This window comes from Vanessa atalanta, chromosome 29, assembly GCF_905147765.1.
Source record: "Vanessa atalanta chromosome 29, ilVanAtal1.2, whole genome shotgun sequence".
Classification (NCBI taxonomy): domain Eukaryota; kingdom Metazoa; phylum Arthropoda; class Insecta; order Lepidoptera; family Nymphalidae; genus Vanessa; species Vanessa atalanta.
Genome location: NC_061899.1, coordinates 689248 through 977605, shown reverse-complemented (window position 1 = coordinate 977605; position 288358 = coordinate 689248). Strand labels below are relative to the sequence as shown.

Sequence of the window (288358 nt, the reverse complement as noted above, 5' to 3'; positions counted from 1 at the left end):
TTCCGATGACAACTTTTCCAATATTCAAAACGCCATTTTTTCGAATCCGTCATCTCGACCAATGATAGAGCGTCAATTCAAGGTCAAAGTTGTTTATACTATACATTCCAAACCGGCGGTAGCATTCTGTATAATTAGTAAAGTTAAAAAAAGTCCGAACGTTAATTCTATTGGTATTCCAATGAAAATATACTTGGAAACTCATGAGGTATAAAAAACAAGGGCAATAATAATTTTTAGTTGATATTGAAGAACAGCTCTCTAGTACCATCATGGTACTTTTTATCGATACAGATTTTGCTCAAGACCGTGACCTAGACTTTATTGACGTTGATGATGAATAGCGAGCGACCCATTTAGGGAAGGAATTCCACCAATTTTAATGTCTGTGTGTGGAAATAAAACTCGATACACCAACTTAAAGGACGGCCTCCTCCAAGGTAAGTGGTCATTTCCTATATCACCCATACATTACCAACCTTGGGAATAAAGATGTCCCTTGTACATATAGTTGAACTGGCTCACTCACCCTTCAAACCACATGCAGCAATAAGTATCGTTGTTGACATTTCATATACAATGACTGGGTACGTACTCAGGTACGCTTGTACAAAGCCCTACCACCCAGAGCCGGATCTACCATACGGCTTTTTGGGCTTCAGCCCAGGGCCCCGTAGATTCAAGGGGTCCCCAGCTAAGTCAAGTCAAAGTCAAAAATAGAAGAAAATGCGAAAGAATCCATAACTTTAAAATTAAACAGATCGTATGGTTTGCAGCCCTGCGAGTCCTGCAATTAATCAAACCCATTCAATTAATTTAATTCAAGTCTACGTTCAGATATGTCTTAGGCGGGCCCCTAAGTAGTGTTAGCCCAGGGCCCCCTAACTTACGGTCCGTCACTGCTACCACCAAGTAAACTACCACCGAGAATCAGTTATAACTTTTTTGTATATTAATCGATTTTTTAATTGTGTCAGCAACGAATTCCATAACTCGGCTGTGTTCCAGCTTACAATTATAATCAGCGAGACAATTATAAAGAAGATGAAGATTCAGATCCTGGTAACAATCACTGAATTGCGATCAATAGTTAAGGCCCGAACAACCAGTTTCCTTTGTGTTCGTCTTGGCGTATACATGTTTTAGGTACACTTATATACAGTACAAAAAAAAACACAAAATTGTATTAAATATACAATAAATAGACAGAAAGATATGATTTGTTATGAAAGCAAAAGTTACGAGAATTTTTTTTAGACGACGTATTCATTTTTTGATGAAACTGTTATGTAAACTCGGCCTTAAACTCACACAAGTGTAACATGCGCGTGCGCAAGTATGGGTGAATGATTCAGCGCAGACAGGCCGGGCCGGTCCGGCTACTGCGTTACGCGTGCGCGTTTACATTTAACGACGACACGATTTTATGTTCGCTTAGTTAATATAAAATGTTTAAAATAATTTATAATTCATATAATAAAGATATATACTACTAATATGTTTGTGTATAGTTGAATCGGTTGGATATTTATTTTAATTTAATTTAAAAAAATAATTACAATAAAATAGACGAAAAGTATATTATTCCGTTCAAAATTATATTTAACAACGTTAAGAATAAGATATACTTTAATAACTTGACTATAATTTGATATTTTGTAATTGTAATTTTATAATATATATATTCAGGTATATCGATTTTTATTTTTAAACATAAAATATATATCAAATAAAATTCTCATTTCACCCGTACAAATTTGAAACGGACATTTCGTCATAAAATTAAAGTTAATTTAAATATAATAACAAAATTGACTAACTAACAGAAATTTAAGTTTATCTTAAGCTTTTTTTTGTTAAGTTTATCTTATCTGTGATTGTCCTTGATTTTTGTTAGCTACAAAAGAGTACAAGGTCATCATGTGTGTGATCGTCCGTGTCAGTTTGTGTGTGTGTTACAAAATATTACTAAATAATAATTTAAAATAATTCTTACCTACTTTTCCATTCATAATAAATGTTTTCGTAATTCATCTCGTATCTGTAAAAGAAAAAAATAAAATATAGGCCACATGACAATGATCTTTTTCATAAAAACCGTCATAAAACTAATGATATTTTTCTCTGATAGAATATTATACTAGTATTTGTTCAATAATAGTACTCAAGGATTAACTATAAAATTCTTGTTAAATAAATAACGTATTTTAATGTTTTTTTTTTTTCATAATGATGTCATCACGAATATCTTCACCCGAAGGTCAATAATATACTAGTTCATAGATTTTAAGTCCGCCCTTTTTTTGCCATATATATATATATATATATATATATATATATATATGGCAAAATATATATATGGTTAATATGGCTAAAAAAGTATATTTAAACTGGTTTAATTTCAGAGGGTGCATTTTAAGAATTGATTTTGAATGCACTCAAAACACAATGACTTATTTTTAGTGGGAATAACTTTGTCAAAGGAATTCCACAACGCCATTCGCTACTGTTAAAAGATCGTATGTTACAATAAAATTATATTTCAAATCTGGTCATGATCACGTCACTGAAATTATTGTTTGTATGATAAAAAGTTTGACTGAGTTACTTGTCGGTTATTCTCAGTAGAATCTATATTCTGAACCGGTTGTACACTGTAAATACACTGTTCTAAAATGACGATTCAAAAGTGCTTATAAGAACTTGAATAAAGTAAATATACCTATAATTTGACTTTATGCCCAGTGTACTTTAAGAGTTACAATATATCTTTACCATGAAAGCAACAGAATATACAATGAAAACAACAAATTATGGAGATAATATTAATATTATGTTAAGTAAATAATTAGTTTTGTTCTCTATTGTAATGTACAGTACTTGTACTTACGACATTTCTAATTGGAAAATACTTATATACGATAGCTTAATTCTTACGTACGGACTTAATTGTTGTTTGGTAGTAGGTAATATAATATATCTCTATCTTCTTACGAATGTGAAATAATTTATAAAGATTAATCGATGGTTAACTATACTTTTTTAAATTAAGTTAATTATTACTTACAATGTTAATAACAGAGAGCTTTTTAAGATTATTACTTTTATTATTGTAATAAAGATATGTGTTCAGGCATATGCGCCTACTTATGGTAAGTAGTCGCTATTGCCCAGAGACATTGGCGCGGTAAGTAATATTATTCTTTACGACACCAATGCACAAACTATCTTGGTAACTATGACGTTACGTCCCTTGTGGCTGTAGTTACTTGGGCTCATTCAGTCTTCAAACCAGAACGCAACAATACCGAGCATCGCTGTTTAGTGGTAGAGTATCTTATGAGTGGTGCCTATTCACAAAGCCATACCTTCAAGTATGATATAAAATCATAATTAGTTTACACATATATTAAATAAGTTGTATGTTTATTAGTGAAAAAAAAAACACTAAGCACTCAAGTAAGCAAGTCTTAAATAAATAGATACAAAATTAAATACTGAAATAAACTATTAATTATTTTTTTTTAGCTTAATCGATACATTTAATACATATTAACAAAGAATCAACGACAGGATACAATTAAAAAAAAAAAAAAAAAAAAAAAAAAAAAAAAAAAAAAAAAAAAAAAAAAAAAAACAAAATTACGTTCCTACATACTTTGTTAGTCATTGATTATATATATAATTATAATATTAAACATATGATTATATAAATAATGATTTTTTTAAAATACAAATACAACACAAAATATAAATTAAAGATAAAAATATCGGATATAAAAATCGTATGATCGTGGAAACGCGTCTCGGTTCACGAGGCAATGACACGGGGTTCGTATCCCGACTCGGCTTGGATCTAGATCTCGCTGAATCGTAAACGCGTATTATACTTAATTTTTATAGTCGTAGCTTAAAATATTATACGAAATCCAAGTTTAAAACTTTAAGCTTTAAGAAAAGTTTAAATCTTTATATATTTTAACAAACGGGACGTTTTTTGTAACGAAGTTCTTTAGTAGAGTGAAGTGTCAAAAATCGTCAAGTGAAGAAACGGCGTTTAAAAAAAATCTAAATCAAAATATACTTTATTCAAGTTACCACCGGTTCGGAATGTAGATTCAACCGAGAAGAACCGGCAAGAAACTCAGTAGTTACTCTTTTTTGAAATCTAAAAATACAGTCATGTTAGTTAAATACGATTATATATGTATGTTATGTCTCCTGCCTGGAAGTCAACAAGCATTAACTCCACGCTTTTTTATCATCTACATAATCTTGTATCGAATAATATGCCTTCTTTACCAATGTACTTCTTACAAATGACTTGAATCTATGAAACGACAAAGTTAAAAATGTCTGTGGATGATGAATGTTTTGCCTCCAAGCGACCTCTTCCTCAATTTCTCTCTGTATCCTTCTATTACATACAATCATTCTTAAATGTTGTTAATTTATTTCATTGTCTGTTATTTAATACATAATACTTATATAGCGAAGGCAACTTCGTTCCAATAGCGTATCCACGCACCTCTCGTTTTTTTGAAAAGACTTAACCGGTATAACATGAACATTAACAGCCTGTAAATTTCCCACTGCTGGGCTAAGGCCTCCTCTCCCTTTAAGGAGAAGGTTTGTAGCATATGCTTACGCTGCTCCAATGCGGGTTGGTGGAGAACACACGTGGCAGAATTTCGTTGAAATTAGACACATGCAGGTTTCCTCGCGATGTTTTCCATCACCGCCGAGCACGAGATGATTTATAAACACAAATTAAGCACGTGAAAATTCAGTGGTGCTTGCCTGAACCCGAAATCATCGGTTAAGATGAAAGCGTTCTAACCACTAGGCCATTTCGGCTCAACCAGTATTTATGAAATTTATACTAAAATATGCAGGACGTTTTAGAGAAGGCAAATATTATAAATACGCTTAAAATGCTGAACCTATTTCGATGAAATTTTGTGTACAGATAGTTTGTATCCCGGAGAATGATGTAGTCTACTTTTTTTAATTCACCCCTCGAGGGCGTAAAATGGAGGGAGACGGTTTGTGTGCTATTTTTAGTTTTTTAAAATTCAAGGGAGTAAAGCGGCAGGTTTGACTAGTCCATATATAACTAGGTATATATTACAAATAGTGTACGTATGTATGTAACTGAAGTCGTCTTGTTGGCCCATTGTCGATGTAAGGAATGCAATACTTGTTGACTTCCAGACAGGATGTATTATATACATAGGTATATAATTGTATTTAACTAACATGACTTTGTATTTTTAAATGTTAAAAAAGATTAACTACTGATTTTCTTGCCGGTTCTTCACAGTAGAATCTGCATTCCGAACCGGTGGTACTTTAAATAGTTAGTTAAATGACGATTCAAAAGTGCTTGTAAAAGCCTACTTGAATAAAGTATATTTTGATTTTGATTTTTGATTGGTTAATATTACTTACAGAGCCAATATATATGTGCAGTGGTGACCACTTACCACAAGGTAAGGTTGCCCGACCGCCTACCTATGCCGTAACAAAAAGATTTCCAATCTGTGTTATTTTCTCTTGTCTCTCACTACACTGAGTAACCGTTACACGCCGTTAAAGTTCAAATACACGCACGTACCCTAAGTACGCGCGTCGGTTTTACTTCATCACGACTAGAACCCTAAACCGATTATAATTAAATTTGTTAAACAGATAGGTTGGAACCTGGAGAAGGATCGAGGTAACAGGATATGTGGAAACAATCTATTCTAATATCATGAAGAGGTAAAATGTATTTGTTTGTATGTAGAGGGTAATCTCCGGAACTAATGATTAAATTCTAAATATTTTGTGATAATAGTTTTAATGTATATATTGGAAATATCTACTAATATTCTAAGTACAAATAAGTGTATGTTGGTTTGGTTATTGTTGAAGTATTGGAGTAAATGATCGATCTGATCTTTTGCGTAGTTTTTTTTATTTTTTTTTTATTTAATTTAAGCGAACTGGCAAATGGTCTACAATAAGTATTAATATCTATGCTGATCACTAACTATAATTATGATGATACACCCGTCAAACTAGTACATTAAAAAAAAGTAAAGCATTTTGTTCATTTTTTTTTTCAAAAACTTAACCTCTTTTTACTGGCAACACCAAAGATTTAAACACGGGTTAAACAAAACCGTTATAATCTATTATAGTAATATTTACGAAAGAAAAATTAAAATCTGTTATTGAAATTGCTGAACAGTAAATCTTTATCTTTGGGTAATTCAGCTATTTAACGCTAGATGGCGTTACTAGTGCCTGAAATGGTTAACGTTTACTAAATATGACTAGAATTGCGTCGTTACTTATACAAGAATGCAATCAAACTGTTAAACAATTTGGTAATGCTTAAAACGACTGTAAAAAAACCTTAAATGTCTTTAACAACGTAATCAAAATTAATTTGCTATGGATTTAATTTAATTTAATTTTTTATCGCAATTTCTGGAATATTGTGATATATACGTTCTTATCAAGTTTGTGACGAATTTAATAGTGTTCAATCAATATATTTTTTAACAATATAATATATCCAATAAGCTTTAATAGTTAGTCAAAATTAAATAAGTAACACCTTTTAAACTTACTCAAACTTACTCTTTATACTTACTTAGTTTAATTTCGTCCATTTTGTAATTGTCGTTTTTATTTTTAAACTGTCAAATTTCCCGCCGAAAATTAATTTCAATTCATAACTCGAAATCTTTATCTTGTACTTTAATCTGTGGTTAGGGAACTATCTATAGTGATACTATTTAGAAAAAACTATTAATACTGGAATATCAAGAACTAGACGTCCGTTTTTTTTTTAAATTATCCTTTATTTCCATCGGTTATAAGCTCACTTAACAATGTAGCAATATATATGAACAATGACGTACTATAAATCACAACTACGGGTCACAGATAATATACAAAAGAGAAATGTCAAATAACTCACACAAACGAATTAAAAATAAAACTACTTATAGTTTTCGACCAATGATATTGACGCGATATCATTGGTCGAGAGCTTGATTAATCTATGATATTCAGTATGGATTTGCGCAAAAACGCTATTTTAATTCGGAAGTAAAATTAAAGTGGATATAATAAGTACTAAGTAGTTAAGTTGAATAGAGCCGAGACGACCCAGTAGTTAGAACGCGTGCATCTTAACCGATGATTTCGGGTTCAAACCCAGGCAGGCACCACTGAATTTTCATGTGCTTAATTTGTGTTTATAAATCTCGCGCTCGGCGGTGAAGGAAAACATGGTGAGGAAACCTGCATGTGTTTAATTTCAACGAAATTCTGCCACATGTGTATTCCACCAACCCGCATTGGAGCAGCGTAAGCATATGCTCCAAACCTTCTCCTCAAAGGGAGAGGAGGCCTTAGCCCAGCAGTGGGAAATTTACAGGCTGCTAATGTAATGTAAAGTTAAAAAGTGTTGCATTACAAATAAATATATATTAATTAAGAATTTTTAGTACTTAGTTTAAAATATAGCCGAGTCGTAGCAATAAGGTTAAGGTTGTACATCTAAGGTTAGTCCATCTCTATTCCTTATTTCTCAGTAATATATAAAGTAAGTACGTAGTTGATGACTAATAATAACTGACCTTGCTCAACGTATAATTCATTACGCAAGAGATTATTTATATAACTATACAAATGGACGCTGTTTTTAAATACATTATATATTTTATACATGTATGTTTGTATTAAAATGGATAGATCACTTGGATAAGGATAGAACTACTTAAAAAACATCATGGTTCATATCGGGATAAGCAATACTGAGCTTTCATGCATTAATTATAAGCAAAGTCATGGACAAAGGTTGTCTTTTATGTATATACTAAAACCTCCGAGACGCTCTGCATCGTGATATATGGTTATTATATTAAGGCTACAAAAAAGGCATAGATTTTAGATTCGTGAAAGCTTACTATACCACGCTGCTCCAGTGCGGAATGGTGGGTACACATAGGACAGAACTTCGTTAAAGATACATGCAGACTTCTTGAAGATGTGTTCCCTCACCGAGTACGAGATTAATTATAAACACAAATTAAGCACATGAAAATTCAGTGGTTGAACCCGCAATCATCGGTAAGGATGTAAGCGTTCTAACCACTGGGACATCTCTTAATGATATCATATATTCATCAGAATTTATATAAATATAATAAGGAAAGGTAGTCACGTGACGATATAATTCCTCCTGACTGGCCATAAACGTACAACCAAAAACACTTAAGTCTAGAAAGCTGAAATTTGGAATATAGATATATTTTATAACGTAAGAATCTACTACGAAAGTAAATTTTGGAAATTTTTGGAATTCAGGGATAATCATTGTATGAACATGAGACGTAAAGATAAGCTCTAACGCCAAGTCTCCGACTCCGCAGTCAATAAAGCCTTCTTGGTGCAAGGTATTCGTGTCTATAATAAAATAATTTTTAACTTTGCCGTTTCACAAATTCTAATCGTTTATCAAAAATTAACAAATATATATTATTCAACACAAGATTTTATAGATAATAAAAAAGCGTAGAGCTAATTCTTGTTGACTTTCAGGCAGGATTTATACCATAAAATATGTAAGGATTTTTAATATAATAATATATATTTAACTAACATAGCTTTGAAAAACAAATTTTGTATAAGAATTACTGATTTTCTAAATCGATGTAAAAATGTTTTTAAAAGCCTACTTGAATAAAGTAAATTTGATTGTTCATTTTATGAATATTAACCTTACGAAGTCTGAACAGATGATTTCACTGTATTTGCAATGTTTACGACACTTAGAAGTAGGTTGGAATCTTGTTAAAACTTGTTTACGCACTGACTCAAGCTAACTTAAGCGTATAATGCCATTCTATAAAGTTATCTTCGGCTACCATGAATATATATGTACTTGTTGACTCCCAGACAGGAAAAATTATATACATATATACAATGAAGTATTTAACTAACATTTTATTTTGAATGTTAAAAAGAGTAACTACTGAAGTGAGTAACAGTTACTTACTGAGATAGGACTCTACCTTTTAACCATTCCTTACATCGCCAATGCGCCACCAACATTGTAAGCTAAGATGATATGTCCCTTGTGCCTGTAGTTACACTGACTCGACCTTCAAATCGGAACACAACAATAATGGGAGTACTCATACTGTTATTTGGCGGTAGAATATCTGATGAGTAGATGGTACCTACCCAGACGGGCTTGCACAAAGCCCTACCACCACAACGAACTCATATGTACTCAATGTTGAGCAAGAGATGAATTATAAATCCATAATGCGCACAACGAGCCAAGATGGCCCAACAGTTAGAACGCGTGCATCTTAACCGATGATTTCGGTTTCAAACCCAGGCATGCACCACTGAATATTCATGTGCTTAATTGAAGGAAAACATCGTGAGGAAACCTGCGTGTGTCTAATTTCAACGAAATTCTGCCACATGTGTATTCCACCAACCCGCATAGGAACAGCGTGGAGGAATATGCTCCAAACCTTCTCTTCAAAGGAGGCCTTAGCCCAGCAGTGGGAATTTTACAGGCTGCTAATGTTATGTTACGTTATGTACGCACAAGGTTATTGATGGCCAAACTTGGACCATATCAACTACACCGATTATTAGCAAAAATGTATGAATTAGATCATCATCATCCTCCTGCCCTTATCCCATTTTTTTTATGGTCGGTGCAGCATGCCTTCTTCCATACTTCTCTGTCTGACGTAATCTCACAAGTAACATTATTTCCAGCCATATCGTCTTTCACACAGTAGATACATCCATCGTTTCTTTGATCCCTTATTTCTATATCTATCCACGTGCACGCTCAAGACCTTCCTCACAACATGGTCCTCATTCATACACATAACATGACCACATATATATATATATATAAGTGATTAATCACGAAATCTCAGACAGTATTACACCTAAAAACTTGTAATTTGGCAGGTAGGTTACTTATAGGATGTACATCCGTTAGGATTTTAGGATACTCCATCCCTAAGGGGGTAAAACGGAGGTAGGAAGAATGAAACCAATGCGGTAATATGTTAACCTTTATATTAACTTTATAATCAATAAAATAAATAAACAAAAGGCCATTTAAATGGGCAAAATATTTCGTCATAAACATTTTAATATGTCCCACTTCTGGGCATCTTAGCTATTACAGCCAGAAGTTATCTTCTGTGTAAGAAGGCCGTATGGCTCCAGTAAGTTTTTTTATATTTACAAGTGGCGATTGTTGATATGAGACAAAAGTATGAAACATGAAATAGTTTACAGGTATATATTATAGTTCTCGCCCGAGGATTTACCTGCATCGTTCGTTTTATGAAATTTAGTATGATTGATACCAAATTTCATCGAATTCGGCTCAGTGGTTTGGCCGTGACAGACCAACAGACTTACTTTCGCATTTATAATACTAGTATGGATTTTAATCTTTGAATTCTATCATAATTAACCGACAAACATCAAACAAACATACGTATATTAAAAATCAAAATATACTTTATAACACTGGGCTCTTACAAGCACTTATGAATTGTTATTAAAAATTTAATGTAAATGTTACCATCATAAAAAAAAACTTAATGTAACTATTAATTAATTTCTTTTGATACTTTTAAATTATATTAGTAATTAAATAGGCTGATATCATCATACCTTGCAAGGAAATCAACGAATGTTCCACAATTAGTTTTATAATTTTTTTTTTTATTTTTTTATTATAAAATTAACTACTTAAACAGTAACAAAAAAAATGTTCACAGCATTTAGCTTTAATTAAGTTTGTGTTTAAACTTTTTTTTTCTAATCTGTGTCATTACGATATCAAGACATACTACACACATACGTAGAATATACTCTGTACGCAATAAACTCAAAAACGATTTTGATATGGTTTTCACTAATCGAGGGAGCGATTCAAGAGGAAGGTTTAGGTGTATAATCTATCAATGGTTTGTGTAAATTTTACTGAAACGAGATGATTATTGTACATTCTTTTCCAACCACAAGAGGAGAAAAGTCAAATAAACAACATTTGACAGCAAATTGACGCGATATCATTGGTCGAAGGCTTGATTAATCACTACGGATTTGCGAAAAAATGGCGTTTTGAAGATCGACGAATGTGTTATCGGAATTATGGAAATAAAATTAAAGTGTATACGAGTAGTTAAGCGTATAAGTGTTGTATTATAAATAAAGTAATATTAATGATAAATTCTTAGAAGTGCACAATATAGCCGAGTTCTTAGCAAAACGCATGAAATACGTAAATCTAAGATTTGTTTATCTTTATTCCTACTTCGATTGGAATAGGATACAGAAGTTGTGAGAAAAAAATATAGCGTCTAATCTTGATGTGTCTTACGGTATAAATGCTTTATGTACACCCTTATTCTACACGTGCGAAGCCGGGTTGGGTTGCTAGTTAGAAATATACATGGTGGTAAGGCTCTGTGCAAATCCTTATGGGTAGATACCAGACACTCATCAGATAATCTACCACCAAACAGCAGTATTGTTGTGTTCCTGGAATGGTGAGTGAGCTAGTGTAACTACAAGTACAAGGGACATCTTAGTTCTTAAAGTTGGTGGCGCATTGGCGATGTAAGGAATGGTTAATATTTCTTACTGGATTAATGTCTATGGTCGGTGTTGACCACTTACAATCATGTGGCCCATTTTCAAGGCCATCGATACGGTTGGATTGTTCTTATGTTCGTCACCTAAGAACTCCGTCATTTATGAACCGATTTGAATAATTCTTTTTCCGTTTGAGAGACTTCCAGTTTGGTCCCATTTCAATTTGAAGAAAAAATACCATTACTAATAGTGAAAATTTACGAGATGATTTTTCTAATGGGTCTTAATTTTATTTATAATGCATTTCCTTGGAGTATCATTCATCAAATTATAATTTCCAAACATACCTTAGGGACCTATCGTTTCGATCTTGCGAGCCAGTCAGTGGTATTTCTCTTTTATACATATATATTGATAAAAGCCCTTGATGGTAAGTAGTCACCAACGCCCATAGACAATGGTGATGTAAGAAATATTAACCATTAACATCGCCAATGCGTCACCAACCTTGGGAGCTTAAATGTAATTGGCCCTTATGCCTGTATTTAAGCTAGCTCACTGCTGCTGTTTGGCGGTAGAATATCTAATGAGTGGCAGGGTATCCAGACGGGCTTGAACAGAGCCCTACCACAAGCCAAAGGGGTTCAAAATACATATCTCCAATGATTATGGTTTTAACAAGTTGAATTTTATGGAAAGCTATGAATAAGGGATGAACCCTTAGCTACCCCTCTTCCCATATTAAGCTTTTTTTTATATTAAATACAAAGTAGGATTTGAAATAGGGGAATTGACTCAGTGGCTGTATGATTAATCTTAACAATAGTTGTGTTCAAACCCAGACACAAATTTTCGTATGTCCAATTTGTGTTTATAATGAATTCTGTGCTCGATGAAGGAAAACATCGTGAGGAAACCTGTATGTGGTGGAATGAGCAAAGGTCTAAGCTCAGCAGTGGAACATATACAAGATGTTACTTAAAGTACTGTAATATAAAAAAACAATAAATAATGACCGAGGTTATAATAATAATTATTATCATCAGCATCCTCCTGCCCTTATCCCAATTTACTTGGGGTTGTCGCATCATGTCTTCTTCCATACATCTCTGTAGGACGTCATCTCACAAGTAACTTTCTTTCCAGCCATATCATCACACAATCCATCCATCATTTCATTTTTCTAGCATTAGCAGCCTGTAAATTTTCCCACTGCTGGGCTAAAGGCCTCCTCTCCCTTTGAGGAGAAGGTTTGGAGCATATTCCACCACGCTGCTCCAATGCGGGTTGGCGGAATACACATGTGGCAGAATTTCGTTGAAATTAGACACATGCAGGTTTACTCACGATGTTTTCCTTCACCGCCGAGCACGAGATGGATTATAAACACAAATTAAGCACATGAAAATTCAGTGGTGCCTGCCTGGGTTTGAACCCGAAATCATCGGTTAAGATGCACGCGTTCTAACAACGTTTCAATTTTTATTATAATCATATTATTAGTAATACTTAAATTAAAATGAGTATTGTTATTCTGTTTACTTAATAATTATTGACATTAAATCCTTAAATACCTATGTATATACAAATATGAATTAAAAATAGTTACTGTATAAATCACGACCGCGTGGAATGCATTTCCCCGTTGAATACCAATTACATTGTGATATTTTGAGATTAATTATTATCATTAGTAATTTTTCAAATCTCTACTAATGTTACGTATGCGAAAGTGACTCGTGTCTGTCTGTTACGCTTTCACCGTACGAGCGGTCAGGGTAGCGTTGGGCAAAAGGGGTTGTAACGTACTTTAAGCAAATTCGTCACAAACCGAATTCTAAGCGGACGAAGCCGCGGTTTTACGCTAGTACATCATAATATAGCTATAGAATTAGATATTATAAATGGGAAAATTTATATGTATGTTTGTTACGCAATTACTCAAAAACGGTTAGAAAGTTTTTGATTAAATTTGAAATAGAAATGGCTTAAACCCTTATTTAAGACATGGTAAATAACACCTAACCCCTCCCCCCTCCACAAGTACTATAGATATGAATATGTTAGTCATGTAGATAGACATACTGTAAAATTTACCCAATGGTAAGTGTTCTCTGCTCATTGGTACTGTAAGAAATATTGGTTATTCCAACAATTTTGGGAACTATGGTATTAATTGGTATTACGACCCTTGTGTTCGAAAAAATTAGCTTGTAAAAGCCCCCACTTGCAATTATTTATATATATTTGTAAAAACCATGTAGAGTAGTCATATAAACTCTAATATATTTAATATTAGTCATATATATAGATAAAATTGTATGTTAGTATATCTCTTTGGGATTATACTTTGACTGATGAATATGAAAATAGCCTATAGGTGAATTTTCATGGAGGTTTTCATACTAAAGAGGTTCCTGTAACTCGCTACTAGATGGCGCTGCTATGTATCAAATTTTACACAACCAATAAGACAAAATATATTTTGCTAGTACAATATAACTATTGTATACAATAAAATATATTATCTAGACTAATATTATAAACGCAAAAGTATGCCTGTCTGTCTTACACAGATAACCCATTGATTTTAATTTATTGAAATTTGTCGTGATGCAAGATTGAACTCTAAGGAAGGATATAGGATACTTTTTATATCTTCACGCGGATGAAGTCGCATTCGAAAACTAGTATATTAAAAATAACAAGCAATTATAAATTTTTACTTAAACCCTTTGTATTGATTGTAATTATTACACAGAGTAACTACTGAGTTTCTTGCCGGTTCTTCGTTGGGATCTACATTGCGAAACGGTAACGCTTGGCAGTACAAAAGTCGATTCGAATATAATTTTTTTTTAAAACCTGATGACGCTTACTATCTCCTACTTTACTAAGTCACTCACCGTTCAGGGTTTTGAAGACAGAATGGGTACCATTCATGACTGACATTTAGATATCATACAAGTGTCAAAATCAAAACACCCTTAGTAACCATACTTATATGAAATTAGCTAAGATTTCGAAGCGTAATTCTTTGATTAAATTAAATCATTTACCTAATATATTATTATTAAAATATGTCAAGTAATTGTTTTTTTTTTTTTATTAAAAATAATTCGTTAAGGTCACCATCCCTAACATCGCCCATGCGCCACCAACCTCGGAAACTAAGATGTTGTCCCCTGCCTGCATTTATACCGGAATGTTATTTGGATTTTTTAATATGAATACATCGCGGATTTGATTCGAAGTATGCACGTGGTGTTATGAAACTTGTCGCTAGGTAACCTATATACGCGAATTAAACCTAATATAGTTAATTAAAAACGATTATCTCGCAATCTTATCGGATTTTAACGAAAATTTCCGAATCAAATCGCCATTTTCAGAAATTCGATATTCAAATTTCCAAAAAAATATCAATTTCCAACAAGGAATAACCAAGACAATTGTTTTTTTTTAATAATATATAAATAAATGAAAAACTAGACAGTACACTGTAACTCACCCAATGTCCGTAATTAAATCACTCACTAACTTAAAACTCAACTAAAAAAACCGTCAAATGTCTGAAAAGAAAGTCCGTCGCTTCGTGACAAAGACAAAACTATTTCATATTAAACAGTACTTCTGAATAGCAGTTCAAAGCCCCGGCGAGCGAGACGGCTGTCTGTCCCGGCGTTCGGCCTCAAATTAAAGAGTTCAATGCACCTCCTTACGTGGGCGCGGGCGACGCGTATACCTGTCTCCTTCGCACTCAGAAGAACGGCGCGTGTGGGAGCGAGAGCGATGCGGTCCACTTTTTGCTCCGAACTTGAATTTCGATCAATATAGCGCGACGCACGCGGTCTTGGTACTTGAGATTTTTTTTTTATTTATTGAATCGCTTTGGTTTTATGTTTTTTTTTTATTATGTTAACTGTTTAATTTTGTCAAGATGTTAATATGTATTTGCGATAATCATTCAAAATGATGAATCGATACCAGGGGACTGTTTCCCAATGACAAGGGTTATGAAAGTGTGCAGCAGACTGTGACTGTAGACGAAGACAATTGCCAAGGTTTCTTACATACGAATAAATCAATACTTGTGAGCATTTTTAGGTCATCAGGTTATGCTACTTTAATGTTTTTTTTCGAAGATTTCATTGAATAAATGTTACTATTTTATAATTATTGTTTCATATATGTTATAAAAACAGAATAATACAAAAAATAAACGAAAAACAAATTTGCATATTCAAACATTGCACGTAAATTTCCGAATGTAAAAATACATTTTTGCAATAATTTCTTTAAAAAAAACAATGTAAGCCTTATTTCTTAAACATATTAAATGCACATAGTTAATACAACACTCATAATTAACTTAACCTTGCCACATAATTACGTACCAACAACGTTGAAACATGTAGAACATGCAGTGTAGCTATCGTGGTATGCAATGGTCTGCCTAGCAACAGCCGCCTATTTATACACCGCTATTTATAGCTCTGCATCATTCAATTAGAGGTCTAGACTGTACGGACGACACATTGAACACTAAGATATAGACCTAATATCCATCCTGTTAAAGGCTACTTTATATCTCGTGTCGCCCGTTGTATGACGGGAGTTCAAACGCGAAACGTAAGGTTTAAATATGGTAATAGCTTACGATAAGCTTTTTGCTTTAGGCGTTTCTCGGTATATACAACATTCTTCGGAGAATGGAGGGAATCCTTTACATTTAAAGGGGAAAATTGTATACTTTTTATACGTATTGTGGTACAATTTTTATTTTTATTACGAATTAAAGTGAAAGTAAATTAAGAGTGTTACAATTTATAGTGTTGCAATAAAACATTAAAATCGGTATTTTATTGACTTAACAATGGTTTATGATATACATACGAGGTTACTAGTTTTCAACGATGGTTCTATATGCTTAATAAATGTATAAGTACGTCAATACGTACGTGAGTCGACGACAGTGATAAGTCTAATTGTAAATAGCATATATTAAGTGCTATATTGTCTGTTTAAAGGGGCGTTTTACCTAGCATAGCATGCATAAATTTAGTAGCCCAGGAATATGCTAATCGGAGCTCCGTTCAGATGCATGTATCTGACGAATCCTCGATTCATTTCGCTCATCATTATTCCACAGTGAATTGGAATTAAGAAAAGTACCTCCAGTGCACGGAAACAGGTATTTTTAAATATGGTCAAGGTTGAACCATTGTGTTCGCGTGATATTAACGACTGCACAGACAGGGGCGACTAAATGCCAAGAACATATACATTTATTATTACGACCGTTGCAATAAAATCTTGTCTCAGTTAAATACTTTGAATGGCAGTGCGCTGGGAAGATATTGAGTTTATGTTTTTTAATATATTTTTACTTTAAATTCGTACTTTATGTTAGTATAATTTTATTTTATTTTAAATAGGTTGAAAGATTCTATATTTCCTGTTGAAATATCCCCTGTGCTAGATTAGAGAAGCTAATCTAACCAGATTATGGTATTAGACAGTTCCATAGTCAGTGCTTAACCTCTTCCTGTACCTATTATATATGTTTATAAATAAAATATAAAAATAATAATTGATATAAAACTGTGTACTCAATGAGGTGCTTAATTTTAGACTTGACTGCAAGCTGCTCTGTTCAATGAGTATGTCGTCATCTCCGTATATCTTAATTACTCAGGGCTAATAATACTTAATCTCATTATGATGGACAACGATACATACAGACCAAAGAGTTTCAATAAAAAATGAGATATAATGTAACTAATAACAATTTTAGCTAAAAAAAATGCAATTAAAAAAATACTTTGTTTTTGGAAAAAAATATCTTTTATTAGTAGTTTATAAAAAAAAATACGTTCATAATTTAATACATATATAATTTTCAGTAGCTTTCTTTTTAAAAGAAACTTGAGCAACATTTATATCAGACGTCATTACTTGAGAATTAAGGGAATTAATTTATGTTTATCAAATGATAAAGTATCAAGATGCATCTATACAGTACGCCCGCACCTCCGAGTAGGCGGGAGGCGGTGCGCTGGAGTGAGAAGGGTATAGTTCAGCTCTCCGTCTTTAGATATTATAACGGTGCGTTCGCGCCGGTCGACCTCAGCGTGTTTTAAAAACTCTTTCTCCGTTTCGAATTTGATTTTCGAACGAAATTATCTTTTTTATTATTTTTTATAAAATGATGTCATATATTTATTTTATTGAGAAAACTACGTTTTTTAAAGGCTGACTTTTAATAAAGACATAGTATTTTAGTTTTTTTTTAACGATTACAAGAACTCATACTAGGCGTTAGCACAAATTTATTAAAAAAAAAAAGTTACTAATATTGGAATTAGATATATCATTATTCGATTTCCAAAGTACTTCAACGTTGTTATTGTTTTTTAGAATATTTTTTAATTTATAATTGGTAAAGATAGTGGTGACTCCAATTAAAAAAAAAGAAGTTGTTTTCATACGATACTCCATTGCTTACCTACCAACTAGCTTTTATACAGCTCCAATATATAGGATACTAATTGTCACCGGCGGTGTCACCCGCGTTTTAGCGGTTGGTCATAGGCAGATGTCCTCCCTTGGCGTTCGAGCTTGTTTAATAGCAAATTTTACCGTGAAAGTGCAACAGACAGACAGACTTAACCTCGCATTTATGATATTAGTATAAATGTAATGCAGTAGGTACTATTACCTATAAACAGTCTTGATCATTCGACAGCAAATTGACAACGCTAGAAGCAGACAGCACCAAGCATCAAGAACTCTCATAAAAAAGTGTATTTTTTTTTGTTTATACATTTAATTAAACATTTTTTTGTTAATTTTGTTAATTGCTTACTTACCTGACATGTTTTTTTTTGGTCCTTGGCACTCTCAATAAAATTGTACACAACTATCTAAATACTTTGATATACTTATATGTATGTCTAATATGTGATGATGTATCATACTATATCGGTTATGATACACTTGTAATATGTTGAATCCTTATAAAACATAAAATAAAATAATGTACCTACATGTAAAAATAAGAGATTTTAAATATCACAAATAGGTACAGGTATAATTTATCCGATTATTTACTTTAAAACAATTTTATTTAAATTAATATTTTTAATTTTGTCGTCTGAGTTAATTTTTTTTTTTTTTTTTAAGAATCCACATTTGTCCTTTTATCAAATTTAAATAGTTCTGTCATTCTAAGAAATTAGATCGATTTTGATATAACTCTACATTTTAGTAGTTTCGACTTGGGTACATTGTGATTAAATTTTTGAGACGTAATTATATAACAGAATACTATAAATAATGAAATGTTTATTTTAATTAGAAATATAAATTGTTATGTCCTTTATTTTGAAAAAATGGCCTAAAAAGAATATTTAAAAGTAACTACCTTATATACATTTGACAATATTTTTTATATTTATTCAAACATACATATAATGAAAAAAAACGTCACTTTTATATATATATATCTAGGTATCATGGCTGGCCAAAGTCGAAACTATAGAGATTATCTAAAAATGTTAAAATTTAATCACTGACTGAATTAGATCTTTTCATGTGCTTAATTTGTGTTTATAATTCATCTCGTGCTCGGCGGTGAAGGAAAACATCGTGAGGAAACCTGCATGTTTCTAATTTCAACGAAATTCTGCCTCATGTGTATTCCGCCAACCCGCATTGGAGCAGCGTGGTGGAATATGCTCCAAACCTTCTCCTCAAAGGGAGAGGAGGCCTTTAGATCAGCAGTGGGATATTTACGGGCAGCTAATGTAATGCTAATGTATAAATAATGAAATGTTTATTGTAATTAAAAATATAAATTGTCATATGTCCTTTATTTTAAAAAACGGTCTAAAAAGAATATTTAAAAATAACTCTATACATTTGATTTATTTATATTTATTCAAACATACAGATAATAAAAACACGTAACTTTTTTTATATATATATATCATGGCCGGTCAAAGTCGAAACTATAGGGAATTATCTAAAAATGTTAAAATTAAATCTCTAGACTGAATTAGATCTTTGGAAATTAAAATTTATTTAAGTATTACAAGTACTTTTTAATCAGTATTTTGCAAGACTTTCTTTTAACCCTTAGGTAGGTACTTGGTGGTAGAGCTTTGTGCAGGTCCATCTTACAGGGCCGGATCTACCATATGGCTTTTTGAGCTTCAGCCCAGGGCCCCGTGGATTCAAGGGGGCCCCAGCTAAGTCAAGTCAAAGTCAAAAATAGATGATAATGCGAAAGAATCCGTAACTTTATTAAATTAAACAGATCGTATGGTTTGCAGCCCTGCGAGTCCTGCACTTAATCAAACCCCTTGAATTAATTTAATTCAAGTCTACGTTAATATTAGTGGCACACGGGCGATTTATGCTATGGTAATTTCTATGGAAGGTCATATCCACGCTCAGGTGGCCTATTTGCTACCTACCTATATCGTACTTACATTTTAATTTAAAAAAAAATACACTGCCCTTAATTAGTAAATGAATTAATTTATATCTAGTGTCTCTCGGGATGATAAATATCTATATCAAAATCGGTCCAGGCATTTATATGCTATGGTGGAATACAAAAGTCATACATACACACTCACACACACATAAATTAATTAATTTCATTCCTCAACAATTATAAATTTAAACTTTACATGATTGTGGAAAAGAATAACAATGAAGTTAAACAGTATCAAGGACGTTTAGTCTGTGAAGGTCATATGGTATACTAGTCGCGTGGCTCCGCTCGTGTTTTACCGGTTGGTCATCAAAAGCCGCTGTACTTCCTTGGTGTTCGATCTTTCTGGATACCAAATTTCATCAAATTCGGTTCATTCATTCGTGAAAGAGCAACAGACGGACAGACAGATTTACTTTCGCATTTATAATATTAGTATAGATTATTATTTAAAAAAATATCTCTAAGTTGTTTAGATATACTTTCTATTGCTTGATTACGTTTAAAACAGTGAGTGACTCGTGAAAGAAACAGTGTAGCAGAAACGTCTTTACCAAAGGACACGAGGCCCCCATTCTCACGGGGGCCCCGAAATATTTTGTCGTTCTGTGTCAGATTAATGTAGCCCTATAAAAATATTTAGGGTGTAAATTAAGAACTTTTCGACTGTCTAGCAACACTGAGCGCTAATAATATAATAACAGTAAAGTTTGTGGTACGGAACCCTCCCTTCCCGAGTTCGACTCGTATTTAGTTTTGTAATTTCCCTTAGGATACTATATTTCTAGGGCCTTAGGGGCCCGGAAGGGACTAAGACGGCTCTGACAGCCCAAAGACATTTGAGATTGCAAAGGAAGCGTAGTTACTGACAGTATAACAAAATAATAAACCAAGGGGGGGATAATTTAGTCACTCGAAAACGAATTGAGCCAGTGTAACACAAATGTAGGTTGTACATTAAAGCTAAAATCTCTAGTTTGGCATATCTTTGGCAATATGAATGACAATTAAAACGCAAATACTAACAGATTATTATCACCGTGTTTTAAATCCGGTTTCCCTCCTAAAAACCTCCACCCTATAAACCGTCTTCATACAGAAAAGTACAAACCTTAGTATTAGTATTGCTGGATGACAAACATATAATCATTGCTAATTTTACTTGTTTTTGTCCGTCCGTATCAGATATATCTACACTAGTATTCTAAATGCGAAAGTAACTCTGGAACCTCTCGCTAACTACTGAACCGATTTCGATGTATTTTGGTGCGGAGATAGTTTGAGTCCGGGAGAAGGACATACACTACTTTTTAATTTATCACTCGAGAGGGTTAAATTCGGGGTGCTGTGTTCGTGCGGGTAAAGACGTAGATTCACTGGGTAGGTAATAAACAGACAGACATACTTTGTTATTCACGATATATATACTTAGTTTAATGAATTCGTACTGCTAATGGCTTCATATTACTATTTGTTTTATAATTTAGCATATTAGTACAATTAATTAACTAAGACGACAATTATATGCAGTAAGTAGATATTTTTTTGTTAATAGAACATTAAAAAAAAAATAACAAAATCATTTACCTCGTACTTGAGCATGACTAAATTAAAAAAAAAAAAAAAATGGCGGCATTTTTGACATTAAGATATTTGATTACATTCTTAAAACAACCAAAATAACGCGCTAAACTACAGTCAAATCGATACATTGAAACTGGTTTAAAAATTCAGCTGTAAAAATTGACCCACATGCATAAAAATCCTTGCAGTACCGTTACATAATTGGCACATTCATAATTTGCCATTACTTGGCATTTATTTGCATCAAGTAAGAGCGAGTTAAGATGCAAGTTCATTGCCCTCTGGGAACATTAGCTTAGGTCCTTCAACCGGCCCTCTTTTTAAGCTTTTTGTAACTTATGAACTTGTTATTAGCCTTTTAGAACTTGATCTTATTTATGGGATCGTTTTATTTTGATTTTTTAACTTAAACTTTGTTACTTTACAAGTATTCAATTCTGATGTTCGCTTCAGGTTATATTTTAAATGTTATGTTTTAGAGAAACTCGGATATTAGATATTTTTCTGTCGTGAATTGGTGTAACAGTGTCAACATTTAAGGGTAAGTTGATGTGTTACAACGCCATCTAGCGACAAGTTCCAAAAAAGCAATTAGTATAAAAAATTACATGCCAAATAAGATATACTTGCTTACTTTAATGGTGTACGAACAAACAGTGTTTAAATCTATTAATCTCAAACAGACATACCGACATCGATTTTTCGATCGAAAATATTTGATATGTAATCTAGACACGCGGTAGCGTGTCAGCCAAGTTCTAGTAACAGAACTGGCTAGTAGCACCGTGTGTAATATTACACGAACCATTTGGAGCCACTTTTGACCTCCTCATAACTCAAAAACTATTTGACATAGATGTGTCAAATTTGGCTCATATATTGAAACTCGCGAGATACACATGTGTTCCAAATTTCATAAACGCATCTCAAATGGTTATTTAGATATTAACGTCTAAAAATCGTCATTTTTATCACTGACTGACCTATAGATCAAAACTATATCCTACTTCCAGGTGACCTAGAAAGTTCAAATTTGGCATGCAGGTAGATAATTAAGCCAATATAAAGGAAAAAATCTGAAACTGGTAATTTTTTATCATTTTATTATAATTTTTCATTTTATTGGGTCTATTAGGAACACTTATTATATAGTTAGATGCTTAGTTCCTGTAATAACTGTACTAAAAAAATGATGTAAGAACCAGCAATCAAAACTTATGACAGCCGGTCTTCATGTGGATTTTAAGGTCTTCACGTGAATATATAACAAATTGAATACCACCCTTAAGTTTTTTAAATCCAAATATTTCCGTTTTAGTACTTATGAGTATAGCCGACTTTCGTATTTATTACGTTATTAACTAGCATTTAGCGCACATCAATGGTGCCAAATAATTATACTTAAAAAAATAATAATAATAGGCATTTCGGTACAAGGCGCGCGACGCGACGCCGGAGCAGCGCGTTGCGATTAAACCTTAACGCGGACGTGTCTGAGCGAGTGGCAACCGCGCTCATAAGAATTATTTCAATACCTTCCGATGGAAACTGCCTAGTCTATTCGACTGCATATTTTTTGTTTGAGTATACTAGTATACAACAATAAAATAGGTTTCGTGAGATTGTAGTAGAGTATGTATATCGTAACTGGAATGATTTAAGTTTGTACTCTAGCGCTACAAACGGGGATCCTTATTGCTTGGAAGAACAGTATCGAGCAAGCATGCTGATGTCAGCAAAGGACTGATGAATGGGTCCAATGGAAAAATAGAGAAGGTACATTGGGGACATCGATAACAGCAATAGCGCACGTAAAATAACAATTCAATTTAAACATAATTTAATTTGCGAACTAGAAGTCAAAACCAAGTTACAGATATTAAGTAATGTACATATATGTTCAAAGGAAATAATTCTCTATTTGCTTAGCATATTCTACTGTTATACACAAATTACAAAGCCTTCGCCTTGACGGTGCTCTTTTCGACATAGGCTCCTCTATATTAAGTAAAGAGCAGGCTTACGTTGGCCTCTCTAGAGTTACAACCTTAGATGGAGTACATCTTACCAATTTAGGTTCAATTCAAATCAAGACACAAGAGAGCTCTATTGTAGAGTACAACCGTCTGCGCACGTTATACCACCCCTACTTGGCCAAATTAAGTATTAACAGAAAACGCGTAAAAATAAATCCGGACACTGAATGGGCAATTCACTCGAACATTTCAGAGGTACCTACAAGAAAAATAAGAATGTATCAAAAAAAAGACAATTATGCCCCGTAAACGTAGGAAAATAGAATAGCTTAACAAAAACCATTTGGTATTAATTTTGTTATTAATAAGTACCTATTAATAATTTATATACAAAAAGTAGTGATATCCCATCAAAAACATAAATGTAAAAATGAGAGCCAAGTTAAATATTATGATATATACCTTGGTTGTTGACTTCAACGACAAAAGAAGTGAGATCTAAATTTGTGCCAAGTTAAATAGCCCTTCTGAAATTTATTTATAACTACATAAAATAGCATTTCTTCTTATAACTTGGGACAATATATTGTTGCCTAAGGTCTGACTTGGCTAGTTCTTATATGTTTATAAACACAACTTGTAGTTTGTGTTTAGAATAACAAATTATAACTCAGAACATCTAAGAAGAAGGGAGGACAGCTCAGTATTGCTTAGTTAGTATATACGTACATTAAGAGCTGCGATGGTCCAGTCACTAGAAAACATGAATCTTAACCAGATATTGCGAGTTCATATCTAGACAAGTACCATTGAATATTTGCGTGCTTAATTTGTGTTTATAATTCATTTGTAAAGGCTTAGAACTTACGAAGGCTATAATATAATTCGTATATAAGAACTAGCCAAGTCACACCTTAGGCAACAATATATTGTCCCAAGTTATAAGAAGAAATGCTATTTTATGTAGTTATAAATAAATTTCAGAAGGGCTATTTAACTTGGCACAAATTTAGATCTCACTTCTTTTGTCGTTGAAGTCAACAACCAAGGTATATATCATAATATTTAACTTGGCTCCCATTTTTACATTTATGTTTTTGATGGGATATTGATATCACAAGTAAAATACTGAACCGTTTTAGATGGAATTTGAAGTATAAAACTATTTCATTTTTTTTTTTTTAATTTAAACTGTTTAAGAATGTAGAGTAAAGATATTATTCGAATAGGGTTTTTTGGAAATCCACGTCACCAATGCTACTTTAAGCTGGAATTATAAAGTTTGCCAGTGTAACTACAGGCACAGACGACAATATCTCAGTTCCCAAGGTTGGGGATGCATTGGCCGTGTAAGTAATGATGAATATTTGTTACAGCACCAATGTTTATAAGCGGTGGTAACCACTTACAACTAGTTCCATCTGCCCGTCCGATTTTAAATGGACAGCCAAGTAGAGGCGTAAGATTTAACGTGCTCTCCGAGGCACGAACGTGTCTTCGAATCTATCGTTAGAAAACCCCTATCCCCCAATCAAAAATTTGCCCGATCCAGGTATTTAACCCAAGACCCTCTATATAAGATCTTATCTGGTGGTTGTCGTCGAATTGACGATAAAATAAGTTATATTTATACTTCTTGCTGTATTAGTGTTTAATGGCGAATCACTTGCTCTGAACAATTTGCTCGTCTGAATTCTTAAAATATATATTTAAAGCACGTTAAGCCATTGGAACTCTGCGTCTGACCTATTTCCTGATATATCATCCCATGAGATTACAAGAGGGATTAGAGGGTGCAGCTGAGTCAGCGCACACACTGTGTGGTTGACTGTGCTTCCTTTGTCGTGGGAGAAATCAGTCAATCAATCTTGGACCAATATCATTGAACACTTTTGTTAAGAAACATACCCAAAATGTTATATAACTACAGATTCCAAATTAAGTAGTTTGCTTAAAACGATCGGTTGATCTCTTGGTGTATGACGCGTGTGACGTCATAATTTTAGCTTTGAACATGGCGTTTTATGAAATTAGCGCAGAATTACACACGATTACCGCAGCTAGTGATAAGATACCGTTATCTGTAGCACATGTGCGATCTGCAGGGAAATTAAAATGAGTTTCAGAAATATATGGAGGGAAAAACGATTTCGGTGCTTTATGAAAGGTTTTCTGGATCGGGGAGAAAGGAGGCCAGGGCAGGTAAGGCTTATTTAATTATATTATATTAATTATTTAGTATTGCTGTACCTATACATAAATTTATGGAATTATGAGTAAGTAGGTTTCACATTAGCGATGTAAGGAATAATTAAAAAACCCAGGTGGGTTACCTACCCAGAGGGGCTTAGCCAAAGTGAATTTTGTCAAAAACTATTAATTTTCGATGTTAATTCCTTCTAACATCTAATTTGGACTTGCGTATCATATTTGCCTACTACTTAAACTACTACTGAAACTGAACTTGGTCTTCTGATTTGCTTGTAACCATTAGATAACAAACTGTTGAACTACAAGTGACTTTAAATTACATTTCTAATTATGAATAGCATGAGTTTTTAATTCCTAAAAGGGTTTTTACAGAAGACGAAATCCAGGATCATTTTATTGGTGAAATTAAACAGGTTTTGGGAGAAGGACTAAATAAAAGATAGTATAATTAAATTATCACTATGAAGTACATTTTGTACATTTGGACAGGAAGGTGAGGGTTAATTTTTAGCAATTAATTAAATATTTACTTTTTGCCAGTGCGAGAAATAGTTAAGACTCCGCGGAGACCCATGCGTGGAAGGGTTTACGTAAAATAAAAATAAAATCTTTTTCAAAATATACTTTACTTAAGTAGGCTTTTGAATCGTCATTATATTAAGAGAAGCTACCACCGGTTTGGTATTCAGATTCTACCGAGAAGAACCGGCAAGAAACTCTCTTTTGAAACATTTATACATACATAGTTGAAAACCTAAATGAACTTTAGAATCAGCAAAACCTTTCTCCTGATAAGCAGAATGATTGTAATTTACAGCACTGTTATTTTTTTATTGGCACAAATTATGCAAAGGTAGCCATCCATACAGCCATAAGGCATCCCTGTCTACCCAAAAATAAACAGAGTAACCTAACCTAACCAAAATAATAACTAGACACACAATATCCAAACTTGAACATAAAGGGGACATTAGTGAACACACTAATCGCTATTCCAAGTCTCCAGTTTATTACAGAACATCTGGGTTACCTTACTATGGTAACTCTTATGAAGATCTTTCGAATAATAATAAAATTTACTTTAGAAATGTTGGATAACACATCTTATTCTTCACAACTCGATGGAGATGACCAGTGAGCCAGTGTAATTACCACATAAGACAAAACAACATGAGATTATGTAAACAACAGAATTAATGAGCTTGTAACAAGAAAAATCCGGTTAATAATCCAGATTTAACCGGTTATTGAAAATAGTACAATTAAGACTTATTCCGAAGAACTTAATCGAACCGGCTTAAGCTGGACTTAGATATTACCTTTAATTACTTATTATTGATTCGTAATAAAATCGTTACAGCCCTACCGTGCTCGCTGAGGCACAGCGGGATATCTACTGACAAAATCGAAGTAAATATTTTGAAATTACAAATACATATTCATAGCACGTATTAAATAAACTATTAAAAAAAACACTTACCAATGCACACACCCATACAGCCATATCGTGTTAAGTTTTATCTGTAAATAAAATAATTAAATTAATTTATTTTTAGACATAAAAGATGTATATTTTAAACCAGAAACATGTTAGCATATACATACATATAAAACATAAAAATAGACGAAATCTCCCCGCCCTACGCTATAACAATAAAAATATAGAGTAAGGGGGTCGCTCTCTCTCTCTAACTTATAGATGCGTCCCTTTCTAATTCATCTATCCATTTAAAGGTTACAAGGATTGGACACATTTTTAAGTTTTTTTTTTATTTTTTACGTGAAGGGCGATGAGGTAGGGTCGTCTTTTGATTAATGAATGTTTCGTGTAATTTAATATGTGTATTGTTTGTTTTATAGATACAAGCGTGTTTTATAACGTTACAAATAAATTCGAAATTTAAAATTTTGTTTTTAAATAGTTTTTTTTTTGCTTAAGATTGAAACTCTCTTGACAACATTTTTAATAATTTTATTGAGACTTTTTATGGAAGGTTTTTGTCACAATTCAACTCCATGGAGTTTATTTTTGAAAGGGGCAACATACAATTTGTCTTATTCGGAAATTCATAATTTTTTTATATATATTTAGAGTTATATTTCTAAGTTTGATAATGATTATTGTAACAATATATTACTTCAAATAAAAAGCTTTAAAACTCCCACTGCTGGGCACTCCAAACGGGTTGTATGCACATTTGACAGAACTACGATATTTTTATTCATTTATCGTATTATCGATTATACGTTGGTTTAATCCAGTTTTAACCGGTTCGAATTGGTGTAAACCTAATATATAAATAAATAAATTGCGTATTTTATTTAACTAAATTATATTTCGAGTGCTATTTTTTTATAAATTAGAAGCTCACTGCTGGAGAAACTTCCTGTAGTGTTGAAAAGGCTTAAAGCTTATGGCACCACGCTGTACCAATGCAAAAACACGAATTGAGCTCTCAAAACCCAGTGATGTTTTGGTTCGAATCCGTCATCATTGTTTAAAACACGCCTTCTATCCACTGAGTTATACTGTGTGACTGTAATTTGGTATGCAACGTCAAATTACATTCAAATCCGTTTAGACGCTATGACGTAACGCAGTATGAAACATTTACGCTTATGTCAGTAATATCAGCTATAGTATGTGTGTGTGTGTGACGTGAAAACACGCCATGTGACGTCAGACGGCCTTGACACTCGCTACTGGCCATTCGTGCTACATCGATATATATTTTTTAATTAGTGTCCGCCTGAATGTGTGTGCTGATTTGATTCCCAACTTTTTTTTTTCGATTTTTTTTTATTTATTTGGGATACAAAGAATTATAATGACACTTAATAGTAAAAAACAAATACAAGAAGAACATAAACCAATCAAGTTTCCACTTAAAATCAATACAAACAAAAAAATAATCGTAAAACAATTAAAGTTTAATAATATAACGTAAACTAAATTTAAATTCACTGATGTTTTGAATTAAATATAACTAAATGTTTACAAAAAATAAATTATAGTAATTATTGCGTGATGGGGCTGGGTGTTGGGTACTCTATGTCGGTACCTACTTCTGAAATTGTATATGTTATAACGATACTTTGCAATGTCTATCCCTGTACTTCTGACATTGTATATGTTATGTCATAACAATAGTTTGACTAGTTAAGACTTGAAAGAGTAACATATCAAAATTATTATGATATGATTATTAAAAAGATATATTTCTATATGACATATCATCCACTAATAACTTATGTTAAAGTACTACTGCTTTGCCAAAAAATATAGCGAGTATCACTCGAAATGAAGTAACGATTCAGACAACTACTTGGTGGTAGGGCTTTCTGCAAGCCCGTTTGGGTAGGTACCACCCACTCATCAGATATTCTACCGCCAAATAACAGTACTCTGTATTGTTGTGTTCCGGTTAGAAGGGTGGTACCTACACAGACGTGCTTGTACAAAGCCCTACCACCAAGTAAAATTGTGTTATAAATATATACTAATAATACTATAAATTATAAATGTGAAAGTAACTCTGTCTGTCTGTCTGTGGCTCTTTCATGGTTAAACCACTGAATCGCATTTGATGAAACTTGGTATGAAGCTAGCTTGAACTAGGAAAGACATGGACTATCTTAAACTCAAGGGAAGTCGCGAGCGATAACTAGTGGAGATATATTAATCAACTATTAGCAAATCGCATGGAATATATAAATCTAAGGTCTGTTTATCTTTAAATCTCCTTCCATTGGAATAAGATAAGAAGATCGATTATTTTCTATCGTTAGTTTCTTGACACTTGATATCTTTTGTCACTCGTGAAGTCGATACGAGTCTTAGAACATAATACTCAGATAATCCATATGTTTCAAAGAACTCACAAATAGTTGAAAAATTCTGTGTTAATTCTGATACGGTTAATTTTTTCGTGAACTATCTATGCAATCTGTGGTGATCTCGTGAAAGGGGACGGAAGTGTGTAACGGAAAGTTTGACATTGAGCGCGCGTTGCTAGTTAGCCGTCAATTGACTATACAAAAAGCAAGTTTAACGCTATTATATTGAATTAAGATTTTTGTCTTTTCGTACCAGTCAATTTTCCAAGACGATATATGTAATATTATTAGTTGCTTATTACAAACGCGAGGTACACATTATACGCGACTATTGACACACGTTTTTTTTTAAAGTGATGACATCTTATGGAACGGTGAACCGTTTCGTTACGTAACGCGTTGCGGCAGCACTTTGTTGGCTTCCCTTTCTATCACGCACCGGTAGGTAGGCTCTTCCTCCCTCACTCTAACCTACAGCACTAGCCGTATTTCGGACGGACGTTTTTATTACGCTCACGCATTTTTTTTTAAATATTTTTTTTGTGTATTTTCAATTTCTATTATTATCATTCAAACCTGATCTATATCCAAAATTTCAAGTCCCTGAGTCATCGGGAAGTTAGTTATATATCTATTACAAAATTCCATCTTCTCACGCTGTTTTTCGTATGTTTGTATGCTAAACCGTTTTACAAAGATTTACATATTATAGATTATACTTTTAAGATATTTATACATGTATATATCACTTAAAGTGATATATATTATATCATGAGATACGGTAAATATTGTTATCAATATGACCGGAGAGAAAATCGGGGGCTATTTTAGGAAACACTGATAAGTGTTGGATGTTTGGACATACTATATGCTGGTTGGTCTAGTGGCTGCTTTACGAGTCCCAAGTTCGATTTCTTTAAAAATTGATATTAGAATTGAAGGGAAAGCAGTGTCACTTGTGATTTTCGATCTCAGACAAAGTCAGAAATCTTTATTCAATATAATACGTCGAAGTGTTACAGGTGCTTGTTGATAGTCGAAAATCTACCATCGATTCGGAAATTAACACCTCGGAATTGAGAAGAACCGGCGAAAGAAACTCAGCAGATTTTTTTATGTTCTTTCTTTACAATTATTGTTTTCATAGAATAACAATAAACATATTTTCGTTATTTAAAACAGCCTGGAGGCGATCATCTCATTCCCAAGGTGTGCCATCAGCTAAGAAGTCATTAGTGTTGTATCATTCAGGAATACAAGATACATTACACTTTATTTTGGCCTGTCAAATATCTCCACCAGACCTGTGGAGATCAGGTCAAATAAATTCAGCGGCTTATATTTTATCTCAAGTTTATTCTCAATTACAGGTCACACCGTCCTGTTGTCGTCCATCTGGTCATAGAGTGAGGGAATTATGTGGTCATCTGTGTTTGCGCACACAGTTTGCACAGAAGATATCATAGTACTCAAGCACTTTTGATTGTAGCTTTAAATTTAATTTGCTGATCTGAGATGGTACAGTGGTTAGAACGCGTGTATCTTAACCGATAATTGCGGGTCAGTCATTCAAGCATCACTGAATTTTCAAGTGCTTAATTTGTGTTTGTAATTCATCTCGTGGTCGGTGAAGGAAAACATCGAGTGGAAACTTGCATGTTTAATTGCAATGAAATTCTGCCACATGAGAATCCGACAGGCCGCATTTGAGCAGCGTGGTGGAATATGCTTCTAACCTTCTAATCTAAAAAGAGGCCTCAGTCCACCAGTTGGGAATTTACAGGCTGTTACTATAATTATAAAATAATGGCCCGGATTAACGAATCGGGGCAGAAACTTTTCGTGCATCCTCTCCGCCTGAATGGATGTAAAAACAAAACTAGGATACTTTTCAAAATCAAAGAAATAATCGATAGAAACTTGCACACGCTACTAAGCGTTTTATAAAACATGAAGCGAGTTATTTTTTTATTGAACATGTGAATTTGTCACCCTTGTACCTGAAATTGCCGCCTGGGGCAGACTTGACCCATACACAAGGGGCTGATAAAATCTTTTTTTTTATTTTGATTTTGCATTCGGTTTAACGATGAACACTCAATGATTTTCGTAAGTGACGGTGAGATATCAGAGGAAACCGGATCTTATATCGTGACCAAATGAAAATCCATTGAAATGACAAATTCCTACCATTTTTAAATAAATATTTAATTCAGTGACAATAACTGGGTAAATACTCATAGCTGTGGTGACAATCAGATGGGCTATTAGTATCTTAACTAGATATAAGGTCGCAGATAGCCAAGTCTTGGGTACAAACCCCAGGTCGGGCCAATGAATGACAATGGGTTTTTCCTTCGAAACAATCTCAGTAGCAGCCCTGAGTGTGAACACTCCTGTCTAGAGAAGCACGTTAATCCGTTGGTCCAGCCCCTCTTCCCGGTCGTGTTAGATTTAAATAAATAAATATTGGACAACATCACATACATTACTCTGATCCAATGTAAGTAGCTAAAGCACTTGTGTTATGGAATAACAGAAGTAACGTCGGTACCACAAATACCCAGACCCAAGACAACATAGAAAATTAATGAACTTTTTCTACATAGACTCGGCCGGGAATCCAACCCGGGACCTCAGAGTGTACTAGGGTCTAGCGTACCCATGAAAACCGGTGTACACACTACTCGTCGTCGTCGAAGATTTGTTCCACTGGGATTATAAGAATGGACCTGTGTTTGCTTTTTTGTTTTGAATAATTGGCTCTTTTTAATATTGGTAGTCGTAGGCGAAATCAGCCAAGAGAATATCTTTATCATTGGCTTATCGTCACTAAAGGTCCTATTACGCTTATCTCATTAAATTCCTAGTAAATATGACTTCTTAGTATTTCTTCCAAACCGGTTTTATCCAGTTCTGATGTGGGCATCGACGATTTCCACCTTACTCAGATATTTTAGTCTGGCAATTTTAATCGCCGAATATTTTCTTAAGGCATGAAAGGCAGGGTCAAGTGACGTGTAGTTTTAGATAAACTTTGACAATCCTCAGTAATGTTGTGTTCCGGTTTTAAGAGTCAGTGTAATTACAGGCACAAGGGAAGTAACATATTAGTTCCCAAGGCTGGTGGCGCATCGGTGATGTGGTGGGTGTTACGACAGCGTCAATGTCTTTATGCGGTGGTTACTATCAGGTAACCGGTTTGCAAGTCTACCTAGATATTTAAAATAAATTCTACACGAGATGGCAACACAATCGCTTAACTAAAATGTATAAGTAACAATTTTAATTAAGCTTTTCAACATTTTCAGCCTGAGTTATTTTAACAATACAACGTACTCTAATTATTCAGACAATAGAGTTCAATTTTGCGTAATAAAAGTTTCACATGACGGAATCCAGCGAACGCGGTCAAATTAAAGTATATTTCATGAAAAATTATTAATTTATACAATTTATAAAGAAGTAGTTCAGCGAGGCGTTATGCTGCGGTCACACTTGACATATATCGACGAACGAGTTTTGATATGTAAAAATATTTCTAGAGCAAGATTTTTTTTTGTAGAGTAATTGTATTAGAAGAAACTCGGAACTCACCGCGGAACACGAGCGTGAAATTTCAAAATGGGACATGCGACATTGACTAAAATAATTATACGCCCTATACGGATCAAAATGGCGAATCGCCTTTATTCGTTTGTCAATATTTACGAATGAGATATGAAGTGAATTCTGGCACAATCATGAGCACGATTTAAATATTAATTAATAAGGTTCTATTTTTAATGTTCCGGGTGGAAAAATGACTCCCCATCTGATGGTAAGTGGTACGTAGTCCGAAACGCAAAGACGTCAGTACAGTCACGAAGAATGAACTGAACTTGCCTCGCCACACCTATTCATACTTCGGTAAAGGAACCCTGGTTATAAGAGGAGAAGAACACGTGTGCTGGTGGAAAAATCCAGTTTTGTGTAAATTGACTGAAGTGGTGATTTTTAGAGATAGTTGATCAAACTTCTGTGAACTGTTCCGCGTACGAGAATATTTCTGGGTCAAAAGAAACAGCAATCTTTCCATGGTTCGTCTTCAACGACCCGTGCGAAGCCGGGACGGAAAGCTAGTTATATAAAAAAATATAACTCTTAAATTATTTTAATCAAAAATTATATTAAATACGTAAGTGCGACGTCGCTTTAAATTTTCGGCGCCAGACGAAATATTTGTCGTGAACCAACACGGTATTCAAATTTAAACTTTATATTCATAACATAGAGTTCAATTTGGCCTGTTTCTCAATTATTAAAAACTCAAAAACGGAGTGTACCTTATCACGAGGTGATAAGGTTCCAGATCGCGTAAAAGTGTTTAAGAAAGTTGATTTGGAGGCGAAGCTCGTAAATCTCTGATAAGGTTGCACAAGCCCGTGTCAATCTCGTCTATAGATATAAATAAAATCCTAGAGACTGTCTATGAATTTTAATACTTTACGGTAGGTTACACTCTCGCCTAGGCTTCTGTGCAATCATTATTCAAAAGAGTACAATACGTACATTTTTTCAAGGCTTATAAATATATTTTTATAGCTAACGCATAAAATAAGCTTAAATCGTTTGACAAACATAGGTAAATGAAGGCTGTCTGTCTAGTGGGTAAAAATCATAATCGCGTTAACGTAAATATTACATTTCAAATTGTCAAATTTGAATCACCAATTAACGTTAACGATTCTCCTTAACGGCAAATATAAACTCAAACTCGTGATTCCGATTTCTGTCACCAGACGGCGTTGTTTTTATTCTATGCAACCCGCACTAGACGTCAATGCTATTGAACGAGTAAAAAAACCTCGCACTAAACGCACACGACTGTTTTGTCTTTGCCTACATAAACCATGACTACGCTTCACGGTTTATCTTGTGTATTTTAAATTGTAGTCAAATATCGTACTAAATTATAATCGTTTATACGTTAGAAACGAATGGACATGGATGATAGTGGTCACCAGTTTGTTTGCGTATTGATATCAAATTAAAAAATTATAAATCAGTATTATGGACCTATGCAGTAACATAATATACTCCATTACACTCAATCCGCAACAAATATTTGATAGCAACAGTTGCTATGCTGCAACCGTAATAGATGATGATAAGTGATCATCACCGCCCATGGACATTGGCGCTGTTTGAAATATTAACCAATCCAAAATTCAACCTCCAGAGCCCTGGTTGGTATTGGGAATTTGTCCACAGAAAAACACAATAAGTAACTTCAGATTTCAATTCTAGACCTGAATCTTTATAAGCTGACCAGTTAACAAACAAGGCAGACCTTTTTTTTATGAGATAGGTAGCAGACGGACAAATGGGCCACCTGAAGAGGTCACCGCGGCCCATAGCGCCAGCGCAGCCCATTGGCGCATTATCATTATTCCTTGCATCTTCAATGCGCAACCAAACTTGGGAACTAAGATCAGTGGCGTAGCTATCGTAGGGCCAGGTGGTGCAGTGCACCAGGGCCCCTGAGCTCTGGGGGCCCTCTAACCTAAGCTATGAAAAGAGCTTTGAATAGAGATGAAAAATGGATTTAACTTACTAATGATATGTTCAACTCACTGTATCCTGTATCCCATTCTTTTCTATCTATAATTTTGAATACCAATATACGTTAAAGAGGGGGCGAGGGCCCGATTCTTTTTCTATGCACCGGGGCCTTTACCCACCTAGCTACGCCACTGACTAAGATGTTATGTCCCTTGTACCTGTAGTTACACTAACACACCCCACAAACCAGAAAACAACAATACCAAATATTGAATATTTTCTGTTGAATTGGCTGTTGAATATCTCAAGAGTGGGTACCTACCCAGATGGGTTTGCACAAAGTCCTACCAACAAATAACCAAGTACACTTACTTATTGACTATGAAATTGAAAACTACCACTTAGGAAAAGAAAATATTATGACCTCAGAAGAACCGGCGAAAGACCAGTTTTTTTTTTTAATACTGACTACTTCGTTATACTGAGAGCTGATAAGACCGCAAAACCCGAGATTCTAGGTTCGATCTAGTGCCAACTCATATTCACGGATATGACATAACCAAAAATAAGTATGGGGACCTGGCCAAAAATGCAGGACCTGTCTCCGAAAGATGTACAAATATGAGAGAAAAACAATAATTGTTATACTTTTTTCCGACTCATTACAACGGGCGTTGCGGCCGCGAGACGCTGCCAATTGTCCGAAACCGTTACACGTATTTTTTGCACCTATCGCGCCACGAAAAATCTTACTTTAATTGAATCGAATAGTATTTCTGCCTAACCAGACTAGGTTTACCATAAAGCGCTATTTATCGCGGGATGCATTTAAGCAGTTTACTACTTTGGTTCGTTTCGATGATAAAATTGGGACCTGAAAGTTGTTCCGTGCCTCGCACAGCACGTAGCCTGGTTGTGATTGAACTAATTCCTGTCGAGAATTTCCTTCGGATTGTTAGAGTGCACTAGTGTTTACACACACACTAGTGTTTAATGCACTATAGTATAGCTAACCTCTCTTAAGAATAGCCTCCGTTGCCAACATTGGTCCTCCTGTCCAATGTTGGTCATCATATTATACGACATTGGTTGAAGGTTTCCCTTACATTATTTCCTCTCTTCGAAATCTATAAATTAACAAAAATTCTAACAGTATTTGTAATTCTTTAGATTAGAGCGTTTAAAAGACAAATTTAGTGATATAAGACAGGCAGGCTAACTGGTTAAAGGTAAGGTAAGGCTGTAAGTAGTGACGACCTCACATTGGCACTGTAAGAAATATTTGCCATATCTAACATCCGCAATGCGTCACTGACCTTGGGAACTGTTACGTCCCTTGTGCCTGCAGTTACATTGGCTCATTTCAAATCGTAACAATAAACTGATCTACAATTTTTTTTTCTTTAATAACAACAAAATGGTTACTAGAAAGTTTAAGTCAGTGACGTCACCCGTTCAGTATCTTTCCTTTTATTTGAAAAGTACTTGACACTACGAAGAGTTTCATCGAAATCATGTAAACGCACTCACACTTATAATAACCTAAGTGTGAGTGTGTTTGTTTGTGCGAGTGCGGGTTTGTATGTGTGCATCTTACATTATTTACATAGATACGATACATATTAAAAAAGAGAGGGAGAACATTATTATTTTTTTATTATTTATTATTTTATTATTAAGGACAACTTACAAAACATACACCATTTATAGTTTAAAAATAAAGGTAATTACATTTTTAGCTTAGCGTTGTTTCAATTAAAAGTTATCACGGCATGGAAAAGGACAGTTTTATCTATTAACCTAACACCACTATTTTCTACTATATTATATAAAAAGGGGAAAAATGAAAAATGAAAAAATAATAATACACTACAAAAAACGCAAATCAAATTTATATGACATAATTTACTTTGGGAGTTAAATTAAAAGAGAACATAGTTCTTCATAAGACCTACAAGGTTATTGCAATTAAAAAAAAAACTGGTTTAATTTCCAATTTTGAATATATGTATTGCGGTATTAACTGTATTGCACTGTCACAAACATCAAGAGTTGCTCAGTTTAATCTCAATCGCTTATGTGGAACTGGCCTAAAATTATAAGATTTAAAACACACATTAACATATTATATCTACATAATTATATATCTCACTCATAAGTTACTACGGAACATATACACATATACTGGGAAGCACATAAAAGCTATCCTAAATATATCGTAGATAAAGTTGTCATAGTTAACGGGAATAGTTAAAAGTATATTCGAAGGGCCGATAAAGGGCGGGCTGCGCGCGCGCAACCTCAACCCGATTGGCCGGTTCGACCTCGCATCCTGCATTCTCGCTCCTAGACACGTTCTATTGGTCTATTTTTTTCCAACAATGATTGGTTCGTTTTTTTTTTCGATGCATTTTTTGGGCACCGGTTGGACGATGTTGTAACGGTTTTTTTTTTTAATTTTTTGTGTGACCCTGCGTCCCTTCTTGGGTTATTGGTCTAGGAGTTTTATGGTATATATTTATTTATATTATACATAGTGTTGCTATCTTTTTGTACAAAGTTATCGGTTTAGACGTTTTATTATGTTAAAGTTTATTTTCTTTGTATTTTTATTTAAGTATATATTTGAACACACACTAAGTATCTTTTTTATTGCTTTCCACGGTTCATCGGGGGTTTTGACCCTATGTAAAAAGTATGTAACCTTATTTCTTAATAATAATTATATAAAATATGTAGGTAGGTAGGTGTGACCTCGCTGTAAGTGTTATTTAGTAAACGCTGGAGTATAACTGTCGTAAGGTTTTTTGAGATACGTTATGAAATGTCATACCGGTAATATCATTGATTCGCTTATTGCGTAATAACCTTCTTATCTCTTCGGAACGAAGTTCTTTTCCGTGACTTACAGTAGAGTGAACTCAGTCAGAAATCGTTATGCACATAACTTTTTTTCTCAGGGCCGGACCGTAAGTTTAGGGGCCCTGGGCCCTCCACGCCCACCTAAGACATATCTAAACGTAGACTTGAATTCAATTAATTGAATGGGTTTGATTAATTGTAGAACTCGCAGGGCTACACACCATACGATCCGTTTAATTTATTAAATTTATGGATTCTTTCGCCTTATCGTCTTTTTTGACTTTGACTTGACTTAGCTGGGGCCCCCTTGAATCCACGAGGCCCTGGGCTGAAGCCCAAAAAGCCATATGGTAGTACAGGCTCTGCTTTCTCTCTCTCTCTCTTCTTCTGTCTTTTTTCTTTTATAAGGTTTTAAACTTATTATACGTATTATTTTAATTAATAATAATTATTTTTATTGTCGTTTAATTATTATCAGACATTATTAATTTCATTGTCTGCTATTTAATACATGATATACCTATTGCGAGGGCAACTTTGCTCCAACTCGATACTCCACGCAAACACTCTATTTTATATTTGAAGTTCACTTATCTGCTTTTCAAACTATCTACACCTCTAATACCATTGAAATTGGTTTTATTTTTTTTTTAATTATAGCAGCAATGCCCCAAATTAGTGAAGAAATAATTAATATTCCTCTTTACCTCTGCTTTTAAGCTTATCGCTTGTGTTAGGAGTCACGACAATAGCCCAAGGGGTCAGGATCGATCCTGCGACTTTTTACATCGCTAGGCGGCCCTTAAACTGTTGAGCTATTGACGCTTCAAATTTCACTTGCATTGTTTGTTTGGTGTTTGAACTTAAGACGTTTTACTTTCATTACTGATTCTAACTAGACATTTTAACAGATAAAATGAACAAGGCTAAACAATACATAGAAGCAATTTTCTACTAAATAATAACTGTTTTCTTAATAACTGGCACTACCTTTATTTTGTATTTAATATTTTTATATTATCGGATGAGCAAATGGGCCACAAACCTTGGGCCTTAAAATATAACGTTTTAAATATAATTTTTAATTCATATTTAAGCACTTAATGTTATTATTAATTACGTATACATTATAATTTACTTAAATTATTATTATTATTTTTTTATGGTATCGGTAGGCGGACGAGCAAATGGGCCACCTGATGGTAAGTGGTCACCACCGCCCATAGACAATGGCGCTGTAAGAAATTTTAATCATTCCTTACAGCACCATTGCGCCACCTTGGGAACTAAGATCTTATGTCCCTTGTGCCTATTACACCGACTCACTCAGCCTTCAAACGCGAACCCAATACCTACTAAGTATTACTGGCTGTGCATCAGTCTTTCGAGAGACTAGACGCAGCTTAAGAAGTGCAGCGGCTTGACGTTCATAAGCCAGGAAAAATTTAAGTATACAAACTCCATACCAATTTATAACCGAGTCGATGTAGAAAAAGTTCATTAGTTTTCTACGTTGTCTTGGGTCTGGGTGTTTGTGGTACCGTCATCACTTCTGATTTTCCACACAAGTGCTTTAGCTACTTACATTGGGATCAGAGTAATGTATGTGATGTTGTCCAATATTTATTTATTATTTATTAATATTATACGATACGTGCACATATAGTAAGTATCTAGTACCTACTAGTGAGGCTAAATTAAACGTAATTACGCCAAACAGCAATGATTAGTACTTGTGTTCCGGTTTGCAGGGTGAGTGAGCACAGGCACAAGGGGCGTAACATCTTGGTCCTCAAGATTGGTGGAGCATTGGCCATGTAAGGAATGGTTAATATTTCTTAAAGAGCCTATGTTTATAGGTGGTGATCACTTGTTCAGCTCATTTGCTCCTACTCGATACCGACTTTAGATATTTCATTGTTTCAATAAATCACAAAACTATATCCTACAAATATTTTAGTGTCTCAATTGATTCTTACCGTTAGTAATATGGTTTTTATTTTGACTCGAAATTGAACTTTCCATTGAAATGTCGGAATACCAGACATTTGTTAGATAGATACGTTGCAAGAAACGTTTACTCGCTAAATAATTATAAAATAAAATTAGTAACTTTGATTATATTTAAAAAACATAACGTCGTATCAAAATAAAATTCAAAATATACTTTATTCAAGTAGGCTTTTACAAGCACTTTTGAATCGTCATTTAACAAACTATTTAAAGTAAAGCTACCACCGGTTCGGAATGCAGATTCTACCGAGAAGAACCGGCAAGAAAATCAGTTACTGTTTTTCGACATCTAAAAATACAGTCATGTTAGTTAAATACAATTATATATGTATGTTATATATCCTGCCTGGAAGTCAACACGCATTAACTCAAGGCTTTTCATCAATATAATCTTGTATCGAATAATATGCCTTCTTTACCAATGTATTTTTTACATATGATTTGAATTTACGAAACGACAAAGTTAAAAATGTCTGCGGAATCTTATTATAGAAACGTACATTTAAAAATATTATGTGTTTGTTTGACTTTTACCCTGACCGTCAACATATATTTCACCGTTTCATGGAGAAGCAGCAATGGGTCTTCCATCTTGGCGAAGTTATGTCTCCTGCCTGGGAGTCAACAAGCAAGTATCCAAAGTAAAGTGTACCTACCTAATAGTAAAAAATTAAGTGTTGTGCAGTCTGTATGACAAATATAACAAGGGAAGGCCGGAACATACTTAACATTCAAATTATACGACATAAATACTAATCATAAATGACTATTTAAGATGGTCACGAGCTATATTCGGTTTCCTGTCTTCATGGAGACGCGACAGTTCAATAATATTGCCAAGAGTATGCATTTCTAATTCGCACACACACGCGTTACGTGTGGGTGTATCTAAGTGATTACGTTCGTTTCGTTTTTATCGATATGTGTAAAAATAATAATATTCAAATTAGGTGTGAAACGGCTCGTTGAAAGTATTTTTTTTTTATTTTAAATTTGTAGGTAGCCAATAATATTACCTTACTCGGTGGTAGGGCTTTGTGCAAGCCCGTCTGGGTAGTACCATCAGATATTCTACCGCCAAATAACTGTACTCTGTATTGTTGTGTACCGGTTAGAAGGGTGAGTGAGCCAGTGTAATCACAGGCACAAGGGACATAAGATCTTAGTTCCCAAGGTTGGTAGCGCATAGGTGATGTAAGGAATGGTTAATATTACTTACAGGCATTTGTCTATGGGCGGCGGTGACCACTTACCATCAGGTGGCCCATATGCTCATCCGACAACCAATGTCATAAAAAAGAAATTAAGTAAATTATAATGTATTATGTTTATTTATTAACATAAGCATTGATAACATTAAGTGCTTTAATATATATAAATATGAATTAAAAATACTTAGTTACTGTATATCTGACCGCGTGAAATGGTGGCAAGCATGCAAGCAGCATTTCCCCGTTGAATCGTAATTCCGATCCTCTGGGCAAACGAACCAGCCCTCATGTCACCAGTGTCGCATTAAGGCGAGGTGTTATACTTTTGATGAAGCCTTTTGCACCACTATTCCAAGGGCCAAGTGTTTCGACATCAAATGGGACAAAAACAGGAATAATAATAGGTAGTAGGAGACATTTGATGTGACGATAAGGACATGACAAAACAAAACTAAGTGTAACTGTTTGGCGGTAGAATATCTATTAAGAGGAGCTACCCGGAGTGTAAAAACATTTATAATAATAAAGTATAAGCTCTTACTACCTATCGGATACCCAGTTTAACATTCAAACATTCGTTCCCAACGTTGGTGGTGCATTGGCGATGTAAGGATTGGTTAATATTTCTTACAGCGCCAATGTCCAATATTTTTTCAAAGTCAAAGTCAAAAATCTACCACCGGTTCGGAAATTAACACCTCGGACCTGAGAAGAAACGGCGAAACTCAACGGGATTTTTGTTTTAATTTAATTTCATAATAAAAAATATTGATTTCATGTTTTCATGTACAATAATAATAAATATTATTTCTGTTATTTGAAACAGCCTGAAGGCGATCATCTCATTCCCAAGTTGTGCCATCAGCTAAGAAGTTATTAGTGTTTTAATATCATTTTACAACCAACGCTCTTTAACGATTCTTTTAAATTTTACAATTGAATATATTTGAACGTTTTCTGGGATCCTGTTGTAGAAACGCATAGGTACATTGCCCCACAAAAGAGTTACTAACCCTGTTCAATCGGGTACTTGGAGTAACAAGTTTAATCTTGTTCGTCGTCATAATTCTGGAAAAATCGTTTATATTGCGTACATACGTAACATTATCAATAACAAGCGACAGTCATTATTATATTTTTTTTTAATTTACATCTTAACGAATTTTTTTGGTCCCAGGTTATATATTGCACGGATAGCCCTCTTCTGCAGTACAAAAATGTTACTAATAACGGCTGCATTACCCCAGAGTAGAATGCCATAAGACCGATATATATATAGATATATATCTATAAATATACATAATTTGCATATATGTAACTAAAATCCACTAGGCGAGCCGTGTCAACATCAGTCAAAGGTCTATTTTTTGCTCGCGTTTTAGAGGTTGGTTGTCTGGTCTTATTCACAGAATATCTTTATAAATTATATACTATATGTTATTCTGATGTATAATCTATGTTATTGCGTAAAAGAGTAACATACATCCATACATACAAACTTTCGCCTTTATAATATTAGTAAGGATATTAAATCGCTAAGATTACAATAGATTCAAAAATCCTCGTGCTAAATCAGCTTTACGAGAGAATTATTAAATTTTATCTCAAGTTAATGTTTTCTTTTTTATAAAACCAAGATGCTGGGCTTAAGCCAGATGAAATCTGTCTAAACTTCTCAAGCTAAACTACTGCCCTTATTTTATTATGATTAAACCTTTTTGTTTTAAATGTTTACTTATAGGAGACGATTTTTTTGAGTTTCTTTCGCCGGTTCTTCTCAGGTCAGGGTGTTTTCTTTTTTCGAACCGGTGGTAGTGTTTAATTTGACCATCAATAAGAAAGTGTAATACTTCTATATTGAATAAAGGAATTTGAGTTTGAGTTTTGTAATGTTAAACTGAAAAACCTATATACATAAAACTTTTACTAGAAGATCCAACGCGTCTTAGTATATACCTAATGTTATTATATTCAGCCCTGTTTTAAGGACAATAAGTGTTCGGTTGCAAAGAGTGTTCTAGCGATCTCGCAGTCCCACAAGTTTTAAGTGACCTTCTGAGGCACCTGTGCCCTGGGTTAAGACGGGCCTGATGATATCCCCTGAGAACTTTGCCGAGTTAAGAGCGGAACACTGCTGCGGAAGCGTTTTATCGACAAGACACCACAGTCACTCCGATCTATGCCGAGGATGGCTATCACAGTGGTTTTACTAGGTCATATCCTGTGTACCCCCAGGAGACCTTTTTGAAGGATTGCACTGAGTGAATAAAGGGCCTGATTTTTTAAGTAACCTACCCACGCTTCACAGTTTCACAAAAATATACTGAATCTCATGATCTTGTATTAATGTAAATAATAATACTTCGTCAACTATACTTTGGCTGTTTGTGTTTTTTCAAATACACAGTTCTTTTGTAAAATTCAATAGAATTTTCTATCAAGCCATTGATATTATCAGATACTACTTTGAACGATATTGAGAGGAATGAAAAATCAAATATAGACACAGAATAAACAGTATTAGATACATACTGATTGAATCGTCTGTTATTTCGTCACCATTTTATTAGGTGGTAGGGTTTTGTGCAAGGACATTTTATTTGGTAAGCTCACACAAACAAACACACTCACACTAGTTCAATGTGCTAGTGCGTAACAGCACAAGATTTCGATGAAACGTCACCAAGAGTTTCAACGAAACATTGTACTTGTTTTGTCACAACACAATGTCAAGTACTATTTAAACGAAAGGAAAGATACTGAACGAGTGACGTCACAGACATAAATTTCCTAAGAACCATTTTGTTGTTACAATTAAATATGTATTAATTATAGAAAAGTGATATTCGATACATTTATCATAACGTAAAAAAAATTAAGACGATAATATTTTTGGTCAATTTATTCTTACGCTTTTACTTAGGTTTATAGGCTTGTCTTTTTTTATGTTATAGGGGGCAAACGAGCAGGAGGCTCACCTGATGGAAAGTGATTACCACCGCCCATGGACATCCGCAACACCAGGGGGGTTGCAGGTGCGTTGCCGGCCTTTAGTTTGTCTGGGGTTAAAGTCAAAAGTCAAAAATCTTTATTCAATATAGAAGTGTTTACACTTGCTTATTGATTGTCAAAAATCTACCACCGGTTCGGAATTTAGCACCTCGGACCTGAGAAGAACCGGCGAAAGAAACTCAGCGGGATATATATATATCGGAGCGTGGTTACTTTAGTTGTTGATTTGGATAATTAATGAATCGAATAGTTGGCAATAATGTTTGATGGCTGATTTACTTTTAAGAGCGGGTCACCCCGAATGGAGTTGTAAGTGCCATGGCAACGCGAGTCGTTATGTTTTGACAAGCTTCTCGAATGCGATGGTTGCTTCCAAACCCATTTGCTCTTAATCGAGATGAATTATTGTAATCCTTTGATATTATTGTGGTGTACGATTATTGAATCAATGAATACAGTGATCAGACGATATTAAATACGTTTTATTTTATGAATATCTCCATTGCACGCCCACATAGTCTTACAAATGTCGGATCAATCCCCGAACCCAACTGTTCGGCATCCTGCTTCTCCGACATATATATATATATATATATATATATATATATATATATATTATTTTAACCATTTTCCGTGTACAATTTTAGTTTTTGAACAGGGGTGTTGGTTTGTTGTGTTCCAATTCGAAGGATGAGCGAAACAGTGTATCAAGGGACAACAGCTCAGTTCCCAAGAATGGTAGCGCATTGGTTAAGTAAGAAATAATTAAAATTTCACAAAGCGCCAATGTCTATGTGCAGTGGTGACTTACCACCATTTGCACCTATGCCATAAAAAAAAATTGAACACAAGGTGTTGTAAGTCAGGGGTATAGAATCACGTTACTTAAACGTTGTATCACACAGACGAAGCCGTGTGCGGAAACTACCACATAATAAAATAAGTATTATTTTCTTGCAAAACAAAAAAAATAACTGGCGTTAATATTAAGTGTATTTCTTGTCAGTATTTAGTAGAATGTGCATTCAGAACCGTTTTTACCGTACTAAGAAATATAATATTAGCATTAGCATTAGCAGCCTGTAAATTTCCCACTGCTGGGCTAAAGGCCTCCTCTCCCTTTGAGGAGAAGGTTTGGAGCATATTCCACCACGCTGTTCCAATGCGAGTTGGTGGAATACACATGTGGCAGAATTTCGTTTAAATTAGACACATGCAGGTTTTTTCACGATGTTTTCCTTCACCGCCGAGCACGAGATGAATTATAAACATAAATTAACATGAAAATTCAGTGGTGCCTGCCTGGGTTTGAACCCGAAATCATCGGTTAAGATGCACGCGTTCTAAAGTTTTTTAAAACGAATATTATAAATGCGAAAGGAACTATGTCTGTTTGTTGCTCTTTCACGGCCACTGGACCGAATTCGATAAAATTTGTTATAAAGCAAGCTGGAGCAAGGGAGGACTTGGGCTACTTTCTTTATAACTGAAAACCCACCCCCTAAATCGGGAGCAAAGCCGCGTGCCACAACTAAAATCAACTTAGAATTAATAATATAGGTTTTTAATTCGTTAAAAGAATTAGTTTTGGAATTAAATATAGACAGACAGACATAATTTAATCGTATATTGTCTATGTATTTCTTTTATTAAACTAATGAGTTACTTACCGTTTCTTTATAAACTAAATTCCGAACCGGTAGATTTACATTTAATATAATTCCGTAAAGTTAATTCATTTTCGCTTGTAAGAGCGTTCGAATAGAGTACGTCCTGATTATAGTATTTAAAACATTTCTTCTGAGCTTCCAAATAAGTAAGTTACTATACATATGTGATTAACTTATTTATTAACTTAAATAATATATTCACTCAGTTATTATTAAAATAACCATATCATCATTACATAGTATAAAACAAAGTCGCTTACCGCTGTCTGTCCCTGTGTATGCTTAGATCTTTAAAAATACACAACGGATTTTGATGCGGTATTTTTCAATAGATAGATTGATTCAAGAGGAAGGTTTATATGTGTAATACACGCACAATATAGTAAAGAAACACTGATAATTTAAGAGGTATTTAAAGTGATGTCGCAAACACAATTTTTGCGCTTACATTGCAAACGCTAGCTGAACCCTACGAGATAGATCAAAATAATGTACTACAGTATTGTACACGTTAAAAAGGTCTTCAAAAAAGTCCGCGATGGTCTATCTCTTAGAGATAATCCACAATAGTTCTATATGGCCCTTTACAGCATGTTATTTAAATGAATATTTTCGAAGATATCACAGATTTAAAACGCAGGGACATAGCGGTTTGTATTGTCTAATGATTGAAAAACTGTGAACGTTGTAAGGACATTCTGTGGTATATGTAGTATCACCATTGCACCCGTGCGAAGCCGGGCCGGGTCGCTAGTTAAATATAAAGATAAGAACAACTAAGAACAGGCGAGAAGTTCATTAACCGATTTCTTTTCCACAAATTAACATAGATATACTAAACCGAAGACTTATATATTTTATTTTCCCGGCTATTTAATTTTTTTTTTAATAATGCACAGGCTCCATTCGCATTCAGTTTAATCTAAAAAGTTAGCATACGTATAAAAATATTAATTCGAAATTAATCCTAAACTTTAATGTAGTTTTTGAGTCCGTCAATATTAAGCAAACTCAATAAATTTATTCAAAGTGCGTTACAATCGTTTAAAAGAAAAGATAACCCATAAAAACACAGCGTTCTTTTATCTCTGTATAATATACTTTTTTTTTTTTAATTTGTAATGACCAAGAATAAAACCCGTGATCTTAAACATTATGTTATATTGATAACAATATATTTAAAGGGCTGTAGGTATGTATAGCATGTCATTGACCATTGACTGTTGCAGATACGAAGTGCAATGAACCCAGTGACATCTGGTCGGACAGAACGATTTATTTACGATTAAATGCAGTTATATTGCTGTTTGTTTATTTATTGTTAAAATCAGTAACTCGGGATCCCACGGCTGGGCATTTGATTTTATTTAGTACATTAACAGACTTGGATAAAGTTAAAAAATTTAATCAAAATTAATTATCATTATTTTATTTTACGTATATTCATTGTTAAATCAATGGCATAAGTATTTTGGCATGCCGAGATGGCCCAGTGGTTAGAACGCGTGCATCTTAACCGATGATTTCGGGTTCAAACCCAGGCAGGCACCACTGAATTTTCATGTGCTTAATTTGTGTTTATAATTCATCTCGTGCTCGGCGGTGAAGGAAAACATCGTGAGGAAACCTGCATGTGTCTAATTTCAACGAAATTCTGCGACATGTGTATTCCGCCAACCCGCATTGGAGCAGAGTGGTGGAATATGCTCCAAACCTTCTCCTCAAAGGGAGAGGACGCCTTTAGCCCAGCAGTGGGAAAATTTACAGGCTGCTTATGAGTATTTTGACAGTTGATACTAGCGCCAATATGAATATGACTTTTTTAGAGTTAACAAATGGACGTAGACTAAAGAGTTTAACATTGTTACGGATTTTATATTTAAAAAAAAAATATTTATAGTGCATTGTATGCTTTATGTTTAATTTATTATTACTCACCGCAATATATCTGTATTTTATTTCCAAGAAAATATATTATTACTAATAAATTTATATTTTCCCTGTAATGTAAATAATAAGATTCGAATAAGAATTATATCGAGTGGCCACACCCATTAACAATTTTCTTTATATAATTGAGTACTTGGTTAATAATTCGCTTGCATTAAATATAACATATATATTAAATTAAAAACACGATCACATATATATATTAATTAAGGCTATGTTTTAACAGTGAGAATTTAAGGAAGCATTTTTTTTTCTTTAATTGATTGAAAACACAATTATTTTTAATTTATTGTGTATTATATTGAAGATTATTGACGAACAAATCTCTTTGTTCCCTTGAGAAGATAATTAAAATTAAATTTATAAATATATATTTAATTGAAATAAATTATATTTTCAATAATTTACTTAAATAATATTCTTAAAGTATGTAAACGACGTTAGGACGCGGGCGCGTTTTCAAAATGGCGCTCAACTTATATGACGTAATGTCATCAATTTCACATGATTCCCTCGCTTTCTTGCGCAAATGTAACCGAGAATATTATTTCAAGAAAATGTTTAAAAAAAGATTTAAAAAATATATAGAGTGCCAGTGCCGTTCTGGGCGTTTAGCAGCACGGTATTGTTCTATATAAAGCGACGACTCAACCGATTAATGATTAATCCAATTATTAATCCAATTGATTTTTTTTTCACGGGAAAAAAAAAACTGGCAGACCAATGCAGATGTACGACAGATGTTGGAATAAAAAAAAAAAAATCGAACAAAGACAATTTTCAAAATGGCGTTGTGTTCCGAATTCAAAAAATTGGAAAGCAGACTCACCGTTCACGAATCAACATGGCGGCGCACAAAGGAATGAACTTCTCTGGACCTATCACATATTTATATTTAAAAATATACATGGGTATACTTAAACGTTTCAATACACGATTTCGACCTTTTTTTCCTGATTTTTCTTTGATTTTTGGCATTTGGTCCGTTACGCGACGCGAATGCATTCATTTGAGTGCATCAGAGAATACTGAGTTACTGACCTAGGGTTGGCTGCATCGGCGCAGGGCTTGCACACACGCGCATCACACACACAGCTACGTGACAACTGTATCCAAACAACATTCAACCTTATCGTACATATAATAAGGGTCATTTAAAGTCTGTACATCGTCAACAGTAAGTCGGTTCGTTCAATAGCCATGGTAACAGGCTGAAAGTATTCGGAGTATACATAAGAAGGCTGCGTTACTTTAATGTATATGCAATAAGGCGTGTCTCAATTATTAAAATATCTTAAAATATTACGTACTTATTTGTTGTATATAATTACCTATCCTACCGATTTTATTTGCCCAATTTTTTTTTTTTTAATGTTTAATGCACAATGGTCGGCCTTTGCACGTACCTACCTAATTTTCTTAATAAATTGTTAAATAGATTATTTTTAATCTTAAATTAAGTTATGAATATATTAAATTTAGTTTGTATATCAAATATTTCGATAAAATTACATTTATGTAGAGTAGTAGAGTGAAAAATGTAGAGTTATTCTTTAAGAACTAGATAACTCTCAACCGATTGGGTGAAATCATAGGTGATGCGACATTGACCATAATGCTTATAGAATTTAAGGCTACAAGTATCAAAATTGGTTATCAACGTTAATTGTCAATATTTTGATACTAAAGTACGAATTAAGTTTACATAATGTTTTTAAAGGTATTGAAAAAAAAATTAGTTTTCCACGTAATTAAGAACCGTATTGGATAATAATTATACTTATTTATTTGGAAGGAGATTTTTTTACGATTCTAAATCAAATGTCAATCAAAATCAAAACATAATTTTTTTTCAATCTACCACCGGTTCGGAATGTAGATTCTACTGTTTCTACAGAAACTCAGTAGTAACTCTTTTTAACATTTGAAATATAATTACTTTTTTATCATCTATATAATCTTCTGTTGAATAATTTATCAATGAGTTTTTTTTTTTAAGATTGTATCATTAGTTCCCGGTATTACCCCCTACAGACAAACAACCAAATTTTACCCCTTTATAATATTAGAAGAGGTTTATTTTCTCTCAGGATTATTTGAGTTACTTTCAATTACAAATATATAATTTTTATGGAACACAAATTAGCAAACTAACACCACCACCAAGTGGTCACCACTGCACATAGACATTGTCACTGTAATAAATAAACGGAAATAATAATGTTGAGTCTGTAGTTACACTGGCTTACTCACCTTTCAAACCGGAACACAACAATACTTAAATTGTTGTTTGAAGTAGAATATATTATGATGGAGTACCTACCACCAAGTGAAATCCTTCCTCACTTCCCTCCCAATCAGTATATTAATGATGTGGTGTCTAAACACAATGAAATCCCCTTTATATATTCTAATATTAGAGCAAATATACAGACAGATACGATAGGGGTAAATTAATACATAAAATATCATATTAAATATATTTCGTTCTCCCTAATCCGCCTCTCCGCACTGTCATAGCATAGCGGATTAAACTCTAAACCGTTCTTGGATAAAACATAGTCTAGTATTTACTAATTACCATATTATGTGGAAATTCAGCAGGAAAAGTCTCGCGTTGAATAACGATATTCGTTCCATGAAATGAAGTGTTAAATATTAATGGCGACATCAAATAACTGGATCAACGGTAATTTACTGCTTTTATTTATATATATTAACTAACAGATTCCGGCAGACATCCTGCCTGTAATGCCAATTGTCGTGGCGATCGGTTCGTTGGTATAGGAGTCTATGTGTCCATCTAGTGGCGAGTTACAAGAATGTGATTCGCATATAAACTTTCTCCATTCTTCCACACAAGACCACCTGACGTGGTCAACCTCGTGGTTACCTGGTGTAACGAGCTCTCGAGTTCTAGAGCCTTGACGTGTTGCTTGTGAGGAATTCGGTAAGGAGGGTAACCTGGATGCCCGTACTCAGCCTGACGTTCGCCACGAAGGAAGACCCATTGCTGCTTCTCCATGAAACGGTACAATATGATGACTGTCAGGGTAAAACTCAAATAAACACATAATATGTATTTTTATATGTACGTTTCTATAATAAAATTCCGCAAACATTTTTAACTTTGCCGTTTCATAGATTCAAGTCATTTGTAAAAAATACATTGGTAAAGAAGGCATATTATTCGATACAAGTTTATATTGATGATAAAAAAGCGTGGAGTTAATGGTTGTTGTCTTCCAGGCAGGATATATAACATACATATATAATTGTATTTAACTAACATGACTGTATTTTTAGATGTCGAAAAACAGTAACTGATTTTCTTGCCAGTTCTTCTCGGTAGAATCTACATTCCGAACCGGTGGTAGCTTTACTTAATATAGTTCGTCAAATGACTACTCAAAAGTGTTTGTAAAAGCCTACTTGAATAAAGGATATTTTGAATTTGATTTTGATAACGAAGGCAATATAATTAATACCTTTTCACAGATCAACCGATTTTCTTTCGTTTTGTTCGATAGCAACTGACGAGGTTTAGTGTTGCCAGTAAAAAAATTGGACATCAGTGTAGCAAAACAAAACTTTCGAATCATGCTAATTTATACATTTCGTTCAACATTTTAATTAACGTCCAAAATATAAGCTTCAAATGGTTTAGTTAAGTACGCAATTATCCAGTAAAAATATTATATTGACAAACGATTATGGAAACGACGTCTATCTACACGGAGTCAAACCGATATGATAATGCACTCACTATCATTAACACCAAATTAATTATTATCTGTTTTACAATAAAAGTTCAGGATTTAAAACTATGTTCAACAATAAATATATTACACTTTATAGAGCCAGTAAAAATCTACAACATTTTATTGAGAAACGATACAGACTACAAAAATACGCTTCGAGCCACAGAGTAACGAAAATAGCCGCTTGATTTTTTTTTTTAATTATAAAAACAGTGAAAAGTATTTAAACATTAACATTTGTTTTCATTCAAAGTATTGGTATTTTTGTCAAATTAAAATATTACCCCACCCTTGCGAAAGTCGGTTCCGAACCTTTGAACACATACAAATATATTTAACTGAAATTGATAACATCATCTTTTTGAAGTTGGTTTATTCCGCCATATTGAATTTCAGGTTACTGAAAGACAATACAAAAATATAACAACGTTAAACATCGATCAAGATTAAATCTACATAATAATATAAACCACACGGGTGGTCAACACATACCACACCTGATTACTAAATCTAATAACACACATTACGTAAAGCCTCCCCACCCCCCCTTTAAAAGTACAACAACCGTTATTCCTTGTCGCATGTGAACAACGTCCAGATCCTATTGATTTTCAGACTTTCAGATTGCGCAGGTGGGCTGTTGTTGGGGTGTCCATGAGAACGAGAAAATTAGGACGAACAGGAAATTCGGTAGCCCGGTGGATGTTTCGAGAATATTTTATCTTGAATTGAGAATTACGTGCTCGGTGATGAAAATATCGTACAGAAAGCATGTGCTGAAGAAATTAATCTGTTCACCAACCCGCATTTGAACTTCACGACGGTTGTAGGATGGGGATGGAGGGACAAAAGACACGAAATCATAACGTTCGTTGTCCCGACATACGAATCGCTTTCACCCTAAAGTCATAAATTTATTACATGAAAAACTATTCATTTTTATTGTAACAGTCATTTTCTATGAGTGGAATGGCATCAATGCCCGTTTATATTTTATCTCTTTCGCACACATAACATTGCCGCCACACGACAGAGATGGAACGTGATAATCACGTGATATATAAGGTGTTATAGATACTTGTAGCTATTGTGGCACGTTTTTAATATCACTAGTTATATAACCAGTGACGCGTGAAATATTCCAAGTTGAGTGCTAACACTTCTAACCGCTAGTAGCCTTTTTTAACACCCTGTTATCAGCTTGATATATAAGCATGTAACGGAATATTACAATTCAATTTTAGAATCGATGATTACGGGTTCAAGCCCGGGAAAGAACCACTGAATTTTCATGTGCTTATTTGTGTTAATAATTCATCTCGAATTCGGCGGTGAAGGAAAAAAAATGTAAGGAAACCTGCATGTGTCTAATTTCAATTCGAAATTCTGCCACACGTGTACCAACTTACATTGGACCAGCGTGGTGGAATATGCTCCAAACATTCTCCGCAAAGGTAGAGGAGGTCTTAGCCCAGCAGTGGGAAATTTACAGGCTGTTAATGTAAAACTATAGAATATATTTGGAATAGTTTTCTTAATTAAAAAAATCATCAACCATTTCCCACATCGGTAAGATGTTATGTCTTTTAAGGCTATAGTTACTGGCTCACTCAACCTTTAAACAGCAATACTATGCATTGCCGTGTTAAAATATCTGATAAGTGGATAGTTCTTACCCAGGTTATCGTACAGAAAGGTCCATAGACATTGTTTTTATTTATTACATTAATAAGTGTTCACATTAACGCGGTATATTATTATGATATAGTGGTAATGTTGTAAATTAAAGTTGCAGTAAAAGCATTAAGGAACGCCACTCGTACACTGTCATCATTATTCAGTAGCATAATTTAATACATGTGATTGAAAATAAATGTTTATGCACATACACATTTGTAATGTATTTAATGCGTTTTAAAATGTAAGTGAGCCAGTGTAATTACAGACAGAAGAGACATAACCAGAATAAATTCATAATCAAACAATCGCGATCCACTGCCTACGTGTACGCCTGCCAAGTGTCAAGTATATGAGCTTGACACAAGATGTTTAACATCTTGATTATAATTGCCGCTGTTAGAAATAGATAATACTGATAACAATGTTAACAAAAATTTAGTTTTTTTTTCAATACTTACACTGTTAATACATTCCAAACCATGGGATTCTATATTTGATGTACCTTTTGTCAATAATTACACTGGCTCACTCCCCATTTCAACAGACACAGAAATACAATAACTTAAATGTTTAGGCAAGTTTAAAAATTAAAGAAATTCTATGCTTTATAATATAGCAGACATTTATCTTGTAACACAAAACTCATTGTCACCCTACAACTGAGCCTACATCGATCTAGCCTAGACAGACATGAATTTAGATCTTATTCCCATGAATATAAAGTCTATCGTTTAATCTAATTGTATACGCTGTTTCGTCTACAGACATAGTTATATGTCAGTTTTAATTATAGACGAATATCGTCAGACGTAGAAAATTTTCTTTGTTTTCTATGTACTTATACTTTACTTTTATAGGTGTTTCTTTTTGTTTGTGACTCATTTCTCATAAACATACATACATATATTATTATTTATTATATACATGGTAAATTTTAATTAGTTACGCAGACTGGTAAATGGGTTTTCTATGGCAAGTGTGACAGCACGGAGGCATTGGCACTGCAAGTACTTTACAGCTTTTTAGTTTGGGGTAGGGCTTTGTGGAAACTCACCTGGGTACCACCCATTCATCAGATATTCTACCTCCAAAGCAGTACTCAATATTGTTGTGTTCCGGTTTGAAGGGCGAGTGAGCCAATGTAACTACAGGCACAAGGGACATAACATCTTAGTTTCCAAGGATGGTAGCGCTTTGGCGATGTAAGGAGTGGTTAATATTTCCTACAGCGTCATTGTCTAGGTGCGGTGGTAACCATCAGCTGGTCCATTTGCTCGTCCTCGTACATATGGCATTAAAGAAAAAAATAAATATTCACCATTCCTTACACAGACAATAGTTGTCGCCCGCGGCTACACTCGTATTTTAGCGGTAGTTCGTCAGCAGTTGGGCATAAAAAAGTAGTCTATATCCTTCTTTAAAGTCCAAGCTAGCTTCATAACAAAATTCCTCAAATTCGGTTCAGCCGTTTGGCCTAGAAAGAGCAACGGACAGACAGACAGAGTTACTTTCGAACATATAATATTAGTATACATTTTTTTTTTCAAACATTTTTAAATGACAAACACGTAACATTTCAACCTACTTCTACGAATAAATCTATCAATAACGATTCAGCAATATCGTCGTTAAACAATAAAATATACAGAGTTAATTTTGCCTTTATATATGTTTATATATCTTCGTGAACATAATGTGACTACTACCATTTATCAGCGATGATAACCGATGCCCTCTATGTTATGTATTTAATGTACAATACATAAAGTAAATATATTAAATGTTGTAATTTAATTGACAATATGACGTCACACAAGGGAATCGAGATCTCAGATCTCAAAGTAATTACACATTCAAACACATATTAATGGTAGACTAATTGATTAGGAAAATGGACCACCTGGTGGTAAGTGGTCACCACCGCCATAGATAATGGCGCTGTAGGAAATATTAACTATTCCATACATCCCCAATGCACCACCTACTTTGGGAACTAAAATAGTATGTCCCTTGTGCCTGTAGTTACACTGGCTCACTCTACCTTCAAACCGGAACACGACAAGATTTATCGTCTAAGGGGTCACTCCCTAATGGGGGTCGATGGCATGACATATAAACTATGTAAGAGTTTATTATTATTGTTTAAAATAAAATAAAAATCTCACGACCTTGAACGCGCTTCCTGTTACAAACAAACAACCGACGTCGAGTACCTACACAAAAAATTACAAACATTTATTACATACTAGCCGAACCTGCGGCTTTACCTACGTGTACATAATTTATAAAACTATATATAGCGGACTTACTTGGTGGTAGGGCTTAGTGCTAGCTGGATTGGGTAGGTACCACCCACTCTTCAGATATTCTACCGCCAAACAGCAGTACTCAATATTGTTGTGCTCCGGTTTGAAGGGCGAGAGGGCCAGTGTAACTACAGGCACAAGGGACGTAACATCTTGGTTCCAAAGGTTGGTGGCGCATTGGTGATATAAGGGACGGTTTATATTTTTACAACGCCATTGTCTATGGGCGGAGGTGACCACTTACCATCAGGTAGCCCATTTAATCGTCCACCTACCGATATCATAAAAAAACCGCCACCCTCTATTTTACCCCTTCAAGGAGTAAATCAAAATAATTAGTCTACAGCCGTCCCCGGTCTTCAAACTATCCTCGTACCTTAATTCTTCTAATTCCGTTCAGTGGTTTAAAACAACAGACAGACATATTTTCACATTTATAATATTAGTATAGACAACAAAAGTACCGTCAGCTAATTTTGTAGTCATAACAAATACTCGTTTAGTAAATATTTAGTCGGTTAAGGTGTAATATAAAGTTATCAAGGATATTAATTACAAGAGATCCCGTCCAGACAGAGAGCCGAGATGGCCCAGTGGCTAGAACGCGTGCATCTTAACCGATGATTTCGGGTTCCAACCCAGGCAGGCACCACTGAAATTTCATGTGCTTAATTTGTGTTTATAATTCATCTCGTGCTCGGCGGTGAAGGAAAACATCGTGAGGAAACCTGCATGTGTCTAATTTCAACGAAATTCTGCCACATGTGTATTCCGCCAACCCGCATTGGAGCAGCGTGGTGGAATATGTTCCAATCCTTCTCCTCAAAGGGAGAGGAGGCCTTTATCCCAACAGTGGGACATTTACGGGCTGCTAATGCTATTGCTAATGCCTTCCAGACATCTTTAGCGTAGCATACAAAGTTTCACAACCGCTTCTTTACTATTAGTAAAGTTACATTTCCAAAAATCATTTCTTGGAATATACTTTAAATCAAATCAAATAAATTCCATTCAAGTAAACTTCACAATGAATCGTTTTTGAATCGTCGATATTAAACTACCGTTTCGGAAAGCAGCCTCCAGAGAGAACAAACGGCAAGAAACTCGCATAGTTGCTCTTTTCAAATAAACAGATTTATAATGCTGTTTTTTTTTTTACAATAATTACTATCCTGTGATGGAACCCGAGCCTAAATTAAGGCGTTTTTCCTAAAAAGTACTCTTTTAATGAATAATAAGATTTATTTTTTAATTTAGTCTTAATAAACTTTTTAAATTTCGTAAATGGTAAATTGATAACATTTCTCGGTATCTTATTATATATGCGTATACCATTGCCCATAAACGTTCTCTGTACCGTATGCAAACGGAAAGTAGGGGTTACAAACTTATAATATATGTGATCCCAGTTTTCTGAACTCAACATACATGTCATAACATAACATACATAAAAACTGCCTGTAAATTTCCCACTGCTGGGCTAAGGCATTTGAGGAGAAGTTTTAGAGCATATTCCACCCCGCTGCTCTAATGCGGATTGGTGGAATACACATGTGGCATAATTTTGTTGAAATTAGACACATGCAGGTTTCCTCACGACATTTTCCTTCACCACCGAGCACGAGATGGATTATAAATACAAATTAAGCACATGAAAATTCAGTGGTGCTTGCCTGGGTTTGAACCCGAAATCATCGGTTAAGATGCACGCGTTCTAACCACTGGACCATCTCGGCTCAATTGATAGTCACACAGTTCAAACGATAATCCTTAATCAGTTTTAATTGAATGTAAAGATTACTTGGTGGGCTTTGTGCAAGCCCGTCTGGGATTCTTGTGTTCCAGAGAAGGGTCAAGGCACAAGGTACATAAGTTGGTAGCGCATTGGCGATGGAAAGAATCTGACAGCTGCAATGTCCAGCCAACGTATGAGTAGTATGTTAATGGTGCCTGTCCACACCTTTAAATAAAAATGTTTGTGTATCAACGTCCCTTAATTTATGTTTAAAATTCAATTAATCGCAACCTGTACTGGCAATTGTCCACGATTTGCATTTATCGGATGAATATCTACTACAAGTGGGATTATGCTGTACAAACATTATATTTAAAATTGCGTAAAAGGCCGTTATCCGAAATGTGTTCATTTCATTATATATAAGAAAGAAAGTCATACGAAAAAATCGATTTCTTAATCATGAAAATCGATAAAAAAACATCAATTAATCGAGAGACAGACAAAAAAATATATAATTTTACAGAATCCAGTCACCCACTGTACCGAGCGGCTCCAAGTGCGCGCACATAGCAACAGCAATACGCTGTTCACCACACCCTACTTTTGTTTTACGCAAGGCCTTCGATACACAAAACCACGACTCTGATATTTATCACAGTAACAATAAGTTCTATAATCGTTCGAAGACACGATTTCACTTATAAGCAAGGAACCGGCCCAGGAATAATTGATAAGCATGGATAATACTTGTTTGTTTTTTTTCGACTGGAGTCTCGAAAGGTAAGTCGGACCCCGCACTGCTCGATACAGCTCCTCGGGGAAGCATCGACGTTGTATTTAACGCATATTAAATACTTTACAAATTATCCTATGTATCGGTTTGTGATTCTCTTTTTAATTTTAGACACTTATGATTTTTTAATTAAACGCTCAATTGTGTATGTTTTTTTTTTAATTCTAAAGCGAAGGTATACATTATAATATTTAATATAGAATAGAAACTCAAAACTAACTCTTTTGCCATCAATATAGGGTATATTAATTAAACATCAAAATATGCTTTATTTAAGTTTGAATTAATTTTTCAGGAATAAGTTTAAATTTAATTATCGATTCGGGATATAGATTCTGCCGAGATGATACTCAGTTGCTATTATTCATCAATCAGACAAACGGTAACATCTTGTACTGCATTTGAATGGTGAGTGAGCCAGTGTAATTGCAGATAATATAACAAAGCAGATCCCTTAGGACACGACGCTTTGTGAACATTAGGAATCTATACATATTTGGCAGCTCGCAATTTATTTTTAAATTTTTACTAAAAATAATTTTGAACCTTGAAAGATGAGGCGCTAACTATGCACAGAATTTGAAGTTGTTTAAATGTCTTATACTAACAGATTTATGGAATTACGTCACAAAGAACTTTGGTTTATTTCCTAAAAGTTCTTGGTGGTAGGACTTTGTAAGAACGTCTAGATAGGTAAAATCCCCTCATCATCTATTCTACCGCAAGTCAGCATCAGAGTGTGTGAGCCAGTGTAACTACAGGATATAATTAGTTCCCTGGGTTCGTGGCGCATTGAGAATGCTATAAGCTGTGGTGGTCACCACCTTACCAGCAAACCCATTTGTCCGTCCGGCTACCTATTTCATAAAAAAGGTCTCCCTTGTTGGTGGACTAGTCAGCTTATTAAGATCCAGGTCTAGAATTGAAATCAGAAGTTATTATTGTGTTTTTCTGTGGACAAATTCTCAATACCAACCCGGACTCTGGAGGGAGACTTTTATACTGCCTTCAATGTAGAAGCGTTAGAATTACTTATTTTCAACAATCTACCACCAGCTTGGAAATAATAATCAAACATGAAGAACTGGCGAAAAACACTCTAGGATAATAAAAGTAAGCAATTTAAACTGTCAGTGCCTTGAATCTGGTCTAGTTGTGTTGGGAAAAGAGTGCACCTGTGTGCGCTTACACTTGTGCACTATACGTTCTGCGTAGTTGGCTTGGCAATAAACATCGTGACCGAGGGTCAGGATTCCATAACTATTAATATATTCATATTTATATAAATCGTCACGTCCTTCAGTATCTCGAGGGATGAACTAAAAAAGGTAGCCCATGTCCTTTCCTGGGGCTCAAACTATCTCTATATCAAATTTCATCTAGAACGGTTAAGCGGTTCAAGGGTGAAGAGGTAACAGATAGTTACTTTCACATCTGTAATGTTATTAGTGAATGATGAACTTTGAAGCGAAGAAGAGAAATATCTCCTCACGTATAAGAATATATAGATATATTTGAAACCCTTGGATATAGTAGTAGGTGGACCCGATGACAATTGGTCACCACCGCCCACAGACAATAACGCTCTAGGAAACAGTAACCATTCCTTACATAGCCAATGCGCCACCAACCTTGGGAACTAAGATGTTATGTCCCTTGTGCCTGTAGTTAAACTTCAACTTTCAAACCAAAACACAACAATATGTAATAAGTCTGCCGGAAGAATATTTGGTGAGTGTATGGTACCGGTGTTCAGCTGTGAAGGAAAACATCGTGATTAAACCTGCATGTGCCTAATTTCAACGAAATTCTGCCACATGTGTATTCCACCAAACCGCATTGGAGCAGCGTGTTGGAATATTTTGCAAACCTTCTCCTCAAAGGGAGAGAATATATGTGTTATTTTATAATAGGTCTTGTCTGTAGGTTTAAGTTTATAGTGTTATGTTAAATAAAAATATATTGTTTCATTTATTTTCGGATCACGCGCAGGACTCCTTTCCAAGGCTCAATGCTGTTACTGAGAATTTATCACACGAAAAATCCAATAACTTCGTAACCTTACAAAAAGGAGCAATTCTTATATTTTCTATGATACCTAATACTTCGTCATTTTTGAAACCATTTAAAAAAATCTAGTTTATTTGTGAGGGTATACAACCCCTTTAGTACCATTTAAATTTGAAAAAGTACCAATTCTAAGGATGAAAAAATAGGGGATGTTTTTTAAAATTTGAAGTCTGCTTGTTTTTCATTGATATACCTATGTATATAATTTTTATATATCCTGGAATAAAAGGGCTGTAGCACACAGGAGAAATATATACATATAGGATGTTAATTAGTAAAAAGATTAAACGTTTAAGTATTGATAACGGCATTATATCTAAGGCGCGTAAGCGATTTTACGTGCGTGATCGAATGGCGGGTGTTGAGGGCTTTAAGTATGTCCTTATTGGGGTTCTACTAGATGAGGTTCTATTGTCGTAGAGCTTAGTTAGTTAATTTACTTGGTGGTACGGCTTAGTGCTAGCTGGATTGGGTAGGTACCACCCACTCATCAGATATTCTACCGCCAAACAGCAGTACTCAGTACTGTTGTGTTCCGGTTTGAAGGGCGAGTAAGCAAGTGTAACTACAGGCACAAGGGTAACATCTTAGTTCCCAAATTTGTTGGCGTATTGGTGATGTAAGGAATACTTAATATTTCTTACAGTGCCACTGTCTATGCCCATAGATGGTGGTGACCTCATACCAGGTGGCCCATTTCATCGTCCGCCTACCGATATCATACAAAGTAAACAGCCTAGGTCATGACCATCCACCACAAATGGTCTAAGTAAGTAACAAGCCTGTTAATGTGTCACTACTGAAGCAAAAGGCTATGTCTCCCCGTGGAGCTAAAGTTTGCTTCATAATTAAGTTTAGTCGAGAAAAAGCAACAGACATACAACAGTTACTTTAGCATTTATTAAAATGTAAATGTTCGTATTTCCGTAAATAATACCGCACGTGTTCAGTCACTTGCCAAGTCATTCGGACACAAGCAAAAGTTAAGCTAGAGGGGGTGACTCTAGGGTTCGGGCGCTTTTACTGCGCTAATTTGGTGTAGGCTTTTTGCAATCAGTGACTGATATAGTCTGACATTTGACAAAACGAAATGTCTTGAATAAATACTTATTTAAATTGAATAAGATTTTTTTTTAATGTGTGGGATTCAATCAGAAAATATTTAACTCTAGTTTTTGCCCGGGGCTTTGCTAGCGTTTATTGGTTGGTTGTCACACAATATCTTCATAAAATATACCATATGTGCTATTCTGATGTATAAGCTATATTATTGCAAAGCTCCTCCGTACAGGATATACGATCATAAATTAATTATTTTTCATATTTCGTTTACATTTTTACATTACATTAACGGCCTGTAAATTTCCCACTGCTGGGCTAAGGCAAGATGAGGCCTTTGAGAAGAAGGAAGAGGAGGCTGCTCCAATGCGGGTTGGTAATACACATGTGGCAGAAAATCGTTTCAGAAATTAGACATATTTCCTCGCGATTTTCACCACCGAGCACGAAATGAATTTTATAAACACAAATTAAGCACATGAAAATTCAATGGTTTTTTACTTGTGTTGCAACCCGATATCATCGGTTAAGATGCACGCGTTCTAACCATTGGAATTATAAAACTATTTAATACAGTTTTAATAAAAAGGAAAGAGACACCTAATATCAAATTATATCCTCAATCCAAGCCAATAACCATTCGGAAATACTTATCACTGAGTGTATATCGTATTGCTATAAAACGAAGATCTTTGACGCGGCTTACAGTAAAGTGAACTCACTGAAATCGTCACGTAAGGAAAAGCCTTTACCCATCCCCTCCAGACGAAAAAAAACTTTTAACTAACTTTCAGTTATGTGTTAAGGTTAAATTTTGCACACTGAATCAGAGTCTTCTCCTTGTTTGTATTTATGGGTGGTATATGTTCATGACAATATACTATTATGATAGTCATGATCTGGTTGTAAATCCAGCATTGGCTCCAAGGGACGGAACTCCTCAACGGGCACCAGCATTGACAAGAAATTTTGTACATAAAATCTACCAAAATATTAATTTTAATATCAACATAAATTTATTATCATGACATAAATCTAATTCTACTAATATACAGTTTTATGAATGATTATTTGAAAAACAATACAATTTATTCTTTTGCCGTGTTTTAACGAGGAGTTCCTCCAATCTAAGATGGAGATTGGAAAAATACTATAATATCTATTTTACCAATGCACGTTAATTTTCGCCAAGAGGATCGGAAATGCTGCTGGATCTCTTGCCGCCATTCCACGCGGTCATGATTTATACAGTAACTATTTTTAATTCTTATCTGTATATAATTAAGGCCTCGATGTTGTGTGCTATTATAAGCATAATAATATATGTATAGTTTCTTTAATCCTAAGAGCCTCCTCGCTCATCCGTTATCAGAAATTATTAATTATATTCATAAGAAACGTACAAAATGTTGTATTAAAAAGCCATTTAACTATAAATGGCGAAAGTATTAGGGTCTTATTTTAAACTTATAGTGCGGAGATGTTCCATCAAAATAACAATCCAAGTATACTTTATTTAAATAGGCTTTTACAAGAACTTTTGAATCGTCATTTAACATACTATATTAATTGAAGCTACCACCGGAATTCGGAATGTAGACTCTACCGAGAAGAATCGTCAAGAAAGTCAGTAGTTACTCTTTTTCAAAATTTAAAATACCATTCAAAGAAATTCTAAATCTTTAAACTAAACATTTAAGATCTAAGAAGAACTAGCGGAACTCGGTAAGTTTACTCATAGTCAAAAATTGACCAAAAACTGCCTTCTAACTCCACGCAGTTTTAGCAAATTTAAGCGTCGTCGTTATATGGGCTTTGTTGAATTACTGGTAACTGGAGTTGGACCATCACATAATCTGAACCAAAAGAATCTGAACAGTTGATGCATTTTTTTAATTTACCTACTTATTAGAAATTTAAATAAAAAAACAGCTATTCTCTACGAAATTAAAAAGAATAATCTCTGAGCATTTATAAGTTCATCACCAAAACAATAGACAATGTCCCAAACAGGCAAAAATACATGACAAATTAAACAAAAAAACCTCCAGAGACGATTAAATCTGTACCCAGACCGTGTACAGACAGACGGGCCGATATATATATGTAGTTATAGCCCTTAACACGGAAGCAGAACCTTCGGGGGTTCAACGACCGAACATCTGTTGATGTAGGTTGCGAGTTCGAGCGGAAAATTATAACGCTTAGGTTAAAGCACTTTTTACTTGGTAAGGCTTAGTGCAAGCTCATTTGGGCAGGTAATTTCTGAGCATGTTATATCCCTTGTAACTTTAGTTACACTGGCTCACTCACCCTTCAAACCGGAACACAACAACACTGAGTACTGCTGTTTGGCGGTAGATAATCTGATGAGTGGGTGGTACCTACCCAGTAGGGCTTGCACAAAGCTCTCCCACCAAGTAAAAATCAGTAGTGTGATCAGTACAATAGTGCATTGTTGACAATATCTAAATTTTGCTGCGAATCTTAAAGAGTCTTGAAAGTACTTAATGTTTATCTATCTAATCTAAAAGATATCAGCTTCTATTTGCGTCTCAAGTGTTTAAGTGGAGGTTTTGATGGGTGAAAGAGAAAGACTACTCAGAAACACTGCGCTTCTAAATTTATATATATGTATATATTATCTAAGCGTCAATAGCGCAATGGGTTACGGACCACCTAGCGATGTAAATAGTTGCAGGATCGATCCTGACCCCTTGGAGCTATTGTCGTCCCCACTCCTAACAAAAATATTAATACACCTACTTTACTGTACAACACAAAAAAATTAAATGATACTTAAAATAAAAACAAATATTTGATGTCTTGTACATCGGGCGGACGGAGACAAACCAAGGAAACGCTGGAAGCAACAAAAGCTGGATAAATAGGAATTAGTTAATTAATTTGGGCGCATTGCTACTATTTTTTAAAAGATGTATAATACGCAATCACTTAAACTGTATACGGTTGCTAATCTATAGAGTATTTAGCAGCGAATTAAAACTCATTGTATCCTTAAGCCCAGCCGAGATGGCCCAGTGGTTAGAAGGCGTGCATCTTAACCGATGATTTCGGGTTCAAACCCAGGCAGGTACCACTGAATTTTCATGTGCTTAATTTGTGTTTATAATTCATCTCGTGCTCGGCGGTGAAGGAAAACATCGTGAGGAAACCTGCATGTGTCTAATTTCAACGAAATTCTGCCACATGTGTATTCCGCCAGCTCGCATTGGAGCAGCGTGGTGGAATATGCTCCAAACCTTCTCCTCAAAGGGAGAGGAGGCCTTTAGCCCAGCAGTGGGAAAATTTACAGGCTGCTAATGCTAATGTATCCTTAAGAACTATCTGCATGAGACATACATATACTTGATGAGTGGGTCCTGCGTCTGATTTACTTTGTCGTATCAAATTGCTGTCCCATCGGATTACGGGTATGTGTTTGTTCACATTTGTGGCTTTGATATGTCCTGCGCAGTTGTCTCTCGTTGTGTTCCGCTTTGAAGGCTGAGTGAGTCAGTGTAACTATAAGGGCATGGACATAACATCTTAATTCTCTTGGTCGGTGGCGCATTGTTGAAGTACAAATGATGATAGTTAATATTTCTTACAGCGATATTGTCTATGGATAGTGGAGATGAAGGTGTAGAGGTCACTATCATCCATAGACATTGTCGCTTTATTGACAAATGGGTCAACTTATAAGAAGTTATAAGTTGACTTATATGTCAATCTTTACGATAAAAAACTTTGCTAACTTTTATGGTAATCTTCAAACGGTGTCCAAGTCTGACATTTTTACACAGATATATCAACAGTACCAACGACCATTTACATATATCATAGAGACAACAACATTAAAATCTGTAATTTCTCGAATGAAGTGAATCAAAAAGAATTCAAATAATGCAATTTAAATCTACAACCATACAGTTTTAAAGGAGAAACAAAAATTACTATTGTTTTAATTGATGAAATGTTTATTAAATATTTTGTTTTTATTAAAACAATTACAAAATGGAGTCTGTCTGTATGACTATAGTATTTTATGTGTCGAATAAGCATACAATTGCACTAATTCAGTGTAATCTCTACCCTTGAGGGGTGACGTATATAAAAAGGGTTAATGAGCAATATTTACCTTATATTATCGCCTGATTTGAGTTATACCTGAAAAAGTAACAAAATAATTATTAGCAGGTTCATAATCGTTTCAATTCTGGTAGGAAGTACATGAAAAGGGCCGAAGATCGGGCTCAGTGGCGCGCCTTGGGGGAGGCCTATGTCCAGCAGTGGACTAATACTAATACGTTTTAATGAAATAATAGTTTATGAACTAAGTTGATCCAGTGAGGGCCAAAACCAGGCTGAATGTTGTCTAACAAAAAGTCCACCTGATTGTAAGTGGTGACTACAGCGCATAGACAATGGCGCAATAAAATGAACCATTCCTTACATCATCAATGCACCGCCAACTTTGGGAAGTTATATCCCTTGTCCCTGTTTTACACTGGCTTACTTACCCTTCAAACCGGAAGGCGTTACTAAGTTTAGCAGTAGAATATTTGATGAGAGATTACCTATCCAGAGGCACAAAGGCCTAACACCGAGTAAACGTGCAAAAATTTCGTGCTCGACATTAAACTTTTCTTCGTGTAACGTTCATAAAATCGTGAGGAAACCTTTATATATCATATGAAACACTGCCAAGTATGTAAATATAAACTCAAGATCAAAATTCTCTCAGTATAATTTACATACTTTCAATTTTATTTATTCTTGTAAATTCGATATTCCTTGAGCTTAGGCCATCATAAAATAAAAGAAAAAAAAAACATTTTATATCTTTGATATTTCCTTATCGTGCGAAGACCAAGTGCTTAGAAAGAAATTTCAAGATTAATTTATCAATTGCGTGATAATAGATAAAATATAAATGATATCCTCATAAACGATTTCGGTCAAGGTAGGCATTATATATATACTAGAGACTAGGCAACTGCGCAGGACATATTAAAGTCACAAGTGTGTGCACAAACTCATACACACAATAAAGATCACACGTAGGACCAATAACACGTGCTTTCCGAGACACCGGATGTCTAACCATTCAACCTCCAGTCTCCATATTGCTACTGGGAATTTATCGTCAGAAAAACCTGATAATTTTTAGTAGCCTCATAACAGCCACCACTTTTATCCAGTGGTAGCTCTATGTGCAAGCCAAACAAGTCAAACATCAATACTCAATAAAAATTGATAGTTTGAACGAGTCAGTGTATTTACAAGGGGAATAATTTTTGATGACATTGTTGGTGAAAATTTATGAGTATTTAGTTCTACTAGTAATCATATTGTCTATATTATTAAAGTTAATATATTATTTGTTATACATGTTTTACTAGAGATATTATTGTATGTGTGTATATGTTTTTTTATCCATAGTGTCATATAGAAGTATGTGTAATTCTATGTGTTGTCAATTATTAAATACCGCCTCTGGTTTTCTGTTTGACCTAAAGGTTGTCAGACAAAGCCTTCAGAGCTATTTTATTTAAGTATATTGAAATTATATAACATTGAACTTTAAGTAAGTATGTATGTATTATTTATATCAAGTAATTTTATGTAGGTAGTTTTATTATTTTGTATCTTAGTGGGTGTTGGTGTTGGTATATTATATTGTTATGTCCTATTTGTTATGAATCGTGTTACTGGTCATTTGGCAGAACGAAAAAGTGCTGTTGTTGTTGTTTAAGCAATCACGTGTATTTTTCAAACCTGACACTGGCAGAATTGTCAACCTATTGACAGAAGCCATAAATATTAACATTGAATTGAATGCCTTAAGTTTCAGGCATTAAGTTCGTCTTTTGTTCCATTTACTTTGTGGTGGTCAATAAAGTGGGATTTCCATGAAACAACCACGTTCTCCACACCATATCCTTCTTTACCGCTAAGCACGAGATGAGTGTAAACGCAAATTAATTACATTAAAACTCTATGGTACTTGCACGTGTTTCAATAATGATATTTTATAATTACAATCTTTGAATAAATCACGTGTTCACGAGTTTCATATACTTTTTTAACAATTTAGAATAGATCGAAAATACACCTAGTTCTTTATTATTAAGTATTTATTATTTTAACAATAGCGTTCTGTAATCCCGCAGTATATTCGCCAAAAACCCGCTGTCACTGCAACCCCACCCCAGACCGAGACGGATCGGGTTGTAGGAAGAATCTCTCTATCTCCCTCCCCCGTATAAACTCTCATATACCCATCCTTATCACGCAGACAGAATATCAAAATTGTGTAGAATTCAATTCGGGTGTATACCAAAACTAAGTATACGTCTGTCTGGTTTTATACACAGGATATTGAGCCTTATCGCTTTGTTATAAGGGGTATATTGGTTGTGAGGGATTTGTTGGACGTGTACAAACGATTTGCAGAGGTAGAAATGTTTGATAAGTTTGACGATGAAGTTTCAGAACTGAGTAACTGGTCTGGTTTTATCGTTAATTTGTCTTGTATATCGTATTGGAACTATTATTTAGTATTGTTTGAAAAACTTTATGAATTTAGAAGACAATTAGATTTCCGAACTAATTTAAGATCCGACATTGTGAAGGATAATTTTTCTTTCTTATCAAGCCATAAAATGTCATGTAAGCTGGCTAATGCATAAGTTGAATAAAAGAAAAGGACGAACTTGTAAATAATTTATTTGGTGGTAAAGCTGTCTGGGTAGATCATTAGACCACCCACTTATTGCTTATTCTACCGACAAACAGCAATACTTAGTACCGTCATATAAGCCGTTTTGAAAGGTGAGTGAGCCAATGTAACTACAGGTACTAGGGCCGTAGCATCTTAGATCCCAAGGTTTGTGCAATGGAGATGTAAGGAATGGTTAAAGTTGTCTCGGCGCCGGTCTATGAACGGTGAAAACTTCTTACCATCATGAGGCGCAATTTCTCAACCTACCTACGTCTTTAAAATGGCGGGGATTTCTTTTTTCTTATGTGATAGGTGGCAAATGAGCAGGAGGCTCACCTGATGGAAATATACAATCTTCTACGAATGGAGTTATACAAAGTACTTCTAGGTAGGACCTGCGTTCCGAACCAGTGGTAGATTTACAATTCAGTACATAAACTGTCACGTCAATAGTCTAAATTTAAGGCGAAGCATACATAGCCTCTTATATAAAATAAAATTATGTACTAAAACCTTCTTTAAAACGTGCTGTATGTTCTGGAATAAGTTTTATGTATATTGGCCTAGTTATTTCAGCTATGTATTAAAGACTTGGCGGTAGGTCTTTGTGCAAACCCGTCTGGGTAAGTGCCACCCACTCAAATATTCGGCCGCCTAGCAGCAAGACTTGGTATTGTTGTGTTCCGGTTTGAATGGTGAGTGAGACAGTGTAACTACAGGCACAAGGAACGTCACATCTTAGTTCCCAAGGTTGACAGCGCATTGGCAATGTAAGGAATCGTTAATATTTCTTACAGCGCCAATTTCTATGGACGATGGTGACCACTTAACATCAGGTGGCCCATTTGCCTAAAAAGTCTCTTCGAGATAAATATGGCTACCATTAACAGTTAATATATACAGTTTCTGATTTCGTTCAATAATAATTAAATAAATAAATGCCACTAAACAAATAGCAATAACATTGCTCAGGAACGTTTTTTTCAATTGTCAATTAACATTTTAACAGGATAATTGTTAGTGGCGCGTCACAGTTCAATTGTAGGGGGAACTGGTATTATTTAATCTAGATAGATCACGATAGTATTCTGTCAGTCTATATGTTGAGGATGTTAAGGTTTTTGTGGAACGTCTATTGGAATGAATTTGTGGGACTGACCCCTACACCATTTCGGCAAACGCTTTTATACCGTATTGCCCTTTGTCTAAACGTGTGTGTTTATATATATATGGTACTCTTTGATATATTATAATAATAAGATATACATGTCAAGTTCAACAACGAAATCGTTTTTAAGTAATTCACTCTTAAATTCGATGGTTCATTGGGCTTTCCGTGACAGCCATTTTTATTTTATTTACCTCGTTTATTTTTTAAATAGGTATGCATAGGCAAATGGGTCACCTAATGGTAAGTGGTTATTACCGCCTTTAGACATTGGTATCGTAAGAAATTTTAACCATTCCTTACGTCTCCAATGAACCACCATTTCTTTAAACTAAGATATTACGTTCCTTTGTTCCTTGTGCCTGTAGTTAAACTGGCTCAATCACAAACAATACAACAGTACGAAATATCGCTGCTTGGCTTTAGAATATATGATGATTGGGTGGATGGATGGATGGATGGATGGATATGGATGACTGGGTAGGTATACCCAGACAAACTTACACAAAGTCTTAATACCAAGTAAAGTTGCATTGTCGTCCAATCTCGTATCAAATCAAATCACAATATACTTTATTCAAGTAGGCTTTTACAAGCACTTTTGAATCGTCATTTAACAAAATATTTAAAGTAAAGCTACCACCGGTTCGGAATGTAGATTCTACCGAGAAGAACCGACAAGAAACTCAGTAGTTACTTTTTTTTTTATATTAACATCTCAATTCCATCAGACAGTACTAGGTACAATCTTCAAACTGTCCAAATCGTTGTAAAATTGTCACACTTAAAATATCTAGACTCACCATCAGGTGGCCTATTTGCCCCTTTGCCTTATAAATAAAAAAAAGCGTGAAAGTGTACCAATAGTCGCGTCGATAACAGTGATAAAGGCGGATAAGATAAAACATACAAGGTCAACGATTTACATATCTGCCTCGGTTTCAATTCTACTATCGTGTCTGTGAATCACACGTGTATGTTCCTCTGACTTCGTACACGATTGTCTGAATGATCACATCCGGTTAAATGCCAATAACAGGAATACAGATAGACAAAACATTGATTTACGAAATATTATAAATTATAGCTATACTTATAGCTATACTTCTTGGTAGGGCATCAGATGTTCTACCGCAAAACAGTAATAGTTTTTATTGTTGTGTTCCGGTTTGAAGTGTGAGAGCACGGCCGGACCGTAAGTTTAGGGGGCCCTGGGCTAACACTACTTAGGAGCCCACCTAAGACATACCTGAACGTGGACTTGAATTAAATTAATTGAATGGGTTTGATTAATTGCAGGACCCGCAGGACTGCAAACCATACGATCTGTTTAATTTAACAAAGTTATGGATTCTTTCGCATTATCGTCTATTTGTGACCCTTGAATCCACGGGGCCCTGAGCTGAAGCCCAAAAAGCCATATAGTAGATCCGGCCCTGGGTAAGAGAGTGAGCCAGTACAGGCACCAGGGACGTAACATCTTAGTTTCCAAGGTTGGTGGCGCATTGACGTATCGTGTCCCATCGATATTTGTAAATAATTTACACAAAATAGCTGAAATGTTTTGTCAGCAGTGTCTTTATACGCTTACACGGTTAACGTTGACTAAGCCTTAGGAAATACATCAAAATAATACATTAGAACATCGTAGGTATTCAAAGACACCTACAAAAAAGGGATACTATACCTTAAAGGAAACTCATATTCGGTTATTAACGAAGCGATTTTCTCAAGTCCATTATTGATTCTTAATCGGATTAATAAATAATTTACCTTGAATATTTAATATAGATTATAATTGTCTTCAAAATTATAATATTATAATTAAAACTTGGAAGATATTATCGTTTCCAAATTATGTCTTTCTGTACAAAATAAACGCACGGAGATTCGGTGGCGCTTGTCTTGGCTTGAATCAGACGCTCGTTTTCTTATAACTGGACTTCGACTTGTTCAAAATATACTTATAACAAAAATCAAAATCTAAATAGGCTTCAAGTAGGCTTTTACAAGCACTTTTGAATCGTCATTTCACAAACTATATTAAGTAAAGCTACAACCGTTTCGGAATGTAGATTCTACCGAGAAGAACTTTACTAGTAAGTTAATTTTTTTCAAAATCTATATATTATATGGATTTTCATTTAAACCGGGTGTCCCGATACCTCCCGTTTTATTCAACCTCCTTTAACTTTTGGTCTGAATCTTGCAACTGTATTAACAGTTCCATAAAAACTATTAAACATAAATTTAAATATTTTTGGTGTTTGATTTTTTAAGGTTTCAATTAAAAGTATTAAACTTAAATTATACAGCATTTCAAAATTGCAATTGTGCATGTAGAACAGGATAAGTTAATCAATATTGACACCTAAGTAGATCAAGAGAGCTTCAATGCATTGTTGGTGTACGTATAACCATTCCTTACATCGCTAATGCGCCATCAACCTTGAGAACTAAGCTGCTATGCTTCAAACCAGAACACAACAATACTTAGTACTACCGCTTGGGGGTAGAAAACCCAGACGTTACACAAGGCCTACTATACAGCTCATTCCAACTTAAATTTAAAGCTTCTTCATTGTTTGAGGCCTCGAATTGCATTTTTCTAATGCAATTTTGAACCTTATACCAACGAACACTAGCGACATAATATGTCACTCAACAGAGGCGTCAACTATGAGAAACGTCAGAAACATTACACGTAATAAAAAAAAAATATTATTAAAAAATCTATTTTATATTGTTACAACCGAATCAACGTTTAATTACAATCATTACAGTTAAATAAATACAAAGTACGACATACGTGACACGAAAAAAACTCGACCCTAGCTCGATCGAATTGAAAAAAAAAACCCCGTTTCCCTCCAAAAGTGTCTGTCAAAAATAAATCAAAAATGGCTGCCGCCTATTGGCCATTTTCGAACGGGTGGGGACGGGACCATAGACAGATGTAGCTTGGCCTATGCGTAACGTATTATATTTATAAAATAAATAACTATTGTGCAATAAATATATTTTGTTTGCATTTTTTTAGTAAGTATATTTTAAATGTCTATCAAAATCATGTTCTCTGTATGTTTGAAATATTATTACAATTATTAATTTTCGATTATTAGTTACAACAAAGATTTTTCATTATAATTAACTATACTGCTATTACTATTTTTTTTCATCTCTTATTTATTTATCGATATAAATAAGATCGTGAATACGAAACGCGCTGACCATACTACATACCTAAGGACCCATCAGAGTGTATACGTACATATAAAATAATCGCTCGGTCAATCGATCTAGGATAGCACATAGAACAAGTTTTTGAAGGGTTTTTTTTTCATAGACCAATGGAGAAGCGTTCTTATGGTATTGCGTTTTCATTGGTCCGTATTAGGGTTTAAACGCAGGTAAAAATTTGAGTTTTTTTAACATTTTTTTTATAATACTCTTGGCTGTAAGCGTCGGGTCATTGCGTCCAAAAATGCATTTATACATCAAACTGTAAAAAAGAATTGTTCTTAATTTATTTATAGCTATATCTTTAAACCTTTTATTAATTACTTTTTTATTTTGAATATATTATCTAAAACACACTTTTAGTGTACAGTTGATTTGATTTTTTTTTTAATAAAAATATTTACAAATCTTATGTTGACGTCTCGAATATTCCAAAATGGCGGTAAATATTGTTAAACATTTGTAGTTTTTTTTTTTTAAGAAGTTAGGCAAGAAATTAATTATTCACAAACGGAATGACTTACAAATTCGTAGAAGACAAACATGCAAATAATATTTTTATTGATATAAAAGATAGATACAAAAAAGATAAACGCAATTGACAAATTAAATTAATATAATTTTCAAAAATGATAAAACTTAATTAATCTTTGAAGGTTTTTCAGGCAGGGGAACACCTGGCGAAGTCTTCCGGTCTAGTTTCAAGGTATTTCCTCATTAGTATCTATTTAATAGATAAGATAAAATAGAGTACCATTGAAATTTCACAAGAAATGAAAACTCTTACGATAGCAAATATTCTAGATATATCAAGGTCAAATACGATACAAAAACCTACCACCAGGTCGGAAAGGTTCTGAGAAGAAAGGACCGACAAGATTGTCTTTTAATTAAGTACGAGTTACGTAGACTGACAATTAAGCCACTTGACGGTATATACGAAATAAGACGGAAATATCAACCATTCCTCACATCGTCAACTCACCTAGAGTAAAGAAAAATGACGTTAAATACGATGCAAATAATTGTATTTCGGGATCCGAAGATGGCCCAGTGGTTAGAACGTGTGCATCTTAACCGATGATTTCGGGTTCCAACCCAGACAAGAGCCACTGAATTTTCATGAGCTTAATTTGTGTTTATAATTCATCTCGTGCTCGGCGGTGATGGAAAACATCGTGAGGAAACCTTCATGTGTCTAATTTGAACGAAATTCTGCCACATTTGTATTCCACCAACCCGCATTGGAGCAGCGTGGTAGAATATGCTCGAAACCTTCTCCTCAAAGGTAGAGGAGGCCTTAGCCCAGCGGTAAGAAATTTACAGGCTGTTGATGTAAAAAAAAGTAAAATCCGAAGATACCCGAAGAGTCCCGAACGAGATCTCGTTAATTTCGTGAGTTTCTAGAACATTTTCAATTTAACTAGACGAATGTTTTGATTCCAAAAGTGCAAACAACATCAGACTGCAACTGAAAACTCGATACGCGCTACAGAACAATAGCGACTCATATAAATATGCCCAAATACTGCAGTGCAGTGCGTATTTGGCTACCAGACTTGTTTATTATTTCATAGTGGGGATGGGGGATATTGGTTCCGCACTAGTCTTACTTACTTAAAGAATAAAATCATAATATGTGAAGTACGAGATCTTCTAAACCAAAAACATTTGATAGCCCTGAGTGTCAATTGTTTTTTTTACTGTTTACTCGTAACAAACGAATTTAAATACTTATAAGAGTGAATTAAAATCAATTTAATAATGTAGAGTCATTAATTTCCAATGTTTCAATTTAATTTCATTCAAGTAAAGCTATAACACCTAGAAACTTGAAATAAATAAATTTGTTCCGTATACGGTGTAGACATGCGCTAAGAACGGATTTTCTCTCTCTAGAAACTCTATACCTATAATACCCCCCCCCCCTTAAAATCATAGCCTTGCTTTCTACATAACAGACGTTCTTTAACTTAAATCATCAAGTCTCACAGTTCTGTGATATTCAGTCATATAAAACCTTTTTTTTTTATTTATAGATTTAATATTCTGGCCTTAGCTCAGGTGTCTGATAGCTTATCACGTATTATCGTTGGATGTGGGGCGCCGAATTGTCTCTCGGCATGTGTAGGTAGACTTAGTTATTTAGGTACATCTTAGATAAGGATTTGATGTGCTGAAATATGTTTAACGGTAAATATTGAGCGTGCTGTTCCGAATGGTAGCAGACGACGATGTGAAAATTACGTAATACTAGCAAAATTTATAAAACTTTACCAATAGCAAAGCGTCACCCCCATTTTACCCCCTCGACAGGTGAATTAAAGTAACCTGTGTCCTTTCACGGAACTCAAACTGTCTCAATGCGTAATTTCATCTAACTCGGTCTAAGCGTGAAGAGGAAAACAGACAGATTTTCTTTCGCATTTATACAGGACAGGCTAGACCATCTAGGCGCCCTGGACTGGACATGCATTCGGCGTCCTATTATATGACCAGGGTCTCGAAAGATATACATAGAGTATTGAGTGCATGTAGGACGGAAGACTGGAGACTAAATCGCGGCGTCCCCAAATTTGGAGCCCTGGGCCGTCGCCTCATCAATTACTCCCCCTCCCCCCATTAACGCCAGCACTGCATTTATAATATTAGCATGGATGTAGATTATTATATCGATTGCTCTGTAGAAACACTGAATTTAAATTTGCAAATCAATTTCTAAGCTGTTTTCACTTCGGGTTTATAAATATCATACTTCATACTATATACCTTCTCCTCAAAGGGAGAGGAGGCCTTTATCCCAGCAGTGGGACATTTACGGGCTGCTAATAATACTATATTCCAATCACCAGATTGTCTCGAATCTATAACGACACGTTGGCTGATCGCTAGATAGTTTCAGGTCATCTTCTTCATCTTTTTTTTTACGAAACCTTAAGAATAATAGCTGAGATGGCCCAGTGGCTCAGAACGGAAGCGTCCCCCCAAAGATATGGCGTGGGTACCGCTGCTTTTTAGTTGGTATTCCGGTGGACCTGGGGCACACCAGGCGTTCACAGCACCGATGAGCCTTCCACTTGCTAAATTAGTGTTTATAATCCATCTCTAACTCGGCGGTGAAGGTAAACATCGTAAGTTCAACAATTTTTACCAAATATGTATCCACCAACTCGCATGGAACAGCGTAGTGGAGTAAACTCCAAACCTTAACGGGAAACCTGAGCCCAGCAATGGGAATATAATTTAATTATGTTTTCTGAATTACTAACTAAATATTTTTTTTAATTATTTATTTAATAGTATTATATATTTTTAATTTAGCCTTACCAGTACAAGGAGTACTGGTACTGATACTTACGCTGTACCAAATATACTCCTTTTTTATGGGCTTGTTTTGTTAATTTGATGTTCATTAGAAAGATGTATTTTATGAGTAACTGTCTGTGCAGGTGTGATATTAAATATTACCAAAGGTTTTATAAATTATTTTGTTTTTTTTTTTATTTATTTATTATAAGCTTCCAGGGTATTTTTTATTTATTTGATTTGGTATTGAGTTATATACATAAACGACCACAAACGTACGTTACTTCATTTAGTAAATAATATGTTTAGTTTTATATAGCAAATATAACATAGACAGCGATTTAGTTTTAAAGGGAACATTAATGAAACTGTCTCTCGAATCAAAACGAATATAATTAACAATAATTAATTATAATCATTTAAATAGTTCCCAATTTCTTTGAAAAAAAAAGGTGTCGTGGTACTACCGACTGGAACAAAGTCGCTTTGAACGAAAATACTAAAATCCTGAGCGAATTAAAACAACAAAAAAAGTTTAACATAAAAACGTATACATTAGAAAGAGACAGAGCTAAAAAGAAAGAGTAAGGTTGCATGAACATAACGCTTTCTCCTAACGTGACAATATCTGCCACTGTCACAGTTCACTCAAAGAACTTCCTTCCAAAGATCAAACTAAGCGTATTAAATGCTTTACGTGACTGTATCGACTTGCTTCGGGGCAAGACTGTGCCGTATGCTGAGGGGAACGCTCTCATGACGTCATGGCCTCTCTAGACCTCGTGAGCGCGTGGCACGTGTGCTATATACTTCTTTAGTATTAACTAATTTAATAATAATAATAATAAAATATATATTTTAATAATTGTATTTTTTTTATTACATAGGTTAGGCGGACATGCAAATGGAAATATGTACAGTACATTAACTGCAAATTTCCCATTGCTGGGCTAAGACCCTTTGAGGACAAGGTTTGGAGCATATTCCACCACGCTGCTCCAATACGGGTTGGTTGAAATTAGACACATGCAGGTTTCCTCACGATATTTTACAAGATTAAGCACATGAAAATTCAGTGGTGGGTTTGAACCCGAGATCATCGGTTAAGATGCACGCGTTCTAACCACTGGGCCATCTCGGCTCATATATATTGAACATATAGAATTGATTTTAATACTACAATATATATTGGCAATAAACTTAATACTTTTTTATGATAAGCTTGGGAACTAAGATGTTATATCCCTTCTGTAGTAACACCGGCTCATTCACTTCAAACCGTAACAAAACAGTACATGTTTGGCAGTAGAATACCCGATGAGTGGGTGGAACCAGCCGTCACCAAGTAAACTCTAAATGTAAACTCTAAATGTTTTTTTTTTTTTTATAATTATATTCCCTATTTATTTAAACGTTTTTTTTTTAATTATAAATACTTTCATTACATACAAATGCCGTTGTTAGACATCCGCTTGCCTCCCGTGACCAAATCTATATCACCAGTTATCAAATACCAATGGCAAATATGAGGGAACTGAGTTTTTTTTTACGTCTGGCTCGAAAAAAAAAAATGTCTGACGATATGTGACGTCACGCGCAACAGGAAGCGCGTCTAGTCTGGAATGAAAACGGTTTCGACATGATTGTTTCTTTAGACGCTCAGATTATAAATATAAAAAGAAAGGCAGATGGAGCGCTCGGAACATTATGGCTAAGCAATTAATGCGAATACAAAATCAAAGGTGAATACATATTCCGGTACTTTTTTTTATGATATCGGTAGGCGGACGAGCAAACCATCTGATGGTAAGTGGTCACGGCCCATAGACAATGGCGCTGTAAGAAATATTAACCATTACTTACACCACCAATGCGCCAACAAACTAGGGAACTAATATGTTACGTCCCAGATGCCTGTAGTTACACTGGCTCACTTACTCTTCAAACCGGAACACAACTATAGTGGGTAGTGCTGTGTGGCGGTAGAATATCTGATGAGTGGGTGGTACCTACCCAGGCGGGCTTGCAAAAAGCCCTACCACCAACAAAACCTTTTCTTTTCTTATCAAAGATACTGACCACAGCTATCTTTTTGTTATATTCAATTAACACATATATTTTAAAAATAAGTTAAAAAATCTATACTAATATTATGAACGCTTAAGTAACCGCTTAAGTTCCGTCTGTCTGTTGCTCTTTTACGGTCAACCCACTGAAGCAAATTTGATAAATTTTGGTAAGAGGCAAGCTTGAACCAAGGAAGGACATAGGGTACTTTCTAACTCTAATACTAGAGCCCCCCCCTAGTACCCCTTAAAACACGAGGGATATAACAAAAAATAAATTTAAGCTTGTTAATCTTAATTTAAAACAAGCGAAACTGCAGGGCACAGCTTCTATAAAATGATAATATATATTAAAACTTTACCTTATAGTACATGTATAGTTTTTTAAAGTTCGAAAAGATTACTACCAAGTTTCTTGCCGTTTCTTCTCGATAGAATTAACTCTACGAATCGATGGTAACTGATGGTTGGTTTATTTTATTCAACACCGTAACATGATTTAAATATGCTTTAATGAGACTATTTGAATAAGAATGGTTTTGTAAAACGTACAGATAAATAAGAAATTTTATAACATTTTTTTTTCTTTTATGATCGAAGCGTATTGTCATACAGCCTAGTGAAAAAAATTATGTAATATATTGTAAGAAAAAAAATACAATATTACGATATATACATATATATATATATATATGTTCGTCTGTCTTTATTGCGAGGAAATGTTTAAAAAATCGGCTAGACAATTTGGCGTCTAGTCACATAATTTAAAATTCAATGCAGGTCCCGTCGCGTCGTCCGATCAGCACAATGGTGTTACGAACTGTAGTTTTATTAACACCATGATTATGTAATGGTGGAAATATTACACCTTTTTTTTTGGAAACATTGATTAAATTCATTACTACATAAGTTTTACTTATGGGGTACCAGCCACTCATAAGATATTACCTGTAATATAAGTATATGAAACGGGATATTTACCATGCTTTATTTTTTTTTAGTGGAGCTCGATATTTCCACATTATCTACGAATGTCTTGATTACCAAACTGAAGTTTGCGCGTAGATGTTGACGGCATTAGAAGTGTCCATATCGGAATACCTTTCTCGTACGTTTGCTCCGTAAACACTGGTCACCACTACCATTGTCACTTGTCACAAAAAACATGGTAAATATCCCGTTTCAAATACTTATAGTAATAAAAATAACCATGTTAATTTAAAATCTTATACCTGTTCACATGTAAGGTCGATTTACCAATTAGGTTAAATAGATATTATATTTAAATATCAGCTGGCTGTATCTTCAACGCGCGCCAATTTTTAATACATGTCATATTTTCCCGCGCTTTTGCGATGTGTGTCACTCGAGATGACAGATGCATAAATACACAGATAATATATATTCATATAAAATATAAATCCAATACGAATTAATGTTTTTATAGATCTGCGTACACTACACTAACGGCAAACAGCAATACGTGAATTAGTGCGTAATTACAGACACAAGGGTGATGGTTAATCACTACAGCTATAGACAAAGGCTGATTAGCAAAGAAATAAAATAACCAACCAACAACTAACATACACTGGCTCGCTCACACTTCAAACCGGAACACAAAAACACGTTTTGTCTACCAAATTATATCAAAATCGGTTCAGTATTTTTATGTATAAAAGTATCCTACCTAGACAACGACGCATTGAAACCGAATGCTGAAAACTCTTTGACCCCAGAGGACTCGTATATTTGTATCGTTCAAAAGAATCGTATTAAATCGAAATTTACTTTACATAATAAATAAGATATATCAATTTGCAATCCATAAATATATATTTTAACTGTCCGGCAATAAAAAAAAACATTAATATAACACAATGAAGATATATCAACGATACTGAAAGCACGTCTGTGACAAACAATATTAAAAAAAAACTATTTAAATCTTTTATAGTCTGTAATGTTTGCAGACTACATAACATAACATAAGCAGCCCGTAAATTTTCCACTGCTGGGATAAAGGCCTCCTCTCCCTTTGAGGAGAAGGTTTGGAGCATATTCCACCACGCTGCTCCAATGCGGGTTGGCGGAATACACATGTGGCTGAATTTCGTTGAAATTAGACACATGCAGGTTTCCTCACGATGTTTTCCTTCACCGCCGAGCACGAGATGAATTATAAACACAAATTAAGCACATGAAATTTCAGTGGTGCCTGCCTGGGTTTGAACCCGAAATCATCGGTTAAGATGCACGCGTTGTAACCACTGGGCCATCTCGGCTCAGACTAGGTTTGCAGACTAATGTGTGTCAATTGCCTAATGGATCATTTCTTCAGTAAAATCAAGTTCTATCCCTTAAAGCGAGAGCCATCTTTTGGAACCTCTAGTATAGCTCGATTTCAGCTTATATTTAAAGATTTTTGTTCAGTTAGCAAGTAAAATTAATTCTTAAAACACTTGGTTTACTAAATATCCTATTCGAAGTCAATAAAAAAACACTTCTAAATTGATCAAAGTTTGAAAATCAAATGATGTTTATAATTATTATTTTTTTATGATATCGGTAGGCGGACGAGCAAATGGGCCACCTGATGGTAAGTGATCACCACCGCCCATAGACAATTGTGCTAGGGAAGTAATATGGTATGTTCCCTAAAAACACTATATATAAAACCGCAAAAATTAATAATATTTTGAGCCACAAAATCAATTTATCTATTCCTAAAATGAAATCAAAAGTTTCTAAGACCTTTTAACAATAATTTGTATATAAAACTAACCAAGCTACAATTTGTCAAAGCAAACTGGTCCTACAGAGAAAGTCCCATCGAAATCCGTTACAGTATGTGCCCACAATAAGTATACGATTGAACAGACTGACCTTCAATAAGGAGCTCCCAAGTAACAGACTTGTTTTAACAAGTCAACAGGTTATAACGACCTTGATAATCTTCCCACCCTTGATAACCAAGGGCGCTCCCATGATAAAACTTGTTTCAAATAAAGGGTTGTTATTAATGTATAGTCTATTGGTCTATGGTTCACCCCTGTTTACTATTTATATGACTATTAATAGGGATAGTACATGTATAATCTATTTTTTTTTTATTTACATATGTATAAAATAGTCGAAGGGTCGTCTATGTAGAGCTAGAGATCCCGCCTCATCGCATAGATAAGATTTTTTTTTTAAATTCGTGATTGAATTCTTGTTAAGGGTTTGATTTTTTAAGACTAAATTTTAACTAGATTCTCTAGAGGTTAATTTAAGTTTAGAAGATATTTGTATGCATGTCTTTTTTTAATATTTTTTTTTTAAATACTTATGTTTGGAATTTTAATTTGTAGGTACTAAATGTTTGTTTCGATTTTAAATTTACAATAATCTTTTTTTACACGTGTTTGAGTTTTAGTAAGGGTTTGATTTTTTAAAGTTTAAATTTTAATAAGCTATAAGTACGTATTAATATATTATATAATACAAGGTACGTTTGAACTAAATTCTGAAGAGACCAATTTATTTTTAAAACATTTTTTTTTTTTGTATGCATATGTGTGTAATATATTTTATAAATAATTATGTATGGTATTTTAATTTGTACAAAATGTTTGTTTTGATTTTAAATTTAAATTATACGTTCTTTTTTTAAATTAAAAAGCACATGTCCAATACGAATTATTCATAGCCAAGGTCACACGAGATGATACAATATCCCTATACCATAGCTACATTGAGATCTGTAGAGGTATCCTATAGGACGAAACTCGACACTCACCGCAGAACGCGACCGTGAAATGACAGAATATGATATGGAACACTGACTATAATTATTTTAAAATTAGTATACACGTGTCAAAATCGCCTATCAAATGAATTGTCAACATTTCATTAGTGAGATGAGAAGTGAATCCTTACGGAAACGCACTGAGACAGATCAGAATGAGACATTTAAAAGTTTTGGAGGAATAGAGCAGTAATGTATTTGGTTATTAGATGTTAAAACAATGATTCTAAGTTCAATTCCGGAGCAAGCTCTACTGAATTCATGTGTTTAATTTGAAATTATAATTAATCTCATGCACGTGGGAATGAAAGTCTGCCACGTGTATCTACGTGGAGTGAGCTTCAAGCCGTCCCTTCAAAGGGTAGAGGAGGACAAGATAAGATTGATTGTACCTTAATTGTTGTTTAAACTTTAAACTATGTTAATAAATATCTGTAAATTAAAAACACAAATGTAAAACAACAGATTTTTACTTGATGGTAGAGCTTTTTTTGCAAGCCTGTCTGGGTAGGTACCCACCATTCATCACATAACCTACCGCCAAACAGCAATACTTAGTATTGTTGTTCCAGCTTGAAGTGTGAGTCTAACTACAGGCACAAGAGTTACCTTCTTAGTCCAAGGTTGGCGACGCATTGGTGTCGTAAGGATTTTTTTAATGGCATAGGTTGTCGGACGAGCATATGGGCCACCAGTGTTTTAGACGTGAAAGAGCAACAGACAAACAGACAAACTTACATTCGCATTTGACGACCTCCGTGGTCAAGTAGTGTGTTTTCATGGGTACGCCACTCCGAGGCCCCGGGTTCGATTCCCGGCCGAGTCGATGTAGAAAAAGTTCATTAGTATTCTATTTTGTCTTGGATCTAGGTGTTTGTGGTACCGTCGTTACTTTATAATTATCCATAACACAAGTGCTTTAGCTACTTACATTGGGATCAGAGTAATGTATGTGATGTTGTCTAATATTTATTTATACTATATTTAATATTATAGTATTATTATTAGATAGCCGTGACTTATACAACCACAAGAGGAATATTGGTCGAGTTTTTGGATATCCACGATATTCGTTATAGATTCGCAGAGCAAAAACGCTTCGAATGTCGAAGTTGCCATCGAAACAATTGAAGTCGAAAAGTGGATATAAGTAGTTAGGCGGAACAGTGTCTTATTATAAATAAAGATACATTCATCAAGAACTGTTTGTGAAGAAGTGCATGACGTCATTAATCGATGTTGCGTCATCATTACCGTTTTAGAAATCACTAAAAAGCAGACCAAGAAGGACTAATAGTTACATCATAGCTGGGTTTTATTTTTTAACAAATCATAGCTCCGTTATTTTTTTTTTTATGTGTGGAGTCAAATTGTAAGATTTATTACCCATATGATACTTCGGACCTTGTGCCTGTGTGTGTACTCGCCCTTCAAACCGGAACAATAAAGTATTACTGTTTAGCGATGATTTGGTACCTACCCCGACGGACTTGCTTAAAGCCCTATAATCTTAAATTTATTTAAATAAGTATCTAATATATCAGTGCTACCTATACTAATATTTGAAAGAGGTCAAATTTGTTTGTTTGTATATTGGAGGTGATCTCGGGAACTAATAAACCAATTCTAAAAAAAAATTATAGTGTGCTTTAGGGTAAAAGTTATATGTATCATAACATTTTTATTAATAATTGCACCTGTGCAAATCCAGGGCTGTTCGCTAGTATTTATTAGAGCTTAGCTTACAGAATAAGAATTCGTAGTACATGTTAATGGACACGTACGCCAATTTCCACGGACATTGTTAATGCGTACTTAAATACAAACGGATAAACAAATCGATATAATTTAATAGTGACATAATAGCTTGTACATATCCCACCTCTGGGCAAAGGAATCCACAATGTTCCAAAGACGTATACCTATAATATAATAGACCTTTGACATACTCACGTAGCAACAAAAAAAAAACGAGATGTTTCACGGTAAACCCAGTTGGAACGAAGTTGCTTTCGCTATATAAATAAATAATAAAAAAAGTAAAAATGCCTTATATTTCTTGCTTAATTATACAAAAAAACTATGAAAACACAATAATCTTAAGTATATTCTTATTATCTAAGTATCTTGTTTTTTATTTTTTTTTAAACAATTGAATTTTTAGTCAAATATGTATAGCAAAGAGGAACCCCTCGTCTCGAAGGTGAAAGCCTCCTCTAGAGCTTTCGCAATATAGTATGTATTAAATGACAGACACAAGCTCTATGTAGTAGAAAGAGACAGAGATAGGGAAAAGAGAGGTAAAGGTCGAGTGAAAAAAAAAAAAAGAATTATATCATTAATTCCGGAGACAATCCCTAACATACAAACGAACAAATCTTACCGCTTTGTAACATTAAGTATAATTGTTGGAGCTTTAACAGATGTACAAACAGACGAGGATGTTTTGCTCAATCGAGAACCCCAAAAATATTGCAAGTTTCAGATGGATTATATATCTCAACATATATCAAATCAGAACGTATATCCAAAGTCAATAACAATTCGCTCGGGATCAGAAATGTGGCCTGACCCAAATTAAAAGAATATTCCAATTCGCATCAGTCCAATCACGGGGTATGAAGCTACCTCACCTCTTGAGAAGACAACATTCTTCTTCTAGATCTTATTCGACCACACTCCTCGAATATCAGTTGATAATCATGTTCCCGTTTGTTTAGCTGTTAACATAATATTATTTAAAATCCTCGGTGAGGAATTTTTTTATAGCATTAGTTGGCGGACGAGCTTATGGGCCACCTGATGGTAAGTGGTCACCACCGCCCATAGACAAAGGCGCTGTAAGAAATATTAACCATTCCTTACATCACCTATGCGCCACCAATCTTGGGAACTAAGATGTTATGTCCCTTGTGCCTGAGATTACACTGGCTCACTCACCCTTCTAACCGGAACAATACAGAGTACTGTTATTTAGCGATAGAATATCTGATGAGTGGGTGGTACCTACCCAGACGGGCTTGCACAAAGCCCTACCACCAAATAATTTATCCTAACTGGACCATCTGCTCGACTTGAAATACTTGAAGTAAATTGAAGACATATCCATCTCCATAGCCAATACGTTGAAGAAGTCTAACAAAAGTTTTATTCGCATTCCTTGTACTGATGTCTCCAATTTCAAGAGATGAAAAGATTTTAAATATAAATCTATCACTGTAATTAAATGGAGACCATATGACATCAAGCACTTGTTTATTTTTGATCTACGTGCCTCCAAGAGTTGCTTTGGGTTATTGAACCAGAAAATTTGAACAAATGCCAGATTAATATATTGCCAAATTCACTTGTCCTGATAAAATCGAACCTAGAACACGTTAGGTTAGGTCAAACGAATACGTAAAATTAAAAAAGAGACTTTGACAAGCAATTTTGAGCTGTGTGCAATTGTGTGCTGACGAGTGGTGCCTACCCAAAGCTTGCGCAAATCCCTTACCAAGTAAAAACTTGGTCATAAATAGCTTCTTTAATTCTCTCTCTAAAACAATGTATCATTCCTTTCTTCGTTCGTTCGTTTTCATTCTTTATTTTTAATTACAACGAAGACCTCATAACAATTCAAGAGATCATATATGGAGTTTAAAATCTCAAGGTCACTTGTGTTACTGAATTTGTTAAGAAAGTGTTACTGATTTTGAACATAATTTATTAATTATGTTCAAAATCAGTAACAGGTATTTTATTAAGATAAAAATAAAATTAACTTATATATTTATGTAATAAAATATTCATTCAATACAACATCAGCTTCTAAGCTAACAGCAAGCTGCTAACTGCTTTGGACTGTAGACCAGTAGAGGCAAGGACTCGAAAAAATTATACTCAGCACCAGGCTTTAATTAGGAAGTTAGTTATATTATTCAAGCTTATCATGGAAAGCATGTATTCCTATTAGTAATGGAAGCAAATAGGGAGTCCAGGTGTTTTTGGGCATACTTATGCTCCATAATACCAAATACCATTGACGTTTCTGGAATGCTTTAGACTAGTCTCTTCTTAAGCACAACGAGTGCCCAGGTTCAGACCTTCTTGCCTTACAGTTGTTCCAAGACTTAACCAACATCAGCTAGGCCCCCCCCAACACATGGGGGCCTATGTTTTTTACACCCCCTGCAGTCTGTATTCAGATGGGACTGAGATTCGATTTTCATTTATAGATAGGAGAATTAAATAAACATACCCACAGTAAATAATAAAACATATGATAATGTTGTCTTAGATTTTCGCGATTATTACACATTGAAATAAAACTAGTTTTTAACGGATTTAATCGCGTATATTATATTCGTGGTCACGAACACTGCAAAGTGCTCGAAACGTCGAGATGTTAAAAATAATTAATATACGCGATTAAATCCGTTAAAAACTAGTTTTATTTCAAAACATATGATAATAGTATTATTATTAAAGTTAATTTAATACAACAATAACTCTCTCTGTCTGTCTATCCGTCTGTCTGTTCTCTTCACGTCCTAACCACTGAACTGAATTTCATGAAATTTGCTATGAAACAAGCTTTACTTTTTTTACGTCTACTGACGACCAACCCCTAAAACGTAACCGAAGCTGTGATTTAAAACTAGTTTATATACAAACAAGACTAGTACTAACAAAGATAATTTTAAATTTTCCGAATTGTCCGTTCTTTCGAAGTTAGTCTAGTTTAACGTGTCTCAACAAGATCTAGTCGTAACCAGTTATAACTGGTTTCACATCAAAAGTACCTTTTAGTCGCCTTCCAGGTGACAAATTACCGGTTTAAACACTAAAATTTAAGAAAGTCTTATTTTAAAATGATTTTTGTTTTATCTGAGAGCCGGGTTAGATGTGACTCTTAACTGAAGATTGTGGGTTAACTGGAGAACACCACTGAATTTTTTAACTAAATTTACATTTATATTGCACATTAATACCAAATAAAGATAAAAATAAATCCTCAAACTCAAGTTGTGATGCTGTCTGGTAATAAAAATTTGGCGGCAAACTAAAATAAAAAAGCAAAGACACAGACATGTCTGTGAAGATACAAATGTAACAATAAGAAGAAATTACTAAAGGACAGCTGATATGCTCTATGTACCGGATGAAAATATCAAGAGTCCCCGTACAGGCATTAGTTTAGCGTTGTGGATTAACTTGCAAAACTTATCCTTAAATAGGAATACGTAACCCAGCAGTACAACATTTAAATTTACTGTTAAGATTTTTGTATATTTTTTTTTATTACAACAATTTACAACTAGATACGGTAGTAAGTTAAGGTATAGTTATATATCACTATTTGTATTGGCTTTTGGTTTGGCTGGGGACTAATTGCAACCGGTTTACCCGCTCCGACTAAATCTAGTTTTAATCTGCCATAACTGGTTATATCTAGAATAAACCGGTTTTAGCGAGTAACATACCAAATAAGAAACACATTATTACACTTTTGGTCTTGCACAAGTTCGGATAACTTATTCGTTGTATAATATAGTAGAAACTTAACTAAGTTATTTAAAAAAAAAACATACTAAGCTTAAGTTATTATACTTTGTATATAGCCAAGCTATGTATAAAGTTATAAGTACATATTTGAGTTATTGAGGTCACAGTGATAGGTATAATTATATATTTATTTTACATAATCCAATTCACTATTTGACACTAGTCGGTTGACCTTTGTTTAGCTAGGTGCCTGTCCCGACTTCGCTTGTGAAATATGACTTTCATTGACGTTCCAATCGCATTACCACGTACGGGGTCCAATATAAGCCATCCTGGGACCCCAAATATATACAAAAAAATCTAACTATTTAGTTATTCAATTACATACAAACGTAGAGAAGATTTATATAAAGATAGGAAATACTTTTTGGAGAGAACTTCTTTCACGGTAGAGTTTAAATCGTCACATAAGTTAAAAGCGTCATGCCCCCTCCTGACCTTTGCCTCTCTTTCTTTTTCTCTTCGTCTCTTTCTATCGTATACGGTTTTATATAGGATTCTCCTAACTTATTTTTTAACTTTTAATTCACACGGGATTTTTAACAACAATTTCGTCATTGTCATTTCATGTAATTATTCTCGAACGTTGTTATTTTTTTTTGGTGTAACTGTTATTGAATATAATATACTTATACAACGAAAGCAACTTCGATTCAACTGGGCGTCCCACGATACCTCTTATTTTCTAAACTAGTGTTTGACTAGTGGTCGAAATTCAATTATTATTTGAATTTAGACAAAAGCACATCGATACCACGATTGCTCGTCAATAGCTACCAAATAAAAAAAAGAAAAGCAGTTGACAAACAGGGGTGTAACAGTTCCTTACTGCAGAGATATTCTGCAAGAAGAAATTCGAATCTCACCGCAGAACATGAGCGAGAAATGACAAAATGTGATAACCATAAAATGTATACGATGTAAATGGCGTATTTTTTTGTTTAAAAACGACTTTAGAATATTGAATTGTTCTAAAATATGTACAAAACCGAAGTGCCGAGATGGCCCAACGGCTAGAACGCGTGAATATTAACCGATGATAGCGGGTTCAAACCCAAGCAAGCACCGGTACATTTTCATGTGTTTAATTTGTGTTTATAATTCATCTCGTGCTCGGCGTTGAAGGAAAACATCGTGAGGAAACCTGCACATGTATAATTTCAACCAAATTCTGCCACACAATCCACCAAACATCATTGGAGCAGTGTGGTGGAATATGCTCCAAACCTTCTCCTCAAAGAAATAGGAAACCTTAGCATAGAATTGTGATATTTACAGCCTTTGTAAAAATATTGTAAAAATGTTGTATGTGCAAAACATACACCATTACACTAAAATTACTTTTTTTAAGCGTTTTTGAGTGAGCAGACTGGCTGATGTTCCCCCTGATAGTAAGTGGACCACCACTCCACTGTCCATAGACATTGGTTCTGTACGAATTATTAACCATTCCTGACATCGCGAATGCGGCACCGACCTTGGGAACTAAGATGTACGACCCTTGTCCCTTGACTTGCTTACTCGACAATTTACTAACGTAACTCTAATTCCGGTTTCGAATGCAGTTTCTAAAAGTAAGTAGAGCCACTGCTACGTTCTTTTAAAATAAATAACATAGGTGTTAACATGTTTTGTGAGAAAATCAATGAATATTAATAGAAGACGTGACCGTAATTTAATTGCATACAGACAGAAAGAATGTCATTAAAACAATTGCTGGAACTCAACGGCTCCATATACAAACCTCAATGGTAGTATTTAATTTGACAATCAATAAGTAAGTGTTATGTTTCATCATCATCATCCTCCTGCCCTTATCCCAATTTTATTTGGGGTCGGCGCATCATTTATTCCAAACTTCTCGGTCTGACGTCATCTCACAAGTAACATTCTATCTAACCATATCGTCTTTCACACAATCCATCCATCATTTCTTTGGTCGTCACCTACCTCTATATCTATTCACATCCATACTCAAGACCTTCCTCACAACATGGTCCTCATTCCTCCGCATAACATCCCCATACCATGACCAAGTAAGTGTTATGCTTCTATATGGAATAAAGGAATTTGATTTGATTTGTGGCCAACGTAACACCTATCTGTGACGTCATACAGTGCAACTAAAATAAAATAATTTCATGTCGGTTCTTCTCGGTAGAATCTTCATTCCACCCGAAGGTAACCTTACTTTTAATACAGTTCTGTAAAATGACCATTCAAAAGTCATTGTATAAGTCTACTCGATTATGGTTTTATAATAAAATTTGTCATATTTTGGCTAGGAAGTAGGAAATTATTTGTTGATCGACTTCAAACAAAGAGAAGTTTCACGATTTAGGTATATAGTTTTTATAATGTACGGTCATAACTCCGTCCGATATATAGACAGGATATATACTGGATTTGCAAAATTCTTTTTTTGTTCGTAAAACGCACCCAAAAATCTGATGACTATTTTCGGAGACATACGTCACTCTTCAATAAATGCCATCAAATCTATCTCTGTTGCTATACGCTTTTGATAACGTTTTTATTTTAAAAACTTTTTTTTATAAAATCGTAACATTTAGGCAAAGACATCAATACAGACATACTAAAACACTAATTATTTCCTTTCATTTCATTAGTATAATATTTATATTTTTTCTTATGTCGTTACCATAGCAACTATGTGTATGTAATGTGACCTTCGAATTATTAATTCCTAAGTAATTAAAAAAAAACGAATAATTATTGTAGTAAATTAAGACTTAATTCGAACGTACCTTATCGATATTTAACCCCGGAAAATGGTAACATTACTAACTGCAATCGCTGTGTATTATTTAATATTAATTTTATTAATGTTTTTTTTTTTAATACGTAGGTGTATAAAATCGTGCGTAAGAACATTAATCGTAAAGTTTAAATAGTTTCCAGAGCTTTAATATTTTTGTATTGTACTATAAACGAGAACTATGTAGCGAACTGTAGGCAGGCCTTTTGAAGGTAAATGGCCACCATTGGCATGACAACTAATGAAACATTAATTGCCAATGGTAACTAAGATATTATGTCCCTTGTGTTGTAATTATACTACCTCAGTTACCCTCCAAAATGAAACACGACAATACCAAGTGTAATACTTGTTTGATGGTATGAGTGGGCGATACCTACCCAGATGGGTTAGCACAATGCTTGACCACCAAAGAAAGTACCGATATAATTATCACGTAATAAATATCATGTTTTTTTTTATTGTAATTTAAAATAATATCAATGAAAATGGACGTAATGCCTTTAAATGTTTTAATTAAATATGAATGTACAATATATTCCCGTCATAACAATAAGATTTTTTTTATTAAATGTCTTAAAAAAAATAGATCGCATTGAGATGAACTACTAAGACCTGTTTTTTTTTTTATTGACAACCTGGCACATGTAAACTGATTCATGTATGGTAATGACATTATGAAAAAAAAATATTTTTAAAATGTGTTTTTTTTTTTATTAAAATAAAGGAAATAATTATTCTGCATAAGAAAAATGACGATTTTGGCTAACGAATATTCGTTAATATAGTTTTTTGTATTTCATACTGTCTTTACTACAGTGGCATTTTAAGTACTGCAAGGTAGAATCAATTTAATGTGAACCTTTTTACTGTATTTAATGCTATAAGGTATATTTTTTACATAAAAATGATTTCAAATTAATTGTCATATCTAAATATCATTTCATGTAGATATGTACTATGTATATATCGTCGTTTGGCATTCAGAAGCGCGAAAGTGAAAATATTGCATTTTTTTTTCTTCTTATATCGATAGTATTTATCTAAATAATATATAAGAAAAAAAACATCAATATTTTCACATTCGCGCTTCTGAATGCCAAACGACGATATACTTTGTACTTTATGTACGTAATATTTTTAGTGTAAATATAGGTTTTATTTTTGTACGTGTTTAATATTAATACATTTATATATGTCATAAAGAAGTCAATCTTTTTTTTTTTAATTTCGAGCCTTATTTATTGACACGTTATATAGATACGTATTATGGTCGATTTTGTTTTTAGACGTCACTTTTAAGCCACTTTATTCCATCCCAATTATTGCCATGTCAAAAATTACTGGCATTTAACAGTGGTAGATACTAATAACCTCGTGTGTAGGTACCACTTGCCTAATCATTATACCATGAAATATAAATGCTTCCTTGTGACGTGTTCCCATAAGAAGGGTAAGGAGCGCCAGTGTAATTACATACAAGAAACGATAATATATATGACATATTCCTTTGTTAAGCCAACGTACCACTTACCATCAGGCAGTGCAATTGCTGCCTTCGACTTTTTTTAATGTAAAAAGTATTTTTTTATATCATACAGTCTTAACTGGCTGTTATTAAAAATTATAAAGGGTGTAATATATCGTTAAATATCGACTGTCTGTGTCTTGTGCTCGGAAATATCTGCTACTTATATGGATGATAGCCAAAACTTGGCACGGCGATAGCTTAAAAATGGGTCGAACTATGTGACATTTCTTTCAACAAGCAACAAAAAAAAATGTAATAACATAAATAAATAGATAACATAAAATCAATACGAAATATTCAACCTATATTTAATATAACATGAAGTTCTTGTATCTTTATACCTACCAATATAGCAGCTTAAATAAAATATATATAAGTAATATATAAAAAATGTCGTCAAGGGTTTACACAAATGAGGTGTCATAATTATTCAATTATTTATTACAGACCCTTGCCTGTTATTAGAAAAAAAAAACAATGATTTCGTAGGATTTCACAAAATTTTAAATGATTTAATTATTTGACATTACGTATTTTGTAAAATAAAAATATATCAACGTAAGTATTATAACTTAAAATGTATAATCGAAATGAATATAATATATATAATAATAAACGTCGTTTCTTTTGTTGAAAGATATATCAAGTGTATATTTTCAAATGATTGAACTAAAATTTTGTGTTTTTTTTTTAATTATCATAAAAAAATATATATAAACGTACGATTTTTAGAGCCAATACTTTACATAAATATATACTTATAATAGATACTTTCCTACTTACTACATATGAATTTATTCCTACATTCTATGGATTGATTAATTATATTGAAATTATTTTTAACTGCTAATCTTAAAACAAAAGTTTTTTTTTTTTTAAATGGCTGTTTGTTGTGCATGGCACAGATTATTTCGCCAATGTCACGTAGGACTGTAAAGTCATGCATAACAAAACTAAACCCGCTAAGGTATGTACCTAGGCTGATTTTACAATTATCTTTCATAAAACCCGCTTTTTCACTATTAAAAACTTCCTCAAGTATAATATATACAATACGTACAAAACGTATAATATAAACAGAATAGTTTGTATATCGACAAAAAATAATCGAGATAATAATTTTTGCTTATTAATAAGATTGAAATGGCGACAGATTTTTTTCTTTAATTAGGTACTTGATTTCATATTAAATTAATGTTATTAACATAATAAGGGCTAGTTTTAATATATAAATATTTCAATATCTAATCAAAATATTTTAATTTTCTCTGCGTAGCGTACCTGCGATGTATGCAACTTTTTACCTATGGTTAATTTTATTCAATTTAAAATTTGAAGTCCTTAGAATAAAAAGTATACAGAGATATTTATAATCAGAATTTCGTGTCGTTTAGGTATACCTAATTATTATTTCTTTCGTGGTGAGATATAAATTGGATATTTTTGGACTTGTTGAATTCGTTCAGATCAATGAATAAAAATATAAACATACTTATATCTAAATAACTCTTGTGTTAATAATATTAAGAATAATTATTGAATAATATCATAATAAAAGGAATGTTATTATGATAAAAAATAAATATATTACAATATTTTTATGTTATTTTAAAACGTATTAGATGAACTACGAAAGTAATATTAACTCTATCATAGAGTCGAAAATGGAAGGAAGTACTTTATTTTAATAGGGATTTTCATATTTTTTTTAGCAAAAACGTTAATAGTATCTTAAAAACAGCTTTATAGTAATACATTCAATAATATATTTATGTATTTAACAACAATTGTTACAGATTTAATTTAAAGAAAAGTAATAATGATGTCTGCGAAAAAGGCCTTACTAAGACAATAAAAAATAATATTTACATTAAAAAATACTATAAAATAGATAAAATAAAATGTGTACTTACACAATCAGGGAATATAACACAAAAATATCCAAACAGAAAAGTTTCCTCAGCACTTAGTCAACACTGTCCATGTTCCATCACTAGCACATCACAGAATCGCTGAGAAATCATTAATAAATCGCGATTTTCATCGAAAAGTTACATCAATCACACAGTACAATGTTCAAATAGTCGAAAACAAGAGTTTCCCAAATAGGCCTATAAGAATCTTATTCGATTTATAAGAACTAGATCTTTGCAAAAATTTCGCGCGGCCGCCCGCCGCCCGTATATTTAGGCCTAACCGGTCCGCAGAAGCAACGCGCGCGCACCGCCTCACCGAACTTAGTACTTGAACGCTTCATGTTCCCGATAAAATTATATCACCGATAATGAAGGATAAAAACCCTGATAAGGGTACGAAAAGTTTATAACACGTAAGAATATAATTTTCGCTTGCAATTCGATACGAGAACACGTGTAAGGTTTTAAGCGCGCGTTATGTCTGAGCGAAATTAAAACGATTTTTTTTTCAAGGAATAGGGAGCTTTAGTTACATCGAATGAGATATTACACAGTACAGGCGAGTATAACTAAGAAGCGGTTGGAAGAATAACGGTATGTTCGCGTAGCTAGACTTTGCACGTCAGCTCAATGTGGTGGATCACGCGTTGGGGTTGCGGCGAGCGAGGGAGGGTGTCGGAACCAGAAGGGTTGCTGGCAGCGTGCTGATCGGTGGCGCTCGGACGAGTCGCGCAAACGAAATGGCGTCAATCGACTCTCGCGCCGGCGTAACCTTGTATCTCCGACCTCGCGGACCGTTTTATGCCTAAATGAGCCATCCTACAGTAGGTATATAATGTAGGTACCTAAAATTTCGGACCCGACTTTCGATATTGTACACTCCATGACGAATTTTCCAGAAAATTTAAATTTATATTATTAATTGAAGATATTTGTACTTACCCAGTAAATAGCCCCTTCCAAAAGAATTTGGTGTTGATTTAATAATGACTTAGACTTGATTTTCTTTGACTTGGTCCTACTGTGTTCAATGCGATTGTTTAATAATTTGAACATACAATACTTTTAGCCAATTTGAAAATAACATAAACCTGGTGGAATAACGCAAATGACAAAGGAATTAAAAGAAAAAAAAAAAAACAGTAAATATGTAAACTAATTTTATTAATTCTATCAATAGTTTTCTTGATATTTTATATTTCCAACACTAAATTAAAGTTTTGATGTGTAAATGAGTTATTTAGAAAAAGAATTTTTCGTCGTCTTTTTGGAAATATTTTAATGTCATAATTTTAATAAAAATATTATATAAATATATCAATATTCAACCTTATTCATTTCGTACAATTTTGCTTTAATAAAACCTACCTTTACCAGCATTAGGTTTAAAAAAAAAAGTAAGTATGCTACATTACCAAATAATATCAACACCTGTATTTTATACTAGTCTATTATAAACCTGAGCCATTATAACGACATACATAGTGGACATTTAATACATACCGCGTTAATACACTATGTACTTATACCTTTCATCAGAGGTGTAACCAAAATCATTTATTTTAATTAGAAATCATTATATATAGAACATATGCAATTTTTATTAACATATGTTTTATGAAAATATTAAAAAAGTTTAAACTGTTTTGGTTAGATTAGCTTTTTAATGTTCGATCTTGGTCTCAGGTATGACATAAAAAAAAGGTTATTGTTGTAAATTGTGAAGTAGTAAATCTCAGCGCATATTGCGAGACAACAACACAATTGTCCTGATACAAAAAGGACATAAAAATTTGATGATTGGGCATTAAACTTAATTGAAATGTCAATGACCCACATCACTGTCTATGGGTCTATCTAGAATTGTACTATAAAGTCACCCTAAATACTATTAATATTACCAAATATAAACTTAAAAAAATGGTCATTAAATAAAATATATAAAAAAAAATTGTATTCAATTTTTTTTTCTCTTATTAATTTGATGTTACAAATCCTGTAGAAGTTTGATAAAAAAACTTTTACTTTAATCAAACTCCTACAGTATAAGTATATATATAAATAGATAAGTTACATACATTTGTACTATGATATATAATATACTGTGTGCATATACCGTAAGCTTCAATAAAAAAAAAAAACAAAAATATTTCAATCAAGATAATTTTTACTCTGTAACTGAACTGTTATTATTTTTTCGAATTAATAATTCGAAAAATAGTGTACCTGTATAGTTACTATTAAACACCAGCACCCATGTGAACTAGCTTTTTATATCCGTTGCTAAACGTGACCATAGCAACACATTTTATATATTTCTTTTAGCTGTAGGATAAGTTATGAGTAAGTGAGACCTACCTTACCACCAACACGTGAAAAAGTTACCCTGTTAAATTATAATGTAGTACCAATTATTTAAAAATGACATTTATAGCTGCAGAATACGCGTTGGTTTTCATACAACAAACATAACACTCTTGCACGCTTTGTTATTTAAATGAATATCTTATAAAAAGTTTGAATAAACATAATAGTATTCATAGAATCATATATATTGTCTAGTAGTTACATGAGCCACCCTTATAAAGAGGTGTATTCTTAAGGAAGGATACTTAATATATTATATACCCCTGATATGTATTTTTTTTTTATTTGACAACCTTTTTATTGTATTAAGAAATATAAAATAAATAAAATTATTGAAAGATCTCGTGGTGAAATATAAATTACGTTAAATATAAATTTAATTAAAGATATATATTCAATATATATTAGATAATGTTATACAGCATACATATACCGCACTTGGTCGCAGGGTATAAAATCTCATAATCTACCGCCAAACTTAGGTTTGTTGTGTTCCGGTTTGAAGGATAAGTGAACCAGTGAAGCCATAGGCAAAAGGGGCATAAGATCTTCGTTCCGAAAGTAACGCAGTCCTACCCATCTATATTATAAAAAATAAAATTAAGTACAGTTTTGTCGGCCTTAAAATAATATTTGATTGTATTTGTATTAAGTATATTTAATAATTAATCATTTCTATTTTAGTTGAGGTCTTGACTTGGTATTATTCAGTAGTTATTGGGTTATTTTATCTGTTCCTGGTACGTATTTTTTTTTAATCTATTGGCAATAAAAAATAAAACAAATCTTACACGTAACGTTCATAATTTGATATTGAGATTATTTTAATAAATTATATAAAAAATATATGTCTGCCAACGAATATATTAATTATTATGTCATAATTAGGATTATAAAACTAACATTTAATATTATCTGTAGAATATTAAATGATTAATACGAAATTATAATATCGACACCAAATGGATACTCCCGTGGCTTAAAACAATACAATTAAAAAAAAAGCTTATCAATAATTGTTGTTGATCTTGGATTTATAACTATTATTATATTTTTTTTTATTGCCACTTGGTGGTAAGTGGTCACACCAAGTGGTATCACCCATAGACAAAGGCGCTGTAAGAAATATTAACCATTCCTTACATCACCTATGCGCCGCCAACCTTGGGAACTAAGATGTTATGTCCCTTGTGCCTGTGATTACACTGGCTCACTCATTATTATTAGATATTAACTCAAGGGTTACCTATATTGTTTGTAATATGGCTAAAATTTATTCGAATCGTTAAACAATTAACTCATGATACTTCACTGTAAAATTATACTTATAATTATTTAATGCTTCAGTTGTATAACTTTCATACAGCCTTTTAATTAATATATCAATGAAAATACCCATGACGTACTTTTCAAATTATTTTATTTTTCACGAATACCTACCTATTATATTATATTAACGATTTTAAATTAAATTTGTAAGTACAGAATTCCAATTCGGTTGTATTTCAATGATATCATCAAGATTTCAAATCTAATGTTCTGACCTATTTCAAAATCGTCACAATTTTTTTTTAAATGATCGAGGCATAAGTATTATAATCATTTACTTAATACTTTTTGTATATTAAATGTATTTACCATTTTAATATTTAGAAAATCATAATTGTCAGCATAAATTGTTAGGTTTAAGTCAAAATGAAAAAAAAAAATATAGGTATAATAGGTACGTAGGCATAAGATCGTTGGCGACTTAGCTAAATGTCACCATAAATAACTAAATAAATAATACGTTTGCTTATAATATTCAATGTACTTAATAACGATTAATATAAAATAAACATAATTTGCTTTATTCTGAATTTATATTAAAGGTTATATGCTAATAACTTTTATTTGTTACGAAAGCTGTTTAATTTTTTTATGTATAATAAGAAAATGTTATTTGAAAAATTAATTAGCAGGAAACATTTTATTTATATAAATTTAATTTAGTTTACAAAACAGATTTCAAAATGAAAGAATTGTTTTAAGGTTTATGCTTAACACGCTAGCGTTCATTTTGTAAACGTGGACAATTATTAAAAAAAAAATTAAAGCTAAGTACACTTAGTAACACTTACGTCATTTTGTGTCACGTGGCAATTGTCTTTGGAATTCCAAAAATTTACAATTTTATGTAGGTATTAATTCTTTTCACATTTCAATTGTCATTTGTCTGTGGTCTTTCATAATGGCACAATTCGAGTCGTATTCATTTTGGCATTCGAAATATGAAGTAACAAAACTATTTTTGTATAAAAGATTTTATGTTGTGTTGAGTATGATGAAATGAGAAAATTTTTGTACTTAGTTCTTACTCATTGCCCTATAAATTAATTGTCTGTGTTTGGTCATTTTCACATTATATAATTTGTTTTAGGCAAAATAAAAAGAAAAAAATACTACACAGCACACGTAACATAATTCAGAAAGAACCAAGTATCTTTAATTTAAACATTTCTATAGTAAAAGAAAGGAAATTTTACTTACAAAACATTGCCTAATAGGTAATTATTATTATTATTATCATTGTCAATACTTTAGATAAGTATTAAAGTTTGATTCATTCTTTTACAATGAAAATAAAAATATTGAAATTATAACATAAGCACCTAAGTATTGACATAATTGATAATTATATACAATTATAGTAAAATACAAATAAATAATTGTAGGTATAGATTTATAGTATTCAATTGTTACAATTCAACCAATATCAACCATAGATGTATAGATAAATAAAACAGTATTTGGAAAAGTCCGCCATTAATAATAAATACATATTACAATTAAATAATATTGCACATAATAAGAAATGTGTATCGGTTACAATCAATCAAATTTAACTAATGATTATTAATAATAGACAAATTATATATTATATATGTCAAGTTAAATCGCAGTAAAAATTAATAAACGTTATTATTAAAACCATAGATTAAATATACCTATTAATAGTTACTACAGATTACTGTCATTATAAACAGCTGGCGACTTTCAAAACTAGGCTTTTACAATAAAGTATTATGTCAGTTAACCTTTTTAATGCAATTTAGGTAACTAATTATATTTAATTTATAATAATTTTCAATTATTTATATTTAAGTCGGAACAAATATAATCACCATTCGTTCATGAGTTCATTTATTTAATTTTGGCGTAGTGTTTTATAGTCATCATTCATTTGTCTAGTATTTCATTCTTGCAGCCCTCATACATTTATACATTATAAAATTAATTCTAATTAATAGATTAGAACAATTTTATGTAATTAATACCGTTCTTTATTTAAGATGGCTTCCAACTGTAAATTAATAAAAGTTTCAAGACACTATTTAATCATTTAGCCTCAATAAGTGCTTAATATTTAAAAATTTGAATAGTGCAAAAATAACATATTTAAGTTAAATTTAAATAAGCACTGTCTGATCATTGTTTAAATGTTTTGTTTGTCTGGAAGATATCTCCATACATGAAAGGTATCTCTGTTATTAATAAGACCACTGCATGATTTATAATTTTACTTAAAAAAAAAAACTGGTAGCAGAGCGTTGTGTAAACTTCTTGGTGTAAACCTATCAGTTGTTCTAATTAGAAATTATAATATTTTAAATTAATATTCCCAATAGAAGAATGACTAACTGAAATAAAATATTCTTTTTTAAAAGGTTATTATAATTATTTATAAATTGATAAGAACTTTTCATCGTGGTATTATGGAATAGAATTAAATTGAATTTAAAGCTATCACCGATTCGGAATATCCAGTGTAAAAAACGGCAAGAAACTCAGTAGTTACACTTTTTTCCAAATAAAATATTTATACATGCACGAAGGATAAGTACGGCGTAAGGATAGATTTTTATATGTCTATGGCGAATGTGATCCTTCATAAGTTTGGCCATTTTTACGATTGCATTTCTGTTCTAAATTTAAATATATTTTTTTTTTTTCGTTTATAACAACTAGGGTGGACAAAACACAAATACGATTCCAAGAATATATTTACTTTTGAAGGCAGACAAAATAGTATGAATTTTATTGTCGAATCTTCTAAGACAAATAGGTATAACACAGAAATAAAAATATTGCAAATACATAGTTTATTAAAAAAAAAAATTGAAATTTGAAAATAAGAGGATTTATATAAAAATCTGTACCTATTAAAGAAAAAAAAATAATAAACAAAAAAAACATATTTAAATATTTTGCTTGATAATGGTTGTTTTATTTAATTTTGAATTAACCCTTTAAACTCATACCCAATACGAACATTATATAATATTCCGTTACATTATGTATTATTAAATACATATCATATTTTTATAAGTATTATCTGATGCCAAGCCAAAACTCCATACAAAATAGATTATTGTAATTCAATCGAATGTGTGGGACTGGCTTAATAAGATTCATATTAAAAATTACAGTTTTCATCACTAATTTTGACGTACAGCCATGAAACGTTTTTAGTGAGTCAAAAATACACTTTTGACTATTAGTATATATGGGTTAGTAAATTAAATGAACAAGTCCAACAATTGTCAAATAAGTATAAGTAAATAGTTACGCTTCAGCAATATCACTTGACTCGACGCCGCTTTGAATCTGTCTAAGCGTAACAATTATCGAAATGTTTACCTTCATATTTTTTAAATTAAACAAAACTGCAGGCTTCCGCTGATTCTCTAATATATGTTTATCCACGTAATCAAACTGAACTGATCTATCTCATTGATGAATAGGATTCCATATTAAATACCACAACAACTGAGTTATTAGCGCGGAAATAAGACAATTTACGAGCAGTTATCGAGCAACCAAAAAATAGTAATGCTATATTATATGTACATTATATTTATCTTAATTTACTTGATAGTGATTTAAGTTCGCCTGGGCACCATTTAACACTTATAGTACTGCCAAACTAAAGAGTAATACTCAGTATTGCTGTGTTATGTTTTGAAGAAGTTCTTCAAACAGAAAAAAACGTTCCCAAGGTTAATTGTCATTGACAATTCAAGGAATGGTTAATATTTCTCACAGTGCCAACTGTTAAAGTCGCTAACTAAACAAATTTATAAGTAAATACTAAAATATTGCGTTGTGGTTGTTAAAGTATATTTTGGAAAAGGATAAATAGGCCCAGAGACATAGCCTAGAGGCTCGATATGTGAATCCAGCCCTCGTACCACCCCTCTACACCCCACATTATCGTAATGTTTTCCAGTGTCTTACTGAGAGTAAGCCGTAGTAAAATCTTAGATCACAGGGTTGGCAGCGAATCGACAATCTAACGTATGGACCAATTACAATGCCAGTGACTGTGCACGGAGGCGATAATTTAACATTAAATTGCCTGTTTGCATTCCTGCTAAAAATATCTACTTAATAAATATGCATACGACATAGTGCTTTAAGATATTGCTGAACTTATTTTTCATTTATTTCAATGCCAAAATATTTATTCACACCTGCAGTATAAATTACAAAATCACAACCACATACTACTACGTATTATAAAATTAAAACTTTTGAAAGATTGTAAGTCATAAAGAAAGTAAAATAATTATGTTTAGTAATTTTTAATGTAGAGCTTAATCATTGAATATGCCATAGTAATGCCATCTAGTGTTCACTCAGTGTCAACAATTTGCATCTATTCGACGCGAGATGTCGTCGAAAAATTGGCTGAATGTAAAATACCTTTGCATAGTCATTTAAAAAGTCATAGCAATGACACTTTATTTTATTTACAGCTAACTTCAGATCATTACGCGAAACAATTTTGAAACATGGCCTCCGTAAAGTTTGCGGTTGTTGATGTAAATGATTTTCTTTCTAAAAAGCAAACTGCTGAGCCTGAATTGGCTGCAGACTGGGCTAAGTTAGAAGAGCTATACAATAAAAAGTAAGTATCGCTTCCATTTAGTGTACATTCGAATGGTTTTCATGTGATAATTCTACTATGTCATTGTTTTCAGATTATGGCACCAACTTACACTAAAACTGCTGGAATTAGTGAAACATCCTTCATTACAGGCCGGCGACAATCTAATACAGCTATACAATAACTTTTTAACCATATTCGAAAACAAGTAAGTAATTTGCAAGTCATAAAATATATTACAACATGTACACACCAAAACTTCAAATTATTACACAAAAATAATTCAAATGGCTTTGTAATATGTGTAATAATTCTCATATCCGTATATGGTATACCTATCTTTCAAATATTATTTATTCAAGAGACATAAAACTAACCCAGTTGAATTATTTTGTGTCTATATGGCTTTTGACATTGGTTATATTTAATTGGATAAAACTTGTTCTCTATTTGTTAATTTTGTTTTTAATTTATATAATAGAAACAATAAAGATATGCCGAGCATGATTAAACTAAAATACTAATTAGCATATATGATATGTGTTGTATATTCCAGTCAAAAAAAGGATTCAGTAACAGCTCGGCTATATTGCACTACAAACAGTTCACAGCTACTCCTAAATCACTTAAGTTTCACTACCAAATTTCCATAACATAGTTGCAAACATTAATATCACCATATTTCACAAATCCATAACAAATATAGATTATATAAGATCTCTAATAAATCTTCTAAGAGGAACTTTGTGTAATGTTTGTAATGAACAGATTAACATGTATTTGATGTGTATTTTTCAGAATCAATCCTTTGTCGCTCGTTGAAATAGTAGCTCACATTGTCCAGCAATACACAGATAAAAAGGAAGCTATTGCATTCTTGCAGAAAGTGGAAACTAAGGTTAAGATGAACGATGAGGCCCTGGCTCTGTGTAAGGTAATACAAACTACTTAAAATCTAATTATACTTTATACAAGTTGGATTTTCAAGCACTTATGAATCATCATATTTTGGGAGTAGATAACGATTATGTCCCAAGTCCACAATACTTGAAAGACATTCAGTTTAAAAATATTCCAATATTGAACTGGTTTAATTGGGAAAATAGTATTAGATGCTTATTCAATTACACTCTTTCGCAGGTTTAAAGACAGATCCATGTAGAATTTATTTTCTTGTTAAATACTACCAAAACAGTTCCACGTTTTTACCATTGATTTGTGGAAGATAAAACTATGTTTCCAGGTATTACAAGGGCAGATATATTTGGAAAATCTAAATGACCTCGATGCAACGGAGAAGATAATCGAGGATCTAGAGAACACTTTGGAGGATGCAGATGGAGTTACCCCAGTTCATGGAAGATTTTACAAACTCGCTTCTGAGTACTATAGGTATTAGCAGTACATTATTTACTTTACTAATTTTGGCTTTTGATAAATTTAAATCTTATCACTTGATGATAATAAATATTCCAAAACCTTAAATACATAATACATTATATTAAAAAAGTTTGGGAAAATAATGACGCATGTTAAATGTCCAACATATCAAGCAGTCAATAATTCACAACCTGGAATATTTACTAATCGTTCGTCTCTCCCGCAGAGTGCGCGGCCCTACGGCGCGCTACTACCGCGCGGCGCTCCGCTACGTGGGCTGCGCAGGCGGCGGCGCCGAGCTGCGGCCGGACGAGCGCCGCACTTGCGCTCTGCGACTCGCGCTCGCCGCCGTGCTGGCGCCCACCGTCTACGACCTTGGCGAGCTGGTAAATGTGTTCACCTCACATGTCTACCGTCCCGTGTGCTCTGTTTATTGACATTTATTTTTAAATACTTAATATGTGAAAATTTTTACTTTAAAATATATATATGTAAACATACATATGCTTACGATTATATTGAACATATTATGTGTCTTGTCGTGATATTGTCTCACCCTCCAACTGGAGTGTGTTCAATGGTAGCGAATGAGGGCGAACTTATGCGACAATGGGGTATTCTACTGTGTTTGAAAAAGTTCTTTAAAATTTTGTTTTTTTCTAATAAAAGACAACAAAAAAAAGGCAAAATAAACACGTTTTCTTGCGATAAAATTAAATTTTTAACCTTTTTTTAGTCCCGCAAAATGCTGTCACTCATTTTGGTGACGCCATATTGATAAAAACTACAGCTGTGTATGTACTGGCACTCATTCGATGTTAACAGCTATAACTATTTGGTGTTTTTGAGAAAATAATGAATTTCAATCACTATCGTTGGAGGGTAATGTACAAATACTAGCATTAACACTCAAGAAAAATTGTTTATCAAAGTGCCAGATGATATTGAAAACAGTTTTTGCCTATCTGACACGCCACACCATGGCGGCTCGTGTTTTAGGTCACGTGATATACAGACTAAAAATTACGACTTTTACTTATAATATAACAAATGTATAACGCGCTTTTATGACATTAGTTTCTACATATATATTAATTTTTATCAAATTTCATCATTTATGTTTCACTACCGAAAATACTATTAATACTATTTACCGATCAGCACAGTCTTTATGTCTAATAAAGAAAACAGCGAAGCTGGCTTGTTTTATATTAAATAATATGTGTATTGCAGCTAGCTCATCCGATCCTGGAGTCGCTCGAGGGCACACCCGACGCCTGGGCCTGCGAGCTAGTGCGGGCCGTCGCTTCCGGAGACGTCCTTGCCTTTGAAAAGATACGGTAATTATCTATTTTGACAAATATTTATACTAATTTTATGAGTGCGAAAGTAATTTTGTTAAGTTTTTACTGCTAAACTACTAAAAACCAATAAAATCAAATGTATTTTATTCAAGTATATTTTACGATAAAGCATTTTTGAATCATCAAAGTTTTAATAGTCCTTCTCCACCGTGCCTCTGGTGCGAAGTAACTAAATTAACGTTGATGTAATTTTGCTATGAAGCAAACGTTAACCTCAAGGACCGTTGACTACTTTTTTTTACCCTTCAGGGGGTAAAATTGTAGATGAGGGATCGTATGAAGATTTGTTAAGGTTTTTTGCTATAAACTGAATTCCACAGAGTTCAGTTACAGTAATATAACATTACTAAAGTTACTAGAATGGGAATTTCTTTAATTACTATATCAGAATAAAGAATTAATGTTTTTTTTTTTTAATATTATTCAACATTTCTAATCTAAAACCTGACACAAAATTTCAAATATTTAAATTTCAGTCATATTATGTAAGTTAAATAAAAGCTTTTACTATTCTGTTGATTAAAACTTTAGCTTATATTTTATTTTCTTTTCATTGTATTTAAATTTCTCATAAATATTTCCAGTGCTCAATCTCCACACCAAGAATTACACCGAGCTGACCGTCAGTTGAGGCAAAAGATTGCGATTCTGTGCTTAATGGAGGTAAGATATTAGTTTACTAACCATATCTTATTTCATGACTTACAAATTTAGACAATCTTTATTACATTGAAGAACTTAAATAAGTACAAATCAAAATTAACAATGGCTTTACTTGCTTCCTTGCTTCCTCGAGCCGAGATGGCCCAGTGGCCCCAAACAACAGTAGTCAGTAGTGTTGTGTTTCAGTTTTAAGGGTGAGTGAGCCAGATCAACTACAGGCACAAGGTACATAACATCTTAGTTCCCAATGTTGGTGGCGCATTGTCTATGGGTGGTGGTGACCACTAACCATCAGGTGACCCATATGCTCGCCCGCCAACCTAAAGCATAATTTTTTTTTATGTATAATATATACTGTGCAGATGGCTACTCTCTGTTAAGACTTGAAGTCGCAATTTTAGGGACTTAAAAATATTAATTTTTACAGATGGCCTTTAACCGCACATCTGCTCAGCGTCGCTTAACATTCAGCGAGATTGCAAGAGAGGCCCGTGTGCCGCCAGCTGATGTGGAGCTACTCGTCATGAAGGCGCTCGCTGATAAACTAATTCGTGGTCACATTGATCAGGTATATACATTGAAATGTGATTGTTACTCTGTGATTTTATATTGTTTTTATTACAAAATATACATGTTTTCACTTTGGCTAATTTTCTACAAATCTTTACGCTTTATGGCAAACAAAAACTTAAAAAATTGTATACAGAGATAAAAATAACCAAAGTATGTATAGTCTATTTAAACCACAAAATGAAGAAAGGTAAATAAAAGCGGTATATTGGAGTCTAGCTGTATGATAAATTAATCAAGAACTTTTTGTAATGTTCAATGTGGCTAAACTATTAAAGAGTCGCATGGAATACGGAATGGACTATACAGAAGGTGGTCTTACCCCTTAAATAGCAATATATTTCAGTCAACCATTGGTAAAGGACTTGAAATAAAATGAAATTACTATTTAATAACTCTTTAAATAATAAACCGTATATATAATACTTGTTTAATCATATACAATACATAATGTAATAATCATAGGCAATATTCCAGTAGTTACTCTAAGTCATGATACTTACAAATTCAATCACTGTGTTATAAATAAATTAATGTAACCTGTATGAATATCAACGAACATTAAAATGTCCAAAAAGCAACGATTTCAAGCGGTCCGTTTGGCTACAGGTGCAGGAGACGGTGACGGTGACGTGGGTGCGCGCGCGCGCGCTGGGCCGAGCGGGCGCGGGTGCGCTCGCGCAGCGCCTCGACGCCTGGTGCGCGGCCGCCAGCGACGCCGCGCTGCTGCTCAACCGAGCCGCGCCCGACCTGCTCACGCTGTACGTAGCCCTCCCAGTAGGCTAGATACCGCATGATAATACGAAAACCGAGCGTGTCACCTCTTTATACTAACGATGACGTCACCTTAGCCATATTTGATAAATGATTTTAACATAAATTACAGCTATTTGAGCCAATTACTTTACGATCTTTGGTAACATCTTTTTTGACTCGATTCACTACTGTAGAAAAGTTTTTAGTTTATAACAGCACAGTTAGGCAAAGCACTAATTTCGGGCACGTTTGGTCGTATGTCTTGCCTTATCCAGCCTACTCCTAAACTACTGCTGGTGTGGGTCGAACTAATAATGAGTATTTCTGATAAAAATGTCTTTGTTTCTCTTTGGCAGTTGGTTAATCCTCAAAATTAGATGCTATAGCCGAAATTCGGCCAAAATAACATAATTTTACATTCATCAAATATTGTCTAAAATAGATTCAAGCTTTACATTGTTTATAGAATTCTGTGGTCTGGGATCTAAAAGGACCACCAAAGTATAATATTGTATTAAATGTATAACACATTGCCGCTTGCAAAATTGAATGAATTTCTTCTATAATAGTATAACCTTACCATTGCTTATAACAACAATATTACGCTAAAAGGCATGTGTTATTTACCAAATTGAGAGTTATTTATACAGGCCCTTTAAACATCAGGCCACAGACTTGTATTGGGAATTAACTATCTTGAGTTATGAGGTACTAGTTGTCGTCCGCGGCTTCGCTCGTATTTTAGGGGTTGGTTGTCAGGACTTAGCCATAAAAATGTAGCCTATGGTCCTTCCTTGGAATTAAATCATGCTTCATATCAAATTTGGTTCAGTGGTTTGGCTGTGATAGAGCCACAGAGAGCCAGACAGAGTTCCTTTCGCATTGAAATATTAGTATAGTTTTTTTATATAATATAATTAAAGTAAATAATGTCAAATATTTATATTTTTTAGGTAACCACACAAAAGTATGCAGAGATCTAGAAGACCTGAAGTAAATGGTGTTATATTAAATGTATGTCTGAAAATAAATAAATATAATTTAAATGTCTTTATTTTCCTATGACTAGTTAGTTTTTGTAATGAAAAGTTATATTAACTTTTGTTGGTTTTACTTTGCAGAAAAAATTATGTTAAATTTGAGATTTCTTTGATCTTTACATTGGTCCCTGAATTGGGTCTATGTATACTTAGATCCCTTAGAAAAAAAAAAAACACATATAATAAAAAGGCATTAAGGTTGTACAGTTTTTGCTATCTGTACTCCTATCTAAGACTATTATTCTGTAACTATTACTGATTAGTAATACATGACACTAAAAATCGTACATTTGTTTGAGTACCTGTTTATATAAAGAGAAGTATCAGTCAAAAAAATTGTTTACAAAATTATTTAGGTACATTTGATACATCCTTACATACATACATCCCATAGTAGGTATCATCCATTCATCTGAAGGTAAGTGAACGAGTAACTACAGGCACAAAGGACAAAACATCTTAGCTCTCAAAAAGATTTAAAGTAAGAGGCAGCAGGCCAAAACGGAGCTTGAGCTTGATACAGCTTTTTTGACCACCTCAAGTACACAGACAAATTAATTTTTGAATTCAAGCAATGTTTTGTAGTTTATAAAAATTGATATATATTTGAATTTTTATTTCTATTTTTTAAAATTTTAAGGATAAAGATATAAAATATAAACCTGCATATTTCCACACCTCCAGTAAATTCAGTATTTTCTATTGGCCCGGAAAGTCTGTGCTGTCCAGCCCAGATATGGTACGAAATAATTTCACTGATCAGTAAAGTGCTTTTAAAGAGGATCCTAAATCTTATTTGAAAGAGGCCTAGTTTTACTTTTAAAATAAACTCCCCCTCAATTGACTATAGTTTTATTTCAAAGAATAATTTCTTTAATACACTAAAACTAAGTATGTATATATATTCATAAAAAAAAAAGTTTCTATAAATATTGAACAGACAAGTATGTATACATAGTAAACTTCCTATTTTTGAAGTCATTAGTTGACTTATAAAAGTAAAATTTTGTGTATGATACAGTAATAATAAAGCTAAATATTAAAGATCACAATAGTGAATAAAAATTGTATGCTCCGCTGTGAAGGTAACAGGTAGGTATTGAGAATAACTGCATGTCGGATAAAAAACTTTAACATGGGTTTTTATCTACCCCTTCTCTAAAGAAAAGTGACCTAAAACCAAAAGTAGGATTTACAGTTAGTTAATAAGTCAAAGCTGTATTTATCTAATACTTTCGAGTCTTCAGACTGCTTTGACAATAATCGAAAGATTATCACCTTAAGAAGTCTTGTGCGAGTTGAGCTTTGTGGTGTATCGTTAAAAAAACTATATAAAAATCGTAGGAACTCTCTCATATTTATCAATGAAATTAAATCTCGGTGTCATCGTAAATAAGAAACATACCTTGAATGTTCATTCTAGAGAAATGAATATTGTTATCTACATATATAACATACATCTAAAATCAAATAAAGAATGAATATCATTGTAATCTCAGTTCTCGTACCAAAGTGATTTATCTTATATTTTCAACGCATGTAATTGTAATCTACAACCACATTCCGTAGTAAAAAGCACTAAATAAATTAACTATAGTTACTTGCGGGACAAAAGAGTAAACTTCGATACTGAAAATAAAAATAAAATAAATCAATTTTATTTCATTCGTTATGTACAATTCGTAATAATTTATTATTGTTATCAAATTCATCCATCATCCAACAACTTCATTAATGTTGCCAGAAAAGAATATTATCATATAATCTTATATCGATTAAGAATCGATAAAAGATACTATAATTATTTTCAACTTTATTTTATTCCATTCTATTTTATTATATTTAGCATACAATAAAGTAATGTAATTCTCAACACTTCATTTCTAATTTTATGGCAACTATGAATATTTCAGACGTCATATTTACAGACGTGAAATAGCTGAGTGCATGATTAAAAATGCTATTGTAAAATGTAAATGGCGACCGTGTGACGGATGGTTGCTTGCCGTCAAAATGCATTCGCTATATTATAAAAATGTTAAAAAATCTAAACAATATATCTAAATATTACATTATATGGTGAGTAAACATTAGCTTAGGCACATAATTATTGAATTACGTAATGATTAATGTATTTGTTGTATTCTCGAGGCTATTACCCATCTCACTCGTTTATTATGATTCTTTTCTGTCATTATTTACAATCGACGACGTATATGCATCTCTTTCATTCGCAGTTTTCTTGCAATAGGTTTTTCATTTTTAAGTGTCCGCGCGACTGAGACCGCGGGAGGAAAGCAGGGTCTGTTGGAAAATATGAACAAATTTGTGCTCTTAAAAATTATTGATTTTTCATAGTTAAAAAACATCAGACGCCGCTAATTGCATACGTGATGTGGTTCCGCGCGGTCGCTCACTCCTGTGAGTATATGTCTATTTTAGCATATTTGTCTTATTAGAGGTTGTGGTCGTGAAAAGTCACATTTTTCAGCACATGATAGACGACCATTTCGTTGGCTTGTGTTGTTCGCGTTGCATTAGAACCTTTCTCGCTATCTAAACATAGAATTGAGTAATTGTTTAAATATTGATTTTTTTTATTGGGGGTTTGCATGTGTGAGTCAGTCGCTCATGCACGAATGTTTATAACATTAGTTGGGGCCTGCGATATACTATTTTGGGATCGGCCAAATGTTGGCTTTGTGCTCATGTTTTAACCATTATGCTTTCGTATAGCGCTCAAGAGTGCAAGGAGTTATTTGTTAATCTGAAGGATATTACAGTGCCCTTTGTGTTTCTAATTTTTAATGTGTAATATATGTATAATTGATGATAAATATGGATACCGATTTACCTGTCCGGTGAGTTTCGTCCTTGTCGTTATATTTTTTTAGTTGTTAACTCTTTATCGGTCAAATGACCAAACCTAATGTTTACAGCGTCGTGGAACGTAAAAACTCTGATAAGATTATTTCGAACACACCTCAGGTTTTTGTATTTTTCGTCTCTTTACATCGTGATTTTCCAAGTATATGTAAGTTAATATTACTTACGTATAAGGTAAATTTATATCAATAAGAACTTTAAGATAGATAAGCATTCAATGTTAGAGGCATTGAATAGATCACAGATATTAGATATCGTTTGTTAAAGTCGCATGATTCACAAATCACGAGCGGTGGAGCATGTTGTTCAACATCTTCGAGAAATTTAAGTCGGCAATATGATTCTTTTACTATCTTACGTTGACATCATATTCTTAGAAACAAAATGGATAAAACGACTTTAAATTTCTATAGATATATATATATATTTATTTATATATATATAAGTAGCTTGTGTAATATTTTTACGTCTGTTCAAGTAACGATGTAATCATATTACAACTTCAGTTTTGCTAGTTAAGGCTAATTAGAATCCATTATTATGATAATAATGTGTGTGAAGTTTCAAATCACGTGTAACATTGTTTATATACTGGCTTGTCGATCATACTCCGTTTTTAACCACTTTCCAAAATTGAGGTTACGTATTTGACCTATTTTTATTGAAACTATTGTAGATATTTAAAAAAAATGTAATTATAACTTTTTTAAATTACATAAAAGCACTGGAAGTCATTTTAAACAGTCTCGCTAATTATTTCTGACCTCTGTAACTAATCGATGTTGATGCGTTCATTTTTAATTATATACCAAATAATGACTTATTTATATAAAAATGTCATGCAGAGTATTTTTTTTATGAAGTCGTAAAATAAATATATTTTTGTTATTACAACAAAAGGTATAAAATATGACGTAGAACTATATTATCTTTGCTTTTTATGTTTTATTATGAATGTGATATTTATTATTATTATGCTTCAGAAATATTTAGCTCCAGTCTGTATCATGGGGATTATAGCATCACTTCATATCATACAACAGTGATATCTATTTTGCTTAAGGATTTATAGAGCTTAAAAAAATACGTTTCATTCGTCCATCATTCAATTTTTAATGCCATAAGCTTTTTAAATTGTAATTGTAATGAAAATATTCAAAGATTGCTAGTTGTAAAAATACAACTGTTTTTTTTTAAATGTAATTTGAATCGATGAATTGAATATTATATTTATTGAAAGCAGAAGATAAATGATATATATGAATAATTAGAAAAGGCGTTTGACCATATCGTAAAGCACGATGGTCTCACAATTGTCTTAAGAGGTCATTTAGCAACACGCTGTACCGTAATAAAACGAAACGTATTTCTGAGAAAATATACTGGCCTCAAAATGTTTCCAAATATAAACGATTCATACCGCGCTCAGGCTACAGACCCCCGCGCGGACTATTTCGGGCGCGCCCCTAGGGTCGTTGGCCGATGCCCTGCCAGACCCCCCGCTAGGGAGTTTTTTTGCTTATCTTTTAGATATCGCTCCCTTCTGATGCTTCAAGAGTTTAATTCGAAATGTCTACTTAAATACAGCTCTGCCCAATACTTAATCACCAACGAATTGCTCGAAATAGATTAGTATGGTAAATTTGCAATGTCTAATGGATTGCCGATTTGTCGTATATAAAATTAATTCTAGTACTTAATTTCTGAGACTCATGTTATATAAACATCTGTTTTATAATATAATTTAAATCTATCATGAGATTGAGTCTCATGTTAACGAGAGACGGATGTCAAATGTCCAATTTTGATTGGATCTTATTTTAGATGAGGCGATTTAATCTATGTAAAGATGAAATCTTATATTTAAATTAAGAACAGTTTGATTTATTACATACAATAATTTAGTACTTCATTTGTTTTTTTTTTTTACTTTAATTACAATGGAACTTGGTCTTGGAGCTAATATTTCATTTGATGAAAGTTGAACATGTTGTTTAACCTTTATGAGAGTCTACGAATGTACATTTTTTCTTAAAATATTAATGATAAAAAAACTTAATGAATTGATAGTAAATACGAAGAACATCTCACTCGATAGGGTTTCGTTTTTCTTTAAAAACTTACCGTAGTCATCCCAATTCTCCTCCCTTTAAGGGGTGCTATAATTCCCAAAAAATATTCCTCAGCAGTTGTCATAAAATCATTCATTTTATACATATGTATTGTAAAAAACATATAATAAAGTTTTTTACTTTGTTCTGAGGGTAAAATATACATATAATATAATATACCAATATTACAGTGGGAAAATTACGCAGTCTACTAAGCTGAAATACTCCCTGAGCTATGTAATAAGGTCGTTTCAATTAATTTATTAGTCCAGTTTATTTCTATATTGATTGCTAATTGTTGTATATTTTAAATACATATACATATAATTTACTAAAACTAATTAATTTTATATAAATCATCCTCTATATTCATTGTATACTATATTATGAATTATTATTAATGTAATTAATAATTTAAAAAATATGTTATTTTTGCTTCAATTCGGCGTCCACTCCGACCGTGATGTATCTGTGACATTTATCTTAAATATTTAGACCAAAATATATTAGTAATTTGTCACGTCACCAATTTTATCCAGGTATTCGTAAACCGTACGCACGTACATACATATGCCATAATTATAGGTCTATATTAAAATTATTTAAAAGTGATTTAATATGAAACATGTTTATCATCGAAATATGTTAATTCATTTGTACATTAAATGTCATGTCATTCATTTTTAACACTTAATTAAAATTACAATAATGACATTTAACAAAATAAAACGAAAGCTTGCTTATGTATGAAATATTGTACACACAGCTATGTATAGTCAAAACTCGCCGTTGGGGTCAGACCATCCCTCGTTTTACGACGGCTGATATTGATTTTTTATGTTCAAGCGCCTTTTTATTTGTAACTTTTACTGTGGGGGAATTTTCCGACGTACGTATTGCTGTCCTGCTCCAACATATAACGAAATAATTATGTAGTCGATGTAGAAATGGTGGTCGTTTTCAGGAACGCGAATTTTAATGGATGAATGTTAAATATAACAATGAATGAAAATAATGAAAGAACAGTATTTGTTACAATAATTTATATCTTATAAAAATTAATATTCATATCTTTATTCGTGAAAATATATCGATTTGATATTTTAAATCGAAATCGATTTTTACGTAATGGCAATTAAAAATTTAAAAAAAAAATACGGCGGCGCGAATTTTTGTTTAATTCAACGACTCAATACAACATCTAAAATGATCATATATTATGTATGTACATATTAGCTATAACTATATACTATATTAATATTTAGGATATAGTGTATTATTTTAACAATCTCATAATTTAATTTATGAAAAATATAATATACCCTGTTCAAGTTAGCTTGATCTTTTTGACAGACGGGTTAGTGATGAAAAACAGAAAATATATATATAACAGTCGATGGATTGATGGAATGCGTAATTCAAATTAGAATTCAATGTTTTTTAAACTTATTTTTCTAAAAAGACACCTACCAGCTAAAGAGACCTCAACCACTAACTAAAGAGACCCCAACCAAAAGGACCCCCGTTCGTAACAATGACTTAACAATGAACTTTAATAAGGATTTTTGTAATCGATATTTGTAGCAGTTACTGCCTGTTATTCAGGTCCCTACCCTCCGACCGATGTAACATTGTACAAGCGTCTATTATTTTCAGTGTTCCTATTTAAATTTTACTTTGAAGCAATAATATGTAAAAGAAAAAGTCTTGAAATTTTCAGATAGCGCTGAATCTTTAGGAACTTTTGTATTAAATATATATATTTTTAAAATAATTAAATTAAGAAAATAATATGTTCATTATTCTAAAGTTATGTCGGTCAGAAAAATAGTATTTCAACTGATACAACTTTATATAGAAACGATCGAGGCTAATGTTGTTTTGTGAAATTTTATTTCCGTTAAGTGTTCATATGTGACTTTAAACAAAGTTTATTAATTATATATTATTCTTGGTTTCAGGTTTCCAAAATAAACCGACATTCTTGCAAGTTCCAGTATTCTAAAAATATATAGTCTAGTCCTAAAGTTTCTACTTGAATTTAAAGTATTCTCTGTACTTAACTTACTTTTAGTAAATATCTGTGATAAACAAACCTTTTTGGTGGACCTTATTAAACAAAGCGTGCAATTTTTTTTTACAAATGGACTGATTTAATATTGGCCAAAGAGTACTTAGTTATGTATATTAATAGTTAGATTATATTATTGTATAAAAGTTAGTGTTCGACGAGAATATGGCGTTACCTCCACAACAGTTCTGTGTCAGGTGGAACTCCTACCACACAAATTTACAGGTAAGACAATAAAGAAGATAATTTAATATCAAGCTAATTAAATAAATTTGAATTTAGAATTAAACAAAAATGTTTTCTTTACAGGCAGTATTCCCCCGCTTGCTCTTAACTGAGCAGTTTGCTGATGTCACTCTTGCTTGTGAGTCAAGGCAGCTAAGATGCCACAAGTTAGTGCTCTCAGCATGTTCTGCGTACCTGGAACGGTTGCTACTACAAAATCCATGCAAACATCCTATTGTCCTCATGAGGGATATGCGGTGAGATTCTTAATTATTTATTATTTATGTATAATCGAATTATAGATAAGCAATGTGTATACTGTCAAAGAGAAGTTGGCTTATCTGTCTTGGGTTATATGCGGTGTATTGTATATTTGAGGGTAAAACATATAATTTAAAATATGCCAGGATACACTTCAAATGTAAACTTAATATATATTAAAATGGATCACCTTATACTGAACACATGAGTATTCATGCATAATTTAAATTTTAAATGATACCCAAACATACATAACGTCGAAGGAAAAAGTGCCAATGTACCTAAATTGTACTTTTGGAAAGTTATGTTTAATTTTCTACTTTAAGTATTTTATTTTTCAAAATTACAATTTAGCCACTTAAGTGTTTCATTCCTTGCAATGGTTTTAATATATAAATATATGTAAACAGATGAACGAGGAACCTCTTCTTATTGGGGAGTTAGTTAAACACAACACACAATGTTAGTTATGAAAGTACAAGATATGTCTTATGAAATCTCAGTTTACTTAGAAATTTACAATAGAATCATGAATGGTCATTGATCTTCTTTTGAACTATAAACCAATTTTTATACTGTCAATCCTATCCAATCATAGATTCTAAGATATCCCTCGTATATATATATATATTACTGGTTTACTCTGTTACTCACCATTAAAGCATATCACAGCAAAATATGTTTGACTATGTTCTTCATTGAATTAAATAATTAAAATTGCTGTTTTGTGTTATATAAATGCTTTGAGGTACAACCCAATCTATAATTACCATTCTACCATTGCTCTGTTCCAGTTTGAGGGGTGAGTGAGCCAGTGTAAATCCAGGCGCTTGGGACATAACATCTACATACACAATCGTGATGGATTTATATTTAAAAAAAAATGTATCTACATTCTTATGTGTTTTGTGTGCAGGTTCAGCGAGATGCAAGCTCTCGTGGACTTCATGTATAAAGGCGAAGTGAATGTCACACAGGACGAGTTGCCCAGTCTACTGAAGTCTGCCGAGGCATTGCAAATACGAGGTATGTCTTAATTGAGAAGTCCAGTGTAATCACAGGCACAAGGGACATAACATCTTAGTTCCTAAGGTTTGTAGCGCATAGGTGATGTAAGGAATGGTTAATATTTTGTACAGCGCCATTGTCTAGGGGCAGTGGTGACCACTTATCAGGTGGCCCATATGCTAAACCAACCAATGCCATAAACATTTTTTTATAGAGAACAACAGACTCCATGAAGTAATTTGTTACTTGTTAACTGCATTCTCTATTGTTTTACTCTCGTAGTCCAGTGGGAATGGAAAGTGTAACACTGCAGAATTTTATATAGTTTATAACCATTGGTTTGTAAATTTAAGACCATAGTTTTATCTTGATGAAATATCGATTCCATGAGGTACTAGCTATAAACCCTCCAGGTTATCTTCAATACCGATTAAAGTTTTACAATCATACAATCAATTTTTATTTGTGTGTGCGTGCGTTCATATGCGTCGAAACACATACGTAGCGTGTTCGTTTATTTCTCGTGTTCAGTAAACAATCTCCCGTGTCTCAGGTCTGTGCTCGGGGGAGGCGGGCGCGGGGGAGGGTCGCTCGGAGTCACGTGACTACACGCTGGCCAGCGACGCGCTGCTCGCGCACGCGCAGCGAGACGCTCCGACCGGTCAGTACCCACACCCTGGAACTGTACCGGGATATCTCTTCAACAACCTATATATTATAAAGTTATATTTTTTGACCTCACAACCTCTTAACATAACATATACAACTATGCATTTACATAGCACATATATACTGATATATATTCTATACATCTTACTCTATGCATATTGGCGCCGACGTCATCACATTAAATGAATCGACGATTAAAACTCGTTAATACATCGGCGGTCATTTATTCCGACGTCACAGGCACATTGTATTTAGCATTAGCAGCCCGTAAATGTCCCACTGCTGGGATAAAGGCCTCCTCTCCCTTTGAGGAGAAGGTTTGGAGCATATTCCACCACGCTGCTCCAATGCGGGTTGGCGGAATACACATGTGGCAGAATTTCGTTGAAATTAGACACATGCAGGTTTCCTCACGATGTTTTCCTTCACCGCCGAGCACGAGATGAATTATAAACACAAATTAAGCACATGAAATTTCAGTGGTGCCTGCCTGGGTTTGAACCCGAAATCATCGGTTAAGATGCACGCGTTCTAGCCACTGGGCCATCTCGGCTATCGTTCCACATTGTATAAGTACTTTTTAATTCACTCAAAGCGATGTAAATCATGTAAATAAATTTAGGCAGTACACTAATCTAAGATTATCGTCCTCAGCCCAACAACACCAACAACAGAAACCAACGAACACAACAAACGGCCCGAAGAAAAGGAAATCCGAGGAGGGAGAGAAGAATCCAGAAGTGAAAGAGGAGACGGTCGAAGAGGATGGACTTTATTACGGAGAACTGGACAACGATCACTTGGAATATAACGAGGTATTAAATTTTGGTCCTCGTGACCGGATATCGACGGTCCTGCGACTTACATTTCGTAATCCAATGGAGAGAGAGAGAGACAGAGAGAGATGGCTTAGGATTCCTTGTCACTCATCAGATATTCTACCGCGAAACAATAATACTCAGTATTGTTGTGTTCCGGTTTGAAGGGTGAGTAAGCCAGTGTAACTACAGGCATAAGGGACATAACATCTTAGCTCCCAAGGTTGGTGGCGCATTAGTGTAATGTAAGGTATGGTTATTATTTCTTACAGCGTCAATGACCGGGTGGTGGTGACCACTTACCATCAGGTGGCCCAATTGCTCGTCCGCCTACCTATTGCATATAAAAAAACGAAGGGGGTAATAAATGGTTAGGTACCACTAACTCATTAGTATTGCGTGTTCCGGTTTTAATGTGCACCTGTTATGTGTCTGTAGTTATCTTGAGGCACATAACATCTTAGAAACACAAATGTCAGAAATGAAGTAATTTTTTTTCTTTATTTTTTCCAGGACGACGAATCTGGCAAACCCGGCAGCAGCTTGGGGCAGACATCAGGTGAGCAGTGATATGTTTATATATGAAAAACAATTTTTTTTTTAACATTCAATGTTTATTTGCAATGTGACTTTCGTTATGTCACTTGCTTAAAAACATTTTTTTTTTTTTAAATATATTTTTTTTTTTTAAATTTCGCGTTTGAACCGCGTGTGATGCGAAGATCATATTGTGAATGGGCATTGTGAAAATAAAAAAAAAAATGAATGTCTGTAAGGTAGGCCGAGTTTCGATATTTGAAAATTGGTAGATTTTTTTTTTCGGTAGATATTGAACCATGAATGTTGTAAAAAAATTTGTTCTATATATATTTTTTTTTGGTTATGGTATATCTTACAGACATGTCATTTGTCGACTGTGTTTTGAGCATTCATGGTTCACAAATGATTTTTTTTTCACATAATATTGTGTTTTCTTTTTTAGGGCAAAGGTATATACGCGTTAAGCCGGAGAGCGAACTTTTTTTCCATAATAAACTCCAAAACCTAGCGAACTCGGAGTACATGAGTCGCTTGTCTAAAATGAATCCCACGGAAATACAAAATGAATTCTCGAAATATGGCCTCCAAAATATGTCAGAGGATTTCCAAAAAAACGAAAATGACTTTTACAAATCTTGGCTAGAACAAAATGGCGAATTGGAAGTGTCCTTATTAAAAGCTAATCAAACGAAAAAATCCAAAAACGACGTAAAAAATCAGAAATCCGAAGTCGAATTGATACCAAGAACGAAAGATGCTACCGCTAAGGAAATTTACCCGAAAATCGGGGAGAAATTAGTCCGTAAACGTGGGAGGCCGCCTATATTTAAGGATAAAAATGTTGATATAGGCGAAACGGTTCTGAAGGCTGACTTGGATCAATTTCTCGAAGGGAAGGAGGTTAGCTCGTCGGGGTTGTCCAGGAAGGATCTGGAGAGAGTAATGATGGGGAAGTTTAACCCGAATAGACGTTACTCGAACGAGGCTATGTGGGCCGCTCTGATGGATGTCAAGAAAGGAGGAAGTATATACAGGTTAGTGTTGGTTTTTTTATTTGTAACATCTTTCCTGCAACCTGTGGGAGTGGTTTCGTAGAAAGGGACGGAAGTATGTAACTGGAAACCGGGGAAGCGCGCGCGGTGCTAGGATTGGCCGTCAGATGGCACTAATCCGTTTTGCCGAGACAATATAGTGTCATATTACTAAAATAGATGTTTTTAAATTAAATATAAGCAGGGTGTCTCGCCAATCCGACATCTAATGTTTAGTGGTCACCACCCCCCAAAAAATATTAACCACCCAAGGGCGAAGTCGCAACCGTAAATTAATGTTGTTATTTTTGTATCTTTATAGTAGGCATCCTCCCAGATTATGTAATCAAACATTTAGATATATTTCTACGAGAAGATAAAAGTATTAACTTGGTGGTAGGACTTTGTGCAAGCCTGTCTAGGTACCACCTACTTATCAGATATTCTACCGCCATACTTAGTATCGATGTGTTCCGGCTTAAAAAGTGAGTGAACCAGTGTAACTATGTATTTACACTGGACCTAATATCTTAGATCCCATGGTTATTGGCGCATTGGCTATCTAAGGAATGATAATATTGGTGTATATACAACCAGAATACCCAGTCTGTCAGCATATTTTCAAATATTAATGAAACTTTTTTTCTTTCAGAGCGGCGCAAACGCACAAAGTCCCGAGGAAATCTCTCCGCAACTGGATGAAGAGGTGTCATATCAAATCTTCCTTTCCGATGCCGCAGCAATTGAAACAGTTTGTTGAAAATAGCAAGAAGCAACGCGAATATAAACACGATATACCCGACAAACCGGATACGGTCAGTTTCAACCCGGATATAGATTTCGGTAAACATTTTTTAACATGCAACACAGTTTCCAGCGACGATGAGAAAGTTGAGAATAATTGTAATGACAACACTGCGATTAATATGTCATTACACGAATGAATTCGAAATATGATTTATTTTTTTTGCACTAGCAACATTTTAAGAATGGATACGTTATGGAGATTAATTTATGTTTGCGATTGTATAAGATTTAAAAATGTCTGATGTTTTCGTCGGAACGTAGAATGTTATTGCTTACATAAAGAGACGAAGTATATGAAAAAAAAAAACAATTATATATATATAATTAAATAATTTAATTAAAAATTATCTGAAAACTTTACTGCCAAAGATTAAGCAAAGATTTTATTAAAAAGAAAATCGGTTTAAAGAAGATTTTAATTATTTTTTTTTATATCAATTATTTTGCAATATTAAGACCCAAAGATTTGTATTACTATTTATGTTTTAAAAAGAAATGAATTGATTTTAATTCTTATGACGGCTTCGTCAATATGGAGGTCTTGTCACGTATATTATTATTTGTTTTATTTATTGGTTATTATTAATTGTAATAGTATAATAGTTAATTATTGTAGGAAATTGGCCTTTTCGAAAATTCGTGTGCTTGTGGACTATGTCCGGGATATAAAAAAAAGACTTAATGAAATTTTAGAATAACATTTTTTGTAAGTTACATTTTGATGTAATAGCAATTCTATTATATATGTTTTGGTTATTTTTTTTTTTAATTTCACTATAAAGAATTTGGCTAAGACTGTAATTTGATATGATGTTGAAACCTTCATTGGGTAATGCACTGCGTAAAGGTGCCAGATTCGTTCCCTAGTCCTTCGGTTATGGACGTTTTCCATTGTGAGGGCGGGGGGTGTTTCATTGGATATTTTAAAAATATAAAAATATATACCATCAAAAGTTTTTCTATCGAAACTATAGTGTATAAGAGATTTATAATATTATATATGTATAAAGATTTGCTATTACATATATATGCTTAATTATATATAAGGTTAATTTATTTGTTATATCCAATATTATATTGTACTTAAATGATGTTTTTTTTTAATGGAAAATTCATCGAAATTATAATAGTTTCTGTGGCGAGTGAAGTCGGATTTTCGGTTGATTATTATAAATTTAAAAAAAAAAACAAATACATCAACATACAAATTTGGAATGTTGAAACAAACCTGTATAATGTGATTTCAATAAACAGCTTTTTGTTGCTATAATAATGTATGGAAATTTCTGGAAAAGAATGGAATTTCATGACAATATCTATGCAGATGGTGACCACATACCATCATGCGAGTTTGTTCATAAGTCTTACCGTCTTTTTTTAATCGCTGATCATTGGCTTATCTACTATAAATACTGCACGCTTATTGGTTAGCTGTTACGTCATCAGCTGTCATTGATCAACAATCATTTATATTATAATCGAAATATAATATAATGTCGACTCGCGTTGAAGTAACGTTTCACGTTCAAACGTTGAATATGTATTTATGATAATCAATCCGAAACTCGACTATCAAACGAGGCCTAAAACTAATTTCTATGTTCCTACTCTGTAACTAGTTTTCAACGATTTTTAATATACGTACAGATGTGATGTCACTTAGGTCTTATTTGAACGCAGATATACATAAAATTATTAAGTTTTTAGGTTTTAAGTTAACACTACTATCAAAATGTTTATTAATATTGCTATATTATATATTATGAGATGATGAACATCACACGTGTCACGTCAATAGTCTGAAACCTTCTCCGAATTGTGCTCCATGTTCTGGTAAAAGTTTTATGTATATTGGTTTAGTAACTATATCGGTAAGGCTTTACAGAGAAGCCTTCTTCTCATTTATCTAAAGTATAATTTCTGCTCGGGTGAAATGATAATTTTATTCAATTTTCGATCGCAGCTCCAATTATCGGGTCCAATCTGAACCATTCATCAGTCCAATATAAATATAAAGATCTTTACAGGGTTACTATGTACTATTATATACTATTTATGGATCTACAGCCAAATTTTTCAATACGAGTATTATTTAATTCAAATAAAATGTATATCTATTATTTTAATTGGCAACTATCTGGTCATTGACGGCCATTTTGTTTTGTTGACGTTACCTGTTAGAGCGATGGGGCGCCATTTTTGTTTCGATTTAAATTTTATAGTCTACGACTTGTGTGAAATGATGTTTGAAGTTTCTAATAGACAAAGTGATATCACATTATGTATTTAAATGATTAGTTTGATTTATAATTCGGTTTATTTATAACATTTCCGAGGTGCGTGTGACGTGAACGTTCTAAAGTTGAAATTTAAAAAACAGTGTTGCCAGGTATAAATATCTGGTGAGTATTAATTTTTTTCATACGCGCCTCTAATCCAAAAAGTGCCTATTAGTATATAATAAAATAAACATAATATTTAGTATATAAGACTGTAGATATAATTATTGTATCAGTGTTGTATGCAGTATTATGTTGGTTTTTTTTGCAATTAATTAATTAATTAGATACATATATTGTATATTTATATTATGTTGTCGGTACTTAATAATAGATGATTTGATCGTCGATTTTTTTTTTAAAACGATTTCGTAATTCTCCTTCGTCGATTTTAATCTTATTTGTAAATGATGTAAACGAACTTATGACGGCTTTTAAACTACATATTATCAAAAACGAAATAGTGAGTTCTCCAGTAAATAAATTTAGTTTTCTGTTATATAATAACATACAAATATTTGTTTTCTGATTATGTAGCTGTTATATATAGGAATCTACCTCCAAATATCAAAAATGGCCTAGCACGTTTAATATATTTTTTGATTAAAGTATATATCGGTATGTAATTATTATAAATATAATTTCGTTTTATTTTGCTTACATTATTTACAAATTTGATTGAAATTTGATAAAGTGTTCAATGTTGCCAATTTTGTATAACTTTCGAAAAAAAAAAAACACAAAATTTTTAATATTACTAATGACGAAACAGTTTCCAATGAAATATTGTCGGTTTTGGTTCTTTGATACACACTTTGACGTTTATATTTGTAAAGCTGTTCCGTGAGAACAAACTCAGGTTGGAAAGCAATCGTGATGCGACAAAGTGATATACTTTTCTTAAAAATGTGTATGGAACTCTGTCTGTCTGTTCACGGTCAAAACTTGGTATGAAGTAAGTTCAATTCAAGGAAAGAGATCGCAATTTACGTCTGACGGCTGACCAGCAACCCTTTAAAGGCAAGCCAAGCTGCGGGAAACTTTTTGATTATAATAATGACATGTCAATGTGTTGTCAACGTTTCACGAATTGAGTTCTTACAGAATAGCACAGATGGTACCACATGTGTCGTTATTTTTTCATCAGTTTTTCATTTATAATGGCGACGCTTTATATTTCAAATACATGAATAAGGTGATGATACTATATTTAGATTAGTGATATGATTTTGAGTCAATGTTGCCAGTTTAAAAAAATATTTGTTTACACGATAAGCTTTTTCGATTGAGTGTATCTTTAGAGTTTGTAATGAATTGATTATTTTAAAGTTATTTAACAAATGAAATGTTTTTATTCGTTGGTAATTCTTTAGATTTTGATTTGTCGGTATTGGGATTTGACATATGGATACGACAGCGACATTTAGTGGCTGAAATCGAAATTAATTTCAATGGTAGGTGTAAAGATAACAAACTTTAAAATTCAGTTCACTTAACTACTTATATCCACTTAAGATTTATTCCATAAGTTCTTATAACAGCCGCCATTTTTCACCGATACCACGGACTATTAAGATCTCGACCAATGACGTCACGTCGATTCAAGGTCTAAAGTTTTTATCTATCTTTCCCCTTATCCAATGTCAGATCACGATACCTTTTAAAATAGTCGCAACATCGTCACACAGCTACGAAGATATGTAAAATCATATAAATTAATAGTATTATTATGTATAATTGTATAGTATAGTAATCTTGTTCAACCAGTGTTTTCTTCCGACCACTTTATAAGTAAGATGTCCGCCCGATTATGATAAATATTATTATAAATCATTGTATCAGTTATATATGACGGTTTAATAAAATAAATATATACACGTAGTTGACTTTTTGTGTTGCCAGTGTTTCCTGTTTCCCCGGTGGTTGAATTGCTTGTTCTACCACTAATATGCTTGCGGTTTTTGTGTGAGCCAGTGGAATTAAAGGGATGATATAGCATCTTATTCCATGGTTGGTAAGGAATGGTTTACTTCATGAAGTGCAAACTATTGAGGGGGGTGACCGCCTGGTCCATTGATCGTCCTACTGCACGAAAGACATATGTCTCTTGTTAGTGGGTTATTGGTGGTGTAAGGAATTGCCACTATTTTATTATTCTTACATTGCGGATTGGTATAATGGCGGTGATCAATTCCCATTTTCGTCGATGAACAGTCGAACTTAAAATTATGTATAAATTTAGCACGTTTATATAATTTGTAATTTTCATATGAATGCAAGTAAATAAAAAATTGATGGTACATATTTTTGATGCTGACTGTACTCTTTCTTAAACACCTTCTAGCTCCGAAATACAATATTAAGCAACTTTATTATATATTTTTATTCGTGTGTCAAAAGGTCATCGTCCCAGTGTGAAAATATATTTTTGTCATTTAAAAATACTTAGACATTTCGTCCCGGTTTTCTCTCAATTGAAAATTAAAACTGACGGTCGGTTTCTTTAAGTTCTTGTTGTGTGTTTCAGAAAAGACAGATAAAAATATATAGGAATGTTTGTTGTCATTATCTTTTTTAAATATTCAATTCTTGTTTGACTGAATTAAATTTGACTTGGGTTCGTTTTTTTTTTAATCATATAGTGGATAGTTTCTTTCCATCGAGAGGGTTTAATTAATAAAACCAGCATCAACTTAATCATCGACAGCAAAAACTGAACATGCAGTAGTTGTCGGCAAAATCGGCAACAAGACTTTCGTGCCTTAGAATAAAATGTTTGGCCATTGAGGTATACATAAAAAAAATTAACCTGTATAACGGATTATGTTTCAACGTCAAAATTATCATTAATTTTATTAGAGCGGCTTTTCCTCGCTTTTTACTCAGCGCTACCCCGTCCCCTCCTGTAGGAAGCCAGGAAAAGAAACGCCCTGTCAAAATGACACTGACAGCTATAGTGTTGCCATTATCCGTAACAAAAAAAAAACTCCCACAATAAAACTAAAGGGCCGTTTCTTATCCTCGCTTGTTGCAGGTGTGCGGACATCGACTGAAATAGTGACGCGACACTTTATCGATATGGACCACGGGATACCGCTGAACATACACGCGAGGCCGCGTCTAGTCGGACGACGACCGAACGCGATCGTCAACATCGAAACGGACGTCTTTCAAGAGAAATCATACAAGCAGTATTCGTCTCAGCATTTACGGGATGCGCTCATAGCGGTGAAGAAGGGGTACAGCGTCTACGCGGCTTCGAATAAGTACGGCGTGCCAAGGAAAACTTTGCGGAATTGGATGGAGAAATATGACATTAAGAGTCAGTTCTCCAAAGGTCGTCGCGGAACAAGGTCGAATCAGATATTGGATCCGCTGGATTTGATGTCCGAGACCAGGTCTGAGAGGTTTGAAGGTAGCTTGTAAAATACAGGTACATTAACAGAAAAATAATATATTTCAAACATAAACCTTATTATTATTAACGTGAAGGTTCAATATTCAATGGTTTTAGAAGATGGAAGATCCATTTAATCCCTTATTTCTGTAATTCTCAATGTGTTTATTGAACTTGTCGTCGTTTTTCATAGCGAGAAAAAAAACAAAGAATTTTTCATTGTTTAGTTGTTCTTGAAACTAAAATTTGTATATAGACCCTTATTGTACGCGTGTGAAACCGGGACGAGTATCTATTATAATAATATTATATCCTTAAATATTCTCCAAAGCGCGCTGCATCGTTTGGTAAAAGTTTAACGTATATTCTGTAAAAGCTCGAACTAAGGTAAATCTTAAGTTTTTCCAGTAAAACCTAAGATTTACCGACCATGAATAGTAAATGTAAGTATTTATTATAAAGGGACTACGACTTTTTCGGACTTTTACCATTCTAACCAAACCTAACCTAACATGTAAATCCTAAGATTTACCAAATGAATGATGGTAAGAGTTCGAATCCCAAAGTTTTATGGATATTTACCATTCATAATCGGTAAATCTTAGGTTTTACTGGAAAATCTTCAGTAACATATTGATTTAGTATATTTTTTCAATTAGGCATTGCAATGGAAACTCGTAATTTATAAATATAGATATTTATATTAGCTTGAATCGGCTAAACTCAAAGTGATGGAACTTTTTCGTTATTGATCGTTAAGTGAAACAAATTAATTATAGCAAGATGGTGTGCTATTTTGGGTTGTACTTACCATGAAAGAAACTGGTGGTTCCCTTCTATGACCCTCGTTGAAGGGTAAGTTTAATTATTAAAAAGGTTAAATTAATATATGTTCATTAATATAACGATTTATCGATATTAGGGTTCCGCAGGCAATGAAAAATATTCGAATGTGTGTTATATATAAATCTCTTGTTCTCTGTTTATTACTAATATAATATTAAATAAATTTTCATAATTTAATACTTAATATATTGTGTAAAAATAATATAATTATTAATAATATGAAACTAGAAACGTAATCATTTTATTAAAAGTAAAAATTACGTCATGGACTGTTAATGTCTTTGCCGGGCTGAGGTTTCTTCCAGAGCCTTTTGCATCATGATTTGTATGTAGATTTACAAGGCAGACATGTTTAAGATATTTTCCTTCATCGCAGAGCATGAGATGAATTATACACTTTACATATGTTAAATTCAACAGTTCTGTGTCTATTTGAACCGGAAATGTTCGGTTTTTTTCATGTCTTCATCATCATCCTCCTGCCTTATCCCAATTTTACTTGGGGTCGGCGCAGCATGTCTTCTTCCATACTTCTCTGTCGGACGTCATCTCACAAGGAACATTCTTTCTAGCCGTATCGTCTTTCACACAATCCATCCATCGTTTCTTTGGTCGTCCCCTACCTCTATATTTATCTCATCATATATGTATATATATACATATGTACGTATGTATATTTAAAATTATCATACATTAAAATGTTGCGTTAATTCTTTATTGCAACCAACATATATATATATATATATATATATATATATAATATATATATATATATATATATATATATATATATATATATATATATATATATATATATATATGTAACATTTTAGTGAGAAGTGACGCAGACAGGTTTAATTTGTTGTACTTTAATCGCGTATAAAAAGGGGGGTAATGTTGTCAGAATTTATGTATGTGTGTATGTATGTGAGGTTCTTTTTTCTCCATAACTTTTAACGCCTGAACAGTTTTGGATTACCTGATCGTTAGAATCCTTACATCATTCTAAATGATAATGTCTGTGAAATTTAAAAAAAAAATCATTACACGTTTGTGGGTTTTTTTTTTTAATAATATTATACGGAACATATAGATAACAAATGCAAACTTTACAAGTCCGTCTCGAATTCCTTATTTTGTACTTAAATTTCCAATACAATCTTTATTTGTAACTAATTGGAAACATATGTTCGGGTGATGCATAGAATAATATCCGGTTTAATCGCCAACGGTAGTCAAATCTTGGACTATTGAAATTTTATCGGGGGTTATCGCTAAAGTTCCGCTCGTATCCGTATCATCTCATCATAAATGTCTGCCCTGTTTTCGTCTCCTAATCTTAAAGTTAAATAATATTAATAATAATTAATTGTATATAAAAATTGTGAAAGGACTCGCACAATTATATTTTAATGGTATAATAATAATCATTTCTTATCTATGCAACGATTTATTTAAATAATATATTTAATTGAAAAGTCAATATATATGTCATCGTAAAATTGTAAAGTTGATAAGTTAATAATAAATTTAGATATAAGTCTATTCCAAGCACAGAAAAACAAACGCAAAATAAACAACATTTGACAGCAAATTGACGCGACATAATTGGTCGAGAGCTTGACTAATCTATGATATTCACTATGGATTTGCGAAAAAATGGCGTTTTCAACGCTGACGAAACACTATCGGAACATTGTAATGTAATATATGATATAAGTAGTTAAGTGTAATAGTGCTGTATTATAAATGAAGATATATCATTCAAGAACTGTTTTCAGTGTAAAATATAGCTGACTATTATAAATCTAAGGTTTGATTATATTATTTTTGTCGATTGGAATAGACTAGGTATCATAGTCAGGCACTTGTCGAATATTGTGAACACTCAGCAATGATATTGTTTTGGAGTTATTTGGTGGTTTGGTGGGTCTGGGTAGGTACCACCTACTCATCAGATAATCTACCAAACAGCAGTACTCAGTATTGTTGTATTCCGGTTTGAAGGGTCAGTGAGCATCTTAGTTCCCGAGGTTGGTGGCGCATTGGTGATGTAAGGAATGGTTAATATTTCTTACAGCGCCATATCTATGGGCGGTGGTGACCACCTACCATCAGGTGACCTATTTGCTCGTCCGACTACCGATATAATGAAAAATAAATACCGGTGCTTTGCATGGTTCCGGGATCAAAATTATTGTATTACACTAAGGCTCGTAGATTATTTCGTTCAGTGGCGTAAAAGTAAAATGTACTTAAACATTTTCGCATTTATAATAATGTGTAATTTATTTATTTCGTTTTCCACAATTCGTTATGTACGTTTTCAAATAGGACTATTTAGTTGGCTTCAGTAATAAGTTAATAGTGATTCTTTTAAACGTTGTTTCCTTTTTATAATTTCTTGTGCGTTTGTCCGTATCTATTTTGCTGAATTTTAAGATTTTATCAGTGAATCGATATTCGAAATTTAATCATTTTCCTCGGTTAGGGCTGTTTGTAAGTCCGTCTGGGTAGGTCCGACCTTATCACATGTTCTACCGGCTAACTGCAATGCTTAGGTTGTGTTCCGATTTGAAATATGTATATGTAACTACAGAAAGCGACTTAAGGTACCTACTTTTTTACAGGGTGGGGATTGATAATGTAAAAGGATGATTACTATTTATTACTGTGCCAATGTCTATGGACGGTAGTGATATTAACCACCCGGTAGATTATTTGCTCGTCTGCCTACCAATTTTAAAATAAATAAATTCCTTGCGTAGGCCACTATTTTGGGTCCTTTGATGGCCTTGTATGGCTTCTAAGACTACAACCATTTTGTGTAAATTATTTTAAATATATAAAGAATTTAATTTATATTTAAGGTTTTGATAAAATACCTAATTTTAATAATGTCTAGTCTAATACTTAAAGATTTCTAAATGTGTCAAAGAAAATAGATAATTAAAGTTAATTATAAGATGTATATTATTACATTGATAGTATTTAAAATATATTGAATATATCTAATAAATGTCGTGATTTTTTTATATATGGCAATATTTATAGTAATTGACAGCCATTTTTCTTAAGTGTCAAATTGTTTTTTTTTTTTTGTATTTAGTTCCTAATAAACCAAAGTAGTTAAAAGTCCAAAGGTTGTTATAATTTGTTTTGATTTTGTTGATTATTTATAATATAAGAATTGTGATTAGATTAATTAAGTTATATATTCATTATTTAAGTGATATAATATTTTTAAAAGGGTAAATAAAAGTATTTGAAACGAAGGTCTTATTTTATTCTGCCATAAAAATAGTTTGATTTTTTTTTATATTCGATAGCAACGGAAATGAAAATTGCTTTATTCTATTGGATAAACTAATACACTGGATCGTATTTAAATTAATTTAATTATCTTCTATCTATATTCTACGGCTAAACATAAATACTTGGTATCGTTGTGTTTCGGTTTAAAGTGAATGAGCCAGTGGGGCACAAGGAAAATCAGAGGAACAGTGCACAGGGCTAGAGGTGCATTGGCGATGTAAGGAATGGTTAATATTTCATACGGCACTAACTATAGGCGGTGATGAGAACTTTCAGTGATCCCATTCGCCGGTCGATCTACGTATGAAATAACTTACAGTAGATAATTTCTATCTAACCTCCCATGAAGTTCTAAATTGAATAATTGAGAGTTTGTTAGTCCAATTGTGGTTTTGGTGATTAATTTTGGTATCAAAAGTATCCAGTGCCGGATTCAACATTAGTGACGCCCATGGTCACTGTAAAAAGGGCAAAAATTATCGAAAAATTGCGTTAAGTGTAGTCATTCATAGCAGAAAATTTATAATATATATTTTTATTAATTTTTGGAAGATTTTCGCAAAGATTTATTTTTTCTCGTCTTGCTTCAATGCTAAATTTGAAAGCGTTATGTAAAAGGGCGACTTATAACTGAAAAATGGACAATATCGATTCGTTAATCCTGTTAGATGAAAATGTTAAAACCTGGTATCAAAAATACATATGTAAGTATAGATTTAATGTCTAATGAGTACAGTGACGATATGCTCTATTTAGACTTTTACTTTTTGCGAATGCAATCAATATTTTAAAGCTTATAATCCCACTTTTATTATAAATCGAAAGTTTGGATGGATGGATGTTTGTTATTAAATCACACATTGAACGGATCTGAATGATAATGGAGAAGCAAACGCGGAAACTAGTCTGTTCGATAAATGGGAGTTCCACAAGGATAAATCATTGGCCCTATTCTATTCTTTGTATACATAATTGATAAACATAGCAAGGTGCTAATTTAAGACGCATTTTCTGAAATAAAATCAACCAAATGCTTAAATTGGTCATAATATACAGTACATAGAAGGTAACAAACTTGTTGGATGGGGAAGAAAGTCGTGGTCGTTATATTAAAGAATGGACAAGTTAATGTAATTATATTGATATATGTAATTTCTGCTTTACAATTTAAATGTATAGTAAAATTAACATTGCAAAATAAGATAAGGTGTGAAGTTATCTACTACGAGCGAATTGACACTTTTTGGTGGTTTTGCGAGCAACTTCATCATGTAGTTTCAATGTCATCCTGTGCTTTCGTATCATATTTTTTTGAAAAGACGCCAAAATAATTATAACTTAAATAATATCGTTAATAGGTATTCCCTTAACAATCAGACTAATGATTTCACAGAAAGCGTAGCTTTAGGTCAATGGGTTTAACTTTTTCCAGAATTCGCAATCGCCAACGTCCAATGTCAATACGAATGCAGTGACACGGAGCCTGAAGACAGAACAGCTCGCGCGACTGGTGACCACACTTACGACACGCGAGACGAACCACCTGCCTTCATCATACATCAGATACCAGCGGTAAGTTGTTTTTTTTATCAATCAGTTGGACAGACGTGCAAATAAATATAGGACAACATCACATACATTAATCTGATCCCAATGTAAATAGCTAAAGCACTTGTGTTATGAAAAATCAGAAGTAACGACGTTACCATAAACAGCCGGACCCAAGACAACATAGAAAACTAATGAATAGAACCCGTGACCTCGGAGTGACGTACCCATGAAAACCGTTGTACACACTACTCGACCACAGAGGTCGTCAAAGGCAAAGGGACGGCAAAATCGACTAGGTCGAAAATAATTCAGATTCAGAGTGTGCATCCGTGTTTCCGTGACACTGTAGTGTTACCAACGCTATCAAGACATCCGGATGTTACTGCAAATTTCTCGACGGAATTAAAAAAAATACTTTATATTGCCGAGCTAGCCGCTTCAGAAGCAGAGGTCCTGGGACGTCTGCTCTAGCCAACAGACCAAAGAGACTAACTGATAAATTAGTGTTGAATTACCCGCGGCAGTTTTAAATCCGTTATGGTTTCTCAATGAAGCTAAATAAGCGTGAAGTGTTTATTAATAATTAATTAGATTTATATAATTTCCAGACGTCAAGCTCCCAGGGTCCCTTCGTGGAAGTTCGACCAGGTTTAATGACCCTCGCGCCAGGCTGCGTCCCCGCAGTCAATGTTATACATATTGGTGAAAGATCGCAGGTAATATTCGATGTTGAAGAGTTTTAGAATTATCGTTGAATATTTATTTTTAATAAGCACATAACGCTTGTCACGTTATTGGTATAAATTCAAAGCGGCCGAAACTGCGTAGTCGTAAACTAAAACCTTCTTTGAAACTCGTAGCATCTTCTAGTATAAGTTTTACGGATATCGGTTAATATATTTTTAGTAAGGCATTACAAAAACAAATCTCTACATTTGTTCGTTAAGATTTTTTTTGGGTACTAATTTGCAAAGGGCCAGTAAACAAGAGCCGAAATGCCAGTGGTTCGTGGTAAGTCAAGTGAATTTCCATGTGCTGAATTTATCTTCAAAATGCAACTCGTAATCGATGGTGAAGATATTTTGATATTGTCGGTGTATATTCTGAAAAACGTGTGCCCAACCTGAATGCATCAAGTGGAGACCTTTACCCAGAAGTGGGATATTTTTGACAGATATTGGGAATAGACTTTGGTACTGTAGGAAATATTATTCAGCCCTGATATTTATAATGCGTCTCCCTTGTGCCTGTAGTTCTCACTCACTGAGTGCTCACTCTTCAAATCAGATAACAATACTTAGTACTGCTGTTTGGCAGTCGAATATGTGGTGAGTAGGTGATACCAAGTTGAAAATAAGCTGTTATTTTACTATTTTAAAAAAATCCTCATTTAAAATGCCACAGATAACAAACAACACGGTTGTCAACAACAATGCGAGCAACACTAGTGTGCCTTCCACTTTGGGCACTCCGAACGTAAGCCAGGACTACTCCAGTATGAACAAGAGGATACGACGCAGCGAAGTGGTGCTCCGGCAGGCGGCGGACTGCGTGTCTCGGGGCTCCACGTTCCAAACTGTATCGGAACAGTTTAATATACCCATATCTACAATACGGTGAGTTGTTTCCTGATCGATTTTGTTACGGTGGCTTTTCTCAAGAAATACTTTTCAACGACACATGTTTTGTAATTCAAATTACCGCGTTAACACAAGTTCACTAATCGCTGACTCTCATAATTTTATGGGATAACCCAGAAGAGCTTGTACGAAGGCCTACCACCGAGCAAATGTCATTATCAAGATAATAGCTGCTGCAGCTGATATTTGGCAGATATTGACGTCACGCTTGTCTGACTTCAACGTTCCTTATACATGAGTGAACAAGGCACGCGCCTTTGCCTCATGTAAAACATGCATGTTATAAATACCTATAATTTCATCATCAGCTTCTTCATGGCGCGTAAAGGCATCCTACCGCGCAGGCGCCGTGGACGCAGTACTCATGTAGGTAATTTTTCTTTTACATACACTAGAACATACTCAAAATCTACTTCGTCACCAATGCCCAAAGACATTGTCACTGTGACAAATTTTTTGAGTGTCCTTTGGCTGTAATATTACTGGTCCGGTGTCAAGAGATACTATTTGGGATAAAATAGTTGTTACGTAAGTGGTGGGGCTTGATTTGAACAGTTTCAAAACGGATAGATTATCAAATAATAATTATTGAATTTAACTAACATGACTGTATTTTTAGACGTTGAAAAAGAGTAACTACCGAGTTTCTTGACGGTTCTTCTCGGTGGAATCTACATTCCGAACCGGTGGTAGCTTTACTTTAAATAGTTTGTTAAATGACGATTCAAAAGTGCTCGTAAAAGCCTACTTGAATAAAGTATATTTTGATTTTGAATGCTTAATTTTTTTTGTATAATATTGTAGATGGTTCGAGCTTGTAGTCCCGAGGAGCCTCCTTTTCACATGCAGCACTTCAAACTACCGGATATGTTAGCTTTGAGAGCTGATGATGAACCTCCTAACACTTAGAAACAACAAAAGAAGTATATTATCTTTGGCTGTATATTCGCTTGTCTTTACGTAGATACAAATAACTTGTCTATGGTCAGTGATGTTCATCTCATAGAGCATTTCACTGAATGAAATGATAATTACTATTTATGTAAAATATTTGTTACTATTTTTGATCTGTCTTTTGTTTATACTTGTCTATGGTTTGTGAATATACTAATGGCCGGTTATTGAAATATCCTGCGACCATAGTAACAGTTGGATATATACAATTGGATATATCTATAATAGTTTCCGGCAAAATAAAAAATAATCTTTCCAAAAAAAAATCTTATTAAATTAAAATTTCGTTTTGACAGAAAAATGCGCGGCAAATGTAAGGAGCGTAGATAAGTAACAAAATAACGACTTTATTTGACATTGACAGTATAAAAAAAGAGCAATTATTTTTTTATTTTATTTAATTGTATACAGATATTGTGTTGTCTATCATAACTTACATTAGAGATGAGAAACTGAGCTTTTGACAATTTCACGTCTCAATTCCTCAACCGATCGTCATACACTTTTACATACAAGTTGTCAGGGGCATAGAAAAGGTTACCTGGGTTACTTAGGTTAATACCTGCCCCATCCTCACATTCAGGCACGCGTGTTTAAAATATAATAGGATATCTTTAATTAGATTTTCAATAACCGGCTGAATAATTAAAAGTTTAATTACAAAACCGAAAGAAAATGGTCTCTACGACAATAATTGAAGTATTATTTGATTCTAATACTATATACTGTAATTTATCTTATAAGTAAAATGTTAAGACGCAGCCACACTTGATAAAAATGCGTCAGATAAGTTACACTAAAACGTTAATTTAGGTCACAAGCCAAAACTTCAAAAAATTATTCGTCGTATTAAATCTAAACACATTTATAAACAATATTTAGTACAAATATAATGAAACGTATTTATGTATAGTTTCTTTAGTTGATAAGCGACATTTAAAATGTACAATTAATCGTGACAATGACGTTTGAATAGTGCGTAGATATAATCTTGATACTCAGTATACTTTTGTCATAATCCTCGCGCTATTAGAATGGGATGGATTATAGAAAATCGAACATGACAGTTTTTGAACGACTCCAAATAAAAAACCAGAACGGAAATGGTTTTAGTAGATTTTATACTTCGTCGACGTTCAAAACGACATTTCGCGAATACATAACCAGTATTATAGATCATTCAAGCTCTCGACCAATGATATAGCGTCAATTTGATGTCAAATGCTATTTACTTTGCTTTTGTCCTTTTGTGGAATAGACTACATGTGGATATGCATGTTAAGATATTTGTATATATGTGTGTTCTGCCGGAACTGTTTCTCTTGATTTCATTTCTCTCTAATCAATCTTTATTTAATCATTAAAATAATCTCACATATATACATTTCTAAAACATATCAACATCCACTATCCACGCTGAAAACAAATTCTCGCGAAAACTCGTGAAACGAGTGCTGACAATACAATTTGGTATTGTCAGTCGCATTCCATTCTCATCACGCTTGGATTATACTACAATAGGCTATTTGACTGGTTTTTAAAATCCATTTCATATTATTTAGTAGAGGAACACAAACACAGTATAAGTTGTATTTTTTGATTCTAGTACATATTTGTTGAAAAATATCAAATTAAAAATACAATATTTAAATAGCGCGCGAAAACGCTAATTTGACAATATGGCGCTGCAATCGGGTCGGTGACGTAACTTGCCTGTATTGTAATCTGTGGCACATATAATCCACATACAGTAGGCAAACGAGGTTAACGAGCAAGTGACGTCGTCATAAACCCGACCAATCAGGAGCGTTTTGTGTCACGTGACAAACCTTAAAATAAAATGCATTTTTATTTGTGGATTTTGAATATATTAATTATTATTTTCAACTTTCGTTAGTAAATAACCATTTTTAAACTCATAATATATACTGATTACAATAATCGACACTATTTTTCGCATTGTCAGATAGCCTATTACCACTAAGATTGACACAGGCATAATTCTTGTGTGCTGTAGACGCAGTACTAAATGCCAAAGCTAAGAAAAAATCAATGAAGTTGAATCTAACCATTGTGTACAATCTATATGAAAAAATTCAAATAATTGTGTTTGTTCTGTCAGTTGGTTACTATTCATCTATTTGCAGACGAAGACGTTCCGCTTTACGTTAAATTCATAATTTTTTTTTATTGAAATTAATTTAGAAAATATGTGTGTGTTGTATTTTTTTTTTGCTGTCTTTACTTTAAGTCATCTCACGCACATTAAGACTTTTTGTAAGCAAGAGCTTCACTCACTCTTGCTAATGTAAATGTCCTTATTTTAACGTGGAGGAGCGCGCCTTCGTTAATTAATAATAGTATTTATAGTTAACAGCATAAAAATGTACAGTCAACATAAAAATGATGTAAATTAAAATCTTTAAAGTTCAGTTTATATGTGTATAAATAATTCAAAAACGAATGTAATTAATTTTGAATCTAATTACTTATATTTGATGTTTAATTTGTTAACGTAATGTCGTTGATTTTGTTGTAAACAAACTCGACGTAACTAATAATATACAAGTATTTTTTAACAAAGAGAGTATCGGTAATTCCGAAATCGTAGTTGACAGAGAATCTTTTTATTGGTCAAGTTTGTGGTGTCTAATAAAATAGTTTTTTTTTTATTACTTATCAATCCAGTATAATTTTATTGTATACATCTATTCGCTAAAGAAATCACGAATATACGTTATTTAAGTATCGGCGTTCTTAAATATCATGTCATAATATGTCTTAGTGTGCGTGAGACGCTTAACAGTAAGGACAGCATAAAAAGTTATTACATTTAATGAAAGGTTACCGGTTCTGTAGTCAAAAGATGCTATATTGTATTAAATCTTAATAGACAACAAATTTGACCAAAAAGGTTTATTAAAGGCTTAAAAGTTGTTCTCATAAAAAAGACTAACCAATATAAATTATCTGTTATTTCTTTTTGGGGATTTGCCGATACAGTTCTTATTAAAATAATGCTGTACTTTTACAACAGAATTAAAATATTTGTAGGTCTACAAAAAACAAAAAAAAAACAAATAATTTTCTAAATATACATTCAAGTTAATAATCTTCAAAACTATGTATTTTCAATAGAATTGTTATAAAAAGTGTTTTTTTTTTTTTTGGTAAATACTAAGTTTAAAATGTTGATTTTCGATTGCAAACTAGTTTTAAATCTCGACTCTTAACTAAATAGATCTAGATTTTTCTGGAAAATTCTAGAAATATCAGTTTTATTTTATAGTTAATTCGCTTGGCCGCGTAGATGTGACCGATCACTAATAATTGTATTCAATTAATGAAATGTAAATATGGAATCTCATTTGTAAATACGATTCGTAGTTTTGTCTCGCTCGCACACATATAGGATGCATGCTTTCTCTTTCATATGTGTAATATTAGACTTTATAGATATGTCAAAGTATTGCCTTTAAGATTAGCCTTTTACAGCCGTAGTTTATCTTAGCGTGTCCGTCTATCTGTTCGGGCTGTTCTCGATAACAATAAATAGATTTATATGATGTATCATATATCGTTAGATTAATATGTGAAATCTATTTAGAGATATATATGTATATAATACCAACATGGCTATTGAACCGATTATGATGAATCTTTCCATAATTTTCCGTACAATTTTAGGAATTATGTGATATTATGGTAATTAAAAGTAGAAGTGTTACCTCTCTTTCTAGCTTATGTGTAGACTAATATATGTGAGCGAGACAGAATGTTAATTTAATTATCGAATACGCTTCATGGAGGCAACTATATTTTATTAACTTACTAATAGTAATAGTTTTCTACAAAACAAATAAGTATTGTTATTTTTACAAAGCTTATGGTAGTACTTAGGGTGATTTTCGTGTCTCATTTTTTTTCTAACGCTACATCTATCTCATGGTACCGTTAGAATACTATTATCAGAGCGTGATGTGCGATATTGACTCTTATAATGATGAGCGTTTAAAGGATACGCGTATCATATTAAGTCGGTTATCACCTTTTGTTTTTGAGTGAAATTTGTTTGAAGAAACCCGCTTGTGCAATAACTCCTTAGTTGTGGTTAAGTGGGGGTATGTGAGATTACATGCCGACTCCGTCTCTTCAGAGTGTCATCACGGTATCGCTAGTGCGCTAACGTGACGCCCCAACTGTTGGCACACCTCAACAGTACCTGTAAAATAAAATATAAAGGCTTTTTTTTGACAATAAAAGTCAATGTTCTCTTGAACCTGTTATGAAACTGTCTTATCAAAACTCGACAGCGAATAAGTTTAACAATTGCAATCCAATAAATGCATCCACCATGACGGGCACAAACCCCTACTAAATCGGGTAGATATTAATACCGTTCAGATTGAAACGTAGAATTAAAAGACTACTAGCGGAGGTCTGGGTACGATTTAAATAATTTAACGCAGTCACAATAATGTTTAACTATTTATGGCTTTAAACTCAGAACACTTTTAAGGGATGTTTTTAAAATATTCATTTTATAATTAATAAACAGACTTATAATTGCATTTTACAAGATCTAGATATAAAAGTATAAATAAATCTATGATCATAGACTATATTTTTTAACTATTATTCATTAAGTATTTTTGTTACAATTCGTTTATGATTCAGTATTATGTTTTGAACAATTTAATTTCCTTCTAATAATTTATTTAAGATCATGTTATAATTATTATTTTTTAACGTTTTGAATGATAATCTATTTTAAGATTGATTTTGTAAATATATATTTTTTTTACTATGCAAGAAATAAAATAACCAATTTCGCACTATTAAGCATTTAAGATATTTAATTTAATTAACATAATATTTACAGGAATTGGAAACTGGATGGAATTTAAAATAAATAACCTTTTAGGTTATTTTAATAACTAAATAAAAATAAAATTATTTCAATTGATTGAAATCCGTTTTAAAAACAAGAACTAAAATAGCTAACTCGTCTCCCTTTGAGAAGGTTTGGCTGATTCCACCACGCTGTTCCAATGGATACGAATGTGTCAGAATTTAATTTTATTCAGACTCATGCAGGTTTCCTTACGACGTTTCATTGTTGAGCTGCTGGGGCATTTCGGGTTTTATTATTTTTGTTTATGGTTAGCATCAGCTGATCGGCTCTATAGGATATCCTTAACGGTTAGCTTGGACAAAATTATTAAAATTAAAGTTTTTTTTTTAAATGACTTAATATATAAATTATGTCAAATTGGTTATTTTTTTTTTCTATTTATTATTAAGTATCTGTACATATTATGTTAAATATTATATCGCGCCGGTAGTCTCATTATGATATATATTATAATTACATAGAATATAGTTTTTCAAGAATATACGTGCAGTAGTCGTCGAGTGCGTAGGAAGATGTAATACAATATTTTGTGTAAAATCTTGTGTGTTTTATTTGTGCAAACCCTTTTAAATATTACAGGTGTAATTGCATTTTAAACCAGGATTGGCAAATAGGCCACTTGATGGTATGTGGTCACCACCGCCCATAAACATTGGCGTTAGTAGATATATCAATAATAAAAACAATATAAAAATAATAATATATTTAAGTTATTAGATCCCTTGTGCCTCTATTCAAACCGTATCTTTTTTTGTTTGGAGTGTATATTTTCTCATTTTGTCTTAATTAAATTAGAAAAAAATTGTAGGTCAAGTATTTTTTTTTTTAAATATTTATTGAATAAAAAAAATGTTGCCATCACGAATCACTTGACAATGAAACGTCAAATTAATGGTTATTAAAAGAAAGTATAATCCCATCAAAAACATAAATGTAAAAATGAGAGCCAAGTCAAATATTATGATATATACTTTGGTTGTTTTCTTCAACGACAAAAGAAGTGAGATCTAAATGGCTGCCAAGTTAAATAGTCCTTTCTGAAATTTATTTATAACTACATAAAAAATCATTTCTTCTTATAACTTGGGATAATATATTTTTGCCTAAGGTCTGACTTGGCTAGTTCTCATGTACGAATTATATTATAGCCGTTTCCGTTTAATTTTACCTCTGGCTATTAAGTTGGCTAACTTGTGCAATGTGTTGCTATATCTTGTTTCTAAAGATCCTTTGTATAAAATTAGGAAATCTTGACAGATGAGGGAATATTTGGTGGTAGTGGCAGAATGATATCAAGCTGTCCTTCATATAAAATACCTATTTACTTCTGCCTGAGCAAAATGGAGAATTATATATTTAAGCCGTATACAGTGGTGGTCATATACCTACATAATTTGGTGCAACCGGTGGTGGTAGCTAGAGGAGACAGGCCCGTGGATAGATGTAGGCGTGGCGTGGCGTGTTATACATATAATTATATCGGTGCCAATGCTCCTATACCCTATATGTTATAGGAGCATTGGCATATAATAGTGTTTTGGTAATAAATAAAAACAAGTACGGATTGGTTAAAGCTTTAATTTAGAATAAGAATGATCTAAATGGACGTCATCAGACGAGAACGAATAATCAGAAGTGCTATCAGACTCAGTATCCGAGCCATCGTTTACTTGGGTAATCATTTTATCCAATTTCATTGTCTACGTTTTAAGTCAATAATCTTTAACTCTGCTAAAAGTTTCATTACAGTTGGAACCTCTTTCCTGACTGCATACATTTCGTGTATTTTATTTCTAACTCTACAAAGATCAAAATCGTCTATCTGGGTTACTTTTTAATAGATGTGATTTTTTTCTCGGTGTAGAGATTTTTCGAGAAGTGTAGGCAGAAGTTTCACCTTCTTTTGTAATGGTGCTGATGGTTTTCTCAGACAAATCTGAAATATAAAAAGCCTTTTTTAATAAACTTACGACATTTAATTTACACACACATAATGGTACTGTTCACCATTAAATTAACGATTTCACTTGTACGCACGTAGGAAATATTTTTACTAGATATAGTGTGTGCACACGGCACGATGGAAGGTGAATAACCTATATTGGTACAAATCCATTCATTTGTAAAAGTTATAATTTTATGTAATAATCATTCATCTTAAATTATAACATTTCACTAAAATAGAGAATAAATTTTCAACATACGGGAATTGTTTAATAGCAGGTAACATTATTTTACATAGCTGTCATGGCTACCTGTTTCAAACGGAATTACAGGACATTTACTAGCTTTTTTCATTTTCACAAAATTGACGCACAGCTAGCACGATCTTTCTTCCACTACTCTGAATTCTTTTTGGCATGATTAAATGTAATTAATCGCTGAATTTATCATATAACTCGAGGAGTTCTGAGCGTAACTCAGATGCAAATAAAAGGTGCTCGACGCTGAGCCCATCGTGGCCCGGAGACTTGCCGCGCTTCATGAGCATTGAGCGTGACACACCGGTACATGTCTTCCGCCTTAACGCGCAGCGCTGTACAGCAATCGTCTGTGGTCTCCGAGCCACCATGAGCCCCGCGACTCGCCTCTACACTTTGACTATTGGAACTGGTAAAGGTAGACTGGGACTGCAACGGGGGATTAAATTTATCTACAAACAAGTTAGCTATACTAGATGGGTCTTGGTTTCCTTCAACAGACAAAGGCCTATTTGTCTTATTATTTAGTATATTGGTTTCTTTCCAGAAATTCCCGAAGTCTTTACTATTTCATACGTGGCTATAATATCCATTTTTATTTTAGTTTCATTTAATTGACACCATCTAATTTAATTTTTTAAAAATTATTACATTTGTTTCATTTCGTTATATATGCATTATCCTGTGTAAGGCGACCTTAAAAGTTCCACAAATGATAGTATTGGCCAGCTATAGCGTGGCAATTATTAACATAATGGTTTCAACCAATGACTGGTTTTTTTGTTGTTACGTATTTTGACCTGATATGACTGCTTCGCAGAAATGTCTTGATGGATTCTCTCACCGTGTTCATAGCTGATGGCGCCCAAATTTTCAGGAAAGAAGTCTAAATGTGAAAGAAGAAAATGTATCTTCAACGGCATATTACAGCCCAAAGCCTTATAATTCAAGTATTTAACTTAGAACTAGTCGTTTCAGCGGCGAGACCAGACCAAGATATTTATTTGTGTCTGTGTTATTTTGCTGGCCCTATTGGTCGTTACTGCGTCACCGGGAGTTGGGGCGGTTACTAGACTTGAAGTTTGAGCCCTTTCGGTCTCGAGAGTGACGTTCGTTCTGAGGGTGCTTCCTATGAGATCGCACCTCGGCTCAGGACGAGACCAATTACAATTCTTTTCAATATCGTTTGACACAATATAGGACTTACTTAAAATAATTTTACAACAATGATTGATTAGTAACGAGTAAATATTTTTCACAAACACGATTCAATTAAAAACATAATAACCACCATTAACAGTAGCCTCATTATATCCCTCGACCAAAAAAATCCCAAGGAAACAGGCAGACTGGCTGCCACTAATAAAACTACGCAACCCTTTACCTGCTAATGGTACGAAAAAGACTAATCATTATAACTTAAACTATCGACCTTACTTAAAAACATTTAGTTAAACAATTAAACCTCTCTTTCTCACTTCATAATTTGACGTTTGAAAGAAGAAGATGGCGTTGTTTGACAGCAGTTCTCAATCAGAGTATCCACACTACGTTTACAACGTGACAAGAAGAAAATGTTAATTTTATAAACGGAAGCACTTTTATTACAGTGTCTTTCCGTCTGGCAGGGTTAACCTTTTTCGTTCGTACTTTATTGTACTAATTTCCGTCCCGGCTTCGTTCACGTGTAAGTAGCATATGTGTAGCGGTTATGTAGTTAAGGCGTGACAAACGAACAAAATCTTGCACGTATAATATTACGACAAGTATTTAAAACGGGATATTTACCATGTTTTCTGTTTTTATTTGGTGGAGCTCGATATTTCGAATGTTTTTGACGTTTGCCTCGTGAACAAGATAAATATCCCGTTTTAAATACTTGTAATAAAAATTACCAAGTTACGTAAAATATTACGGAGTTTACGGAGAAATAAAGTATTCAGGTTACTCTATAATACATTCCTTACTAATATTGTTAACCAAAGCGTATTTCACGAAGAACCAGGAGAGAATGAGCCATTGCTTTTTAATGTTAAGGAGTTTTGCTGCTTACTGGCCTTCACAACGTCACCGGGCGCGGGGGCGAGTACTAGACTCTGCCTTGAAATTTGAGCCTTATAGGGCTCCCTGCGATCGTCCGTCTTGTAACGCTAACTAATTGAATTTTTGAACAGCCTCAACGTACTTACTTGCACCTCGTAACTAACAATTGAAATTTTGTTTAATTGTCACCCTACTTCGTAACTTGAACGTGGCTACGTCAAGCTGGCATTTGTTATATCGATTAACAAGAGTACCCAGTTACCAGTTTTCATGGGTACGCCACTCCGAGGTCTCGGGTTCGATTGCCGGCCGAGTCGATGTAGAAAAGGTTCATTTGTTTTCTGTGTTGTCTTGGGTTTGAGTGTATGTGGTATCGTCGTTACTTCTGATTTTCTATAACACAAGTGCTTTAGCTACTTACATTGGGGTCAGAGTAATGTATGCGATGTTGTCCAATATTTATTTATTATGAGGACAAACTTTGGACAAAGTCAGCCTTTATTTGCCGAGCTCCGTCGGTTCTAAAAATTCACTCAAGATACAAATTGACAACAACTATCAGTATGGTGTCATAAATAGGAACGACCATTCACTAATTCACAGTTCATATTTTATTAAACAAATTATTATTATTTAAATTTCATTCAAATAACAATATTTTAGTTGTAAGTTGTAAAAGTTTATGTTTATGTTTGTGGTGTACAATAAAGTATAAATTTTCTAAAAGCAAATGTTTATGGACGGTGAAGACCGGTACCCATCAAGTCCATTAGATAGTCCATATTATAAATAAATAAAAATCTCGTTTTCCTGATTGACCTTACTGTCCCTCCCTAGGTCCCACTTCTAATTGACGGTTTGTCGTAATCGAACCGAAATTTTATCATCGATCATAGTATAGGGATAGTCTAGTAACCGATATACATATACTCTATTCCAACCATAACAAGAAAAACAAGAGGTCGAGAGCTTGATTAATCTATGATATTCACTATGGATTTGCGAAAAAATGGCGTTTTGAACGGCGTTTTGTCATTGGAATTTTGGAAGTAAAATCAAATGGAAATGTGTAGTTAAGTGCAATAGTGTTCTATTATAAATAAATATATATTAATGATAAACTCTTAGTAGTGCACAATATAGCTGAGTTATTAGCAAATCGCATGAAATACGTAAATCTAAGGTTTGTTTATCTTTCTCCTACTTCCATTGGAATAGGCTATACTTATAAATAAGTAAAATTAATCCCCTACTTTTGATCCAATTTCTGCTGTAGAACTGAGTCAATAAGATGACTATGTAGTTCTTTACTTTAAATAATATGAAAATAAAACAATGAATAACTTTAAAACTAATTAATTCTATGTTGAATATTATTACGCATCACCTTATAAATCCTTTTTGCTGCTGCGGATGTCAGAATTGTCAAAATGACGTTTTGAAGTCCCAACGTCCTGTCCGGCACCTCACTATGGATGTGTATCCGTTAATATGTGATAAACGTCTTCCTTAATATCCGAGCAATCAGGGCAATTAGGGGATTTAAGGCTTGGAGTAATCACAGAGGAGTGGAGACCCTTTATTATAATTTGAAATATATAATCTCTCAAATTATTTGTCAAAAATGTATTAACTCTTTGTGTCAGTAACTTTTAGAGCAGTAATTAGTAATATTATTAATTTGACTATATAACAATAAAATTGTTAACTCTGACAGCTCTGGTTGGACAATCTACAAATAATGTCTATCATTAGAACGCGTGCATCTTAACCGATAATTTCGGGTTCAAGCCAGACAGGCACCACTGAATTTTCATGTGCTCAATTTGTGTTTAAAATTCATCTCGTGCTCGACGGTGAAGGAAAACATCGTGAAGAAACCTGCTTGTGTCTTATTTCAATGAAATTCTGCCACGTGTGTATTCACCCAAACCGCCTTGGAGCAGCGTGGTGGGATATGCTCCAAACCTTCTCCTCAAAGGCCATCACTGGGAAATTATCAGGCTGCTAAAAAGAGATATCTCAGGACTGGGCTGGATATAGTGGGGTTGAAATAATATTAGTAGAATGATCCCCTGGACGCTACATCTGAACGTATACAGCAAACACAAAATTTAAACATGTTCCTTCCGTCCGGTACTGATCGTCATTTTTTTTTATAATGGCGGCATTTTTCAACTAATCTTCAACAGGAAATAAGTGACACTAACGAAATGTTTCGAAAAAAAAAAACGTCACTCGAAACCAATTGAAAAGATATTCATTCATAATTAGATACTAATTGAAAAAATAAATTTATAATACTTTGTGATATTTTTTTTAACTTGGCGTACATTGCTTGGCATTAAGGAAATACAATTTCGTGTACTCATGCGAATTCTTCGATGTAAAAGTTAAAATAAACATCGTCGTTAGTTGGGACGTTTACGATTCAAATTTTGTATCTATTATAAAATAGATTTATCTGAAAATGAACTTTATTGCATATTAAAATAGAGGCTAAAATTAAATAATGTCGTAAGTATTGGACAAGTTTTTTTCTAACAAAAGATGAATCCGTTTTAAAAGATGTCTCGCCACGTGCAACGGAAGGTCTGTGCCGATTTGAAAATAAAAAATGCAGGTGCGTTCAACCTTTTCTCCATCAATTTTTCTTTTTTTTGGGTCTCAAAAGGAATTAAAAATAAAGGTAATTTGTATTATATTAAACATTTTACTTTTTAAAATAAAATGTGTAAAGGACTTACGTTAATAGCGCTTATAGCGGCACGCGTACACGAAAATGAGGTTTCTCCATAGAGTATCCATGCTTACACAATTAAATTAATTATTCTATTCAAATAGAATCTTGAATCGTCACTTAAGGAGGTAAAAGCACAATGCCTGCCTCTTGGTAGCTCGTCTGGGTAGGTACCACTCAATCAAGAGATTTTTCTGTTTTTAACTTTTCTGATACTAAGTTCTTAAGGAATCAAAAATGCATAGAAAATTGGAAATATACAGAAAAATAAAGTTTATACCGTATTAGCAGTTAACCTGGGTTTTCTTATAAGGACTAATAAAAAATATTATAAATAGTTACACCAGTGCGAAGCCGGGGCAAGTCGCTAGTATTCAATAAATAACGGTTACTTATATAAAAAATAAAACAAAATGTTGTGAATTACGTTTACGACATCTGCTTTTTTTTTTGCAATGGCGGCTCGCCCGCCAAAATTTGACAGCTAACCTAAACGGATGTTACTAATTTCTTGTTTTGTCCCAAAATAAGCTGTTCCCCGGACACGCCTGCCCTGTCACGCAAGATTAAAACATGCTTTAGCCTGCAATTTTGGTTTTCGTCATTCTGGAAGAAAATTAATGATTATTTTATTAAAATAATATATCGTGAATTTATTTTAGACACAATTGATTTAAATTTGGAATTTAGACGGTCAAACGTAATCATATCATAGGTTAGTTTAGTATTCGGCCGCGATTTTTTTTTTTTGTTGGTATTATTAGAGGTACAGCCTATGAAGTCGATATATACAGCCTAATTTTTTATTATTATTACTGGTAATTAATATTATATTTATAAATAATAGATTATTATTATTCAATTTAAAGTTAATTTATCTAACCAAGAAATAACACACAGACCGACATTTTACACTTACTTTTATTAAAGAGAGACGATTCTTTGCATCACAAAAGTTTTTTTTTATGTTATCGGGTGTTTTTATCCGGACGTGCGCCGGCGCAGGTCCTACGAGATTTAGGACCGGAAGGAGGTTTTATATGAATGGTCAGACTCTAATCTCTTTACGTGTGTAAATAAAGTAGTTTTTATTTTCATTCTTATGTCGTCCCGACGACATAAATTGTTTTGTTGGGATGTCAAGGGAATACAGTGGTTTTGTATTTTCAATTTAATTTCCGTATTTAATATATATATAGGAATATCAATAAAGAATATATATTTTTACTTAACTAAAAACTAAATGTATATTAAGTAAGAAGCATTTGGTATGTTTTTCATTTTATTTGAGGCTGCGAACAAAAGTTCTACCTAATGGAACTGCTCCTTACATAATGAGGTCTGAAACATTAAGTCAAGTGTGTGATTCTTCTGTAACTGTATGTCACTGAACTCCTAAACAGCTGGGACGATTTTGATGATATTTTGTGTGTGTTTTAGTTTGAACCCGGCAGCTCCGATTGGATTATTGATTAATAAATAATAACCCGTACAAAGTCGGGACGAGTAGCTAGTCATATAAATAGATCCAAGCGAAAATTTAAAGCTTAGACCACACTAAGAGTAGGAAGTTGTAAATTAAAAAAAAAAGGTGAATATTCATCTCCTGTTTACTGTCCACTTCCGTTTCCGGAGGATCCTTTATATAATGGCCGGCGTCCGTCTGTCTGTTCGTCTTTGACTTTTAGGGTTCCGTAAATCATACTCTAATTGATCGAGTAACTGATCCGGTAATTTTCAAAATGATGTACAAATTGTATGTTAAATTATTAATATATAACTATATTATAAATGCGAGAGTAACTATGTCTGTCATCTCTTCACGATTGAATTGTTGAACTGATTTAGATGAAATTTGTTGTGATAGATAGTTTGACTCCCGGGAATGACATATACTTTTTTTAAATTGACACCTCTAGGGCTAAAATTGTGGATGACGGTGTCTGTGCTAAAGGTAATGTATTTGAATTTTTACGCGGATAAAGCCGCAGGTTCAGCTAGCTTTTATATATTATTATTTTATATATTATTTTCGTAAAATTAAATTTCAAAAATATATTTCCTTATATTTTAAAATTATGATTATTGAATATACATTTTAACTAAAACTAAATGGATATTAATAAAAAAAGGATTTTGCTTTGAATATATATTTTTAATTTTATTTTAGGCGCTTTAGGACAAAAAAAGAGTTTCTTGCGGGTTATATTTCGTAAAGCTCGGAACTACTTCGAGTATAGTATACAATAATGATGCTATACTAATGAATTAAATTATCTTTATTACTAAGTACGTTTGTTTTCTAATATGTAACAGAACAACGACTTAACCATATACATAGAACGTATTCGAGGCTTTAGTACATTATAAAAGTAAAGACAACTATATAATATATACTAATATTATATATTAGTAACTCTATGTCTGTCTGTCTGTCTGTTACTATTTCACGGCCGAACCACTGAACTGATTTTGATGAAATTTAGTATGAAGCGCGCTTGCACCCCAATAAAGGACATAAGCTACTTTTTTGTGTCTAATACCTTTAAGGGGCCTAAAAGTAGTACTAAGGTAATTAAAAAGAAAAAAAATATACAGAACCCATATACATATCTCCTTTCGATCTTGTCCAACATCCTGTAGATACAATGCGCTTTGTGCATACGAAGCTCACAATAGACATCCTAATAGTTCACTTCCATAGATTTTTATACTAAACCTAAGCTGTCAATGTCAACATAACCCCCCCTTTCAATATGACATTTTTTATTTACTGAAAAATACGAAGGTACTTGTTTTTAAATTACATTTTTCGGGCGCGATAAAAGTTAAGTCAAGGTCAAGTTTTGAGTGCAACGTTTTTCCATGTAACGGTTTTATGCAACGTTTCTGTCGCAAAATCGTACATGTTTAGTGTTGTTTTTACACGTTGTTCGCAAGTTAAGTTTTAGTTATATTTTTTGATTTACGTTTTATTTCCAATTGTTTTTTTTTTTTTTGATAATGAACTTAAAATGTTTCGGACACGTTCGTGCACAAATTCAATTGAAATATACAATTCTAACTTCTTTTTGGAGGTGTCATATAAACGAACAATAATCTTCCGGTATTCGGTTGTAAAATTGTTGTTAAATGTGTAGAAACTCTTTGCTTATTTCTTGGTTGTAAACCTATTTAACGCTGTGAAATCATCTATTGTCTATATTCATAAACGGGAATATTCTCGTGGGAAATGTTACTTGAAATACCTTTGCCTTTGAATTTCAAAAGATTAAAAATGCTATGAAAAAAAATAACGAATATCATCATTAATAATAGTTAATTTAAGGTAATTATTAAAGAATATACGCCGCGTAAAATTTATTACACAGAAAAGAAATAGAAATATTATCTTTTTAAATTAAAAGTTACGGCTGAATAATTTCGACACATTTATTATTTATAAAACAAAATAAACTATTTTAATATGCCTTGGTCTTTTGGTTTAACTGAAATGTAAACATTATTGCTAATAATTGTTTAAATAAAAAAAAAAAACACTATGTGAAAGATTTTGAAGTCGATTTTCTGGAACTTAGTCTAAAGTCCGAGTTACCACAGTTATAACAGAGTTATCATATCGGGAAGGTCGACTTATGATAATACGTAATTCCTGTGTCAAGCAGTGTTTTGGCAATCCCTTCCAAAAAATATGTCAATAGTTCAAATCCGATTTTCCAAGACCCCCTTTTGAACCCCTGGGTTGAGACGGGTCTGGTGATAAATCTTTTACAGTGTTATCTTACTAATATTTCGTTATATTAAAACAAAACTTTAATAAATTACACCCAAGCCTTTCTCATGAATGAGTTCTTCCACTAGTGAAAACCGTATCGAAATCCGTTCAATGGTTTTTGAGTTTATACCGTTTAGACAGACATGCAGACGCGCCGAGCGAACGTTGTTTTGCAATTAGTGTTTTTGCTTATGGTAACTTATTAATTATAAGTTAAATTATATTTAATGCATCCATTACCTATTTCAAGCCCTGGGTCTGTTAAAAGGTCGAGGGGTCTTCAAGAATTTTACAGTAGCATACAGGAGTCTGGAAATACGCACGTCGGATTACGAGGGCGAGGAAATAGAGAATACACTTGTCTTATTTATAAATTATTATATACTAGTGACCCGCCCCGGCTTCGCACGGGTGCAATGCTCATGCTAAGTATACTACAGAATACCTTATAATATTTAAAATTGCTTCGTAAATAAGCCATTATTTCTCGTAAAAAGTGAAGGATAAAAAATGGTTATTGTGCGTTACCATTGTGGATTTTTGTTGACCTTTTTAACATCACATTAGAAACCTTTAAAATTATCAATGTGACTCTACTATATTATACGCATAATAAGCCTTCCTCTTGAATCACTCTTATCTATTAACAAAACGCATGAAAATTCGTAGCGTTCTTTTAGAGATCTAAGCATACTTAGGGACAGAAAAACAGCGTGAAGCGACTTTGTTTTATACTACGAGTAGAGTAATAACAAAGATACATAATATATAGCGAATGGGCCACCTAATGGTAAGTGGTCATCACTGCCCATAGACCAAGGCGTTGTAAGACATATTAACCATTCCTTACATCACCAATGCGCGACCAACCTTGGGACCAAGATTTTATGTCCCTAGTGCCTGTAGTTACTCTGGCAAAATTAGCAATTTCAAATAATTGGTTTGATATTATATTATATAGTTCCTTTACGACAATGTTTGGCATGTAATTGGCTAATCTCTCTATACTCTACTCCAAGCAAAACAGGAAAAAAGCCAAATAAACAACATTTGACAGCAAATTGACGCGATATCATTGGTCGAGAGCTTGATTGATTTATGATATTCACTGTGGATTTGAGAAAAAATTGTGATTTGAACGTTGACGAAACTGTTTCCGGAATTTCGGAAGTAAATTTAAAGTGAATATAAGTAGTTAAGTGTAATAGTGTTGTATTATAAATAAATATATATTAATCATAGACTCTTAGTAGTGCACGATATAGCTGGGTTATTAGCAAATCTTATGCAACAAGTAAATCTAAGGTTTGTTTATCTTTTTTCCTACTTCCATTGGAATAAGCTATAAGGAATAGTTTGGTGGATAGCAATCAGGAGTTTATTAAAAATAAACTCTACTAATAAATTCATCCTATTTTAAAAAAGGTTAATTTAATAGCCATAAAAGTTTGTTTTAAAACGTAACTCAACATCGTATGTTATTTACGTCAATTAAATAAATCACTTGAAAAAAAAAAACATTCTAAATCTGTCGTCCGCCTTATCCGAAAATAAATTTGGCGGGAAACCGAAATAGCGGAAACCGCCCTTAATTATCGACTGGCGAAACCGGAGGACCGATATTACTGGCAATACATTACAAAATATACGTTCCGGCTTTTAAATACGGCCCAAAATGACAATAGCACGCGTACCGCAGTTACGACGTTTTAAATAATGTTACGGAAACGATTAGTTTCAGAGCCACATGCTGACAGGATGCGTGAATTCATTATTGATTCTCGAAAACAATCTTCCCTCTCGCTCTACTCATTGTCATTCTAAATATGCGAAAGAGTAATACACCGCACCCGCATCCGGCTTCAAATAATATTACCTACTTGATAAAAATAAGACAAAACATTTTAAACTTACTTGCTGTAGTAATAAGGCTTAATTTCGCTTGCATTTATTTTCACTTCGGACGTTTTTTTTGTTTCGATTCGCGTTGGCATCTTGCATTCATTGATGTTTTCGTTTGTACGTCATTCAATCGAGTTTAAGCAGCCGTCGTGTGTAGACGTGTGTCGGTTCCACAGTCGTAGTTACGTGCTTCGAGAATTTACTATTATAATCAGTTTGTTTAATTGATTGATTATTTAGGCGAGTGGTTACAGTGAAGTTCATTTAAGCTAGGAAAAGGATTTTTCGAGATTTATTTTTTTATGTAAGTATACTTTTTTATATTAAAGAAAATAATATTTAAAAAAAAAACATTCGTCTTCGTCACTAAAAATATTTAAATGGTACAAGTATATATTATTGTACATTAGGTACAAATAAAAGTACCTACGTATAGATTATTTTGTATTATACTTTAATTTTAATGTACATTAAAGTATTAAATATATAGCCACATTATATTTAAGGTCAAACCACAGATAAAACTATAAAGAATAATATAATCTATAATTTTTACTTATGCTTTTAATCTGGAATAAAAAAATAGTATATTTTTTTTTAATTGAAATTAACGCAAATATCCAAATAATAGAGCCAGAACAACAATAGCCGATTAATTTAATTTTAGTGTATTCAGAAATGCAAATATGGAGAGATTTTATCGTCTTGTGAATTGTAATATACTTAATACACGCGGCATTCCCTAATATGCGTATCCACACAATATAACAGCGAGCATGTCTGTTCGTAAAGAAAAAAAAATATTTTTGAATTTCGAATTTCATCGTTAAAAGCATAACTTTAACAGCTGTTGTATTGTTATTTTATAAGTTGATTAAACTTGAAACGAATACCGGTTTCCAATGTGTACTCACTGTGATAGATATTTCCAAGAAGTACCGGCAAGAAATCTCTGCATTTTTTCTTAATTTGTACCAATATGTCTGTATTAGTAATTTATAAATATATTTTTTGTAGTATCTTTCTTTATTCTGTTTTTTTTTAATGAATTATATACATTGACGAATGTCAAAATGTCAGCAGGATTTTAGCATTATAATTAAAAACAAAAGCGTGTGTAACTGTGTACACGAGAAGTATGTGTGTATTTTTGTATGTTAAAAGTATAACTTGAAAATGTTTATAATTAAAAATGCAGACGAACGAAGCCACGGGCCGGACTTGTTTGATAATAAATGTGTTTCCGTCTGTGTAATGTGTAGTCTGTGTAGGAAGCGGTAATGGCGGTCGATTGTTTTACGTTTCCCGCCATCTTACTAATCGTTTAACGACTTTCGCGCGTTTCCGCTGACGCCATAATTGAGGGAATTTCTTTGTACGTTGTTGTATTGTAACGTTATTATTATTACTTGCGTCTTTTGTATTGTATTTATTATTGTTTTTTTTTTAATAATACTAGAACAATAATTCGAGATTTATTTTTACACGACTACGACCTAAAAATGTATGTTAGTTTTTTTCAATTCATCGTAAATCTTAATTACCTTTTGACGTCGAGGGTATCGTTAGAAGCATTACATCCCGTGTGACATTGGCTGTTATTTTTTTTTTTTAATATTCAATACAGAAGAACAGTTGTTTTTTTTTAATATTTGAAGAAATAATCTGGTTTTTTATTAAGATGTTATGAGTATCCGTCTAGTTTACAAGCTTGCTACCAAGGGTTACAATGCCGTATCGAATCGATTTAAAATATACCATATCCCCTTGATATATAGTGTATCTGATGTTTTATTTAACGGGAAATTGTATAGTTTAAGATTTACTTATAAAGAAGACAAGTCCAGATCAGAAACTTACTTATTGGTTCTAATTCGGCATAAACAAACAAGCACCACTAACAGTTCACGCTGCACGCGTTTGTTTGTGATTCTCTCATCTCGTGTTTAACGGTGAAGGAAAACATCTTTAGTACAAAAGTAAAGTTACATGATTCACTGATCGGCAAAGGTCTCCTCTCCCTTTGAGGATAAGGTTATTGCTAATTCATATCGTACTAATTCGTATAGACATTTGGCTGTATTTCTTGAAATTAGATAAATGCAGGTTTCCTCGCGATGTTTTCTTTCACCGTGGACCACGAGGTGAGTGTCTGGTCTTGCCTGGGTTTGCACTCGCAATCATCGTTTAAAATGCACGCGTTCTAATCGGTCCATCTGGGTTCGCCATACTATCATATGTCGGATAAAAATCTAAACTGAAGTGAGTTCTTAATCTTTTCCTAAACAAACTATGACCCAGCAGACACATATACTTCTACATCAATAAAGTTTTCTATATAAATATTTATTAAAATACGTACAAAAGTACATTAATCGTATGATTTATTTCAATGCGTACTGCATAGTTTTAAAGCTGAAGAATGTTTGTAACGCTAATAATAATGGTTTCTGGTTTAGTATTTTATTATGTTGGTAGGACTTGTGAATGGCCTTCCTGGTAGAAAGTCAACATTGCCGATAGACATTGACCGAGATGGCCCAGTGGTTAGAACGCGTGCATCTTAACCGATGATTTCGGGCTCAAACCCAGGCAAGCACCACTGAATTTTCATGTGCTTAATTTGTGTTTATAATTCATCTCGTGCTTGGCGATGAAGGAAAACATCGTGAGGAAACCTACATGTGTCAAATTTCAACGAAATTCTGCCACATGTGTATTCCACCAACCCGCATTGGAGCAGCGTGGTGGAATATGCTCCAAACCTCCTCAAAGGGAGAGGAGGCCTTAGCCCAGCAGTGGGAAATTTACTGGCGCCTGTCGTAAAGTTATAATTAAACAAACGGATCATTGCAAGTATGCCCTACCCTACTTTAAATAGGAAGTATAATGTAAGGCCGTTTCACGAATGAATCACTGACGATAGTGAAAGTCTGAATCACACGATTGCGAATTTGCGTCACGTCATTTTATTATTCGATAAGTTAATGTATTCTGTAAATACTCAATTGTTTTTGGCCATTGTCTAAATCTAGTGTAAAACGAAGCGCTTTACTTATATAAAAATATAATTATTATACTGAACCTTAAATTCGCGACGCGGAGGTTTTTGTATATTAGACATAACGGTTTAATAATTTACATAAATAAAATTAGTGTCAAAACCGAATATACCAATAAAAGTAATGCTCTTGACTCCGCTATTCGTATAGTTTCTGATTTGATTAATCACTCACACTTAAACAATATGTGTATATGTGTGTAAATTAAATTGCATCTGCACAAATTAATTTACTACGGATGCAAGAAGTCGTCTCATTAACATCTGCCTCAAACATCCGAACAATGATTAAAAAAACGGCTCCTTACACTTACCGGAAGTGTCGATTTCGATTATGGAACGTCGGCGTGACGCGCTTCCGTCTGTTAAATGTAAATGCTAAGGGTCCTGCTGGTGTATTAGAGCAGATGATAAGATTTAACTGATAAATAAGTATAATTTAAATTAATACGTTTGGCCTTAATACTACTATCTTGTCATGTTCAAAGTTTTAGTATTATTTTTATATTAATTATAATTCAATTTATTCCTCCAGTTAGGTATCTAGAAGATATATAATTGATGAAATAAGTAAATTAAATATCAAAGTTTAGTGTGACGTTACAAATAGATCACTAATCTTGTTGTGTCCAAAACTCTTGAACCTTGGACCAATAGAAAAAGAAAAACATTTAAAAAACATAACATTCGTATTATTGACGATGACGACCTCCGTGGTCGAGTAGTGTGTACACCGGTTTTCATGGGTGCACTAATCTCAGGCCCCGGGTTAATTTCCCGGCCGAGTCGATGTAGAAATTCTATTTTGTCTTGGGTCTATTTGGTACCGTCGTTACTTCTGATTTTCCATAACACAAGTGCTTTAGCTACTTACATTGGGATCAGAGTAATGTATGTGATGTTGTCTAATATTTATTTATTTACTTATTGACTACACGTTTATATAGTACTAGTTGTCGCCGGCGGCTTCGCTTGTGTTTTATGGATTGGTTGTCGTGAGTTAGGCATACAGTCTTTGTTCTTCTTCTTGCTTTATACTAGAATCATCAATTTCGGTTTAGTGATTTAGCCGTCAATAAGTAACCTACAGATAAGAGCGACTATTGCTTTCACATTTATAGTATTCGTATACACTAGATTCCTCACTCGCTCACGTATAGTGGGGGGCAGTTTTTAGGTTAGGTGTATTACCCTTGACAACGTATAGGTAATATTTAATAATGATTGTTTTAGTTGAGACGTACAAACAAACAAACAAACTCATTCCTATTTAAAATATTAGTTAATAAAATTTTCAGTTCTCATTCATTCTTAAAGAATCGCACGTAAAACAGAGATGCTTGCTTCTTATGAAATCGTTAAATGATGTCAGCATTCTTGACACAATTCCGCGCGGTCGTAAAAGTCTATAATAACTCACTTTGTATCTCACTCGAATGGATACGATATTTTGACGCGTGTGTCCTTTAAATGTTATAAACATAATTGATAATCTTTGTTATTATTTTCTCATAGTTTACGATCGTTTTCAGCGACGAGTTTCGAATTTGTTCTAATTGAATAATGAATGTACGGGTGTTTTTCTGCTAGTTGGAAAATGGTCCATAGAACGAAGACACAATCTTGTTTTTTTGTTTTTGGAATTTTTAGAAAATAAGTAAGTATATTTAAAGGTAATTTATATATGTAGTATGTTTTGTGTAAAAGTATACACATTTTTTTCTTTATTTATAAGCCTCACTACATAGTATAAAACAAAGTTGCTTCCCGCTGTCTGTCCCTATGTATGATTAGATCCTAATCATACATAGCGGTTTTTTTTATTGATAGAGAGAGCACATGCATTATATAGTTGAGAATTGCTGATAATTTTTGTTTCGAATGTGATGTCGTAAATAAGCACATTTTTTGCGCTTAAATTGCAAACGTGGGCTGAATCCTACGAGATAGATCAAAATAATGTCCTTTAGTATTGTACAACTTAAAAACGCCTTCAAAAAAATCCGCGGTAGTATGTACCTACCTTTTTGGGATTACACACATTGCAATCGTGCGAAGCCGGGACGGGTCGCTAGTTTATTAGAAACCGCGACAGAGGTTGCACTGTTATCAAGCAATCAAAGTATTTGTCTTAGTTTAAAACGTTAGTAATGAATGTATTTTTTATTCTCAATAGGTTTTGAATGTTTACAGTAGTGACTTTTTTTTTAATTCCGTCCAGTAGTTGTTGGTTGGTGGTCCTAATGCAGTATTATACTGCCTAAAGAAAAACAAAATCTTATGTTTTTAAGTATTCTAGTCAGTTGAATCAGGTCAATTATATATTGCTTATGTATAATCAAAGATTGTTATGTATCTTGTTATCGACATGTTGTTGGATAAAAGCCGCTATTTAGAAGATTTTGAGATTATTTCAACACTAATGCCAGAACTTACTGATAGATTCGGATTTCTTTAATTCCGTAAGCGATAAATTATGTTACAAATTGGGCATGAATATTCGTTAGTGTTTGTTTGAACCCTGTTCCTTTCTGTGTTTAATCCACTGAGCCATGCCCTTCTTCAAGTTATCTATAAAATTAACGATTATCATCTAACAATGTCCTCGCCCTCTGGTACCAACGACATCGGATATCCGCCCCACACAAAAATCGGGAAATCATACAAAACATGGCCGATACGGAAACCGACTGATTCAAATCCGCCATAATGTCGCCGGAAACCGGATGTGGGTCACGCGTCCGTACTAATGACGGATTAAAATGGCGCCTATTATGTAATTATTCGGATGTTTTCTTTCAGTTTTTTTCAATGCGACAGGATGTGGCAGTAGGTATTCTAACCTGGAGTATTTTTAATATGATTTAACAGTTACAACACGACTCCCCAAAACGAGTTTACGGTTTCGGGGTTCATGTATATTATGTGTTAGTTTATTTATTCCGCTATAATTTTGAAATGCCTGAATAAATTTCAATGGTTGGGATATGATGAGAATTCTTATCGATGATATCGTTTTTACTGATTTCGGTCACTGTGTCCAAGGGAGACCAGATACTACGCACGACATATAAACACATAAGTGTCTGCGCAAACACAGATCTGCCCTCTATTCCTTCAGTCCGATGATACTTTTAATCCAATGAAAAAAAGATGGACTTCAATCGCTGGACCCAACGGCTTTACGTCTGAGGCATTTTCTTATTTTAATAAGTCAAATACATTTTGTTTTTTTTTTTTTAAAGAAGTGGTATCAAATAGTCGTTTTCTTTGTTTCACAGAAGCAATAGTCGTTGTGTGAGCGAGATGCCAACACAAGCTCGGTGCGACCGCGTCCCGCCAGCGGATGGAGCATGGGGTGCCCTTGATTTGCGGGTGTTGCAAGAAGATGACTTACCCCTCGGTAAGCATTCATAATCCTGGGTCTTTAATCCCATATTTGTCATTTGTATTAATAAGTCTTTTCGCTGGTGTAACCCAGGGAGTCCTTAAAACGAATTTCAATTGAATGCCTGTTCAAATCCAGACGAGCATCACTGCTTCAAAGTGAACGTTCGAAATTTATACTAATGGAACTGCTGCTACTGCGATGTGGAATAATCTGTTAAATCAGGTTTCTCATCATTAAATGGACTATTCATACTGCTGCTTTGACTTATAGAAGTTATTCCTACTCATAAAGGTTCATGATGTTTTCATCGTGTAAAATCAAAACAAAAAATCATTATCCAATATAGATTTCGTACAAGTACTTTTTTATAGAGTAGTTGGCGGACGAGCACATGCGCCACCAACCTTGGGAACTAAGATGTCCCTTGTGCCTGTAGTTACTGTTGTTTGGCGGTAGAATATCTGATGAGTGGGTGGTACCGATCCAGAAGGGCTTGCACAAAGCCTTAGGTCACCAAGTTAAGTAATTTTAAATACTTTAAAGTACTTTAATAGATCATAGTGGAATAAGCTGTGAAGCCAACTCTTGATCAGGAGTTGCTGTGCCCAGTACTGGGAGTAATACGAGCTGGTTATTCACTCCTTATATTGTCTTCCTACAGATCCGAGAGAATGGTGTCGTGCGCAAGTCGGTGCGTGGGTGTCACGACGTGGCGGTCTACCTGAACGCTTCCCAATGAACGGAAAAGCTCTTTGTCTCATGTCAAAGGATATGTTCGCCGCGCGAGTCCCTCGACTTGGACATGCCTTGCACCAGGTAAGCTTATTCTGCTCCATTTATATTCCATTTAAAAAAAAATTACTGAAACGTGAATTTATCTGCACCTATATTTTTGAGGATAGCAATTTAGTCACGCTTTTCTAATGGAGGTCGTGGATATACACGTGGTAGATTTTCATATCACTAATATCGGTTTCCTCAAAATGTTTTCCCTACCGTAACGTTCTACCATTGCCCATTAAATGGGTGATGGAAATTCAAAAATCGACGAATAAGCACCGTATATTCAAATTATTCAGACGGTTAATCTTATTATTTTTTTAATTTCAGGATTTTAGACGAAGACTCGCGAAAGCTTTAGCTCTTCAAGAACTCATTGAAAAGTTATCATCAAAATGAATATTATCAACTTGAAATAATTCGGGCGGCTCTCATTTGACGCCACACTCACTGAGTATTGTAATTCTAGACATTAAATATACTGAAACGTATAATGATAAAATATATGTCGTCGTCTATATATCTAGCTGTCAATATGGATTGTAAAAGATAAAGATTCAAAAGTGACAGTTTTACAAAACAATTTTTTTTCGCAAAATAATGTTCTCGAATTGCAAGACACGAAATCTGGCTCTTTGGGGATTACCGAAGCGCTTCGATTCACAATAGTTTTTCGTGCTAAACTATCACCTAATATTAATAACCTTTCCGACACGTGTATCTTGACTAAGAATATTGCTTTTATACTGTGGTGAAAACCTCTCTCTAATGTAAAAAGTAAATCATTTGATCAATTGATACGAAGTTGATGACAACTTCTAGATGTTTCTAAATCAACTTTTTAAAACGTAACATGACAGATGTCAAACTTTATGAGATATTTGTATTATCTGTTGTAATTGACACATGTCAAGTTTTAACTCGATTGGTTTTTTAATTGATTATAATTTATAAAAAAAAATGTAAATTAAAATGGCAAAGGCTTGACGTCGTCATGAAAGTAATAAATCAAATAGGTGCATTATATTTAAATGAAAAAGAATTTTTAGTCATGAAGTTACAGCAACATTAAATTTTCAGTCAAATCGAGTAAAGCCTGTCTTTTAGATAAATAGTTATTAGTGGCGTACATATCAAATTTATAATATTTAAGGCAGTGGAGTTCGTTTACAGTTAGAGGGCAATTAGTTTTTTGTAAATATTATACGTATTTGTAATGAAATATTTGAGACATACACCAGTTTTTGTTCTCAATGCTAACCTTAGTTTATCTTCATAATATTCTGAGTACAATTTGAAAAAACATAAACAGCCAAAAAATTAAATCTAAATAATAATTTGAAAATAAACTTAACTTCTAGATTGTTAAAGAATATTTAAGATATTTAGAAAATATCTTTCCTTATAATATCTATCTATTTTTTAGTACTGTATTCATCGATATAATGATTTAATCCGATTTTAGCTTTCGTCATATTCATTCTTTAGTTATTTTAAAAAAAAAAAAAAATCACATACAATTTCGCACTTGCAATACACAAAGGATTAAATGTTTTGCATTCAAAAGTTCGAATTTCGATAAATATATTTTTTAATTTGACGACTATTTACGTCATTCGTTCAAGACATTGGATCTCTGTTCGCTCTTTCTTGTATTACTTCGAACAAGCAAAAACTGATGTATGTGTATAAATTAGAATTATTTACGTAATTGTTACTTAGTTTTTTAAATAACGCCCTCTGGCGTCAGTTATAAACCTCATTTCCTTCATTTTTATTTAGTAATTATCCAATAGAAATTTCTAGATTGTTCCTATTAAATTAGTATAGATATTTGTATATATCGATTACCCAAGACCTATTATTTGGTAATATATTGTATAATTTCAGTATTATAATAGACTAATTCTTGTATAATTGATGTTATATTACTAATGTATGTTAATTTTAACACCTAGGTTTACGGCAAAGGTACAGAGGTTCGATTAGTTGAGTGACATCTGATATTTTAGTTAAAATGATGTGAATAAAAAAACAAAATAAAGTTTATTTTTGTAACATTTTAAATGTATTCAAAGATAATTCATTTTTTATAAACATTTATAATTGTCATAGAAATTCATCTAGTATTTTCAATATTTAATTATTTGGAAATCTTATCATTTTTTATGCTGACGCTCCGTGATGATCACGATGTTGTTCGTATTACGTATAAGCTTATGGGAAAGTATTTTGTAAGAATTAATTTGATTTGTTCTTCACACTTTCGGGGACCGTGTACCGTCGCCAAAGCTCATTGTAAGGACGAATATGGATGTTCACTGTCCTAAGTATTGTTCCATTTATTGACACTCTGCCTCGTCGACTTTAAAATATAATCAAATAAAAAAGTGACCTTTTGTCAAACCGTAAAGGTTGTAACAGAAAAGTCAAACAGTTGTAAAAAAGTCGCCTTTTTGAAATATATTTATTAGTACGAACATTATTGATTGTTGTAATGTAATGTAAGTACTTCAAATATATAATGTCTGGTTACTATATTCAAGAAACGATTCGTTTTTCTCGCGAAGCGTTAATCAGCTACTATTGGCCAGCTTACGGGTTAAAAAGATAGAATAAAAGTATAAGAATGACAGATACTAGTGTTGCAATATAAAAAATTGTAAACGTCACTTTGACAATTTGAAAAGTACTGGCCTTGATAACGAATTATTTTTTTAATATAGTAACAGATTCTTGAATATAGTTTGTAAATATGTTCGTGTAAATTTTAATAACCGTTCCTTTAGTCGGAATCATATGTTACTATAATTGTATGTTTTGTTATAATTTCTAGTCAGGTCAGGGTTTAAATATACTATATATGAAGTAAACAATTGTTTTATTTCTCACATAAATACATTAAACCTCTACACTACAGGACGAATTGAAACCATCTTTTTTTATTTGAATAGTTTAGCAAGGCATAGAGGGCAAACTAACTGACATTCGTTTTAATTTATTCAGACATTATTATTATTTATGATGGTTGTCTATGAATGAACCAAATGGGATTTAAAAATTTGAATGAAAATTTAGTATCGTTGTTGGGGCGTATGTAACTAATCGTGTCAAATATGAGTATTGAAGGGTGGAAAGGAAAAAGAAGATCAGAGATAAGATGAATGGATTGTGAGGAAGATGATATGGACGTAATGGTGTGAGATTGGAGGTGAAGACCGATCGGATGGAATATCTTCCATGCCAATTTTAGAAACGAAGGGGAACTAGTCTATTTGTTTGTAACGCTGTTATGACTGAACTTATTCACCGATCATTATGGAATCTCGTATAAACATTGTCAGGCGATTGTCGACATATATTGACATCAATACAATGTTCTATATAAAAACGAAATACCACTCAATGATTAATTATGAAATCTCAGAAACTGTTACACCTGCAAACGTGACATTTGGCAGGTTGGTTCCTAATATGTTGAAGACATCCATTAAGATTGTACGAAAATCCACTCCTAAGGTGGTAAATTTTTGACTATCAATAAGCAAGTGTAACACTTACATATTGAATAAAGATTTTGACTTTGAGTTAGAACAATCTCCATGCGTGACAATAAGCCAGATGTTTAACGACGTATGACAAATGTTGATGTAACAATATTATGGTTTTTATCGATCTGGATATAAGGGTCATATTTGTGTTCACATTTATGAATGGGGGTTTTTCCTCCCATAGATATCACTATCACTAGTGTTTTTTAAAACGTTGTTTATTATTATTGTCTCCAGACCTACGAGTCTAATTTAGTTTAATATAATATAGTTATCTACAGAAGAAGAGTAAGGAATACAGACCGCCAGTCTTTCAATCAAAAGCCCTTTCGAATTCGGTAAAATACATGTGAAAAAGGTGTTTTGCAGGGTTCTATTCTAGCTCTCTTTTTGCTTAACGTCTTTATAAATGATTATACTATACAATACAAGTCTATATATCTTTTTGAGTGCGTGCAATATTACAATGTGAAAACATAAAAACGATAAGAAATTTACAAGAACATGTTATTGATTTTGTTACTTTAGACGATATTTATTTGGACTATTTAGATATTTTAAGCAATTGAAATTGACTATTCGTATACATTTTAATTAGATTTACTATTATTGTAAGGGAAACATTTGGAGATAATCCCACCAAGCTGCTCCAATTTAGATTGATGAACACATGACACATATCAGATTTGAATCCAACACATACGGGTTTTATACCATGTTTTCCTTCACAAACTTACAAATTTACTTATTCTGGCAGGCTTGGCAGGGTTTTGAACAAGTCAAGTTCCACTGCCAAATGCCAATACTTAGTCTTGTTGTATTCCGTTTTGAAGGTTGAATGAGCTAGTATAACTACTAAGGTACAAGGGACATAACGTCATAGGTCCCAAGGTTGGTAGTGCATAGCGGATGTTGGGAATGTTTTAATATTTTTGACAGTTCCTATGTCTATGGTCAGTGATCACTTATATTTATGTCTTGTATAAGTTCCATAGTTATCCGCCCATATGACTTCCTTATATTGAAAAAAAAAACAATGCACGCAACTCGACAGACAGACAATTAAATATACATCGCTAACAATACATAATCCGTCATTGTGTCGTACAATAATATTTAGGTATGTAACTGAATCAAGTCATTCACAATTCTTGTAGCGTTTTCATCGCACCGGTAACCATCTCCTTCGTTTAAATCTGTTTTAATTATAAAACTTTTATAGTGGTGTTTGCGTTCTTGATCGTTTACAGTGAGTATTTGAACTTGGTTATTAATTAATCATTTGGACGATAAATCTGAGATTTTTCAAAATAATAGATATCTTCAATAATATACAGATTGTCCCAGAAATCAAGGTCAAGCCGGCAATGGGCGATAGGCCAATTAAGTTATTAGAAAAATAAGAAAAAAAATATTTATAAATAATTTAAAAAAATAATGGCTTTTAAAAAAAACCGAGAAATTGACATCCTGTGACAGTCTTTCAAGCTTTGTGACTACGAATCTTGACCATGTTTTGTTTTTTTTTGCTTGAAGTTGATTTCTGGTACATCCTGTATATTTTTGAATTTATTTTACTTCTGTTATACAGGTAGGGGAACAAATAGGCCACCATTGTCCATAGATATTGGCGCCGTAAGAAATTAACCTTTCCATAGAACACCAATGCGCCATACCTACCACCCTTGAGAACTGAGATGTTATGTCCCTTGTATCTGATACACTGGCTGACTCATTTAAAACTGGAAAACAAAAATACTAAATACTGCTGTTTGGCGGAAATATATCTGATGAATAGTTGGTACCCAGATTGGCTTGCAAAAAGCTCTACCACCAAGTAAAGGTTCATTGTCTTCAGACCTAGTTCGAGATTCGAAGAAGATGCGGAAGAAGCGTTCGATTAGACGAAGTGTCAGTCTCTGGGATCACAGATTAAGAAAATCGTTACATCACCGTCAGATACAACTGTGAGTTTTGTTTTTCAATGCAGAAAAAATATCAGCAGAGTTTTTTTTCGACTTTTATATTTACTATCAATTATATACTATTTTGATGTTATATGCTTTAAATATTATAGCTTTTGTCAGTGCCATCATTTTACATTCATACATACATACATTAGCATTCTGTAAATTTCCCACTGCTGGGCTAAGGCCTCCTCTCCCTTTGAAGAGAAGGTTTTGATCATATTCCACCACGCTGTTCCATAGCGGGTTGTGGGAATACACATGTGGTAGAATTTCGTAGAAATTAGACACATGCTCCTATTCTCTTTACAATTTTCATTAATTCTATTACTCAAAAGATTTCTTCTCTCTACCACATGTATGCAGATGATCTCCAGCTTTATACCCAGTCAACCTTGGATAACTTGCCCAGCGCTATCACTGCCATTAATGATGACCTGGCTACAATCAGTGATTGGAGCAAGTGTTATGGTTTAAAGATCAATCCATCAAAATCACAGGCCATTATTATTGGCAGTACCGCTATGATTTCAAGAGTTGACTACTACGATTATATTAGATAATTGTACTATACCATATAGTTCCACGGTCAAAAATCTCGGTATACATCTAGATTCTACACTTTCATGGTCACATCAGTTAAATGTAGTCAGCAGGAAAATGTTTGCGGCGATGGGCTCTCTACGACGTCTCCGTTCTTTTCTTCCTATTTCCACTAAGACTATGTTAGCACATTCTCTACTTCTATCTATTCTCGATTATGCAGACGCAAGCTATCTAGATTTAAATGAGGACCAATTAAATAAACTTGAGCGTCTTCAAAATCTAGCTATTCGGTTCATATTTGGCTTACGCAAATATGACCATGTCTCTGAATTTCGTACTCAGCTCAAGTGGTTACCTATTCGTTTTCGCCGGAATCTACATATTGTTTGTCTTCTGTACTGTGTGTTATTCAATCCTCACTCACCTATTTATCTGAAAGAAAAATTTAAATTTTTGAATTCTCGTAATGTTATTGACGGGCACAACATGAACTTACGTTCATCTGAAAATTTATTTTTAAATCCACCTGTGCAGAAAACAATTTTTTTCAAAAAATCTTTTACGGCTGAGGCTACTCGATTGTGGAATGCCCTCCCGCTTAATATCAAATCTGCAACCTCTTTAACATTATTTAAAACTAAAGTCACTAATTATTACCTCACACTCTCACACTGAATGGCGACTAGATACTATTTGTTATTTGTATATATCTGTATATTTGTATGTATTTATGTATGACTTTATGTATATATGTATGTATAAATGTATTTATGTACCTAGCTATATGTATGTAGTAGTTTATGTATGTATTATATTATTTGTATCTATGTATGTAGTCTATTTTACACCACCTACCATCTCTCTGTTGGCTACTACTCCGTATCACCTCGGTTGTCTGGAAGAAATCGCTTTAAAGCGATAAGACCGCCGGTTGTACCATCGTTTCTTTATATACACTTACTATAAGGCTAATCTGTTTAATTTGTGGTGTACAATAAAGTATTTAAATAAATAAAATAAATAAATGCTGGTTTCCTCACCATGTTTTCCTTCACCGCCGAGCACGAGATGAATTATAAACACAAAATTCAATGGAGCCTGCCTGGGTTTGAACCAGAAATCATCGGTTGAGATGCACGCGTTCTAACCACTGGGCCACCTCGGCTCATCCGTGCCATGAATACTAATATTGTAAATGCGGAAGTAACTATGTATGTCACCTCTTCACGCTTAAACCGCTGAACAAATTTTTTAAATTCACCCCTCGAGGGAGTTAAATATGTATTCGTGTGCTATTTAGTTAATTTTAAATGCCGGTTAAGCCGCAGATTCAGCTAGTAGTTCACAAAAATCTTTATTTTGACGATCGATTTCTATGCTGAAGTACAAGAATTTCATACAGATATTTCAAGGATATGGTCAATGTAAGCATACCTCACAATAAGAATATCTCTTGGGATGTTAAATTTATTTCAGTCAGGCAGGATTACTAAGCCACCTGTTGGTAGTGCATGTCACTAGCATCAACACGAACTCTATTCCTTTATCAGGGTAGAGATCAATTATATTTTTATATTTCTATGACCATTGGTTTTCCATTTTTATTTCCAAACACGCGTCGGTATCGAAATGACCAGAAATTTGTTATCTTTTCAACTCCGGGCAGATAATAAATCAAAATCAAAATATTCTTTTTATTGTATTCTCGTTAAAGCACTTTGGAATCGTCACGTCAGTGTTGGATTAAATGTAAGGCTACAATCGGTTCGGAAATTAGATTTTAACGAGAATGACCGGCAAAAAACTCAGTAGTTACTCTTTTCCACCATTTTAATCATAGAGTATGTCAGTAAAGAAGAATTGAATTTTTATATATCCTGTATAGAAGTCACTAAATACTAAGTCCACGCTTTTTCATCTATACATACATATAATAAAATTGGAGTGTCTGTTTGTCATATTAAAATAATCGCTTTTTACTAAATACATATGTTTACACGGTAAATATACCAAAATATATATTTTTTTAATGTTTGTCTGATGGTCTGTTTGTTCCGGCTAATCTCTGGGACGGTTGGACCAATTATGGCGGGACTTTCACTGGCAGAATGTCACTGTAATAAGGAGTAACTAAGGCTACAATAATTACTTTTTTGTTAAATACAACGCGCACGAAGTCGCGGGCACAGTTAGTCTTTAATATAATCTTGTATTGAATAATATGCCTTACTTATCAATGTTTTTTATAGGAGATTTTTAATAGGCCAAGTTAAAAAATTAGAAAACAACATTTCTATTGATTGTCCATTAAACTAAGAAGAGGAATAAATAGACAAAAAATAAAAACAATCTCATTATATTTTTTTAGTAAATAATTAAAACATTTGGTCTCTAAAAATATTACAAATAAATCTCTGACATAGTCTTAATTTTAAGTCAAATAACGTTTTACGGCGCGTATTTAAATTACATGTTATGTAAATATTGGTTATATAATAAAGGTAATTATTAACTTTTCTGTATATAATATGTAACATAAAAATATATAAAGGATGTTTTAAATATGGAAATATGTAGTTAGGCTTACGGCTTACGCTAATAAAGAGTAAAATCAATCAAAACCAAATAAATTATTTATTCAAGTAGTCTCATAAGCACTTTGAATCGTTATGTTACATTGTTTAATGAGGGGTATAGTTACCATCGATGTGGAGAACCGAGAAGAATCGCCAAGACGTTTTAGATTTTCTGATAATCATTGACTTAAGCAGATATTACTTATAACGAAAGTTTGTCTGTATGAAAGTTCATTATTATTGAAAGTACATTTATGTCTGTTTATTAACCGGGTAGGCATATTATTCCACTACACCTGATGGTAAGTGGAGTCCAAATTCGAAGACGGCCAGTACATTCAGGGAGAATGAACTGCACTAGCTGCCCTCGCCATGCTGGCCTGCAAGATGCCTCATCACACCTCGTTTGGAACCCGGATTATAAGAGGAGACGTGTGCTGGTAGAGAATTCCATTTTTGGCGGTGCGACAAAGATAAGAGTCACAGTTAGGTGACATCAAGAGTTAACACGTGTAGGCTTGTGAAGGAAAGGGGAGAACTACACGATCGATCCGATCCGATCGACTTTTGCAAACAAATTATCAGGGTTACAGAAAAGCACTTAGGATTTGTCGTCTTCGTACGTCGTACGTCGTCGTACTTATTTGAGTTTAACAGCATTTAAAGCGCTTCAAATTAAAGTCTATATAACCCAGCATGTCACATTAAAGCCAGTGTAAAAAAACATATAACACTTTCTGTCAGCTCGGTAATCCCGTTCACAATCATATTTTTGAGATAAGAAGAATAAATATTTTTTATTATGTTAACTTCACTGTGATAACTAACTTAGAGTAATTAGTATTAGTTTAGTATTCGGAAGTTTTAATTAAGCCGTTGAATGTTAATAACATGACGAATTAATAAAAGAGGACCGAGATGAGAACCTTCAGGAACGCCTGATACTGAAACAGAGCAGCAATACTATTCTGTATGAAATCACTTCGATATCACTCGACTGACAATCTAATTAACGTGATAAGGCATTATGATGCGATAAATCTTTTTAATTATTATATAATCAATGTCGTATATCACGTTCTGATATTTCACGGTCGCGTTCTGAGGTGAGTTTCGAGTTCGTTCTAACAGATTACCTCCAGCGATATGTAATCAATAGCAGCAAATCCTCGACTGAATAATGAAAGATAAAAAAAATATATTATATGAGATTATTCAATTAATCCAATAAATTGGTCGTGTTAAATTTTATCAAACGCTATCGTATAATCTATGCTCACGATTTGACATAAGCCTGGAACAGCTGTCCATAGCTTTCATTAATTATTATTATACTAAATCCGAGATGGTGTAGTGGTGATTATTAAACGAAAATATATTATAAACGAAAATATACTATATTTCTCTCACCATCAGCAGTGAAGAATACCATCTGGATGGTGGATGAAAATATATCATATTCATCGATACGAATTGAAACAACATGGCGGAACAAGCCTCACGCAACCGACCCCCCCGCCCCTCTTTAGAGATTTTCAGGTAGTTAATTACTTGTAAGCATATCAAATACTACGCTTACTTACGCTTTGAAATTTGTTTGTGACCATAAAAGTACGTACAGACTGAAATCCTATCACTACTCAAATATAACATAGAGTATATGTATACTTCTGGATAAAGAGCTTTCTAATGGTGAGAGAATTATCAAAATCGGTTCAGTAGTTTTTGCGTTTATCTATACAAATAATATACGTAGATGAAATTTGTTTTGATTGTATGTAGGATAATCTCTGAAAATTTTGATCCAAATCTAAAAAAACGCCGGAAAGAAAGCTACATTATTCCTGAGTACTTCTACTAATATTATAAATGCGAAAAACTCAAACAAAGGAATAGGGCATACTTTTTTATGCCTAACACCTAAAATTCGAGCAAAACCGTAGGCGACAACTTTGTTTCTTGGTGGTAGGGCTTTGTGCAAGCCCGGGTAGGTACCACCCACTTATCAGATATTCTACCGACAAACAACAGTACTCAGTATTATTGAGTTCCCGTTTGAAGGGTGAAAGAGCCAGTGTACAGGCACAAGGGTCGTAAGGAATTAATTTTTCTTACAGCGCCATTTTCATATGGGCGCTGGTGACCAAACGATACCAAAACGATAAAAAAACAATCTTTGCTCGTTTATTATTACGCACAAGCAAAACGAGGGCAAATGAGTAACATATCATTCAACTGACTTTGACGCTATTATAAAAAAGTAAATATTTTTACAAAGAATATGTTAAAATAACAAAGCCTTAATGTTATATAAACATTATTAAAACCTTAAACTTGACGTTTCCAAACGAATATTATTATTAATTCGAGAGTTTGTTTGTTACGTGACTTCTTCACTAATCGACAGATCGTCATGGAAAATTGTTTCGTAAGGGGTTACAATACAGACACTATCTAAAGTCACAAAACGCGGGCGAAACCGCGATCGGTTGCTAGTATATTATAAAACTATTAAGGCTATATATTAAGCCACGTTTTCACTAGAGGACATGTTAAGCGATATGAGTCGTGAGCACAACCTTGACCTGCGCAGTTGTAAATTTTTAAAAACGAACCGGAGGTGCAGAGGCGGCTCGCGATTGGTCCGTTATGTGATGCTCGTCGCGGATTGGCCTTTCAGTTGCCATTTAGTTACTGTCATTTGACAGATAGTGTAAACGTACGAACTTACTCTATAACCCATCTGTGCTTACGATTCATGCTAGCTATTATATCTAAGCTCAAAGACAAAACCGTGGACAGTTGCTAGTATGTAACGAATCTACCGAGGCTGTGTCTGTTTATGGAATATTTTCGAAGTAAAACTTTTGTAAGGGCGAACACAATCAAATTTCAATGTCTTATACCAACCTCGAATTGATACGCTTGTATATTCAAAGTTAACAAAAGATAAACAAAAGAAGACATATAAACCTTCCTCTAGAATCACTGTTTATTGACGAAAACCGCATTAATATCCATTGCGTAGTTTAAAAGATCTATGTGCACAGACGGCGGGAAGCGACTTTGTTTTATACTATGCGAATATATAGAAATATGGATCTTGTACAAGATATAGTTAGGAAAAGACATAACAGTTTAGTACTGTCACCTCCTCTATTTTTCAATGGACTTTCTTTTTTGGTTAGTAAATATTGACGTTTTGTGACAATAAAAAAAAATAGGAATTATTATAAAGCGTGCGTCTCGCGACCCCCGACATAAGTGATAACTTGAACTAATCTAAGTCGAACTATTTAATATTGAAATTGTGTAACTTGAGAAAAGCTTAAGTTATTACTAAAATTTCATGTTTTTTGATATGATAATGTAAGGAAAGATTATTTATTAATAAAGTTTATTGATTATAAAATATACTTTATTCTAAGTTAATATTCTTGAATTTTAATTGCATTACTTGTATCATTATTGATTGCCAACCGTTGCCGTATGCGTAAGAGAAAGAGAAGCCAGACATACTGGCGCCGTAACGCGTTACGTAACGAAGCAGTAAACCCTCCTATAAGTTATCACTTCATGGAGTGTGCTCGTAATGAGGCTGATAGAATTTATTTTTTACGCTTAATCAATTATTGCGGGGAGGTGGGGGCATGTAATAGTGTCCTCGCTGACCCTACATCAGAACCAGCGCATGTTTTGTACAAATTAGTGGATGGTGTTTTTAAGAATCGATGTAATTAATCAATTTGTTAAATTTAATGTTTTGTAAGCACTATGAGGGTGGCATTTTCTTACAGAAAAAAACCCTCTTTAAAATAAATGTTTGAAAAAAAAACAATTATCACCTCAAAGGGTTCGTACATATATGTATATGTTAATTCAAATTATAAATAATGATTCGAGGGAAATAGATAAAGTCCAAGCAACGTCGCGCGATAACAACGTTATACTACTGGAATTTTATTTGAAATTATTGTGACGTGTATTTTAAAGTATCAATATTTGTACAATGTTTATGCTCTGTGTTAAATTAGTAATTACAATATTCAATTTATACAAAACATATGCAAATATTTATTTTATTCATTGTTATAATTGATAAAGATTAAATTCAAAATGCCGTAACTATCATCAGATAATCTACGGTCAAGCAGGAACGTTCCCGTTTGAAGAGTGAGTGAGCCAGTGTAAGTACAGACACAAGGGTCGCACGTTGGCGATGTTAGGGATGGTTAATATTTCTTAAACAGACAATGTCTCAGGGCAGCTGTGTCCAATTTGCCAATCCGCCAAACTATATGAGATGAAGAAATACCGTGTGCATATTTACATGGACACATGTAGACCTCTAATTTACGAGCACGAAATAATAATTTGTGTTTAACACACGAAGCACATGAATGAAACTTACCACGCTTGGTTAAAACTCGTAGTCTTCACAACGATATTAGATGTCTTAATAAAACACAGAGAAAAGTATATTTTGATTTTTATCATACAAATATTCGTTAACCAACGAAATGAGTTTGTCCTTAACATATAAAACAAAAACAAATTACTATTTATATATTTTATACAATACTGGACTTAGTATGTTGTTGATTTCAGCATATATATATATATTTAATTACACTTTATTATAATATAATAATATTTATTACAAGTTTCATCGACTCATTTTGTTAGTAATACAAAACTTAAATGTCTATGTTAGTCCTTAACCTCAGGCTAACTAAAAAAAAATTTAAAATATTATTATATTGACATACTCCGTATTTAAAATTATGTAAAAGAGTAACTACTGAGTTTCTTGTCAATTCTACTCAGTAGAATCTACTTACCGAACCGGTAGTAGCGTTGCATCAATTCAACACTAACATGTCGAATCAAAAGTGCTTTTACGAGTCTACTTTAATAAAGAATATTTTGATTTTATTTTCATTTAGTTAGAAATCACTCAAAAACATTGCTTATAATTATATCAACGAATAATGCATTACGATTCACATATTTCCTAAGTCATTGATAACGGTTTGATAAAAATGCGACACAATATTTATTTATAACTAAACACAAACAGCCAGTTGCGCGAAACACATCACAGGGAACGTACGTGCGTTCCACATCGAAAACTTCATAAATATTTGACATTTGACAATAAACGGGCGGGAAAACAACCGCCTTGTTGTGTGATAGTGACAAGTTTGTTTTTTTTTCTTTGTGTTACGTGATCAACGTGTTAATGTTTTCAGTCTGGTATTTAAATAATTTAATTTATAAATACTCTTTGGTTCTATTATTATGCTTTAATTTACTATGATGATACTTTAATTTATACAATTATATTTGATTTTTAACCATTTTTTCACATTTGAGTAAACAAACTAAGGAACCTATATTGTAAAGAACTAAATTTTGGATGTAAAAAGGAATCTTAGAAACTAGTTATGCGATATAAAAAACACTGCAACATTTAAATGAACGTTCTCAGTGAACATAAATTATCTATATATTATCCCGTTAATATAAAGGGGGTTTTCGTTGAGAACAATTTTAAAATAAGTCATAAAAGACACAGTTGAGCGAATACGTCTTTGAGAACTCTAGAAGTAGAAACGTTAAGAGATATACAAAAGCTTTACCTATATACAAAAGATGTATGTAAGCTTAAAAACATCTGTAAAAAAAACCCCTATTAACATATATTTATATGTCGCGGTTAATTTACAAATTAATAAATTATATATTTAAAATTAATTTTATCCACACGCCGTGTTTGTCGGGTTTCTCTAGTAATAGTATATAGTATAAGAATTAAGTGAACATATTTATTTAAGAATTATTTATATATAGATAAAAAGGCCTCATTTATATACAGATAAAAAATAAAAGTTACTGTACTAATCATGATCGCGTAGAATTATGTCAAGATTTGAATTCCGATATTCTGGTCAGAAAATGAACCAGCCCTTCCTCAGTGGAGACAATAAGGCGAGGAGTTATAGATTTAATAAAGTTTCAACTAAAAATTGTTTGGACCAATATTGGCATAATTCGTTTGTTTCAAAATGTATGAAATTAATAGTACTTATAATTGATAATATAAATGATTATTTAAACTGTTATTTAATGAGACACTGTAGGTGTGGTAATTATTATTATTTAAAAACAAGAAAATATAACAATACTTTTTCCATTTACTAAAAAATGTAAAGGTTGTCAATAAAGTTCTTAATGTACTCTGTCTGGCTACATTTTACACGGCACTACAAAATGCTGCCAGTAAATAATGTTAAACCATAGTACAATTGGTATGTACGATCACAGACAGAGTATTTCACTAATAGGATTCAATTAAAAGAAAAAAAACAACATAGAAAATATACTTAAGTATTTAATACTTATTTTAAAATGATTTTTAAAAGGCTTCACAGAAATTTGGAAACGTAGGAACCGTTAGATCGGTTCGAATTCAGAAGAAATGTTAACCATTCCGTATATCCCTATATTACGTCCCTTGTACTTGTAGTTACACTGTGTACTGACTTACTTTTTCTTTTAATTTATACACTGTATACGTTAAATTAGTATAACAGAGTTATTTGGCATAAACCTTTTTTTTTTGCTTATCTCAAATTCAGAAAGGTACCCAGGCCCCTAGGGTAGGGGAGACCGGATTATGTGGGATTTTTACAGACTAAAATTACTTGAGATGTCTGTCTTCGGCATTGATCGGAGAGGCTGCGGGTTCGTGTTGATATAACGTATCCTGAGTCTCTTCCGTGCTATGCTTCGCCTTTGGGTCAGTATAGCTCCCCTTGGACAAAGATGATCTTCCCCCACTCTTGTCGCTAGTGCTTAAATCAGTGCAAGGCCATCCTAACTGCGGTCCTCCTGTGGTTTTAAATTGGACATAAGACCCCCATCTCACGCATTAAGTATGTGATGCCTGGGGCATCGGAACTTCGTCATACCGTACTGAAAAATATAATAGATACTACATAGAACTAATCAAAGACAAAGAGATTACGACAAAGACAATTTTCCGAGTATTTAATGATTTGATATATTCCTATTAGACAGCGACACGTGTTAGAAGTAATCTATACATACATATAATAAAATTGTAGTGTCTGTTTGTAATATTAAAATAACCGCTTTTTACTAAATGCATATGTATATATATAAACGGTACAGAGGTACAGATACCAAACATTTTTTTAAATGTTTGTCTGTTTGTAAGTTTGTTCCGGCTAATCTCTGGAACGGCTAGACCGATTTTGACGGGACTTCCACTGGCAGAAAGATGATATAAGGAGGAGTAACTTAGTCTAAAACGATAACTTTTTTGTTAAATTCAAACGCGCACGAAGTCGCGGGCAGTGGTTGTTGTATCAATATATCTTGGTAAGGCTTTTGTACGAGGAATTCTACGTACAACCCACTCATATTAAAATCTTATTTTATTTCCCAAATCTTTATTCATATATTTAAATATTATACTTTATATAAATTCATATTATACGACAAGTGATTGCAATGTATCATAATGAAATATATCATTAATTATTTTAATAGTACGTGTCTCATTACAAATGATAATTAAATATTAATCAGTAATAATGTACTTCGGTATCCTTATAAAATTTATGATTTTCACAATGTCTCGTTGGTCTAGTCGCTGGATATAAGGCCGCAGATCCCAGATCGGGCCGACAAAAATGGATTAGGTTTTTCTCAAAATTCTCACCAACAGCCCGTTGTTGGAAGTCTGTACAAGTTTCTCGGATAGCACGTAAAGGGTAGGTACCACCCACTCATCAGATAATCTACCGCCAAGCAGTTCGAGTGAGCCAATGTGGCTACAGGCACAAGGGACATAACATCTTAGTTCCCAAGGCGTATTGGCGATGTAAAGAATGGTTAATATTTCTTACAGCGCCATTGTCTATGGTGTAGTACTGCTATTTGGCGGTAAAATATCTGATCCTTCCTGATAAGTGGGTGGTGCCAACCCAGACGGGCTTGCACACAACCCTACCATCAAGAAAATCCTGATAGGCTATCCCGTCGGAAACATTGTAAAGTATTAGAGTTTATGGTAAAATACGTCGCCCGTAGATCAACTTTTATGTTTCGATTAACTGATTTCTGCATTAGCTCTGTTTTGAATAACGACTTTATTTTGTATAGGGCTGTTTTGTTTTGATTTGCTTCTATACTTCCATAAGATACACTTAATTCCTTGTTAAGGATATTTATTGTAGATCGTCAACGCTGAGGTAGTAATACGTTTTATTACCAACGCAAATTTGAACGCATGATAATTTTAGAGCAATTTTTTAAGTTGGCAACTAATTAGCACGTAAAATCGCGTCCAATTTTGGCATATTCTAAGTTCAAATTTACATTTTTATAATGTCTACTAATATTATAAATGCGAAAGTAACTCTGTCTCAAATCGCTAAACCATTTTCTTGAAATTGGAACCTCAAGTAAGCCCTTCATACCAAAAACCAGACGACCAAATGCTACAACGGGAGCGAAGCCTCGGTCGATAACTAGTCTAACTTATACAGATTGCAAGTGTCAGTCTTTGGAATCACTTGATTAAATTTTTCAGATATCTGTGAGAGACTATCGTTACTTATTGACTTATTCTTGTATAAAGGGTATGGTTATTTTGAGCCAGAAGATCTGCTGGAACGCATTGTGTGGCACAATAGAACTATTCTTAGTTTAACGATGTGTCGACTTATGTTTTAACACGCGCCATTTTATCGTATTTGTTTGACAATAAACGCCTATCGAAACGAATGTATTCTGTACTTTAACCTTGTTTAAAAAACGAATTCATTCATTGTAAGTTGTTAACGTATTCTTGTTTTTTTTTTTATATATATAAGAAATATTAACATTAACTCTATTCTGTATTAATATTTTACGATACAGTTTACTTTCAGGTTGTTTTCGGTAGAATCTACATTCCGAACCGGTGGTAGGTTTACTTTAAATAGTTTGTTAAATGACTATTCAAAAGTGCTTGTAAAAGCCTACTAGAATAAAGTATATTTTGAATTGATTTGAATATTGTTTTAAATCTATTCAAACACGAAAGCAAACCACTTAAATAATTATATTTTTAATAAAATAAAATTCACAAAAACTTAAAATAAATTGTGATTTTTTTTGCTGTCTTTACTCATAGTCTTACGCACACTAAAACAACTCAAGTCATAAGCACGCACACCACAATATCTTAAATTGTAAGCAGGGAGGTCACTCACTCACACCAATGAACACCGATAGTAAAACTTGGAGGGTATATGTAATTCCTACTATGACGTTCTTATATTAACACACATAAGCGAGTTGTGTGTACATAAAAAAGTTGTGATCTATTTTAATGTGCATGTAAGTTTATTCATTAGAAAAACATAAAAATATCCCTTTTGGCGGTTAAATGAATGAGATGGTGCCTACGGGTTTGCTCAAAGCTCTTTTTAAAAAGTAAGTAAAGAAATAAGTCGTTTCACTCGCGGATGATATAATTGTCTTACAGTCGTCATTTAGAAGCGACAATTTGTTACATAAGCAGCCCGTAAATGTCCCACTGCTGGGATAAAGCTAAATATAATAGTGCTCTCAGTACTATCCAAATAAATAAAAAAGAAATTTCTAGCAAAATCAAAAAACTCGATGTAAACAAGGGTGCGGGGCCCGATGGTTTACCACCAATTTTCATCAAAATGTGTGGAAACGAATTATGCTGGCCTTTGTCAATAATATTTGAAAAATCACTTCGTTCCGGTATTTTTCCATCCGTCTGGAAAACCGCGCACATCATTCCAATACACAAGTCTGGTGATAAATCTCGCTGTGAAAATTATAGGCCAATTAGTATATTATCTTGCTTAGCAAAAATATTTGAATCCATTGTTTATGATGCGTTATATCACCACCTTGAGCCATTTATCTCACCTAAACAACATGGTTTCATTAAGCATCGATCTACTTGCTCGAATTTGCTAGAGTACAAAAATTACGTGTGCTGTGCTATTGGCAAGCGTTTACAAGTCGACTCTATCTATACTGACTTTTCTAAGGCGTTTGATAGAGTTGATCATAAAATACTGTGCACTAAACTTGAGCAATATGGTATCCACGGCGACCTACTGCGTTGGATAGTCTCGTACCTTGACAATAGAAGCCAGTTAGTTGCTATTAAAGGAGAAGTTTCTCTTCCAGTTAAGGTTACCTCCGGCGTCCCACAGGGATCTCATTTAGGTCCCCTACTCTTCATCACTTTCATTAATGATCTAATTGAAAGAATAGAATCTCCTTGCTTATTATATGCCGATGATCTTAAAATTTTCACTATTGTTAATAATTTCGAGGATGCTATGATACTCCAAACAGATTTAAATAGTGTTGATATTTGGTGCAAAGAAAACAAAATGGTGTTGAATGTTAACAAATGCAATGTTATTTCTTTTACAAATAAAAAGCATAAATCTCAGTTTAACTATAATTTGAATAACGTTTGCCTGGAAAGAAAGACCATCATTAAGGATTTAGGTGTTTTGTTTGACGAGAAGTTGAGATTTAATAGTCATTATGATTACATAATTAATAAGAGCACACGTCTTCTTGGTTTCGTTTACAGAGTCACTAAGCATTTCAAAAATCCTTACAGTTTTCTACGTCTTTATAAATCCCTAGTTTGTAGCATCTTGGAGTATAACTCAACTGTTTGGTCTCCTAACTATATCACTCACACTGATAAAATCGAACGTGTACAAAAAAAGTTTATTCGTTTCTTATGTCATAAATTGGGTTTACAAAGGAAGTTAAAGCTATATGATGACAGAATGAGTTATTTCAATATGCTTACACTTAAACAAAGACGTATGTGTAACGACCTCTACACTTTACACAAAATAATTCACTCTAAAATTGATTCTTCTGCCTTGTTATCATATATTAATTTTAATACAAAATTTAGATCCCGTCGTGCACACTTGAATAGTTTCGTACTCAGTGTTCACAGTAATAATACCTCATATTATAATCCAATTGTTAGATTTTGTCGTACTTACAACGAGTTACTTTTAAATCACAGTGAAATATTAGACATATTCAATCCCAATTTCCCAAAATTTAAGAACATTGTAAGAAATATTATATCTACGATTCAATGATAGACTGTAAATACTTAATGGTTTTTTGACAGTTAATTTTGAATTTATAAATTTCAGTCCTTGCTCTTTTTCGATAATTGTATTATTTTATGATTATTTTATTTAATTTACTATCTTAATCTCGTAATTCAAATGGATGTGTTGTTATTAGTTTAATTAGTTTAATAGTAATAAATATTCAATGTTTTTTAGATAATTTAATTATTAATGTTACATAATTTCAATTTATCTTAATTATATGTTTTCTATAAATTATTAATTTTTGATTATAATATAAATTAGTACCAGACTGCATTATATATAATTGATATGAGCATGCCGTGTACACATGCTTAGGAATGTAATTTAGCTCAAAATTGTGTAATTTTGTAATTTTAATGTATGTTCTGATTGCATTCTGTTTGTGTACCTATGAATAAATAAATAAATAAATAATAAATAATAAAGGCCTCCTCTCCCTTTGAGGAGAAGGTTTGGAGCATATTCCACCACGCTGCTCCAATGCGGGTTGGCGGAATACACATGTGGCCGAATTTCGTTGAAATTAGACACATGCAGGTTTCCTCACGATGTTTTCCTTCACCGCCGAGCACGAGATGAATTATAAACACAAATTACGCACATGAAATTTCAGTGGTGCCTGCCTGGGTTTGAACCCGAAATCATCGGTTAAGATGCACGCGTTCTAACCACTGGGCCATCTCGGCTCGACAATTTGTTAGTTACTTTTGAAAATGAATAACCTTATTAATAGGGCTATCTCGGACGTTACAACATTAAGCCAATAACAACACAAACGATGTTTCCAAGTTTTACAAGCGAGCTGTTTGAAATCGTCACAGATATCTAGAATTTTGAATTGAGGGACATCAATAGATTTCGATGAATATGGAACATGAATGTACACACACTACCTTAAGAAGGTAACCATATTTATATGACACATTTATAAAGTACATTTTGATATATTCGCCTTTATAATTCTAGGAAATTTCGGAAAAATCCAAATAATTCAATTATATGATTTGAATTTATTGATGGATATTTTGCAAAATTAAGCCGAAGGTTCCCTTAGGATTGTGTTATTTAATATTTCGATGTAAATAAAAAATACTTTATATAGATAGTTTGAAAAAAAAAAAACGAATATAAACGAAATCAGAGGATACTGCGTGTTTTCATTACTTTAATCAATCGAAATATTGATAATATTAATGAATACAGTAATAAATAATTAATAATTATAAGTGATAATCCTTTATGAGCACTTTTTCCAAAAACGATGGTTAATTGTTTTTTTTATGAGTGGCTCCAATTTTTTCTCACTAATGATATTCCTTTAAATGAGGCTAACATTTCCCATTGATTCCATAAGTTATGGGTTTCGAATTTCCCAGTAATACATGATCAGGATATTTTGTTTTGTCGTTTTCACCCCCAAATATTACACATCAAAGTGTAAAAGGCAATTATTCCTTGGTAGGGCTCGGTGAAAGCCCATCTGTGTAGGTAGCATACACTCATCATATATTCTATCACCAAGCAGCAATACTTAGTATTGTTGTGTTCCAGTTTTAAGGGTGAGTGACCCAGTGTAACTACAGGCACAAGGGACGTAACATCTAGCTTCCAAGGTTGGTAGGACATTGGCGATGTAATAACCACTTAGAATTAGTTTGCCCAATAACCCATTCGGCTACGTATATTGTAAATTATATATAGATATATCTATATTATTTAGCATGAAAAGATATAATAAACATATTAAACACTATTGTATTATGTTTTTATTAAGGGCGATACATCCACTGATATGGAATATTAATGAACCACGTACACAACATTAATGAGCAATACATGTACACTACAAAATAAAATAGAAAAATATGTAACTTTAACCTTTCGTAAGTAACTTGTAGATCCCTAATCAAAACGAACAATTCGAATCAAGATCAAATATACTTATTAGAGTTGAATTTTATAAGCACTTTTGAATTTTCATTTTGCAAAACTATATTAATTGGCCCCAGTACAAGGACCATAAATTGTTTTGACACATATCGCCTTTTTGGCGATGAGTCCGACAAACTTTTCTGATGCGAAAAGTTTCGGCGCTGCTGCGTTTTCGAATGCTCGATTCCTGGAATTGCCGATATGACGTCACTATGACTCTCCGTATATACACAAAAATTTCAAAAAATCGTTTTGAAATTTTTTAATAAAATTAATTTAAAAAAAGTGGTCAAATTGTCCGACAAAAATGATGTAACGTATGGCGTGTCCACCCCAAAAATGTCGATATGACGTCACTATGATTCCTCGGACATACAAGTTTAATTTTTTGAAATTTGTTTACAATCGAAGCTAGTACCGGTTCGGAATGTAAATTTTACCAAGAAGAACCGGGAAGAAACTCACATTTATAATCCAAGTTATGTTAGTTAAATACAATTATATATGGAAATCAGTAAGTATTAGTTCCACGCTTCTTTGTCATCTATATAATATTGTATTGAATGGTATACATTTTTTATTAATGTATTTTTAACAAATTATTTGAATTTATGTAGCAACAAAGTTAAAAATATTAGCGGAATTTTATTACACGAAATTTAGAAGAGGCCAGATTCGACATGCGATTTTTAACTAAGATTCACATCCATACAGCCAACGCATCTAATATTAAATAAATGCAAAGTTGAAAATTTCCTATGTATTCAGAAGCCATTAATCTTATCGTGGCTATAAAATAGATTACATTAAACAAAGATAATTGTGACTATCTACGTAACTATAATACGACTATATTATATTCAACGAATAATATAAATAAACTATATTCGTTTCGTAATACTTGGCATGGATTGGCATTCAAATTAACATCATAGTCACAATCACTGTCAGATACGCGATTACCTTTGTCTAATAGATAAAAAAAGAAACATAATGACAGTTGGAAATGGCGCCATTACTAAATGATTTAACGAAATATTTTATTATATATTTATTTGATTATTGATATAATACATTTATTAATGTATTTTATTATATCTATTTGTGATAAATATATAACTTTGAGTGTCACAAAAGTTGACACATACAATAATATGTACTTTTGGAACGAAGTTCTTAAGCCGCGTATGCTTAGGAACCATTCATTTATTACGTAAGACTATTTTCGCTAGTTTTTGACTCCTTTCCTCCCAATATAAGAAAAAAAAAGAACTGGCCGACCCCCTCCTCCCTGTTTAATATTTATTATGTAAAGGAGAAAATGAATACACGTTTGGTTTATTTTTGTTAATTGTAAATATTGAACAACATCACATACATTACTCTGATCCCAATGTAAAGCACTTGTGTTATGAATTTAACTGTTTATTTTTCAAAGAAACAACTTTTTTGAAATGTGTGTTATATGTAATTTCAAAGGTTCGAAGCAATCGCGCGGTTTCCCGCATTTTTTCGAATAATTTTAATTATTTTGATCTTATGTAAGAACTATCGATGGAAGACGATATGGTTAGAAAGAATGTTACTTGTGAGATGACGTCCGACAGAGAAGTACGGAAGAAGAAGACATACTGCGCCGATCCCAAGTAAAATTGGGATAAGGGCAGGAGGATGATGATGACGTAAGAACTATTCAAACTCCTTAACCCCCCCCCCCCTAAATCACTGTTTGTTACGTAAGATGGTCACACATTTATTACCTAAAACGATTTAGGTTTAGAGGGGTCGACCATTTCTTATATTTTCTTACAAGGGTGTGGGAAGGAGTCTCGATAGTTCTTACGTAAGGTCAAAAAATGCGCTAAGTTAATTAATTTAAAAAAAAACTTTGAAACATATACATTAAAATAAACCAAACGTGTATTCGTTGTTCCCTTAGATTCTTACTTAACAAATTTTAAACTGGGGGGAGGGGATCGGCCAATTCTTATTTTTTCTTATAATAGGCGGGGAGGGTAATAAATGAATAGTCCCCACACCACTGAACTTAACTTGATTACATTTGATATGAAGCAAGTTTGACCTCAAGGAAGGACATTGGTTAGTTCTTTATGCCTAACACTTGAAGACGACTAGTTAGCTAGACGAACCCGAATAAAAAGAGTATCTATCCTATCGATTGAAAGGTATGGACGCCATCTTGTGGCGAGTTTATTGTAACAATGGTATAGCATAATACCTCCTCCGTGATAAACTTCACGGAGAAGATGTCGTGTCGATATATCGGTAGTTTATTTTGTACCAAAATACGTTATAATTTTTTACATAATTGTACAATAACACTACAACAACTGACTTAATTAGTAAATGAGTAATTATACGTTTTATGAAAACAAATAATTAGTTCAAACTGGTTATTAAAAAAATATAATGAGTTGATTATCATTTTTTACTTTGCCGTTTCATATATTCAAGTCAATTCATAAAAAATACATTGGTAAAGAAGGCATGTTATTCGATACAAGATTATATTATATTCATGATAAAAAAACGTGGAGTTAATGCTTGTTGACTTCCAGGCAGGAGACTTAACATACATATATAATTGTATTTAACTAAAGTGACTGTATTTTTAGATGTTGAAGAAGAGTAACTACTGAGTTTCTTGCCGGTTCTTCTCGGTAGAATCTACATTTCGAACTGGTGGTAGCTTTACTTTAAATGACTTTTGAATCGTCATTTAACAAACTATACTTAGTAGATTCAAAAGTGCTGGTAAAAGCTTGAAAATGCAATAGGCCATTTGAAATCTTGATACTTGACTACGATTTTACGAACCAATTGGATATTTTGTATGAGATTTGTACGAAATTGTTCAAAAACAGAATATTTAACGGAATTCCGTTAATATATGACATCACAATTACCATAACATAAGCATTAATAATACATAATGGCGTTCTATAAAACAATTGCAGATGAAACTTACAGAGCTAAGAACGCTTAGAAATGCCATCGTAACAAAATAACTTATTAATTAAAAAAAATAGTCGCAACGCCTCATAGGAATTACTAATATTTCTATTTGCACCTCTATTTAAGCTTAATACTTGTATTAAGAGTGGGGATAACAATAGCCCAAGGGGACAGGAACGAATATGCGACTTTTTACATCGCTTAGCGGCCCGTAATTACGCTATGAGCGTATATGTAACGCAATCAAAACCTGATTCGCTGTCGGGTCAATAATAATAATTAAATATATTTCATTCATTTCCGAAATATTCGATAGGGAATTTTCTCAACACATTACATTACATTAGCAACCTGTAAATTTCCCACTTCTGGGCTAAGGCCTCCTCTCCCTTTGAGGAGAAGGTTTGGAGCATATTCGACCACGCTGCTCCAATGCGGGTTGCTGGAGTACACATATGGCAGAATTTCGTTGAAATTAGACACATGTAGGTTTCCTCGCGATGTTTTCCTTCACCGCCGAGCACGAGATGAATTATAAACACAAATTAAGCACGTAAAAATTCAGTGGTGCCTGTCTGGGTTTGAACCCTTAATCATCAGGTCTTCTCGGCTCAATGGCAGTCCGGAAACCAGAAGTTGTATATAAAACCTAATTTAGCGAGTAGTACTTCGTTCTACATTTTGTAACGTGATGAGAAGTACCCTGTCAGTCGATCGTATGCAGATTATTCGTTGAGAGTGTGCATTGCATTTTTATTTAGTTAAATATGGTGGTGGTTATAATGGTGGACAGGCTAATGGGCTACCTGACGGTAAGTGATCACTGCTGCCAAAATCATTAACGCTTTGAGAAATATCAATTATTCCTTACATCGTCAAAGCGCGACCAATCGTGAGAACTAAGATGTAAGGTTAAGCCTTTAATTAGAGGACCTCATACATCCTCCGCCCTTTTACAACCGGAAAGCTACTGCTAGGTATGAGAGATACATACGTCATGTCGCTGACATTTGCGCGAATCTTTTTGCTTTATACTTTCTCATGCGGACAGGTAAGATGTCTTTGCAGTATGTTTATTTCCTAATCATTATAGTCCGTGTATCTGTAAGAATGAATTCTGTTTCATCTTATACTGCTTCATTATTTACAATTAGATATTATTTTAATCAAGTCCATATCTATAAAGAAACATTACTTGTCAATGTTTATATTCATTGAAATTTGAAATTACATCAATCGTACACATGCCATTTCTAAAATTTGAAACTCTGTGGTAAGTTTTTCTTTATATAGCTATAGAATAGAAAATACGTATTATAAAGTATTATTAACACGCCTAATTAGAATAATAACCTTCAACTTGAAGTGCTCATTAAACTTAATCAAGGACATAGAAGTATCGTTCAAGTAAGCGAATGTCGGTCGAATATAGTAAACAGACATATATCACAATTATTAACTTAGCTATTGAAGGCCACCACTACCACAACAGCGCGATTTTATAGCCATTTTCTGCCTTGCATTCTGTGGAATCAGATTTCGCCTCCGGTTTTTCCGAATCGATACGACTTCAAGAAATGAGCATACATGTTTCTTAAAAGCCGGTCTTGCAGATGTCTATGGGCGGGGATATTCGCTTTCCATAATTTCCCAAGGTTGGTGGCGCATAGATGATGTAAGGAATGGTTAATATTTCTTACAGCGCCTTTGTTTTAGGGCGGTTGTGACCACTTACTATCAGGTGGCCCATATGCCCGTCCGACATCCAAGCCATAAAAAAAAACCATCTTACTAATATTATAATCAATCAGACACCTATAGATTCTACGGAGAAACTCAGTAGTTATTCTTTTCCAATATTTCAAATAGAAAGTCATGTTAGTTAAAGTTCATGGTAGTTTTTCAAGCACCTTTGAATCTACATCTCACAGGATGATATTCAATATAAAGCTACCACTGGTTCGAAATGTACCAAGATGAATCGCCGCAGTATTGCGACGTGCAGAAAGCTGTAGCTACGCAACAGCACTACATGATAGCAAATATTACAGATATTTATATATTAAACTAAAAGCGAAGACAGATATGACGAATGAAATAAAGAGTTACACAAACGATAATGTCCAGGACAGAAACTGGACCGTGCTTAAAGCAACAACAAAAAGTTGTTGTTTGGTAGCTTTATTTTAAATAGTTTGTTAAATGACGTTTCAAAAGTGCTCGTAAAAGCCTACTTGAATAAAGTATATTTTGATTTGAATGCGAAAAGCAGTAGAACCTCGATCATCCGAACTAATTGAGACCGTGACTAGTTCGGATAGTCGAAATATGTGTTTTATGGGCCAAGAACAAACAAAAACAACAATTTTTCACATTAAATTAAAATTTGACATTAGTATGTAACTAAAATATGAATCTTTATACGTTGTAATATTAAACACCTAAAAAAAAGTGAAATGCTATTATTTTTTTTATAAAGTCGTCAGTTCTTAATTAACGAACGTCTGCAACGAGCTAACGTTCGTATAAACTAAGTCAGCGTTCAGATAATCGAGGTTTTTTCTGTAAATATTTTTTTCCAAATTCGAAAAGTTGCAAAAATCTTAAGATTTTAAATCTAAAGAATTCACACCTCGCTCAAGGGAATTATATACAGATAACCTGTATATATATATTATACATAAACAGTCCGATAGTTGAATAAAACATGCGCAAGCGCATTTCAACGCAGCTTACGTATTATAATAATAAATATGGAATTGCATACAATGACCATTCGTAGCGAATTCATAAAGTATTGTCGTATAATATGTCATATTCAACATAGAGTATGTTTTTATTTATGTATTTATGATATTCATATATTTGCCTAAGCGACTTGGCCAATTTTGATGTTTATTTTTTGTACTGGGGGTATTTTTGTCTGACCTAAGTCAGAGAGGGTACAGGCAACGAGGTATCATCGGCTATTCGGTCATTTTGTTTTGGCCTAGAGGGTCAGGGCCTCATAGATCTAGAGTCATTAAACCCGTATAAAATTCAAAGGTTGTACCATTTCATGGTTCATATGTCCCATTACCTTCTAGATAAAAAGAAGATACACTCCAAGAATCGTCTATGAATCTATCCTCGTACATGCTTCGTGATGGAGTATTTGTTGAACTGGTTTAAACCGGTTTGTTTTATCCTTAAGGCGGTATCACACTGTGTTGTGATGATAGACACTTATCCTGTCTGAAATAATCATTTTATATTTAACCGGAGTTTTTCACATACTCGGAACGATTATAACTCTCAACAAATATTTTTTAGGATGATTTTAAAAATGCGTCAAAATTAGGCACTTTCCGTTACATGAGACAGAAGATAGGTATGATGTAGGGAGAAAAAGAACAAGAACTATCTACTATAAAGTTTTTCATCAAATTGGCCCAGCATGCGCAATATTTTATCAAATGAAGAAAAAAATAATTAAAGGTCATTAAATGATAAAGAAAAATAATCAGAATTACGGTTAATGGTGCCTATTCTTAGAGACTAGCTAGTTTCCCAGGAGATTTTAAAGTGAACATGTGTAGTCGCAGGCACTGGTAAGCTCTCCTTTCAGTGTATATTAGTAAAGGTCTTACAACATTTTGCTTTGGGGTCGCGATAGCCGAAGTGAGTTCAGATGTGAAAACTGAACTAATCGTGGTTTTCATAGAAGCCGATATTGTGTTCATTCTGCAAAAAAGAGCTGTCCGGTCTATTTATAATGTTTGAGCTCGAGACAACCTTCGAGATGATTTTGATAAAGTGTTTACAACAATATTATGTACACTGTACATATTCACAAAAATAAATAATATTCACAACTAGGTAGGAATTCCATCATATCGAGATTATCATTGTTATACATCACCATCAGTATTAAAGTAAACGATTTAGACATATGTCAAGACAGTCGCCCTCAATTCAATCGAAAAAAATTTTTTTCTATTTGTTCTCAATTCTAATCATATGGTTTGTCTTATCGGTTTTATTAATTATTATTTACTATATATTAGTTTAAATAATGTATTTTATATCTCTATTTTAATAATTACTTATGTTTAATTTATATTTTAAATAATTACATTGTGTAATATGATAATGCATGGTGAGACTATCTGTAAGTAGTAGAACTTTTGCCTTGATAATTTTGAAATGTAATTTTTTACTTTTTATTTTGGATGTGATATTGTATCTACTGTTGGTTGTACTAATGAAAATAAAATAAAATAAAAAAATATTTTTGAAAGAAACAGTGACAATCATTGTATAGACACGAGGAGGAAAGGTAAACTAACAACACCTGGTTCCCGACTTCACAGTCTACACATCCATCCCGGTGCACGGAAATAGTTCCGTAATAAAATTCCACGCTCATGAAGGTCATGCCAAAAAAACATTGCAAAATAATGCATATTACTCAATACAAGATTGTATTATAGATAAAAAAGCGTTGACTTAGAAGTTTCCCAAACAGGATATAAATAAAAATTTAATGGTACTTTATGGATATGCTCTGTAACTAAAATGATGACAAAAGGGTATCTCTACTGAGTTTCTTGTTGGTTCTTCTCGGTAGAATCTACTTACCGAATCGGTGATAACGTTATGTTTATTTCAAATAGAGAATATTTAGATTTAGATTTATGACATACGTATCCAAAACAATTTTTTTTTGATAAAACGACAAAACCATGGGAATAACCATGGGCCAAAATTACGCTACATGTGTGAACGTAGCCTTATCCAATATGATATTTCGTTTTTCTCTTTTTGTACTTCCTTTAGAATGTTTTTTTTTAATGATAGTCACTGTTTATTACAAAAATATCTATATTTTATAATTTATTCGACGTTTTTTTTTTGGATTTAAGTGATGCAGTCAACGTACACGTGATTGGATGGATGGAAAACTAATAAAAGCAATTAGCTTATGTTGATCAAGAACGCGAGTTGTTAAAACTTGTATATTTTTTGTGCTTTTATTAATTTCAATACTAAGTTATTACCCATTCGAATTAATAAGTTTTAAAATAATTCTTACAGCTGCATCAGACAATGCATTTAAAATACTATTATATATTTGCTATCCAATTTCAAGTAAATCGGACCTATAGCTGTGGATATCTGGTGATGAGTTAGTCAGTCACTTATAACAAGACTTATAACCATAATTTTATTATAGTTTTAAAAGATTCAGAGACAATTATTAATGTATCAAAACAAAAAAGCACAAGCTTATAACGTCAAGTTCTTGACTCCACAAATTCCATAAAACCTCCTTCCAGCAAGGCTTTTGTAACGTCATTTTACAGAACTATATAAAGTGAAACTACCGCCGGTTCGGAATGTAGATTCTACCGAGAAGAACCAACAAGAAACTCATGAGTTACTCTTATTTAAAATACAAAGTTATGTAAATTAAATACAATTATGTTTGCATATTATTTATCCTGTCTGAAAGTCAATTACTATCAGCTCCACGCTTTTTTATCATCTTTATATATGTGTAATAATATGTTTTTTTTTATTGATGTATTTTTCACAAATAATTTGAATTAACGAATCGGCAAAGTTAAAAATATCAAAGCCGAGATGGCCCAATGGTTAGAACGCGTGCATCCTAACCGATGATTTCGGGTTCAAGCCCAGGCAAGCACCACTGAATTTCCATGTGCTTAATTTGTGTTTATAATTCATCTCGTGCTCGGCGGTGAAGAAAAATATCGTGAGAAAACCTGCATATGTCTAATTTCAACGAAATTCTGCCACATGTGTATTCAACCAACCCGCATTGGAGCAGCGTGGTGGAATATGCTCCAAAATCTTCTCCTGAAAGAGAGATGAGGCCTTAGCCCAGCAGTGGGAAATTTACAGGCTGCTAATGTAATGTAATGTAAAAATATCTGCAGATTTTTATTATAGAAAATTTTCCATCAATAGAACTCGCAAATTTTCTTAAAAAGTATTGCTGGGTAAAGTCTATATTTTGTCCGTACGATGTCGGAACGTTTAGCCTAGTACTTAGTTAACGACATCGTTACCTCAAGTTAAATGATGAACTGATGCAACTATTATTATAATTGTGATATTTCCTGGAAACAACGAAAATGACACGTCCACTCAGTAATTATAAAGTCTTAACGACGATGTAAAATTCCATTTAAATTAGCTTACGTTGATTGTCTAGATCGTTTTAGATAATCTCGTTGCACTTGTCGGAATTTGTATTATGTGTCGCCTGGGCGTCACGGTGACAGATCCCTTAGAACCTAATGACGGAGAAAATAAATATTCTGACGAAATTCATCATTGTTTTCAAGCTCTTTAGTGAGACTCGCCATAAATTTATCTTTTTCTATTGATTGGATGTCATCTTCTCTTTCTTTCTTTTGTTTAAATTGATCCCAGTATCATAAATGGAATATCTTCTTCAGAATCGGATAACTCGTGGGACGACATTGATAACGTGCCACCTTTCCTAGAGCTACCGTTGTATTGATTCAAAATATTGTCAGAAGGCAGACATTCATCAGTCAGAATATGATTTTTTTTTACATTAACGCCCTGTAAATTGCCCACTGCTGGACTAAGGCCTCCTCTCCCTTAGAGGAGAAAGTTTTTGAAACATATTCTACCACGCTGCTCCAATGCGAGTTGGTGGAATACACATGTGGCAGAATTTGATTGAAATTAGACACAGGCACGTTTCCTCACAATGATTTCCTTCACCACCGAGCACGAGATGAATTATAAACACAAATTAAGCACATGAAAATTCAGTGGTGCTTCGGATAAGATGCACGCGTTCTAACCTCTGGGCCATCTCGGCTTTCAGAATATGACATATCAGACAAATATAAATCCACCTTTATCCTTTATCCTTCATAGACATTCTGATTAACTGTCAGTATGTCTAACAACACCTCGCTCCATGTTGGAACGTATGTATAAATGCGTTTTCAAGTTCTTTCCCAGAAAAAAAAAAACATTTACGGTTTTCCTCCGCATGCAGTGGAGGGTTATATGGGAACCCGTGCTAACTGCACCGGATTACTTACTAAATACAATAAATAAATATATTTGCGGTATACACACTGTGTTATCGGGGAGTGTCAGGGAAACGCTTGGGCAACCGTGGCGCCCTTATTAATCCCAGTATCTAACATCTCACATACCAACCTTCGACCTAAAGGTTGACTGGCAGAGAATGCCTTCAGGCATTAAGTCCGCCTTTTGTCCCATTAACTTTATGGCGGTCAATAAAGCAGTTAAATAAATAAATAAATAAATAAAATAATACCAGTATAACTAAACAAAATCCTAGTGATTAACAATATCTTTTATATAATACATTAAAATTTATACTTTATAGTAGATATTCAAATGTCCTGAGAATATACAGAGGTTAAATTTCCCGTGTCTAAAATTACACCGGATCAACTTTTAAACAACAAACAAGGTAGATTCGTTGAATAGGTGTTACCTAACCAGGTTATCCATCATACAGCCCTACCCCTTTAAAACAATAATTAAATTCTACGTCATAATTATAATGTTCGTCATTAAAATTACTAATCATAATTAACTAATTACATAAATTAAACGCAATTATCTTATAATTATGTCATAATTATATTTTACACGGAATATATTTTATAGAGTATCAGGCACAAGGGACATAACGTTCTAGTTTCCAAGGTTACGGGGCATTACAGATACGAGGAATGATTTTCTTTGTAAATATTTCCCTCAGTACCAGTGTCTATTGACATTGGTCACCAGTCAGGTGACCATTAGCCATAAAATATAATATATATATAAATAGAATAACTCCGTAGTAATGACTAAATAATTTTTTTTTATGCCATTTGTTGGTGGACGAGCATATGGGCCACCTGATGGTAAGTGGTCACCACCGCCCATAGACAAAGGCGCTGTATGAAATATTAACCATTCCTTACATCACCTATGCGCCACCAACCTTGGGAACTAAGATGTTATGTCCCTTGTGCCTGTGATTACACTGGCTCACTCACCCTTCTAACTGGAACACAACAATACAGTATACTGTTATTTGGCGGTAGAATATCTGATGAGTGGGTGGTACCTACCCAGACGGGCTTGCACAAAGCCCTTACCACCAAGTAAAATTGTAAAATTGCATTCAAAGCTTCAAAATTATTTGTTTGAAAATACAGACAGAATGTCGTGACTCGCAATACCTACATGCTTTCCGAGGCCCCTTCAGCCCCTCATATTTTAAGTCAAAAACAAAACAAAATATATATTCTATGTCTTGTTGGCCGTCTTTAAAGTCAACTTCTAGTACCTTTAAGAATAAATCTTAATTAATAAACTTTAATTAAACTCCCGTGCCTCGGAGAGCATGTAATCAAAATCGAAATATCATCATATTCAAAGCTACTACCGGTTAAAAACTACCAGTTAACTCAGGAGTTATTCATCTTAACCAGTTTATAAAGACTTTGTAAGGTCTACCTTTGGTAGCTTCCCTTAAATGACGATTCAAAAGTGCTTGTAAAAGACTACTTGAATAAAGTATATTTAGATTTTTTACTTGATACTAGGGATTTGTGCAAGCCTGTCTGTGTAGGTACCATCCTCATCAGAGATATTATCGAAAGCTGTAATACGTAGTAGCCTTTACCACCTACAGTCCTGAATCTGAATATAACACTGGGAATAAAGTGCGTAAGCACACACTAGTGTACATTAAGTAACACTTTCTGCGTAGTTGTCTGTTCTTGGAAATCTGTCAAGCGATTTATTTAAACCATTATTAAAATGTAAATTAAATCAATGAAATCCTATAGTGTTATAAATGAACAAATCGCTGTTAATCGTCTTTAAACATCTCGAAGCGTAAATAAAAATTTGACATGTGCAAATCGTAAAGTCCATTTGTAAACATTATTAAAACGCTTCAACGACTTTTCCTACGTCATATTTGAACAAACAATTTTAATGCAACAATAACTGCCTTTAAAATACAGGCTGAGTTATGATGCTTTTATTATATTTGGTGGTAAGATTTTGTTCCTGCTTGTGTGTACAAGGGACATAAAACCTTAGTTCCAATGTTGGTGTTGCATTGGTTATGTAAGAAATAGTCAAAAATCCAACGGCGCTAATGTCTATAGCTAATGTTGACCCCTTACCATCCAGTGTCACGTTTGACCGTCCGACCGATGCCATAAAAAAAAAAAAGATAAAAATATATGACTTTTTAAGTTTATTTTAATACGAAATAAGCAAATTAATTTGTTAAAATTATAATATCTCAATAGTTTTCATAATTTAAATTTTTTTTCGTCAGCCCTGTTCTCTTTGTCAGAAAAATTTAAAAAGGCAGAACCCTAACTAAACCTACTCTAGTAAAAATAAATGAGTATTATCAAGTAATAAACAAATAATAATTGATTTTATAACTCAACAGTTAATATATCGATTTTAAATAAAATTTCTAAGCTACATTGTTTGTCACAGATAATATTATGCCTTATCATTAAAATTGGCGCCAAATTATTTTCCCTTAATTTGACAGATCACATATGTTATCTGTTATTTTATGATGGACAAGCAAAACCGTCGGCAGACGTTGTCTAACAATTATTAAATACTCTAAAACATTCAACAGGTTTCATGTGTATTGGTAAATTTTTTTTTTTCAGTAATGGATTATAAAAATACATCAATGCTGTTTTATAGATTATAAATGCGTTTATATGTTGATAAATAACTCAATATGAGCGCTGAGACGTAAAACATTGTTTATAAGTATTAAGAATAGGGTCACTTACTTAAGAACCAAGTCTAAGTTACTGTAAGTCTCAGTTAAACATAAGACTTCGCGATGGACGGTCAGCTTGTGACAGTTTAAAAAACAACTCGCTATATACATAATAAAAAATAACCAAGGAGTATTTATATTTGATTAATTCTAATATGCCATTAAAACTGATAGAATTTTTAGGAAACTGTCAATAAATTCACCGTATAAGCGATATATCTAAATATTTTTGTGATGAAAATTGTGTTTTAAGTTTTTGAGTTCAAAATGGATAAATTCGTAAAGAGAGTCAAAGTGTGGAGTGGTGTGTCTAGAAAACCATCGACACCAGAGTTGAGCAGGAGCCAGTATTCACTGGTGTCGACTGGGGAGCTGACGGCGGAAGCTCTTCAAGTCTGGCTGAAGCTACCGCGGAAGATCAAATACGACCCCGAATTGGAATCATTCCAGAAGTGCTATGACAAAGAAATTGGTAAGTTTATCAAAAGTTTAATCCAAAAATATAATATTTATGTATAGTTTTGTTCGGTGGTAGAGCTTTGTAAACCCGTCTGAGTACTAAGCAGTACCAAGTGGCATCCCGGTTTAAAGGGTGAGCTTGTACTACAGGCACAAGTGATGATCTTAGTTCCCAATATTGGTGGCGCGTTGGCGATGTAAGAAATTGTTAAAACTGTTTACGACGCTAATGACCGCAGTTCGTGTCTTATAAATAAAGTCTGGCCTCGAAATTAGCCAAAAAAACGCTATGTTTTTAAATAAATTTTTGTGTATGTGTGTTTGCGTATAAATTATTTGTTTACGAACCTTTTCGGATGGTTATTTTTGCATCAGGTTCAGTACAGCTTCAATACATTGCAATGTTCAGGATATTGGACTTATTTTTTCAATAAATTCCGTCTGGTTTTTTTGTGTATCTATGGCGTCTAATGAATGATCCATTCTCTCACGAAGGCGCGCCCCTCCACTTTAAAGAATTACCGACGTGCATTAGTATGAGTGCTTAGAAAATATATTAGTGTGCGTAAGGTACAAGGGGTATCTTAGTTCCTAGTCAATACTTTTTACACTACGAATACAAATGTCTTCATGTATTCAAAATTAAGATATTCTTAACCCACCGGTGTACCCACACTTCCTTGTAAATTCCACTATCAGATTTGGTTTTTGAAAAGTATGGAATCAATTTAAAAGTATACAGTTACAAATAAAAAAATATACATATTCAAATTGGCTTGGAGTTCTAAGTTAACACGCATAAAAAATCAATCGAATTATAAACTTGGGAGAGAGATACTTAAGATTTTATAGTAGAACCTGCGGCTTAACCCGCGATATAGCAGACAAACTGTCAACTGTCATCCTCCTGCCCTTATCCCAATTTTACTTGGGGTTATGGGTATAACTACTAAAACTAACTGCTGAGTTGCCGGTTTATGTCGGTAGAATCTACGTCCCAGTAGTAGCTTTACGTTTAATATAGTTGTGTGTGTGCTTCAAAAGTGCTCGTAAATAAAGTATTTTTTTAATTTAAATTTAAAATAACTTTATCTCAGAAATATTGAATTTTATTCGAAAAGGTGTATACGGATTTTTTTATGGATAATTGCGTGATGTACAATTTTCGTGTTACCGAATTATGTATTTTTATAATTAAACTTACCGTTTCGCGAATTTTGACCATATATAATTTTTTCTGCACGCATAATATCGATGGGGATTTTTGAATTAATATAATGGTATCCCTAACGGAATTTTGAGCTTCTTTGGAAAATATGCATGTCTATTTTGACCGTACTATTGATCGATAAATTGAACTTAATATTTGCGAGTGACGTCAATTAATAAATTCTTACCGTACCGGCTTATAATTCTGCCCACAGCACTAATAATTTCGCCAATGTCAGAGAAGAATAAAAACAGAGAAGAAAAAGTTTGATATAAAAATCGAATACATTTTAAAGACTAAGATAGTAAGTATTTTCTTGTTAAACCTTAACAACACAGACTTCAAAATATATTAATCAATGACGATATAAATTATAAATACTATGGAAGAATTAATTTTAAACTTTTATTAGCGTGCATACCACACGTGGCACTTTAGGACAGGCCATTCAGCGAAAGACAAATGACAATCATGGTGTTTATCCGATTGCATTCGCCGGCTCGAATAAATCGATAGTATCGATGGCTCTCTGTAAACAATACTATTGGTGGCAGCGATACTATTGATATTGTCGACCGTATCGATAGTTTTGGACTATCGATAGTTTAGGTTAAAAGTAATACTATCGATAGTATTGCTCATGGGGAGCTAGTGATACTATCTATAGTATATCGATACTATTGACACGTAACAATACTATCGATAGACTATCGATAATATCTCTAACACCTTAACGATCGGTAGTCTTATCTATTATGCAATGCAACACTAGTATATTTACGTCGCACACGTTCGTCCGCTCATGAAGAGTTTGCGCACGCATAATCTGTGAGTGACCTTCTTTTAAATTTTTTTATCTTGAACTAGTTGTCGACGGCGTCTTCACTCACGTTTTAGGGGTTGGTTGTCATGCTTTAGGCACAAAAATGTCCTGCCTTGGAGTTCAAGTTTGCTTCATATAAAGTTTCATCAAACTCGCTTCATTGATTTGGCAGTGAAAGAGCGACAGACAGACAGACAGAGTTACTTTCACATTTATAATATTAGTATAGAATTAGCTTTTACCAGGGCGTGACGTCATCCGCGTTAAAGGTTCTAGGTGTTACTTAAAATGATAATAACACATATTATTGTTAATGGATACATACATAAGTATACGTAGGAAACTGATAGCCTTATCGATAAACGGAAATAAATGTTTAATGTAAAACTCTCACGTAGATATCCACTAAGTCACACTGAACCAGAGTCATGGATAAGCTACAAGTCTTCTTTCAAATCAATTCCACGGAACGTCACTTTACTCCTAAACTACAAACGAGAGTTTGCTCAACTAAACGCAAACGTTTACCCGAGCAAACGACCTTGTAGAGTAATTATCGTAAAATTCTATAAAGGAGACTAAACAAATTAAATGTTTACAAATAAAATTAACCCTGGAATATTTCTCTGAGTCAGCGTCTGTGATTGCAATCTTCGAAACTTCAAATTGGCGATGGTCCAAGGAGAGTACAATGTTTGGATATCTTGTCAACGAACAAGAAGTTGACATTGGAAGTGCTATACCTATTACAGTCATGACGTATGATTCCAAGGTGACTTTCGTCAATGTACTGGTTAACAGCGATGTAAAAGAATGAAGCTACGATCTTGACCCCTTGGGTTATAGTCGTGCTTACTCCCAGCACAAACTTTAAGCTTAATTTAAGGGGTAAATATGAAAATTAGTAATTCCTTAAAAAGAGACATTGATACTATTTCCTTTTTAATCTACAACGTCTCATATGACTGGTCTGTAGTTATGCCTTTTTAAAATTATTCCTAACTTTTCCAATTTTGAATTAGTAATTGTTGATGGTGATTTAATTTCGAGGCGAGTCGTCTGTGCATTTAAATATTAAAGTGCACAATTGTGTGCAAATACAAGTGTACTCTATTATCGCACTCATATTCGCAGGGTCAAGATCTGTGGTTTTCGAGGCACGAGAGTGTAGGACTAAGAATTTTCTTCTTCGACAGAAAAGCCCAGAGTATTTAATGTGCTGTTAGATTATACCCTGTTCAAGTTAGCTTGACCTTTTTGACAGACAGGCTAGTGATGAGAAAAAGAAAATATAACATATATAACAGTCGATGGAACGATGGAATGCGTAATTCAAATTAGAATTCAATTTTTCTTAACTTATTTTTCTAAAAATAGTTATATCAGCCAAAGAGACCCCAACCAAGAGGACCCCCGTTCGTAACAATAACTTAACAATGATCTTTAATAAGGATTTTTGTAATCGATATTTGTAGCAGTTACTGCCTGTTATTCGCGTCCCTACCGTTCGACCGATGTAACATTGTACAAGCGTCTATTATTTTCAGTGTTCCTATTTAAATTTTACTTTGAAGCAATAATATATAATAGAAAAAGTCTTAAAATTTTCGGATAACGTTTGAATCTTTAGGATCTTTTGTATTATATGTATTTTTTTTTTAATTTTTACAATTTTTAAAATCATTAAATTAAGAAAATAATATGTAAATTTACATCTGTCAAAAAGATCAAGATATCTTGTACAGGGTATATAATATAGCAAGACAATTGTTTCGTCGGCTGTATAAACAGTTGTCACGTCTCTAAGCGTATTTTCTTTAAGCTATACTGTTAATATATAATGGACTCAAAACGAATGGTCCTCGTAAAGTTGCTGCTCCGTGAAGTAACTACAAGTAGTGAGACAATTAAATATTCAGTGTAAAACCATTAAATTTCGATAAGTTAGATTCCACAGCTATTTTTAACTTGGCCTATTAAACAATTTAAAGTTCATAAAAAAAGGCATATTACTCAATGCGAGATTATATTAATGATAAGACTTAGTGTTTATTGACTTCTGGGCAAGATATACAAATAAATAAATGTTGTTTACTGACTCTGTAATTAAAATGGTGGAAGAGAGTTAATACTGAGTTTCTTGCGGGTTTTTCTCGTTAGAATCTACTTTCGGAATCGGTGGGAAACATTACATTTAAATCAACTCTGTAACTTAACAATTCAATTTTTTTTATGAGCATACTTGAATAAAAAATGTTTTGATAAACTTTAGACTAACATAATATTTTTGTTTCCGTCTCGAATTCTTACGTTTAACATTAATACGTGGCCCAACACTTCTAATTTCCCGAAGTTAAAATTAACAAAAAAAACTTTTCAGCGACCGTCTACGTTGCGAAAGGAGTATGTTATATTGAATGTCAATCGGAACTGTTTTTTCGGAGATCTCGTGATGAGTCCGTCGGTGGTGGTTCGTTTTTATATGTCACCGTAAAATTGTAAATACCTTTAGATTATAATCTATCTCGTGAGATAGATTATAATCGATAGATTGTGAACCGTAATATCCTGCTTACTTTTCGGTAGATTATAATCTACCGAAGCTAAATAAAGTGAAATTATAAAAACTCAAACCTAACCTAGCCGAAATATTATAAACTCGATTTTTCTGACGATTTTGATTTAAATTATCGTTCACAATATTTCGGCAGTTTACAATCTCGCGAGATAGATTACAATCTAACGGTATTTATAATTCTACAGTGATATATACATACTAATAAAAGATATAATTTTAAAATAAGCTACTGTATACTTTTTTTTAAATCTTATTTTAGACATTTATTAAATGTGATCTGAATGGGTGAAATGAGAAAGTTTAATGAGGGGAAACCTGCACGTGTAGGATAAAGTATGACCCATTTAATTGTATTAATTATTATACCTAAAGAGTAACGACTGCAAACTCCTAACCGTGAAACACTGAATTTACGGATCCTGGGACATTAGGGGCTTTAGCACGGAACACCCAAATACAAATTTATAAAATAAAAAAAAAAACTATATTCCGATGACTAAACACATTGATTTTTCGTATGAAATTGGTAATAGATTGTCATATAAATAATAATGTTGAAGGGATAAAATAAATAAGTGTTAATTATTCAAAAAATAGACTTAAAAGATGTTCAGTTGAATTGGATTTGTTGCCCCGGAGCCGCCAGACCTCTAAATCAAGCCCTGTTAGCTTAACGTTTAATATAATCTTGTGAAATACCTCTTTTGAATGAAGTAAATTTTGAGCAGAGATTTTTATTCCAAAAAACAACAATAATACTGCTATTTTCGAATGGTATATGTGTAACTGTCATACGCCAATTTTGTTTTATGCATATATTTTCGCGTCTTTAATGGCGAACGGTTTGAAAGCTTGCGAGGTTTCGCAAGCGTTCTGCGCAAAATAACGCGTAACGAAAGTTTAATGATCTCGGACAATGTTCGTGTTACTTCATTTCGTTATCGATAGATGGCGTTAGTAGTTCTTTAAATCGCGCTATAGTTGTCTTAAGTTATTATCTTAAGTACGTCGTCATTAAAAACATATTTGAGTCATCTGGGGGTCATGTTTTTTCGTCTTGACTGACTTTAAAATTTGTAAGACGTAAGTTAGTTAATTTAATTGGAATTTATATTATTTAATAAACCATGTAATTGCAATTGTATTGAGAGAAAATTAGCCCTATTTTTATGCGTCGACGAAGTACTAAAAACTATAAAATGGAACGCATGCACTGCGCACGAGCAAGCGCCGAGCTGGATCAAACTGGTTTTAAAATAGCATCTCGCATCTGCTTGGAACTGTGACAAAATAGAGAAAAATAAGTGTTTCACTGAACATATAAATGTATATGTGCTTAGTATATCATAGTTTGGTTGATAATGACAGATTTCAAGCTACAGTCATTTAAATCACTTTTCAGACAGACTATAAAATACAATAATATATCTATAAGAACATTATAAGGAGGTAATATTTGTTTGTCTGGGGAGTAGGCGGAAATGAATACGAAAAAAAAAAACTGGTAAAAGCTATATTATAGTGAAAGTAGTATAGGGTATTAAATTAATATACTATCATCCTGTAAGGTTTATTTAAATAATTATCCTAAATTTAAAGTAGCTTTACCGGGAAAATGTATTTTTTTTATGAACTGGGCACACTGGTGGCCGCTCGGAGGAGCGGGGCATCGAAACAAGATGGCGGTTGGTTACCAAGCGCGGGAAGCGATATTTTAAAAGTTACTGTATTGTATTTCAAGAAATATAGTCATTGTCAGCTAAATATTTGCGTTTAACTATAACCTTTGTCGACACGTTCAGTGACATAAAGGGGATTTATTTTTACAATCCTCATTACGTGCGAAGCCGGGCAGGTTGCTAGTAGACGATAAAATCGGTTCTATACAGAATAATTTTATTTATACGTAACTACTGAATTTCTTGTCGACTCGTCTCGGTAGAATCGGCATTCTAAGAAGGTACACGATGAATCAAAACTACTTTTAAGTTTATTTAAATAAAGGTTGATTTTATTTGATTTTGTGTTCTGTGAATTTTATGAAAACATTAAGGTATCTATTGAATTAAAACTAGTTTTTTAACGGATTTAATCGCGTATATTAATTATTTTATTTTAACATCCCGACGTTTCGAGCACTTTGCAGTGTTCGTGGTCACGGGCAGACTAAGGTGACATATGTCTGTTCGAATTAAAAAGAAATATTATTTACAACTACCGCCAACGATTTCTTAATTGGTATCTTGAGTAGCGTTCCGGTTGCACGCAGAAGGCACTAACTGTATCTTTAGGTCTTGCAGTCTGTTGGATTTGGGATTTTAAATTTTTAATAAGTGGATCCCAAGTGTTAGAAAGTCTCCAACCATCTTCTCTATTGAAGTTCGGATGTTTTTGAATTTCAATAGCCTCGCGTATCATTCTAGGAATGAATCTGTGTTCTCTAGCGAGGATCTGTGGTTTATCAAATCGAATAAAATGGTTGGGTTTATCCAGAGCATGTTCACAGACTGCAGACTTTGAAGAACGCCTATTTTTGACATCTTCTATATGTTCCTTGACCCTAGTGCCGATGCTTCTCTTTGTTTGACCTATGTAAGATAAACCACACTCACATTCGAGTTTATATACTCCCGCAGTTTGTAAAGGGATATTACTCTTGATAGGTCTCAAGAAAAAAAAAAAAAAAAAAAAAAAAAAAACTAGTTTTAATTCAATGTGTAATAATGGCGAAAATCTAAGACAACATTATTAAGGTATCTAGTTATAAATAATTATTAAAACGAACAGAAGCAAGTCTTGTATCTACACTCGTAAACGCTAGTTTGAACCAGTTCAAACCAGTTTAATCGAAGTATTCGTTTTGTAATAACTTAACTGATCTACGACTTGGTAATAATGTGAAGAGATAGGATTATATATTCTGTGTACCGGATGCATGTGGAACCCAGGGATGTTATTTCGGTTCTGATGAGATGTATGAATAAAAATTTACCGGTGTCAGATACGGTTGCGGATACGAAATTATCCGACTGCTTCGGATGGTTTCAGTTACGTATTTTAAGTTCGCCCGAAATTTATAAAACACAAACTTTCAACCCCCCCTTTTTACCCCATTCAGGAGTGATTTTTTGTAAAATTCGGATTCTTAGCGGATGTCTACGACCTATAAGGAACCTACCTGCTAAATTACAAGTTTGTAGGTGTTATTTATTAATATATGTTTATTAATCAGTGAGTAGTATTTAGCTTTTATCTATATACATTTAGAAAGTATAAGGTTGTTTGACAGCCGAGATGGCCCAGTGGTTAGAACGCGTGCATCTTAACCGATGATTTCGGGTTCAAACCCAGTCAGGCACCACTGAATTTTCATGTGCTTAATTTGTGTTTATAATTCATCTCGTGCTCGGCGGTGAAGGAAAACATCGTGAGGAAACCTGCATGTGTCTAATTTCAACGAAATTCTGCCACATGTGTATTCCGCCAACCCGCATTGGAGCAGCTTGGTGGAATATGCTCCAAACCAAAGGGAGAGGAGGCCTTTAACCCAGCAGTGGGAAAATTTACAGGCTGCTAATGTACTAAAAAAAAAGAATGTTTGACTTTATTCCTTTGGAGTGTAGATTTTTGGGGCATTGTAGCCTATTTTATTAGAAACATATTAAAAAGGACAAAGATTAAATCTATACTAGGTACACGCCCCGGCTTCTCTCGAGTACATTATGAGTATTTACACATTTATTAGATTGAATACCATACAAAAAAACATCTTGTTTTTTTTCTGATAAGAAAAGTTATAATTCTCGGCTTTTCTCTACTATAATAGGCATGTGGATAAAAATCGTATTAAAATCCGTTGCCTAGCTTAAAAGATCTCAGCGTACAGACGGCGGGAGAGATTTTGTTTTATACTAAGTAGAGATGTCATATTTGTAGTCAACAGCGTTACACAAATTTAATGTACAGTTTGTTTTAACTAAGCCTAGAAGGCCACATTGGATTACAATAATAAAATAATATAAATGATAACGTTTAACAGAGAAATCAAATTAAAATAGAACAATTACTATTAGCTATAAGAAATATTCACAACTTTGGAGAATATGTATGTGTGTACATATGTGTGTGTAAAAAAATATGATTTTTAAATTTATACGATGAAATTGAAGTACTTTTAAATAGTTTTTTATCTAAGACAATAAGTCAAGATAACTTCGTACTCGTGCATTATCGGGCAGCTAGTTCAGGGATGATATAATGATCACCCCCTTTTCCCTAATCTACCATTTTCAATCAAGTAACGTATTCGAATGATTTCCGAACGCTCAGGTGGCGTTTGAACGTTTTTACGTTTAATTTAATACAATGCAGTTGTGACAGTGCTGCTTTAAACCGGTTCGATCCAGTTATAGCCGCATTGTCATTTGTTATGTTAATGACTTCATAAAATATATACATAAGTGACTTATTTCATGTATATGTTTTCTGAGTTAATTAATCATTCTGGCGCGTGTAGTTTACGCGCGTTAACGGTGAATGTACTAGCTAGGATGTATCTGATAGGTAGGTCCGTTTTAAATCAGGGTGCGAGGAGTGTAATAAACCCGGGCGCCAGGTGTTCGGGCTCATTGATAATGGTCACGTCTTTAACTATTGGTGAGGCGTCCCTTAAAAATCAAGGTCTCTTAAAAATCCTTTCTTGAGGGTAGATCTCCAAAACTCTGCTTGCACCCATGCGCTTGTAGTGCTTAAGACGGGACTGCAGATTTACCAGTAAAGTTCCACCCGTTAGGTTAACTTGAGTTTAGTATAGGGCGTACAGGTAGTGGTGAATCAGTACAAACTCTTACTCGAAACTGAGATACTACCATTAAAGTTAGTCGCCTGGGTAGTTATCAACCAACTCGTCATATGTTCTAGCATTCTTAGTATAGTGATCCTGTTTGAAGGGTGCATGAGCCAGCTTAACTATAGTCACAGGAGACATAATAAGTTCCCAAGGTTCCTGGTGCAATGGTGAATGTAGGGAATGGTTATTATTTCTTATAGCGCCAATGTTTGTAGCCACGTGCCCAGGGTTCCCATTCTGAGAGGGCCAAGATGAACCAACAATTTACCAAATTAAACCAAAAAAATTCTAGTAAAAGGGCCCCAAATTCATGGGTGCCCAAGGGCCCCAGCATATTCTTTATTCTTCGTCATCTATATACATGAGAGGTTCTCCACATGAGAGGTTCCGACTAGTTAGGAATTTTAATGTTATATATGTTTATATATCTAGATATAGTTAAATTATATTAATTTAAAAGTATTGCTGTTTTAAATATTACCGATACAAAGAGTAAATAATTTATAAACAAACCTTACTGATAGAAAAGAATTTGTTAAAATTAATAAAAAAAAATAACTAGGGTGTGATGTGGGGAATTTCTCTGTTGGCCCAGGGCCTGCAGACATCCAAATCCGGTTCTACAATTTCTTTCTCTTTTATCTAACCGTCTCTAGGTATATTATTCACGGTTGCTCACTAATTATCATTTACAAATACGCTCGGCCCAGTTCTTATTCAACAATGGAATCCTTTCTTTGATAACAAATGGAAGAGTTCTATCGTTTTTATGTGTTCAGCGATAATTTTGGTACCTTATGATTGATTACGAAACTAATTTGTTATTGAGGAGGTAACTCAGGATATCCATATAAATTTGATTGAAATTGTTTTTTTTTTTTTGTATTTAGAATCTTGGTGCTCGAGACTCCTGGGACGTTTTCACAGTATATTTACAACAATATCATGTATATTCACAATAATTTAGATCTGTTTATCTTATCTTTAAGTCACATATCAAAAATGCATTGATAAATAAGGCATATCACTCAATGAGCCGAGATGGCCCAGTCGTTAGAACGCGTGCATCCTAATCGATGATTTCGGGTTTAAACCCAGGCAAGCACCAGTGAATTATCATGTGCTTAATTTGTGTTTATAATTCATCTCGTGCTCGGCGGTGAAGGAAAACATCGCGAGGAAACCTGCATGTGTCTAATTTCAACGAAATTCTGCCACATGTGTATTCCACCAACCCGCATTGGAGCAGCGTGGTGGAATATGCTCCATAACCTTCTCCTCGAAGGGAGAGGAGACCTTAGCCCTGCAGTGGGAAATTTACAGGCTGTTGATGATAACTCAATACAAGATTATATTATAGATAAAAAAGCGTGGATTAATTATTTGTTGATTTCTAGGATATATGTAAATTTAATTGTACTTTATTGACATGCTCTGTGGTTAGAATGGTGGAAAGGTGGAACTAGTGAGTTTCTTGGCGGTTCTTCTCGGTAGAATCTACTTTACATGACGATATAAAACTACTTGAATAGAGAATATTTTGACTTTTTGATGAGTAAAACTTTACACGTGATATGGATCAGTAATATTCATTTAATAATCATGTAGGTATATTTTTTGTGATTACTGTTTTTAAAGTGATAACTTCTTATGGGAGGGTAGACCGCTTCGTTACGCGTTCGCGTCTGGCTTCGAATTTCAATTCCAATATTAAATAGTTCAACTTAGATTAGTAGGCGGACGGTTAAATGAGCCACCTGATGACTTACCATCAGATGACCACTATAGACATTAGTGACTTAAGTAATATTAAATATTCTATATGTCCTTTGTGCCTGTAGCTACACTGGCTCTCTCACCCTTTAAACCGGAACAAAACAATACAAATTATTGCTGCTTAGACGAAGAATATCTGATGAGTGGGTGGTTTTTACCCAGACAGCCTTGCACAAAGACCTACCACCAAGTAAAGTAATATTTGATTTTGTAGTCCATATAAATAATATCACGCAAATGATTTAATAGAACTATTGTTAAGAAACAAACTACGGATTAATTTCCATAACCACCTTATTTCCAGCAAGTCAACAAGAAAATATTCCACTGAAGCTGAAGAATGGCTCGACGCCGGAAACGAAGCGGCTGCCACTCGTCAAATCTGCGCCACATTTGAACAACAATAGGATAGACGAATCGCCGAGCGCTGATGGGAAATTAGATGGGGTTGAAATACACAGTCCGGGTAAACACGATGCAAGGTAAGCACATTGGTATATTTATTCCACGAAGTAGGAATAAATATAAACAAACTTTAGATTGACGTATTTCATGCGATTTGCTAATAACTCGGCTATATTGTGCACTGCTAAGAGTTTATCAATAATATATCTTTATTTATAATACAACACTATAACACTTAACTACTTATTTCTACTTTAATTTTACTTCCAAAATTCCGATAGCAGTTTCGTCGACGTTCAAAACGCCATTTTTTCGCAAATCCATAGTGAATATCATAGATTAATCAAGCACTCGACCAATGATATCGCGTCAATTTGCTGTCAAATGTTGTTTATTGGGCTTTTCTACTCATATGGTCGGAATAAAATATTGATTAAGTAATAATCGCTTCCTATATTTAACGAAGCGTTATTGTTTATCAGTTACGGATCGTTTTTGTTTTAGTAAGACATTAAAGTCGTTAAACTCACTAATACTATGTTTTTTGTAGGGATGCTTGATTAACGCCTCGTAGATAGTTCTACCATGCATAAAAGTTAATTTTGTGAAAACTTTAAATTAGAAGCTTTTACCAAAATAAAAATAACCTTTCTTTTGGTTTTCGTTGAATAAAAATGTTCGAAGGAATCCTAAATGTATTCGCTATGATCACATGTCGAAAAAGTATGTAATGGATTCCAAAACTTCTATTGAAGAGCCCAGAGCTTAAAACTAAGGAGGAGCTTTAAAGCGAAAATTCTCCCCTTAGAAAAAAACCATGACGAATATATCATCGATTTTCGTTTTTCAAAAAAATAAGTTTATTATAAACACATTTATTCTCCATAAAATGTTCAGAAATATTCCTAATCTTTTAGTCGTTTGATAATTTTTTTTTTGGTGTCGACTTTCCCGCCATACCTTATAAATGTCATCTTAGGGAATATTTATAGCTTAGATTATATAGATTATTTACATTGAGTCTCGAACTACAAAAGCTCAAAAGCAAACGAGACAACTTTATTAAATTGGTGTGCGTGAAATCCACACTTGACACTCGCCAAACATCGTACTTATTCACTAGTAACTAAGCGTACTTTTGACGCGTTCTCAGTTTTGAAATTAACAAATAATATATTTTATTTATTACTAGCGACCCGCCCCGGCTTTGCACGGGTGCAATGTGGGTAATCCCTAAGAGATAGACATATACCATCGCGGACTTTTTTGAAGACCGTTTTTAGGTGTACAATACTGAAGTACATTATTTTGATCTATCTCGTAGGGTTCAGCCAGCGTTTACAATGTAAGCGCAAAAAATGTATAAATTTACGACATCACATTAGAAACTTTTGAAATTATCAGTGTTACTTAACTATATTGTCCATGTATTATATACAAAAACCTTCCTCTCGAATCACTCTATCTATTTAAAAAAACCGCATCAAAATCCGTTGCGTAGTTTTAAAGATTTAAGCATACAAAGGGACATAGGGACAGAGAAAGCGACTTTGTTTTATACTATGTTATAAAGAAGATACATACATATGTAATTAATTGTATTTCTTTTGTTGCAGCATCGAAAATAACTCAACGCCAAGATATCCGAAGGTAGTTATTTTTTTTAAATAGATTTAACTTCGATTTGTTTAATTTAAGCTGTTAACCAAAATAATCTTAACTTCGTTGACAGTTGACATTTTGGAATAAATTGCCAGTGTTTTTTGTTTGATACAGACTAAACATCGTAATAATAATTCAACTTAATGCCTAGATTTTTATATTTTTTGATTACGTTATTTACGTAATACTTTGACTGATAACAATGAAAATTCTTTTTTTATATATTATTATATATAATTGTAAAAACATTATACATTATATGCACAATTTTTCATTGCCTTCGGCTTTTAATTTTTTTTTTTCTTTATCGAATGTATTCTTTTGAAATATGAAGAGATTCGCTTTTCAAAATCCGATCGTTCCAGAATTTTATGAAACCATGAATAAACCAATACATGTATTTGTAGGTGATTATTGATTTTTTTTATGGCATCGGTACGCAAATGGACCACCTGATGGTAAGTAGTCACCACTGTCCACAGACATTGGCGCCGTATGGTATTTTAACCAATGCTCCACCAACCTTGGTAACTAAGATGCTATCTCCCTTGTGCCTGAAGTTACACTGCTAACTGAAGTACCTTTCATTGTTTAAATATAACATCATAAATTTCCAATCCGAATATATGCCTTCCCTAAAAAACTGAGTCAGTTTGATCTTTTTATTATTAGTGTTCACTATTCAAATGGCCAAGATCCAAATATTACAGCCACGATATTTATTATGAATTTAAAGTTTTGTTAATTTATTTTAATAAAATGACTAAGTCGTATTTTTTTTTCATGCTAAAGTTAGCAAAGGCAGGACATTACGTGAAAATGACGCTATTGCTGTCCGGCTGGGTTTTCTTCACGCTGATATTCATGATGTACAACGAGAAGGAGGAAATCACCAGGAACTCTTCGGTCAACCCCGGGGAAATTAAAAGTAAGTCGTAACTTTTTTGGTTATTTTATTATTTAATATACCAATGATAAATTTAATAATATTTATGATAAAATTATCTAAAATATCTGACAATAAACTCCTTTTTGTGGCAAAAATTTGGAGGTTATCCCAGCGCGCTGTCTCGATGCGAGTTCATAGATACACATATCGAAGATTTTCACCTAACATGTGCGAATTTTATCTTCGGTTAAGATTCACGTGTTTTGACCAGCAATCTCGGGTTTTGTTTCTAGCTTCCGAAAAGTTTTCATCATGAATTTTGACACAGGCATTCCATTTGACGTATCTAGGAGACTATCTATCCCCGTGGAAAGATTTTTGGCAACAACAACAACGCAATATTCTAACGGAGGCACAAGGTGCATTCGCTTGTTCTGAAACAGCTTCGGTTCGCAAATTCGAGCTTCACATAAGTGAGTAAGGAGAACTGAGCATTACATTACCCATCTTGTAATAATACAATTTGTAATTAACTCCACTGCAGGCAAATGTTAAATCGAGTCTTAGACTGTTACATTACAGACTAGTGCTGACGGTGAGGATCTCCGTGGTTAGGCCTTAGGATACGCGTAGTTTGAGCCTTTAGTGTGGCCCTTAGTAGGGGGCTTTAAATACCTGACTTGAGTATAGGGCAATAGAAACGATAGCATAAACATTCAGAAAAAAGGGACCGCACTTTTACCAGAAGTCGATTTTTCTCACACAGACGAGTACATGTATGGACTCGTATATACGAGTATATATATATAACTCGACGAGATTACTTTGATTGTTGATTTGTATAATTCATGAATAGTTGGCAATAATATTTGATGGCTGATTTACTTTTAAGAGCGGGTCACCCCGAATGGAGCTAAGTGTCATGGCAACGCGAGTCGTTATGTTTTGACAAGCGACTCGAATGCAATGGTTGCTTGCAAACCCATTTGCTCTTAATCGAGATGAATTATTGTAATCCTTTGATATTATTGTGGTGTACGATTATTGAATCAATTAATACAGTGATTAGACGATATAAAATACGTTTTATTCTGTGAATATCTCCATTGCACGCCCACATAGTCTTCCAAATGTCGGATCAATCCCCGAACCCAACTGTTCGGCATCCTGCTCCTCCGACATATATATTATCGTTTTCCTCACATGTATACAATGTCCACATTGCCCCATGTGAACACATACAAGTTCACAAGCATGTAGAAGTAATTATCCTGATATTGGTACAGGTTGGTTTTTATTTAAAATCGATATCGTGTTCAGTATCATGAAATCTTGGAGAAGCATCAACTTGGAATTGAATAATCCTTAAATGTTATTCAGACACACTATTTAATTAAACAAATTATGGAATGAAATAAGGAATTTAGTAGTTTAGTTTTAGTACTAAGTATTTAATTGTATAAGTTGCCGATATACATTCGTATATAATACTTTTTTTTTTATTTCGGAGCAAATGTCTGTAGAGAACGATAAATGAGTAATTAAAAAAAAAATGACAGTTTACATTTAATGTAAAATGTTGTGCAAAAGGAGCCAGTAGGTCTTCGCTCTCTTTTGAATCGTGAGGAAACCTGCATGTTTTGGATGCAAATCTGGCACATGTGTATCCACTAACCCCCATTCGAGCAGCGTAATCTTCAAAAACTTCTCAAGAAAACTGTATGGTTTAGCTCGGGTAACATTAAAAGGAATTTTATGGTAAACCTCGCGGATGTCATGGACATTTCAAGACCTTGTCAAAAATTGGCTCTGTTGATATTTTACTTGAATACAATTAGATCATTGTATGATTTTCGTCATCGGAGTCCATATAAAGGGTTCTAAATGTCACACATTATAAAGGTACCAATTAGTTGTTTGCCTTGATTTTTTTTTATATTTCTCATATATGTGTTATTGTGCGTGATAACAAAAAATATTTCGATAATTTTCACGCTTCTGGGCAAGGAAAACTAATCATGCTGAAAGCGCAGTGTTAAAGCCCATATTATGTTGTACAAATATATTCTGATAGATTTCCTTGCGATGTCTTTTTTCATCGCTCCTAATTATGTGAGTTTAAAAGACAATTAAGTACTTGAAAAAAAAATGATGTCCATGCATATTTGAACTCGCTACCATTAGTAAATTCATCAATGTTTGATTACATAGTATGGAATATTCCATTGTAGAATTAACACTCATTTTTCCTTTATTTAAAATTTTAACAGATGTAATATAGAATATTAATGACGTTAGAATATTTATAAACAATGGCGTAGCTATCGTAGGGCCAGGTGATGCATGGCATGAGATGCATGAAAAGAGCGGGTGAGCCAACTAGCAAGCTCCTGAAGCTAGAAAGCCTCGACCCTGTTTCACAAGTTTTTTTTTTTCTATCTATAATTTTAAAGAGCATTATAAGTTAAAGAGGGTCCGATTGTTTTACGATGAACCGGGGCCCTTGCCCACCTAGCTACGCTACTGTTTATATACTAGTTGAAAACCCGACTTCGCTTAGGTAAATAAATAAAACTAAACAAATACTTTATCTTTTATTAATAATTCATTGTGGATAAGTTTCCATTGAATTTACCGTACCCCTGCACGAAATTATTCAAAAATGGCCGCCCGTTGAATTTCAAGTCATTGAATTTTATGGATTTAACATCGAAATATCTGGGTTATACGAATTTTGCGGATGTATGTTGTCGACTAAGAAATCATTATTTTTTACCGTTCTATAAATGTGGATTGGTTTCGATCCAGTCTATCGTGGACCTGCAAGATAGTATATATATAGATCTAGATTGAGTGTCGCTCTACAAATGAACTAAAACAAACTAGCCAATTTTATTATCTTCGTGTGCGTGACAGATACTTTTGTCGCCAAACGTCACACTTCTTTACTAGTGTGCGTGAACTTAGTGACTACTTTTTTCGCCGTCTTATCCACTTTTCAACAAATCAAAGGTGAGGTGTAACTTGAGTCGTTTGAAGGAATTTATCATGGTTACGTAAAAATCAAAGTCTATAGAAATAAGCAATAAGACGTTACATTTGTAATGGCCTTCGATCAAAGGTAATGGTAAATTAAAAAAGCTACTAAACCAATACACGTAAAACTCGTAACTGTTTACGCTACACGTTAAGGAGTAGCTGCTTTTTAATTTATTACTATTGACGTTATTCTGAATTTCATTTTCATGAATTTCATGTGCACTTTGATGTATTTAATTTTTGAATCTTGTTTAACTGTTTAAACTCATTAGCATTTATGCTGGACTAAAGGCCTCCTCTACCTTTGAGGAAAGGGTTTGGAGCATATTCCTCCACGCTGCTCCAATACACATGTGGCAGAATTTCGTTGAAACTAGACACATGCAGGTTTCCTCACGATGTTTTCCTTCACCGCCGAGCACGAGATGAATTATAAACACAAATTAAGCACATGAAATTTCAGTGGTGCCTGCCTGGGTTTGTACCCGAAATCATCGGTTAAGATGCACGCGTTCTAACCACTGGGCCATCTCGGCATCGTTTAAACTGACTGTATACGAATTATTACTATGTTATCATATTTAAAAAAAAAAAAAAAAACGCTTGTTTATGAAAGATTAGATAATTAGTGAGTTCATGGTTGATATATACATATATAGATATATATATATATATATATATATATATTGATAGATCAGAATTGTATTCGTTTTCCACAACAAACGTCGTGGATAACATCTAAAACCACTTTAAATCAGTATAAAGTAGTTTAATGAAACCCATCAAGACATAATCTTTCGTTGGAGTCGGTAGACTTAGCCTAGGAACTACACGGTCTTCGGTGAACGACCTTTAAAGTGTTACCTGACTACATAAATTACACGACGTTTAAATAAGTACGTAATCTTTTAAGAATTATATTTAACACGAAGTATTATTCAATAATTCAATATCATGATTTCGTTATGTTTTGATTATTTATTATTTATGGTAACATTTGAGATCTTTGCCTTCAATTGTGTAAAAAAAAGTTAAATAACAGCCGGTCGTTTTAGGAAGGGATTTTACGACTACGATGATCCGACCCGGTTTGATGTTTGATTTTTTAAATGTACTATATGAATTGTATACGCAATAAAATCAAAACACGAAAACAGTACGATTTGATTTACGTTATCACCAATGGACTACAAAATATATAACAGCGAATATATTTATTTTTCTATGTAGATATATCTTGCTTCATTTACGTTATTATTAAAAATCGGTCCATTATTTAAAAAGCTTATCTGATTGATTTATTTAGGCGATCATCTCGTCGTATAGCCTATTCAAATACAAATAGGAATAAAGATAAACAAACCTTAGATAACGTATTTTATGCGATTCGCTAATAACTCAGCTATATTGTGCACTACTAAGAGTTTATGATTAATATATCTTTATTTATAATACAACACTATTACACTTCACCACTTTATTTCCACTTTAATTTACTTCCGAAATTCCGATAAAAGTTTTGTCGACGTTCAAAACGCGCAAAAAATTTTTCGCAAATCCATAGTGAATATCATAGATTCTGTAGATCAAGCTCTCGACCAATGATATCGCGTCAATTTGCTGTCAGATGTTGTTTATTTAGCTTTTCTTTTTATAGTTAGAATCAAGGATATGTAATTATACATGTATATATAATTGTATTTAACTAACACATTTGTATTTTAAATCTACCGATTATTCTGGATAGAATCTACGTTCCGAAAAGGCGGTAGTTTCACTTACTATAGTTTGTAAAATGACAATTCAAAAGTGCTTGTAAAAGCCTACTTGAATAGAGTATATTTTGATTTCGATTTATAGTTAATAAAGCCGAATCTTATAACGTGTGGCCGTTATATTTCAAGCAAACGAAGCAATCGCAATATACAAAAACGTACTTGTTTTAGATTACATGATAAACGTGTCCGAGAGTCAACTTACTCTACTAGTTAAACTATCTGGACCGTTCCTGACCGAGCAAGCGGAAGGTAGGATGAACACATCGGAACAGGACGATTACAGGAAAATGGACGTTTGGCTCGAGACTTGGTCGACGGACATGAAAAACTCCGGGAAAGAGGTAAATTGTTACCATTATGTTAATACTTGTGGGTAAGTTCATTATTTAAGTTATTAACTTGGTGGTCTTGGTAGGTGCCACTAGATTATCAGGTAGTCTACCGCCGCTATTGTTGTGTTCCGGTTTGGGTGCAACTTTCAGCCAGTGTACACAAGGTACAAGGGGCATAACATCTCAGTTCCCAAGGTTGATTAATTTTACTACGACGCCAACACCTATAGACAGTGGTGACCACTTACCACCAGCTACCATCTCAGTTTCCGACGCTGGTGGTGATGTAAGGGATAGCTAATATCTTACAGTGCTATTATTTAGGCGGTGGTGACCACTTACCATCAGGTGGCTAATGATGGAACTTGATTTTATTGTTGTTTTATCACCAATAAATATACTAAAAATAATTAAACTTGAGTAGTGTTGTAGAAATCCTCCCTTTAATACTTAACTTCGCAGTTCACTCGCGTCGTCACCCGTTCTCGTAGAACAATATCTTATATTGACTTTATCTACAACGACCAACTGCCTTACCAACCTAATACCTACCAGCGTTACCAACCTAATGTCTGCCTCTGTCTGCCTATATACCCGCTTTCACGGCTCAGCCATTGAACAAATTTTGACGGATTGAATTTGGTACTGAGCAAGAACCCTTAAAATGAATCCCAAATTTGGGTAAATTTGGGATTCATTTTAAGGGATGGATGGATGGGATTTACCCCCTTGGATCCAAGGGGGTAAAGTTGGGAGTTAAAGGTTAATATATGCATTTTTTTCGAATTAGCTATAAATTGTTCAAATGGGTATGTACGCTATTACAAGCGGGCGAAGCCGCGGCAATAGACTATTTAAATGTGAATTACTTTATAATAATGGTTCATTATTATAAAAAAAAAAAAAAAATAGTTTTCAGCTAAGTACACAGTGTTACTCTAAGCCCAGCACCCACTGTTGGGTCATCTTCTAACTTAATAACTGACCGTATCTTTCAGATGTCACAACTCTGGACAATAATGCTACAGGAAAACGACTTAGACTTCAAACAGGGAGAGTCCCGTTCGACCATCTTGAATATAGAAACGAATCGGACGAATCACAGCGTTTACGCATTACGCATGCGCACGTCGGCCAATGAGAGCGTGCCGTTCACGATAAATTACAAGATAAATCCACTAGATGCCAGCACAGGAGTCTTGTACTCTTGCATCCTGCTTTTTGGATTGTACGTGTTGATTATATTTGAGGTAAGGAATACTATGAATATTTTAATTGATTCAATTGTGTTTTGTTTATTTAAAATTTAAAAAAACGTGAGCCGTCGTGGGGTAACGGTCGGAACGAAGTTACTTACGTTATATATTATGTATAAAAACAGATGTATTTAATTAAATTAACAATGTTTAAGAAAAAAATTAAATGACCTTAACGAAAAATTTTCTTAAAAATACCGTGTAAATTGAAACAACGACAGAAAACAAGTCTAAATAATATGTACGATGACGAGACGGTGAGAAAGAGAAAGAGAGGCAAAGATAACCTCGATATAACGCTTTTTACTTCCGTGAAGGTTTCTACGAGTCCAGTCTACTGTAAGGCACGTAAAAGAACTTCGTTCCAAAAATGTAGCAGGCACGTTAGAACATCGAAATTGTTTGTTATTGAAATCTATACTAATATTATACTATGTTTGTTGTGCCAAAACAACTGAACGCTATTTGATGAAATTTGCTACGACGCAAGCTTGAACCCCATGGAAGGACAGGATAGGATACTTTTTTATGCCTATCGCCAGACGATCAAGCGGAATAAAAAGGAGTATCGATTTAACGATATAGACGTTAGTGTGCTGCAGCGCCATCTTGTGGCGAATTTATTACAACAATTAGTATAGTATAATATAGTATAAAATCCTCCGTGATAAACTTTTCAGCAGAAGGCGTCGTGTCCTTCTAACGGTCGCAGTTTATTTTATAACGACCAACCTCTAAGAGGCAAGCGAAGCCGCGGGCGATAACTAGTAGTTTATATTTAATTTAATATGGAGTATAATTAATAATAATTTTATTAATAAACTTTTTATTATAATAACATACAAAACGCGCCTCACACTAGATAACAAAGGCCGTGGGGAGCTAGATGCCGCACAAGAGAGGATCCATAATTGCTGAAATTCATTAGAAAAAAATTAGCCCCTCCCCTAATGGAAAATTAAAAGCAACATAATATATAAATGTTAAGTTTAGTATTTTTTTTTATTTTGAATATATTTATTGAACATATAAGATCATAGAACAAAGAGTATCGTAGGGCCAGGTGGTGCAGTGCACCAGGGCCCCGGAGCTAAGGGGGCCCTCTAACCTAAGCTCTGAGAAGAGCGGGTCTGCAAACTCGCCAGCTCCTAAGGCTAGAAAACCTCGACCCCTTATCACAAGATTTTTTTTATTTTTATATCTATAATTTTGAAGGGCAATATAGGTTAAAGAGGGGGTAGAAAGAGGGGGTGAGTGCCCGATTCTTTTCCTATGCACCGGGGCCGTTGCCCACCTAGCTACGCCACTGATAGTAATATAGATAGATGTAGATATATCACACGTTCTTACTGTATACCAATTTTTATAAAGATCGGTTCAACCGTTCTTGAGCTATAGCGGTACATAGAAACAGGCAGATTTTTTTTTCAATAATGGTAAAACTGATGTCATTTGGTCATAAAACGAATATTTATGACGAAATTCGACAAAATATAAGATACAGAACTATAGATGAAGTATTTTTTATCGTTACCATAGGTACGAATATCCGGATTAAACAGTCGTTTAATCCGGTGGAAAACACTTTCCTGGTCATGAGTCTGCGACCCGTGTACCATCGTTGACTTATGACTTACGAGTAATCATCGTAATTAAATGTACCACGTTCAAGATAAGATATAACGTCTATTGTCATGGGGATATACACCTTAATAGTTTGTGATAGAGTTCAAGATCTATTGATAATGAGAAATGGATTTTTGTAATCTCGCTGCTGTTTGAATAGATCACAATCAACACGTGTATGTTTATTTGCTTTAGTTACGTATATCTTGTTATGTAGAACAGGAACAGCCTGCTGATATTGTGATAAGTCATTTTAATCTGGTCTTCTTCAACTTCAGTAACTAGGCTACTCTGTCAAGTCCAAAAATGTCTCCTATCTCGGCCGCGACAATAATTGTCAAGGAACTTGAATTATATATAAATTGAACTTTGTACGTACTGTCGTAATTCTTATCTATATTAATATATAAAGCGGAATAATTTGATTGTTTGAATACGCTAATCTAAGAATCTACGATTTGATAATTTCGCGTTAGATATCCAGTAATTGAGGAAGGTTACAGATTATAGAAAACATCACGCTACGACCCACTGGTTCAGCATAAAATGTATATATATATGTATGTATATATCGTAGATTACGTACTTTCGTTATAGGTCATCATCATTCATCATTAGCAGCCTGTAAATATCCCACTTCTGGTCTAAGGCCTCCCTTTAAGGAGAAGGTTTGGATCATATTCCACCACGCTGCTCCAATGCGGGTTGGAGGAATACACATGTAGCAGAATTTCGTTGAAATTGTCCACGTGCAGGTTTCCTCGCGATGTTTTCCTTCACCGCCGAGCACGAGATGAATTATAAACACATGAAAATTCGGTGGTGCCCGAAATCATCGGTTAAGATGCAAGCGTTCTAACCATTGGGCCATCTCAGCACTTATAGGTCAACAAATAGGCCTGATTTTAAGTGGCCAGAACCGCCCATAGACACAGACGAAACTCTCCAACCAATGATAACTAAGATGTTATTTAACCGGAACACAGCAATAATACAATTTCTGGCGGAATAATATCTGATGACTAACCTACCCAGACGGGCCTGCACAAAGACCTACCCCCAAGTCAATGAGTTCAAAGAATGTTTTGGCTACGGGAAAGTACCAAAAAGTTTTTCTTTTTTTTTTTCTTATTGAGCATAAAGAAATACTTTTATCCAATAAAAATCATTACTCTTGTCTATGACTTTCACAAAAGTATTACTGATACTATGCAGTTGAATTATTTATATTGATGTTTCTCAATTAAATATCGAATCGTACCAATGAAAACATTTCCATCTCTTCGTCTCATCAAAGGGTGATGAGGACTTAGCCCAACGGTAGGACATTTACAGACTGTTCATTTTAGAAGCTCTGTTAGTTACTTACCGTCAAAGTGAAACTACCAACGCCGGTTCGGAAAAGAAAACGTCCTGATCTGAGAAATGGAGAAAAATCTCACTCGTTGGTTTTTTTTGTTTTGTTATTAAACGACTTCAAAAAAGGGAGGTTTTTAATTGGGTAGATTTTTATTTAGATAATTAGAGGGAGTGCAAATGTATGTGCACAATTGTCCACTATAATATGGCCTGTGTTGTTGGCTGGTGGTTGTCTCTCTTGGGATTATCCTCCGTGGTCGATATCGGTCAGTGCGTCATTATTGATTTACGATTTATCAATTCGATGATAACTTTCGTTTTAATTGTTTAGGGGTCATAGCACTAATCCCGGTAGTCGCTATCGTTAGGTAAATATTGAGCTTCGTAGGTCAAACTAATATATACGTAACATGTTTTAAACACACATAAATTATGTTTTATATTTAAGTGACGTTTTTATGTTCATTAATTTTCACATTAGACTGAGTAACAAGTATTCAATTACTTATTAAGATATAATATATGTTTTAATTTTTTATATGGACATTTTTAAATCAAAATATACTTTATTCGAGTAGGCTTTTATAAGCACTTTTTTTTTCAGTCATTTAACATACTATATTAAGTGAAGCTACCACCGGTTCGGAATGTAGATTCTACCGAGAAGAACCGGCAAGAAACTCTGTAGTTACTCTTTTTCAATATCTAAAAATACAGTAATGTTAGTTAAATACAATTATATATATATATATGTCATTTCTCCTGCCTGGAAGTCAATAAACATTAACTCCATGCTTTTTTATCGTCAATGTACTAATCTAGTACTGTATCGAATAATATGACTTCTTTACCAATGTATTTTTTACAATTGACTTGAAAATAATCCAAGACTTCATATCAGCTCGCTGTACACACACACCGTCTGCAACGCGCGCCAATTTGTAATACCTTATTTGCCCGCGCTTTCGCGATATATGTCACTCGAGATGACAGATGCATAAATACACAGATAATATATATTCATACAAAATATAAATCTAATACTAATTAATATATTATTATAGATCTGTGTACACTACAATCACTTCCCTTTACCTTTTTTATCCTGGATTAAAACGGGATTGAGACAAATAACAATTTAGCCAATTAACAAAAAACTTCTTCTCATAATCTAACTTAACTAAGGCTAATTGCATTTCAGATCATCAACCGCACAATGGCAGCCGTTCTCATATCAACGGCATCGCTGGCCGTCCTCTCTCTCATTGGTGAGAGGCCCTCGCTCCCTGAACTAGTCTCCTGGTTGGATATGGAAACTCTGCTGCTGCTGTTCAGCATGATGATCCTGGTTTCCATTATGGCTGAAACTGGGATGTTCGATTTTCTTGCCGTATTCACGTTTGAGGTAAGTTTAATTAAACCAATTCAAAATAGATAAGTGTTTTTGTAAGCGTGGATATCATTTTATGGTAAATGGTCATCACTATCACAAAGACTTTGGGATAAGAAATATGAACCATTCCTTACATCGCCAATGCACTGCCAATCTAAGGAGCTAAGATATACTGGCTCAATCACCCTTCAAACCTCATGGCGGTAGAATATATGAGTGGGTGGTGCCTAACCTGACGGACTCTCACAAAGCCCTTCTGCCAAGTAATGGATTTTAATAGACCGGTTTCCGGTCAATGAAGTCCGTTTTTATAGCTCCTCGCCTTGTCTCGTTATAAAAGTTCGTTTTATAAGAAAAACTTTGTGAGGTGCTGGAAAAATTTACTTGATTATAAAGTAAAGTAACGGCCTGTAAACGTCCCACTACAGGACTGAGTAAGTGTCTAGTCGGTTCTTATCGGTAGAATCTACTTTACCGGTGGTAGTTTTAAATTTAATTCAACAGTGTGGTATGATTCAAAAGTGCTTTTAAGAGCCTACTTGAATGAAGAATATTTTGATTTTATGTTTTCAGGTGACCAAAGGAAAACTGTGGCCACTGATAACCCTGCTGTGTGCTATAACAGCGTTGCTGTCGACGTTTTTGGACAACGTCACAACAGTCCTGTTGATGACGCCAGTGACGATAAGGTATCTTATTATTCTGTATTAGGTTGGAGGTCAATGATCTCTTAATTCTAATACATTATACAAATAGCAACAGGAAAGAGTAAATACAGAACAAGATATAGATTACATAAAATATCTGATCCTATCCTGTTACGAAATTTATTATTAGGTACATAAAATGGTGATTCATTGTTGAATCAAATAAATGCATTAATTCAATTTATTCTACTATGAACTGTTAAAATGTTGATATGTATTTTGGAATTTAAATTTAGGTTTCTAATAAACTGTTTTGATTTAATTTGGTCGATCAGGAGCCATTTTTGGTTTCATCGGCATGAAAGAATTTATAAGAAAATGTAAAGACATTCGGCCATGCTGAATCACTAGTAAGGCATTTTAGAACTACAATGGATAAAGATCTAGCTAAGGATATTCTCGCTCCCCTAGGGATTCTTTTTATTAATGGAATATTTTGGTGAAATTTTGTTAATAGTTTATCAAAATGAATCGAATCTGTGTCACTGTTTGCATTAGTAGGTAAATTAGAACAGGAAATTATCACAGGAATTTCCTAAGGGACGCTATGAGGAGAAAGCTATGAACTTGTTAGAGATTTGTCTGTTCTTTCTTCAGGACCATCTCGGTTTCCTTTTATATAATCAACACATTTTCACGCAATCAAACATATCGTTTGCTCCCTTTTTCAGGTTGTGCGAAGTGATGGACATGGATCCCGTGCCAATATTAATGTCGATGGTACTCTTCAGTAACATAGGCGGTACTGCTACCCCCGTCGGTGATCCGCCGAACGTCATCATTGCTTCGAATAAAGCTGTTGTACTAGCGGTATGTAATTTTTCTCTATGGTTTAAGGGTTTATTTCAAAAAAGCCCCCTGTTTTAGACAATGGTTTGGATTTTAATACAGAGACTATTTTAATTTAATTCTATTCTAATGTATGTATATTGCTTCACAGGGGATAAACTTCACGAATTTCACAATGCATATGACGGTAGGTATACTGCTGGTGTGCGTACAGACATATTTCCAGCTCAGATATATATATAGAGATACGAACAAACTGCGTCTCAATGTGCCGAGAGAAATTCAAGGTAACAATTTTACATTAGTTTTGTATGTTCGTTAATTTTATCTGTAATAATTAATAATAGTATTGATGGTAGGGCTTTTTGCCAGCCCGTCTGGGTGCCACCCAATCATCAGATATGCACCGCCAAACAGCAGTAACCAGTATTGTTATGTTTCGGCTTGAAGGTTGGGCGAGCCAGTGTAACTACAAGCACAAGGGACATAACGTCTCAGTTCCCAAGGTTGGTGGCGCATTGGTGATGTAAGGAATGGTTAATACTTCTTACAGCACAAATGTCTGGTAACCATTAACTAACAGGTGACCCAAAAAAAAATTAAATGATAAATAATATGTCTATACTAATATCATAAAGAGGTAAAATATGTTTGTTTTTGTGTTAGGGAGAATCTCTGGAACTAATGATTCAATTTTATAAATGGGGACTCTAGGGTATAGACGGTATTTATATCATATCATTTTCTTTACTAATAAATTGCACTCGTTTAAAATATTAAGATCAACTTTTTATTATGAGGTTTATTCATCCGAATGGGTATTATTTTCATTGGAACCTTCTTTGTTTTTTTGTAACTACAAGTACAAGGGACATAACATGTTAACTCCAAAGGTTGGTGGTCAATTGGTGATGTTAGAAATTATTACTATTACTTACAGAGTCAATGTCTTTGAGTGGTGATGACAAATTACCATCACAGGGTCATTTACTCTTCCACCTTCTATATAAAACGTCCAGCCCACAAATTCGGTATAGACATTTACTTATAAAAGTCCTTTAAACTAATTTCAGACCTTCGCCATCAAATATCGATATGGCGTCGAGCGATAGAGTCGCTCCCACACTTGAGCAAAGACCAGCAGGTGGTGAGAGAAAGGCTGGAGAGGAAGATGAAGAAGCTAACGGTCCAGCTGGACACGATGGTCAAAGAGAGTTCGAAAAGAGTTTGCCCGAAGGAGACCTTTCAAACTACCCTCGGACAATTAAAAGAGAAAGTATGTCTATTACAACATCTTTACTAATAAATGATCAGATGCTTTAGGGTTCCGTACCTCTAAAGGCAAAATAATCCCTTACAAGGTCACTTCGTTGTCCTTCTCTCTGTTTGTCTTTCTCAGGGAAGCGTAGAGGTATAAAGGTGAAATATATCAAAAGGTATATTATCGAAAAATTCAAATAAATTTGCAAGTTTAACTCTTGACTTGTATATCAACTACGTGTGTTCAAATTGATTGGTACCATTACCATACTTTTTTAGGTTTTCGGCAAACACTACCATTAACATCCCATGTGGCCATTATTCAAATATCGAAATTTAAAATTTTGTTCTATAAACAGTATTTAAAACGGGATATTTACCATGTTTTTTATTTTTATTTGTTGGAGCTCGATATTTCGACATTATCTACGAATGTCTTGTTCACGAGACTGACGTTTGCGGTTAGATGTCGACGGCATTAGAAGTGTCCATATCGGACTACCTCCTTTCTCGTACGTTTGCTGCGTAAACACTGGTTACCACTACCACTGACAAGACATTCGTATATAATGTCGAAATATCGAGCTCCAACAAATAAAAATAAAAAACATGGTAAATATCCCGTTTTAAATACTGTTAGTAATAAAAATAACCATGTTAATTTAAAATCTTGTTCTATAAAGTCTTCATATAATTGCATACATTAGCAGCCCGTAAATGTCCCACTGCTGGGATAAAGGCCTCCCCTCCCTTTGAGGAGAAGGTTTGGAACATATTCCACCACGCTGCTCCAATGCGGGTTGGCGGAATACACATGTGGCAGAATTTCGTTGAAATTAGACACATGCAGGTTTCCTCACGATGTTTTCCTTCACCGCCGAGCACGAGATGAATTATAAACACAAATTAAGCACATGAAATTTCAGTGGTGCCTGCCTGGGTTTGAACCCGAAATCATCGGTTAAGATGCACGCGTTCTAGCCACTGGGCCATCTCGGCTCTATAATTGCATAGTGTTTTAAAAAAACATTCCTTCGCCACTTAGCTGATATGTGTTTTAAACTGAACACGCGTGTTGTGAACTATTCCAATGTATAAATTAATTTGATCATTTTCAGTACAAAATCCGCGACAAGATGTTACTTCTGAAATCAACGGTTGCCATTAGTTTCGTCGTTGTCGTGTTCTTCCTGCACTCGATACCGGAATTGAGTGAGTATGACACAATCGATCGATACTTGACACTTGACACTTGACAGCAGAGATTATCCAATAGGCTTTGCAAACGACTGCCTAAGGGTTCCGCATGGACTGAGTAATCGAAAGCAGGTCGAAAATCGCAAAAGTAAAGCCGTGATGGCATACCTTGCTAATGGAATAAACAATATCGTAATTAAGAATAATTTTCTTTATTAATAAATCGCCGTGCAGTAACTTAATAATTTTAATTGGGCTCAAAATCTTGTTAGATTTTGTTAAGCGCTTGAGCTTATTTAGATGTTTGGGAGTTTGGTAGATATCCGGTTTCTAGGAAGTACCTAGTCGAAGATAGATTTTCTTAGTTGGAATAGATCCTGATGATCCTGTCAAAAATCAAATCAGCATCATTCAGAATCTTCTGGAAATTAAGGATTTTAAAAGATACTTTTTGTTTATTATTACCAGATCGAATATCTCTCGGCTGGACGGCTCTTTTGGGCGCCATTTTGCTCCTGACGCTCGCCGACCGAGAGGACCTGGAGCCGATACTGCATCGAGTCGAATGGTCCACGTTACTGTTCTTCGCGTCGCTGTTTGTGCTTATGGAGGTTAGTAAATAAATTTATAATTAATTAAGTTTAAGCTTTCAACGCATTTTTTTAAATCGGTCTGAGATTAGCACCTAGTTTCCGACTCCACAAAGTCAATGAATCTTTCTTGGGACAACTCTTTCGTTTCTTTAATAAAATTCCGCGTATTTTTTACGTTGCCGTTAATGTTCCTTAAAAAAAAACATTAATAAATAAAGCATATTATTCAACACAAGATTACATGATAAAAAAGCTTGAAGCTAATATTCGTTTATAAATGCGCCATTTTAAATGCCTTTCTTATACTCGAAGACATTCTCCAGAGATTCTCTTCAATCGGCAGGAGTGTTCCCTCGAGATGTTTTCCAGTGAATTTGTATGGTTTTCCAAGAAAGAACACAAGCCTTTTACTATTAAGCCTAATTATTTATGTAAATAAAGTGTTTTTTTTTTTTATTTGTTCGATTTTAGGCTCTATCGAAACTTGGTCTCATCACATTCATCGGAGGTCTGACCGAATCGCTCATTTTGAAGGTCGACGAAAACGGTAGACTTGCCGTCGCCATTCTTCTCCTTTTGTGGGTAAGTTGTCGCAGTATAGTAACTACCTGAACCCGAGCGCCACTTTTAGCTACGCGAATTTTGTTAAATTTTATAGCATACAAAATATTAACCCCCCATTTTATCCACTCCAGGAGTGAATTACATAAAGGAGTCTGTCCTTCTTTGGTACTCAAACTATCTTCATAGCAAATTTCATCTTTTTTTTATATGATGTAGATTGGCGGACGAACAAATGGGCCACCTGATGGTTAGGGGTCACCACCGCTCATAGATAATGGCCAATGCGCCACCTACCTTGGGAACTAAGATGTTAATTATTAGTTACACTGGCTGACCCACCCTGCAAACCGGAACACAACAATACTGAGTACTGCTGTTTGCCGGTAGAATATCTGATGAGTAGGTCGTACCTACATAGGTAGGCTTGCACAGAGCCCTACCGCCAAGTAAAACTAAATCGGTTCGGCGATTTATTCATGAAGAGGTAGCGCAGTAGGAATTGATAGACCTAGCGCATTGCACACTTAACTTAGCGGTATTCATGGAATAAAGCCTTCTCGGTATTGCTTATAAAAAAAAACATGATACTACAACACCACAAATATCCGGATTTAACTCGATTTTATTTTTTAATTTCAAATAGTTTAACTGTAATGGGTCACCTGATGATTAGTCCAACGCCCATAGACATTGGTATTTGGTACTGTAAGAATCAATAACCATTCCATCGACAATGCACAACTAAACTTGGGAACTAAGATGTTAAGTATCTCATGTCAATTGCTACATTGAAATCCTCTTACACAAGACTACGTGTTATAAAGGAGTGAAAGAAGAAAGGTTCTCAATTGATTTATATTTTTTTATGTTTGTTTAGAATTCGTATCTAACTATAAGTATTTGTGAACCGATTTAGATTAAAAAAAAAATTTTTGGGAGGCTGTACTATTATAGTTTGGTAACATTTAAATTTGTATAAAATAACATGCATTTCCGGGTGACAAAATACGGCATAATTTTTTTTCGAATTTTATTTATAATTTATTCTGTCAGATTATATTATTCGAAGTCGTTTTTTTTAAAAAAATGTTTGTAATATACATTGCATGTATATTAATTGTATCGTCTCGGCTCCAAGTACTTGTATATTTGTCATTTCTTTAATGTTAATTTATTAAGAAAGTTAAATAGTAACAGCCATCATCATATGGCCTTCATCTTGAAATGAAGTTTTGAAACATGTTGCTGAGTTTCATCCATTACCACCCTTGCCTTCAGACACAAATAAATACTTAAAGATTAAGCAGTTCTTGTCTAGTTTTACCGTAACCTTCAGTCAAGGTCCACTTGTCCTATCCAGAGATCATATCGGTTTCGAGTATATTTGTGTCATTAGTAATAGAATGTTTGTTTATTTGTCTCTAATATTTCCTTCCGATAATCTCACCAGATATAATAATAAAGAAAATATTAATTTCAGGTATCAGGTATCACCTCGGCGTTCGTAGACAACATACCGCTGACGACTATGATGGTGCGCGTGGTCATCGCGCTGGGATCCAACCCGACGCTAAATTTACCAATCACGCCACTCATTTGGTCACTATCGTTTGGGGCCTGTCTAGGAGGTAAGGAGTTCCACAGGGTGTACACTTTGGACCTTTATTATTTTTTAGTGTTACCTTTAACATTAACCTTGATAAAGATGCAAGAATAATCTCGTAGACCTAATTTGTGACAACTTAATATTACACAATTCAAGAAAAAGAAAATAAGGATGTTAGAATCATTCCCTGAATTAATGTTAATGTTGTACGCGACAGAAGTCCGTGTCAATACACAAAGCTAAAAGTTTGCAACATTAACATAGACATTTTGCTACATAGACTTTATTTGGTGGTAGGGCTTTTGCTAGGTTGTCTGAGTCGGCACCACCCACTCATTATATATCCACACAGTATTGCTGTGTTCCAGTTTGAAGGATGAGTGAGACAGTGTAACTACAGGCACCATAGACATAACATCTTACTACCCAATGTTAGGTATTAATGATTAATTTTTGCCGATATTGACCACTTGTTTTACATTTTATTTAATAATAAAAAAAACTCCAAAGACATGATTTTATTATTATTATGAACCAAAAAATTTATTTAATTTTTCCTTTTTCAGGTAACGGCACATTAATCGGCGCAAGTGCGAACGTTGTCTGCGCGGGAGTCGCCGAACAGCACGGCTACAGGTTCACCTTCTTGCAATTCTTCAAAATCGGTTTCCCGGTTATGATTGGCCATCTCATCGTCGCGTCCGGTTATTTGCTTCTCTGTCATTGCGTCTTTACTTGGCATTGAAAATTCTAACCAATTGGAACAAACAAGTAATTAAACTGATTATTATTGTATAACCGACCAAATTAAAAGCGTTGTACCTTTTATTTAATCGTTAAGTATAAATAAATTAATTGCCATACGTCCTAATGCAGGACAAACTCAATACAGACCAAGTTTCGTACGAATTTGTTCAGAATTTTTGGTGTTATTGTTTAACGAACATGCAGACATTTCATGCATTTATAATGTTAGTATTGTACAAGCCCAACAGACAGTTGTCATCGTCATTGTTTGTATGTTTTAATGTTTGCCAAACCGTCAAAACCAAACACTTGGATTGCATTAATGAAATTTGGTAACGAGGTCGATTGTGAAATTATTTAAGACATATCATGGTTAAAATTAACCATTAAAATACTTGAATTTACTAAGTTCGCTTTGATATACGGAAATTATAATCGTAACTTTTTTTTATGATATCGGTAGGCGGACGAGCTTATGGGCCACCTGATGGTAAGTGGTCCCCACCGCCCATAGACAATGGCGTTGTAAGAAATATTAACCTGTGTTTCATTAAACCTTCAAGCACACGTAATGTTCCGTGATCTCTACGTGGAACAGAAGACGTCTACAGTGCATCGTCATTGGGATTTGGTCAAGGGTCATTTCATCTCAGACCATGTTAGAGCCCTATTGTCTTTATCTCTCCACTACGCGTCAGCCTTGCTTGGGATGGTACACTATCTTTTCAAATACATTGTTTGTTTCGGTATATACCTGATATCCCTTCCGAGAGTGTGCACCAACCATGCCCATTTTCTACGAGATTATATGTATAAAATTTATTGACTAAAGTTTGCCGTTTAGCGATATTTGGAGGCAAATTAGAACCCTTCTACTAAGTGGCAGTGCCCTTGCTAGTATCCTTTTTAATTTTGGAATATCCATGATGCTAGAAAAAGTCAATAGCGATTGTTGTCGATGAATGTAATCGATAAAAATAAATAAACATACATACAAATGTTTAAAAATAGGTGGTTACTTTTATCGTAAATAAAATAAACCGTATAAATATATTAATAATTATAAATTATTGTGATATATATATTTTAACTTTATTTATATTTTTTTCGTTTTATTTAAATAAAAAATGGCGGTAAAAACCACCATATTGGTCGTTATGACAGATGATATCCGCCATGTTGTTTGTCATGACAGATGACATCTGTGATTTTTACTTTTCTCTTAACTTGTTAAGTTTCAGCCCATTTATTTTACTATTGCGATTTCAATCAAAAAGAAAAAGAAAATCAGCTACGTTCCCACAGGGTTAAGTGCTAATTAAAGCTGACCGTTGACAGTTGACATTCATGTCTGTCACCTGTCAGTTGTAATTGTAAAATGTTATTGAAAAAAATGATTTTTTTTTAAAGTTAACATAATGCTTTAGTTTTTAATATTATAAATGTTTTTTATTGTTTACCCCTCTTGTGGTTGGACTAGACCATATTATGTAGCTTTATTTACCTGTGATAGCTTATCATTATGTACTTAAATATATGTACATATATTTAAAAAGGTGAAAAGTTAAGAGGATTTATTCGGACCTGGTTGGTAAAAGGATTTATATATCGCACGCTAGGCAGACCTGGATTAAATGTTTGTATTAAATAAATCTATGAAACCTGTGCTGCCTTGCGCGCCGTACGATAAACAAATTTCTGTAAGAAATATTAATTACAATACGAACCAAATACGAATTGGTTTTTTCTTAACTTTACCACAAGCTAAATCGCTTAAAATATTTACATGTCTGGATAGACTGTCAAAGTTGAGAACGTCGACAACAAATGTTGCCAACAGTTCGTCACTAAGTAAACGCACGCTAGTAAAGTAGTGTGACGTTCGTTGAGTGTCAAACATCGCTGTCACGTACATTAAGATGATAATATTTTAGTAATTTGATATATAAATAATTTAAGTAATTAATATTAGTTTAAATGAAAATTAAAACAATATGCTTGTTTAAAATATGTACATATAAAATCACATAATATGTATATATTGCTTTATTTGTAATAATTATAAGCATAATAGTGTATGTTATTTATAATTAATTAATCGTTGTTTTAGTGTAGACAGTATATGTTATGTTTAAATATATATATTTACAATAAAATGTAAGTTTTTTCTATAATTATTTAACTCGGCGGTTTGTATAATAACACCTATGATATTTTTTTTAATTATTTCAATAATCTTATAAGAGAGTTTTTGTACGATAAATAAGCAAAGATTTTTTTTAATGAATTTTAATATTAACGATTTTATAATTAAGCTTGATATAAAAATATAGATCGTGTTTTCATAAGAAATCTGATATATTTTATCTATATTTTTATAAACGTCAAAACTAACTTTACTTTTGACCGATTACTTCAACCGTCAACTTTAAATTCGAATAACCGTAATAAATGTAATTTAGAAGGCGAGTTCCTCAAAGATAAATTACTAACGCTTACAATAAGCGTAAGTTTTACACTTGATTTCTTAGTGTGATTATTAACATCAGAATAAAGAAAGCAAAAAATAAAAAAAAAATATTTTTATTAAAAATTTTTTTTATACAAGGTTAAATATATCCAATAATATTATTAAGTATAATTTTATACAAAAATAGTACTAATATATTGATTGTAATGTAGATAAGGATGGTGTAATATTCGAAAGGTGGCAGTACTTACAAGTAACAGACAATTATTGCCATTAAACAAAATTTTCCTTAATACAATTATTTATTTTCACATTATAATTTTGTTCAATATTTATCACAGTTTGTTTACTAACGTGAGTTTTATTGTAAATAAAATAAATAGAAATATAATTATATAATTTTTATAAAGGCATCGAACAAATTGATAAATTATTTTTAATGATAAATAATGCCAATGAAAATATTAGTTTTATACCCAGTATTCTATGATTAACAAAATAAAATATATTTATAATATACTATTTTTGATATTATATACTTCTTGTCCGTTTCCGGTTCTTAGTTCGGTTTAAAATTTAAACAACTATTAATTAATATGTAATGATGCTAATTTAATAAGAAATAAGTGTAATAACAATTATTTTATAAATGTTAAACTAAGCTTGATTAATAAATTAATTAAAAAAGAAAGAAAACTACGATGTTGTGTATTTATCTTAGGTTTATTTTGAGTTACAGTTAATAAAAAATATAATAAAATCTTATCATAACGAAATTGTTTTTTTTATTTATATGTTGCACTATCCCGTGTTAAGCATAACAAGCTCTCGGGTCGCTAACAAATTCCTGTCGATCGAATTAAGTACTCGTATTTACTTAGTTTGAAATTTTAGTAAATAAAATTATTCACATCCAATCATTTAAATGACTTGTTTAATCTATACAAGTAAATCTCGCGACAAGTTTTTATATGATATAAATTGTGTCAAATGTGTGAAATGACTTTATAAGTTAACAGTAAAAGGTGTAAGTGTAAAAGTTTTTGTTTTTTTCTTTTAAGCTCATTTAAATAAAAGCTTGTTTATAAAAAGGTTTTTCACTTTTTTTACTTTTTAGTAATCACTGGGCGTACCCAGTGCAAAACAAAAGTTCACCAAAATTCCAGACTGATTGGAGCAATGAAGTTGATATTCAGCATCTTTTTCTTTAAACTTGCATTCGTATTCTCAGTAAATCCTTTCATTTGATACTCATATTGTAGGAATGAATTAAATAAAATTATCCTCCATCTTGGGTGTTCCACCATGCAAGACTTAGAATTACGTCACACAGTATTGTCATCCAAACATATATACAAAATTACAGCTCAATCGGTTAAAGATAACGGCATCAAAATTGAGTATCAAGATTTCACCCAAATATACAATTCAAGTTAAGTAAAAGCTTGTAAAAAACCAGCCAAGTTCGAGTTGGATATTATCTATAAAAACGGCAAAAAAATCATGGGAAAAAAGTCATAAATATTTATTTTTCCTGTTTTTTAGTATTTATTTTTATAGTGGCAACATAATCATATTACATCATCTGTGAAAGTTTCAACTGTCTATCACGGTTGTTGAGATTCTACCTGGTAACAGACAGACAGATGGACAGCCAGCGGAGTCTTAATAATGGGGTCCCCTTTTACCTTTGGGCACAGAACCCTAAAAAGAAAAATACTGTCATTATTTTTTATAAGTTTGAGATGAACTAACGATTACTAGAAAATGTATGCGAATACACCGATATACGTTATTAAACACATTTCAAACTTACTATATTAAGTGTGTCAATCTTTAAAGCAAATACAAGACAATAAAATAAAATAAAAATTAAGGAAATACTATTCCATAAACGGGCAACACAGTCGTGATAATTTGAAATAATATTATCAAATAAATGTTGTATTACCTTGTGTCAAAAGAGCACAGATTAACTATTAATGTCACAAAGAAACAAACATGTCACATTGACAATAACGTTGAGTAACTTGTCAACCGGAACGCGATGACATTTGTGTACATACTGTATTAGCTCAAGTGCCTAGGTTTAGTGAATAGTGTTTAGCTTAGTACTGAATCATGCGCATGGTGGATATGTCTTCTATTTGAACTATATTAATTTCGGTAAGTCGTTATTCATTTTAATCGTTGTATATATTGCAATTACGTTCATTTGATTTAGTTATGAGCCAATTCATGTAATATATACGGTATTAGGAACTGTTTATATGTTTCGAGTTGTGTTTATTATTGTTGTTGTCAAGGTATTTGAGTGATAATTATAACTGGTGGTCATTTTATTGTATGTATGAAATTCAAGGATATACGTGATTATTTTTATATTTATATATTAAATTTGATGGTCGGAATCTTAATTGGACATCTTATATCGGACTTTTAATTTATGCATATATAAATGTAAATACTTTGTGAATAGATATTATTCTATTTTAAATAAATGTTTATTATTTTAATAGATAATTTTGTTGCTGTCCGAATTAATATTATAAATACGAAAATTTGTTTGTTTCGTCTCACGTCTAATCTACTCAACTGACCGTCATGAAGTTTTGCATACACGTTTATAGGTCTACAGAAAAGGATATAGGGTACTTAACACCTGACCCCCTCCCCACATACAAAGGGGCGTATCCGAAACTATACTAATATTATATATGCGAAAGTAACTCTGTCTGTCTGTTTCTTGGACATAAGCTTTTTATGCGTAGACGCGGTTGACAACTAGTATTATATAAAATTCTTAAGGTACGTAGTCCAGGACCGGGTCTATCATATCGCCTTTTGCGCTTCAGCCCATGGGCCCCGTAGATGAAGGGGCCCCAGCTAAGTCAAGTCAAAGTCAACAATAGACAATAATGCGAAATAATCCATAACTTTATTAAATTAAACAGGTCGGACGGTTTCAAGTCTACGTTCAGATATGTCTTAGGTGAGCCCCTAAGTGGTGTTAGCCCAAGGCCCCCTAAACTTACGGTCCGGCCCTGACGTAGTCACACATATAATACAGTTGTAAATTTAACTGACTGAACATGCTCTGCTCTGCTCCATATGTAGCACCAACCGCAATTGGAGCATCAGAAAGCGTGGAAAAACGCCAGACTTATGAGGATGTAGGTGGACGAGCCAATGGTTGTAATCAAATGTTTGTAATTATATGAACGAAGTTGTTACCTTGCGCCATTAGTTACACAGTCTCATTCAACCTTCGAACCGGGACACAACAATTCTAAGTATTGTTGCTTGGCGGTTCAATATTGATGAGTGTTATATTAAGAGCCAGTTGCCCGTTCCGATAACGGGTGTAAAAATAATCAATCAATCAAATCAAAATATACTTTATTCAAGTTGGATTTTACAAGCACTTCTGAACCGTCATTTATCAAAATATTTAAAGTAAAGCTACCACCGGTTCGGAATGTAGATTCTACCGAGAAGAACCGGCAAGAAACTCAGTAGTTACTCTTTTTCAACATCTAAAAATGCAACATATAAAGTAGGTATATTATATATACATATGTAGTTCTAGATAAACCACCTACGAATAGGTCTAATTGTTTAGGAGCTGACGTACGTATGTAGTAAGGAATTATTTAATAAAATGAAGTTGAAGAATTTGTTTGTTTTAATCTCGAGATTAAAGTTTAATTTGGAGATATATTTCTCGCGAGACATTTATTTAACCGTCAAGCTACTCACGAGTTACGCATTAAAAGTTCTTAAAGGCCCGCAACGCACCTGCAAGCCCCCCGGTGTTGCATCCATGGACGGTTGAAGTCCCTTTCCATCTGGACAGCATCATGCTCGTTGGCCACCTATATCATAAATTGGTGAAAGAGCGTGGTACAGCTAGCTTTAGTATAAAAAAAAATATGGAAAAAAAATTAACGTGCTCGTTCTATTTATTCGGCGTTATTAAAAATAGTCTTTAATAACGTCCAAATTAATTTTAACAGTGCCAAACTATGAGCGGTGACCACTGGTGTTGGCGTAAAGTGACTGTGTATACCTATATCCTCTGCAAGTTCGTATTAATAAATACGCAGGACAACAATTCTGGACTATCTGAAAGATTTCCTTGGCCTTTCCCCTCCTATATACTTCTTAATAGGCATGTGTCCGATACATCGAAACTAATCTGAAATCGATATTTTCGGAACATCAGATGACATCGATTTGATGATGACGAGTAACCGTTTTTATTTTTTAGCATTAGCAGCCTGTAAATTTTCCCACTGCTGGGCTAAAGGCCTCCTCTCCCTTTGAGGAGAAAGTTTGGAGCATATTCCACCACGCTGCTCCAATGCGGGTTGGCAGAATTTCGTTGAATTTAGACACATGCGGGTTTCTTCATGGTGTTTTCTTTCATCGCCGAGCACGAGAACACAAATTAAGCACATGAAAATTCAGTGGTGCCTGCCTGGGTTTGAACCCGAAATCATCGGTTAAGATCTTTCATTTCAAGATTTCACCGCATCTAAAAAACTATGAATATCGTTATGGTCAAAGCATTCAAAGTACGATAACATTAAACTCATTAAATATTCGCCCTATCTCTCTTTAACTTTACAGTAACCGATCAGTGAGAAAGAGATGTATAAAACCGAATATTAAACCGATTTCGATATCACATCCGTTTCATCTGTTTATCACATGTCGTACAATGTTAAGTTAAGCAAAGACAGGGTGACATCTGAAATCGGATGTCAACGCTGATATTTAATCCAAATATCCGTTATACAACCGACGCCACAAAATTCGGATATCGCCCATGCCTGGTTCTTAATATGAATTCAGAAACTTATCAACAACGTTACGTGTTAACAACACAAGGGATAACGGTCATAACGCCAAGTTTCCGACTCCGCAAAGACAATAAATCCTTCTTGGGGCAAGGTATTCGTTTCGCGAACAAAAATTCAAATCGTTTATTAAAATAACATTAATACATAAGGCATATCATTCGACACAAGATTATACAGATGTTAAAAGAGCTAATACTTTTTGACTTTCACATGTGTACATATGATTGTATTTAACTGAGTTTCATGCCGGTTCTACTCTGTAGAATCTACATTCCGGTGGTAGCTTAACGTATAATCCTGTAAAATGATAATTAATTCAAAACTGCTTGTAAAACTCTAACTGAATGAAGTATATTTTGATTTTGTGCCAAACCTCATGTAAATAGAATACTTAGCTAAAAACAAAATTAAATTATAGTCAAACTTATTTTGTAACCTCATTTGTAAGCTTCAGGAAAGGTAAGCTAATAATACCTAGTTTCTGACTTCGCAAAGTTAATACAACCTTTCTGGGGCACAGTATTCGTTTCTATGCTAAGCTCTATTCCAAAGCTATTTTTAACTTGGCCTATTAAGAAATTTTAAAGATCATGTCAAAATTGACAAATATTACTCAGTATAAGATTATATTAAAGATAACAAAATCGTAGACTTAGTATTTGTTGATATCTTGGCAGAATATATAGATTTCATTGCACTTTACTGAAATACTCTGCACTTAAAAGGATGGAAACGAGGAAATATTGAGTTTCTTGTCGGGTCTCGGTAGAATCTTTCCGAACCGGTGCTAGCTTTACATTAATTCAAAACTGTAACATGACGATTCAAAAGTACTTTTATGAGCCTACTCGAATAAAGAATATTTTGATTTTGATTCGTGAACATACCAAATATCCTTATATAGATACGAGATGTTGTCACGTGGTCATGTCGCGTATGTGCTAAGTATATAAAGAAATATAATAAAAAAAATAACATAAAACAATAAAATAAGTAAATCTTATCTTTGAGAGTTTTATCTCGTTGTCAAATGTCTGTGAATTTCTGTATGTAAATGTCAATAAATTCATTTCGGCATTTGTTTAGAACGACAAGAAACACACATAAAGTGTTAACAACCGTTTAAGTGATACGCCATTATGATCCGTGTATATTATTATCTAAAAACAATTATAATCAATGTCGCATAACATATTTTGACACTTAACGCTCGTGTTCTTGTTGTAAAGAATACCTCTACTGTGCAGCATCGTAAACAAAGGCCGGCTGGAATACCTTGGATGCAACCTTCATGGAGGCGAACTCAGCAGTACTACAGTCTGTAAACCGCTGGGCAATAATTAAAAAATAAAAACCCATTTAGAACGAAGTTGCTTTCGTTATATATTATATATTAAAATAAATAAAACTAAACAAATATAAATATACTAACTACCGTACTCCTGCACGGAATTATTATTTGTAACACACTTTCTGAACGCACCCGTAAACGTCAAACATGGCCGCCCGTTGAACTGAACATGCCATTATCATCACAATATCAAGGATTTAATATCGAATTTTGTGGATATTTGTTATCGACTAAAAGTCATTATTTTTTAAGGATCTATAATTGTGGATAAGTTTCGACCGAGTCTATCGTAGATCTGCACGAAATTGTTAATTAAGATGACAAGAAATAAACGTTTTATCAATGAATTAAATTAGTAACAAAAAATAAGTGTACATAATGTTAAATGTAAAATTTTAAATACCGTTAGATTATAATCTATCTCGCGAGATTGTGAACTGTCTAAAGATTGTGAACCGTAACATGCTGCTTACATTTTAACGCATTACTTTTCTTTAGATTATAATCTACCGAAGCTGATTAAAGATTGATTTAAAGGCCGGCAACGCACCTGTAACCCCCCTGGTGTTGCAGATGTCCATGGGCGGTGGTAATCACTTTCCATCAGGTGAGCCTCCTGCTCGTTTGCCCCCTAGAACATAAAAAAAAAGTTTAATTATAAAAACTTCAACCTAACCTAACCGAAATACCATAAACTATCGACATTTTTGACGTCATATTTTGAGCTAAAGCACCGTTTACTATATTTCGGCATTTTACAACCTCGCGAGATAGATTACAATCTAACGGTATTTACAATTCTACGGTGATACATGTAACAAAAAAAAGGAAGAGAATAGAGGGAAAGGTTGCCTGGAAGGGGCATAATGCTTTTTACTTACGTGACGATTTCTCCAGTTTACTCTACTGTAAGGCGCGTAAAAGAACTTCGTTCCAAAACTTCGAATAAACTTTAAATTTTTGCGTCGCCACACATAACAAACAGCCCCTTTTAATATATTTGTCATTCTCGTCCACTAACACGAGAGAGTGCCGAGATGGCCCAGAGGTTAGAATGACAGACGCATCAATGAATTTTCATGTGCTCACCTCGTGCTCGGCGGTGACGGAAAACATCGTAAGGCCTGCATGTGTCTAATTTCAACAAAATCTGCCACATGTGTTTCCATCAACCCGCATTGGAGAAACCTCAAAGGGAGAGCCTTAGCCCAGCAGCGGGAAATTTACAGGCTGTCACTGTGTCCACTAACTAACATTGTGCAAGCCCGTCTGAGTAGTTTCTCACTTATCACATAATGTCATCGTGTAACGAAGTTTTTCTATAACGGTTTCCACATGTGATAAAAGTTTTGTTTGCGAAACAAAACAACCATATTGGAATGATTATTTTATCATTATGATGACGTGCAGGTTCCGTACATTATTGAACGCAATGTCAACTGGTTATAGCTATTCGCGTTAATATAACGCGTTCATTAAAGTTTCGTTCGTGTTTAAACACGGTTTGTTAGTTAATGTTCAAATGGGTAAGTTGAATAAAAAATACTTTTACTTGGTGGCAGGGCTCTGTGCAAGCCCGTCTGGGTAGGTACCACCCACTCATTCAAAATTTCTACCGCCAAACATCAATATTTAGTATTGTCAGAGCCGTCTCAAGCTATGCTGGGGCCCTTGGCCACCCATGAAATTGGGGCTCTTTTGGTAGATATTTACTACCATGTACAAATAATTTGCTTATAGCCTTAATTATAGTTTCAAATAAAAAGTGCGGTAATTTTCGTAAATTCGTAGGAATCTTATTGGTTGTACAATCTTATGGCTATAGTATATCTATTTCTATCATGAAGAGCACGTCTATAGCTTTCTACTTTTAATATCGACTATCGTCGCGAGCCTTTTGATAAACTTTTTTGTTATTTCTTACGAATATGATAATTTCGAAAATATACATAGCAGTCAACGTGAGCACAAACATGTGAAAGAAATTGTTGGTTCTTCGGGGCCCTCTCAATATGGGGGCCCTGCGTGCCCTATAGTTGAGACGGTAATGAGTGTTGTTGTGTTCCGGCTTAAAGAGTGAGTGACCCTTAGCGTTAGAGTGTATCTTAGCTCCCAAGGTTAGTGGCGCACTGGTGTAATGCAAGGAATCGTTATTATTTCTTACAACGTCAATATCTTTGGGGGATGAACACCACTTACCATCAGGTGACCCATTTGACTAAATTTGATTAAAAAAAAATCATGTCCAAAAAAAATCAAATTGCAAAAATTTTAATATACGCTCAATATAAAAACAACCTTCAGTACTGATGATATTGAATTAGGGTCACGTGGAGTTGTACTGAACCCAGGACTGATTGCTGTAAAAAGTGTATTTGATGAAGGAACACTGCATACAGCTTACCAAATATAAAACAGACGTTAATATAATGACAATTTAAAAAACCTTACCAAAAGATTATCTAAAGGGTATTGTTCTAAAATAATTGCTAATAATTACATTTAAATAACATGAAATTACATAATTGTCTCGTTGGTCTAACGGCTTGATATAAGGCTACAGTTCCCGAGATTTTGAGATAAATGATATCTTATATATTAATAGCCTAAGCCGATTTTTGTCCCAGTGATTATGGGACGATAGCTGCCCATAAAAAATCAGTTACGGTCTCATTTTGAAGAGCTCCAGCCGTAGATGTGCAGAAATATAAAGAAGATTCTTGATTGCAATTTACTAAATTGTTACGATTTAGCAAATATTTAATTTTAGAGAACAAAAAACCCTAAACAAAATTAAAGTTAATTGCAATCGACAAACTTCAATTCTAACAAAACTAATGTATACATATATATGTGACATTAAAAATTTCATTTAAAAGAGATTTCATCATTTTGGCGCCAAATCTAGATGAGATTTACAAAAACCTATAATGGGTTTCGAAATTCCTAAAAAGAACTTTTTAATAAACGCGAAATTTCGCGATAGATCCACTAGTTATTATAATACACGCCCGGGGTCGGAAAGGACGTACGTTTGGTCCATCTGAACTCTTTCCGGTCGTATTGGATTTGCCGTTCCGTTGGATTATGAGAATGACGGAAAGTGCAACTGTGCACTACAATGTAATGAGGAGTTGGGTGCGGCCAGACGACAACACAACATCAACAATCTACCAACTTAGTTAATAGGAAATATTTTTGTATATACAAATATTCGACGACGACAACCTCCTTGGTCGAGTAGTGTGTACACCGGTTTTCATGGGTACGCCACTCCGAGGTCCCGGGTTCGATTCTCGGCCGAGTCGATGTAGAAAAAGTTCATTAGTTTTCTATGTTGTCTTGGGTCTGGGTGTTTGTGGTACCGTCGTTACTTCTGTTTTCCATAACACAAGTGCTTTAGCTACTTACATTGGGATCAGAGTAATGTATGTGATGTTGTCCAATATTTAAAAAAAAAGAAATTATATATTTACGCACTATTATTTAGATATTGAAAAAGAGTAACTACTGAGTTTCTTGCCGATTGCGCCTTGGTCATTAAGACTATATGTCTCTCATCCAGTAGTTACACTGGCTCACTCAACCTCAAAAACCGGAAAACAGCAATACTAAGTGCTTTTACGTAAAATAGAGTTGTACTTCATACCAAATTTCATCAAATTAGGTTCAGTGATTTGGTCGTGATAGCGTAACAGACCGATGGACAGAGTTTTTGAGACTTTCGCAATTTTAATATTTGTATAGATGATTAAAAAGCGTGGAGCTAAATACTTGTTGATTTTCAAGCAGGATATATTAATTATATTTAATTGACATAACTTTGTATTTAAAATGTTGGAATTATGTTGATTGGATGAGTTTCTTGCCGGTTGTTCTCGGTAGAATCTACATTCCGAAGGTAGCTTTAAATTTAATTCAACACTGTAAGCTGACTCAAAAGTGCTTCTGCAAGCCTCATTGAATGAAGTATACTTTGATTGCCTTCACTATGACAATTGTCTGGTTCCGCTAGCATAATTATAAAGATTAATTTTCTTACAGATTAAACCTGAATAAGCGATGGATAAAATTGCAAATTTGTTCAGAAAAAAGAACGATTCAAATCAAATACTTAACAAAAGTACCTACTCTCTGGTGTCATGTGGGGAGCTCACGCCTGACACGCTTAAATCATGGATGAAGCTTCCGGAAGAAGTCAAATGCGATCCTTACATGGAACAGATAAGGAAGAAAGTGGAACAAATCGGTAAATGTTTCATTATCATTAGAAATTCCATCTTTTTCAATTTGAACCAAAAATCCCACATACCTATATATTAAACCTTCCAGAGACTTCCAAATACTAGAAAAAATATCATTGAAATCCTTGAAACTGGTAAGGATTTCATTTACACAAACACGTGTAGAAAATTAATTCTATTAAAAGAGTAAATTATTTATCTTATTATACAATCTTATTTAAATAAGAATTATTAACATTAATTATTTTTTTTACATTACATTAGCAGCCTGTAAATTTCCCACTGTTGGGTTAAGACCTCCTCTCCCTTGAGAAGAAGGTTTGGAGCATATTCCACCACACTGCTCCAATGCGGGTTGGTGGAATACACATGTGGCAAAATTTCGTTGAAATTAGACACATGCAGGTTTTCTCACGAAGTTTTCCTTCACCGCCGAGCCCGAGATTAATTATAAACACAAATTAAGCACATGAATTTCAGTGGTGCCTGCCTGGGTTTGAACCCGAAATCATCGGTTAAGATGTACGTGTTCTAACTACTGGGCCATCTCAGCTCCTTAAGTATTTAAATATTAACAATTATGAATTAAAAATAGCTACTTTATGAGTCATGATCGAGTGGAATGGTGGCAAGTATGCTAGCAGCATTTCCCCGTTGAATCGCAATTCTGATCCTCTAAGCAACGAACCAGTCCTGTCACCAGTGGAGGCAATAAGGCGAGGCGTCATACTTTTAATGAACTTCGCACCGCTTCTCCAAGGTCCAAGTGTTTCGACAGCAAATATGACAAAAAAATAATTTGGAAATGAAACCCTTTATTTTCATTCATTTCCTTAAAAATAAACTCTTTTAAAATAACTTTCGAATTCGATGTTTCACAACTCCTAAATCCCGTCACACCATTTTCCCCATGAACACATACATATTTGTATATCTATGTAAATTTTTAAATAAAACTTCAATATGACAATCTATATTTGGTCGTGTGAATCTTTAGCAACTTGAAACGGATCCGAAATGACATCATACAAAATGTACTTTAATATAGACTTTCAAAAGGAGCGTTAACCATGAAGACCGATACTAATTATTTATGATAATACAACAATACCAAAACTCGAGCCGAGATGGCCCAGTGTTTAGAACGCGTGCATCTTAACCGATGATTTCGGGTTCAAAGCCAGGCAGGCACCATTGAATTTTCATGTGCTTAATTTGTGTTTATAATTAATTTTTATGATATAGATGGGCGGAGGAACAAATGGGCTAACTGATGGTAAGTGGTCACCATCGCCGACAGATAATGACGTTTTAAAAAATATTAACCATTCCTTACATCGCCAATGCGCCACCATTGTATTCTTTGAATGTCTAATAAAAGCGTTAAGAAAAATATGTATTCTTAAATATAGTTTTTCATTTTTAGATCTCATTCTCTTGGTACCTTGATTCCTTTTTTATTATATTTCCTTTTTATACCAGATTCCTCAGTTAATAAAAAAAAATACATAATGCAACACGATATATTTATAAAACACAAATTACTTGCCTTGCTAAAAAAGATCGCATGGAATACTGCCAAGAATACTTCCAATTTTTTCGCCGTTGCATTACAATGTACTTACATTATTTATTGATTTTAAAAATATATCTCTTTAACAGACTAGGAAGGCCTATAAAAATTTTAAAAGTTTTGTTTAATTTTCAGAAACCAATGGCAAAACAGATCACAATGAATGTAGACGACGTTCAGAAATATCCAATTCCGAACCAGATATGAGGCAAATTGAAGAACTGCCGTTTATTGATGATGTTAGCGTTAAAATATCTAACAACAGAGACGTACTAGAGGAAACGGAAGACAAGTGAGGCATTGACTTAAAAACTTTATACGATATTTTAAAAAAATGCAGAGACAAGAAAAAGGGCAATTGGAACTACGATGTTATCTCCTGTGACTGTTACATTGACTGACTCACCCTCCAAACCAAAACAAAGTAAAACATTTAAAGGCGTATCACCAACGCTTCTTTACGTATTTGGAATAGATTCTTTAATTTTCTTATTTTTTCAGTGGTCACAATACGCGACATCGACCGCAAAATGATTCCCAGGTAAATAGTAAATTAATTTTTGGCGTTAGATTGTTCACCTGACCGATTTCTGGATCGGCGACTATTCTCAACGACGAATAGCCGACTGCACAGAGAATATTGCAGCACACGAGTGTTCACATAAACATGTTCAATTTCTATGCTTTCACTCATGGTAGAATTTTCAGGCGCATGAGTACCGACTTTACGTGCTATACGAGTGTTAAAACTGCAACATTCCAAACTATGAGTCGTTACAATGTCCTGATGGAAAAACTTGTCATTGGCTTTTGAGACCCTGGGATTTATCAGCCTTCGAAGCTAGCCACTTTACCAACAAAGTGTTGATTTAACTAATATAATAATTGGGTACCTTCTCAGACTACCCAACAGACTTTCAGAAAGACCGATTATTATTGGTAACAAATTATCATTGATAGTCACGTTCTGTCGGACTTTCCATCCTATGTCAATGAAAAATAGTGTAATTGTCTTGGCGCACAAACACGTGATATGTCTCGCGCTGGTTTGAGAATAGCCGCAGCACCCGAAATCGGTAAGGAGGACATCATTATTTAGAAATATAACAATTTTCAGATAAAACGTACAAAATATTACGTTAAAATGACAATACTCCTCGGCTGCTGGACTTTCTTCACCGCGGTCTTCCTCACGTGCAACGAAAAAGAGGAAATCTTCAGAAACACCGCAGTGAGTCTTACTGAAGAAAAATGTGAGTTATGGAAACATTCAAAGTCTTGCAGTATTTAAAACGGAATATTTACCATGTCTTTTATTATTATTTAGTGGAGCTCGATATTTCGACATTATCTACGAATGTCTTGTTCAGGAGACTGATGTTTGCGGGTAGATGTTGACGGCCACATGGTAAATATCCCGTTTTAAATACTATTAGTAATAAAAATAACCATGTCAATTTAAAATCTTATATTCAAAGTCTTGCGTTTGATCAAGTACACTTGTTTATTTGAATTGGTTATTTTTTTATTGAGATATAATATATATACATATATACAGCCCTTAATATCTAGACACGCGGTAGCGTGTCAGCCAAGTTCTAGTAACAGAACTGGCGTGCAGCACCGTGTGTAATATTACACGAACCATTTGGAGCCACTTTTGACCTCCTCATAACTCAAAAACTATTAGACATAAATGTGTCAAATTTGGCTCATATATTGAGACTCGCGAGATACATATGTGTTCCAAATTTCATAAACGCATCTCAAATGGTTATTTAGATATTAACGTCTAAAAATCGACATTTTTATCACTGACTGACCTATAGATCAAAACTATAACCTACTTCCAGGTGACCTAGAAAGTTGAAATTTGGCATGCAGGTAGATAATTAGGCCAATATAAAGGAAAAAATCTGAAACTGGTAATTTTTTAGGATTTTATTATAATTTTTCATTTTATTGGGTCTATAGGAACACTTATATACTTAGTTCCTGTAATAACTGTAATAAAAAAATGATGTAAGAACCAGCAATCAAAACTCATGACATCCGGTCTTGATGTGGATTTTAAGGTCTTCACGTGAATATATAACAAGTTGAATACCACCCTTAAGTTTTTTAAATCCAAATATTTCCGTTTTATTACTTATTAGTATAGCCGACTTTGGTATTTATTACGTTATTAACTAGCATTTAGCGCACATCAATGGTGCAAAATCTATATATATACTTTAAAAAAAAAATAAATAGGCATTTCGGTACACGGCGCGCGACGTGACGCCGAAGCAGCGTTGTGATTAAACCTTAACGGACGTGTCTGAGCGAGTGGCAACCGCGCTCATAAGAATTATTTCAATGCCTTCCGATGGAAGCTGCCTAGTCTATTCGAATGCATATTTTTTGTTTGAGTATACTAGTATACAACAATAAAATAGGTTTCGTGAGACTGTAGTAGAGTATGTATATCGTAACTGGAATGATTTAAGTTTGTACTCTAGCGCTACAAACGGGGATCCTTATTGCTTGGAAGAACAGTATCGAGCGAGCATGCTGATGTCAGCAAAGGATCAGTCCTTGAATGGGTCCAATGGAAAAATAGAGAAAGTACATTGGGGACGTCGAAAACAGCAATAGCGCACGTAAAATAACAATTCAATTTAAATATAATTTAATTTGCGAACTAGAAGTCAAAACCAAGTTACAGATATTAAGTAATGTAGACATATGTTCAAAGGAAACAAATCTCTATTTGCTTAGCATATTCTACTACTATACACAAATCACAAGGCCTTCGCCTTGACGGTGCTCTTTTCGACATAGGCTCCTCTATATTAAGTAAAGAGCAAGCTTACGTTGGCCTCTCTAGAGTTAAAAACTTAGATGGAGTACATCTTATCAACTTAGGTCCAAGTCAAATCAAGACACAAGAGAGCTCTATTGTAGAGTACAACCGTCTGCGCACATTATACCACCCCTACCGGGGCAAATTAAGTATGAACAGAAAACGCGTAAAAAATATCCGGACACTGAATGGGCAATTCACTCTAACATTTAAGAGGTACCTACAAGAAAAATAAGAACGTATCAAAAAAAGACAATTATACCCCGTAAACATAAGAAAATAGAATAGCTTAATAAAAACTATTTGGTAATAATTTTGTTATTAATAAGTACCTACCAATAATTTATATACAAAAAGTAGTGATATCCCATCAAAAACATAAATGTAAAAATGAGAGCCAAGTTAAATATTATGATATATACCTTGGTTGTTGTCTTCAACGACAAAAGAAGTGAGATCTAAATTTGTGCCAAGTTAAATAGTCCTTTCTGAAATTTATTTATAACTACATAAAATATCATTTCTTCTTATAACTTGGGGTAATATATTGTTGCCTAAGGTCTGACTTGGCTAGTTCTCATATACAAATTATATTATAGCCATAGTAAATTCTAAGCCTGTTACAAATGAATTATAAACACAAATTAAGCATGCAAATATTCAATGGTACTTGCCTGGATATGAACTCGCAATATCTGGTTAAGATTCATGTTTTCTAGTTACTGGACCATCGCAGCTCTTAATGTACGTTAATACTAACTAAGCAATACTGAGCTGTCCTCCATTCTTCTTAGATGTTCTGAGTTATAATTTGTTATTCTAAACACAAACTACAATTTGTGTTTGTAAAAATATAAGAACTAGCCAAGTCAGACCTTAGGCAACAATATATTACCCCAAGTTATAAAAGAAATGATATTTTATGTAGTTATAAATAAATTTCAGAAAGGACTATTTAACTTGGCACAAATTTAGATCTCACTTCTTTTGTCGTTGAAGACAACAACCAAGGTATATATCATAATATTTAACTTGGCTCTCATTTTTACATTTATGTTTTTGATGGGATACACATTTTCGAGCTGCTACTGAATCGCAATGAATTTCTTAAAAGTACAGGCACGTAAATCAACTCTTTCCCACCAACCGCGTATACGAGTTGTTCTAACAAAAATGTGGTTGAAATATGTAAACAGCTGATCAAATCCAAGTAGAAACGTTTTATATGTTCATAATCATAAATTATCACACTTTAATTTCCAACCTATCTATTTTTTTTATAATATTAAAACCATTGAGAGGAAAATAAAATGTTAATTAAGACAAATAATTCCATGAGCCAGAATACCATATGTATTGTGGATCACAAATTATTTATACTGTCATAGTCAGTATTTTCTAGACTTGAACTATATCTAGATTATAAGGACATATATATAACAGCTCATGCCTATCATATTTATCATATCATATTCAATAAATACAACAAGTCTAGGAAATAACGACGATGACGATGTTCATAAATAATAATCAAACTTTAAAAAGGTTACGTAACAGTATGTTTATTTTTTAGCTTATCACATAGACGCAAAAAGCAATTCCGTACAAATAAAGTTATCTGGGCCATTCCTGTCTGAACAAGCAGAGAAGAAGCTTAATTCAAGCCAAATAATAAACTCCCCCAAATTGATCGTCTGGTTTGAGAATCTTGAAAATGATACGACGGTCGAGGTAATATTAATTTATAAGTAGATACTATTGAATCGTTAAATAGTTTAAATAAACCGCCATACATATGAGTCTTGTTAATAATAAGCTTAGATTAAATACTAACATAGAAAATATTGTAAATTAAGAAATGAATTGACACAAAACAGATGACGAATTCAGTAATTGTTACTAGAAATAAAGTTATCACAGTTTTAACCAGACTTTGTATTTAGTGTTGAGCCAGAATATTTGCAAAATCCTAACATTTGGGCTCATCACGTAATTTTTGTTTTTTTTTTTAATCTTTATTTGAAAAGAGGCTTTAGTCGCTGAGCGACTATGTCAGCCTCATCGTTCTAATTTACAAATCACTAACTTCTTACCTTAATTAATTTGATTATCATAGAGTACACACTAATGGCCAATTTGGATGAAGGATTAGACAAAATCAAATTACATAACCCAACATCATGTAAATTAATATCAAATTCTAATTCTAATGTATCACGTTCAGCTCCAATCCGAGCACACTCCACCAATGCGTGGAAAACATCTTCTCTTTTATTGCATAATGAACAATTAGGAGACTGTACGGTTTTCATCATGAACCCGAACGCATTCAGTGGAATGTGTCCGGATCGGAGTCTTAAGCTCGTAACCAACATTTGTCGACTCAGCGAAACATTAATAAACCACGGTATTTTAGGCGGCTCATTCATAATGGTTTTATACCAAACACCTTTTTCCACTGACCTCTTGTTAAAATACTCCTTCCAAATTTCTATACATTTAATTTTAATATCTCTCAAAATATTTGTGAATAAAAGGTATATAGGTTTACAGGTATACCTTCTACAATTCCCATCTTTGCACCAATATCAGCAATTTCATTACCTATCAAATTTACATGTGATGGGACCCACTGAAACTTAATATTTTTGCCGCGTGTTTGTAAATTCAAAAATAAATCCAAAATACAATATGCTACAGGCAACCCTCGCTTTCCCGAGGTGCACCGAGCTAAATGTTGTACATCACGTAATTGTAATTCAACGTGGAATACAGTTATCCTTACCAAAACTTCTCGTTAATATTTGTAGTTGATATGTTTAATTTCACTTTATAACTTGCAAATTTTCAGGCTACAGAAGCTTGGGAAATAATCCTCCAACCAAAAATAGATCTTAATGAAGGAGAATTAAGAACAAAAGTATTTAATACTAAGCAACGTCTGTCAAACTATACGATGCGCGTGCGCACAAATGTAGCACAAATAGTCCCTTTCACTATGACCTACACGAATGATCCTCTGGACATCAACCAAGGGGTGATATTCGCTGTTGTGTTATTGTGTGGACTTTATATATTGATTATATTTGAGGTAAATATATTTTATTTTCTGTATGAAACATTATATACAAGTAGGCTCATTGAAGCATTTTGAATCGTTATGCTACTGTGTTGAATTAAACCTTAATATACCACCGGTTCGGAAAATAGATTCTACCGATAAGAACCGACAAGAAACTCAGTAGTTACTCTTTTTCACTGTTTTAATTACAATAAAGTACAAATAAATTTACATATATCTTAGAAATCAACAAATACACACTTTTTTATCTTTAATATAATGTTCTATTTAGTAATTAGTCTTAGTTATCAATGTTTTTTTGTATTGAGCTTTAAATAATTTACTAGACCAAGTTAAAATAGCTGTAGAATCTTATGAAAGATGTATTAACTTTGCGAAGTCGGAAATTCCACGTGCCCTCCTCCTCGTCATATTAAAACATGATAATTATGATTTTAACCGCAACCAAACCACCAACAATAATACTAACCAGATAAATACTTTACATATATTTTAAATTCCTATGATCAATAGGTTATTAACAGGACAATGGCGGCAATAACTGTGTCGACGTGTTCACTGGCTGCGCTAGCCCTAGTGGGGGAGAGACCGACCCTCACGGAACTAGTCTCCTGGCTGGATATTGAAACTCTACTTCTGCTCTTCAGCATGATGATCCTTGTCGCCATCATGGCTGAGACCGGGATATTTGATTACTTGGCGGTTTTTACTTTCGAAGTAAGTTAAGCCTTAAAAAAAAATTTAAGTAACATCATTCTATTTATTGCATTATTTTAATATTTATAAACACAATGGATTCAATCAAATTTTATCCTTAATATTATTTGTAATAGAATTCTATATGGTTATATATTAGTAATATTTTATTGAAGTAACTTAACATTTTGGCTCATTTATTATTTAAGTTTGATCCATAATAATATTTTACTAATATGAATAAATATATGTAAGTCAATATCTGTTTGTAGTGCAGAGCATTAGCAATTCGTAAGGAATATTTAAATCTAAGGTTTGGTATATAGCCGAGTACAGAACAGACCGACCCCCCCCCCCCCCAGAAATGAATATATCTGAATAACATCTTATTATAGATAAAACTCAGCATTTTAAAGTTTCTAGAGAAGACATTAAGAGCCGAAAGTACCCACTGGTTAGAACCGCTGAATTTTCATGTGCTTAATTTGTGTTTGTAATTCATCTCGTGCTTGAAAACACCGCGAGAAAACCTTCATATGTCCAATTTCAAGGAAATTCTGCTACATGTGTATTTAACCCGCATTGGAGCAGCGCGGGGAGTAGACTCCCACCCTTTTCCTCAGAAGGGAGAAGAGGCCCAGCAGCGTTGTTACTTGAATTAATTTGGCATTCACAGGTAACAAAAGGCAGACTTTGGCCGTTAATTTACCTGCTTTGTATAATAACAGCTGTGCTGTCAACTTTCTTGGACAACGTCACCACGGTGCTTCTCATGTCTCCTGTAACCATTAGGTAATTGATAATTAATTAAATCTTATATTTATTAAGCTCAATATTAATTTGGTCATAATTGCCTTGATGGACCTTTTTACTTTGTGGTAGGGCTTTGTGCTAACCCTTCTGGGTAGGAACCACCCACTCATCACATATTCCACCTCCAAACAACAGTACTCAGTATTGTTGTGTTCCGGTTTGAAGGGTGAGTGAGCCAGTGTAACTACAGGCACAAGGGACATAACATCTTACCAAGGTTGGTGGCACATTGGCGATGTAAGGAATGGTTAATATTTCTTACAGCGCCATTTTCTATGGACGGTGGTGACCACTTATCATGAGGTGGTATGTGGTGGCGGTATATGCTCGTCGTCGTCGTACAATTAAAAAATCCCGCTGAATTTCTATTTCCGGTTCCAATGTGTTAATTTCCGAACTGATGGTAGAATTTTGGCTTTCAGTGAGCAAGTGTACTATTATTATAATGAATAAAGATTTTTTTTATTAAATTTGTTTTGATTTACGAATTAATTAATGCATCATACAGATTATGTGAGGTGATGGACTTGGACCCTGTACCGATTTTGATGTTCATGGCGATATACAGTAACATAGGAGGCACGGCTACCCCTGTGGGTGATCCGCCGAACGTCATCGTCGCCTCGAATAAAGCTGTGATACAATCTGTGAGTATTATATTAATAACTTCCGTTCAAGTATTCAACCCCTCTCTTAGAGGATGAACCTTCAAATACAAAAGGTATTGTAACATTTAAAACTAGAAAATTGACGAGACAAACAGGTGCGTCTTATCCCTCTAATGCCATTAAAAGTCGTCCAAAAGTCGAAATTACACGCAGTACACCATTATCAACCAATCCTTACCCACTGCTGGACCTCTGTCAAAGGTGCACCAAAGTTTAACGCCTTTCGTATATATTAGGCTTCCTCGGCGTCAATAATTATAAATACTTTTTTTTTTCAGGGTATAAATTTCACGAACTTTACAGCACACATGTCTTTGGGTATTTTATTAGTCTGTGTACAAACATCTCTTCAAATAAGGTTTATGTTCAGAGACACAAGTAAACTACGCCAAAGGGTCCCTAGAGAAATACAGGGTGAGAATTTTGTATTACTTGTGAAATTTAATAAATATAATCTAACATTTCAAATACTAACACTTATATCAGTTCAATGTATTACATTGGACAATGGCTTCACCAACAGTCACTAAATTGAACAAGCAACGTTATGTTTCTAAAACCTTAAATTCACATATACTATGTGATTTACTTATATCTCTGTTATATTCTTGAATAATATATCTTTATTTATAACAACACTATTCGAATTAAGTACTTATATCCACTTTAATTTTACTTCCAAAGTTCGCCAACATTCCAGACGCAATTTTACGAATCCTCATTACCACAGATTTAGATTTAGATCTCGACCTGTGCGATCTGTTTTCTCAATTCAAAGCTGTTTACTAATATAGATCCACATTACTTAATATTTTCAGATCTCCGCCACCAATTATCAATATGGCGTCGAGCTGCAGACTCCTTACCGCATTTGAGCGAAGGCGTCAACGTTGTCAGGGAAAGATTGGAAAGGAAAATCACGAAGCTGACCCTCAAATTGAACAAAATTGTCAAGGAAAGTGGTAAAAGGGCGTGCCCAAAAGACACCTTCCAAAGGACGTTGGAAGAATTAAAAAATAAGGTTTGTTTGTTCTTCTAGAACTTTCTAGAGAAAATTGTCTGGTTTGAAACATCATGAAGTTAACCTTGCTTATTTATTGTTAAAAATCGACCACCCAATGTGGGTGAACCTGTTTCGTTCATTCTTGTCAGATCTGCGTGCTTTCTTTTCGGAAACAGTGGTAGTTTAACTTGACCATAAATAGGTAACTTTAAACCAAAACAAAAACTCCCATGGTAGTTGTAAGTGTATAATTATCACTAATTAAGATATTTGTATTGTTTAACTAATAATTTAAACTAATATTACAAATGAGAAAGTGAGTAAGCCACTACAGCCACAAGAGATATGAAATTTTAGTGCCCAAGTTTGTTGGCGCATTTTAGATGTAAGGAATGATTAATATTTCTTACAGTGCCTTTGTCTATAGACAGTGGTGACCACTTACCATCAGGTGGTCCATTTGCTCCTCTACCTACCAAATCTATAAAAAAACAATGAGGTTTCCACTGACAATTTTATTTTATTTAACTTATTTAATCGTTACCAACGATTAAATATATTCAAATCAATTCAAATCAAATGTAATTTATTCAAGTAAACTTCCCAAAAAAGCGTTTTTGAATCGTCAATATTCAAACACTACCACCCAGTGGCGTAGCTAGGTGGACAAGGACCCCGGTACATAGAAAAATTATAGGACTCTCTTTAAGTTATATTGCCCTTCAAAAATATGGATAGGAAAAAATATATCTTGTGAGCAGGGTCGAGATTTTCTAGCTTCAGGAGCTGGCGAGTTGACTGACCAGCTCTTTTCAAAGCTTTGGTTAGAGGGCCCTCTGAGCTCCGGGGCCCTGGTGCACTGCACCATCTGGCCCTACGATAGCTACGCCACTGCTACCACCGTTTCGGAAAGCACCCTCCAGCGTGAGTCAAAGTCAAGAAACTCGCCTAGTTGCTCTTTTCAAATAAACAGATTAACAATGCTGTTCGCAATAAGTGTTCAATCAGTCCTGTGATGGAAACCGAGCCTAAATCCAGGCGTCTTTTCTAAAAAGTATTATTTTAATGAGTAATAAGATTTATTGATTAATTAAAGGTTAATAAAACTTTTTAAATTTGTCAAATTGTATTTATTTATTTAAATACTTTATTTACCATCACAAAGTTAATAGGACAAAAGGCGGACTTCAAATCAAATCAAATCAAGTTTATTCAAGTAAACTTCACAACGAAGCGTTTTTGAATCGTTGATATTAAAATACTACCACCGTTTCGGAAAGCAGCCTCCAGCGAGAAGAAACGGCAAGAAACTCGCATAGTTGCTCTTTTCGAATAAACTGATTTACAATGCTGTTTTTTTACAAAAATTAGTGTCCTGTGATATTATTTTAAAAAGTACTCATTTAATGAATAATAAGACTTATTTTTTAATTTAGTCTTAATAAACTTTTTAAATTTCGTAAATGGTAAATTGATTACATTTCCCGGTATCTTATTGTATATGCGTATACCATTGCCCAAAAACGTTCTCTGTACCGTATGCAAACGGAATGTTGGGGTTACAAGTTTATTCTTATTTCTTGTATTAATAGTATGTATATCATAAGTTAATGCCTGAAGGCATTCTCTGCCAGTCAACCTTTAGGTCAAACAGAAAACCACGAAGGCGGTGATAAAAAATGAATTAATTAATTATAAAAATATATGCACGTACTTATAAAAAAAAGTACTGTGATGGATACTGGTTATATAACTTGGTATTCTTCTTGCAGTACAAAATCCGTGACCGCGTTCTCCTCCTCAAGTCGGCAGTCGCCATCGCATTCGTCGTAACAGTTTTCTTTCTGCATTCCATTCCTGAACTGAGTAAGTGAATCGTTTGGGACATATTTGAAAAACTAATAAATAATAATAAATAAATAAACATTGGACAACATCACATACATTACTCTGATCCCAATGTAAGTAGCTAAAGCACTTGTGTTATGGAAATCAGAAGTAACGACGGTACCACAAACACCCAGACCCAAGGCAACATAGAAAATTAATGATTTTTTCTACATCGACTCGGCCGGGAATCGAACCCGGGACCTCGGAGTGGCGTACCCATGAAAACCGGTGTACACACTACTCGACCACGGAGGTCGTCAAATGTCAAACTAATGTTTATATAATATTATTATGTCTTTATGAAATAATACGTAGTTTATAATTGTTTATTTAAGCCTCTTTAATTTCTTAGTAATAATAAATTCTTTGTGCAAGCCCGTCTGGGTAGGTACCACCCACTCATCAGATATTCTACCGCCAAATAACAGTATTCTGTATTGTTGTATTCCGGCTAGAAGGGTGAGTGAGTCAGTTTAATCACAGATACAAGGGACATAACATCTTAGTTCCCAAAGTTGGTGGCGCAGCGCCTTTGTCTATCGGCGGTGATGACTACTTACCATCAGGTGGCACATACTCCGTCCGCCAACCAATCCCATAAAAAAATAGTCTCACCCCACTTTTTCCTGTCTTGAGCTATTCTCAACCAGTCTGCACGAATTTTACAAGTTCGTTTTCCCACGGGACGACCTCTTTTCCTTTTTCCGGGTGGACTATTCCATGCAGTGATTTTTCTAGTCCATCTCTCTTTATCCTGTAATGTGACTTCCACTTTAGTTCTTGCACTGGGTTAAAGAATAGATAATTTTTGTCCTTTCTCTTAACTCGCGGTGGCGTTTGTTTATAATTATTTAATATTATTATATCTATTATTGCTTTAATATAAATATTCTAATGTTAAAGTTATCGTCTCTTCTCTCTCTCTCCCTAAATCCAGCCCTTCAAACGGCACATTTGCGCGTTTAATTAAATAAAATTAATAATAATAATTAATGCTTTGAATACATTCATAATACAAGTGCCTTTTTAAATATTATTAGTAAAATTCTAGATCGCGTATCGTTGGGAATGACAGCCCTTTTGGGCGCCATTTTGCTCCTGACGCTCGCCGACCGAGAGGACCTGGAGCCGATACTGCATCGAGTCGAATGGTCCACGTTACTGTTCTTCGCGTCGCTGTTTGTGCTTATGGAGGTATTTATACTAAATATAGATTTTTTTTGGAACCAAGTTCTTTAACGTGACTAGAAAGCGTTACATCCCCTCCATTTCCCCCCATTGACCTTTCCCTCTCTCTCTCTTCATTTTATATACAGTTTCTTCAGTTCTTACTTCAAATATCAATTTTCATTTTTTTACACGACTTTTGTAATAATTTTTAATATATTATTATGTAAGTATAATTTATTATGTATTTTTAGGCTTTATCGAAACTTGGCCTGATATTATACATCGGAGGTTTAATGGAAAAGTTTATATTGAAAGTCGATGAAAGTGCCAGGCTAAGTGTTGCCATTATGCTCGTATTATGGGTGAGTATAGCATGAAAAAGATAAAAAAAAAAAACAGAAACCATTTGATTGAAATCGAGAAAAAAATCTTTTAATTGTTTCTTTTAATCTTATATCTGACTTTTGCTTTTACTTTTTACTCTGAAATAAAGAATTTAAAAATATCAAAAATTACTTTATTTAATTAAGTATATTGTTTAAATAATAAATGGCGCCATCGTTATAGGGAACGATATATTATCCTTATCCGTAGCATTGCACATTGCACATTTTTTAGGTATCAGGTACTATATCAGCGTTCGTTGACAACATACCGCTTACCACCATGATGGTGCGCGTGGTAATATCCATCGGGAACAACCCGAACTTGAATCTTCCCATGTCACCGCTGATATGGGCCTTATTGTACGGTGCATGTTTGGGAGGTAAGGTTAAAACTCATCTAGATATCGTTAGACGTCATCGTTACAACCCCCCCCCCCTTCATCAGAAAGCTATTGGTCCTGCGGCTAAACTATGGCATAACATTATCATCATTGCTAGGTGGACAATTGGGATGCCTGATGGGGAGCTGGCACTGCTCATAGACATTGTAGCTGTATGAAATTTTATTAAGATTTCTCATCTCTTCACACACTTGGGTAACTTGGTCTGTCCAAGTCCTATGATAGTTTTGGTATATGGACATAACTATTTTGTCTGGCCTATTTTTGAGTTTTATTTAGGGGTTGTTGATCAGGTTTTAGATATTATTGTAACCTTTGTCGTTCCTTGAAGTTCAAGCTTGCTTCGTAAAAATATTCATCATATTCTGTTCACTAGTTTAGTCATGAAAGTGTAACAGACAGACACTTTTACATTTATATTACTATAAATAATAAATAAAATGTATTATATTTTTTTATAGGTAACGGTACCCTTATCGGCGCAAGTGCAAACGTGGTCTGCGCGGGAGTCGCCGAACAGCACGGCTACAAGTTTACATTCCTACATTTCTTTAAAGTCGGCTTCCCGATCATGATTGGCCATTTAATAGTTTCCTCGTTTTATTTACTCGTGTGCCATTGTATTTTTACTTGGCATTAATTTATTATCTGTGCATATCGTGAATTTTAAAAGGATTTAATAAAAATATTGGAAATAGATTTTGGCTTAGTTAAATAGACTACTGTCCAGAAATAACAATCGGAAAATTGTCAACCCAAATTGTTAATATTTAATTTGGATGGCAATAATTTGTCTGCTAACGAACGCAGATATTTAACACTTCAATGTCTAAAAAAGACAATTTATTACTTGTTAATTTATCTAATTAAGTATTTATCAACAAAGTACAATTTAGATACCAATTAAATTCATAAGATACTTTCTGTATAAAAGATATTAAAAAAAAGGTTCTTTTGACAGAATGTTGGCCTATCTTAGCGCACTAACCAGTTTCAAATAAAAAAAAAAACTTGTATATTGACATCTGTGCAATAAAGTACGGATAAAATAGATCGAATATTCATCGATGTTATTTATCCTCCAGGGGAAATAAGTACAATTGTTTTTAAGTACAATTTATAATACGGCTTTAATTATGATATAAATTTATTTTTCTAACACCGTTTGGTAATCAATTCGTCCAGCATAAATATTTATTGTCTTGTCGCTTAGTTTTTAATTTATTAAGATATATTTGTCGTTTGTGTGTTTAAAATTAAATATAGGGAAAACTTTTACGTTGAATAAAATCGTTTATATGCGTTATTAATAAAGAATTATTTCAGTTGAAATTTGTATTATTATTTACTTAAAAACGAATTTAAATATGATTTGGTAAAAGATTTTTTGTCTGTGCAAAGCAGACTTAAAATGTCGTATATGATTATTCCAATCAAAGGAGTAACGTTAAATAATCATTAGATTTGAATATTCATTGTAATTTATTAATAGCTCCACTATAACTATTCTTGAACAATATATATTTATTTATAATACAAAACACTATTTATCTCAACTTTTGTTCTCTTTAATTTTAAGCCCTAAGTTTCGATTTCGAAGAACTAAAAACCATTATATCCATACTTAGACCATTCAAAGCGCCATTTTTCGCAAATCCATAATGATCCCACAGATCAATCAATAATTTCGCGTCAATACAAGTTCAAAGTTGTTTAATTGTCTCTATTTCTGTTATAAAAATATAATTAATTCGATTACTCAGGTAAGATATCAGAATATTAAACCCAGCTCATCTTATACCGAAGCTTTCTCAGTGTTTCGATTACGTTATACGCAATAGAAATATAATTATTGGCTTTGATAAGTATTCACTTTAATCAGGATATCAAACGCAATAAAACACATTTTTACTATAAACAAATTGCATTTTAATTATTTTACTGATAAAAAAAAAACTAAAAACTACCAATAGATAGTAAAAAATTAACTCCACCAGCGATTAAACGAAACACGGTTTAAAAATAAATGTTGTGATAACAAATTATCGTATAACTAACAATTTACAACACCAAAAACTTATCTGTAGCGAAAATAGAAATTGAGACGCCATCTTGAAACGTCACTTCGTCAGACATTTGTTTATATATCTTTATATTTTAAATTATTTGTATTAAATTATATCAAGTATTATTTTTTGTAAATTTTGGCAACAATTTCAAATGTTATGCTTATATTTTTTTAATAGCAACACTAAATTCGATCCAGATAAGTTTGTTGGCCTCTAACTGAATTGGCAGTTGATTTTATAAACTTCAACATTTAAGATTTTCGCGCGCAAATCACTTCGAATTTTTAACAAGTTAGCAATGTCATATTGACATACATTTTGGCGCGCAAAAATCTTTTGACAATAAATTGCAATAATATATTAAATTTTAAGATTTTTTAAGACGGGAATTCGAAACATGAACCCAAACGAATTTCCTTATTATTATATAAAATTTTTATATAATAATTTGCATGAGTATAAACTATTTTCTTACGATTAATATAATTTATACTTCGGTCAGAAGATAATTAAATCATTTTTTTAATATTATTACGACGTTTCGTTGGGCGAGATCGCCTAATCACAGATAATATTTAAGGTTAGGTTTAGGTGAAAATCGAAAAAAAAAAAACGACACGTATTTTAAAATTCGGCATCCTTGTCAAAATTCCCGAGACATCTTAAGATAGAAGTATCACTTATATTAATTATAAGAATATATTTATAGATTTAAATAAACATCGACAAGACTGGCGATACATTTGAAATTCCCGCCTTACGTATTAATAATAAGTGCGTTAAGCGAACAATTCTGCCATTCGACGTTAGTAATGAGTTCCGAGATAGAAAACGACGAGCAATATATAATCATTATCCCATTGAGGCATATCAATAAAACACATAAAAAATTCAGTGCAATATAAAGGATCAGCTGTATTTTTTAGCGACGTCACGTAATACATATCGAATCTGGTTTAAACCGGATTTGGTATAAAAAACTTTCCATCATTGTAACCGGTTAAAATCGGTTTAATTTGGATTGTATTTTCAAATACTTCTGATAGAAAAGGTAATCTACATGTAAAAAATCAAGCAAATGTTGTTGTCTATCATTGCCACACGCTTTCGATTGTATGTATGTAATGTACTAGACGGTACAGTACAGTTTCACTTAGGGCTACCATACAAGTTACGACGTCATGACGTGGCACGTTGCGACTTCGTGTGACGTTGCAACGTCCTGTCGTGAAAGACAATGCTAGACGTTATAAAAATTGGTTGCCATTGTGGCGGAGCGACTGCATTACAAATTTATGACAGTATTTATCGTACCATAATCACCCCATCGTAACATGTTTATTTGTGTTAACCCTAACGCGAAATCGCCGACTGAAAGTCCTGGTTCATAAAGGAGACAGGTGCCTTCCTAAAAATTGTCGAGGAATCTTCGATAAAATACGAACGGAAACAGTTCATTTCGTAGTTATAACGCCCAATACCATAGGATACATTTTGTGCTTGCATTGCAGAAAAGTCCTTCAAAAATTACAAAGTTAATTTAGGTTAGTTAAGATATTGAATAAATTATGATCTGCTGTAAATATTTAATGAAATTAAATTAAAAAAAAAAGACTTATAATGTTATGGAATATAAAAAAATGTGTAAAAGACATACAAACACGACCTTAGCTGTTCCCTATCTTCCAAGCGAGATTAATCCAGTTCAATCCAGTTATTAAATTTTAAATTACGTTGGAATTAGTTACAGTTGTGATGAACATTACTATATTATATTTATGATAGAAAACAGGTTTAAACATAGACAATACAGAATTCCTTTAAAAAAAAAATCACCTAAAGTTCCACAGATTAAACAACGATATACCCTAAATGAGACAATGAGTTTTATTAATGTACAAATACAAATTCACATAACATAAAACAAATATTGAGATGTGATTTTGTTTTGAGGACTGATTTTTTCCTACGAAATACGAATTTTAAAATTAACCAATGGGCGATCACAGATTAATTAAGACGAAAAAAAAAAAAGAAACGAAAAAGTCAGCCCTTATATTATTTTTATCCAAGAATTTTTATGGAATACAAACATATTCTCTCCATATTACAAAATTCAATGGATCTCTTTTTTTTTAGTATAGCAACCCCGTTATCGATTTAAAAAAAAAGCAATATTTGTCTCTTTTTCTTTTTAAATAAAAAGCTTCAATTCTAGTGTTATATTTCTTAATATTTACAGATGCGCGATTAAAATATAAATTCATATAGTATTATCATGGTCAGTGATGTCAGGTTTTATTACGTCAGAATCAATACTTGACGGATTGGAATAATCCTCGACGCACAGACGTACAGACTACACAAAGTTTCATCGAAAAATAATACAACATATCCTATTAATATTCAGATAAATCTAAATCACTTGCATTTGGGATTTTTTTTTTTTAATTTTATAACCCAATAAATACACAAAAATCTTCATTAACTTTTTACCTATCAAAAAAATCCAACGTCGAAGATTCAAAACCTGACAACACATAGACGGTGTTACCATCTTAAAATAATAAAAGCTTTTCAGTATTGCCATTCTTTGCTAAACTAATATCAGAATGACGTATCAATAACAGAGCGGAAAATAAGCAATTTTTTTTTATTCTTTTAATATAAAGATTTACAATTTTTGAACAATCTCACCAAAATATAAACATTGAGTTTAATTACATACATTACATTTACAAAATTGCTTAACTTCGACTCCTAAAACATACATACACCTAATATAATTAGTAATTACACATTCAATATACAATTGATAGAAATTACCTACTTTATCGGTTTAAAAAAAAAACAAAACAATTACAATTTATTTTTAATTTTTTTTACATTCCAAGAAATTTATACGTTTCGTTTTTTTACTCAATAATTATGTAAAAATTTCTCGTTTCTTTACCAAAAAGCGATATCTAGTCAACGTAGAAAAAGATAATCTTTGATTCGATAATCATAGTCACCCGATATTAAACTTTAAAATCAATTACATAGAGTACAAATCAGTACATATCTACTATCTACAATTTTTACAAGACCATAAGAAAAATATCGCAAAAATAAATCATTTATACAAATATATAACTATAATCGAACGTAAACCGCTTTATTTTCCTTACGGCCGCAATACGATCGCGACTCAACGGTCGACGCGAACGGGTCGGTCGGACGGGTCGAACTAGTAAAATCGTCAACATCTTTAGAACGCTATACTTAAAAACTACACGTAATTTTCTATAGAATAAGAAATAAATTATAAAAAATTTAATACAAAATGAAAGCATTTAATTTCCATTAGGCTAATCAATAATTCAACTAATCTTGAACAGACATTCGACCAAACCGACCAGACCCGTACATTCATAACATATTTTCGGCAAACATCAACACAAATGTTTGACCAACTGCTCGGACACGTCAGTCTTCGTCAATTCAAAGTCGGCAGCCTTACCTCGCTGTAAGATCTCTATCGTCGACCTGGATTCCAGCTGTTTGATGTGGTGCAAGACCTTCGCTTCGGGGAGAGGTTGTATCGGTTTCGCCACGATGAGGGTCGTGTTTTTGAGCGCCCTCGCGAGGGTCTTGAGGAATTTGTACCACTGTCTCTCGTTGGCGGTCGCTTCGGGCGTGTTCACGAGGACAATGGCGCGCTCCATCAGTGCGCAGACGCAGCTTAGAGTCAGCTGAAAGTCAATAATTCAAATTTAATTCGAGATAATTTACATTTGTGAAGAAGATGAACGTCTACAAATCAAGTGTATCCTAATGAATATTATAAATATGAAAATTAATGTGTGTACTTGTTTGTTTGTTACGCTTTTACGTTTTAACTAAACAATTAAACATAATAAAATTCTGCATAGACATCGTTAGGAATATATGTAAAGACATAGGTTTATTTAAAACATGACGGTGATGGGGTGGTGAGTGGAAGTTAATTAAATATAATACTGTCGAAGATATTAGAATCAGACGGAATAGGACTTTTTAACTTGACAATATTATATAGCAAATGTTTAATTATCAAACTTACAGAAGTAGTCAACACATGAGGTGTCCTCGCCGGGTCCAAGGCTTCGGAGAGGAAGCTGCATGATTCTATAACCGCAGACCATCCTGACGTACTCTGAATGTAGCTGTGAAGGATAATTTTATATTAAACTTAGGGTTGATTAATAATGAACGCTCTATAATTTCAATATCATTTGAAACATTTATAGAAATATTATTTCTGCTGTTGGATTGTCGAATATACGAGATATCTATGTAAAATTCTTATTTTATGTATAAAGGATACTTTATGTATGTATATAATGACATTCTCGAATTTGTTCAAATAAAATGAAAATTAGAAAAACTACAAAAAATAGGCTCGTAGTTATAGCATAGAGTTTACGGTAAGACCCATCTGCGTGGCTCTTAATTTTTTTTTAATTGAATAGATATGGGCCCAAAGCCATTATTAGCAGCCGCAAGAAATTTTGCTCACTCTCTTGTAGTATACTGGGTCACTCACTCTTCAAACAGGAAAACAACAAAACTAAATATTGCTGTTTGGCAGTAGAATATCAAATGAGGAGGTGGTATCTATAGCCTATTCCAATCGAAGTAGGAAAAAAGACAAATAAACTTTAGATTTACGTATTTCAATTCGCTAATAACTCAGCTTTGTTGTGCACTACAAAGAGTTTATGATTAATACATGTTTATTTATATTACAACACTAATGCATTTCGTCTACGTTCAAAACAGCACTTTTTCGGAAATCCAGTGAATATCACGGATCAATCGAGCTGTCGACCAATGATATCGCGTCAATTTGCCGTCGAATGTTGTCTATTGGTTGGAATAGAGGCGCGCGTGCGTACCGGCGGTAGTGGTGCGCGAGCGCGGCCAGGCCGCCGTCGTCGCGGCGCGCGGCGGGCGCGAGCGCGCGCAGCACGCGCGCCCACAGCTGGCGCAGCCGCGCGTGCGGCACCGGCGCGCGCCGCAGGAAGCGCACCAGCAGCGCCTGCGGACACACCGGCTGCACTAAGATTCGTTACAATACTCTATTGGATAGGCGGTTACACAAGTATCACTGAGTCCGCGTCACTGGTGCGGAGCCTCGGCTGGCTGCGATCCCTTTGGAGTAAAACCCCGATGAAAATCTCAGCCTCGAGCTTACCCTGCCTTTCCTGACGGTCAACATCTGCGGTAGTCGATCGCTGTGCAGAAGCCCGGAGAACATCTTGTTTAGCAGTTCATCCTTGTCCTCGTCTAGGAGATTCTTGATCGGTGCCGGTTTCTGACATAGCGCCAGGTTAACTACCTATAACGACATATTTATTATATAAACATCTTTAGCTGGAAACCCGAGGAAGGAAATAGGTTTTTTTTTATACCTAAACCTGACAGTACATTTTGTATTGTATATATTATAGTTCATTCTATTTTAAACCATTAGATCTGATAGAGATTACACTTACCTGTCTCTTGTCAATACACTCGTTTTTGGGACTCTCCTGTTTGGGTCTCCTTTGTACGGATTCTATGTTCTTGAGGAAAAGATTAGAATCTTCCTCCTGTTCAATCTCCGCTTCCTTCTGGGCCAGTTCAAGTTGTTTCTGTTTCTCTTCTCTTTCCTGAAATAACTCTATATGTTAATATTTTAACATTTAATAGTGTCACTCGCAAATATAGTCTAAGGCAATGGTTCGAGACATAGATATATTAACAAGTTTGACCTTGAAATGACGTAATATCATTGGTCGAGAGAGAAATCGTTGGTATACTCGTTTATATTACGGATCCGTGATACAATGACGTTTCAAAAGTCGACGAAATTGATTGAACTCTTTATAATTTTAATTTAATTTCCAGTTAAAACGTGTGTGTCTTAACCGACGATTGCCGGTTCCAGCAAAAACCACTGAATTCATGTTAAGCACATGTTTTTAATTCATCTCGTACTTGACGATGAAGAAAACCATCATATGTCTAATGACAATAAAATCCTGCCGCATTTGTATCCACCAACCAGCATTGCAGGAGTGTGGTGGAGCCCCGGACTTGCTCATAGGGATCAGAGGCCTTAGCCCAGCAGTGGACCATTACTTACTTTTAATATAAGCGCGTTGGATATAGCCAGTGGATCGTTGAGTTCTTCAAGTCTTAGCAGTATGAGATATAACGCTTCTATATCCAGTAAGAGTTGTTTCGTTCTGCGGACTTCGCGTGGCACCTGAAACCAATGCAACTATGAGATCTGGACATTCTTTATATTACAAACAAATTATTTATTTATATTAATATAATATATGTAATATCTAGTTATGCAACCAGTACCACGAAGAATATTCACAGTAAAAACCTAAAAATTGCATTGTTGCATTCTAGCGTTGGGTGGTCGTTGTACTGGGAAACATAACAATGTAAATGGATTCCTGGAATGTAAGATTTTAGTTAAGACAGTGGGAAACATGTATTTCAATATTTAATTAAACTGAGCATCCAAATCTGTTCAGACGTGTTTAATTCAATCCTCAATTATTTTAAATATATATTTTTTTTATTTTTTTAAAAAATCAATTTGCCTCTTCGTAAACTTGACTATCTACTAATACTATTATAAATATTACGAAAAAATTGTTTCGCGATAATTTATAGCAATATTATAAATGTGCTGAGGTAGATAAATAGGCTCTAGACTAGACTTCCACTGCAGAGACCTTTTACCTGTGATGTGCCATAACTTATTCGAGTACGAAACAACGTAAGTGACAAAAATATACCTCAGCAGGATTCGTGGTGCTGGCTACACTCGGAGCCCGGGACTGTCTCCCGGAGGCCGGCTCCGCGACCACCTCCACGTCGATTATCTTCCTAGGCGCCGTCACGCTACCACACTGAAACATAAAATTGTTGCCCTTCAAATATACCATACTGAGTTCGGTCAATCACAGTACGAACATTTAAATAAATAAATAAATAAATATTGGACAACATCACATACATTACTCTGATCCCAATGTAAGTAGCTAAAGCACTTGTGTTATGGAAATCAGAAGTAACGACGGTACCACAAACACCCAGACCCAAGACAACATAGAAAACTAATGATTTTTTCTACATCGACTCGGCCGGGAAACGAACCCGGGACCTCGGAGTGGCGTGCCCATGAAAACCGGTGTACACACTACTCGACCACGGAGGTCGTCAAAATTTAAAATTCGCCGCTCCGAAGTCGCAATGGTAATCTCAAGTAAAGAGAGAACGCAATTAAATATTTGGATACGAAATGCGTTCGTCAGGCTCGCGATTGGTTGTGTTACCTGCAGCTTCCCGAGCGAGTTCTCGAACTGCGTGGGCACGTAGGCGCGCGGCGCGTCGTCGCCCGTGGAGTTGTGGCGGTGCGAGTTGTGGCGCTCGCGCGGCCGCAGCGCCTCGCTCTCCTGCTTCACCGCTGCGGACACGCGCACATATGCATTGGCAAGGCGTTCATTTCAACGGTATAGCACCTGATGTGCCATCTAGCAACCACTCACGATAATTCGAAGCATAAAAAACATATTCATGAATATTCTAATCAAAATTAAGACAAACTTTGATTTACATAACCCAGAAGATTTGATATTGACTCCGCAAGGCGAGAAAGTCTTGATTAATAATCTTTATTGATTATACAAAACTGTATAATCATATATCCTCTGTAATTTTACTTTCAAAGATTCATTCATTCATTCAAATGTCATCGTTTGCTAATCACGCCCATTATTTAGATTTCAGCCAATGACGTTACGTCAATTCAAGGTCAAAGCGCATCACCCACATCTACTCTAAGTATCACATATGTAAACCTAAGATTTGTTCATCTTTAATTCTCCTACCACAGGTAAAACGGTAATCTAAGGTAACCTTTGACGGTTCAATAGTTTATGACAAAAAATCTATATGATTAAATTACGAAATTTAAATTGGAAATGTAAAGAAATACAAAGAAAAGCTTACCCCCACTATAGAACGGATGGTTCTGCTGATTGGCCTTGTGTGCTTCCTTGACGCCTTCCTTTTCTTTGTTAGCCTGCCTCTCTAAAAAGACCTGAAAAATTAAAACATGTTTTTTATTGTAGAAACTTAGAACTCCTCGTTGGGTTGTCAACAGGTAACATCTATGATACCTGTTCAAATATTTATCCAATTTGCCAATTTAATATTATTTAATTTTAAATAGGCCTCGATTGCAAGATTGTTTGGACTTTCCTTCAACAATTGAATCCAATAGTATATTGGAATTCCAAGTTGCAAGACCGTTATCTAAAACATGCTTAACACAAATCACAATTCTTATAAAAACTTACCGTATAATAAAAATCGTGTATATAGGGTGTTCCTGTGTTCAATTGCAACATCTGTATATTAATCAGCCACTGTTTCTCCCTCTGCGTCATGAGGCCAGCGTAGTCATCCGTGTCGCTTGCACTATCGTCGCTATTTGAATGTCTGAAAGAGACAAATACATGTTACCTAGTTACTTCGTACATGATGAAAACATTTAATGTGACTTTATATAGACTTGTTTATCAACGAGTCTGATTCGAAAACTTACAGGTGATTACTGATTTGAAACAAACATATAAAACCTATTTCCCAAATTTAAGTTCAATTAATCGGTAGTTTTTGGTTTACATTGATAATCAGTATAAGTATTAATTTTTTAACTGCCTGACCAGCCTTCGTATGGATGAAATAACATTTTATGTATGGAAAAGAGTCCAGAACTACAAACACTGCTCATCCAACTGCATGCAACCTAAGCCACCTCACTCAAGCACACTCCCACAAACAGTGACATACACACATAGGAATTATATATATGAAAAAGATACTGACCTATTAGCATTACTAAACGTGCCATTTTGTCGATTGAACATCATGTTATGATTATTCATAACCTGGTTATTGAACAGATTCCGGTTGTTCAACATCGGATGATGGCTCGCGTTATGGTAACTATTGTTAAATTGAAGCATAGGATGAGTATTCTGTATTATTTGCACCATGTTCTGTGAGGTCAGGTTCTTTGAGTTGTTGTACACGCGACTCTTCAACTTTGGTTGATTTTGAACATTTTGAACCACATTCTGGCCCATGTTCTGAACATTTTGGACCGGCTTCTGAATTTTGTTCTGCGGCGATTGTGTTATTTGATTTGGCGGTTTGATCGGTTGGTTCAATTGTTGCGGTTTATTCATTTGGTTCATAACCATGTTGGATTGTGATATTGTCTGGTCGTTTTTTGGAATTGATGGTCCCTGTAACATGTTTTTTTAATTGATTAAAAACAAATATTAATGATTTTTATTATATTAATGGAGCATCCAAAAATGTTAAAGTATTAAAATATTTATTAATGATATAATAACCGTTGAACACTAAATAAAAGGACGTAAGCATTATTTCTTTTTTACTAAGCCAAAATAAAGACAGATTTTATTCTTAATATTACAATCATAATATTCTTTAAATTCGCAAGCCTGTCAGTAAAAATAACAAAAAATACTAGTAGATCATTTTAAATCATAAATATAACTATATTTGGAGATAATATGCAATGTTTTATTCGAAAAATCTTACTTACACGAAAATTCGGATTAAATTGATTCATACTAGGGCTAAAATTCTGTCTTGGCATGCCGATACCAGGAGGGGGCGCCATCATCCTAGGTTGCCCCATCATGTGTGGAAACTGATTCATACCAAATTGATTACCGTTTGGCATCATCTGATTTTGTCCCATCTGACTCATATTTTGCCCCATTTGATTCATGTTCTGTCCCATTTTATTCATATTTTGCCCCATTGGATTCATATTTTGACCCATTTGACTCATATTTTGCCCCATCTGATTCATATTGGGAGGCATCTGGTTGACATTTTGCACCATTTGGTTCATATTTTGACCAATCTGATTCATGCCTGGGCCCATCTGATTTGGCATCATTTGATTGTTTTGGTGATGGACGTTCATGTTTTGCATCTGATTCATCATACCTTGGCCCATTTGATTATTTTGAAACTGATTCATTTGATTTGAATTTTGCATGAACTGGTTCACACTATGCCCCATTTGGTTCATATTTTGTCCCATTTGATTCATATTCTGCCCAAGAGGATTCATGTTTTGACCAAGCTGGTTCACATTGTGTCCCATTTGGTTCATATTTTGTCCCATTTGATTCATGTTTGGAGTCATGTGATTCATCATTTGGTTTTGATTCATTTGAGAATTTTGCCCGATTATCTTATTCAATGGTTGGTTCATTTGGTTCATATTATGAGCCATAGATTGCTGTGGGGCAAATGGTAGTGGTACTGGTGCTTGAAGTCCTGGCGGCCTTTGAAGGATAACCGGTGGAAATCTTGGCTACAAAGAGACAATAATAGATTAAATAAGTAGATACCGATTTAAGACAATTTCATTCATTCAAAAAATACATACAGTATTTGATGGAAATAAATTGATCGAATTTAGACATTTTCTTTAAAGAAGTAAAGTAATGATAAAATACCTATTCACACGGACACAGCAAAGTGTTTGTTATAAGCCGAGTTTGTTAATGCAGAAAGTAGAAACGATCTGCAGGCCTAGATAAAATCACATAGCGATTGTCGATCCGTTTTTAGAAAAGGCCAAAATGAATTAAATACACATGTAATTTAGCAGGTATATTCAATCTATCACGTGATTAACAATGGGCGTATTCTATTGGATAATATAGACGAAAGCTAAATTCAAAATGATTTTGTCAACGACGAATGTACTATGTCTAACCCCTGATTAGTCGTCAACAGTTCAAACAAACCTGAAAATAGTTCTGTGAGTAGTTTTGCGGCGCTTGATTTTGGCGCAGCTGTCGCTCCAACTCTTCCACCGTGCAGACATTTTTAAGTGTAGGTACCGGCTGTGAATTTTTTGATAATTATAAGTAGTTTTAATTTAGGCATTAAGTCTTATCAGTAACATCCGAGATTTGGAAATTTAGTAAAATATAAGAAAGGACCAAACGCTTTATGAGCTTTTTTTAGGTTCGGTTATTACTGACTATATCTCAACGGAATGACCTAATAACTTCTTAGGAACCCAAATTGACTTAAAAGTACTTACCGTTGGCGCAGGGAAAGAAAGATCATGACGCCACACGCTCGAGCCGAGACTTCTAGTCTGTGGCGCATCCGTTTCGTCCAACACTAGCTGAGACAGCGATGCTTCTGTAATATCGACATACATGCACCTTATTTAATGACAAAAACAAATTAATTCATCTGTCACATAGCATTGTTATATGAAAAAAATAAAGGGCGCTGTCGGCGATGTTTTTTTATTGTTTGACATAGGTAAGCAGTCTTGTGAATTGAGCCCCTTGTGGTACCACTGTCTAAACTTGTTGCCCTGTAAATTGTAGCGCCACTATCCTCGAGATCTAAGACTGTGACTCTCTCACCCTTAAAACCGGATTTTTTGGTCCGGTTTTAAGGTTTTTATGAGAAAGTACTAAGTATATTTGTTTAGTGGCAGAGTGATAAATAGGTTATATGGTACCTAGACCTTCCCAGGCGGGCTCAAGTAAGTTCCTACCACCATGTATGATGTGGTAACATATATTTTGTAAATTCAAGATTTTCTTTAAAAAGTACTGGAAAGGGATTTACACTGACGTCACTAAGCATCCTACAATACACTATGTAATTATCTTCAAAGAGCATAAATTAATCCTACTAGGACCAGTCTGTTTGTTTGTATATATTATAAGTCAATTAAATTTTTATTCTTTATGCCATAGAGCGGTTCTAGATAGTCTTTGATGATCTATTTATAAGTGAAACGTTAGCATACCCGCATTTTACTTTTTAACGTCTACCGCACTTTCTACAAATATCAGTTCGTTTGTATATTTAGTCATTTCATATATACCCAGAATTAAAGGTCATTCAAAATCAATACTATTGTAGTACTGAATTTTGAGTATCGCTCAGTATAGGTGAGTTTTTTGAGTCTCACGCGTCAAATTTACAAATATATTATTAATGATACTTACCGAGTCGAGAATCAGCCTCGTCGAGTGCTGCGTTCCGACGACTACTTTCAAGTTGCTCAGCCAGATGTTCGTGTTCAACTTCCCAATCGAATTCTTCCGCTGTCACATTATTATTATTAGATAAGATTATCAAAAGATCTTTTTTATGAAATTTGTAGGCGGCCTATATGTGATGGTAAGTGGTCATCACCACCCATAGACATTGACGCTGTAAGAAAAATTTGCCATTCCTCACATCGCTAATTCGCCAACAGCCTTGGAAACTAAGATGTTATGTCCCTTGTGTCTGTGGTTACACCACCCACCACCCAACAGTACTCTGAATGTAGACTAGAACGAGGACCGGCAAGAAACTCCCTAGTTACTCTTTTCCAACATTTGAAATACAATGTTACGTCAGTAAAATACAATTAATAATTTGTCCTGTCCTATCTGAAAGTCAACTAGTAATAGCAATCTTTACCATGGTATTTTTTTTTTATCATCTATAGAGTCTCGTGTCCTTTATATAATAATACTTTAATAACAGACGATTTGAATTAATGAATCGCTAAGGTATCCGCAGAATTTATTTTAGAAACCTTGTCTCGAAAATCTTATATACTAAGAAGTGTTGATACTCGACTGTCGATTTTCGAAATTCGATTTGATATTATTTCCCTTTGTCGTTTTCCCTTCTAAACTAACTTTTAAATAGATCAACAACTACCAACCTGTACATACAACACTTTCTAAAGTATTACGTAAGAAAATACAATGTACTTACATTTACAATTAAAATAAATAGTATAAAAAGGGCCTCAAAAATAATTTGAAGGTAGTTCATCGTTTTGCTGCTCGAAACAAACGTTAACTTTGACGTGATTGTCACGTACTATCGCGATATCTTCAATTAGTTGGTGTAAACGTGTTATTATATTGAAAATAAAAGTGATCTAATTGTGTGATAATTTTCATCTTATTATTAAGCAGAACATCAATTAAAAAATAACTTTACTTAAACATTTTGAAGAATCGTTAGCGCCTTGAGAAGTTTTGAAGATCAATCCAAAGCATTTGATAATAAGTTACAAATTTTATTGAGTGAAAGAAAGTAAAAAAAAAACCTTACGTTTAATTTATCGTTCCAATACAACTCATTATAAAATTAAAGATAATATCTTAATAAAGTTGGAAACAGGTATTGTCGGTGCCGAAGCCACTATTACTCATGGTGTGCCGCAAGGGAGCATTATTGGTCCCGTCTTTTTTTAACTTGATGAGATTGGTCGAAATCTATCAGATATCATGAACCTATCCTTTGTATTAGATTTTTATATTTTTTAATATCCAGTGATAACATAAATTATGCCTCCGTGGCTAAAACACTTGAATCTCAACAAAACGATTGATTGATTGATTTTCATGTGCTTAATTCGTGTTTATAATTCATCTCATGCTCAGTAGAGGAAAATAGTGTAAGGAAACTTGCGTATCCAATAAAACTCATTGGAGTCGCCTGGCAAAAGTTCCCAACCTCCTAACAAAAAATGACCTTAGTCTGGCAGTGGGAAATGAACAGCTTTTGTATACAATGTTTTATTTATGTCTTTGATTCTACAAACTTAACATATACAGATAATATTCAAATTCAGTGAACAGACATCATATTAAAATGACAATGCCAGTATCTCTATAGAACTTTGCCCCCTCCAGAAATAGCTGTTTACATAAAGAACGTACATATTTTATTAACGTCACTCTGCTGATAAAAATATTTTTCTTGAAGCCAATCGAAATAAAAATAAATAAATAACCTTTTTTTTTAAATAATGAACACCTATTACTATATATAAAAATATAAACATACGATCAGAACTGACATGCATTTGATCAACCAATTAAAATGTACTTTTTGTAAGTAAGCCAATGTGAACACTTGAAGCGTCATTTTAAAAGATAAAATTAAATTTAAGGCAAGCACTGCTTTGGTATAAAGATTACCGAAAAGATCTAGCAAGAAACTCAAGAATTATTCGTTACCCGCAATCTTAAATTCAATAAATATTGGACAACCTCGCATAGTTTTACTCTGATCCCAATGTAAGTAGCTAAAGCATTTGTGTTATGGAAAATCAGAAGTAGTGACGGTGCCACAAACACCCAGACCCAAGACAACATAGAAAACTAATCGATGATTAATGTCTATAATGGTAATCTCTCTTTTAAAATAAGTTTTGTTATTCTAAATGAAAAATATCTTTAAAATGCCGTAGTTTATTGTTTCCTTTTGCACGGAATATATCGAGCTATAAAGAATTCTTATCAGAATTAAAAACTCTTGCATTTATTATATTTGATATATTAATTAAAGTTATATTATCTTCCCTGTAATCACTAGGACTGTTACAGCTGAAAAATCAGGGAACGAAGGTTAGGCTCAATGTTACCAATGAAATTATATTACATTGCCAAAGCATAAATCATTCACTTAGATAATAAAGTTAGCACATGTTTAATCCAGGTACGCAACTTTATTTTACAAATTAATACATTTTTGTATTAATAGGATCTTACATGTGATAATTATAAATAACTTATAAATGGCAGAGAAGAGATAGACAAACCTTATATTTACACAACAAATAATTCTTCATTAATATATCTTTATTTATAACACAATATTATTGGACTTAACTACTTCTATCCACTTTAATTTTACTTCAAAAGATTCCGATAACAACTTCACTGAAGTTCAAGAAGTGTTTGGTATTCGTTGATTTCCAGGCAGGATGTATGCTAATTTTAATTGTGATTAAAATGGTAGAAATTAGTTATTACTCTGATTCTTCCCGAGTCTTATCAGTAGAATCTACTTTCTGACCCAGTGGTAGCTTTAGATTTCATTTGATACTATAACATGACGATTGTAACAAAAGTGCTCTTATGAACCTGAATTAAGATTTTTTTTTTGACGAGCATATGGTCCACCTGATAATAAGTGGTCACCACAGCCCATAGACAATGGTGCTGTAAGAAATATTAACCATTCCTTACATCGACAATGCACCACCACCCTTGGAAACTATGACGTTATGTCCCTTGTGCCTGTAGTTACATTGGCTTACTCACCCTTCAAACCGGGACACAATAATACTAAGTACTGTTGTTTGGTGGTAGAATATCTGATGAGTGGTTGGTACCTACCCAGGTGGGCTTGCACAAAAGCCTACCACCAAGTAAAGTGATTTGAATTCATCTGCAAAATGATATAGCATCATTTCAACTTAACAAATGTATTTATCTTTTCTCTTCATGGTTCAAAAGGTTATTTGTAAGAGATCAAAATAGTACTTACAGTCTTGACCAAAGGTCTCATTGTTGAGAGCATCATACTCTTCCTCTGATGGCTCTCCACCGCCTTCGTCGTCATTTAAGTTCTGAAAAACATTTATATCACTCTCACTGTCTCATTTAACTTCAATGTTTATTCTGATCCAATAGCATCACACATATAAATAATCTTTAGTTGAATATATTCCATATACAAAACAAATGATTATTTCACTAGCACGAACAGTGTATGCCCTTGCACAACGTACTTTCAGCTAATAAAAGTAATTGAATTTTAAACTACTTACTAAAGGGACTGACCCTTTAGTAAGTAGTTTAAAATTCAATTGCTAGATTTCGCCTACTTGAAGATTTAAAAAGAGTGTTGTGTCTTAATATATATTGTGCTCAGTGGTTATAACTTATAATAATCAGGAAACCTGTATGTGATAGAGTTTAACCAGACTAACAATTGCTGTCGTAAAAAAGATTCAATATTAGCGATGCATTTATGACTTATAACCATCATTCAGCTAGTGTAAAGTTAATAAGAATTTCTCTCTTTTCATCAATATTAATTTAACATTCAAAAGAAGACAGCATTATTGAAATCACCCCCTAATCAAATTTATAAATGAATCTTTTATGTATAAAATATGTTTTAATAAGTGAAAGTAAACATCAACACAGGTCAAAATGCAAGAAAGGAATGTATCTTGTGGACTGTTCTTATTTGTATTTTGTTTCTGTGTCAATTATGTTGCCAAAGCCGAGCTTGATTAATAATTGTCATACTCATTGGGTTATGTATATGTGTTATGAACTACATAGTTTCGTTCCAAAAGTGAGGTTATTTTAATGTCACTATGATTGTATTTATCGTTTCTAATCCATGTTTAAACACACTTTAACACTGTACAATTATAATTTGATTGAATTAATTAATTTTAATAATATTTTTAGAACCTCATTGTATTGTGTTGAAGAAAAACTTGTTATATTTTTTGAAAACATATTTATATTTAGACCTGGAAATTAATTTGTTACACTGTACATAATTCTTAATTATTTGTGTTTTAAGTAACGCAATAATAAAATGTGGCCATTAAATATTCATATTCATTGACAAGATACATCAGTTCGATATTATTCAGAAAGAAATTACGTGGAAACGATGATATCAGACCAACAATGAGTAATTCAGTGAAAAACGACAGATATAGAAACACAATCTTCGTACACTATTGACAACATTGTATACGCAAAACCTAAAATATTGGAATCGCACAGGGTTGAATTTTACGTTAATTTCCACTTTATAAGAAAATTTTAATGTAAAAAAACCCATCAATATGTAGTTTTAGATTGAATATATGGGTATATTGAGCATTTGTTGAGTTAAAACATGAGAAAACTAACAGAAACGACTACAATGATGAACTGTATTGGCACGCTGGCGCTCTACTTTCAGGAGCGAGTAGCTACTTAATAAATACCGTTTAACTTGTTGTAATGTATAGAAACTTTTTGTTACTTACCGATACCGAAGTATCGAACCCGAAAAAAGAATCTGCCATTGGATTTTTTCATATATCATGGGCAGAAATGACATGACTTGTCACGCTACTGTGTCGCAACGGCGCTGGCGCCATGTCGGTTGGCAGTTTGGTTACACGCATTGGATGTTTTAAAGGTAAAACAAACTAATACGACTTACATTATAAATATATACTAAAAAAACTTGTTTTATATTTACACTTAATATTATTGTATATTTTTTAGTGCATTGCATTAAATAACATGAAATAACTTTCATACAGTATTACTTAAATTTTATATACATTTATTATTATCACGGACAAAATAATGAAAGCAATGTATATTGCATATTACGGTCATAAATTTTTACTATGTTATTATATACAATTTATTTGAGATAAATATATATATATATATATAAGGAATAAAATGACGGTTATTTCTACTTCAAATGAAAATATAAACCGATTTATTCTTTTGTCTTTGAATTGAACTTCCAACAAATGTGTATAAATAAGTGGATGGTATGGAAAATATTAGTGGGTAATTCCACATTCAACGATAACAAATAAATGTTTCTGTTTCTTATTTGATTAATTTCTTAATCATAATAAGTATAAATTATAAGATGGAATTTTGAAGTACCCACATGGACCATCGCCAAAATCAAGAGTAAAAGAACCTGTATCCAATATGTTAACCTCAGATTGGACAGATCATTACATACATATTAATACAATGTCGTAATGAGTACCAAAAGAATATCAAAGATGTTTATTTCGTATTTGAGTGCATTGTTGTAAATAAAGAGGACGGAATAGCTAAGAAGGACCTCACACACGTAAAATTTTAGTCTTGGCCCGCACCTGATTCCATTAGAATTACGAATTTATATATAGATATTGTCGCAACATTATTTATAATTCTCTAATAGGCACTAATATAAGTTAGTAAAAACAAAGCGATGGCGCGGCGATTTCACATGTATTCGTTGATTTTATGTCGATATTCGGTTCCAGACTTCCAGCTGAGTGTTCGAATATTCTTCTATCTGTGGCCACCTTACTATCTCTGGAGTTTGGACTTTGACTTTGACAATGTATAAAAGACGAAAAATTCAAAACAGTTCAACATATTAAAAATAAATATCGAAGATATTGTCTGTTTTGATAAGTTATGGAAATAATTGCACTATATTTCAAATATTTTTTTATAAGCATTTCATTCCCAGTTTTCATTTAATTATAAATAATACTAAATACTAATAAGAGTTAAACACTTTTTTATTGGAACTTTACTATTACGGTAAGTTTCGGTTAAATAAACTTAATAGATAACTTAAAAATACAATTTGTGTTTGCTTGGAAATATATCTTATCCTATCTTTTTTTATCGTTGGTCTAGATATAAAGCCGCAGGATCTCAGGTCATGGACTCAAACCCCGATCGGACCGATAAAAAGTTATGGTTTATCTATCGAATAAATAGCAGCCCGGAGTCTGGAAGTTTTATATATTCCCGTGCTTCGAACGCACGTAAAGTCGTTGATCCTTTCTGGACTTTCTGATTGTGTCAGATTTGCCATTCCATCGAATTATAAGAGTAAGGGTATAGAGAGTGCATCTGTTTGCCCACTAAAATATGTCCTACGTATTGGCCGATCTCTCTTGAGATTTGCTGAAGTTAGCAAAATCTTTCTAGGACATCATCTTGTCCAAAGAATTATTGGTCTGTCCCTTATTTTTGAATCCTCAATAATATATAAATAAGACATGACGGACATTAAGCTTATATTCTTAATCGAATCAGTTCAAGTAACAGGACAAAAAATTCTCAGGAGAAAAATACAGAATATTAAGGCACATAAACAATTTAGTTATATACAATCTAAATCCTTTTAACATTTAAATTTAACATTAATGAGAATTTCCAAAACCAAAGTTTTTCTATGAGTACCTTTTATGTCATTGAAACTGAGTTTAAACATCCAGCATAGTCTTCTACTTGTAGTGTCAGTGTCTTATCTAAATAATGTTTTCACCTAATATTGAACACAGAAAAAAATACAATGATTTCATTATATCCCATTTTTGTGTGTTATGGCAGTTTTAGGTACTAGATTGACAAAAAAAAAAGGCCCACTGAGTTTCTTTCACTAGTTCTTCTCAGGTCAGGGTGTTTCCTTTTCCGAAACGGTGGTAGTGTTTAATTTGACTGAACAAAAAAAATGGAAGGAGGATCATCAAACTCGCTTCATTACAAATTTCATCAATGTTGCTTCAGTGGCTTAAGCGTGAAACAGACAATAACATAAATATACTTTCGCGTTTACAATATGTATAGTTTAGTACACATTATACTTATCAGAATAATTTTAACCGTAAAATAATAGTTAATTTAATTAAATAAATTAGTTGAAAATATTTATGTATTTGTATACTATTGTTACAGGAAAAAACTTGTATTGATTAATTAAGGGTCATTTTAATAAATACAATGACTGTTTCATTTGAATTTTTACCTAATGTGTACGGATAATGTAACCCAGTGTGTATTTGTTTAAAATGTTTACGTGGATGGTACACTGAGATTTTACAAGCAAATAGAAGTTTAAATATATTCAGTTTCTCACTCAATAGCCGATTGCAAAATCAAGAGGAGTAATTAATAATTATCACAGCAAATTGACATATAATTGACCGAAATCTTATATTAATTTATGGTATGGGTTATGCAAAAGTGCTGTTTTAAATATGGTTTTTTGTTTCACATTAAACGGAGCTTGAACAATAGTATCGGTGAGATGTTGTCTTTTGGTTTTGTGAAACAGAGTTAGCAGAGTAATGTGGAGTTAATTAATTTTGTATAATTACATAAAACACGTCAGATAAAGTGTTTTTTTATTGAATATAGGAAAATATATCTCATTGTATTTTAGCGCAAAAAGTTTTTTGTTTCCGAACTGAGTGCAAAGGTTGTTTCATAGTAATCATCATTATTAGGTAGATTTCCGCCGTGGTTTTTTAATTAATTTTATTATATATTTTTAATTGCGTTTTTAGTGAAATTGTTTTGAAGGTCAAGATAAATCAAAATATTCTTTATTAAAGTAGGGTCATAAAAGCATTTGAATTGTTATGTTACAGTGTTGAATTAATGTAAAGCTTCTAAAGGTTCGGAAAGTATTTCTACCGAGAAGAATCGGCAAGAAACTCAGTAGTCTTACGTTTACAACAGGGCTTATAAATTTTATACAGAGAGCGAGTAGAGTAAAATAATGTGACATATATGTATTTCGAAAAAAGTCCAAGCCAAACTTATAAAAATAACACAAACCTTCATCGATTTTAGGGGGGTCACCCCTTGAGGGGGGGTCAAATGAAAAAGTAGCCTATGTTCTTCTCCGGGATGCTACCTAAGTCCACGATAAACTTCATCAAAATCGGTTCAATTATATAAGCGGTAATAGACAGAGTTACTTTCACATTTATAATATTAGTATCGGATATAGATCTCTTTAGAAATCTTGTTCGTGCTCTTGGGTCTTTTATATTATAATTGTGTTTAAGTTATTTTTGATGTGCCTGTATGATTTATCTCCTGGTAACAGTTTTTGGATTATTGCATTTGGAATTCGAATTGATAGTACGATTTAAATTTTGGCACTGCTTTTCATTATCTATTATATTTGGGTATATATAAATTTGAGAGCCGAGATGGCCCAGTGGTTAGAACGCGTGCATCTTAACCGATGATTTCGGGTTCAAACCCAGGCAGGCACCACTGAAATTTCATGTGCTTAATTTGTGTTTATAATTCATCTCGTGCTCGGCGGTGAAGGAAAACATCGTGAGGAAACCTGCATGTGTCTAATTTCAACGAAATTCTGCCACATGTGTATTCCGCCAACCCGCATTGGAGCAGCGTGGTGGAATATGCTCCAAACCTTCTCCTCAAAGGGAGAGGAGGCCTTTATCCCAGCAGTGGGACATTTACGGGCTGCTAATGCAAAAAAAATTTTTGTTTTCAGATGCCTCAAGTCAAGGTTCCTCAAGGTGTACTTAAAGGCAAGGTTTGCTCTACTTATAATGGCAAAAAGTTCTACAGTTTCGAAGGTGTACCGTACGCGAAGCCGCCTGTTGGTGATCTTCGCTTCAAGGTATAGTGCTGATAAATTGTAACCAAACATGCTTATTTTACCAAGCTTTGGGTTTTCGTTTCGTGTAATACTTGTGAAATCTTAGCAGCAAGATAAGGTGTTCTTTGAATATAAAAAAAAGAACTCATCAACAAAGCCTTCTAATTTCCAGGATCCACAAGAGCATGATGGCTGGTCAGGTATATGGGACGCTACTAAACCAGGCAATAAGTGCCCCCAAGTCAACCCCATGGGTAAAGGAATTATGGAGGGGTGTGAGGACTGTCTGTACTTAAATATTTACACTCCAATGATGCCAACTGAGGATATAAAAAAACTTCCGGTGTTATTTTTCATTCACGGTGGCAGATTGACATTAGGCTACGGTGATTACTATAGACCGGATTATTTCATTGAAAACGACATTATATTAGTAACGATCAATTATAGATTAGGTATATTCGGTTTTTTGTGCCTCGAAACACCGGAAGTTCCGGGTAACGCTGGCTTAAAAGATACAGTCATGGCTTTGAAATGGGTTAAGAGTAATATAAAAAACTTTAACGGTGATGACGATAATATTACTGTTTTCGGCGAAAGCGCTGGAGCGGCTATCGGTACGTCGTATTTGACGTGCAAAATGGCGGATGGGTTGTTTAATAAAGTGATCTGTCAATCTGGTTCGTCGATATCAGATTTGTATATTATAGGAGACGATCCGATACACAGAGCAAGCGTGCTTGCGTCGTTTTTAGGACAAAATACAAGAGATAAGTACGAACTTTATGATCTCTTCTCAAAAGCATCGACTGAGGATTTAGTTTACGCGGCGATATCCGCAAAACTAACGGAACATCCCGCCGTTCTTAGTGCGTTCCTTTTACCTGTGATAGAGAAGGAGTTCGATGAAGTTGAGAGATTTTTCGAAGAACCGCCAATAGTATCGATAAGAGAAAATCGATTGAAAAAATTACCTGTCCTAGTGTCGGTGCATTCGCACGAAGGCGCGTTATTTGTGGAGAAGGACGAACTCGGAAATGTGATTTACGTGGACAATTTCGAATATTTCATTCCGTCGTTCCTGTCTATAAAAATGGATACGCCGAACGCATCGACATTTGCGAGTAAATTGCGCCAATATTACATGGAAGGTAGAAGTGCTAATGACACGACGAAAAATGAATATTTACATCTCGTAAGCGATCATTACTTCCTTCGAGATATTATGTTAATGGTTGAATTGTTCTCCAGTTCCCAAGACATATATCTGTGTAGATTTGGCTACTTTGGTAATATGAATATAAGGACGATGAGAAGTTTAGGCGTTATGGGTGCGACGCACGGTGATCTCATACAGTATATATTCTATCGAGAAACTAAAGTGAAATCGGCGTCGGAAAAGGATTTGTTTATTGCCCACAATCTCGTCGATGCTTGGTGTAATTTTGCGAAAACTGGGTAAGTTTTTGATTTTATCCATAATAAGTAACAAGTTAACTCGTCTCGATTCGTGTTGTTTGAATAAGGGTCTTTATACAAAATGAATATAGTTATACATATAACTATTTTAGTGTAAAGCCACCCGTTGCCATGATTTATTTCGAAATCTTCGTCAAATATGGTCATTTGCACCGTTCCCGTGAATACCTCTTTCCAGATAAATATCGTATGAATATCCGTTTGGTAGTTGGACATACAGACAGGGGACTTAACTTTGTAATATACGATACGCTGTGCTACAAACTGACTCTGTGTCAATTTTATGAGGCTGCAACCCAACGCCCTCAAACTCAGTGGTTGGCCAAACTTTTCAATAAACAAATTCTCATAAGAAGTTTGCTAACTTCATATGAAGTTCATCAGGCAGAGAATATTCTCTGCCTGATGAACTCAAATTTCCTTCCCATCAGATTATAAAAGAGATAGCACTTGTGTTTTCAAAACGTTTATACTCTAAAAACGTCCTGTGCACTTGGTTAGATTCCCCTGAGAATGGCAACCGTGACCGAAATCGTTCCGGAGAACATGATCACTTATAGTTTCACTCTTAGTTATTGTTTTTGACCACAATTCGTCATATAAGAACAGCCTGTTAATGAACCTGGACTAAAACCTCCTCTCCCTTTTGAGAAGGTTTTGGAACTTGTTCCACCTCATTGCTCTAATTTGACTAATTTGACACAAGCTGGATTCCTTAAGATGTTTTCCTTCATGTGTATTTCTTGCCTGGGTTTGAATATTTAAATTATTTTTTTTAATTCACGTGTTATGGTGATTTTACTCACTCATATTTGTTTATATTCTATTGCCTATCAACTGCGCTCAGTATTGTTATGTTCCAGTTTAAAGGATGAATGAACCAGTATAACTACAGGCACAAGGGACATAACATCTTAGTTCCCAAGGTTGGTGGCGCATTGGCAATGTAAGGATTGGTTAATATTTCTTACATCGCTATTGTATATGGGCGGTGGTGACCACATACCATCAGGTGGCTGATTTGTCCGCCTTACTATATCATTAATAAAAACTAGACACTGGGCCATCAGTTACCACCCGTAGGTAGGTAGTTCACCATGAAAAATATTAAACAATAATAATATAATTATATTTGTTTCAGAAAACCAACATTCAAAAATCTGAGTTTAGACTGGCAACCCTACGATATAGATAAAAAAATATGTCTTAACATCGAAGATGATATAAAAGTCGAACCATTCCCTAAGTTTGATAGTGTGAAATTTTGGTTCGATTTAATAAAAGGAAGATCGAAACTGTGATTGTACTCTTATAGAGTAAAGATCATAGACAACTCTGACCTTGAATTGAGATGATATCATTGGTCGAGATCTAAATTGTCTGTGGTATTCAATATTCGTAAATAAAAGGTTTTTAAAACGTGGACAAAATAATTGGAACTTTTGGAAGTGGATACAAGTAGTTAATTCGAATAGTGTGATATAAATAAAGATATATTATTGGAATATATGATATAGCAAAGCTTTACCAAATCACATGGAATGTTTAATTCTAAGGTTGTTTATATTTACTCTTGACATTTAAGATACCATATTACTTTAAAAATGTTGTTTATGTTATTAGTTGAATAATGCCAGAGTCGGATTAAAAGGTCTGGAGGCCCTGGGGCCACAATGGAGTGGAGGCCTTTTTTTTTTGTTTTACGTGGAGGAAAGCCGGCCCCGTTGCCCAGAGTACACCACGAGGAGGTGACTGACATGTACCCCCTGGAGTGGAGGCCCTAGACCAACAGAGGCGTTGAGACTTAATTAGAATATTTTAATTTCGATCAGTAGGCTATAGTTTATTTAGTTGTATCGGTAACTTTTATAACAGTTATTAGTAATATTATTATATATTTTTTTATGATTTTGGTAGGCGGACTAGCAAATGGACCATCTGATGGTAAGTGGTCACCACCGCCATAGACAATGGCGTTGTAAGAAATATTAATCATTCCTTACATAACCAATGCGCCACCAACCTTGGGGACTAAGATGTTACGTCCCTTGTGCTTGTAGTTACACTGGCTCACTCACCCTTCAAACCGGAACACAACAATACTAATTACTGCTGTTTGGCGGTAGAATATCCGATGAGTGGGTGGTACCTACCCGGGTAAGACGGGCTTGAACAAAACCCTACCACCAAATTGACTATATCTAGATTTTTGTTAACTCCTCGGTATCTCTGTTGTGGTCCCTCTCATATAGGCCCAGGGCATTTACACCGGTTGCCCTCTCCCCTTAATACGGCTCTGTCTGTCTGTCTTCTTCTTTTAAATGTCAAATAAATTATGATAGAATGAGTAACTACTCCCTTTAAGTAATTCTGTTAGTATTTACAAGTTTTTATATAAGGTCACATATGTTATACCCACGCTGTGTGGGGGGCACACATTTTTGGTGCTGGTAAAATCTGCTAAGATTATTATTTTATTTTAGTACAGATAATGATGTTCATTTTTATTGAAATGTAAATTTTATTTTAAAGTGACCGGTAAGCTTAAACGGATTATATTATGATGTTACGTTAATTTTTTGTCTAGACAGTATTCTTTACAGTGGCGGACTAAGTCCGTCAGACGCCCCCAACTTTAAAAAAAAAAATACTTTTACAATTTTTTTATTCGGTTTATTTTTGTATATATAAATAAGTGTCTATGTTTGTATATACATATATATGGGATTATTGTGAGTGAAACGTTTTAAAAATAGTAATATTTCTTTGATAACTTCGGAATCCAAATGACTTTTTAGTTGACTGCACACCTTGGGAATGAAATGATCGCCTCCAGGCTGTTTCAAACAACTAAAATATACTTATCATTGTACCTACATGGAAAATGGTTAAAAAAAATAAAAAAAATATATCCCGCTGAGTTTCTTTCGCCGGTTCTTCTCAGGTCCGAGGTGCTAAATTCCGAACCGGTGGTAGATTTTTGACAATCAATAAGCAAGTGCAAACACTTCTATATTGAATAAAGATTTTTGACTTTGACTTTGACTTTGACTTTTGACTTTGACTTTGACTAACACGTCTTACATCGGGTTAGATTCCCCGGCAGCTGTCTGGTGTCATCATACTTATAAAAAATAAATCCTCTAGTATGGAGGTGTAACATTAAAATAATTAACCTAAATATCTTATTATACCACACGGTCATCCTGCTTATTCATCTGACCCAGATGTGCCGGAATCTTGACCCATCCTACGCTTCATAAAATCAGCGGAGCTGGTGGTATTAATCGGACCCTCACTATAACCAACTTTCTTTACTTCATAACGGTCATTCCGTTTCTTCTGTGCCACTTCATAAGGTCCCAAAATTTTAGGGTATAATTTGCAATCGTGTGTGAACTGTGTTATCTTAATGGCAACCAAATCGCCAATGTCATATTGATTAGCCTTTTTTCTGCTTTTATGGTAACTTCTTCTGTTATCATCTTGTGTCTTTTGTATACATTCTTTTGCTTTCCGTCTAAGTTCTGATCTATTCTCACTATAACTTGCGATACTCTCTTCTTCAATGAACTTTAGTAACTCATCATTTTTGTCTTTCACCTGAGCAATGCAAATGTTGTCATTCCAATAATCAATATGCATTCAATACAGTTATCTATTACTTTTCTAAATTTACTTTTCAGATCTTCAATAAAATATTCTCGGTTAATTAATTCTTCAGTCTTCTCGATAGAAAATGTCCCTTCTCGTGATTCTTCTTTATAACGTCGTATTGCATCTTCGGTACTCTTTGTAGGAGGAGAGCTCCAAAGCCTTTCGCAGTCGTATCCGTGTGTAGTTCCGTCTCATAAGTTGGATTATAGATTGAGAGGACGGGTGAACTACATAATATGTCTTTGAGCTCTATGAACGCCTTCTCACAGCTTTCATCAAAGTAAAATTCCGTATTCTTCTTGAGTAAATCTGTGAGTGTCCTGGTTTTAGGTACTTTAAATTTTGAAACAGCATTGACTTTCTTCTTTAAACGGTCCAATTTATCTTCTATCAATGGTAGCGGGAATCTTTCCTTTATTATCTTCTTATTCAATCTCCTATAATTAATACACAATCGATATTGGCCATTCTTCTTTTTAGCTAATACAATCGGAGTTACTGGGTTTAATAATTTTCTGCTCTGTACATTCTATCTGTTTGTCAACAATTTCTCTTTCTAGAGGTGATAATCGGCGCGGTTGTTTGTAAATTGGGGTTTCATCGGTAAGTACTATCTTCATTTCAACATTACTTTCTTTCTTAGCTTCATTGATTTTGTATTCTTTAATAACCTTTTTAATATTTTCAGAAAACACCGTGTCTCCTATATTTAAGTTGTCGCGTAGATTATTCTCTTCTATGACCAGCGTAATATGTGTTATCTTTTCTACGTTAATTCTATCTGACGTAAAAGTTATATTGAGATCATGCAATATTGTATTGCCGAGAATTAAGTTGACGGGTATAGAATCGCCTTTTACTACATGGAGAACTATATCAATAAAACAATCATCTATTTGTAATTTAGCTGTGAAGTATCCTTCCGTATTTATTTCCTTTTTCCCGATTCCAGTCAGACATATTTTAGAAATATTCTCGTATTTTGGCTTATCCTCTTCAAATACTTTTAATTGTGTAGACTTTATTAGGTTTACGTCACTGCCGGTGTCAATTAATGCGGTCATCTCAATTCCATTAATGTTCTTAAAAGGAGTCTTTTCTTTTTCTTTGTTGTTATGGACGTTTAGAGTAATCCTCGGTTTTCGTAGGCATTCGGTACCTTTATGGCCATATTTATTGCAACGAAAACATTTAACTCCTTTCGTACAAGCTGGTGCAAGGTGATCTGTGTCGCCGCAATTGAAACGTCTTTTAATCGTTGATTTACGCCCTGTAACGGCAGCTGACGAACTTGCAGTCGCAGAATTATTCTGTCTGGCACTATTCTTACTATCGATTCTTTTCCTTAGATTACTATAGGAAAATAGCTTAGCACGGAATTCCTTTATGTCTGTGGCACCGTAAAATATAGCTTTATTCATTTCAGAATCACGAATGCCATCAATTACATATTATATTAAAGCATCATCTTCTACACTGGCGTGTAAAGCCAATTCCTTCATAAGCAAAAATATTGTTGGAATGTTTCATTGTTTTTCATTTTTCGTGAGCTTCTTATGGACTATAGCGCTATTTAACTTGGTACCAAAGTCGTCTAAAAGATATTTCTTCAAAGCTTCCCAATCTTTCACACTATAAAAAATTTTTTATTCAGTTTATATTTGTGTGTATAAATAAGTATTTATGTTTATATATATATATATAAATATATATATAATATATATAATATATATATATATATATATGTTTAAGTTTATCTAGATGACTGTAGAGGTAATTATGTAGGTACTAAGCACATTTTTAAAGTCCTTTTTAGGATTTGATCAAGGGAACGCGGATGCATTTGGGATATTGGGATAGTGTATTGATGTTAAAGGGGATTTACTAATTTTAAAGTGTAGACTAGTATAATTGTATGTCCATCTACAATTAAATGGCACATTCACATAGAGTAGATCACCATAATAAATATCATTTTGAGGCCATAAGTGTTTAACGTAACCAGCTAAGGGGCTATTCATTTATTACGTAAGACTATTATTAGACGTAATATTTTCGCTTGTTTTTGACCCCCCCCCCCCTATTATAAGAAAAAATAAGAATAGGCCTCCCCCCTGTTTAATATTTATTACGTAAGAATCTAAAGTTTGGTTTATTTTAATGTTTATATTTCAAAGAATAATTTTTTTTAAATATTTCTCGTAATTTCAAAGGTACGAATAATCTTTATTTTTTGGCCCGCCCGCTGCCATGGTAATGGAAATATCGTTTTATACCTATATGCATCCAAGCGAACCTCGACAGTCGAACCTTTTTCACATAATTTTCTTTTTGCGCTTTTTTTTGATCTTACGTAAGAACTATCGAGACTCCTTCCCCTAACGGTTAACATGTTATGCAAACATTTTGAACATCTCAAATGGATCCTTAGTCAACAGAATAATTCCTTATATGCATTTTTAAATGTTTAAGTTAGTTGTAGTTGTAGTAGAACAAACTATTTAATATTGAGGACGCTTTTTATATTTACAGAAGAACCTCAATTATCCGAACTAATTGGGACCGAGAGTAGTTCGGATAAGCGAAATAGAATACATTTTCTCATAAAAACAGTGCAGTATAAAAAAATTTACATAAATATTAAAATATAAACTATGTTAAACGTTGTAATATTAAACACCTTAAAAAGTGAAATGATTTTGTTTTTTTTTTTTTTTTATTTATAATATCGTCAGTTCTTAATTGACAAACGGCTGCAACGCGTTCGGATAAAAGTCCCACTGTAATAGTTATATTATTTATAATCTGTTATAAAAAATAATTGTAGTAGAATAAGGAATATCACTTATGCGAACAATTTATTTTTTTATATGTTGGGAAGTTACAGAGTCATCATAATGTTAGCACAAGAAAAAACTGTATGTACTATACATAAGGAGCTTATACATAACATTGTTATAATAGGCTATTTTACAACGCGAAAAATGTTATGTTTTAAATGTAAATATGGAATTTTTAATTTGATATTTTACAGCAAAAATGTACTAGAATTAAAAAAAAAACAGCTCCTACTGGGTTCTTTAACCTCTACTAAATAAAAATAATATTAAAGGGATTTTAATAACCAGTCAAATAGCCTATTGTAATGGTAGCAGAACAAGCAATAGAATTCTTAAAAAGATTTTATGTTTTTTATATATTTATATTGTGTTCCAATATTATAAAGATATAAAAGCTAATTATAAATAAACTATAACAATTTCAACGAACAATATAGTACAGTAGACTCTTTTTATTTCTGAATATTTATGAAAGTTGTAGCATTATTACAGTTGTAATGGTAGCAGAACAATAACAAGCGATTGAATATATTTTTCTATGATTATTTATTTTGTTAATGTTTTTAATATTATAAATAACGCCTTTATAAAAGTCGTTTAGTGGATGTTTAGTTTAACAGTGATTTATATTTCGTCATATTTTATTTGACGTTTGTTGAAGATAAAAACAATGCTTGACTAATTAACGACGACCTCCGTGGTCGAGTAGTGTGTACACCGGTTTTCATGGGTACGCCACTCCGAGGTCCCGGGTTCGATTCCCGGCCGAGTCGATGTAGAAAAAATCATTAATTTTCTATGTTGCCTTGGGTCTGGGTGTTTGTGGTACCGTCGTTACTTCTGATTTCCATAACACAAGTCCTTTGCCTACTTACATTGGGATCAGAGTAATGTGTGTGATGTTGTCCAATATTTATTTATTATTTATTTATTATTATAATTACCATTAAATAATATTTATATGTATGGATTTCCACACACTAAGGTACCCCTCTAGGTCAAATAAATATTTTTTTAATAAAATTTATATCTTTGTTCTTATTGTAGTCGTCATCCTTTAATGCACGTCGGTATTAATTTTACGTGTGGGTTTTGGTGAGTGAATAGATCAATAAAGCCGAACAATATTTAATAATGATACCAGCGAGGTCAACGGTAGTCGCGCTTGGGAGGAAAAGGGAGTAATACCTACCTGAATTTATTCCAAAAATTTAACAAGTTAAGGGAACTATAATGTTGTTAGATATATACTGTTTTTTTTTATGAATTTTATTTAATAAAGCTTATTTTTAAATTATTGTTTTAGTTTCTTTATCCTAATTATATAACAATAAACCAAGTATGTATACATAATTGAAGTCTTATTACTAATATAGTACATTTTTTTTTAAATTTAGTAAATAAGTGACGACATCTGTGGTCGAGTAGTGTGTACACCGGTTTTCATGGATACGCCACTCCGAGGTCCCGGGTTCGATTCGTTTTCTATGTTGTCTTGGGTCTGGGTATTTGTGGTACCGTCGTTACTTCTGATTTTCCATAACGCAAGTGTTTTAGCTGCTTACATTGGGATCAGAGTAATGTATATGATGTTGTCCAATATTGATTTATTTATTTATAAATAAATAAAACCCTTTTATTTATTGTAGTTTTGGTAGGAAATCAAATCCTGCAGGCATATTTAACTACCAAACTTACCTACACTAAGAAAATTTAAGCAAAAAGCAGACATCACGCCCGTGTGTCAAAGAGAAACATAATGTCATTATCTCTGGGTAATTTCAAAACAGCAAACCTGATATGTTAAAATAATCATTGTAAAGTAGGATGAGGCCTGAAGTTGTCTATTTCGATAGACCTGACACTTAATTGGCGGTTTAGCGAGCAACTTCATCATGTAACTTCATGACATTAAAAATTAACTCATCCTTTTTTCACAGCGCGCCAAAAGAAGTATAACTTCTTTTCAGTTCTGGGTCACTCCTCAATCCCGCCCCTGGCTATGTAACAGAATCATTTAAATGTAAAGCTACTAAACATGGGCGATGGTCGCCGTCTTTGTTTAACTGTACATTGATTAATTGTATTGTTTGTGTGTAAGAAGATGAAGTGTTGGTATTGGAATCGATTTCACATTCGCTTCCTCTCTTTCTTACAGACAAGTTACCGTAAAGTTGAAGAGCGAATGTGTCATGCGTTTAATGTTATCGTACTTTGAATGCGTAGACGTACTAGAACGGTATTCATAGTTATTGAAGTGGTAACTTCTTAGGAAGGGTAAACCGCTTCGTCACGTAACGCGTTACAGCGCCAGTCTGTCTGGCTTCTCGTTTAAGTTACCACTTCTGTCGGGCATCCACGTATTTTTGAAAATGCTGAAAACGGTTACCCATCACCATCAAATCAATGACATCCGATTTTAGATGTGGTTCGATATACCGAGCACATGCCTAAAAGCTACCATAGGTCCGGAACGAGTCCATATTTAGCCTCACGAGAATGTACCGGTATATTCAAATAAAACAAATAACTCTGACAAGATTTATTTATTCATATTATATAAAAAAATACGCAATCTGTATTATGCGCAATAATAAAATGGAAATTATAACTAGAATCATTATTGGCACTGGTTATCTACATTAATTTTAATTTACAAATCGATAAATAATTTGACGAAAAAAAATTCAAGTGACTAAATTTTTATTTCTAGTGCGAATTTTCGTGCGTAATTATTACTTACAAAGGTATGATACAAACAAGTTCCGTCTTAATAGTTAAGGTAATAGGATTCATAATTCCATTTGTTTAAACATTTAAGTTACTAATATTTATTTTACTAGTGCTTAGCTCCACTTGCGTTTTAGCGCGTAAATTAATGTCACTTTGACTTTGACACTCTGTGTTGCCAGTTATAAAATAAACAGTAATAAACATTTTAAAAGCAAATTATACTAAATAAATATTATAATTATGTAATGAATTTAATATCCAATAATTTTCTTAACACATAATTGGCGCTATCACGCAATTGGAGCAGTAACGTTACATTTAAGATATATTTAAATGAAAGAAAATATTATTCAATAAAAAAAATAAACGAAAATGCAATACAGCCTACGGAATGGCGAAGCAAAATCTATCTGACATATAACTAAGAATACAAATGACATATCTTGTCGCTTCCACGTGTTGCTTTTTTATATTCGCATCTCGCTCACACGTAATTACTAAAAATTTATTTAATTATCAGGGACTTCCTTATTCTTAGTATAAACGAAGAGTTTTCGGTATTTCGATGAGATTATAGTTCCCATCGACGTGAGTTCTCAGAGCGATGAATATAAGTCCGTAACTCAGCACTATTAAAATTTAATTTAAACCAGAATAAAAATATCAAATGACTGTATTTTTTTTACTTTTCTGTTTTAATATTAAATTAC

General features: G+C 33.6%; 7 protein-coding genes across 18 annotated transcripts; 6 read left to right on the top strand and 1 right to left on the bottom strand.

The window, feature by feature from the left end:
• The first annotated feature begins 101669 nt into the window (after window positions 1-101669).
• Window positions 101670-107574, top strand: LOC125075060 (26S proteasome non-ATPase regulatory subunit 13). The gene is made up of 10 exons (XM_047686634.1): window positions 101670-101816; window positions 101890-102003; window positions 102594-102729; window positions 103039-103187; window positions 103402-103561; window positions 104409-104515; window positions 105124-105202; window positions 105630-105770; window positions 106382-106533; window positions 107482-107574. The coding sequence occupies exons 1-10, from the start codon at window positions 101701-101703 to the stop codon at window positions 107483-107485; spliced, it is 1158 nt and encodes a 385-aa protein (XP_047542590.1). The 5' UTR covers window positions 101670-101700; the 3' UTR covers window positions 107486-107574.
• A 1937-nt stretch (window positions 107575-109511) lies between these two features.
• LOC125075059 (protein bric-a-brac 2-like) lies at window positions 109512-135526 on the top strand. 6 transcript variants are annotated; one of them, XM_047686631.1, is made up of 12 exons: window positions 109827-109989; window positions 114527-114861; window positions 114946-115118; window positions 116039-116148; window positions 116684-116791; window positions 117454-117614; window positions 118131-118176; window positions 131265-131404; window positions 131992-132099; window positions 132788-132999; window positions 133332-133389; window positions 133828-135526. In XM_047686631.1, the coding sequence occupies exons 2-12, from the start codon at window positions 114802-114804 to the stop codon at window positions 133930-133932; spliced, it is 1281 nt and encodes a 426-aa protein (XP_047542587.1). In that variant the 5' UTR covers window positions 109827-109989; window positions 114527-114801; the 3' UTR covers window positions 133933-135526. The 6 variants fall into 6 exon arrangements, with proteins under 6 accessions (XP_047542586.1, XP_047542587.1, XP_047542588.1 ...); XM_047686632.1 differs by having other exon boundaries at window positions 109828-109989; window positions 133332-133393; window positions 133828-133916; XM_047686630.1 differs by lacking the exons at window positions 109827-109989; window positions 131265-131404; window positions 131992-132099; ... (1 more) ...; window positions 133332-133389; window positions 133828-135526 and adding exons at window positions 109512-109647; window positions 118600-119191; window positions 119841-120973.
• Window positions 135527-151698: 16172 nt separating this feature from the next.
• LOC125074994 (ets DNA-binding protein pokkuri) lies at window positions 151699-159305 on the top strand. The gene is made up of 4 exons (XM_047686516.1): window positions 151699-151857; window positions 157896-158017; window positions 158667-158821; window positions 159116-159305. The coding sequence occupies exons 2-4, from the start codon at window positions 157921-157923 to the stop codon at window positions 159182-159184; spliced, it is 321 nt and encodes a 106-aa protein (XP_047542472.1). The 5' UTR covers window positions 151699-151857; window positions 157896-157920; the 3' UTR covers window positions 159185-159305.
• A 13220-nt stretch (window positions 159306-172525) lies between these two features.
• LOC125075074 (P protein-like) lies at window positions 172526-227682 on the top strand. Of its 4 annotated transcripts, none has more exons than XM_047686661.1 (17): window positions 172526-172627; window positions 193583-193871; window positions 205399-205576; window positions 207116-207149; window positions 207954-208089; window positions 213036-213208; window positions 214198-214449; window positions 218642-218845; window positions 219407-219522; window positions 220212-220350; window positions 220481-220616; window positions 221403-221605; window positions 222708-222801; window positions 223255-223397; window positions 223851-223961; window positions 225424-225571; window positions 226116-227682. In XM_047686661.1, the coding sequence occupies exons 2-17, from the start codon at window positions 193667-193669 to the stop codon at window positions 226292-226294; spliced, it is 2451 nt and encodes an 816-aa protein (XP_047542617.1). In that variant the 5' UTR covers window positions 172526-172627; window positions 193583-193666; the 3' UTR covers window positions 226295-227682. The 4 variants fall into 4 exon arrangements, with proteins under 4 accessions (XP_047542617.1, XP_047542618.1, XP_047542615.1 ...); XM_047686662.1 differs by having other exon boundaries at window positions 193574-193871; XM_047686659.1 differs by having other exon boundaries at window positions 172526-172681.
• Window positions 227683-230828: 3146 nt separating this feature from the next.
• On the top strand, window positions 230829-254495 carry LOC125075075 (P protein-like). Its single transcript, XM_047686663.1, has 17 exons — window positions 230829-230932; window positions 239027-239231; window positions 240935-241091; window positions 241301-241340; window positions 241917-242052; window positions 245218-245375; window positions 246496-246735; window positions 247240-247443; window positions 248099-248214; window positions 248744-248882; window positions 249182-249317; window positions 249722-249924; window positions 251679-251772; window positions 252848-252990; window positions 253218-253328; window positions 253585-253732; window positions 254215-254495. Exons 2-17 carry the CDS (start codon window positions 239045-239047, stop codon window positions 254391-254393), a joined length of 2391 nt encoding a protein of 796 aa, XP_047542619.1. The 5' UTR covers window positions 230829-230932; window positions 239027-239044; the 3' UTR covers window positions 254394-254495.
• A 4195-nt stretch (window positions 254496-258690) lies between these two features.
• Window positions 258691-272912, bottom strand: LOC125074920. The gene is made up of 17 exons (XM_047686395.1): window positions 272801-272912; window positions 271288-271369; window positions 267951-268049; window positions 267020-267123; window positions 266718-266816; window positions 265493-266278; window positions 264745-265166; window positions 264213-264354; window positions 263863-263953; window positions 263187-263317; window positions 262647-262760; window positions 261974-262096; window positions 261342-261497; window positions 261041-261184; window positions 260742-260884; window positions 259907-260009; window positions 258691-259556 (listed from the first exon to the last, which is right to left on the bottom strand). Exons 1-17 carry the CDS (start codon window positions 272837-272839, stop codon window positions 259257-259259), a joined length of 3078 nt encoding a protein of 1025 aa, XP_047542351.1. The 5' UTR covers window positions 272840-272912; the 3' UTR covers window positions 258691-259256.
• A 1005-nt stretch (window positions 272913-273917) lies between these two features.
• Window positions 273918-280368, top strand: LOC125074921 (esterase FE4-like). Of its 4 annotated transcripts, XM_047686397.1 has the most exons (5): window positions 273918-274106; window positions 274206-274403; window positions 276832-276960; window positions 277112-278397; window positions 279560-280368. In XM_047686397.1, exons 3-5 carry the CDS (start codon window positions 276832-276834, stop codon window positions 279717-279719), a joined length of 1575 nt encoding a protein of 524 aa, XP_047542353.1. In that variant the 5' UTR covers window positions 273918-274106; window positions 274206-274403; the 3' UTR covers window positions 279720-280368. The 4 variants fall into 4 exon arrangements, with proteins under 4 accessions (XP_047542353.1, XP_047542352.1, XP_047542355.1 ...); XM_047686396.1 differs by lacking the exon at window positions 274206-274403; XM_047686398.1 differs by lacking the exons at window positions 273918-274106; window positions 274206-274403 and adding an exon at window positions 276246-276263.
• Window positions 280369-288358: the final 7990 nt, after the last annotated feature.

Bases quoted from the DNA above. Each gene is read 5' to 3' on its own strand.
- LOC125075060 (XM_047686634.1), top strand. From the start codon at position 101,701: ATGGCCTCCGTAAAGTTTGCGGTTGTTGATGTAAATGATTTTCTTTCT. The intron at 101,817-101,889 runs GTAAGTATCGCT...CATTGTTTTCAG, and splicing joins GAAGAGCTATACAATAAAAA to ATTATGGCACCAACTTACAC. The intron at 103,188-103,401 runs GTATTAGCAGTA...TCTCTCCCGCAG, and splicing joins CTCGCTTCTGAGTACTATAG to AGTGCGCGGCCCTACGGCGC.
- LOC125075059 (XM_047686630.1), top strand. From the start codon at position 114,802: ATGGCGTTACCTCCACAACAGTTCTGTGTCAGGTGGAACTCCTACCAC. The intron at 115,119-116,038 runs GTGAGATTCTTA...TTTTGTGTGCAG, and splicing joins GTCCTCATGAGGGATATGCG to GTTCAGCGAGATGCAAGCTC. The intron at 116,792-117,453 runs GTCAGTACCCAC...TATCGTCCTCAG, and splicing joins GCAGCGAGACGCTCCGACCG to CCCAACAACACCAACAACAG.
- LOC125074994 (XM_047686516.1), top strand. From the start codon at position 157,921: ATGCCAACACAAGCTCGGTGCGACCGCGTCCCGCCAGCGGATGGAGCA. The intron at 158,018-158,666 runs GTAAGCATTCAT...GTCTTCCTACAG, and splicing joins AGAAGATGACTTACCCCTCG to ATCCGAGAGAATGGTGTCGT. The intron at 158,822-159,115 runs GTAAGCTTATTC...TTTTAATTTCAG, and splicing joins TTGGACATGCCTTGCACCAG to GATTTTAGACGAAGACTCGC.
- LOC125075074 (XM_047686661.1), top strand. From the start codon at position 193,667: ATGGATAAATTCGTAAAGAGAGTCAAAGTGTGGAGTGGTGTGTCTAGA. The intron at 193,872-205,398 runs GTAAGTTTATCA...CCTTATTTCCAG, and splicing joins GTGCTATGACAAAGAAATTG to CAAGTCAACAAGAAAATATT. The intron at 223,398-223,850 runs GTTAGTAAATAA...GTTCGATTTTAG, and splicing joins CGCTGTTTGTGCTTATGGAG to GCTCTATCGAAACTTGGTCT.
- LOC125075075 (XM_047686663.1), top strand. From the start codon at position 239,045: ATGGATAAAATTGCAAATTTGTTCAGAAAAAAGAACGATTCAAATCAA. The intron at 241,341-241,916 runs GTAAATAGTAAA...AACAATTTTCAG, and splicing joins GACCGCAAAATGATTCCCAG to ATAAAACGTACAAAATATTA. The intron at 242,053-245,217 runs GTGAGTTATGGA...TTTATTTTTTAG, and splicing joins GAGTCTTACTGAAGAAAAAT to CTTATCACATAGACGCAAAA.
- LOC125074920 (XM_047686395.1), bottom strand. From the start codon at position 272,839: ATGGCAGATTCTTTTTTCGGGTTCGATACTTCGGTATCG. The intron at 267,124-267,950 runs GTAAGTATCATT...TCGATATTACAG, and splicing joins CGAGGCTGATTCTCGACTCG to AAGCATCGCTGTCTCAGCTA. The intron at 260,010-260,741 runs GTACGCACGCGC...TATCCTTCACAG, and splicing joins CTCGCGCACCACTACCGCCG to CTACATTCAGAGTACGTCAG.
- LOC125074921 (XM_047686396.1), top strand. From the start codon at position 276,832: ATGCCTCAAGTCAAGGTTCCTCAAGGTGTACTTAAAGGCAAGGTTTGC. The intron at 276,961-277,111 runs GTATAGTGCTGA...TCTAATTTCCAG, and splicing joins TTGGTGATCTTCGCTTCAAG to GATCCACAAGAGCATGATGG. The intron at 278,398-279,559 runs GTAAGTTTTTGA...TATTTGTTTCAG, and splicing joins TGTAATTTTGCGAAAACTGG to AAAACCAACATTCAAAAATC.